This window comes from Lepisma saccharinum, chromosome 16 (assembly GCF_977018435.1).
Source record: "Lepisma saccharinum chromosome 16, izLepSacc3.1, whole genome shotgun sequence".
NCBI lineage: Eukaryota > Metazoa > Arthropoda > Insecta > Zygentoma > Lepismatidae > Lepisma > Lepisma saccharinum.
The window spans coordinates 51,236,494-51,496,332 of record NC_139244.1 but is presented as its reverse complement, the minus strand read 5'-3'; the positions used below and the strand labels follow the sequence as shown (position 1 = coordinate 51,496,332).

The 259,839-nt window shown below is 37.3% G+C and overlaps 2 protein-coding genes across 2 annotated transcripts; one reads left to right on the top strand and one right to left on the bottom strand.

Moving 5' to 3' along the window:
• Positions 1 to 84,891: 84,891 nt before the first annotated feature.
• apolpp (retinoid- and fatty-acid binding glycoprotein apolipophorin) lies at positions 84,892 to 202,617 on the top strand. Its single transcript, XM_083138159.1, has 52 exons — positions 84,892 to 84,970; positions 96,136 to 96,189; positions 104,146 to 104,348; positions 105,085 to 105,261; positions 105,590 to 105,739; positions 106,918 to 107,113; positions 111,568 to 111,814; positions 112,732 to 112,897; positions 113,509 to 113,685; positions 115,357 to 115,509; positions 118,713 to 118,860; positions 120,840 to 121,123; positions 122,517 to 122,726; positions 123,476 to 123,652; positions 126,337 to 126,524; positions 127,140 to 127,397; positions 128,315 to 128,517; positions 130,210 to 130,356; positions 131,651 to 131,899; positions 133,529 to 133,836; positions 136,250 to 136,379; positions 137,795 to 137,958; positions 138,411 to 138,616; positions 143,244 to 143,630; positions 147,156 to 147,534; positions 148,496 to 148,747; positions 153,247 to 153,582; positions 155,518 to 155,915; positions 158,292 to 158,433; positions 159,379 to 159,532; positions 160,622 to 160,810; positions 163,071 to 163,285; positions 167,346 to 167,522; positions 168,678 to 168,821; positions 174,062 to 174,227; positions 177,034 to 177,218; positions 178,458 to 178,687; positions 180,306 to 180,616; positions 183,258 to 183,385; positions 184,004 to 184,129; positions 184,599 to 184,730; positions 186,629 to 186,791; positions 187,523 to 187,722; positions 189,223 to 189,456; positions 189,921 to 190,051; positions 191,096 to 191,259; positions 193,056 to 193,239; positions 194,693 to 195,008; positions 197,444 to 197,573; positions 197,766 to 197,887; positions 200,658 to 200,885; positions 202,296 to 202,617. Exons 1-52 carry the CDS (start codon positions 84,913 to 84,915, stop codon positions 202,329 to 202,331), a joined length of 10,212 nt encoding a protein of 3,403 aa, XP_082994285.1. The 5' UTR covers positions 84,892 to 84,912; the 3' UTR covers positions 202,332 to 202,617.
• Positions 202,618 to 203,823: 1,206 nt separating this feature from the next.
• On the bottom strand, positions 203,824 to 227,171 carry LOC146000074 (brachyurin-like). The gene is made up of 7 exons (XM_083137404.1): positions 227,038 to 227,171; positions 216,660 to 216,732; positions 214,935 to 215,100; positions 210,329 to 210,498; positions 208,543 to 208,641; positions 206,646 to 206,788; positions 203,824 to 204,087 (listed from the first exon to the last, which is right to left on the bottom strand). Exons 1-7 carry the CDS (start codon positions 227,080 to 227,082, stop codon positions 203,911 to 203,913), a joined length of 873 nt encoding a protein of 290 aa, XP_082993530.1. The 5' UTR covers positions 227,083 to 227,171; the 3' UTR covers positions 203,824 to 203,910.
• Between the last annotated feature and the right edge of the window lie 32,668 nt (positions 227,172 to 259,839).

The window sequence follows — 259,839 nt, the reverse complement described above, 5'->3', positions numbered from 1 at the left end:
GCAGTCCACTCGGCTGACTGTCGATTGGACTCTGGAGTGTAGTTATGGAGCCATGTTTCATCCATTGTAATATATCGACGGAAAAATTCGTGTTTATTACTGTTGAATATCGCTAAACATTGCTCCGAATCATCAAAACGTTGTTGCTTTTGATCGATTGTGAGCACGCGCGGCACCCATTTTGCACACAGCTTTCGCATGTTCAAATATTCATGCACAATATGTCCAACACGTTCCTTTGATATTTTTAAAGTCTCGGCTATCTCGATCAACTTCACTTTACGATCATTTAAAATTATTTTGTGGACTTTTTTGATGTTTTCGTCGGTAACAGCCTCTTTGCGGCATCCACTGCATGCATCGTTTTCGATGCTCATTTCACCTCGTTTAAATTTAGCAAACCACTTCTCAACGGTTGATTTTCCTGGTGCAGAGTCCGAATAATGTTTATCAAGCCAAGCCTTGGCTTCAACAGTATTTTTTTCCGCCAAAAAGCAATGCTTTATTAACACACGAAATTCTTTTTTATCCATTTTTTCACAATAACAAAAGCTGCTTCACCCACAATGCTATATCTCTCGAACTAATTATCCGGCAGCTGTGAAATTTATACACGTATCTTTTGAAGGTTAGTACTAAGTACAAATCACATGGATTTAATTCTAGTAATGCCATCTATGAGTCAGCCTATGAACTTTTCAGCCCAACTGTTACTTTCACCTAAAAGGCTAAACATATTTATTTCCATATAGAATGTGGTTAGACTCTTTATCTCACGCTCTTTTTCCTTCATTCTTCTTCCTTCTTCTCTCCTCTTTCTCTCTTGTCCTTTCCACTCCTTCTAACACCTTCTTCCATTCTTTGTTTACCATCAGTCCCCCATTCCAGTTCATTGTGTCTTCTTCACCTTTCTTCTCTATTTCCTTGGTCTCCTTCCATTTTCTCACTAGTATTCTCTTCTCCCTTTCTATCTGCTTAGCCTCATCCCACTCTGTGTCATGTCTTGTGTGCTTAAATATCGCATTTCTCTCCCTCTTACTTGATAAAACAGAAAAATAATATCAAATTCCCATTTCTAACTTCTTGCCATGGGATAATTTTTACTTAACAAGTGAAATTTGCACTGAAGGTAAAATCCATGTAATTATTGCTATGGATTACTAAAATAATTATTTTACCCCAAGTAGGGGGGAGAGTTCTTTGAAGGAGGAACCGTATTATATTCTCGCCCCGAGCTTAGAAATTTCTAACTAGGGTTCTGTAATGTCACTTGAAACAATTATTAATCGGACACACGGCTGCAGCATGTTATTTGGTTTGCCCAGGTTGAATTTACTATCTTAAGTTGTGTAACAATTCAAATATTCAAATTGGCAGTTTTATAAATCTTATTCTCAACTCACAAACACTGTTTAAATGTATATTTATATAATTTAATTTATTACATTTAACCAATCAATGCACTAGCTTTCCGTTATTTCGAAAATTAAAAAAATATATGGACAGTAAAACGTGATATTGTATTCAAATAAACATAAATTATTATGTATTTCGTCCAAACTATTTTGGGGGGATTATGATGAACTATTTTTTGTGGGGGTGTAATGCATGCACAATCTCAGAATTTATTGGGAGGAGTGGCAGATCAAGTGTAGTGTTTGGTAAAGCAAAGGAAAGAATTACTTTCAGTAGACAAGCTGTCGTAATTAAATACTTCATGGGGATTGTAACATGGTTTGAGGGGCTAATGACATGATTTTGAGAAACACATGATATGATTTAAGGGACACGACATGATTTAAGGGGGCATTGGCCTTGGGGTTGGGGGATGGGCACCCCTGTATAGAACCATAATTTGCTACGTACCTTAAAAATTCCATGTTTTACTCAGCAGGTGCAAACACTTAATCTGAATTAGCATACCATGTGATTGCCCTGTGGCTTCATCATTCAGGAAATTTGGTTGCCACTGTGTCACAAGGACATTTATGTTATTTCTTCATAAAGTTTTACTTAATTAACGTTAGGTAACCTCATTCGCTGGGCGGATGTTGATTTGCTCCAGGCGAGAAACTGTTGGGGTCCTGCAATGACATTTAAACTTTTGGTACAGGTAGATGTTGGTTTAAAGCCCCACAATGCCATCAACATCTCTACCATCTATGAGGGCCTCTTTTCTTCAGTTGGAAGAGGGACCAAGGCCATTTGTACCTTACAGCCTTGCACCAGGAGAACCAACTGCAACCGACTCACGGAAGTTGATTGCATCAGTGTATGGCAAGATCCATTCTTTCTTTTTACAGCGACGAATCTTGTCATGCAGCACAAATTAATTCTTTGTTTTGAGTCTAAATAAATACTAAAAAATACAAATCTAAGTCCATATTAATATACTTTGCAGACCCAAAATGAAGAATGGTACAGTTATACATAATTAATAATAACAAATTCAGATGCAGCACAGTAATGCAACCTTCTTGCAGGAGATATTCTAACTGGGTTTTGCACCTAAAGAGAAAAAATAGGTGAATTTTAGCAACAATGTAGGTTTTAGAGTGTACTTGAAACTAACAACAAAACTTTTACACCATAAACATGGTACTTAGTTCAACTTTAAACTTTCCCTAAAGATCATACGTACGTACAACGTCTTTGGTATGAAGGGAAATATCACGTAGTAAGATATGGAAACAATGTGCACTCATGGATGTTTGCAGGATTTTTTCCAGGGAGGGGCAAGGATGGTATTTTTTCCAGGGGGGGGGAAAACAAGGCACATTTTCCCCAAAAATAGTGTTGTTCCCTAAAAAAACATTGCTTAATTTTGAATTTATGGTCTTCATGCAATAATTAACACATATTATTGTGGCTAAAATGAAATTATATGTGTGAAATACATAATTTTTGGTTGACTTTCGTTTTCCAGAGGGGGCACGGTCCCCCTGCCCCCTCCCTTCCGGACGCCCATGTGTGCACTTAATGCTAGCTTTTGTGGTGTAGCAGTTAATGTAACACACTGTGAAGCTAAAGGTAAAGCGTGTATATTTCTTCGTGGTTGTCTTCGTAATTTTCAACTTCAAAATGCAACAGAAGTAGGTAAACTATTAACGATTTAGTTTTAGGTTCATTCACAAGCATGAAAATTGTGAAATATAAATGGTGAGTGAACAAATATTAGAGTAAAGAGTTTCGTCATGTTTTCAGCTATGCACGGACATGGACGTCCGCAGGATTTTTTCCAGGGAGGGGCAAGGAAGGTATTTTTCCAGGTGGGGGGCAAACGAAGGCAAATTTTCCCCAAAAATAGTGTTGTTCCCTAAAAAACATTGCTTAAATTTGAATTTATGGTGTTCATGCAATAATTAATACATATTATTGTGGCTAAAATGAAATTATATGTGTGAAATACATATTTTTTGTTTGACTTTCATTTTCCAGGGGGGCCACGGCCCCCCTTCCGGACGCCCATCTGCACGGAAAACCTTAATCACAGAGAACAAATTGGCTAGTGTAATAGACGAATGTCAGTAAAAATATAGGACTGTTCCCCAAAATCTTCTAGATGAACTGGTGGATCATGCGGTATTTTAGAGTCTATGGATGAAATTAAGTTCTTCATGCCATTGCATGTTGATTCTATCATCATCGGAGAACCTTTGATCCATCCTGTTTGGATCTGAACGCAGAATGGTTTCTCCTGGTTGAACGGAATAGGGAGAATGCTCGAGAGAAACCTTGAGTTCCTCGTCTCGCCTAAGCAAGAGAGTCAGTTTCTCCCTACCCAATCATTCTTCCTAGTATTCCAGCGTTGATTGATGACTTCGTGAAGTCTGTTGATTTCTGGATGCTGGGACGAGTCCTGTAGTTTCAAGTGCCATTCGAATCATGAAAAACTTCCCTCCATACTCTTCCTGAAGTTAAAGGTTGATCAAAATGTGATCTGTTTCTCCTCTCCTGGAACCACTGTCCATGTCGTTTTAACGAAATTTAGTTTTTACAGTGCATATCTGTAACCACAACGACTGGGAAACAGGCATGGGCATCGGGAGGGGGATCGAACCGGTGGGTGGACCCCCTGGAAATTGACATTCTTCATTTAAAGATACAAGAAAGTGGAAAGTTTGTTACTCTTATTGTTAAGAACAGAAATAAAGTTCATTTAGTTAGTATTTGAAGAGAATAATGAAAGTGAAAATGCATTGGATGGAAAACATTGAGTGAAAAATACACGAACAAGGTTATATTCTACCCTTTCATCCAAGAACAAATGGTTTTACAGTTTTCAAAACTCTAAGAATTACAGTTGTAGGTGAGAGGTCACACAACAAAGTTTATGAAAAAAAAATCCCCTTAACATTTAAAGCCTTTTCTTGAACGAGAAATAATAATTATTATTATCTCGAATATAATTTATTTGTGTTAGTTTATAATATTTATTATTGTATATTAACATTTATAACCGTGGTAATAATACTTATTATTTTTCTACTATTCAACTGATATCATTTTCCCGACCCCCCCCCCCCCTGCAAAAATTTCTGGCGACGCCCATGGAAGCAGGATATGATGTTCAAGAACTCTCAATTGAAAGTATGTGTACTAATGCAATGGAATTGTATACTGTTCCAGCCATACTGGCGACAATCGTCATAAAATTTCTAGCCCAAACAGACCCTTCTTTCATTTGCGACCCTGTTCTCAAAATCCACATCAGCCTCGAGTGCTGGTTGCAAACTCCAATGATTTCGCACTAAAAACCTAGGTAAATGTAAAGTTCCAAGTGCATATACTACAGTGCCATGAAGGCATATTTACGGGATGTGGAAAAGGTTATTTTGGAGGCGAAGTGATCACGATTGCCCCCATGCACCCATTGATATGAGATTGTTGAGCCCCGGAGCTGCTTTATGCGGGGACAATGCGGAATAATTCCGACCTTTATTCAACCACTCCGGGAATCGAACCCGGGTCTACCGCCCGCTTGGCAGTCAGACGCCCTAACGACTACACCACAGCGGCTCTAAAAACGTAGTAAAAAGCTAGTGCAATTAGATACTCTGCTTTGACGTAACGAACATAAAAGTGCCTGAAGTCATAGGAGTAATAAGCGACAGCAACAAGTGTCGCTTGGAAATGAACGGCAGCGACTAGACCGGCAAGCGGCACGTGTTGCTTTATCGCTTGCGTGTCGTTCGGCCTGGGTAGTTTTTTAATAGCGTGCATTGTGTCGCCTCTGTCTGTTGGTAGTGAATTCGCAGCGAAAGCTTGCTTATAGACTAAGGGAGATTCCCCACCGAAGCGACACGCGACCCGTAACACGTGTCGCTTCAGGATTGGCGCGACCCGTAACACGTGTCGCTTCAGGATTTCACCAATCGAACGCAGGTTTGTGCGGCCTGCCATGCTCCTACGCTGTGAAACGTTGCTGTTGATTGGCTTGTTTCAAAGCAACATGGGTCGCTTGTCGCTCCGGTCTGAAATCTCCCTAAAGGAGCGTGTCGCTTGTTGCTTTGTTGCGAAAACCCTGTGTCGCTTGTCGCCTGTCGCTTCAACCTGAAAGCTATCTTGTGGAAATTTCGCACCGAAGCGACAAGCGACACGTATAATTTACCCCCAAGCGACAAGCGACACAATTCCTTTCAGTCTGAAGGAAAGCATTCACCCCGCATCCGTGAACAACGGACCGGAGCGACAAGAGACACGTGTAGATTTTCGTGTGTCTTCTGTTCGAAAGGTTGCAATGACTACTGAAAGTTCGCTTCCAAGCGACTCGTGTCACTTATCGCCTGTAACTTTGGCGTGAAGAAATCTTCCTCACAGCAAACTCTTCGAACCGAAGCTGCACGTCTCGCTTGTCGCTTGCTTGTTGTTCTGCTTAGGCCGTTTTCTGGATACCGTGTATAGTCGCGAGGATTGTTATGCGCGATGCATGCATGCTTGCTTATAAACTGAAGTGTCCCTGTTGTTCGTTGCTTCAGTGTGATACTTCTGTGTCGCTTGTCACATTGAACAAGCCACAGGAGAGAAGCGACAAGCAACATGTTTCGCTTGGATACGAACCCTCAATAAACGTAACCTTCCGAACCGAAGTACCACGTGTCTCTTGTCGCTTGCATGTCGCTCAAATTGGGTCGTTTTCTTAATATCGAGCGTAGAATCGCCTCGATCTGTTGGTACTGCCCGTGCGGTGAATACTTTTATCATAGACGGAACGGAAAGGGACCCTGTCGCTTGTCACTTCTGTGTAAACCCCCGTGTGACTTGTCGCCTGTCGCGTGTTCCTTCTGTCTGAAAGCTCCCTGCGTGTACGATGGATAAAGAGTGAATGGGAGCTAGAAAAGCAAGGCAGATTCTATACATTATCTAGCTATTGATAATCAACAAACTTTATTTGATATATTCATGTTCTTATGATTAAGGAATCATATTTATTCTCACTATAACTACAGTGAGCAAAGTGATTACAGGTTTAACCCATTTTCGAGAATAATATTTTGTGATGTCTCCCAGTTATAACTTTTGTTGGCATAATATCCTGGATTACTTTTACGAGACGAGACGAGACGGGACGAGACAGCATTTCCACGAGACGAGACAGACCAAAGTCTCGTCTCGTTTCGTGGGCAACACTAGTAGCGACGATTATGGGGGTGTGGAGGGGCAGTTGCCCCAGCACTATGTTAAGCCTTATCTACCAAGGCAAAGTAAACTGTCCTTAACCCCCCCCCCCCCGGTTTTGGCACCTTGCATCATCAGTTTTGGAACCCAGTCGCCCCCCACTGAGCATGCATCGCATAAATATTTACAGTAATATCATATAATCTTATATTACGTTATTACAACACTTCGTACTCGGTAAATAAAAAGGAAAAAATAATGAGGAAGGGGTGGGATTTGAACCTACGATGTTTCGTTCTTGACGAAAACAGTAAAAGGAAAGTGCTGTCATCTACCCAACTACTAACGAAAAGCTCAGTAAAGCACGTTGATCTCAGTTGAAGCAACCTTGTGCAGGAGTTTCGAGCCATATTTCGCCAAGGACCAAGGAAAAGATACACTTTGCAGAATCGTCTGGTGTTGTGTAAGGCATCTTTTACTAAAAATTTCGTATAAAATCATCAGAAATTTGCCTCCTTGCATTCAAATGTGACGGCAATTTTCTCCAGGTGGATGAGAACCAGTTCAGTGTTTCAAAATGCACATAAATTTCCCTATTTTCAAATTCAGAGCAAAGAATCGTGAAACATTTTCAAGATTCGTATTTCTACTTAAGGTTTTTTTGTCTACTCATGTATTGTATTACTGGTGTAGGGTATCTTAACTTAATGGAATGTGAAAGAATGAAAAAAATCACACGTTCGTTTCCATTTAGGAAGAAGAAATGTTGCAAAGTTGGCTACTTTTAGTTGGCTCTGAAACGCTATGCTGCCAAATTTACGAATTCCGGACTTCGACATTTTTCAGGGCGGTCAAATAAGATGTTGCGAAGGTACATACTGAGCAATTGAAGGGCATCAGGGAAGGGACACATAAATGAGAGAAGTAGGGAGGCCATATCAAGATTCACACCGGAAAGATAGATTGATTGAGTTGGTGGTTCAAGTCTACTTTATGCACAGTAAGGCTAATCGGGACTGGACCTACAGTTTAAAGTGTAATCGAAAGATAGGAATGATAACCAACAGGTGACGACATCGGTTACTTACGCTGTTTTTTCTAGGCTGGAGGGGATGGAGAGAATTTTAATCAGAAGATTTGGTGAACGGATTACCCGTGCACACAGATGTGTCTTTTAAAACACAGAAAGAGGGGGAGGGGGTAATACAAGCAGATAAAAATGGTGGAAGGGGAAAAAAATAAGTCGTACAATAGCAATGAGAAAACGTGAAAGAAATACAAAGGAATTCGGGCGAGGGCCAACTCAGTATTTGGCTCCTGCCCAGCCGGTCAAAATTTTCTGGCGCCGCGCATGAAAGAAGCTGACTGCGCTTAGTAATATAGTAGATTTCCCTTCTTTTATGAAATGATTGCACTACTTTATGTTTTCATTTTTGATCATAAAATAATTGGTACAGGTTAAGAAAAAGTTGGTACATGAGATCAGTTCCGCAACAATCAGATGCAATCTCAATATTTTTTGTACGTATGATACGAGGGCAGCGACGGCGCCAGTATTAATCATGTAGGTGTGCTGAGGGGGCGTGGATTGAAATTTTGGGGGTGTGATGTTGAAAATAAAGAAAACATGCATTCTTTAGCCATTACATCAAATACCAATGAACATTTAATAGGCTTTTATGAAAATATGCCAATGAAACTGAAGAATACTGGTGACTTGTTTCAGTTTTGTTTGTTTTGGCCACTACAAGCTCATGTTTTGTAATTTGAAACGAACAAAGCTTGTTTATGCAGGCCAATGACCATATACTCTGTGCTAAAAAAAAAAAAAAAAATTCTTAACAAAAAAAAATAGTAATGGTGGAAGAAAGACAACAGCCACTAATAATTGTAGATACTCCCCCCTAATAAAGGAAAGCAAATGTGTGTTCCCTTTCAGATTACTATCATTGTCTGTTGTCTACAATGACAGCGGTGTTACTCCAATGTGATGACAAAGTTTTAATAAGTCATACATAACGTACCATGGCAAATGCGGACGAAAATTAAGGGGTGCTGAAAAACCCCTTCGCACCTTCTTCCCACCCATGCATGAGAGTAAGAAAAGTTCGGTCGAAAGCAGAAAGAAATATATATGACATTTTGTGTTGTATACGATTTCATTGTTTGAGCTCCGAAGCATGTAATCTCAGATAGCAGAAGGAAATTATTATATTTTTTCGGCGTCAGAAAGTGCTGGTGCATTAAACTGAAGCGCGAACTTGTCCAATCTATCAAAATATCGCTCTTGTGCAACTGCTACGACAGGTAAGGAGCCATCGAGCAATGTAGGCGTGTTAGGCCGAAACAAAGAACTGTTGTACGTACGCTACAATACTACTGCAACAACACTGATCACAAATTCCCTCCGATATCCGGATTCAGACCGAAATCCGGATTCCCTCCGATATCCGGATTCTCCGTTTAAACTATCCGGATTCCGGATTTTAAAAAAATCCGAATTTGGCCATCCCTACCCCAGATACTCCAGGCAAATGCTGTACGTTATTTCATGTATATTAACTGGGTTTTGGTTGTCTCTAGGTTAATCTCGACATTGATAATGTGGGATAGAGTGATAACATGGAGTAATATGGAGAAAACTAACTCTCCTATTTTAGATTCATGTCAAGGTCTTCGCAGCGCGTTAACATTAAGAACATAGATGCTATAGGTCATGTGTAAATCTACCTTTTGCTAGATTTAATTATACACAATGACTCTCTTGGAACAGAAACATTAACGGGTGTATATACTGAAACATTGCTGCTGTTGTTCAACGCCATTGAACTGCAAATCACCTGATGTTCCTTGATTCTCTGTGACGAAAACTTACATGCTATAATGTCACCTGAAACATAGAACTCCTTGAAAGCTTTGTGCTGAGTTTGTGTCGCCCCTGTCAACACATGCTTTTTCAAGCATAAAACTGTTCAATCTGTATTATATTTAACTATGTTGCAATCTTTTCTTTAAAAATGTGTTATCGTTAATGTTACAATAAGTAATGAATTGTTTAACTTAAATCAGGAAAAAAAATGTTGAAACTATGGAAAGATAAAACAACTATGTAGTAACCATGGTAAATTGTAAACAAAATTATGATGTAAAAGAGCTAGACTTTTGTAAGCCTACGGGACATTCTCCTGGTTGCCGAAAGGCTGATGGTTCAGGGGACGTTGGGTAATATCTTGCTTCAATCTTCGGATTGGCTGGTGTACTTGTACTCCATTTGGCAGATATTCCACAAACCCAACTCTGAATATGGCGTTCTCCTGCATCATCAAAAAGACCAGGGTTATAAACTTCTGTACAACTAATAGGTTTAGGCCTACAAGTTGTATCGGGTGAATTGTCTGTTTGAAAAAGTGTTTGTATATCATCGGAAGTTTAAATAAATCTTCGAGTAAAAGATCTTAATGATCTTTCATTTCAAACCTACCTAGGTGATAATTAAAAATAAATTCTGCACAACAGATCACGCAAGGGCTTGGTCCTACTAACCCCTAAGAATCCTTTGAGAAGTCCGATAAAAGGGTTGTAACCGGACTAACATAAAGCCCTAAAGGCAGAAGGTGCGTGTCAGTGATTTTTGGCGACCAGGACCATCGAAGCAACCACCTGTGGATCTTCGTTGCACAGCAGAAGAAGAAGAAGCCTGTTCCAGAAACAGAAGAAGAAGCCTGTTCCCGAAACTGAAGCAGAAGCCTGTTCCAGAAACTGAAGAAGAAGCCTATTCCAGAAACAGAAGAAGCAAAGATGATAGGTTCCCAGAGACCTTTGACCAGGCAGCAAAAGGAGAGACTCGTTTGCTGTACGAATGAAGAAAAGAAGGAGGAAACCTTATTAGTACCATGCTCCGGTTGTAGCAGATACGTTCATGAAAGTTCCGCACATAAAACCCCAGGATCTGACGTAGCAGCGGAGATAGACGTTAAATGTAGAAAGTGCGTGGAAAAACAAGTTACGCCAACCCCAACAGGTGATAGTTGGAGGGAAATGATGATCTCCTTTATGAATGATTTTAAGAAAGAGAAAGAAGCAGAAAGAGAGCAAAGATTAAAAGAAAAGGAAGAAGAAAAAGAGCAAAGATTAAAAGAAAAGGAAGAAGAAAAAGAGCAAAGATTAAAAGAAAAGGAAGATGAAAAAGAGCAAAGATTAAAGGACAAGGAAGAAAATGACCAAAAGTTTGCACGTTTGATCGAAAAGTTGGGTGAACGAGATGTGGAACAGAAAGCAGAGAGAGAAAGAGAACGAGAAATGAGTGACCAAAAGTTCGCACGTTTGATTGAAACCTTGGGTGAAAGAGATGCTGAACAGAAAGCAGAAAGAGAAAGGGAACGAGAAATGAGTAAGAAAATGTTTGAAGATTTTAAAATAAATCTAGGAAAAGAAATATCCGAAGCGATAGCTGAAATCAGAAAAGAGAGAGACGAAAAATATGAAGAACTAGTGGAAAGAAGGAGAGAAGATCGGCAGATAGATGATGACCGTTTTAAACAGCTACAAGAAAGCTTGAACCAAGAAATGACTGAGCTGAAGGAAAGTCAAAAGGAAATGTCCGTAAATTTGGAGGGTGAAATAAGAGTGACAAAAGAGACCCAAACACAACAAGTTGAAATTATAAAAACGTTAACCTCAAAGTTGGAGACCTTACAGCTAGGCAAGGAGAATAGGAATGAAGAGATGGAAACTCTGCCAAAGAAGATATGTGTAAGAACCTCTTGCTCCTCTCATTCTTTCAGTTCCGAATCTCCCGAACATTCTGAACCATGCCAGAGGAAGAAACGAAGAAGGAGTGGCAGAATAAGACGCACTAGAGACTGCTCTACGGAAAAAATGGTGGAAGATAATTCCTACTTAAACTATTCATCCAATCAAATTCTCCGAATGTCTGACGTCAATTCCCTTACCAAGTTTAATGGAGAAAAAAAAATCAGTATCTGCTGAGAGGTACCTGGAAGAGATAAATACTTATATGGATTTAATGAAAATGCCCATGATGTATCTACTAAAAGTCCTCCCTTCGCTGATGGTGGGTAAAGCCAAGGCTTGGTTTATGGCAAACGAAAAGAGATGGAAAACTTTTGAACATTTCCGCTCTGCATTTAGAAAGCAATACGCATCACCTGAAGCAAAACAGAGGGAAATCAATACCCTGAGGAATAAACATTATAGCAAAGGTGCAGGGTTATCATTGGAGGAATATTGCTGGGAGGTCTATGCGGCATACTGCAATCTGACGGAAACCATCAACCAATCAGAAGTGCTGAACTTAATCATTGTCCAATTACCTTCACGAGTGCGACAACTGGTACTAACTCGGGATCCCGCCAACATAAACCAACTCACGAGCTTCCTGGGAAAGTTAGAAGCGTCTGAACAAATGGAAGGATGGAAAGCCGATCACCAACGAACTGATGAACGACAAAATCCTCAACCTCGGGTAAGGAATCTAGAGCTATACCGGAGGAATGGAGGGGAAGAAGATAAAAGGCCCACACCGATCAACCAAAGGTTTAATGGAAATCGAAGGTTCCAAAGGAAGGATGCCGATAGGAGGAAATTCTGGAATAAGAACCAGAATCAAAGAGACTGGAACCTGTCTCGCAAGAAAGAATGTGGAACACAGACTGACGAAATTCCAGAAGACTGTGCTTTGAACCCTAGAGCACCTGTATGGGAAATTCCTTCCACTATTAAAGCACCTTCTTGGGAAATTCCCTCTACCAGTCGAGCAAATTTAAACCAAAGGTCGTTGTAGATGATGCTCTCCCTTCTACAACGCGACACAATCTTGATATTTGTGAGTGCGAAGAAGACAAACTAATTACTAATGAAAATTTAGATGTTTTATATCTAGATCTAAATTCTTGTCCAAATTCGGAAGAAGAGAAATTGTTTAATGTTTTCGAAGTAACTGGGAATTGCAGCAAGAAGCCAGAAATTCTAATAGAAGTTTTAGGATTAAAAATAAGATGTACTTTGGATACAGGAAGTGAATGCACCATCATGAATTACAATGTTTGGGTAAAGCTCCGAGAGAGATTACCAGGCTTGAAACTGCAAAGATGTCCAGGAATAAGGTTAAAGGATTTTGTTGGACATGAGAGGTCCCGTATTGTAGGATGCCGAACCATTCTTTTTGAAATTGCAGAACACACTTTTGAAGATCAAGTCTACGTAGTGAAGAATTTAGAGGCAGATTTGTTATTTGGATATCCATTTTTCAAGAGATATAGAGTCAATTTGGATGCAGGTGCCAACAAATTATATTTAACGGTGAAGGGACAAGTCGTTGAAGAAAGTTTGATTCCAGATGACCAAGAAGATAGTTTTGAAGCAATTAATGGTAAGACTTCGTGTGTTAAACTATCGATGGCTGAAAGGGAATCGCATTTAGACAATAGGTCCGCCGCCGAGGAAGATATAAGAAAGAAGGTTTTCGCTCCAGGGTTGTCGAATCAAGAAGATGAGGAGAAACTACACTGCCCTTTATTTTCTGACAAACAGGGACTTGTAAATACTTCAATCTGCAAGATAAGTGCAGAACAACCTGTATTTCCTTTACAAAATCCATCTCCCATTCCAAAAGAGGAGAATCTAGAAGAACACCTAAATGGATGGAAGACCTGGCTAATGGACGTCAAGACGTTTTACGAAGGAGTGTGTTGAACAAGATGTAAAACCATTTTCTGTTTTCTCCAGAAGCTACATGCAAATGAAGAATGAAGTCCAAGAAGACGATCCCAAATAAAACATCACCTCACATCATGAAGAAGAAGTGAAACAAAAATGAAAATATACAAAAAAAGGTGAAAAAGTTATAAAACAAAATTAAATAGCCTTAACTTATATTTAATTTTATTTTCTTCTGGGGGAACGCTATGTGTCGCCCCTGTCAACACATGCTTTTTCAAGCACAAAACTGTTCAATCTGTATTATATTAACCTATGTTGCAATCTTTTCTTTAAAAATGTGTTATTGTTAATGTTACAATAGGTAATGAATTGTTTAACTTAAATCAGGAAATAAATGTTGAAACTATGGAAATATAAAACAACTATGTAGTAACCATGGTAAATTGTAAACAAAATTATGATATAAAAGAGCTAGACTTTTGTAAGCCTACGGGACATTCTCCTGGTTGCCGAAAGGCTGATGGTTCAGGGGACGTTGGATAATATCTTGCTTCAATCTTCGGATTGGCTGGTGTACTTGTACTCCATTTGGCAGATATTCCACAAACCCAACTCTGAATATGGCGTTCTCCTGCATCATCAAAAAGACCAGGGTTATAAACTTCTGTACAACTAATAGGTTTAGGCCTACAAGTTGTATCGGGTGAATTGTCTGTTTGAAAAAGTGTTTGTATATCATCGGAAGTTTAAATAAATCTTCGAGTAAAAGATCTTAATGATCTTTCATTTCAAACCTACCTAGGTGATAATTAAAAATAAATCCTGCACAACAGACCACGCAAGGGCTTGGTCCTACTAACCCTAAGAAGCCTTTGAGAAGTCCGATAAAAGGGTTGTAACCAGACTAACATAAAGCCCTAAAGGCAGAAGGTGCGTGTCAAGTTGAATTTGGATGTATTTGCATATAAACTATAATTGTTTTCAACAATGTACATCATAATTATTGTTAAATGATTCGGCATTGTTGTGCAGCAAAATCGGTTCGCCTTCTCGAAAAGTTTAATAGACATGCTCGATTATAAAGTTCATAATTGGGAAAGTAATTTATTTGAGTGACAGCCTTAGGAGTATGTAACTCGGGCACTGGAGAACCGTCGTAAGAGACAGCTCCGCGCCTAAATGTGTTTTTATTGCGAATTTGTAGATCTGTGCTTCAAATTGAATTCGTGTGAGCAATTAGTTAATTATAGGTCCTGTACATCCCAGGTCACTCATCTACCTAGGTACATTCGCAACTTAGCACGGTTTTAGACATGAGTATTTTAACTTGTGAAAGTACGTATAAAAAAACTGTATGCTAAAAAGGGGTGACCACGGGGGGGATTATGGCGCAGACTGGGCCATCGAAATTTTTTGTGGGAATTTTATTCTTAAAATAAAATATAAAATTCGACATTTACATGTATTTATTTTCTAAAATAGCTACATGTTTAGAAAGTTTACACTTTAGCTGCACTTAAATAGCAATTTGTAGACTACCAAGGGAATTGTAATGGATGATTTGAATTATCAAGGGGGGTGGGGGGGATATTCCGATATCCAATCTTACATGGGCTACTATACCTTAAATTGACACGCGAAATCTGGTGGGAGATTGAGGATTCAACGTGGGTGGCGGGGGACAATATCGGGCTGTTGGATATCAGTGCTAAGTCTTTGATTATGACTCGAATTTTAGTTATGGGAGACTGAACATTAAATTTTGGGGGGATTATCCATATCTTCTGTATTGCTATTACGTTTTACACTGTTTCGGAAATTTAGGCGTGGGGGACTGAGAATTATTTGGGGGGGACAATATCTGCTCTTCGATAACAACAGTAAGTCTAAAATTGGCATGAAAGTTTTGATGGGAAGATTGAGTATTAAATTGGGGGGGGAGGAGTTATGAAGCTCTTGATAAAAGTGTTAAATCTTAATTGTCGAGGGATTTATGTAGTTTAGGAGAGTTCAAACTTTATATTTTGGAGACTAAATTTAGCGATATAGTATGCACACGTTTTCGGTGCCGCTAGTTTTGTAACGAGCCAAAACTTATCGAGCATTTTCGTTTCATTCATAACTAAGCTCCCCATTAAATTAATTTTCTCGCAAGCCTGCAAAAGAAATGGATGTAAAAATGTTCTTGCTCGCTTCGCTCGCACTATTCCTTTACGAGGACGCGTGTTTGGCTTTTCAATGAGCTGATTGTGAAGAATTATACCATAGTTACGTTATAGATATGAACAATATTCTCGATATCAGTTCTTAGAATATGATATGTAGTGTTGATATACTGCTTAGTTTAAAATCATTTTTTTATGCTTCATAATGACAACCTGCACGTTATCCAATAAAACAGATAAATATAATATAGAATTCGCGTTTGTAACTTTGTCTCAGGACAATTTTACCTTTTTTTTTAACCCGTGACGTTACAGCCCTGGAAGGGTCTTGGCGTATCTCCCGACTGCCAGTCTCCCTTCCACAATCTTACCTAGAGGTGTAGAGACCTTCAACCAGTAATGGGGTGATGTGGAAACAGCACCTCGAACCCTCAGTCGTTGTAGGAGATTTCCGAGACCGGGTTACGCTACTCACTCGTAGCTCTCCAATTTCCTCACGATGGTGGGTTGCCACCGATCTTATACACAGCCCGAGAACCCAGAGACTGAACCCAGGCGGACTCGAACCCACACCGTCCAGCAATCGAAGTCCAAAGCACAGCGCTTTAGACTGCACGGCCACGGAGGACTCAATTTTACTTTAGCAAGTAAAATTTGCACTTAAGATAAAATCCACGTAATTATTGCCACGGGTTGTTATTATTATTATTATAAAAAATAATTATTACGTATTCATCCAAACTATTTTAGGAAGGCACGTAGGGGAGGGGTCAGGGGACTGAAGTCCCCCGAAATCCTATATATATCTAATTTAAATAGCGTACAGTGGTAATTAATTTTAATTTCTTAGCAGGATTAAATATCGTGCATAAGATGCAATATATCGAGAAATTCATCTTCTGGGTTTTACCCCTCACTTTCTTGCCTTTAAATGGTGGCTACTGATAAGGGATGACCCCCTTCCGAAATCAAATTCTGGCTACGGGCCTGATTTTAGGGGACTATGATTATCGATTTTAGGTGATAATGCATCCACGCTATTGGGGGCATGGTTCAGAACATATATAGTGTTCATTGTGGTTTTAAAAAATAATTTCAGTAGACACGTTATAATTTATGTCGTACTTTATGGGTATTATGATATGATTTTGGGTGGATGCGCTATTGGCCTTGGGGGGCGGAGGCCACCCCTGATGGAAGCTTGCACCATGCTAAAGATATTTTCTACTGTTACGGCGGCCGATCCTATGCTGGCAAGGGAAGTGGGGAGCGGGAGAGCGGGAGAGCGACCAATCCAGCACGATAAGAAACGCAGCAGCCTGTAGAACGAGGTTCATGTAGTACTTCTTTCCGTCGCGTCTCGGCGCCACCGCTGTTGTCTGGTTTGTCTGCGGCGTAATCGCCACTCCCCACTTCCCTTGCCAGAACTAGGACCGGCCACCGTAAGATGAGTAAAAAAGACCTACAATAGCTTCCCACTGCACGCTTCCAGCAAGCTTTCTGTGCTATCTGAGATTGGAAAACATTCTAACATTATAGTGCTTGTTCCCCATAACCTGCCGTTTCTAGCGTGTCTCTTGCACTTTTTCTAACTTGATTAATCCTCCCTGGCATTTTACACTTAAGAAAACAGGTGTTGGCGTGACCACCAGACGAGGTGGAACTTCGGTCACGAAAAATAATCCTCCTGGGCAGTAGAATCACGTCACACACATTCTATCATATCGACCCCTGCCCTAAACACATCACGTGTCCAGGGACTGAACAAATGATTTATCAGAGAAAAGCACTACCCTGAGTACAGAGACAGAATCAGTCTCCAAAACGTAGATATACGAAATTTTAAAACGGTGGCTAAAAGTAAAAAAGAAAGAAAAAAGAAAGAAATGAAAAGATAAAAAGAAACTCGGTATGAATGAATCACCACTACAAAGAAATATCATTTTCATATTGTTGCAAAAAGACGAAGAGAGCAGTAGCGTACGCAGGATTTCATCAAGGGGGGTGTTATTTCGAAAACTTTCTACAAATTCACATTACCATTGTTTTATTATACTTTAATTAATAATAATAATAATAATAATAAAAAATTAATTAATAATTCTTATAATTAATTAGTTTAATTACTACTAATAATTACTACTAATGTAGCTGCTATTTATGAAAGAAATAGAACAAAATTATATTTCTTTTGTTTCAAAATAATTGTCTAGTCAACGGTTATTTGTATATGATAAGTGAGACATTTTAAGTGTGAAGAAAATCCATAAAAACAAGCAAATATATTAAATTTATTGAAATAATCGAAAGATGAAACTCATTCAAGGAGCCGCGCTGGTCTAGTCTGACAACTTCGTGGGATATCCGGGTTCGATTCCCGGAATTGGTTGGAATTTATCCACATTTGTCTCCGCACCCAGCCTCATAGCAATGGGTACCTGAGAGCAACCTTGGGGGATGAAGGCTGCCGGAGCATGGTGCTGATCACATCACCTGCAAAATAGTTCGAGATCGAGAATCTTTGGGACCCACCACACCACTACGCGTGCCTTCATGGCACGGTGCTATATGCACGGGGGAATTTACATTACCTTTACCTATGGCACTCGCTCAGGATGATGATGAAGCGCGAGAATACATGTTGCTAAATTCCACTGAGTCTATGTTTTCGTTGAAAAGTAAGTTTATAGACATTCCAACACATTTATCACTTCTAGGTGATTCACAAAGCACTTCTTTAACATTATTTAATGATGTGGACGTAGACTCAGCATCACTTGAGAGTTCACAAGTGAAATCAGTACCGGGAAGAACGTTTGCAATAAGGTCGGCACACTGCGACGAAGCAAGGAACTTTCACAATTCTCGCGAGAGTCACTGCGTGACTTTTTGCAAAAAAAATTGCAAAATTGAACTTTGCGGCCGCTTAGATTGTGTTTGGAATGTTGTGTTTTTCTTCATTCTGCATGGGAATAATAATTCAAATTATTATTATTATTATTATTATTATTATTATTACTGTCGCAGATCTTTGACTGTGATAAATTAGCGATTTTTAATTTTTTCTACAGCATTTTCCATAATATTTCAAAAGCTCAAGGGGGGGTTTAAACCCGGTAACCCCCCCCTTGCGTACGCCACTGGAAGAGAGTATGTTATTGTCGGTGTTATTGTGTCTACAAAAACCTGTGTTGCGGTGGACCTGCTCGATTGTGTAGTGGGAACGCTCTCGGCCTTTAATCATGAGGCCCTGGATTAGATTCCAGGAGGAAGCACGTTGCGTAGTACTGGTTCAGGTCCAATTTTAAATTGTGGGCCCAGTCCCAATTTGTCTTTCTAAACATAAAGTGGATAGGTTTGGCCTTTGATTTAACAGCCCATCGGATCTTATTTTCTGAATATCCCTCATAGTTACAGATATAAAAACAGAGGTGTGGAATTTGTTTAAGGGAAGATACGAATTCGTTTGCTTTCTTCCGAAAGTACAAGCTAGCGTTAATTTGCCAAAAATGAAACACGGTAAGTTACTATGTCATATGGATAAGTAATATCAAGAAAAGAAACTAAAGACAACCACTTCTCATATTCACTCTGCGAAATATCAGATATTGCTCAACGAATAAATTAACCATATGTAAACTTAAGAATATAACGCAAGTAAAGCACCACGTTCTGTTACAATGGTAAAAGTGGTAATGCAATCCTAGTGTTATTGTCTTAACGCTAATGCGTGAATTACTTTACTCCATAACTTTGCATTTTGAGAGCACTGAGTAGACCAGCGTTTTCGATCGACAGAGAAATGACAGTAGTTGCAAGGAGAGACACCGCAGTAAAATCGCGAACTAAAGTGGATAGTCATTTGTTTACTCCTCTCACCTCAGACGAAAATGTTTCCCAACATTTGTGCCCCGTGTTGCCATATTTCTAACTCCCTACCTTGCTTCGCTGTCAAAAATTCAATAACGTTTACTATTAAGGCCCTGCTCTTGCTTCTTATGATTTTCTCCTTCATGATGATACTAAAACTTGGCACTGTATAAAGTGGCGACGATGTGTTCAAAAACGCAGCACGTTTTGGCAACGCAGGGGCAGGATTGCAGGGCAAGCTGCTGATTGCATCACTCACGTTCCCTTTGCTAGCTTACGGTTTAAATTCGACGACAGGGCCAGGGAGTTTTCTCTTGGTAAACCAGTCCCATGTATCACAAAACTGTTGGGCCAACGTTGACAAATTATTGTCAATGTGCCAACAGTTGGGAAACTGTTGGACATGTCTGGCTTGCCATCCATTTCCCAACCAACCATTTCCCATCGGTGGGCCAACAATAATAGTATCATTGTGGAATCTATCGCCCAACAAATCATTCTCTATCGGTGGGCCAGCAATAATGGAATAATTTTGCCAACTATTCCCGATCGGTGTTCCAACGAGAATGGAATCATTTTACCAACTTATCTACCAACGAACCAACCATTCCCCATGGATGGGCCAACAACAATGGAGGAATTTTGCCAACCATCTCCCAACCAACCATTTCCCAACGGTGCCGACAATCTCCCAATCTTGGGCCAACAACTACATGGGTAGCAGGTACGCCACTGTCCATCATTGCACAATTTCAATTCTGGTGTCCGCCATATCACCAAGGAAACTTCCAAGACGAGAAGTTAGCCACATTACACACTATCTCCTCCTGTGTTGCAAAAGCGATAAGGAGAGCCCTTTTTGACCACCTCGTGACCTTTCGATAACCCATACTCTGGAATATTTTCAGTGGATCTACTCTTGAAAGGCGTAAAAAAAATATTTCCTCAGACTCCCCTCTGGAAAAACTGTCCTCGTTCAAAAAAATAAGTATTTTATGAAGGGGTCACACTCGTCTCCAAAATTTAAACACGAAAAACACTTCCATTAGTTACAAATTCATTTACGCGTACGTGCTGCTGTTTAATCAATAATCACGGTTGATTACATAAAATTAGTTACTCCCATCTCATTGGCATAGTCGTTAGCACAACGCCCTACGATGCCAGGGGTCCCGGGTTTGAATCCTTCATCAATTTCATCATATCATCACTAATCGCGAAGATGAAGATGAGTGATGAAATTGATGAAGGGATTCGAACCCGGGACCTCCGGCGTCGTAGCGCGCTGTGCTAACCACTTCGCCACGGAGTCCGACAAAAAGAAAATCGAAGTAAAAAATAAAATAAAATCAATAATGAAATTAGTTATATTCTTAGTTACAGAGCATTCATCCTGATAACGAACGCCTTGCATCTGCGACATGGGATATGCCACTTCATTTAACACATACAGGGCGTTCCAAGAAAATATTTACACACTTGTACAGCCCATGACTCACTACATGTTCTTTATTTCGAGACGTAACTGATTGGAAATAATGGCTGACATATTGGGTGCTCGGAATGCACAACACAACACAACACACCACAACAGGAAACCCGCAAAGGAATATTCTCAAGCCGCCTCAGTGACCGATTACGGTGAGTGATCGACACACGAGCTCAACATCGAAGGTTCCGGAATCGAGTTTCTTCCTGGACAAGGTTGTTACTGGAACATTCGTCGTCGTCGTTGCGATTTCCCTGAAACGGCAGAAAGTTTAAGTAAAATGAGAAAAAATTTAGTACGCAAAGATTATCCACCTAACTGATCCACGTGTCAGATGCTCGCTCTTCTTCTGCAACAAAGTGAATTAAAGGTTGAAATTCGAAAATGTCACCCTTACACTACAATGTATCATGAAAAATATGGACAATTTATGACGTCTTCTCAATGGATTTCATTTGCTTAACAATCTTTCTCGTTTGATGATAAAAACCAGCTACAAAAACACAAAATAAGACAACTAATTCCCACATGTAAATACACTATGAATTGCGATTACCTATGATTACGATCCAAAGTCATTCGATATAGTGAAGTGTTGAATACACTCGCAGACTGCACCAAACTCGTTTCGATGAAAATTAAACTCTTGATATAAGTTCATTAATATAGCATTTGATATGACCAAGTTTGTCTAGATAAATAGATAGAGAGAGCGAGCGAAGAGGCAGGTTGTTGTAACACAGTTTGTAATTCGCATCTTGGTAGTATTGCAAATAATCTGTGCAAATTTCTTGAAACCCACTTTTGTACCAAATAATTTTCCTGACATGCATATCAGTTGACATTGAACTTGTCAATGAAGTTTTTTAGGCAGTACGTGTTTATTGAATCCTGGTTGCCACTGTTTTCTAGAATACCTATTGCATGCAGGTTATTTTCTAACCTTCGCCTCATAACGAGTTTCCCTGTGTTTGTTACGCGGGTGCTGTAGACACAAATCCCTAGGTTTCTTCGTCAGGGGTATCCATGAGTATTACCGTGCAAATTGTCAATCACCATGTTCATGCACTTAATTTGACCCAATAAGAGCTTCAAGAATTAAAAGAAAACTCAAAACAAGATGTTGACAACTTCTACACAAGCATACATAAAAATTAATCGCTTAAAACACACACAATTTATGAGAAATATTAATGATAATAGTCATGGTCAATTTGCACGGTAATACTCATGGATCCCACTGTACCATACGATTTACTCGCGTTTCGCCGAATGTCCACAGAATAGTTTACTTGCATGTGAATAAGACATTTCGTTCAACAGAATGATTCTAATTTAGTTTTCTTCAAGTACTATTATCTTATTCAGCTCAGAACTTGACATAAGTATGGATTATTTGGTTATTGTTCTAAAAAAGAAGGTGATCCCTTTATTAATTTTATTTTGAATTAATTTATATTAAACGGCATTTTTCTTTTATTGATAGAGGAACCTTTTACATTATTTTCATTTCAGTCAGGGAATTGCCATTGTGTTATGTGACGACTAGATAAGAAATTGTGCTAAAATATCTAACTAACTAACTAACTCTTTAGTCTTCTTAAACCCGAAGGTTCATGGCTGCAGCAACACAGGCCTTCCATCTTTCCCTATCTTGAGCAAGTTCTATATACTCTTTTCCATCCCTACCGATTTCACTTAGGTCCATCTCAACGTTGTCCCTCCATCTTCGTCTTGGCCTTCCTACAGGTCTCTTACCATCAAGTTTCCCAACAAGAATCCTGTAAACTCCTCTTTCCTCTCCCATTCGTGCCACATGGCCTGCCCACCTAAGTCTTCTTGATTTAATTATTCTAATAATATCTGGACATGAATACAAATTATGTAGTTCTAAATTATGTAACCTTCTCCACTCACCTGTCTCCTCATCCCTTTTAGGTCCAAAGATTTTCCTAAGGATCTTATTTTCAAATACTCTCAATTTATGTTCCTCTTTCAATGTAAGGGACCAAGTTTCACATCCATATAATACTACAGGCAAAATTACTGTTTTGTATATTTTAACTTTTAGTTTCTTAGATATTAAACGAGAAGACAAAAGTTTATGAAGAGAGAAGTAACATGCATTTCCTGAATTAAGCCTACTTTTTATTTCCTCTTTAATATAATTTTCATTTGTTAATATTACTCCTAAGTATTTGAATTTAGAAACTGGTTCAAACGAGTTGTTATCAATAATTAGATTTTGATTATTACCTAACACTTGTTTTCGGCCTGTAAGCATATATTTAGTTTTCTCTTTGTTAACTTCCAAACCTATCTCTTTAGCAGTTTTGAAAAATATTTTAGCATTATTCTTAATTGTATTCACATCATCGCCCAGTAAGTCTACATCATCTGCATATGCTAACAACTGAGTCACACCATTTAATTTTAGTCCTTCTTTAGTTTCTTTTACCTTCCTAACAGCATATTCTAAGGCAAAATTAAAGAGCAATGGAGATAATGCATCTCCTTATTTTAACCCATCATGAATTGTAAATTTGTCAGACATATTAATACCCACACGAATTTTACTTTCTGTTTCACTGGTGCATATTTTTATCATACTAACAAGCTTCTTAGTTATTCCAAACTCTACTAATATATTATATAATTTATCTCTTTTGACCGAATCATATGCTTTTTTGAAATCAATGAATAGCTGATGGACATTTTGATTATATTCCCACTTTTTTCAAGTGTCTGTCTGATGTGAAAAATTTGATTTGTAATTGATCTGTTACATTTAAATCTAAATTGATAATAACCTATAATTTCATTAGCATATGGGGTTAGTCTTGTTAAAATAATGTTGGACAATATTTTGTATGTTGTTGAGAGTAGAGAAATTCCACGGTAATTATTGCAGTTCATTTTATCACCTTTTTTAAACACAGGAACAATTATGGATTCTTTCCACTGTTGAGGGATTTCTTCTTTATTCCATATTAAACAAATTAATTTATGAATTTGACATATTAATGAATTTCCACCATATTTAATTAACTCAGCTGGTATTAAATCAATGCCAGGTGATTTGTTATTCTTTAGCCTTTTAATAGCATCTTTAACTTCAGTCAAGTTAGGTTCTGGAACTAAAGGTTCTGCTGTGTGTACTTCATTTACTTCTGATTTATCTCCTACATGGACATTTAAAAGGTCATTAAAGTAGTTCTTCCATCTATTTAGAATATCGCTTGGGTTAGCTAGAAAATCACCGTCTTTATCTTTTATCAAGTTTACTTTAGGTTGCCACCCCTTTCTAAACTCATTTACACCTTTATATAAATCTCTGATATTTTTAATTTTGCTGTTTGTTTCAATTCCGTTAATTTTGCTTTTCAAGTAATCTCTTTTTTTACTTCTAAAAGTGCGGTTAACTTCTCGCTTTATTCTATTATAATTGTTTAGATTTGTATCATCAGATTATTTAACCACCTAAGTCTAGCCTGATTTCTTATTTCTATTAGATTATGACATTCATTATCAAACCATGGCTTACTTTTTCTCGGTTTATGGTATCCTATACTTTCTTTAGCTGCTGATTCTATTGCATTACGTATGTGCTCCCAATTCTTATTTACGTCTGTTTCATTTATATTTTCATCATCATTTAAATCCTGCAAAACATCAAATCTATTTGACAGTTTAATTTGGTAATCTTTCTTAATTCTTTCATCAGTAAACTTTCCTGTATCAAATTTTATAACTTTTAGATTTTGTTGCTTATGATTTATCACAGAGATTCTTTCTATTAATTTAGCAATTACTAAGTAATGGTCACTGGCACAGTCAGCACCTCTATGTTTACGAACCTCAATTATACTAGTATGCCTTCTCTTATCAATGAGAATATGATCTATCTGATTATGAGTTTTACCATCTGGAGAAGACCAGGTATATTTATGGATATCTTTATGTTTAAAAGTGGTACTTTTCACAATTAAATTCTTTGAGGTTGCAAAAGTAATCAGTCTTATACCATTATCATTACATAATTCATGAAGACTTTCTTTACCAATCGTGGGTTTAAATGTCTCTTCTTTGCCAATCTGTGCATTACAGTCACCTAACAGAATGTTCATATCATACTGAGAAAATTTATCAAAGACCTGTTCTAACTCTGTATAAAAATAATTTTTAGTATTATCATCTTTATCTTCCGTTGGTGTATGTATGTTTATTAAAATAATTTTACACCACCAACCCTGTAAAACTACATATGATATCCTATCATTAATAAATTCTGCTGTTTTAAGAGCCGAGATAATTCTATTATTTATGAAAAAGCCTGTTCCAAAATTATGATTTTCAGCACCACCATAGAAAAAAGTATATATATAAATATATAAATATATTATATATAAATTATATTTATATATAAATATATATTATATATAAATATAATGCTAAAATATCTAGGTGTAATTTCCAATAAATAAATTGTTATAACATTACAGTCTGCGTGCACAGGCGTGCGCACGGGGGGGCAAGGTGGGGCAATTGCTCTCCCTAATCATGGACGTCCGCAGATTTTTTCCAAGGAGGGACAAGCAGTTTTTTTTTTCCATGGGGCATATTACCCCGATAATAGTGTTGCCAACTCAAAAACGCCACTAGAATTTGAAATTATCGCATTAATATAAAACAAATTATCCGTGTGAAATATATTCTTTTAGGTTGACATTCGATTTCTAAGAAGGAGGCGTGGCCATCCTTGCACCCCCTTTCCACACGTCCATGTCCCTCCTACATTATTGTACTTTCACCTATAAATTTAGTGGAGAGGAATCTTATCGCCGTTATTAAACGATTAAGTATTTTCAAGCCGATTAAAGTTCAAAGCAACTACGGGGGAAGGAGGATACAGTGGTGCAACCACAAGGGACAATGCATATTGCCCCTCCCCAACCTTGGACGAAAATAAATTCTAAAGGGGCAAGGGGGGAAAACATTGAGGAAAAAGAAGCAAGACTAGTAGGAAAAGAGGATACTTAAGATGGAATTAGTTTTCACGTTTTTCTTGCATTATTTCTTCCAGGCGGCCAAGAGCACCTACAGGGGGAAACAGAGGGCAATTGTCTCTCTCGATATTATATTTTATAGAAACAAAAATACATTGCGTAAAATTTTCTTCCTCGCTTCGCTCGCATTGTCTGCTTTTCTTACAGTCTTGTCAAGTTCAGAGCCGTAGCTAGGGGCGGCGGGAGTTGGTCCTGGGCGCAGAACGATCTAAGTGAAAAACAAATTAGAACAGAATGCCATGGCGTCCCATGAAATTTCTTGCGCCATATTGATTTTATTGTTGTATTATAGTTTACATTTCATATTATTCTTTTGAGTTTGCAAAAATCTAAAAATTCTCTTTGTCGCTTCGCTCGCAATTTTATTGTTTTCTGTAATGCATTTTAAATTACTAGAGAGAGAAGTTAGTATAACTACTAAGCACTTCAGACTCTTGCTGCTAAACAGTTTTTTCTTAAATGAATGAACACAATTGTTTGGAGGAAAAGGAGCGCGGTATATTTCAGAAACAATTTAATTATTCGTTATGCTGCCTCTATGTTGCTGCATTATGTATGTATGTATATGTATATGTATATGTATATGTATATGTATATGTATATGTATATGTATATGTATATGTATATGTATATGTATATGTATATATATATATATATATACACACACACACCAGTGAAACTATGTAGTATGTAGAACAGTGATGAAATTAGGTTTTTCTTTCCCGATTGAAATTTGCCCCCTAACCAGAGGGTCTGCGCACCCCTACGTCTGCGTGTTCGAAACGAGGAGGTCAACACATTGTTTGCTTTGTTTGTTCGTCGATTTCATCATGGAAGCATTTCGGAATGAACACACTGGAAATTTAGTTCACATTTATTGGAAAATCTTTGCCTTGGTCTGTATATAAACACTGTAAATAATTCTTACAACATAGAAAGTACCATTATTCTTTTGTATTTTGCTTTGGCAAGACCCCCCAAGTTTTTGTTTCCAAGTAGTTTCTTGTAACGAGGAACGCTAGTGTAAACCATGTCACTCGTCCCTGGAAGTTAAGAGCGACTGTTTGCTGTGTTGGGTTGCATGCATACAGGATAGATTTTAAGCGCTCGTAGCACAGAAACTAAGCCCTTTCGAGGTAAAATTTGTAAGGAAAAGTTACTTGTTTTTATGATATCTACCAACACCTAAGCGTTGTTGAAGTTGTTTTGCAACACCCTATGAACATATTTTCGGGTCTAGCCCCTTCCTCAAAAAAAAATCCGAGATGGCAAGTGAAATGCAAAGATAATTTAGAAGGAAATTTCAAGCATATAAAGCAAAGTGACTCACTATTGCTTTAATTCGAAATAAGTTAAGGTAGACTGAATTCTCTAAGATGAAGCAGTGTTCAAGGATTCAGATTGATTGATTGAATGATTTGGTTTATTTTACTTCGCTTTTCTGCCACTTTTGGCTAATTACGAAGATGAGGATGAGTGATGATATGATGAAATTGACATTCACAAAGAACACCCAGGCCGGGAATCGAACACGGGACTCCTGGCTGGCATCGTAGCGTGTTGTCCTAACCACTACGCCACGGAGGTCGGCTCAAGGGTTCTGAGGACGTCCACCATCTCCATAATACAAATGTTTTAGAAAAGCCGCTTATGATATGGGATTGGATCGTTCATCGAATCCTGAAGCACCCCGTGTGAATCACTCATGCCAGCCAGTTTTTATTTCCAGCAAGATGGAGCACCTCCCCAAATCTCCTGAGTTGGTGAACGTATAGGCCCTATATTCACCAAATTTAAACATCTGAACTCTTTCTTTGTAGCAACACATGCAAGATGACGTTTACATCACAAAACCGACAAAAAACCACCAAATAAAAAGCAGGTATAAAAAGATAACGCACCCAAATAACAAGATACTTGAATTTCATTCATCGATATTATCAGCTTTGCATTGGCAAGAATGGCCGTCACTTCGAACACCTGCTATAACTATAACAATTAACATTTGTCTTCTTCAATTTAGTACATATAAGTTAGATGCATATTAATAAGCATTGTCTTTATAATTATTCAGAATATGTATATATTTCTTCAGACATTCTGTATGTAGTATTGACCAGACCCGAAATTAGTAAGGGTTTCAGCTTTGAAATTTGCTTGAAAAGGCACAAAGTAAAATAATTTTGAGCTCCATCTAATAAGTTACTGCGATGTGCTCCATACGTAGTTGCCGTTGACTGTACATTCACCTCAATAACGCTGCATTTTTCCTTTGCATACAACACATTTGCAAATGATTCAATTCGCTCGATATTATTCAACTACTCTTAAGCAAAATTCCCTTTCATCTTGGTGAAAGTAAAAAATGTTCTAAGGAGTCTACTATAAGAGTGAAAATGAGTGCAACAATATTATGTTGTATAAATGACAACGTATTAGTAGATTCGTTCATCCTGGCGTATATCTTGTATCTCTAAGGAAAAAATGCTTACGATATCAATATGCACGATGGATGTCCGTTAAGTGGTGTATGACTTTACAGAGACCTGCATCTCTTCAACCCAAAGTAACAGCCGCGATGAATCACCAAAGGCCGATTGTAGAAGTGGATCAGGAACAAAAGACAATCTCGCTTCATCCTGCATGACGCATCGCTGTTAGGTTGCACTGCTTGACAACGCTGGCCAAAGGTCATGTCATGTTTAGATTAGGCAGGGGCCATCCGATAGACATTTTGCATAACAAGGTTTAACTACATATAACACAAAAAAATGTACTCTAGGGCACACCCGGAAGTCCGAGAATGAAACTGAGATGCATTTGGTTCTCTTTTTAACTTTAATAATTCATATCACAGGATAACAACTAATAATAATTATAATAATAATAATAAATTATTTATTTCCGTTGACCCATATCAAAGTGCATGGAAAACGTCATACAATACAGCATTACAATGTTCAATATGTAAAAAGAAAGATACAAAAATCCAGTTTACTGCTTCAATTCCTTAACATTATATAGCGGTATGTCAGTTAAGTACTGTTCTATTATTAACACGATATATAGATACAATGCTAAATTTGTAAATACAATACAAAATATAACAATATCCAGTTTACTATTTGAATTCATTAAGTTTGGTATATCTGTTGAGTACAGTTTTATTGCTTTCAGTCTCTTGTCTCAGTAATAAACATTGAATGAATATTGAAACAAGCACAGCATAGTCTGAAATAAAGGATTATCAAAAATGTTTAACGTCGGAGGTGTAAACATATTGTTAGGCTGATTTACGGGCAAACCTGGCACCAAAATGGCCATAAAAATAATTTTCTGGATATTTTTTCCAAAAAATTGGAGTGGTGTAAGGGGTATATCTACATACATCAGAAGAAAAATTTTAAGTCCAGGTCCCTGCTTAAGCCTGCTCTGGGGTTTGCCCAGCCTCCAAACAAAATGGGATACTTGGAGGCAACCGTGAATGTAAACACAGCTGGAGCGTGGTACTGATCTTATCACGTCCACAATGGCCGAGAACGTGAATGTGTGGACCTTATCTCCCCTATCCCCCCCTCCCCCGAGCATTGATTGCTTGTTTCTATATGTGCATGCTAAGGTTTTACCTGTAGTAGGAGGGCGTGCTGAAAAGTAATGCCTTCTATTTCATTGTGGCGGTGTAAAGACATCTTGGATTTTGAGCAACCATGCATTGTACTCTTCAGACTTTACGTTTCTCCATTCCAAGTTTCAAACTTCTATCACCAGGGGGTTGCTGAACTAGAGCAAGGAAAATGGCATTCTCTTTTAAATTTATTTTATTTAGATCGTTCGGCGCCCAGAGCGACCTTCCCCTCTCCCCCCCACCAAGCTACGGCTCTGAACTTGACAAGACTGTAAGAAAAGCAGATATTGCGAGCAAAGCAAGCAAGAAAATTTTAGTAATATATTTTCTTTGTATAAAATTTGATATCGAGGATGGCAATTGCCTCTTTGTGGCCCCCTGCAAGTGCTCTTGGCCCTGCAAGAAAGATGTGAAAACTAATTCCATCTTGAGTTTCCTTTTGTCCTACTACTCTTAGATTCTACTAGTCTTGCTTTCTTTTACCTCAATGTTTGCCCCCTTGAATTGATTTCCGTCCAAGGTTGGGGAGGCGCAATGCCATTGTCTCCCCCACCCGTGTTTGAGCTACTGCACCCCCTTCCCCCGAAGTTACTTTGAACTTTAATCGGCTTGAAATTATACTTGATATTCTTTAATAGTATAACATCGTTTAATAACGGCGATAAGATTCCTCTACACTAAATTTCTAGTTGAAAGTATAATACTGTAGAGACATGGACGTCTGGAGGGGGGCAAGGATGGCCACACACCTACTTTAGAAATAGAATGTCAACCTAAACGTATATATTTCACACGTATACTTTGATTTCAGTCGTAGTAACTTACATTAATGCGATAATTTCAAATTCAAGTGGTGTTTTTGAGAGGGCAACACTATTACCGGGGTAATATACCGACTTCAGCGGTAATTTCGACAGGGTAGTGTGATATCCCATTCGCAGCTGTGTTTGAAACAAAGGCACGCTTCTAATGGTCATAAGATCTTGTCTTGCAGGTGAAGCAGAAGGTACAATAAGGTTGTGGGAGGTCGTACCTACCAGCGGAAGCGAGGAAAGAAGGTGGCGATTCCTGAGTGTAACATTGCAGAAGCCAGCAGTGACCAACAGCTGGGAACATCGGAACAGCAGAGCCACGCATTGATCCCTGAGGAACCATTAACAACAGGAGAGGATGACAACATATGCTTCATTTGCAAATGCGACTATGAGCACTACCGCAGCCCAGACTGGATCCAGTGCATCACCTGCAACAAGTGGATTTGTGGTGTCTGCAATAAGATAACCGTGAACCCGTACTTCGAGTGCGAGGTATGCTCGGAGGATTAGAACTGTTCTATTGCAGAGAAAAGGAACTTTGCGACAGTGTTTCTTTTAATTTGGTGCTGTTTTGTTTTTTGTTTATTACTCCTGTATATGTATGACTTACGTTTGTAGTAAAGGAAGTTTTTTTGGCAACCCTGGTACTCCACTTTTGTCAAAGATTCACAATAACGCTTGCCCCTACGATTTTTCTGTTGTTGAAGTTCACCCCATGAGGCGTCAACTTCAAGAACAGCTTGTTTTTCAGAGGGTGTCGAAGTTACCTCGACAACAGGGGTAACATCGACATGTACATAATGGCATTTTTGGCAACAATATTGCTGACCAATGAGAATGGCCTATAGACGGTGTTAAAGGCGGAGCTACTGCGGAGCATGCGCACTCGTCTGGTCCCCCTCGAACATCCGGTTACGCTTAAGGTGCTATGGAATTTAATATATGAAAGAGCAAGGTGGAGATTCTTTTACAAGGAAATAGGGTGTCAACTGTGTAGTATATGGTTTCACAGTTCGATCGGGAACAAATTTATTGAGTCAAGTATCACTTCGTAGGTTTCCGAAGGACGTAGAGAGACGAAACCTGTTGATACAAGCAGAACGAAGAAAGGATTGGTACTCGGAAAGTATTTGTACGACTTGCATTTTGTTAAGCATGTTGATCGTTTATCTGCGTATTGTGTTGTGGTGAAAAGCACGCCCCTTAGTGAGGTTTCAAACCGAAGCGACACGCGACAGCAGTGGTTCGTACCGAAGTGACAAGCGACACAGGCCCATTTAGTCTAAAATGAAGCATTTACCGCTCATGGGAAATCAAGTCTCAGGCGGCACAATACTCGTCATTGGGAATCTGAGCGACACGGGCAACTTGTCGTGTCGCTTCGGTTCGAAAAATTTCATTGATCACTGAGGATTCACTTTTAAGTGGCACGGAGATTACACCCCGAAGCGACAAGCAACAGCCCCTTTACTGTAAAGGAAACAATTCACCTTGCATACGAGTACAACAGACCGAGGCGACACGATGCATGGTGCTGACAAAACAACAGTCCAGTCCGAGCGACACGTGCATTTTCTCGTGATGAATTGGTTCGAAAGGAAGCTTTCAGACTGCAGCGATAAATGTTTTTTGGAAACCAATATTCAAAAATAAAAAACACCTTCCGAATTAAAGCGACACGACAAATTGGAGGTGTCGCTTGTCGCTCGGACTGGGCCGTTTTATCAATACCGTACATTGTGTTGCCCCAGCCTGTTATTTGCGCAAGCGTGGCTGGTGAATGGTTTGCTTTAGATCCAATGCTTCTGTGCGAAATCCCGATACCGCTTGTCGCTTAAGTCTGAAAACTCCCTTGTTGTTTGAAGTATATTCGTGCAAGTGAAAGTGGCATGCCATATCATAGGTTTTCCCTAAATCCCTTAGGCGGAGAGGCGACATTGAAAGCACATACAGGGTGATTCTAAAGGTATAGTACAAACGAAAACCACAGATACCTCCCATGAAATAGAGACGAAAGTTCCCCTTCCACTTTGCCGAGAGATGCCTCCGTGAGGAGCTAGACAACGCCGATAACGTGTGAAAATGAACTTCACACCTCTGTACAGCCAGTACCAGTGAAGATAGAAAGGCGGAACAAACGAAGTCAAAAGGAACACCAAAGTCGCCCATCCGAAAAACACTAGGCGGCAGCTGCGCAACGCATGCGCATGGGGTTCCACAAAGGAAATAGGAGTGTCCCGCAAGACAAGTGAAGGGAAAGGGTAGCGATCGACAACGGTAGGGAGAAAAGAAGCTATGAAGCATGAAGTAACAATTGCACAGCGGGAAACAAACACCATGACTGAAGCAGTGAAGTCGAGAAAAGTAGTGTGGGGTTGCAGAACCACGGAAGGACGACGTAGGATGTAAAAACACACCGAGAATGCAAGCAAAGTGGTCCGTGACACTCGACAGGCAACAGACGCGTACATGGTTCGGGGCGGAAATGGCGGCGCTGGCGGTGCAGCGCAAGGGGAGTCCCCAAAACACAGTGGGGAGACACCGCATCAAGAACAAAGCACGGTGCAACAAAAGAGAAAGAGGACCGGACGGGGAATGGTACCTGCCAAGGAGACAACAAATGCGGGACGAGGGATTCCCCGTAACAGCACCGAGGGGATGTCACACAGAGGTCGTGCGCCAGCAGGACAAACACAGCAACTACGGGCACAGGAGGTTATTGCTAATGAAAGGTGCACGTACAGATAGGACCACGTACCCCGTACTGACGTTGTAACAAACGTCGTGATGGGGCCCAATCAGCCTCTTAGAAATGAAGCCGGAGGCACATCGCTGGGTGGGAGCGGGCGAAAGGCTGCTGGAGTGTCGTACGGACCCCACCACTCCGTACGGTGGACGACACTAATGGACGAGGTCGGAATGTTTCCATCCCGATCACCAGGTCCACCGTTCCCAGACCTGACGCGGCTGCTTGCTTCCGAGCGCAACCCCAGCCGAACAACTCGAGTCCCTCCTCGGCCGCAGCCTTCCGCTCCGAAACCAAGCGTGGCCTCACACCACCGCAGCCGCACACTGCCGCGTGGGTGTGAGACCGGGCCGAGCAAGGCTGGACAGATAAACTGCGTGGGACAATCGTGTAATGAAGCTACGTGGGGGTATGCACGTCTGTTCAACTGCTGGGTTACCCCACATTGGTGTACACAAACACCACACGATCGTACGTAGTGCTCCCTGTCGGCTCGAGCAAGACGGACGAAGTACGTGTTGTGGGTGAATGGGGCAAGAATGAAGGACGCTACATGTGTTCCACGATTACAAGGCCCCAGAGTACATGGCCCCACCTGACGGCAGTGGTCAGGTAGTGAAGAGCACAGGCACGGGTGGCTCAGGAACGTCAGCTGATTGTACCACAGCGCCGTGCGGACGTGTGGGCTGATTGGAAGTGCAGCGTCAGAGAGCGTGTCAGTGAAAGAGCCGGTGCGGTGGTGGTGTGCTTGACGTACGACAATTGAGTACGTTGTTTCGAAGCCGTTGTGACCAGTGTGTGTGTGTGTGTGCCACCTGTGCACTGCAGTACAGTATTCCATAATTGGCACTATCCTCACCGTACCATGGAACGCTACACATTTGTAGAACTGAGGGACATGCATTTTGTCTACGGCCGAGCAGCTGCACGCCTTTATCGCGGACGGTATCCGGAGAGGCGACAACCCGACAGCAGGTTGTTTTCGAACGTGCACCGTACCCTTGGTGAATCGGGTGTGTTACGTGCAGGCCATCATGTCGGTCACCCAAGACATGTGCGCACCGCGGCGGTCGAGGAGGACGTACTTGCTCGCGTGGACGACACACCGTCCACTAGCACCCGTAGCATTGCACGTGCAGTGGGAGTATCACAGTCGACAGTGTGGCGTGTCCTTCATGATGATCTGCTGTATCCCTATCATCCACAGCGAGTCCACGCGTTGCAGGCTGGGGATTACCCACGACGTGTGGAATTCTGTCAACGACTGTTGCAGTTTTGTACCGACGATCCCCTTTTTTTGCGCCATGTGCTTTTCACGGACGAGGCAACATTCACCCGTGAGGGCATCTTCAATTGCCGAAACAGCCATGTGTGGGATTATGAAAATCCACATGCAGCAGTCGAGGTGCACCATCAGACCCAGTTTGCAGTGAATATCTGGGCAGGTATCATCGATGACCAGATTATCGGTCCATACCTGCTGCCACCACGTTTAAATGGCCGCCTCTATCGCACCTTTCTTGCATCAGTCCTTCCAGAGCTGCTATAAGATGTACCCCTCAACGTGCGACATCGTATGTGGTTTCAATTGGATGGAGCGCCTGCACATTTTGATGGCACAGTGCGAACCCTTTTGCACCATACCTACCCACAGCGCTGGATCGGCATAGAGGGCCCCGTCCCCTGGCCCGCCCGTTCGCCTGACCTCACACCAATGGATTTCTTCTTGTGGGGCCATGTGAAAACACTCGTCTACGAGACCCCGGTGCCTGACAAGAAACATTGGTAGTGCGGATACTTGCAGCATCGGCCGAGGTGTGTACCATGCCAGGGATTTTTGATAGGATTCGCCAGAATTTCCTGCGACGCTGCAATGCCTGCATTGAATGTGGTGGTCGTCAATTTGAGCAACTTTTGTAACAACGTCAGTCCGGGGTACGACTACGTACTGCGTACTATTCCTATCTGTAAGTTCACCTTTGCGTGGCAATAAACCTCCTGTGCCCGTAGTTGCTGTGTTTGTCCTGCTGGCGCACGACCTCTGTGTGACATCCCCTCGGTGCTGCTACGGGGAATCCCTCGTCCCGCATTTGTTGTCTCCTTGACAGGTACCATTCCCCGTCCGGTCCTCTTTCTCTTTTGTTGAACCGTGCTTTGTTCTTGCTGCGGTATCTCCGCACTGTGTTTGGGGACTCCCCACGCGCTGCATGTGTTTGTTTCCCGCTGTGCAATTGTTACTTCATGCTTCATTGCTTCTTTTGTCCCTACCGTTGTCGATCGCTACCCTTTCCCTTCACTTGTCTTGCGGGACCCTCCTATTTCCTTTGTGGAACCCCATGCGCATGCGTTGCGCAGCTGCCGCCTAGTGTTTTTCGGATGGACGACTTTGGTGTTATTTTTGACTTCGTTTGTTCCGCCTTTCTATCTTCACTGGTACTGGCTGTACAGAGGTGTGAAGTTCATTTTCACACGTTATCGGCGTTGTCTAGCTCCTCACGGAGGCATCTCTCGGCAAAGTGGAAGGGGAACTTTCGTCTCTATTTCATGGGAGGTATCTGTGGTTTTCGTTTGTACTATACCTTTAGAATCACCCTGTATATTTATTTTAGCATTTGTTATGTGTCATTACTTCTGCAGATTTGTTGGCAAAGATTCACTTAAGCTTTACTTTACTCTACTTTACTTTATAATATAATAATATCACTAGTTTTATACAATTATCTTTCCCTCACTTTTCCATTTACAAAATAATTGAATATATCTAAACTTTTGTACGTTTTGAGTTCGTCGTGCGTGTACATGATATACAACTGGCGGCCACAAAGACACGTCATATTTTAATAATCTGCTCTGCAGTTGATCATCCGACGGATTCTAGACGTCCACTCCTTCATAGTAGAACTTTAACAAATACCTTTCTTGACTATCGTCGCACAACTGATGAAAACAAGCGCTCATTTCCTACTTTGTATGCCGGTGAATCTGCACTGGCAACAACGGGGACTGGTCTATACCGGAAGTTCCGGGGGGACCGGGAAGACCTCGCCAATGTTTATGTTTACATTTTTAACACGGTCTATAGTCATATATGTTCACAAGATACTGATTGGTGTAACTACTAAACATCACTTCTGTAACGTCCACTGCATGGGCTTCACAGGACAAAAACCTTTGAAAACCTGTCGAAGATACCCCCTTTTACGGTACCCCATGGAAAAATGCCTTGCCTATCCCTCCGTTGAAAACAAATTGCGGACGTCTTTGAAATTTATCGCACAAAAATATAGGTGGCTTAGATAGGTTAGTCTTATGTACGATAAATTTCAACTCTTTTATTTCATTTGGGCATTGAATATCTTAGCCAGATGTCTGTCACACCACGAGAGTCTTCCCAACAGTGTATTTTCTTATAGGAAATATACTAAAGTTAACGTCATCTGCGTCAAAATACGATGTAGTTTTAGCAAACTACAGCATACCTCTAAAACACGATACATAAAATATAATCACATCTCTAACTAGTGACGGCGATTAGTGGGCCAGTGGCCTACCCACTTTTTGCCAGATTTTTCCACTACACTATAGCATCTTAATGCTAAGCGTTGTCTACCAAGAAAAAAATAAACTGTCATTCACCTCTCCCCCCTTAGTTTTGGCACCCAATTACCGCTACTGCTAACTATTGTGCTAAAAGTGCTGCTAATATTGGTTACTAAATTTCCATAAGCATCCACCCACCCACTGTAATGCATCCCAACCTATTCTTAAACTCTACCAAGGATCCCCCTTACTGCGAATTTCCACTTCGAGCACTGGATCACATGTAGGCGACCAACTTTTGTCTTCATTTTGAAGAGTTCGCCTTCCAAGACGGCAATCAGTTATTGGTGATCATGAATGCCCATAGGGGGTTCTAAGGGGGTCACTTCCTCTCTTGGAATATGAAAAATTCCTTGCTAATTAATTTATTTCTGTTTTCCTTTCTCTAGATTTTCATGTTCCCGATGGCGCAGTGGTAGCGTCGTCGCCTTGTAATCAAGGGGTCCCGCGTTCGAATTTAGGTTCCGAAATGGATGTTTGTGTTCGTTTGTCCTAAAAGAAAATGAGAATTGAAAGAAATTGACATGTATGAAGTAATGTGTGGTGAAGGCTGCTGCGTAGGGGTCTTCCTTTAATAGTAATTAAAAAAACTATCCCGTAGAAAACATTTTATTTTGCTTTCTCTCTCTCTCACTCACACACTCTCTCTCTTTTTCATTTGTTTAACTATGTTATCGTAAATTTTTAAGATGCATTTTTTGGACATGTTATTAGTAACATTTAATAGCATTTTATGACATTTTGAGGTATAGATTTGCATCTACCTATCTACCATTTTGGTTCGTTGGACCTCTATTTGAAACCTGAAAAAAAAAAAGATTTCGTTGCATGGGCCGTATCCAGCAAACAGGTCAGTACCGCCAGTGAATCATGTCGCACAATAGCTGCCAAGGTACCCTATTGGCCAGTGCTGCCTTACCATCCCCTTTTATAGAAACAGGAACTTTTTTTCAAAAATTTGTTAAGCTAAGCAAATTCTCTCCAGGAAACCTTGGCAAGTTTTTTTTTTGTAATTCATGAAACATTCAAGAACGTTGCTTTGGTCAGCACGTGCAACTTAAAACCATGGAGGGCTTATCGCCTCTGACCTGGTTGTTATCAGCAAAAGTGTCCAGTCCAAGTGTAGCCAAGGGTGAAGGTCTTCTACGCCCCAGCCTGGCAGGACCCTGATATTTTTTTACCCTCCATTGATATCCAAGGATAAAGATGGGCGCCTCATGCCAAGTAAGGGAGACAGTGAGTCGGTGTGCACGAGTTATCTTCACCCTCTCAACGGTGGTTCTTGTTTTTCAAAATCGTCTACTTTGTTTGCTCTTTGCTCAAAATAACACTTGCTGCCACAACTTGCAGATAGGAGACCTGTTTTGTGGGTGCCAGGAATCACAACTTCTATGATCTAACACAACAAATGGCGCCGAAAGTACTTGCTGTCTTGCCTTCGCCCAGTTTGTGTTGCTATGTGGTGTTTTTTATGGCCTTGAGATGGTCGATGGTTGCTTCTTCAGAACTGTGTTTTAGTTGCACCCAAGGTAGTTTGATTCAAACTTTTTATTTAAATCTGGTGATTTTTTAAAAAAAAAATCACTGATTTAAATCACTTTAAGGAGATTATTTATAGAACAATGTACATAAGGAATTTGTATACAATCAGAATCACTTTTGGTGAAAGTATACATTAATCTGGTCAACATTTAATGGTGTCTATTAGGCTCTAAGAAAGGAAAGAAATAATTGTACTGATGGAGTGAAGCCCATACATAGGAAATGTGCAAACTGTTAACACACTTAAATTTCTCTTGATTCCAAATTCAATAATTTTATAGTCAAAAATAGCATGGATGAGAGATATCAGAGAGGATCAGTTTTTTTACATTAATTTAATTAGTATAAAATTCTGTAGGGGACAGGGGGAATTTCGCTCGCACCTATAATCTTGGCATCACGAATCCCCCCACCATATATTTCACCAACGAAGAGTTATGTTATAACAACAGAAGATAAGCACTTTTTAAAATTCAAATATACCTTAATAAGTATAATATCGAAAACACACACTCTCTTTTTCAAGAGATTATTAACAGATTTGCATCAATAACAATTTACGTATATTCATAAATGAAAGTAAAACAAGAATGCAAGACAAATAGTTAACTATAAAATGTAATTGATTAATATTAATAGAAAGCAAAAACTCAACAAAAACTTATGCATAATAAAACTATTTCAACTATTTCTTAATATATTGACATCTTTAACCAGTTAGAAAAGAAATTAGTATGCTACTATATAAATATCTGATACATATAAAAATAACAAATGAATTCATTTTTATGTACTCGTATTTAAAAGTAACATATTTAGTAATATATAACAATATAAATATGTATACCATGCAATAATTATATTGGGCGCACGTGTGTGTAGATGAAGATCCCCCCCCCCTCAAGTCTTCAATAATTTTGATTCCTGGCTACAGAATGAAGCAATTTGACATGAATTTTGGTGATATTTTCCACAGAAAGAGTATTGAGTATTTAACGTTTAACTTTATAAACGGAAGTTAAATTAAGCTTATTTTGCACAAGAGTAAAACTTATTTTATTCTAACTTCATGGGGTGACCTTCAACGTAGTCCACTTAATTGTCAACCTAACTTCCACGTAGTATTCACTGGACTGCATTTTGCAGACGAACGATGCTGTGGCGTCTGGACCTATCGCCAGTATAATCTTCGTAGGACTGTGTGTGTGTTGTCCTTATGTGTGCTGAGTGCCCCTTTACAGCCTCAGCTTTTAACCGAAGTAAGAATATTTTTAATTTTTTAGTTGCGACACGACATTACAGTTATGTTATTTTAGTTCTGGTAAGGGGCTGGACCCTGTATAAAGTTACGGGTGCAAAATAACCTAAGTACTGACGCATCCAAAATTTTAAATTCAAATTCAAAAATTCTAACTACACATATTAATTAAATAAGGACTTTGTATTAAGACTTCATATTTAATTATAATACTGTTGGTTATCAGAATAGATACATATTATCGTACTTCTTCAGTATCAATATTTTCAATCCGATACGTCCATAGTAAGGGGGTAAGTTACATAAGCAGTCCTTGACATAATCACCGTTCGTTCAAAAATAATTGTGCTACAGTATGTCGACTTGTGCAATATGTGAAGGCTGACTGGTGTCCAAAGTAATAACATGAAAATAAGTTTTCTAAAATGCACGGGGATTTTTTTTACTTCTAGGGATAATTGTTATCTTCGTGGTTTTCACCCCGACGATGTTTCTGGTGATGACAAAACGAAGACCTTGATCCTGTGACAGAATACATTATCGGTGGAACTTGTGCAGCGCCTGTTTGTCCCCATTTCCTGTTCAATGAGTCAGCACTTTCAGGAGTGTGCTGGTGGAACCAGTGGCGGATTAATGTCCTTCTCCCTTGAGGGCGGATGACATTTCTTTAGCTGCTGTCCATTAGGATTATTGGTGATTTAGTGTTATGTTCAGATCACAGGATCTTATTTTGGAACACAAATAGTCAAAAACTCAATATGCTGACCAAGGCAGAATTTATTTTTCATTAAAACATAAACATAATTTACCTTTCAACCTTCTAGCAAGGTAATCTTTAGACTCTGTACCAAATATAAATGAAAAAAGGTACAAAAAGGAAGATATACACAAAAAATACTCCCCTCCAGACAGAAGATTATTAGAAAGATATCTGGAACATTCCTTACAAGGTGTTCCACCAGGTGGCCTCCTCCTGTCAACTGTCGTTTCACCTGACAGGCGATTTAGATCAACATTTCCTCTCATCTGGAATGTGGTTAGACTCCATATCTCATATTACTTTTCCTTTCTTTCTTCATTCCTCTTCCTTCTCCTCTCCTCTTTCGCTCTTGTCCTTTCCAATCTTTCTAACACCTTCTTCCATTCTTTGTTTATCTTCAGTCCCCCATTCCAGTTCATTGTGTCTTCTTCCCCTTTCTTCTCTATTTCCTTGGCCTCCTTCCATTTTCTCACTAGTATTCTCTTCTCCCTTCCTATCTGCTTAGCCTCATTGTGACGCACAACGGGGAGAGGCGAAAGGGATGGCATGAGACTCTTATGAAAGTTTACGTAGGTGTTAACCCTTTCCCCACCTCGCCGCCGTGAGCACTATAATTTGTTCATAAAAAACAACCAGTACAATAATATTTATACAAATATTGAATTTATTATTTCTGCGTTGTTGAAAGAAAAGATGATTAAATGATAGTGAACATTATAAGTATATACTTTTGCTTTTGTTGTATTTACAGTTCCGTCTTAGTTATTAGAGGCCTCTACTATTTGTTTTACTTATCCCATGCACACACACTAACTAAGTCCCGGCGCCTTTCGTTGGGGCCCTTATTCACTGCACTATCACCTGCATATTCCTTCTAACCTAGTCCAGTCCTCTTCTTTTACACACTTTCCTTCTGCGGCTTCTTTCTTTCACTATGTCCAATCCTTTCCTAAAATCCTTGCTTCGATATTACACATGTCAAAAAATCCTTATCCGCACTATTTGCACAATGCACACTCGCACACTCGCACACTCTACAGGCTGTTTTACTATATCCTTCTACTCCGCCATATTATATCTTTGTTGTCCTTTTGTAGCCTCTCTCCTCGAAGAGAGAGAGAAAAAAAAGAAAAAAACTTCCCCCTTCTCCCCCCTGGGGTGTTTCTTGGACTGACCGGCAGAGGGGGTGTCCAACAAGAATCCTTTTTGGTCAGTCACACGAGTTGCTGCCCTCTTGCGTATTTTGTTACACTACATGTTAAAATTCCACATCTAGCTGCCCGTAATCTGTCATGGACCGTATATGAGGGTTCACTGATAGTACTGGACCTCAATTAATCCCTAACTATAACCCAAATACCCCAGGAGAATAGGAATAGACTAATATTTAATATAAACCCAAGAATATATATATATATATATATATATATATATATATATATATATATATATATGTGTGTGTGTGTGTGTGTGTATGTATAATTAAAATACGAAATTTCTACCCGCACGTTCTCGCCAGAGTCCTCCATGACCGGATCACTTATACTCCAGAGAAGAGTGCAAACTACACACGAAACACATACAAAAAATATAATATGTATATTATTATTGAAAATGAAATACTAAACTGGTGGTTGCCTCACACTCATCCCACTCAATGTCATGTCCTGTTTCTCTCGTGTGCTTATGTTTCTTAAGTCCTATATCATCCCTATATTTTTCAACCTGTCTTTCAGCCTCTTTTTCGTTTCTCCTATGTACACACTCTGACATTCTTTACACTTCACTTCGTAGATAAAATCCCTTCCTCTTCCTCTTCTCTCTTTTCCATTTTCTTGTTTTCATTCTTCGCTATTCTTAAGATGCTTCGTCCTCCCTTCCTGTAAGTTTTAATGCCCGCTTTCCTACGCACTTTGCACGTCTTTATATCTTTTGGGTGGTCTTCCCGGAATTCCTTATGCCAAACCACCTCTCTTTCCCTTTCTCTTCCTCTTCTCCACTGCTTCTTTTTTTCCTTCTTCTGTTTATGACCAGTCTATCTTCCTTCTCGTAACCATTCTTTTCCAGCTGTTTCCATTTTTCCAGCAGTTTCCACAGGCTATTTATTTTGCCTTCTTTTTCACATTCTTTCGTGCATATTTCCTTGATTGTGTCCTCCATATTCTATTATTTGTAAAATTTCTTCTTGTCACCTCACTTACATCACTTCTTTTGTGACAGAATACCGCTGCTACACACTTCTTCTGATGCCAAGTGGTTTCAATTTCTTTTCCTCTCTTCCTTTTCATCAAAATATCTAAGTAGCTTATCTTGTCTTCCTCTTCTATTTCGAGTTCCAGCAATATCCCTCTTTCTTCATCTTGTATTTCTTTAGCAAATATGTCGATCTGCCTTTTGTTCCCTTCCATATGCCAAAACAATCTTCCACATATGTGCTAAACAGAATTATTTTGTCACCTTCTTTTTTGACCACTTTCTTTTCGCATTCATTCATTACCAATTGAGCCAACGCTGTGCTTAGGCTAGAGCCTATATTCAGTCCTTCACTCATTAACATTATTTTATCCCCCATTTTACTGTAACCGTTATTCCAAATGGTTTCCAGCCCCTTCACTACCCTTTCACTCTCCAATTCTCCTATAATTTCTTGTCCCATTTTCTTTCAAACAATGTCCAAAAACGTGTCCCGTCTTGATGCTTGGGGACATACTTTTCACGTCTAAGCTAAACATCGTCGTGTTCTTCCCATTCAACTTAAGTCCTTTTATGAGTTCCACCACTTGTTCACTGTTCTTCACTGCTCTGCTTTCTTACTAACGGTAGCCGGACAATTGCGATGAACACAGTTAGAAGTGAAAAGGCGAGTGGACAATTGCGATAACATTTTGAAGTCTTCTATCAAATTGAAGGGTGACTTAATACCCCGTACAATACCTCTTACAAGTGAATTATGTGAAATATCGATGATATTTTCGAATAGAACACTGATTCCTGTCACACTTTCTCCAGGCTTGAGACTGGCAAAGTTAGGTTAGGTTGTCGTTACTCACTAACCTTCCATTACAATGTTTAGCTTTCTCCTGCAGACTAAGGATGGCCAAACGGATCCGGATCCGGGTCTGAAAGTTTCGGACCTGGATCTGGATCCGGATCCGAGAGTTTCGTATCTCAATCCCATTATAATATTACCACACCTTAAAAGGTATTATGATCTTCGATTACAAAGAAATTTTTCATTAGTTAGTCCTACAAGAATTTTTTTCAAGTGTTGTTCCTAAAATACTTTACTACTCATCGGCTAACACACTCGTGCACAAAAATAATCTTACTTGTTTAACATAAAATGTCAGAGGTGATTTTGAAAATGAAAATGAAACGAATATGTATTCATTCGAATGTATTGGAAATGAAAACACACATAAATGTGAGACATTCCATTCCAGGATGAAACCTTTAACACATATAACGAGATAGAAATGTTATACAAAAATTATACAATTGTTCTACAGTTACAGTTTTACAAATTAAAATAAAACATTATAATATATGCAGTGTTATATAATTACAAAGTGTAAGACTAATAAGAGAGGTTATCTAAGTGTCCCCCTCCGATTTCCATGAAACTTGGCAGGTGTATAGTAGGGCCCAAAGGAAGAAATACGTGTTTTTTTGTTTCAGCTAAAAAACGGTTTTAGGGGGCAAAAGCCCCACAAATGTCAAGATGAGGACAAATTGAAGTGAGGATCTGATCCCTGTGTACCTCCGATTTCCATGAAACTTGGGAGGTGTACAGTGGGGACCAATGGAAGAAATACGTGTTTCTTTTGTTTCAGCTAAAAAACGGTTTTAGGGAGCAAAACCCCCTCAAATGTCAATATGAGGACAAATTTAAGTGGGCATTTGACCTATGTGTCCCTCTCCGATTTCCATGAAACTTGGCAGGTGTGTGTATAAACGGGCCCAAATGAAGAAATACGTGTTTTTTAGTTTCAGCTAAAAAACAGTTTTACAGGGCAAAACCCACTCAATTGTCAAGATGAGGACAAATTGAAGTGGGGATCTGATACTTGGCAGGTGTGTGTATAAACGGGCCCAAATGAAGAAATACGTGTTCTTTTGTTTCGGCTAAAAAACTGTTTTAGAGGCAACCCCCCTCAAATGTCAATATGAGGACAAATTTAAGTGGGCATTTGACCTATGTGTCCCTCTCCGATTTCCATGAAACTTGGCAGGTGTGTGTATAAACGGGCCCAAAGGAAGAAATACGTTTTTTTGTTTCAGCTAAAAAACAGTTTTACAGGGCAAAACCCACTCAATTGTCAAGATGAGGACAAATTGAAGTGGGGATCTGACCTCTGTGTCCCCTCTCCGATTTCCATGATACTTGGCAGGTGTGTGTATAAACGGGCCCAAATGAAGAAATACGTGTTCTTTTGTTTCGGCTAAAAAACTGTTTTAGAGGCAACCCCCCTCAAATGTCAATATGAGGACAAATTTAAGTGGGCATTTGACCTATGTGTCCCTCTCCGATTTCCATGAAACTTGGCAGGTGTGTGTATAAACGGGCCCAAATGAAGAAATACGTGTTTTTTAGTTTCAGCTAAAAAACAGTTTTACAGGGCAAAACCCACTCAATTGTCAAGATGAGGACAAATTGAAGTGGGGATCTGACCCCTGTGTCCCACTCCGATTCCCATGACATTTGACAGGTGTATTGAGAGGCCCTATGCCCCCTGTTTCTTCCTATGCCATATTTACGTGGTTTCGGAGTCAGATCCCCACTTCAATTTCTCCTCATCTTGACATTTGAGGGGAGGGGGCTCTATGCACCTGCCAAGTTTCAAGGAAATCGGAGGGGGAGACTTAGACCTCCCTTGTAAGTGTATTAATTCATTACAAATCGAGCACGCGCGCACGCACACTATATATATATATGTATGTGTGTATGTATCTACATTATATATATATATATATATATATGAGTATATTAGCAGGTAACAATATGTTATAAGCACATTCTTATTTTCCAAAGAAGCGCATGTGGGATGGCAAAACGGATCCGGATCCGGATCCAAAAATACCGAATCCGGATCCGAAAGTACCGGATCCGGATCTGAAAAATTTTCCGGATTTCGGATCCGCCAGGATCCGGATCTGGCCATCCCTACTGCAGACACAGCCACGTAACATTGCCATTCTTCTTATTTGAAGCAACTTGACGATAAGAATGACCATCGTACAGCGCGACAGGTTTTCCTTTCTCCGTTTGAATAACTTCCATAATTAAGTATGCTCTCCGAATTACTACCAAGTGAAGTGCACCAGAGCAAGTGTGGATCAGCAATGGCAGATCTTTAAAGCTTCATCCCTTAGCAAACTTCCGCTAGACGGGGGGTGGGTGGGGTATTCCAGATATTTGTGACACCTGCATAGAAAGGCTGTATTCCGCAGCAGATAAGCAGACGCCAGGATTCGACTTTCTGTGATTTCAGACTTACGGGGGGTAGGAATTAAGGGTTGTCAATTATGTTGCACCTGTGGGTTAGTCATCCTGATCGTGGCAATTTTCGTACCATTAATTTTAAAATGACCTTCAGAGTCAAAATCATTGCAATTCTACGTGATTTTGGTTTCATCACAATTGTCCTAGATTCCTTACTAACTCTTCAATAACTTCCATTTTGTACCTTATTTCATTTGTATTTGGTACAGAGTCCGAAGAAGACCTTGCTAGAAGGTTGAAACGTAACGTTTAGTTTTAAAATAAATAAATTCTGCCTTGGTCAGCATATTGAGTTTTTGGTTAACATGGAAAAAAGGCTTAAAGGTGTTATCGTAACACAAATAGTGTCAAGAAGCTCCCTGATGGCGCAGTGGTAGCGTCGTCACCTTGTAATGAAGGGGTCCCGAGTTCGATACTCGATGGAGGCACATACCTAGATAGTGGTTCGGATCCTACTTTAGGTCCAGTCCCGATTAGCCTTTCTGTGCTTAAACTTAAAAAGCTCAAGTTCAAACTTAGTGTAAACATCTATCCACCTAATAAACTACATTCTTACAGCCAAACGAGGTTCTGATGTCCATTCTAATTGCTAGTATTCTCTGTGGGAATATGTGTTGCTCTGTGTCTTGCACATTGAGAGTACTAAGTAAATACCAGTATGTAGCCTATGCGCGTCCACAGGATTCCAGGAATGAAGAAGCAAGGTGTTTCTTCAGGGGAGGCAAGCAAACTTTTTTTTTCCATTAGAAATACTGCTGTCCTATTACAAAGTACTGCTTCAGTTTGATGCTATCGCATTCGTGCAATGATCTGTACCAGTTTTATTTGAAATTATCATTCTCTTATAATAAATAAGGCTAAACGTCATGATGGAAATTAAATTATGTACGCGAATATACGACTGAGATTTATTTTGCACAGGGGATGTGCCCCTTGACCCCCCACTACCACCGTTCTGGACGCCCATCAAGCAGCCTCAGCTTTTCTCAAACTTGCAGGAAATTCAGGCTATAGATGCTTTCACTTTGTTTCTGATAAGAAGTTCGTGTACACGAAATTTGTGATAGTCGAGATATTTTTATCTCCTTTTGCAAACTCAAGAATTTTCTTGTTGTGTTTGTTCCCTGTAGGAGATAAATGGTGTTCATAGCCTCAGTGTGCTGATGCACCATGTTACTAGTTATAGTAATCGCTAAATCTAGCGATGAGGCTGAGAGAGTGAGGCTTACTTCCAGTCACCACCGAATAGGACGTTAGAGGGAAGAAGCAATTGCCATTACAGCACTCATGGTCCAATTTATGTGAACAAACTGTGTACAATGTGATCATCATTTTCATATTCATACTTCTTGCCTCTTAAGCATTTAAACGCTAACATGTTCTGTTTTACAGTAAAAAGTACCGGTCGCTTCCCTCCATGCCACCAATTAGTATATCGGACACTAATTGAAATATAAAGAAACTTCTTGGTGCAGTAATATATCCTACTAAACATTAGCTCAACCCAAAAACAACAACTAATCCATCTCAAATGACCTGTCGTCATTTCGGAAACGAGGAAATGTAAGAACAATGAAAATACACCAAATGTTAGTGTAAAGCAACAATTTGTATCGATTCGGTAGCCCTTCTGTTTAAAGCAGTAAAATACACTTCAACAATAGACTATTTTTCATGTTGCGATACCATAGAAACTATTCAAACTGCAAATACGAAGGTGAAAAAATTTCCGCCGGCTATCGATTAGGTCAATTGTCAAACTCTTTCCAAGCTTTCGAATGCTAATATCACTCTCATCTTCAAGGTAGAAAGCTACTACCCCGATAATGAATTGAATTGAATTGAATTGTTGTTTTAAGTCCACTTTGTGCACAGAAAGGCTAATCGGGACTGGACCTACAGTTTTTTAAAGTGGGATCCGAACCACTATATGCCTCCACCGGGTATCGAACCCGGGACCTTTTGATTACAAGGCGACGACGCTACAACTGCACTACGGGGAGACCCTACCCCGATAATGAGTCATGTTAGCGCTCGAAAGCTTCTAACCTGACGATGATCGTGATGCTAGCTATCGAAAGCTTCTAACCTGAAGGTGAGACTGACGTTAGCTCTAGAGAGCATCTAACCTGACGATGAGGGTGATGCTAGCTCTAGAAAGCTTCTACCCTGAAGATGAGAGTGGTGTTAGCTATCGAAAGCTTCTCATTTGAAGATGAGAGTGACATTAGCTCTCCGAAACTTCTACTCTAAAGATGAGAGTGATGTTAGCTCTTTTGAGCTTCTTCCCTGACGATGAGAGTGATGGTAGCTATCGGAAGCTTCTAACCTGAAGGTGAGAGTGACATTAGCTCTCCGAAGCTTCTAACCTGAAGGTAAAAGTGACGTTAGCTCTCCGAAGCTTCTACTCTAAAGATGAGAGTGATGTTAGCTCTTTTAAGCTTCTTCCCTGACGATCAGTGTGATGTTAGCTATCGGGCTTCTAACCTGAAGGTGAGAGTGACATTAGCTCTCCAAAGCTTCTATTCTAAAGATGAGAGTGATGTTAGCTCTTTTAAGCTTCTTCCCTGACGATGAGAGTGATGTTAGATATCGGAAGCTTCTAACCTGAAGGTGAGAGTGACATTAGCTCTCCGAAGCTTCTAACCTGAAGTTGAGAGTGACATTAGCTCTCCAAATCTTCTACTCTAAAGATGAGAGTGATGTTAGCTCTTTTAAGCTTCTTCCCTGACGATGAGATTGATGTTAGCTATCGGAAGCTTCTAACCTGAAGGTGAGAGTGACATTAGCTCTCCGAAGCTTCTAACCTGAAGGTGAAAGTGACGTTAGCTCTCCGAAGCTTCTACTCTAAAGATGAGAGTGATGTTAGCTCTTTTAAGCTTCTTCCCTGACGATCAGTGTGATGTTAGCTATCGGGCTTCTAACCTGAAGGTGAGAGTGACATTAGCTCTCCAAAGTTTCTATTCTAAAGATGAGAGTGATGTTAGCTCTTTTAAGCTTCTTCTCTGACAATGAGAGTGATGTTAGCTATCTAAAGCATCTAACCTGAAGATGAGTGTGACGTTAGCTGTCGAAAACTAGGAAGCTGTTTCAGAATTGACCTGGTCGATAGGTCGAGATAATTTATTCATTCGTCGCCAGGAAAGTTTCAAGACTTACAACGAATACAATGTTTGACGATTGCAAAGAATCTACAATTAGTAACATATCTATCCTGCATTGATTATTTCTTTTTTATTTTAACTAATAATCGAACACAATGGATATTTATCGATTAACCAAAAGCTACTAGAGCTACGTAAATGAAATTTAGTTGATTGTTGGATCTATGCAGAACTATCTTGTTGCAAGATAAATAAACTCGATCGGTATATTCCTCTGTCTATTGAGCCAAAAGTAATCAAAAGTAAACAGATCTTGAACTTTCGGTATCTGAGAATGAACTAGTGATGCTAACATGCAATTTGATATACCCAGAGAGACATCAAATCACAACTTTATTCGGAAAAACGGTCTGTTAAATCGACACCTCACAAAATACAAGAGCTAGAGCTACATATATGAAGTGTATATTGTGGAGTGAAATGCCAAAAAAGTAAAATCAAAGCGTGTCAACAAGATTGATAAACGAGTGAAAATACTTAAGGTCTAGAGAGAAGGCAGTAGAATTTTTATCCCGCAACTTGGGACATATCTTTTTGTCACGCTATCTTGGGGTATTTGTACCCCGTTCTAGAGGCCAGTCGCAATTTTCTAGTCTATGTGGAATATGGAAATCAAATTAATTTTGTGAGCACATGTGATAATATTTCATCATTAAAAGCATAAAAGACAATTATTTTTGTAAAAAGTAAAGCTTTACTGGCATCCAATTTGTATACTTTAAGTAATTCCTACGAAATAGAATACGGTTTTACATTATGTTAATAAATACAAAATAGAAACTCATAAGATAATAATGAACAAAAATTAACATCAGAACAATGAAAGATGGACAATAATATATCTTACAACAGAATGAATGAACACCATTGTTACCAGGGCCGTATCAAGGTTTGTGGAGGTCCCTGGGCAAAATGTTTTGTGGGAGATCCCATTTTTTATTATTTTTTACTAGGAGCTTTATTAGCTCAATATGTTAACCACCAATTTTTAGCAGTTGAAATGGTAGACCTGATTTTAGAATCAGTAGTCATTCACAATCGAACATATTGCAGATAGGTTTGCAGGGAGAATAGAGCAGTAAAATAAAGTTACAAAACTAAAATTGTAGCGCTATAGCAGCAGTAAAATTCTGCGTCTAAATGTCTACAGTATATTATAAAGAGTGAACAGTAAATACTAAGGGGGTTCAGACGGAAACAGAGAACTGAGCAGTAGACTGTACCTACGTACATAATTTATTATAAATGATGTTATTTACAATTAAGAGTAAAAAGCACAAAAGCGCTGCTTAAGGTTAGATGTTCCGTAGTTCACTGATGCACTGAGAGAGAGCGCTAGTATCTCCACAATTTTTTTCCCCTAGAAAAACTCACAGTTCTAATACGATGTTATTAACGAAAGAAATTTATTTACTTCGTAGGATTATTTATTATCTTAATCGTATGTGAGAATTGATTGTTTGAATAAGTGTGTCTTATTTCCACACCACAGCCAAATCAATCCATGGTATAAAGTTGATTTTTTGATTTGATTTGTTGTTTTAAGTCCACTTTATGCACAGTAAGGCTAATCGGGACTGGACCTACAGTTTAAAGTGGGATCCGAACCACTTGTGCCTCCACCGGGTATCGAACCCGGGACCCCTTGATTACAAGGCGATGACACTACCACTGCGCCATCGGGGAGGCCCCCATGGTATAAAGTATACTGAGCTTCAGATATCTACAAACAGATCGACTGAGAGCTATGCTGTGTACAATTGGATCCAGAAGAGTGTAGACATACGACAATATTGAAGTTTTTTTTTATTTTTAAAATACAACTTCTTATGTAATTTTTCACAAGCATAGCCAGCTGGTTAAATTTTTTTTTTTTTTGGTGGAGGCCCTTCACAGCTTCCTTTTGGTGGAGGCCCCGGGGCAATTGCCCCAGTTGTCCATAGGTTAATCCGGCTCTGATTGTTACTAAAAATGTACCAAGTGTTTGCATTTAATTTAAGCAGTTGTGGCAAACGTAATTTCTGCAGTTTCTACATACAGGTAGGGCGCAGACAACGCATCTATGTTATTTTAACATTGGTAATATAATTAAGCCTTGTTTCCATATTATAAACACTAAGTTGCTGACCAAGGCAGATTTATTAAGAACTATAAACACTTAACAAGTAACGCTTCAACCCTGTATCAGGGTCTTCCTCAGACGAAGAACTAAACTTTTTTTTTTTTAGCAACTTAGTGTTTTTATTTTAACATACTTCTGGTCATATGTGGTTCTTTAAACTGTTTTGCCACAAATAAATTTTCGTGTCTTTAGCTGACGTTTATGAGTTGCCAAATAAATTACTTATAATTTAACAGCTCAAATGCTCAGTAGTGCATAGAAAAACAAAATACAGAAACAATAACGTAACATTGGGCATGGGGTGTATTCTACCCCCAGTCCAAAATTACAGCAGTTTATGTTATTGTTACTCACTTCCAAGAACACAACCATCACGTGCAACAGACAATAATCAACTGACAAGAAGGTAGTTAGTGCAGCTTCTTTGATGGGTGACGGATAGTGGAATTGATATAGAATACGAAAAAGGCTGGGGCAAAATCTATGCCACAATCAAGATGACGGGTTAAAAATGTACAGAAAATTAATTTTAAAAAAGTCACGAAGAAAATTAAAACTAGCCGGCAACACTAAATATTTTCGAAAGGAGGGGATTATGTACACGTTTTAGTAGTCAACCCTCATTTTGCCATCTTTCACTCCCTTTGACGTTCTTTCTTTAGGAATACTGGCCCAAAGGGAGCGGACATAACCCCCAACAACCGCCGCCTTGGTCACGCCACTGGCAAAATGTGATTGCGACGAAGCAAGAAGAAGAAAGGTATCAGTAAGATGCGATTACAAAATTATAATGCATGTGAACAAAATGAATGAGATTATGAAATAATGTAACTAAAACCGGAAGTGATTCAGCAACACTGATTTACAAGATTGATAGACTATATGGAACAAGAGTTTTTGTTGGAAACAAGAAACGAAATAGATGAAGTAAGTGTGAATCGGCTCTGAGAAAGCGCATAGTGCGGTAGAGGTCATACGCAACCAAGTCTGAAATTGACCCTGTCCCATTAGAGCTTGTTAAGCACATTGCCGCACCCTAGCGTCCCGTGTGACGAGTCACATGTCGCGATTTTTATGTAACAAAATAATTGTCTGTCACGCTTGAAGGTCGTTGCGGCTTCCTCGTGTCCGACTATTAGTCTGCAGGCTGCATTTTGATTCCACGAAGATCCTAGCCCCTACCTACCCATTGCTGGCTAGCACGTGCTCATGAAGTTACATAGGCGGTCACCGACCATTTGTAGACTCAAACCCTGGGTTCTGGACCATAAAGAACCTTCATATCTTTAAAATATTTCAATTCGGTCCGTGAACCTTTTTTTTTCGGATCAATTTACAAACGGTCCAAGCTCGGTATTGAAATGAAACAATACGTAACTTGGACCTAATTTAAATTGTGCAAAACATGAAGGTTTCGGTTCTGTTACAGAATCCAATACAACCCATTAGAATTTATGGGTTTCTATACCTTTGACAACTAACTCAAACATTCTCTTGACAATAGTTTCAAAACTCCTTGATCACTACCAATCAATAATTTTCCACAGGCTCAAACTCTTTGTTTCACTAGAAATCAATAATGTTCCATCTGTGTTGATTATCAATCATTAACCTTCTATTAATAAGATTGTAGGCTCAAATTCGTTGTTGATACCCTATCCATGGTATCAAAATTCCTTTTTCACTACCAATAAATAATGTTCTATTGGAGACATTGTAGACTCAAACTCTTTGATTATTTGGTTATTTTTAATTCGCTTTTCTGCCACTTTAAGCTAATCGCGAAGACGATGATAACTGATGAAAGTGATGAAGTGATACTCATAAAGAAACTCATGCCCAGACGAGATCCAAAGCTCTGGCGTCGTAGTGCAAACTTTTTGTTGACCGCAAATAAAAAAAAAAATGTTTGGAATAATTAAAGAGAAAAAAAGAACAGTTCGCCACAAACCAATCTTTTTTTAAACAGGCAACAAACAATGATTCTTCACCGGAACCAAACCCTTTTAGTAATCGTGAACATTTACTTCCAGTTACCAAATAATAATGAGACCAAACTACCAAATTTTTGTGTTTACGGTTACCGAAAAGCTTAACCACTCGTGTTTCATTAATTCTAAGAAATCCGTTTAGGCTCATTTGTTGAAAACCAATTAATGCTATTAAACCGCCTTGTTCACAATAATGTTCTATTGAAAAGACTGTAAGCTAAAACTCTGTTAACTGCCAATCAGAAATCATCTATTCAAAAGATAGAAGGCTCAAGCTGTTTGTTGACTACAATCTTCTACTTAAAAGAATATAGACCCAAACTATTTATTGACTACCAAATCAGTAATCTTCTATTTGACAGCGTAGGTTCAAAAATCATTGTTTATTACCGATCTATGTTTTCTACTTAAAGACTGGAAGTTCTTATTTTACCATCTCTACAAAATCTAACACTTTCGATTCTTTTGCTTTAAAATATTTTTCTTTATCTGTCTAGAATCTGTACTAAAATTCAGCTTCATTACAAAGAAAATTCTATGCAAATCGAGTGACATTTTTCGAGAACGAATTACATCATTCTCAAGTAACTTTAGCCAGTGGTTTACATAGCCTTCCCTGCGATGTTTAAAGGTTCACCTAAGCCCACCCAACGAAATGTCTGCATCAATACCTTCATGCTCTATAAGGTTATATCCTTGTAGTGGCTATAGTTTTATCATCAGTGGCAGCTAATTTCACCAACTAGATAAATTCTAGTTAAAACTAAGCCAAAATTATTGTTGAAAATGGTGCCTGGTGATGGAATTGGTAGGTTTACATGCTTTATTAATAATTGCTATTGATTTTTAATCATCATCAAACATATACTGTATGTATATATACACAGTAAACATATGCAGTGTTTGAGCCCCCTGTCGGACGGCCAGACGGAAACTCCTGACAAATCGCGTGTAATGTCTCCGCTATAGAAACCGCTAGCTTCGAAATGATTTCAAGAAAACTACAGTTACAATTACGTACTTTGTCACAAGAGATGCTGGAAATGATGTCCTCCTACATCCACACATTTCTAGCATCTTTTCAGGAGATTTTCATTTACACGCAACAGTTCAGCTTCTGAAATTGCTTCAGTTTCTCTCCTGATATTCTCCTTCAGTTCTTCTAATGTGTGGAGGTTTGTTACATAAACTTTATTTTTCAATTTCCCCCCATAGATAAAAATCACAAAAATTCAAAAATTTCCTGAATGAAATCCAACGACTCTTCAGCTGTGTGTGAGGTGGCATAGTCTTGTTGGAAAAACTCTGACTGGCATTAAAGATCAGTTAGTTGTTCGAAGAAAGGTGTAAGTATGTCGTCACTGTATCTCTGTGCATTTATGGTATTTTCATAAAATATGGGTTTCTAACTCGGTATGCAATTACTGCGCACCAAACACCGATTTTCTGATCATGCAAAGGAGTTTCGTATACAAAATCGTTTTTTTTCCCTGAGCTCCAATACCTGTTATTCTGTGACACAACATGGCCTCGTAAATGGAACCATTCTTCGTCAGAGAAGAATATTAAACGTAGATCAATTACCCAACCATTAACATTCCCCAGAATCCAGTTACAGAAATTTACTCGACTCTCGTTATGGCGTTGTAGCTGCTCCTGGACAACAGTAACCTTGTACGGTTTAAGTTTTAAAAATTTGGTAGCTCGCCATGCTGTTGTTACGGACATTTCTGTTTCCTGTGCAAGTCGTCGGAGCGATTTTTGAGGAGTATGTTCTAATGTTTCTCCGACTTCGTCCAATTTCTCCTCGGTAAGTACACGCCGTTTTACCATTCGTTTCTTATCGAGAATAGATCCTGTTTCCCTCAATTTGTAAACAAGGTTTCGCACGGTATTTCTGTGTGGAACAGGCACACCTGGGAATTCTGGTGAAAGTCGTCTACGAACATTCCTGCAAGAATTTGTAATCACATACGAATCGTACATAAAAACTTTTTGTTGTAATGTGTACGTATGTGCCATTATTAAAACTGTAGCAAAACACAAATAACATTTGGAACACTAAACACTTAATATACACTTTATAAAACAATAGAAAATCACAAGAGCACTTGGAGCACTAAACACTTGAAAATACCACTTAAATGAAATCACGTAGTTACTGAAATAGAATGGGGTTAAGAAATTCACAAGTTATGCGCAAAGTCATGTGTTTCAGTTGCTGATCTGGCGCCGCGAGCTGTTAGGAACAAAAGCGCCCTTTTAGCACGTCTAGTTACCAAAGGAAAGTTCCGCAAAATTTCCTAAAAACATGCCAAAAATGTGTGGATGCACGAGGACAACATTTTCAACATCCCCTGTGTCAAGGTACGTGCTTATTTTGATTGTAACTGTAATTCTGAGAACTTGATGTCATTCGAAGCTAGCGGTTTCCATAGCGGGAATATTACACGTGATTTGCCGGGAGTTGCCGTCTGGCCGGCCGCCAAGTGGGCCGCAGACAGGCGGCTAAAGCGAGGTGAAACGCATTGTATTTACTTTCACTATCTTCATAACGTGTTTCTTCTTGCCAATTTACGGCTAGCAAGCCCCTCCATTCCTCTTCAGTCCTAGCTACTCGCATGAGAAGAAGGTTAAAAATTTTTAACATACAAAGTACAAAAATAGAATGTATATATTCATACTCTCATGTAAACTAATCTCTCCTTGAATAAATATAATGAAAAGTATTAACATGTACAAATAATAAAATGTGAATATTCTACAAATGTGTTTAGATCTGCTAAAGAAAGATCACGTGACAAAGTAATAGAAATACTTTGGGATAATTTTCTTTGCATTATTCTTAAATATCAACTACAATTTCCATCATCTCATATTTTGCTGCAGTGAAGCCGGCTCTATGTTAGCCTATTGAGAAATTATCCAACTTACTTCCTTGTAACTACAGTTACTCAAAAGGTAATCATTATTACTTAGGACAATGATGTAACTTTTTTAATCCTCTCTTTTTGAAAACTTTTCTTAGAGACCTTCCAACCTTAGAACTGTTTTATCGTTAATCCTGCATTCTTCTTTTTTACCACATCTCACAAATCGTTACACTCTTGTGATATACGCAAATGATAGTAGACCTTTGAGTTGTTTCCCAGAACATTACTTATACTAACGTTCATGGGTTTTCCACACACGTGTGTGCGACATGTTATCTGAGCTGGAGGTCAAAGGCGTTTGATTCCAGCACAGTGAACTCTGTCGGTGAATGTGCGTGTAAAATTAGTGGTATCTCGCTTCACGTTTTGTTCTTTCTTTGCACCGTGTCGTCTAAGTATGAATGCATTTCGAACGACGTAGAACATTTGTTTCACACGATCAACTAAAGCTAAGACTACAGTATATTCCATGCATTTCAGGTTTGCATGTGACTTCTTGTCACGAGCACAGGACTGAAATTTCTACCAGCATGGTTTATTGACATATGTTACGTTCTCAACCAATACTCATGGGTCAAATTTTGTTTAATTTGCTTATTTAGAAATGAAACTTTAAGTGCTTATGTAGTGTGACTTCTTTTTTTATATCCACAATTATTTTATATTTGTTATTTTCTTTATTATTGTCATGGAATATAAGCTTAACACATCAACGTCAACAAACAGAAATTTAAGATAATATTAGATAGTTTACACATTCATTAAATGTAATATTTGGAACTTCATGTGTTTCTACTATGTAAAAATATAATGTAAGGGTATGAGGTAATCAATGTTAAAAACTTTTGCAATTGTAAATTTTGATATGTTCTATACATTGCACAGTCACGGACAGTTCTGAGTTGTAATGATACCATTAAATGTCAACGATGTTTCTACAAGCCAGAAGTTTCCGTGACTGTACCTATTGTACTATGTATGATTTAGAGAATTTAATAAATCAATCAATTAATCAATAATCGAAGTCCACCACATTCTCAATATCAACCAAAGTTCACGACATTCTCACCAATATCAACCGAAGTTCACCACACTCTCACCAATATCAACCGAGGTCAACCACATCCTTAGGCAATAGCAACCGACATCCACCACATTCTCACCAATAAGAACCAACGTTCACCACATTGTCAGCATTATCAATCCAAGTCCGCCACATTCTCAAGTAACATCAATCATAGGTAGATCTGAGATGTTTTTTTCTGAGAGGGCACAAAAATAATCGGGATTGGACCTACAGTTTAAAGTGCCACTAATGTGCCTGCACCAGGTATCAAACCCGGAATCCATTCACTATAAGGCTACTGCATTACCACTACGCCATCTGGGAAGCCCAGGGACTTTTGAAATATTTCCCATCTGACAATCTCGGTTGCAGAAATGAATTCTCAATCTTATCCCTTTCTGTAATCATTGTTACTCAATTGATTGATCGATTGATTGATTGATTTAGTTTATTTTGCTTCGCGTTTTGTGCCTCTTGGCTAATTTGCGAAGATGGGGATGAGTGATGAAATGATGAAATTGATGAATGGACATTCACAGTGCGATGTGCTAACCACTCGGCCACAGGGTCCGGCTTGTTACTCAATTAATGTAGAATACAAATATCTACTAATGCTATCACATTATAATCAAAGGATACTGGGTTTGTTTCCTGGAGAAGTACGTTGTATGTACAGTCACCGGCCATAAAAATGGGACACCTAGACCCTGGCCCTTCCCTGCATGGCGTTATGTGTGTTGTCTAAATCTACGGCGTTGGTAGAAGTTTCATTGAAAATTTGCTATTAAAATCCACTTAGCGCCGTATAGTTAGGCAACACACATAACGCATTGCAAAGAAGCGAGAATTTCAGGATCCAGTGTCCCATTTTTATGGCCGGTGACTGTACAATTTTTCCGATTTGAGTCTCGATTAATTTATCTGAACTCAAATTGACCCTAATTGCAGGAGTTTGTGAGTTTATCCTTAATCACTTGTTTCGGGGACGGTATGGGCAAGTTTAGATTCAAAATTACCATAAGTGTGGCCTTTGTGAAAAATTTCAGGATGTTGTTGAGGAAATTTTGCGAGAGGGTATTGAACCATTGCAATGTCTTAATATGAATATTACATATGTGTGCTTTTTATGTGCCCTTCCAGAAAAAAAATCTAGATAGGCCTATGCTTACAAGTTTATTAGCTATATTTCCCCATACACTGCAAATACTTAGATTATTGAGAATTAGGTAAGTCGCATTTGATTATTCTAAGTTTTAATGCATCTGCTTAGGTAACGGGTTAGCTATATAAAACAATAGTTTCCAATTACTGGGAAGTACAGATTTCCACTGAAGAACCGAAAAAAATCTTTATCGCGTAGAGGTTTTTCTCGAGCACCATCTTCCTCTTCACAGTTTCTAAATCTGATTTCCTTCCGATGGTGAATGTTTTCCTTCGCTTATCTTCTTGGCGCGATATCCTTACGCTTATCCTTATCCTTACCCTTCGCCTTATCCTCATCCTCATCCTCATCCTCATCCTCATCCTCATCCTCATCCTCATCCTCATCCTCATCCTCATCCTCATCCTCATCCTTATTCTTAGTTTAATCCTTATCCTCATCCTTCTCCTTATCTGTATACATCTCCTTATCCTTACCCTTATGCTTATCCTTACCCTTCGCATTCCATTCATTCCTGAAGATCGTCATCAATGCAGTGCTTGCAATTCCCTCCAGTTATTCCAAAATACGTCAAAAGAAGGACTCAGTCAATGGAAAAACAAGAATGATATACAATCAGTATAGTTTTTATGAGCAACACCGTATGAAATATTCCAAAACATTAAATATTAAATTGTTCTCCTAGACTTACTACTGTACATAATCGATGTTTTTATTTGACACGTTCAGGATTGTATTATTATACTATTAAACATATTATTATTATATGTATATTAAGGTAGGCTTGTTATATATCACTGGAAATCTTGTTCAATTCCCTGTACAATAAGCTCTATTTGAGCTTCGTAGGCGAAATACTGGCGGAGTTACAGCACATTTAGTATAGCTAAGCGGGCTCAAAAAGGGCAATTTATGCGAACTTTGACCTTGAATAATTTAACAATTACAAGACGCACGAGACTAAAAATTTTCATTGTTACTAAGTTTCATGCGTAGTTTAAACTCCCCAAATTTCATGAAAATCGGAGATGGTGAGGTTGAAAATTACACATATCTTTGTTGATTTGGCATGGATCATACGTGGGGCGTTCCATATTGATTTACACTATTATTTTTTGTACTCACACAGGATAGTTACACCTCGGCAGACATTCCCACCTTCTCAATGTAGTCTTTCTTCATCTCTATACACTTGCTCCAGCGGTATGGCAACTTCTCCAGGCTTCCTGGAACCACTTTAGTGGAGTGTGTCATGCCCACGTCCGGACAGCTGCTTGCAGGTTCTCGATGTCTGCGAAATGAAGTCCACGTAGTTTCTTCAAAGCATCGAACAGGTGGTAATCACAAGGGGTCAAGTCGGGAGAATACGGTGGGTGAGGTAGCACCTTGAACCCCATAGCAGCGATGGCGGTAGCCGTCTCAAGACTCGTGTGAGGTCGCGCATTGTCGTGCTGCAGGAGCACACCTTGGCCTCTTCCTTTAAATTGCGCGGCGCAAGTGCCAAAGGGTGCTCACATATGCCATGCTGTTCACGGTGGTACCTGATTCCAACTAGTTATTCAGGAGGATGCCATCCTTATCCCAACACCTGTATTAGAGTAGTTTCCTGAAAAACTGACACGTGTCGCTTGTCACTTCAGTCTGAAAGCTCCAGTAAATACGAACCATAGGCGCACGCCCGATGGCAGAGCGCGTTAAGTCGATCTCGTCACAGAAGTTCCTGGATTCAAATCCCGTCCTGGGCATGAGTGTTCTTTGTAAGTGTTCCTTCGTCAATTTCACCATACCGTCACTCATCTACATGGTCACGATTAACCAGAAGAGCCAGAAAAGCGACGCTATGTAACAAAAAAGCAAATTCGAACGAAGAGGCACTTTCGAACAATTGGACAACGATGTCTAGAGAGATGCTAACTTACAGTAAAAAATACAGAGTTAAAGACCCGAAGAAGTAATAAGTTAAATTCCACTGGCCATAAGTAACATTTAATATATTTATTCTGTCTGCATCCATAACATATATTTAAGGAACTATAAATACTGCAAAAGGTGAAGTGGTCACCTGTAGATATACTCTATACGAATTATTACATGAAAGTTATCTTAATTGTATTTTAGGTTTTAAAAATGCATCCATACATACTTCAATTATTTTAGTTTATCCCCAATATGGCACAATAATAAAAAAAGATTCCATCAAATTTTCTAAACTAATTTAATTCAATTGTACTGAATCGATAGGTGTTAAAATCATTTTCTTATTCTTGATCACATACTGCACATTAGAGTACTGCATTGGACCATTTTGGCTCGCTCAAACTCGATCGAATCACCCACGCTCGAGCGTGATTCGCTCGAATATATAGAATATCAAATATCTTTTTAATGGGACAATATTCGTACAAATATATAAGTAAAATTCGTGAAGGTAATTTCAGCCCATAATCATCTTTTAATTTTCATATATTGCTATGTATTGGTAAGATAGAGAAAATTACATTGCACTTGAAGATGATGACTATTTTCACTAGAGTTTCAATTTCAGTGCATCTTTCACTTCACGAAGCATTTGAAGGCCTACTACCACAGACTGGGCTGGGCTGGGCTGGGCTTCGAGTGTACACCTATCGTTTGCCCGTTCGAGCGTCATTCGCTCGAGCGAAGAAACAGTAAATTCCGTAAGCCATCTAGCGTCATCCGTGCGAACTATTAGACGATCGAGCAAAAATGCATCGATGCAGCACTCTACTGCACATGTTTAAATAGAAATCCAACATACTTAAATTTTTAGCAAGAGATGGCACCTCGGTCGCAAATTCTGAAATTCTAAATGAGCACAAATATTTTAAAATAATTTAGGCATTTCCTTTTTAAGAAATGAAGACGAAATACTTAACTTGATACGGCAAGAACAAATTTACAACTGTTTAACATTTACCTTACATACTTTTAGTAATTTGAAAGATGTCATATTTAATTCAATTATGATTTTATTCAAATTACTCTAGGACATTATTCATTATATTGATACACATTGATACAGAGAATTTTTGCGGCTTCGGCTAGACTGCGTTCTTGGATATGAATAGGAATTTCCACTGTAGTGTTGTTTCTCTGAAAGGACATGCGCTTACTTCACTCGGTTTCGAATGTGTTGTTGTCCAGATTGCAAAATAAACCTTTAATGTGCATTAGTGCAGTCAAAATAGAAAAATAAAGAACTACAGTCCCGCCGCCATTTCAGCCGATGCGGGGACTGCCTTTATGGCAGTGACCATCTGTTGCCGCGTTTAAATACGAAGGAACTTCCGGTCAAACAGCCAATTAGACTTATCGCTGCTCCCTTCTTTGGGCAACAAGCGGCAACCTTTCAAACACTCCTCCCCGAAGCAGCCATCAGGGAAACAGGATTTTGTCAAAATAGCCGTTCTGTGCTACGATTGGGGACCCGGTTCGTACAGCGGCACTATTATAATCCATAACATGCTGAAATTTTGTGCACAACTTCTTTAAATCATTAATAACAACATATGAAAAGTCCCCGGCGATCACCCTGCGGCTAAGTCCGTCATATTGACGAAATAATACTAATTGATAACGGCTTTGATTTTGGTATGTATATCTTTCCTATAACACTAGTAACATCAATTGCAACATACGTATTAGTTGTTCTGCAGATCGTTGACGCAGTAGGTTACCCCGCCATATTGGAAGAACGGCGGATAATTTCAATATTTCGCATGAGAATGGAATTGACGTAGAGCACAATGAAATTTGGCAAATGTGTTTGGTATGTACGTAAGGTATGACAACACTGTATAACATTTTCCGTCTCATCAGGCGGGCTATTGTTTTCACGTGTCTCGTTCTGTTCACAAACTAAATCAGATTGTCACTATCGTAATGCACACCTGTAGGTAACACATCACGCAAGACATATCTGAATCAAAGAGTTCGTTTCTTTCATCGTTGTCATGTTGGTCATCGATGTCTTCAATAGTGTCTTCACTGTCCCATGAAAGCGCACAGGCAGGGCTCCACATATTCACGACCGCATAATTATAAAGTTATTACTTAATATTTAGGAACACCATCATGCCTCTCCTTCGATAAAATAATCAGCTAAAAGACTATAGTCCAAACTTTGCCATGTAAGCAAAATCCAAAATAAATATATTTTGTTGCTTTTTAAAAATATAAAAGTTTACAAAATGTGAGCGAATCTTTTGATTTTACTCGTTTTTTTTTAGAATACACACATAAAAATGTTGTTCTAAAAGCTAAGAAAAATAAATTATACATGTGCTGCTTTGTTGCAGAAGGAAGTATTATGGGATAGGGGCAGAAACTTCCGTTTGTAATTTACTTTACTGAAACAATGACTTCAATAAATTCAACATAATTAAATCCAGCTCCTTATTGTCATTTAGAATTGCATTCAAAATACTTTCCAGCAGACCACCTCCACACTCTTCTAATACTGTAATCTGTTTCATTCACATCATGCATTACCTAACCTAACCTAAATTTAACATAACTTCGGTTTCTATTGGCATTCCATTTTCAAATTTCGTACAGTTATTGAGTAATAGTGTATGTATAGCATAAATATTTTTTTTTTTTTGGAAACAATTAAGAGATTCGTTTTTCAGAAAAATGGCTACCCAAATTTTGATTACACCATCTTCAAAATTCTTCCCCCTAACATAGGCACGTAATATCTCGTGTGAAAAATCTCTGTAGGTGCCTTTTTTTACCGAAATATTGGAATTTAAAATTAACAAAATGTATCGAAATCGCGCATTTTGCACCCCTGTAATTTCGGAAGTACCAAATATTAAATCGATCCTACCTCAGTTGGCTCCTTCAATATGCCAAATTTCAAATGAATTAAAATATGTGAGGTTGAAAATTGCCTATTTGTTAGTTGATTTCACATCGTAGTCCACAATCCTAGAGTATTCAAAACTGAGGAAATCCTATTTTCCATGACTAAAGGATATATCTCACTTCAGGCTACTTGCATTGCTTTACAGAAAACATAGCAACGGAAATGTATAACAATTGGTTACGTAATTATCATTGTTAAAAACTAAAGAAGTAGTAATCCCAAAGCGACATGAGGCTGGCCTCCGTGGCGGAGTGGTTAGGGTTAAGCGCTGCGAAGCCAGGGATCTCAGGTTATAATCCTGACCAAGGCATTGCGTTTGTCCCACTTATCTATTTTATCTGTTCATTCTCATCGTCGCTATCAACCCAAGACGTAGAAAGCAACTTAAAATACCCGAAACAGACTAGATGATTTACTGCATTCTATTTGATCAATCACGACGATTAGGGCGATGCCTTTCCCGGGACTTTAACCCAAGATCTGTTGCTTCCAGCGTGTTAGGTTATCATTCTGTTATAGCCTACAGGTTATAACAACACAAGTTAAACGATTAGGCCTATTACAAAAGTCAACCTTATTTCCACATAGTATACTCCTCGGTAATTGCAATGTTGCAGACCAACGAGGCTCTTGGCTCTCGACCTACAGGCAGTAAAATCCTCGGTAAGGTTGTGCGCAAGGACGTATTTAAATAATGAAATAATAAAATAACTAAAATTAAGTAATAAAAATATACTTGTTTTTTAATCGATGTTTATTTATTTCCGCAAAACTTATTGGAAGGCAAGGATTACATTGTAATCATACTACTTTGAATGATAGTGGCAAAGTAGATTTATGCAAGATGTATTACTACTTATAACGTAACATGCATAAAATACAGGAAGTTTACTTTTCGTCAACGGATCTAACAACCTTTTTCTTATATTTAATAAATATTCAATTCCTTATCTATTTGACATTAATTTCCTTGCCAGAGCAGTTTTTTTTATACACATTTTGCCGACATTAACTACACGTAAGCTAGATAATGAATACGTGCTGCTGTTATATCACCATTCTTATACCTTCCTTTTACCTATTCATGTAATAAAAATATGATTTTAATAAATTTGAATATTTTAATTAATTCTATTTTAATTAATTTAATATAATTATTATTTTTGTTTAAAAATTATTATTATTATTTTGAGACACTTGGTTCGGACTCCCCCCCGAAACATATTTCTAGATACGTGCCTGGGGTTGTGCGATGTCCTTACATGTTCTGAGAGCCCCTTTACAGCCTGAACTTTAACCTAGATATGAAGGTTTCAGTTCTCAGAGACATGTATTGTTTTAAGTTATGGTAAGGGGCTTGGTCCCGTATAATATGGCGGACTGACGCTGCTCCCAAGATATTCTACTTCAATGAATCAATCAAAGATTTCTTGAACTACGTCTGATTTCAAAGTATAATTTCAACTTGGGACGCGTCGAGCATCTGAGAGTTCAAAGAGCATTGCTCAATTCGCTTCGCTCAGCAAATTATCTGAACACTCAAGGAGCATTGCTCACTACTCTGAGTATTAGGTCAATCACAGTACATTGCGTCTCTCGTTATTTTTAAGTATACAACTGATGCAACCTTGGAGAAGATATGTGTTGTTGATGGAGTGAGTTATCAATGGAAGTCCACGAGATTCTCAAAAAATATCAATCGATAATTAAATACTTTCTTACCGAATTTAACAATTGCATACCCATGCTCTTCTGTGCATAGACAGAGGTTAGCGACCGAACCCAAGCGATTTCTACATTTTTAAAATAGAAAATGCGACATTTTAAATATGTTTTAAACGTGTGTGTTTTTTTTTACAATGTTGCTATCCCAGATAATTTTTACTACTTTAAGAGAATTAAAATATGTTCATTCTCGTTAGATTTTTATGTGTGAAAGTAAACTACATGATCCAGCGAGGATTCTCTCATTACCTTCTGCAGCGGGCCCCAAAAACACATCTCCGCCAGTGCTTCTGTTGGTGTGCATTAATGTTATTATCTCAGCACTAACGTCATCTGCCTGTAATCAAGATGTCCCGGCAGTAGCAGCACATTTCCAATATGTATTTAATTACGACAGCATGTCTACCGAAAGTAACTTTTTCTTTGCCTTACTGAACACTATACTTGATCTGCCCCTCCTCCCTCAACAGGGGCCCATCACTCAAGACCACCCCTAAAATCGTTCATGATAATCGAGAATATCGCTTGTCTTGTAATCCAGCTATAGTATAAAAACTTCACACTCACTTCATTAAAGCGGCACACACGCATCCTAGGAAAACATTATTGCGAGCGAAGCGACCAAGAAAATTTTTGCATCCATTTCTTTGCAGGTTTTCAAGAATATTAATTTAATAGGATGCCAATACTTTCTTAGTCTTTTCCAGTTTCTCCTTTGGCACGTTGGGGGTCGAAAACGTGTGAATACCATACCATATCGCTAAATACAGTCTCCAAGATTTATTGTTCGAAAATCTCTCTCCTCCACTACAGAAATCCCTTGACAATCTAAGATTTAACACTTTATCAAGAGCTTCTTCTCTTCCCCTTTAAATTTAATACTCAATAAATTTTAGACTTACCAAAAAATTAATTCTCAGTCTCCAAACCAGAATTTTTGTAACAGTCTAAGACAAGAATTGGATATCCCCTCAATTTAATGCTCAATGCCCCTCTAACTAAAATACCCGCCATAATCAAAGACTTAGAGTTGAATACTGTCCCCTCCAATTTAATTCATAACCCCCCTCCCCAGAACCCACATGTCAATTATGGCCTATTATGTCCCCCCCACCTTTGATACCCCCCTGTGGGCACCACTGTATGCTACCAGAGAGTTTGTGAATTGTTGTGCATTGACTGAATGCTCGCAGGGCGATGGCAACAATGAGAGATTCAAAAGGAACAATTAAACGCTTAACAGATCAAGGCCTCGGTGGCTCGAGCGGTTGATGGTGAACCTGTGGCTGTTCTTACAGGTGTAGCGTGCTTGTCCCACATGATACATAGCTATGTGCTTGATGGCGACTTGCCTACGCCCGGACATCACATTGCGATTCCACTTCCTTAGGACTCGCTGCCTGTGGGTTGCCCTCAAAACGTTTCGTTCTTTCCTTGAGGATAGAATGATTCATTATCTAGAAACAAAACGGTGGGCGACAATTACCTTCCAATGACGTTTTTTTTTGTTTGTTTGTTTCTGATTTTACTGGTTCGCATTTTTCGTGTTCACGAGTGTGTTGGTTATTTTAATTACAACAACATTCACCGTTAATACAGATTGTCTATAAAGTACTCCTTCAGTGTACAGGGTGTACATAAAGTCCGGTTACACTTTCAAACATTTATTGTAAAGAAACTATTAACATTACAGAGTGACACAGTACATTAGTTGAACGTGTAAAATTGTAGTTTTATTAAAAAAATAATAAACCTTATGGCTTTACTTGTTCAACTAATGTACTCTGTCACTTAGGAATGCTAATAGGTTCTTTACAATATTTTTTGAAAGTGTAACCGGGCTTTATGTACACCTTGTACAATGATTGCTTGATTGGTTTAATTTACGTCGCACGTCTGCAACTTTTTTCTAATTGCGAAGATGAGGATGAGTGATTATATCATGTAAAACACCCATGCTTAGGACGGGATTCGAACACGGGACTGCTGCCGTCCTAGTCTTTCTTTAATGTTAAATATCGGATATCTTTGGAAAATAAAAGATGTGTATTTCATAAAGTCGATTCACTGGAAAACACTATAATACCGGTCTCAGAAATATGGTTCCTGAAGTTTTACTGTAAAATGTTGAGGCAAGAATTGACTGGCTATACTTTCAGATATCCTGAAAGGTTGAACAGAGATAAAACCAATTGTTTCCTTTAAAAGGGCAACATCGCAATTTCTTACTTTCTTATAACTTCGGATTACGTGAATTTGTACTAGCTAAATCAACAGCTATTAGTGCATCAATTAACATTAACGGAATAGAATGTATTTCGTACATGTGCTACATTCTGTAATTATTGTTTGCGCTCACTACTTTCATTTTCTAGTGCACCGTGTTGAGAGATATCTGGGACTTGTCCAAGGTGTAAAATCGAAATGTGGATTATACCGGGTGTTTCAACAGAAACGTCGTGATTTCAAATTACCCTAAAAAAATATTTAGTATATTCACAGTAATAATTTGTATATGTTATGATTGACAAAAGTCTAAAATTTAATTTAATTTATTCTTTTATTTATGTTTGTCAGGTGTTTGTAGTACAGTAGTACAGTATTGGAGGACAGGCGACTTTCACTCCAGCAGAAGATTCATTTGGTGTCCTGGTTTATTGAGTCACGCTCTCTTGTTTCTGTCCAACGACGGTTCCGGCTGGGGAATACGTGTCCTGGTCTTCGTCGGAAACGTTGTCCAATTCGTCATAAATGTTTCCAGCAAGACGGAGCTAGGACGCATACAACTGAACCTGTCCTGACCTTCCTTCACTCAAAATTCAACAATCGTGTGATTTCAAATCGCTACACACATTTCTTTCAAAATGGTTTAGAGTGGCCTCCAACTAGCCCTGATTTAAACCCATGTAACTATTTCTTGTGGGGTTTTCTAAAGCAGGAAGTTTTCAAACGAGGACCGCGATCACTAGATGATATGCAAGCAAACATCGAACAGTGTACTGCACAAGTTAGTCGTGCAACCCTTTGTCAGGTATTTGACAACATGTGCAACCGGGTGAGAAAAGTGATAAATCGCCAAAGTGGACATTTCGAACATAATTTTCATTAAACTTTTGGGTTTTTTCTATCAGATTATGTATTTTTTTCTTTTGTGTAGTTCTAATAAATATTTTAAAATGCCATTTGAAATCACGGCGTTTCTATTGATACATCCTGTACTTGCACTGAGAGCAATTCTTCAGCTCTTGCCATTGTGCAGTTGTTAAATATTTTAACACTTCAAGTTATTGTAATAGTATTTCATTGATTCATTGATAGCCATCCACTTAATCATGTAAGTACAAAATTATACCAAGATACGGGATAGTCACTTACATTTACCAATCAACTATCACACAGAATCCAAAACGTTTCAATTGACACAAATATAATAGACTCCAATAATACATTAACGTGCATAAAATGCAAACGATGCACATTTTGGTGTGTCAAAACACACATAGAAATGCATAAAAGGGCACTTTATGAGATTCTGTTCCATGTGATGCATTAAAACCCATCAATTGTGAAGATCAGACAAGATCATTTCAAAGATAACAAATTTCACTTTTAATGCATCAATTGACACAGCTAAATGTGTAATTTTGTTACCTTTGAGATGATCTTATCTGATCTTCGCAATTGATTTGCCTTTCATGTATTTCTGTGTGTATTTTAAAACACCAAAATGTGCATCATTTTCACGTTTATAGGGTAAGGACGGGGCAAACGGAACCCCCTAAGCACAATTTTCAAAATAACTTTGAAACATTTTATTGAAGAATGAAAATAACTATTGGCATAAAAGATGTGAACCTTCAGTTAACACATGATAGCACATAGTATGCAAGCAAATGAACATTTGTCTCAAAATAGTCTGATCAATCCCTGAATGCGGCAGTGTCCATTTACCCCGCACGTTCGGGGCAGACAGACATTTGATCGGGGCAGATAGACACGTGATGATTTATGAACTATCATCACTCTCACAATAACAACACACATAATGTGGGTCATTTCCCTTTGCAACACAATTTACATGGAACCAGAGAGAACACTCTAAGCACTGCACCCAATTTTGACCCTGGTTGCATTTACGGCACTCATCACTTGTGGTGCGTTTAAACTGCTTTGATTTTTTGCTGCAGCTTTCAGTTTTTTGTACTTGAGGCAAGCGATGAAGGAAGGATCCCTCAATACATGTGATTGCCCAGTTTTGCGTTTCCTGCTGCAGTTCCCAGAAGATGATGGCAAAGGGTTTAGCTCCTCAAAACTTCCACGGGATGACACATCCTCTTCTCTTGCTGTAGGCTCTGATGATCGCTCATGTTGAACATGGAGAGTTGCAGGAACAATGGCATGCCCAGGCAGTCGTTGTGGATTAACGGGATATATTCCATGAGCATTGAACCCCTTTACAGCATTGTTCGTTCTCGATGTCTCACCATCCTGTAACAAGGGCACATTGTATTAGAAACACAAACATTTGAAGGGTACGAATGCATTCTATACAATTCACACTTGCCATTTACATTACTGAGTCAAATATACATTAGTATCTCAATCAAAAAGTACCTAACAATAGTTAAATGCAATACAATTCATCTATGTCCGTTTGCCCCAACGGCAACCTGTCCATCTGCCCCACTTATAGCCTTTGACTTTACATTCCGAAAACGTCCACCAGATAGCAGCACAATGTTGTCAACACGTTTGTATATATAAAGGAATCACTGCCTTCACCACACTTCAAATCACAACTTCGGCGGGACCATAGTAACCTATGCAATCCTTGTGCTCGCAATACATTTTTTTAGTATTCAAGGTTTTGCACGTACATTTTCTGCTTACCTGGTCAGGTTTTTATGCTGGATTCTCGTTTCTTCTTTACGATTTCTTCCGATGCTCAACACAACTGCTCGAAAACGTTCAGGTTCGTACACAACTCAAACTGCTGCACTGTTGCTAACTTCAAAACGAAAATATTCGTACTTTTCTTAGGGGATGTCCGTTTGCCCCGTCCTTACCCTATATGTGCAAATGACATGTTTTGAATTCTGTGTCTAGTATAACTGCACATTTTGAAAACTAATAAGACTAAATAGATTGTAGAAAATGAAAACCAGGAGTTCTTTAGTCAGAATCTAACACAAGAAGTTTTAGTGCGTTGAAACAAAAATATATTAACAAGCATTTCGATTCGTTTCCTAACTTGTAATCGTGCAGTTTTGATATTCGTTGGATAACCGATTAGATATCGTAAGTGCAACCAAAAAAATGGACTGGATAAAATTCATGAACATTGACTACCCACAAGCCACAGGATAAACCTGTGTGTGTCAATCAAAAGTACTCTTATTAAACTGTAAACTTCTAGACCATTTTCGTGCATTTCTGGGTTGTAACTATGGTCAGGTATAATAATTCTCTACGTAATTTTACAGCAGGTAAAACGGAAAAGTTACAGAATAACAAAAGAAACAGGAGAAATAATCTAGGAACATTTCAAAATTGAGAACGACTTTCATTATTGACAAGGAGCAGAAATAGATGAGTGGCTTGAAGTGGGGTCCGGATAGTTTGCCACCAAAGCTGAAGTAAAATTGTAACTATAACTTGACAAGTTTAAAAACAAGACGCTGCAAATAGCTGTTGCGCATCTCGCACATTTCCCCACTGCATTCTCCGCAACGACGTTGGTTCGAATTGTTGCAACCTGGAGGGAGCGGAATAGTCTGAGGATTTTCAACGAAATTTATATTCGCTTTTCCTGGGCTGTTTTCATCCTGTCGGAGTACAGAAATTCAGCTCACCTTTCGCCAACGACTATTTTCCTTCTTTTAAAACTTGGCCTGCCCGATGGAGCAGTGGTAGCGTCGTCGCCTTGTAATCAAGGGGTCGCGGGTTCGATTCCCGGTGGAGGCACATATTGGTTCGGATCCCACTATAACTGTAGGTCCAGTCCCGATTAGCCTTACTGTGCATAAAGTGGAATAAAAACAGTAGTTTCTCTTCGTTACAAACCTTAACGCGCGTACGTAATACTACAGTTTACGATCCGCGCACCGCACGAATTTTCAAATACCGGATTCAATCAAATGAACCTCTGATAAACTGATATGAGCCAGCACGGCCAATCCACACAGTAAAAATAGTTTGTCATATTTGTTTTAGCATAATTTTGCTGAGTTGGCACCACTCGTACTCTAAAGGCCAGACTAGTACGTAGAAGAGTGGTGGGGGGGTTTGCGGTAGGAGCATGGTACTGATCACATCACCTCCAAAATGGTCGAGATCGAGAATATGTCGTGCCATACCCCCACATTCTATAAATGTGCCTTCATGGCACGCTATGCACATAAACATGGGTAACTTTACCTTTACCTTACCTTTTACCAAGCAAAGACAAGACCTCGTGACCTTGGCAGCGTGTAACCAGCACCATAACTAAAAGGTATGGAGAAGGGTCCACTTGTGGTTTGAGGGTGCGAGGCAGTGACGTGCGGTGACGTCGACACTTGGGGTAGCAATCAGTGGCGTACTCAAGGGGTGGTTGGTGTGGCTCATACCCCTTCCCCCTTTAGGGCCCAGAATTCCTAAAAATAGAACGTCAATAACAGGAAAAGATTGCAAAATGATGAATGAGTACTAAAAAAATTCCCGTAACCCCACCCCCATTTGAAAATAAAAAAAAAGATTTGATTTGACTACTAAGCGACGTATAATTCCGTCTGGTTTAACGATTAAGCCTTACGCGAGGACAATCAACATACTTCTCTAGATAATGAATATGTATTGGAGCGGAATTATACTACCATTCATATTGGGGGTTAGGCGTAGAGCTGACAACTCTGCACTGTAAAAATACATATGTCAAGAAACTCAATAGAGCAGCCTATGGAACAAGCTAAAATAGTCCGCCATTCGGATCTCCGGGTGGGGACTACTTTGGGAGGTCCCTGGACTAAGGATAAGATCTACATTAGGAATAAGGATATTAAATTAGGCACCTGGAATGTTCTGAGCCTTTACCAGCCTGGGCCATTTCAGGGTACAGTTAATGAGATAGTTAAGTATAAATTAGATGTAGTAGCTGTCCAGGAAGTTAGGTGGCCAGGAGAAGGGAATTGTAAAACTAAAAATTATACTTTTTTCTATGGTGGTACTGAAAATCATAATTTTGGAACAGGCTTTTTCATAAATAATAGAATTATCTCGGCTCTTAAAACAGTAGAATTTATTAATGATAGGATATCATATGCAGTTTTACAGGGTAGGTGGTGTAAAATTATTTTAATAAACATACATGCTCCAACGGAAGATAAAGATGACAATACTAAAGATGATTTTTATGCAGAGTTAGAAAAGGTCTTTGATAAATTTTCTCAGTATGATATGAAAATTCTGTTAGGTGACTGCAATGCACAGATTGGCAAAGAAGAGACATTTAAACCCACGATTGGTAAAGAAACTCTTCATGAATTAAGTAATGATAATGGTATAAGAATTGATTACTTTTGCAACCTCAAAGAATTTAATTGTGAAAAGTACCACTTTTAAACATAAAAATATCCATAAATATACCTGGTCTTCTCCAGATGGTAAAACTCCTAATCAGATACATCATATTCTCATTGATAAGAGAAGGCATACTAGTATAATTGACGTTCGTACACATAGAGGTGCTGACTGTGCCAGTGACCATTATTTAGTAATTGCTAAATTAAGAGAAAGACTCGCAGTGATAAACCATAAGCAACAAAATCTAAAAGTTATAAAATTTAATACAGGAAGATTTGCTGATGAAGGAATTAAGAAAGATTACCAAATTAAACAGTCAAATAGATTTGATGTTTTGAAGGATTTAAATGATGATGAAAATATAAATGAAACAGATGTAAATAAGAATTGTTAGCACATACGTAATGCAATAGAATCAGCAGCTAAAGAAAATATAGGATACCATAAACCAAGAAAAACTAAGCCATAGTTTGATAATGAATGTCATAATCTAATAGAAATAAGGAATCAGGCTAGACTTAGGTGGTTAAATAACTCTGATGATACAAATCTAAACAATTATAATAGAATAAAGCGAGAAGTTAACCGCACGTTTAGAAGTAAAAAAAGAGATTACTTGAAAAGCAAAATTAACGAAATTGAAACAAACATCAAACAAAAAAATATCAGAGATTTATATAAAGGTGTAAATGAATTTAGATGGGGTGGCAACCTAAAGTAAACTTGATAAATGATAAACGGTGATTTTCTAGCAGACCCAAGCGATATTCTAAATAGATGAAAGAACTACTTTAATGACCTTTTAAATGTTCATGTAGGAGATAAATCAAAAGTAAATGAAGTGCACACAACACACAGCAGAACCTTTAGTTCCAGAACCTAACTTGACTGAAGTTAAAGATGCTGTTAAAAGGCTAAAGAATAACAAAGCACCTGGCATTGATTTAATTCCAGCTGAGTTAATTAAATATGGTGGAAATTCCTTAATATGTCAAATTCTTAAATTAATTTCTTTAATATGGAATAAAGAAGAAATACCTATACAGTGGAAAGAATTCATAATTGTTCCTGTGTTTAAAAAAGGTGATAAAATGAACTGCAATAATTACCATGGAATTTCTCTACTGTCAACAACATATAAAATATTATCTAACATTCTTTTAACAAGACTAACCCCATATGCTAATGAAATTATAGGTGATTATCAATGTGGATTTAAACATAACAGATCAACTACAGATCAAATTTTTCACATCAGACAGACACTTGAAAAAAAGTGGGAATATAATCAAAATGTCCATCACCTATTCATTGATTTCAAAAAAGCATATGATTCGGTCAAAAGAGATAAATTATATAATATATTAGTCGAGTTTGGAATACCGAAGAAGCTTGTTAGTATGATAAAAGTATGCACCAGTGAAACAGAAAGTAAAATTCGTGTGGGTATTAATATGTCTGACAAATTTACAATTCATGATGGGTTAAAACAAGGAGATGCATTGTCTCCATTGCTCTTTAATTTTGCCCTAGAATATGCTGTTAGGAAGGTAAAAGAAACTAACGAAGGACTAAAATTAAATGGTATGACTCAGTTGTTAGCATATGCAGATGATGTAGACTTATTAGGGGATGATATAAATACAATTAAGAATAATTCTAAAATATTTTTCAAAACTGCTAAAGAGATAGGTTTGGAAGTTAACAAAGAGAAAACTAAATATATGCTTACAGGCCGAAACCAAGCGTTAGGTAATAATCAAAATCTAATTATTGATAACAACTCGTTTGAACCAGTTTCCAAATTCAAATACTTAGGAGAAATATTAACAAATGAAAATTATATTAAAGATGAAATAAAAAGTAGGCTTAATTCAGGAAATGCATGTTACTTCTCTCTTCATAAACTTTTGTCTTCTCGTTTAATATCTAAGAAACTAAAAGTTAAAATATACAAAAAAAAATAATTTTGCCTGTAGTATTGTATGGGTGTGAAACGTGGTCCTTTACATTGAAAGAGGAACACAAATTGAGAGTATTTGAAAATAAGATCCTTAGGAAAATCTTTGGACCTAAAAGGGATGAGGAGACAGGTGAGTGGAGAAGATTACATAATTTAGAACTACATAATTTGTATTCATGTCCAGATATTATTAGTAGAATAATTAAATCAAGAAGACTTAGGTGGGCAGGCCATGTCGCACGAATGGGAGAGGAAAGAGGAGTTCGCAGGATTCTTGTTGGGAAACCTGATGGTAAGAGACCTATAGGAAGGCCAAGACGAAGATGGAGGGACAACGTTGAGATGGACCTAAAGGAAATCGGTAGAGATGGAAAAGAGGATATAGATCTTGCTCAATATAGGGACATATGGAAGGCCTGTGTTGCTGCAGCCATGAACCTTCGGGTTTAAGAAGGCTAGAGAGTTAGTTAGTTACTAAGCGACAGATCCTGGGTTCGAATCTCGACTTGGCCATTAGTATTCTTTGAGTGTGTCCCTTCATCAATTATATTTTATTATCTTCGCGATTAGCCAAAAGTGGCGGAAAAGTGAAGTAAAATAAATCAAATCAAGCAATCAATCAATGATTTGACTTGATTTTTGTTACTTAGCGTCGCTTTTTTCTCACATTTGGTTAATTGCGAAGATGATACAATAAATTGATGAAGGGACAAACACTAAGAACACCCATGCCCAGGTCGGAGTTCGAACACGGAACTCCTGGTGTCCTAGCACGCTCTGATAACCACTCCCCCACGGTTGGTTGATTTGGTTGTTTTAAGTCCACTTTATGCACAGAAACAAAACAGGTAACAAAACACACTTTTGTAGTTTCTTCAATAATATTCATTTGGCTTCTTGAGTTCTGAGATACATTTTTCATTTCAAATTATTTCATTATTCACTGCAGAGTACAACACAGGAACAAGAATGCACGCTCATCACGGGTTCGAATCCCGGCCTGGATTGTTCGAGGTCCCTTCATTAATTTCATCACATCATCCTCATTTTCGCGATAACCAAATGTGGCAGAAAAGCGAAGTAAAATAAACCAAACCAACAACAATATGAACACGCGTTCTCTTGCCCAAATAAATACATCCGTATTTATGACTGTTAGAGGCCAAGAGATTAGTATATTTAAATAAAACACTACTAAAACGAGAGTGAGAGAGGCCCGAGCACATATTTGTAATTTAATCATTATGTATTCCATATTTGAAAAAAAAAGAAAGCATAACATTATTGTCTGCACATAACACGTTCCCATTTCATAAATAATAAAACTACGACCCATATTATACATAGGGTAACTTCGGTGAATAACGCCACCAATTGGTCATTTTGTTCTATGACTCATACATTTTTATTGTTAGGAACATGAAACTTACATGTTTAGGAGAATGAACTTTCCTCTATTGTGTAATAATAAAATATTGATTGCACTGTTATAATGAAAGCAATAAAATACGAAATTCTGTGTTAATGCAAAATGGCGTTATTTCCAGACCTGTCGGGTAATAACGCCATGTTCTTAATTACAAATAAAACATTCACATTATCTTAATTACAAATAAAATATTCACATTTTCTTTACTAAACTGTACTAGGAAAAATAATTACTGTTGTAAGTTATTAGAAAAAGCATGTCTTTTTTTGTCTTTTCGCGATACCCAGTCCCTCAAAGTTCTGCGAGGAATTTGGAACAAACGTGCAGCACATGCTCTCTTCATCCCTTGTTTGACGGCTGCCATAGCTTGCCTAAAGTCACCTACTGACCATTTGGCCTGTATATTTCTATATTTCCTCGCCATCTAAAAGAGGAAATTAACCGAGAATAAATATCTGTACTCCTCGAAAGTAACTGAGCAAGGATAAACCTATGTTTGAAATCAACATTTCCTTAAATTTGAGTTTAAATTGAGTGGCGTTATTCCCCGACATGATGATGGCGTTATTTCCCAAAACAACAGATTGCAGTTTAACCAACTGTTCTAAACTTACGACACCGACCATGAAAACCGTACACACATCATTCTCTTACGTAATAAACGTATTGTGTACGTACAACATTGTTAACATTTAAAATCTAATCCTACAATAGAAAAACACTCATCTATATCGGCGCGATGAAAATGTGGACCCTTTTTCCTCGAAACGCAACTCAAACGTCTACACTGTTCAAAGTGTTTCTCTTAAATGAAGGCTCGACAATGGCAACCGTTCTTATCAGCAATGCTACCAGGCACCATTGTTTATCGCAAAACGGTGAGTCACCCCTTAACATTACATGCGGCCATGCTTTCAGAGTTGAAACTTTGAAATGGCGTTGTTTCCCGCCTGGCGTTATTCACCGAAGTTACCCTACATATTGTACAACGTGTAAAATGTTGTGTAAATACAGAGAACATAAGTATTGCAGAAAATTCTTTAGAGGATTTACAAAGGAATCGAATGGAAACCAATCCCCTATCTGTCCTATAGGAGATAGACTGAGGGACCTGAAAGCCTGGGCTTTCAACCATTGCAGCGGGGGCGAGGGAGCAACGGAGGTAGAGCCAGAAATCTTACATTTTCCTTCGGAAACCCATTTCTACTTGGAACTGCTAAGGCGGAAAAAGAGCGAGCTAGGCCAGTTTTGCCTGCGGATCACACCGAGGGACGAGAAGCGCGTGAAAAAGAAAGTGTTGCATATGGACTGTGGCTTTAACAAGACAATAAATATTGTGCTTTGAAAATAATTACAGATGTGAGATTAATTAATCTATCTCTGCTAGACTAGCTACTCCTCAGTGCACGTCACTGGTGCGAGGAATAAAGTAAAAGAGAAATTGAGAACAGTCTGAGAGACGGTCCTTAGTAATTAAGGACAAGGACGTATTTAGGGAGGGGCCCAGGGGGTCCGGACCCCCCCGAAGGACTTACTAAAATTAAATAATGAAAATAATAAAATAATAAAATAACTAAAATTAAATAATTAATATATAATCTAGGATTATTTATTTCCGCCGAATTTATTGGAAGGCAAGATTTATATTGGGATCATAAGACTTTGAATAACAATATCAAAGAATATTTATGCAAGATTTATTACTACGGTAGTCATAATAACAGGTATGCATAAAATATTACAGGAACTTTGCTTTTCGTCAATTGGATCTAACATCCTTTTTTGATATTCAATAAATATTCAATTCTTTATTTATTTGACATTATTTTCCTTGCCAGGGTAGTTTTTTTGTTTTTTTTTACAAATTTTGGCGTCCTTAACTCTCCTACGTCAGCTAGATAATGAATACGTGCTGTTATGTGACTATTCTTATACCGTATTTTTACTTATTCATGTAGCTAATAAACATATAATATTAATTAATTTGAATGTTTAATTAATTCTATTTTAATTAATTTAATATAATTTTAATTACTTATTTTAATTCAAAAATTATTATTATTATTATTTTGAGACACTTGAACCGGACCCCCTCCGAAATATATTTCTAGATACGTGCCTGGTTAAGGATTAGAATTAGTATAGGTCAATGGATAATGTTCAAATAACATTGCAGGTTAATAAAGATCCACTGTCACTTGTATGTGTATATATATAGCCTATTTGTGCAGTCACGGACACTGCCAGCTTGTAATGAATACATTGACTTTCAATGGAATAGTTACAAGCTGGCAGTGTCCATGACTGTACAAGGGCAATGGCTGAACCTGTGACTAAGTTAAATCCCTTGAATGGGGGACTTTAGAGGCGACACAATTATTAATAGGAAATTGACCTTGAACTTTTTTAAGGTTACAGTCGTAGATAAGTGTCTCGCATTTCGAGGTTTTGGCTTTCTTCGATAGCGAACAGCATTATATAATTCGATGCAAACTCAATTCGCCTAAATGAATATGGATTTCTTTGCCGTAATCAACCGTTGGAACAAGGTTAAAATGTCACCACGTGATTATTTTTTTCGTTTCACAAATCTAGGTTCATTGGACGATAAGCATATAATTTATCGCAAGGGACGTGTTTCATCATCTCCAAGGTGGAGCCAAATCTCTTGAATTTTCTGCACGGCCATCTCGGTATTTTAGTGTGGTGGTTGTAGTTCTCAGCCAGAATGATTATACCAATGGATGTGTGCAACAATTAATTCTCCGTATGGGTCACATTGGTAGAAGGGCCCATTGGGGCCAATAAAAAATGTAAGGGAGCAGGCCCGTACCCAGGAATTTTTTGAGGGAGGGCCAGATCCGAAAATCCGAAAATGTGTTAATGTATTATATATATACATACGTATATCACAGTCGCTTATTGTACTGTGTTCTGCAGAGCAGCATTGTTTTTAAATTTCCTTTGTTTTCTTAATCATTGATTGATTTTTGTTAATTTTGCTTCGCACGTTTGGCTAATTGCGAAGATGAGGATGAGTGATGATATGATAAAATTGACGCAGGGCACACAAAGAACACCACGCCCAGGACGGTATTCGAACCTGGGATCCCTGACTTCGTGTGCTAACCTCTCTGCCACGGGAGGCCAACTTTCATCTCTTACACCAGAACCACTAAAAAATCATGATAATTATATGTTCAAATAATTTATTATAAATTAAATGATACGTGTTAGCAATGATTATTAAAATAAAGAACATGTCTAAATGTGAGTTTTTAAAAAACAAGACATTTTCGCATCACAATTGCAGGTCCAAAAGAGTCGGAACTGAAATCACCTGTCGTCTCGATTAAATCAGGACGTTACATCAATGGTTATAAAGCTAAAATTACCAATTAAAATTACACTGCTGGCTTCTGGAGCCTGCCTCTCTACACAACAAACACATTCTACCTAAGCAAGGACAAAATTGAAACTTTTACAATTTTGAAAAATCGCCGATGTTATTTTCGTAGCTTTTTATAGGTTCATATTTAAATATTTCATAGTTCGAGTGGGGGGGTATGGCCTCCATGGCCCCTTCCCTGGGCACGAGCTTGTAAGGGAGGTAAAAACAAAAGATGGTTGATTTAAGAGGTTATGTAAGAGTATGTATTGAAAATCGTGTGACATGTTGTAGAGGGAGATTATTTCCGTAACATCTTTGGCAGTTATGCATTTGAAGCTTCGGAACGAGTCACAACTCTCGAAGCAGCCAATTAATTGGGTAAAATTGAAGTCCACTCTACAGGGCTCTTTTTCACTAATACGTCGATTTACCAGGCATGGGCTAACAGGCATTAGATTGAAGAAGGATATATTGAAGTGAATTTTACTTTTCCATGTCGCATTTCTTCCCCTTACGTCAATCAGGACGACGAGGATGAAACGCTGAGTTACTGAAACTTTGTCAAAAATCGAACGAAAGTGATTAAAACTGAAGTCGAACAGGTTAAAATGTTTCTCTATAGATAAGTACAAATAGCTTCAATTCTCTTAGTTGTATGTCCCCTCAGAGAAGGGGAATGTTTGAAGAGATCCAAAGGTCACTTCCAGCAATCTCTTATCTACACCTACCATTGAAACTTACCCATGTACAAATTTCCCGATGCTATGGATCAACACAACTATCTAACTTCCACAACATGATATGGATTTCATGGGTTTGAATCTTTATATTTTGGTTAGGGAGATATAGTAGAGGCCAGTGGCGTGCTTGAGACAGAAATTGGACTTACCCCCCTGAAATGTCCCAGAATCTGCCCCTCCCAAAATGTAGGCTTACTATCAACTGTTGACTTAAGAAAACCTTCTTTTGCAGAGTATTTCCCGCACATTATGAGGTAAAACGTGAATGTCATTGCGAAGTTTACAGATCTACACAACCTAAAAAATTATAGAAAAAATATTTTCTTCAATTCAACCTTGAAGTTTCTTTGAGAGATCGGTTATAGCACTCAAAGGTTCTTGTTCAAATGCACAACTGATGGACATAAAAATAAACAGAACAACAAACTTTGGTGTGCACACTTCATAAAACACTGCCACTGTAAACATAAATACAAATAAATACATGAAACTGATAAATGTCGAAACTTTCATATTAAGTTTCAAGTTCTGCCTTGCGAGGAATATATAACGTGAAAATTTTAAGGAAATATTTGTTTACGGGGCGTCAAAATTACTAATAACCTATACATAATTCTATTAATGCATAATGTATAAAAGATCTAGTCAACTATTTCCTGTAGTGTATAAAATTTAAGGTTTTTGTCAGAAATTCACCAGTAAGTTTGTGCGAAACATTATAACCTGCCCGCGAACAGTTTCCGAAAAATAATCAGGACATCTGCATGTGTCGCTCTTGCCTCTCTGTGTCACGCAATAGAAGCTCCGAAACTTAAAGATCTCTAAATAAAAGTTATTGTCTAAGTTTAGACCCTCTGAAAAAAATCCTGCGGACGTCCCTTCTGCAATCCCTACTATTCATGGCGTACACAGTGTGGGTACTTGATCCCCCTGAATTATTTTAAAATTTTGTTTAACGTCGCTTTTCTTCCACTTTTGGCTAATAGTGACGTTGAGGATGAGTGATGATATGATGAAACAGATAAAGGGACACTCACAAAGAACACCCAAAACAGGTCGGGATTCGAAACTGGAACTCCTGGCGTTGTGTAGCATGTTTTAGAAGAAAATACTTCTTCTTGCTTTCTCCTCTCCCTGGGTGTCTCTCTCTATCATGGATTATTTCTGTTCCTTTTTCTCTTTCTTTTTCTCCTTTATTCACTTCCCCCCTCTCTCTCTCTCTCTCTTTCTCAAGCTTCTTCTATTCCTCTTTTCCCTCACGCTTTCTCCCTCTCTCACACACCCACTTCTCCTCTCCCTCCCTTTTATTCCAGTTTCTTTAATTTTTATATTTCTCTCTCCATTGTTCCTTTATTTACCTTCTCGCCCTATCTCTTCCCTTAAAACATTTCTGTCTTAGAAGTCGGATTACTTTCGGAACATCTCCAGCGGACTGCGCGAATCTGTATAGCGAGCCTAGTGGGCGTGTAGAACCTGAGTAAGGGGCTTAGCGATAGGTTCAGGGTTAAGATGACGTGAGTGGCTCGCTTGGTTAATTGGCTGCTTCGAGAGTTGTGACTCGTTCCGAAACTTCAAATGCATAACTGCCAAAGATGTTACGGGAATAATCTCCCTCTACAACATGTCACACGATTTTCAATACATACTCTTACATAACTTCTTAAATCAACCATCTTTTGTTTTTACCTCCCTTACAAGCTCGTGCCCAGGGAAGGGGCCATGGAGGCCATACCCCCCCCCCCCCCCCACTCGAACTATGAAATATTTAAATATGAACCTATAAAAAGCTACGAAAATAACATCGGCGATTTTTCAACATTGTAAAAGTTTCAATTTTGTCCTTGCTTAGGTAGAATGTGTTTGTTGTGTAGAGAGGCAGGCTCCAGAAGCCAGCAGTGTGCAATATTTGGTAATTTTAGCTTTATAACCATTGATGTTATATCCTGATTTAATCGAGACGACAGGTGATTTCAGTTCCGACTCTTTTGGACCTGCAATTGTGATGCGAAAATGTCTCGTTTTTTTAAAACTCACATTTAGACATGTTCTTTATTTTAATAATCATTGCTAACACGTGTCATTTAATTTATAATAAATTATTTAAACATATAATTATCATGATGGTTTAGTGGTTCTGGTGTAAGAGAAGAAAGTTGGCCTCCCGTGGCAGAGAGGTTAGCACACGAAGTCAGGGATCCCAGGTTCGAATACCGTCCTGGGCGTGGTGTTCTTTGTGTGCCCTGCGTCAATTTTATCATATCATCACTCATCTCATCTGTAGAGTGGACTTCAATTTTACCCAATTAATCAATTATTACGATTTGATTAATACTAGCAACTTTACTAGAAATCTGCCTTCTCGTCAATTAACCACATAGCATGAGTTTTTCTGAGAATAACATCAGAGGATAACACCTGATTAATATATCTATCTATATATGTCTTAATATCCTTTTCCACCATTCTCTTATTTTCAATAAACAAATCATACTACACTCCTCAACTCTTCATACTAGAACCCTCACCAATAAAAAAAATATCATTGAAAAAATATCACTTTCACTTTCATAAAAAATGAGTTATATTACATTAAATTATAATTAGAGCGGTAGTTCAGTCGTTGTCGTCCTCCGTGGCGGAGTGGTTAGAATAGCGCGCTACGAAGCCAGGGGTCCCGGGTTCGAATCTTGGCTAGTACTTGGATGCTTGAGTTGTCCGTAAAATGAGAAAACCGAGAATAAAGAGAAAAACTTATATGTACAAATGTTGAGCAAAAGTGTGAATGACAGGGGATACCACCGAGTAGGGGTATTCCTTTAAAAAAAAATTGTCGTTATGGCGTCTGACTACCATGCGAGAGACCCGGGTTCGATCCCCGGCGGGGGAGAACCGGAATTTTTTTCACCTGTTCAAGCGGCTCCGGCGCCCACCCAGCGTCGTATAAAGTATGTACCTGGAGGAAACTGTGGGGGGGGGGGTAAAGGCGACTAGGGGCGTGGTGCTGATCACATCACCCCCACCTTCGGCCGTGACGTCATCAAGAAAGTGTGGTGCCCTAACCCGACACCCTCTATACTCCTTCATGGTGTGGTGCATTGCACGGCGGAGAACCTTACCTTTTACCTTTACCTTTTTTATAATTAGAAACAATGCCACGAAAATTTCCCACCTATTAATTATCACATTTCCAAATATTATATAGAGCATCACTTTTCCCCCTCGCAAATTGTGTTACGACGATATTCAGGTTATCCAGATGCTTACACAACATGATATATTGCATCAAGATTAGGGTCAATTCTATCTTTCGCCGCAGTTATCATAAGAGTATTTATTACCTGAGAAGCAATAGCAAGAGCTTGGCCTACATTATTTAATACACAACAAACATAATCAAACATGCAGCCCCAGCATCAGAGCGCACCTACTCAGAACAACCTAAATTACTAACCAACTTTTAAGGCTGCAGAAAAGTACATTGAATTTAAGCTTCAAATATAAGGATATCCTTCCTTAAAAATTGCAACCTGAAATCAATTTAGTCTACAAGATAGATCATCTCCATTAAGTGATCAAATAATATTAAGCTATTTCATGACCACACAAGATTAATTTTAATTATAATTACAACATTAGTAGGATATTTAGCCTACTAAGATCCCTGTTTAATAATAAATTCCATACGCTTAAAATTTCGATTTTTTTAGTAATTAGTGTCATATTAATAGTGTTGCTGGGGCTATAATGAAATATATGAAGTGTAACAATCATATTATGATTGTTAATACTTGTCCTGTCATAATGTATGGTCTTCTACTAGACGCATAAGTATTTCCAAGACAAATTGTCCATCACCATGTATATTCCCTTTATTTTATGCAAGGAATGCTTCAAGAATTGAAGTAAAACGTCAAACAAGCTTCTGTACGTGAAAATCTATTCCGAAAAACACTTAGGATGCATATGATCATGGATAATTTACCAAGCAATTCTTGTGCATTCCACTGTACTACGGAGCGAGCTGCAGTACTGTAGCGTTGTAAGAGGGGCGGAAAGGAGGCAGGAGGTTTCGTCGGTCGGGTTCTTGCGGTGAGAAATATCTCGTCACGTAATTCGCGAGCAACAGTGTAGTTTTGTAGCCATGGCTGTAGTCGAGGGTATACAGCGCAGGACTTTTTTTTTCGGAGGGGGTGGATTTTACACAGCTTCGTTCTGAAGTGAGGGGGAGAATACACAAAAAAATATTTCTCAAGTACCATTTTCAACCGTTCTTTAAAAGTTGTTCAAAGACAAAAATATAATCGGTGGCCATGTACTACTTTGGTCTCCCCCCCCCCCCCGAGTTATTTACTACTTCCATTTGAATATTTTGATTTCCTCAAAATTTCGATCGGGCTGTAGCCCCATCAGCCCCCTCCCTCTGTGTACGCCAGTGTGGACATGGGTGTTCTTTGTGAGTCTCCCTTCATCAACTCCATTAAATCATCACTCATCCTCATCGTCGCGATTACCCAAATAAAAGCGACGATTAGTAACAAATACCAATTCGTATGTCACCAAAGGAATTGGGCACCATTTGAATCCTCATGAAAAGGTTTATACTTTTTTGTGAAAATACACATGTTATCATGCATGCCTTAACATGCTTCCAATATTCAGATTTTCCTTAATTTTCGTTCTTCCTTTACTGGGATATATGGAAATATTTAGTTTCAGTGGTCAGTACCCTAAGACTGGGAAGTAACAGAGATTCTTAATGGAAAAAAAAAATGGGCCAATCTGCATGATTCGATGAACTCTGCAGTCGTTTAACTCCTTATCCAACTTACTGGGTAAAAAGAACTTAATAGCAATAGTAATAGCCTTCCGGTACGTAAAATGCCAGGACAAAATATCCGCCTTAGATTCGTAGAAATCTCCTCCCGTCTTCTTGGCAGCTGTTGCCTCGAAGATGACCCTTTGGACCGTGCATCGGGATTGGCCAGCGTCACTCTATATAAACGTCCTGCAGCCCTCGGCTCGCTCTAGCCGGACACCATGGCGACCTGGCTCTGCTTGCTGGTCCCGATTTTGCTATTCTCGACGACATATGCTGGTAAGTCCTATAAGTGCGTGCTATGTGCCTACGGAATATACGCAGTGCGTTCGTATGTGTGCGTGTTCATCGCAAGAAGATGCGAAGGGATTCCCTGTGTCGGGGGAACAAAAAGTGGTTCTTGTGTACCGCAAAGTTTGCCAGTGGCTGTCGGTGTCATGGATTCTGTAAAAGAAAGCTGCAGTAGTTCGTACAGTCAGAAGAAATTGCCGTTGTTATCGAATCATTAGAGCATATGTTGAAAGTCCAAATATTATAATTGTTTTTGGCAGACAAGCAAGGCAATGGTAAAAATCAGGAAAATGATAATTCTTATCAAAGTTTAGCTAATAAGGTAATAGGGACTAGGAATACATTTCAAAGTGATGTACGTCTGTTCTTTAGAATAGGGTATAAGTTGTGCGATAAGTCCTTGTAAATCTTTCTCAAGTGTAAATTGGTCTACTGTAGGTTAACGTAGATGGAACTACTGGGTTGTAGAACAAAGGAAACACGCACTACAATAAATCATTCATCCACAAGATAAGATATGAATGTTTTATTGTAATGCGTATTTCGTCTCTTTTACCTCATCCATTACTATCATCCATTTTAACCTAGAGTAGACCAATTTACACTTGAAATACAACGGCGGTTTCTTTCTGACTGTAGCTCTGAGTCACAAGTTACTGAATTACTTTAAGTTCATTTCTAGAAAAGAAAGTTTACACAGTTACATGCTTGTAGTTGAACCTAGCAGCAGGCCACAATGTTGTGAAAACTTCCCATTATTAGATTGTGTAAAATTTCTAATCTTAAACAGGCCCCACTTATATTTCATGTTATGGTTAGCGGCGGCTCTGAATTAGGTGAAATGCTAGTAGTAAGAAAATGGGGTAATAGAAAAAAATAGATCAATAGTTACGCACACTTATTAGATAATAGTGTTTCTAGTATGTGTAACTATTGATAATTGTAATTGATTGTAACTGATAGTGTACTAGCCCTTCACATAATTCAGAGCCATCAGCCGCAGCTGTGGATAGATATTAATTAAAAAAGTTACTAGATTATAAAAAGTTTCCAATCCGAATTCTGTATACATTCGCAGTTACTGATATATTTGCAATAGTACGTAGCAGCTATGATCACTCTGTTATTTTATTCTAAACACTTTCCATATTTAGGTATTACTCATTAGATTGATTGCTTTGATTTATTTGACTTCGCCTTTCTGCCACATTTGGCTAATCGCGAAGATGAGAATGAGTGATGATGAGATGAAACTGATGAAGGGACAACCACAAGGAATACCCATGCCCAAACCGGGATTCAAACCCGTGACCCCCTGATGTCGTAGCGCGATGTATTAACCACTGCTATTACTCATTAGATTCTGTGAAATTTCTAATATTAGATGGCAACAGAACTCGCGTAGAATTTCCAGTAGCAGTTAGCTCAGTTAATGCAATCCATTAAATTTCCAGTTGTGGGTTATTGGATCCCGAAACCTTTCCATATCTAGGTAGAGGGAGATTGTTTCCATAACATCTTTGGCTGTTATGCATTTGAAGCTTCGGAACGAGTCACAACTGTCGAAGCAGCCAATCAACGAAGCGAGCCACTTACGTCATCTCAACCCAGAACCTATCGCTGGGGCCCCTGCTCAGGGTCTACACGCCCACTAGGCTCGCTAGACAGACTCGCGTAGTCAGCTGGAGATGTTCCGAAAGTAATTCGACTCTAATAAAGTCACATAGGGATTTGGACGTATTAGATTCACTAAAATTTTCAATAACAGATAGTAACAGATCAAACAGTTATTGGACTACGAAAAATGTTAGTCTCACTGATGACGTAGTTGTAATTCTGTCGCCTTGGAATAAAGGAATCCCGGATTCTATCCCCAGTGGGGGCATATTGCACAGTAATTAGAATCCCACATTAACCTATAGTTTCAGTTCGGTTAACCTATCTAAGTATAAGGTGGAAAAGAAGCTTAGACAAAATTTCGACGAAAAATTTCAATTTCTAAGTAGCCTAGTTATTTTACACAAGCCTAGTAAGTTGTTGTATTACTCAAAACTTCTAGTCCTACTAGGTAGCAAGTTTGAGCTATGTATTGAATGTGTTTGTGTGTGTGTGTGATAAATAATATAAGGTTATAACACAATTGAATTCTGGAATTAGTTTGTCTTTGGGAGCAACAGCCAATGCAATTTATGGATTCACTAAATGTTTCCCCAATATTTGCAATTTCGTGCTTTATAATTTCCATTCGTATAACAAAATAGCATAGTTATTGTCTAATTTTGTTCCTGAATGTCAATTGTAAATTGATACCAAATGACTTAATATTTGAAGTTGGTCTAATAAGCAGGTGAAGCTTAGTATTAGAGTTAGGGTAATTGCTAACTTATTAATTGTAATTCGCTACCAGAATCTTTAACACTGAGTTTGAGTTTTGTTTTAAGTCCACTTCGTGCACAGATAGGCTAATCGGGACTGAACCTACAGTTTAAAGTGGGACGTGAACCACTATGTGCCTCCACCGGATACCGAACCCGGAACCCCTTGATTACAAGGCGGCGACATTACCACTACGCCATCGGGGTTTAACATTTTAACATTTTACTCCTGAATATAGGCTACAGGGGAGATACTGACGTCACCAGCGACTTTCGTTGGCGTGTACTAAGGGTGACGAAATATCTTATAGTTGCCTCTGTTTCGGTGGCCGTGGCTTTATTTTTCTCCCTATCTTTCGGCATCTGTTTCTTTAATTATTAGTCTATAGGCCAAATGGCCAAAATCAATATTTCGGTATAATTTGGGGGTACTAATTTTCCTTTATGTCATAGTTATATGAGTGTGTAAGGATACCAAAAAAATATAATTGCCATTTCAAAGTGATAGCTAATAGAAATGGCTGCCAATCCAAGACGGCGGATGTTGACTTTTGAAAAAATTGCTATATCTCTGCAACCGATAGTCCGATTTCAGCTATCATTCTTTCAAATTAAAACTTAAGATGTGTTCTATATTTAAGGTTATCTTAGGTTTTTCGATTTGAGCAACGGTTAAGTACTTATTCACAAATTATACCGAATTCTTGGCTGGCCCATAGTCTATATGTTTTTCTTCCTATTTCCCTACCACTTTTACTTGTCCTCCCTATATTTTTTTCTTTTTCCCCACTTCTCTGTTTATCTACCTCTTTATATATCCTTTCTTTCTCTTTTTCTCTGTATTATTCTCTCGCTATTTATTTCTACCCATTTAATTTTGTATCTTCACCTTTCTACGTCTTCTCTTGTTTTTTCCTATGCGTGCGTGTGGGGGGAGGGGTCTTAATTTTTCATCTGCTGAGACCATTTCACGATAGGCTGGATCCCAATCATTTCCTGTAAGGGCAAGGGTTTGTGAGGGTGAAGGCGAGCCATGAGGGTGAGGGCACCACCTCTGCTCATTTCCGCCCTGTGACTACGCCCCTTAGGCGGCATTAAAATGACTGGTAGTAATCATGGATTCAACAAATTGTATCCCTTGAGGGTATGTACCCTGGCAGACACAAAGTCACAAATGCATTTTCGATTGTCTATCTGCAAGGATGAAGAATCCCCAAGCCCCAGGCCAATTTACATGGAATGACCCACCTGCTCTTTCGCAATTCGAACTCGTGAAAAGAAGTTTCCCACGTTTTGTAGGAATTGTTTGTTTAGAATTTTTTTAGGAATTACGTTTTAATTTTCAGAAGCCTAGAGTATTTTTATTTCATCTTTCTTACAACCAAGGTATTAGGTATTTATTTCATCTTGTAGGAAAAGTTGCCTAAGGTAGAGACATCTGTTGAGTTGCTGCTAAACTACTAGAAACTTGTGTACAGTGCTAGCCGAGTGAATTGCGCTGTCTTAACCTCTCTATTGTCTTTGGTCAACATCGAAATTTTGGAATCGAATCCAGGACAACTCACATTAGAGGGCACAGCGTTAACCAGTTAACTGTAGCCAGTATTTAGCAGTCGTCATCTAAAGGCGGAGTGGGGGGGTGTCAGAAGCCCTGAAGATGAATTTCTCAGTATATTACAACTTATTATGCAAGACATTTAATCCTTCTAAGGAGGTAACATTAATTGCCAGTATACACTATTTAAATTAGATATTTTTCGGTGGAGGCACATAGTGCTTCGGATTCCACTTTAAACTGTAGGTTCATTCACGATTAGCCTTTCTGTGCATAAAGTGGACTTAAAACAAGAATTCAATCAATCAATCAATCAAGATATTTGTAGGATTTGGGGGCCTCATCCCCACCCCTGGCTACGTGTCTGCAGTTAGCAACTGTAAATTCCAGTCTGTATGCGCCAAATTACACCAAATAACAATGAGATATTTGTTCTTCCTTTAAAAAATTACCAGGATAGTGTCCAGCGGAAAAAGTTTTCCTCTAAATTAATTAATAATGCTGGCCCGATAGTATGGAATTTCCCAGGAGCTCAATTTGTTGATGAAACTATAAAAAATCACCAATAGCTACGCATTTGGAGACAAATAGCGCTGAATGTCCAGAGCAACTTTCGAAACTGAGGGTGATACTAGATGGGGATAGTCAGGGGAGTTGTTAAGGGGGCGGGGGCTCTGGCCCTTCCAGATTTTACAGGAAGTTTTACTTTAATATTATAAAAAGCCTCTAAATTATTTCTAAAAAATATTTTTTAAAAAAACCTACGTTGTAGATCACAAACGGTTTCACTATACAGGGTGTTCTAAAAAAATGTACACACACGTTAAAAGTAAGTTCAGAATCAAGTGTCCATTGCATTTTGAAGTAGTGGCATCCCAAGAAAGGTCTATGCTCTGTATGTAGATGATCCCGACCGGAAAGCGCAGTTTTGCGAGTTGTACTTGGTAAAATGTGCAGAAGAAATGGATTGTACGTACGAATGGGTACAGAAGAATACGATCCGCGTTCACCAAGATCTCACACCACTTGACTTTTTCTATAGGTACACATAAAGGATCAGGTTTACGGTACAAAACAGGCAAGAGTCAACGAATTACAGGCGCTAATGAAAGAGAATGCACATAAATACCGAACGAAATAATGAAGGAATTCGCGATTCCATTGCTTCTTGTTTCTAGCAGTGCCTGGACCAAAAAGGGACATTTTATATAAGAAAAGGTAAAGGTAAAGTGTTCCCCTGTGCTTAGCACCACGCCATGAAGGCGTATAAGGGGTGTGGGGGTAACGCCACATTAACGGGACATTTTATACATTATACATTTTATTGGGACACTCTGTATATGTATGTATGTATATCCAATTTGGCTCCATAAACAAATCAGCGTATCTACTACATCTCTGGTACCGAGACTTCGTTCGAGACTTTGACAAACTATAATTGAAACAAAAATTAATTTGCAGTGTGATCTATTCACACATACCAAGAGGATATCTGGATGATTATTTACAGGCAAATCATATATTTTGTTTATAGCACTTACATAGAAGTCAATCCATTCATAGCAATTATGAATTTGGATTTCGTGGTTCCATATGTATTCAGGACATAATCCTGGCTTTCGTAGAGTCAAACGAAAGAACGTCATTAGCAAAAGTTGTTTACGTTAATGATATCTATACGCTGTTCAAGTGTGTGGGACGCCGCTGACCGAAAGTCTGATGGGTGTGAAGGGGGGGGGGGAGGTGAGCCTGGGCCCTACATAGTATTATTTGTGCACCCCATAATTATTATGGACGTACGCTGAAACTGCTTTAGATTCCCAAGATGGTAATACATTCTGAAACTATTTTCAAAATTGAAACACCGCCTTGTAACCTAAATTTAGGAGACACGATTTTACAACGAAAATCACAAAAAATCAAAAATTGCTAAAAAATCATAAAACTATCTTGTGTCTTACATAACAGATCAATGCATAGGAATGTAATTAATAAATAACGAAAATTATACAATGGAAGAAGAGCAGGTTAACTAAAATTCAGCACTACAAACAGGAAGAAATAAGAGTAGCATTATTACTAATTGTTGTCGGTAATTGTATTGAAGTCAAAGATCTCTGCAGCACATCCTTGTAACGTCATAACTCTTGCATTACTGAGAGCGGCTCAATTTACAATTGTTTTGTAAAATTAGCATTTTTTAAAAATACACCCATGCATTTAAATGCATAGAAATGTCTTCATGAAAGTGTAGTTTTATTTATTTCTGCCTTCCGACCCGGGACAAATTATGCTATTCCTGGACGTATAGCAACCCTTTTATGGGGGGGGGGGGTAATACATTGTTATTATGTTGTTTACACAATATATTTCGAGACTCGAGGTAAGTCTGATACGAGAACGAGACGGGTGGTTTTGAACTGAGACAACACAACGAGACAGGGATATGTCAAGCCTTGTCTAATCCCGAGGTCATCCCCGTTCTCTAACATTCCCTATGTTAATTCCCCTCCGCTGATGATTATGACTGAAAAATCTGTTCAACAAAACGGAAGATGGTTCATTCGCTACCTAACCTTTTTTACAACATTCTACCGTCTTAAATTCGTAGTAGACGCTGTTAGCGATATCGTCGACTTGGCACGCTGCTCCAGAAATATCGAGCATTCATTAATCGACATTTCATTATCAAAAGAAAGAGGAAATCCTGTTCATATCGTATACAGATTTTGCGCAAGACGTACGCAAACAACCTTAGATCAGCATTTTTCACTTAACATCTTGCACAAAGTGCTCACCCTCAGTGAACTCTCATGAGTTGGATGACCCGTCTCCTAATCTGCCATTTTTTTTTATGTATTATCCCATAACTGAAGCCTCAGAGGTTACTTATGGAGGGGGGGGAGAACTCGTGAGATCCGCTTGCCCTCTCTTACACCAAGTTACGTAACCGTTGGGCAACAAGTTGCAAATGGAGTGATAAACTTTGCTCCTCGACGTCTGAAACCAGCTTACACTTATTGTACACTATCACAGAAATTCAATTCAGAGTCAAAAAAACAAATCAGACAATCGACAGACAACATGGAGGTCAAGGTCAGGCAAAGACCTCTGCTGTGAAACCCTGCGCTTTTAGATTCTTATGCGTAAGTTGCCTATCTCCGTGTCGGAGTGGTTAGCGTAGCGCGCAACGACGACAGGGGCTCAAACTTTGGCCTGGGCATGGATGTTCTTTATGACTCTTCCTTTGTCATCCTTTAGACAACGGCAAAATAAATAGTAAGCGAATTGTTCATCACCACTTATATTCAGTCTGTTTTCCACAATGTGACACGCGTTCGCAGAGGGGTCTGATGAAAGTCAGAATTTTCATATGAAAACAATAAAGAACTTGGGAAAACCCAAAGTGGTAAATGAGCCCAGATTACCATTTTTGTCTGCACAATTTTTGAAACGAAGATTAAAAACGACATTTCGAAATATTTTGTGCTCTATCCCCACCCCCTAAACGTAGCTATGTACTATCCGTATTTACAATTCCAGCCTCCTCCGGAAAAAAAGCCTGTGTACGTCAGTGCAATGTGATGATCATGAACAATGGAGGCGATTGGGGGGGGGGGGGGTAGAAGGGCAGTTGCATACATACTTTTTGCTTCTTGTCCAGTGGCGTACGAAAGGGGGGAACACAGAGAAAAGCACAACATTCCAAACACACGCGTCGTTATAAGAGTGAATGCCTTGACTTGAAAATAAACTAGAATTGTTGAAAATAAAATATGAGGGCAACTATGATTTAAGAGATGAAAAAAGTTGTTTTGTACCTCAGCTGCAACAATGTTCAATGAACATGTATTTTTTTTCTGTGAACAATCAGAATTAACTGAAGAAAATTCTTGGTTCGTTGTAAGCGGCTAATGCAGACAAGAATACACAGACACCAGTCCACCCATAGACTTTCTGAATTCGAACGACAATAAGCTGAACTATTGTAAAATATTTTGTTGGTAAGAACAGCAAGAAAATCCAGATGTGAATTATCGTGCATGTGCATGGTTGATTTTGAGGGCGGTATTGGCGCGTTTCTCATAAATCTCTGCAGTGTCGTTTGGGATCCGTCGATATGTCAAAACAATCTAAGCGACCGCAAAGTTAAATTTTGCAATTTTTTTTGCAAAAATTCCTGCTGTGACTCTCTCGAGATTTGTGAAAATTCGTTGCTTCGTCTCTGTGTGTCGACGTTATTGTGATATTATATTGATTTCGCATCCCCTTGTGAACTCTCAAGTGATGCTGCATTTACATCCACATCACTAAATAATGTTGAAGAAGTGCATTGTGAATTACCTAGAAGTGAAAAATGTGTTGAAATGATTTGAACTTACTTTTGAACTCAAGAATAGAATCACTCAGTGGAATTTAGCAACATGTATTCTACATCGCACCTCATCATCATCCTGGGTCAAAATTTTCTCCTGCATATAGAACCGTGCCATGAAGGCACATGTATGGGTGGGGCCCCACACATTCTCGATCTCGGCCATTTTGGAGGTAATATGATCAGCACCACACTCCGGCAGCTTTTAACTCCCAGGGTTGCTCACAGGTACCCATTGATATGAGGCTGGGTGAGCCCTGGAGCCCCCAGGAAAAATTCCAACCAATTCCGGGAATCGAAGCCGGATCTCACGCGTGGTTGTCAGACGTCCTATCGACTAGACCACCGCGACTCTTTGGATGAGTTCCATACTTTGATTATTTAATTTTTTAAAAATATATTATAATGTTTTTATGGATTTTCTTCACACGTAAAGTGTCTCACCTCGTTGACTAGACAATTATTTCGTAGCAAAGAAAGAAAAAATGCACCTAGAATTTGTTAAAAATAGAATGACTAGAAAGTCATTTCGTTCTATTACTTTTATATATACGTATATTTAGTGTAGATCTCTACTACTTAATAGTAGTAGTGGTATTATTAGTAGTAATTAAATTAATTAATTAATTATAAATATTATTAATTCATTAATTATGAGTATTATTAATCAATTAAAGGATAATAAAACTATGGTAATGTGAATTTGGAGAAAGTTTTAGAAATAACCCCCAACCCTTGATGAAATCCTGAGTACGCTACTGATATTGTCTACCAAGAGACAGTACTGTCTTTGCCCCTATAGTTTTGGCAACCAATCGCCGCTACTGATCATGAATTGAAATAAAAATGTCAATAAGCAGTGTACGTCTGCTTCGCATCAACATAATTGCATTTCTCAAAACAATACAGGATGCAGAATAAAGAAGAACGAAAACCTAATGAACAATTTGTTTAGGCTGTATACTCACCTCACTTAGTACTCCGGCAGTTTGTTTCTTTATACAGCATATTTGCAGAAGATATACCAAACCTACAAATGTATCAATATACGCTGTATAAAATACACCTTTTTACTAACTTCGTTGTCCGTACATGATTATGATCTTCCTTATAGCACAATGCGTGGACAACCTTGCGTTCTGACGTCAACAGGGAACGTTTTCATTGTTAGTCTAGACTAGTTAGGTTTAGTTCTCGTAGCATAAATAACACATTTAAAGTGTATGTATGCTAAAAGAACCCAACCTAACAGACCTAACCTAACATTTAACAACACACACACACACACACACACACACACACATATATATATATATATATATATATATATATATATATATATATATATATATATATATATATATATATATATATATATATATATTTCTCGTCTGACGTCACAACGCTAGGTTGTCCTCGCGTAGTGCGATAAGAGAGACTTTTGGATCTAGGGTATTATAAAGCAAGTTGTCCATCAGCATGTTTATTTTCTTGTTTTACCAAATGAGTGCTCAATAATTGAAACAATACGCCAAACAAACTGCGGGAAACCTCTGCACCAGCATTTGTAAAAACTCATTCTATAAAACTACGTAGGATGCAAGAGTAAAATTAAATAAAATAGTTATGGGCAATTTCTCGAGCACAATACTTGTGCATCACACTGTACAGGGACGTTTTGCTAATCGTGATTGGCAAAAGTCTGTGTTCTGATGAGGTTATTATGAAATTTTATATTCTTGGAATTGTTTAAAAATATATGTCATAATATAGCATTTCGTCTCAGTGTTCTTATAGGTATATTTAAAGTAAAAGCACCATTTCTGCACAATGTTATTGGATTAGAAATACTATCTTGTATTCTAATTTATAATATACAAAACTCTCTGTACAATAATAAAATAATAATAATATCTTTATTTAGCGGGCAATGTTCAGCGTATGCTGTTCCCTCACATTATGTTTTAATAATTGCACTGGATAAACTGTAAAACCTAATCTGTGCTTCAAAGTATGGCATTGTAAATTACCAAATAGAACAGAAAATAAATAATGCAGAATTTTTAAACTTTGTTATTAATATGCAAAGAAAGTTTTATTGTAGAGGAACGCGTGCATAACATTTATTATTAATTTTCTGCTGTAAAAAGGAGTATAAATTAGGGGAACGTGGGGGGAAAAGGGGGGTTGGGGTGAATTCATAGCGGGTGTCACACTTTTCTATTTCATGAATCATTATTGCTGTTTTAACCTAAAACCTAACGTTAGCTCCTGCCTCTATGTATTACCTGCAGTCAGTGTTGTATTTTAGAGAACCCAGTGGGATAACTTATTTGGAAATTTAGATGTTCCTAATTTATATGGGAATAGTGAAGGGAATAACTGGAAAATGTATTGTATTTAGAAAGGGTTACATATTGTAGGTGAAAAACCGTATTTATACACACCTTACATGGTGTGCATTTGCAAAACAGATTTTTAATGGAACTGCTAGACCATCTACAACAATTACGGCACTTAAAAGCAGTGGTGACGATTCGGGCGTGGATGGCAGCTGCCCCCCACTTTTTGGCACATTTTGCCCGTGCACTATGCTAAACCTTATGTACCAAGGGAAAGTAAACTATCCTTTCCCCTCCAGTTTTGGAACCCAATCGTCTCTACTGCTTAAAAGTATGTAAGATTAGAAGATTGTGTCAAATCTTCTTAACAGGAATGAACACGTTTTGTTATTTTTTAGAGTTTGATATTTATTCAAATTCATTTTGAGTACATTTATTTGAATTGAATTTTATAAGATTACACTGAATGCAAAATGAACTACAAATATTTTTTTCTTATTTTACAGGCCACCACCACCACCACGAAGCAGCAAAACAATGTCGAGTAGGATGTAAACACAGTAAGTATTCCCAGCTTGACTTTGAATGTATAGTTCATTTACACAATCCTTATTTATAATGTTGACCTTCTAATTACGTCTGCATTTAATCTGTCACAAAATAAGGAACGAGTTTACAATACCGGACCACTCTTCAATTGCTATGAAATTTCGCCTACTCACTAATTGAGACCTCCTAATCACGAATACTGCAAATTTTATATTTTCTCCTTGAAGTTTGCAAAGAAGAGAAAGATTTTTTGAAATTTAGTCTTCTGATTTCTGATCATGGTAGTATTACTATAATTACTTATTCGAAATGAAATTGTCTTAAAAGACATGCTAATCAAGCTCTCATGGTGCATTTTCTAAATATTCTTTGGTTCTTGCTGCTTGTATTTCAACACTGTCTCTTCTTTTTTCATCAATACCTTTTCTCAAGAGCATGAAATTTGGCAGAATTTGCCTTTGTTACTGCATGGGTGGCACAACCAGATTTGTTCAGAGGTTCACAGTAATGTATGATCTAACTTGCTGTCCGTACAAAGATGGATAGAAAATGACATCAAAATTTGAGGAAATCAATAGTTTATTACCTTTTGAAGGGTAGGTTGATACTGGGATCAGGCAGCAGGCACCCCATGCGCTTCCTCAGTTTTAGAAAAAAAATGCAATTACTTGTGCCAATGTGCATGATGGAGTGGTTAATATTGCATGCTAGGGGTCCTGTATTCGAATCCTACCTTGGAAACGGGTGTTCTTTGTGAATGTCTCTTCTTGAATTATGCCATATGCCATATTCATCCTCATCATCGTCTTCGCAATAAGGCAAAAGTGGCAGAAAAATGAAGTAAAATATGCCAAATCAATGAATCAATGATTTTGTTTTGCAACTTCTGATAATTTTTAGGTAACCCCTGACTTGACAGTCCACTCCCCCACTCTTCTAAATGTTTGTGTCTTTATGGCTTTCATCAGCTCAAAACTCACTGGTGGAGTTTGGTGGTGTACAAAACGTGAGGTACCAGGTGCATTCTCAAAATGTTATCTGGTTTACTGCAACAATGCTTTTTTGTATATACACATTAAATATATTTATTACATATTAATTAGATATAATAGAAATAAAACATCAATGCGTGCATACAAGTAAAACAAAGCAAAAAAAACAAAAACAAAAAGAAAACAGATATCTGACTGCCTCAAATTTTCTGGCAATATCTACATATTTGAAAAAAATATTGATGGTAAACCAGGTGACATGACTGCTAGGTTCGAATTCAGAGTAATGCATGGATTTTTCAGTGTACTTGTTCTTTCATGAGTTTCATCAATTTATAATTCATCCTAATATGCTTATTAACCTAGGAAGGTAGCTAAAAGACATAAAAAATAAGCATAAAAATATTAAAAATTATAACCATGCCATTAAATGGATTTCAGTCTCTTTTTTACGTTTAGATTTTTTTCATTTTCTGGCACTTACAATTTTGTAGTGGGCGAGCAACTAAAAGAAAAAAAAACTCCGTCACATCCGTGGTCAGATCACTAAACTTTCTCCAAGGACCAGAGATTTAACCTTGCTCTTGGCCCTGTAGATAATCCCAAGACCTTTCCCTTTGACATTGACCAAGAAAACAAAATGGGGCGAGAGGCCTTATCAAGCGACATGGTGCCAAAATGCAAACATCAGCCGGAGATTCTACTTTTATCCCTGATTCCTCCAATACGCTGGGAAAACACTGATAATACGCAAGTTCTTTGCACTTGGTGGTCAAAGGTCAGCTTACTATTTTCGTGTGTGTGGGCATTTTTGTTGGCTCCAAATAGAAAATATGATATGACATATCATTGGATTATCACACCACGCTTTTTTCTGTTGTGGAAATCCATTTGTGAAAGAAAATATACAGTAAGGCTGCGTTCACACGAGGTGACTTGTCGCGGAGACATATTGCCAACAGCTGTTTCCTTTACGGGAAACTGTCTGAAACAACCACCTCTTTCGTAATTCACTGAGCAGAGAAATAGCGAAACTGCAGTCACCGCGTGTGAACTTGCTCATTTACGACAATGCCACAGGTCGAGTTTCAGCGACTGCCAGACTCTGCGACCGGGTGCGCTAGTGGACGACTGAAAAACTGTCTCTCGCGGTCGCGCAACAGCAGTCGCCACGTATGAACACTCCTATTTAAAAAGCTTTGCTGCGAAGAAGTACACAGACCAGTCTGCACGACAAGTCAAGAGAAATAAAGTAGTAAAAAAATGCGCATAGAAAGAAAAAAAATGATCACCAAATGTTAAAAATGGCAGTACTGAAGAAAGTATAGGCATTTTGAGTTTAAAATGTATTGTAAAAAAGGGAAAAGTAACCTACAAAACAGTACCGCCACTTCAAAGCAAAAAGTAGATACTAAATGGGCTTTGTAAATGAAAAATTAATACTACTGAAATGAGCAAAAGAGAAGGGAGAATAGTCAATAGAAAAACAAATTAAGCACTAAAGGAAAAGTAGACAGATAAAAGATAATTGGCACCATACATGAGAAAATAGACACACAAGGCAGGAAGATTGACACAGAAAGGGATAACAAACATTTGAATGGCCGAAATAAGTATTTAAAAGGGGAAATTGTCTACAGAAGAAATGAACTAGATCCAAGAAAGAGAAGTCATCCACTAGGAAGAAGAGAACAAAGGAATCAATGATTATTAAAGTCAACTTTTCATCTGTTCTAAGCTAGATTATAGCCTAACTTTATGATATGTGTTGTTTGTGAATTAATGAACTTTAGGAGCGCAGTTTTCGTACAAGGTATAATTAAACCATGACTGGCGTGGTGCCAGATTCTAACGCATGGTCCCATGGACCACCAACTTGAATTCACTTTCCATAAGTTATGGAAACAGTAGCGAACTTTTCACAAATTATCATATATTTTGGACCTACTTTATGGAATTATGATGAACTTTTGTCCACTATTTCTGTTATTGTTGATTTTATAACTCAGTTTATCTAAAGCTGCAAGAATCTGACTGTTTTCTGTAAACGGATCTGTAAATACATTTTCATGTGACCCTAAGATACAAAAATCATTTAGTTGTTCAATTATCACAGAATATACACGTAGTTACCCAAAGAGAACAAAATCATATTAAAAAATTCACAGAAAAAAATTTCTTTACAATGTCAAAATGAGGGGGATAAGATAATTGATCGTAGCGATAGTCAGTGGAGATAAGTAATTCATTATCACTTTCATCAGAGTCCAGATAGGATAATTCGCTTCCACTTCCAACTTATTCAAATGTGTCACTAAAAAAGGGATCATCGACTATGATTCTCGTACCAGGTTCCTTGCTAAAAGACTTACACAAACGGCGTTGCATGGTCTGTGGGACCCACAGATTTCTTGCTCAAAAATTAAAATGCAGCTAGCGAAGTGGCGCTCGCAGGTTATGTGATATTCCAAAATATGAAGCTACCGAAAAGGAGAGGAAAGTACATGTTATTGCTTCAGAGAACAAGAGCATTGTTCTAGGCCGTGGGTCCCAGGGACTACGGGCTAATGTGTTTTCACTTCAGTCAACACTTTACACTTTATTATTTTTATACCTTGACTTATTTATTTTTATAAGAGTTCAATGTAGAATATTTTAAATGTAAATTTGTAATTCTGTTGCTAGACAAAACAATTAGTTCAGAAAATCAGTTTAAGATCCTTAGATCTACGTATTTGTTCCATGTTCTGCCTGTACTTTACAAATTTAAAATATTGACTTCAGTCCATGAAAATTAAGCCATTTCAAAACCTAATAGATTTAAAAGAATAAAATATAAGGATTCAAATGGTTCAGGGATCATACAGTCGGTGCCTATTTTAGATTGTGCTACTGTGGACTATATTGTTTTTGAGATATATTCAGATAAGGTCAACATCAAAACATGGAGCTTGTGAATACACTCTTCCAGGCTTACAGATAAGGTCACCGGAAAAGTAAATATAAACAGTTCGTTTCCATTTTGATTTCCTATCATGACTCTTTGTTCCAAATAAAACCTGAAGCCAATATTTATAGAGATACAGGTCAAGTTCAAACATGTCCTATGATCATTGGAAAGGATGTTGTCACAGTTCCTTTCATAAACCAAGTTGCTTATCTGGAAAAACAACTGTTTTCTGTGTGACAAGCAATGTTTTTGTTTCTTGTGCACGTTGCATGGCCATAGATTTTCCACTGAGAGATTAACCATGGTCATAGTAGCTGAAAGAATATAAAGATGAATAATTACCACTCTCTTGAATAAAACTCGTAAGATTAATACTAAAAAAAAATATTAAAATTTAGTTATTCCCAGTTTATCGAGGGTCGTACTGAAAGTAATGCAAAAGTGGTCATAACGTCTTTATTAACAGATGTAGATCATTCAAATCGCACATGTAGTTGGAGTGACTCTTCCTCTATACAAACCAGCTACTCAACATAGTCTCCATTTAAAGTGATGCATTTGCGCCATCGTTAAACCTAACTCTCGAATCCTCTTTGAAAAAAGTTGGGTGTGCACTGTCGTATCCACTTCTTCACAGCCGCTTTCACCTCGTCTGTGTCATCAAATCGTTGTCCCCGAAGACTGTCCTTCATTGGACCAAACAAGTAGAAGTCAGAGGGTGCCAGATCTGGGCTGTATGCTGGATGGGGGACTATGGGCCAGCCCAATTTGCCAATCACCTGATTTGTTGCCAAAGAGGTGTGAGGTCGCGCATTGTCATGGTGAATCTGGATCGTTTTCAGATTCTTGTGTGGTTTCTTCCTCCTAATGGCTTCTCTAAGCTTATGGAGTGTCTCAATGTACCGGTTGCTGTTGATTCCAGGAAATCAAGGAGAAAGGACATCTGTCCATGCGAATCAACTCATCCACTCGCTGACAATTCATGTCAGTGGTCGCAGTTGGTGATCTTCAATGCTGGTTTCCCCTTCTGTAAACTTCTTCATCCACCTGTGCACATTGCTCTTGTCAATGGTGTCATCTCCGTACACATTTTGTAGCCTTCTGTGGATGTCGGACAGCCTGCACCCCTCCTAAGTCAAGAACTCTATGACATCACGTTGCTACTGCTTGGAATCCATTATTCACCTGCAAGGTAGACAAAGATTCTGAAACACTCCAACTACATGTGCAATTTAAACGATCTACATCGGTTAATAAAGAGTTTATGACCACTTTTGCATTACTTTCGATATGGCCCTCGTATACATATTTATTCACATGCTCATGTGTATCAAATAATTGTAAATGGAGAATTTCAAAAAGTGAGACATAAGTGGATAATTTGGGCTAAAATGTATAGTAACCAAATTCACCTACATGCTCAATATGACATTTTTTTTAGAGAATCTTACTATTTATTTATTTTATTTCTATTTTCTTCATTTGTGTTGCTTTTCTGATCATGATGATAAGGATAAATGATGAATTGATGAAAGAGAATGATACATCCATGCCTTATACAGGTTTTAACCTCATTTTGTACCACATGCTGCCAATGCTGACCACTCCACCAACCTGGTAAATATTTGTTTAGGAAACTAATGCATAACTTAAACTTCATTTTTGAATGGAAAAAGTTAATCAATTATTATGTAAGAGTTATTTATTTACATGCATGTCAATTGAGAAATTCTGAAACCTGTAAATTGAAAATTTACCCACTAGGAGGCGACCAGTCAGTTAATGGGGGAGGGTCCAGACCATCCGATCACAATGTCATGATATAATTACGTGTAAAATTTGGTTGCTACAACCCAGAAGGGTCCGTGACTGTGCATAATAAATTCCTTAAGTGGAAGAATGACAATTTCCCCGAGATCCTTCTCTCTGAGGCAGCTGGGGAGCACTGTTGCCAACTAAGCTCTTTTGAAACTAGATCTGGCTCTTTTGTGCACTCATTTGGATGTGAACGGTGGCACCTGCCTCCTGTCCCACTATGATGTCATCAGTAGCCCTGGCCCACATAGACCAACTTTTGCCATGAGTACGATATTTTGCACGTGACGTGAAATTATATTGGCTGCATTGCCCCACCCCCTCTTACCTCCCCAGCTACTTTTATATAGCGCCGTGGCTTAGGGGAAGATGACAATATTGTTATCCGGTAATCCCTTATTTTCGATTTCATATGAGCATCTGTGGAATATTGAGATGAATGATTGTCATTTAAAGTTACTGGTAATAGCAGCGACCCCAACCCCCTTGACAACTAAAGTTACCATGGGAGACACTTTATCCAACCTTCCTAAATCTAGCTCCTTGAAATTCAACTTTAGCTCAATTTAAGGTGAAATTTAGCTCTTTTATGTACATCAGGTTTGGCAACACGGCCAGAATGCCTGTAGGAGGCAAGGAGATGCATTACGCTTATTGGGGAATTATTTTATTCGTTTTTTTGAGAATATCAAACTTCTTATGGCGAAAAAGAACATATGATTGGGTAGAAGATCCATTGAAGATGATATTTTCACTAGATAGAGTCGAAACTGACATTTCTTTAGCCTCAACTTGAATTTGAAGTTGTTTCTCCATAAGGAATACATGGGATTCTGTAAATACTTATTCATCGTATTTTTCAAACACGGTATCTACCTTTAAAAACCGCTTCCACTTGTTCCATTCATACTCTCAAATTATGCGTGGATTTTCTTTAGTAGCAGTGCCCATTCCGATGATACTGAAATAAATGCGTGCCTGGTGCAAAATTGTTACACATCACCTTAACACTACTTCAATAATCAGTGCTTCTAGTGCCAGAAAGGAAGTAAACCTGCTTTAACCTTTACTTACATTGTACTTAAATTGTCTTACCTCAGTGTTGAATGAGGCGGTGTCAGATATTTGGTGAGTTCATGTAAATCACAAAATATTTTAGTGCCTCTCCTGAGCTTTGTGGAGTTTTACACATTCTCTTGCCATGTCGGTCATAACGACTGAAACTGGCACACACCAATCATCAGGGTGGGAAATAATTTAAGACTGGTGGAGGGGAGAAAGATCTTAATCAACAAACCTCCTTCCCCCACAAACATACATATAAATTATACGATATACATATTTATAATGTTATTAAAAGTAAAACTAAAATAATAAATTAAAAATATATTGTTATTATTAATTACACAAAAAGAAAGAAATTTGTTACTTTTATATATATATCAGATATTATACAAACTGGTTAAAGATGTTATTAAATTATGAAATAGTTGAAGTGGTTTTATTATGTGTAAGTTTTTATTAAGATTTTGCTTAATGTTAATATAAATCAATCAGATTTCATAGTTATTATTGTTTTGCATTCTTGTTTTACTTTTATTGTGCGTAATGATGTAGATTTCTTAATGATCTCTTGAGAGAGGAAAAGCATTGAATACTCACAACTACACTAATTTGTGTATCTATTCGATATTATTCTTAGTACAGTTTATTAGAAATTAATGTAATTGCTTATCTTTGTGTTTGTTGTAACAAAAACTCTCTCCCTGGAAATTTTTGGTGGGGGGGATTTTTGAGGCCAAGATTGTTGGTGGGGGGAAATCCCCCCGTCCTTCCCAGGATTTCGGACCCTGCCAATCATGCCATGTTGGTCATTATGATCAAAAAATGTGGCTTGCACTTTGTTGTTCCTAGGGTGCCGTTGGCCACGAGTATAACAATGATGCACATAAGCCATGTGCAACAAGGCGTGGGAGTCGAGTGCACATGAAAGTGTTTTGGCTGTTGTTCTATTTTTTAATGGAGAAAAAAGTGAAATTAGTGAATTTGCGAAATAAAGTCCAATAACCACTTTGGTCCAGGAGGAAGGAATTGGTGAAACCGCCGTGGCAGGGAATGTGTTAATTATTAACAATCTTAATTAAATTTATTAATTTTCCATACTCTAATTTACCGTATGTCATTCTATGTTTTCTTTCTCTTCTTTGTAGCGCTATTTGGATCAAGCTTCCACTACGAAAGTGGTCATAACTATGTTTATAGTTTTGACACAGTTGCAGAGACCACGTTATCAGGCTCTACGAGTGAGCCTAGCCGGGTGCGACTCACTGCAGATGCTGACATTTCTGTTCAGCAGGAATGCAGTTACTACCTCACGCTGAAGAACATTCAAGTGGAGGGGCCGGATGGAGAGGTAAAAAAAAGAATACATATTCCAGGTAGATACAACTGTTAGAAGGCTAATGTTTTCAATCCGCAAAGGGCTTTAGTTGTTAAAATGCCCCTGAATCTCAGTTTTTAAAATTGAAGCACTGCTATAACTTTATCGCATATTGTGAGCGAAAAATCTAAAATTGTAATTTGCATAAAAATTGTGCATAATTAAGTTAGAAGGTAGTAATTATTTTACATATTGTTCGTTTATTTTAACTTTTTGATGCCTTCCAATACTGATACTACCTGTATTTGCTGATACTTTGGCACTGGTATGTGCTCAGCCCTATATAAGAGCCAAATAAATTAGGCAATTGTGTATGATACATACCTCTAAACATGTAGTTTTTTTACACACACATACAGATATATATTTATGCACGATCCAAATAACATTAAGAGCATTTCATAATGTTCTTCGGGGTTAGAGTAATTTATTGCATTGCACTTACCACAATGAAACCAGCACCAGTCGAAACAGGAACACAGTTTTTCTCACTCTTGCCGTTACACCGTAGTTCACATGCCCGCTGCTACGTGGAGTTAGTTTAATGTATCAGGCACATGTGCTGATAACATACTGGATAATGTAATAACATGTGCGTGTGTGTGTGTATTCATTCAGTTACATTTGCAGAAATGAGGAATTAAATGGTTTCACAAATTGTAGTTATTTTTTTCGACAGAACGTAACAATCTGTTACTCTTTTTTACAGCAGTATTCTACACTGAAAGGCCTTGAAGGTAACCCTGTGAAATTTTCCTATCAAGATGGTATTGTGGATGATCAGATATGCACACAGGAGGAAGTACAACCTGCAGGCCTTAATGTGAAGAGAGGTATCATATCTCTGCTCCAAGTGGCTACATTGAGTGGAAAGAAGGTTACTGAGGTAGGTTCCTCTTTATATACAATTAGTTATGATGAAGAAAGTAATATTCACCACAAATTTTGCAGGTAGCAATATGCAGTATATACTGAAACTTAAAAGAAAGTATAGAATTTTTATAAATTTAATATGACGTAATACACATTTCATGCAGTTTTTAAAAGTTATAATCATACCATCTTCTTCAGTGTGCTTGAAGATATTTTAATATTGTTCCAGCTTACGAATCCTTCGAATAAATTGTCAAATTTACTACAGGATGTATATTTAATGAATGATGTTGTTACAGCATTAAATATTTGTAGTAATTTTTGTTGTTGTTTTCCCATAGACTGACATTTTTGGAGTCTGTCCAACCCAATACAAGACAACAAGAGATGGAAGTGACCTCATTATTACCAAGTCAAGAGATCTGAATACGTGTGTTCACAGGGAAAGCGTTCATGATACTGCCAAGTCTGTTCCTTATTATGTGTCATCTGTAAGTATATTTAAGTACATTTTGATAATTTATTATTATATAATATCATTTTTTTTAATTTTAAATATCCCATCTACGTGATATTGATATGGTAGTGATATTAGTTATGCCTTTTATGGGCAGATGGAAACCTTTTCTAAGCTGTGAAGCTTCCACTTCGAAGTACAGCATATAAGAAAAAGCAATATGACTGAATATTATGATTGTTTGTGAGACATTTGGTTTTTATTGATCGAAATGTTGTTCATGTCACTGGTTCAATTGTAAAATTTAAGCTTCTTTAATTACTTCCTCTTTTTAAATTCATATTTAATGCTAAAAGGATTAACTTACCTGCTGAAAATTTTATCTGCTGTTTTCAGTAGATCAGTAGGTGTTTGGAAACATCTACTGTGTTCAGATTTTCAAAAAGATATAAATAAAAATTGTTAAATAGGAGGAATAAAATTTTATATGTACAGACATCATATTAAGCTATACACACTACATACATATTAAATATAATACTCAAGAGGTTATTTTAACTTGTAGTTCCTCTACTGTACTGTACTGTAACTGTACGTTAGTCTTACTAAAGGTGTTCAGTACAAAACCACTGGGTTTCAGTAGAATTCCAAGAACAGTAGGGCACAGTTCATTAACAGTAGATTATGTCTACTGTAATGAGTAGAAATTTCCAGCATGGTTATCTTTATTCATGAAGAACAATTTAAGTACAGGGTGTCACATACATCTGTACCCAGAGGATAAAACACACACAGAATTACAGAGTTTGTCAATGTGTTTGTCATTGTGTTGCATACACAATACTTTGTGAATCACAGCTACAGAAATTTGCTCACACACCTTTAAGAAGGAGAATGCTCTAAATTTTGACCCCCACAAAACCAAATTGAACGGAGTGAGATCTGGGTTCTTTGGAGGCCACTTCATTTATCCTCAGCGTACAGTCCAACTGTGTTTAGGTAATGTCATGCAGTAAGCACGTAATGTGGAGGGGTGACATCCTGTTGAAAACTCCTATGGGTCCAATCTTACGGGGCACCCTGTGGATTCGAAGACACTTACTCCTAATGTTTGCAGACGTTAATACAAATTTTGCAAATTGACCCACATTGCCTTTAATGTTAAATTAGCTTAGCACAACAGAAAATAATTTTCCATAATTTTCATTGCAGGACTTCCAGTCCCTCCCACTTACCAGTGGTGAACAGCATGTGGAACAGAGAATTAACCATGGAATCATCCAAAATGTACTGAGCAAGGAACAATACCAATACAGACCCTTCTCAAATCAAGACAAAGGTGCACGAACTGTTGTAACAACACGATTGGAACTTAAATCTCACCAAGAATCTGCTTTTGCACCACCAGGTATGTTTTATGCCATCCTGTTTCAAATTGTAGCTTTAAATACCCTATAATAGAATTTTGCAGAGGACTCAAATAGATGCTACTTGTATACTGATGCAAGATTGGGTGCCATCCTCTTGGTCATTGGAGCAATAGGGCAGGAAAATATGGATTGGGTGCCACCCTCTAGGTCATTGGAGCAATAGGGCAGGAAAATATGCATTGGGTGCCATCCTCTAGGTCATTGGAGCAATAGGGCAGGAAAATATGGATTGGGTGCAATCCTCTAGGTCATTGGAGCAATAGTGCAGGAAAATATGGATTGGGTGCCATCCTCTAGGTCATTGGAGCAATAGGGCAGGAAAATATGGTGTGGCCCCTTGTTCATATGCCAATGACGGAATTATATATTTTACTAAAGATATATCTGCGAAACTTACATTTGTAAATGTTCTATTAATTTCAGTGGCCTCTGCCACCATCCACTTGGGAACTCGATGCTTTACTGTTAGGTTGACTTCCAGTTTCTGTTGTTGTTTCCTCTACTACCGCTAGGGGTGCTGGTGTAGCCATTTCGTCTGCTGCGTGCGATGGGTTTGAGCTGTTGTAATAGCGGGAGCCAAACATGATGAGCCTGACCACTGTCGATATTCAGCTCGTGCGGAAAGTGCATAATTGCATGCGTCTCTTTGATTTTTGGTGTCAATTAGGGTGTGTGATGTGTGCCTAACTGAAACTTTTTGGATCCTGTTTTTGTTTAACTTGAGGTGCCTTGCAAGTCTGGTAGTGGGTTGGGATTTTTTTGTGTCCGCTAAGTGCTGTTGTATACGTACGCTCGTTGACAGATCTGATGGATCTGCCAATGTAGTGTGAGTTGCACTCACACTGGGTGCCATATACGCCTGGGTTGTCTAATGGGGAAAGGAACGATCTCTTGTGTTTGCTTATTGCACTGGCTACTTTGTTCATTGGTTTGTGTGCGAGTTTTATGTCATATTGTTTCAAGGTCTTGGCTAGGCAGTTGGATGTAGTCTGGTGATAAGGGAAGGCAATCCATTTAGCTTTATCACTGCTGGCTGGGTAGAGTAGGTTAGGTTGTAAGTACGGCCTTTCTGCTTTGCTGCACCATGTAGAGAGTTGATGTACTGTGTATCCATTTTAAAGTCCTATGTCCGTCACTGTGGTAACTTCTTCCTTCAAATCTTCTTCACTTGAACAGTGCGAGTAGGCTCTTCTGTAGAAGTTAAGCCATACATTGGCTTTATGTTGGGGTGGGTGGTTGGAAAGGGAGTTTCTATAGACCGTGGTGGTGAATTTGGTGCCCCTCTCTTTGATGATTAGATCTAGGAAGTTAATGATGCCTTGGTTTTCCCATTCTATTGTTTATTTTAACCTGGGGTGAATGTTGCTAAGTTTTTCCATGAGTAGATCTATTTTACAAAAGGGAAGAGGAAATAGATCTACTAATGGAAAAACTTGGCAGTGTTACATAAGTAGATATTCTAAAGTAAATTATGTTCAATACATAATGAGATATAATAAATCACGAATAAACACAGTGTAATTTAGGGCTAAGTTGATTAGAGTTGGTTTCTACCAGTGGTATCAGTATCAGAAAGTGTTGGTTGAATTTATTATAATTATATATACAGGGTGATTCTTATAAAACTGACACATTTCATTATCAATGTATGTGAAAAAGAATAAAGCTAGCTATGTATGCAGCATAGATTGGAGTTTATTGACTTTTACATTACATGCTGAATTTTCTAACGTTGGAAGTGGTCCCGGCACCCACCCAGCGTCGAATAACATGGGTACCTGGGGGCAACCCTTGGGGGTAAAGGCGGTCAGGGGCGTGATGCTGATCACATCACCCTAACCACGACCGGATCAAGAAAGTATGGGGCGTTACCCCCACACCCCCTATACGCCTTCATGATGTGGTGCTATGCACAGGGGAGCACTTTACCTTTTTATTACATGCTGAAAATGCCCCTCTCCCCTGATGGCGCATCTGGACATCAGTGGCGTATGCTGAGACCAAGATCAGGGCTATCTCCAGATATAGTAGTGTTTGCATTTTAAATGAAAATGTGTCCGGCAAAAAAGAGGGGGGGGGGGGGGGGGCTCTTCCTCATTCATTTTGGATTTTTTTTTGTTTACATCGATATCTTGCCATTAAAAACAACAATAGTAGGCAATGGACATAAACTATTTCATGCTTATTTATAAAGAGGAGCGGTCTATAACATGCAATATGTAGGACCTTCATGCGAGTATGAATTATAATTAACTTCTTACCTTACTTGAAGGTAAACTCCATTCTTCTCTCTTTTTCCGTGAATTTTTTTGTCACTTTATCGAAGAATGTGTCCTCACATGAATTTCTGATGTTGATTAGAACCCCTTTCTCAATAGACATTATAGCTAAATTGCTAAGCCGCGCTTGTCCCTGTGTTGCTCATTGTGGCCCCTAAATGCACATTCTTGCTTCCCCAGAAATGCTATTGCATCAATTTATCTTCTTATAATAATTCTGTTTTCCTTCACTTTTTCATTATGCAAATTGTCAGCAATCTTCTCTTGCAAATTCAAGGAATGATCAATTCTTTGAGAACCGAATGTCTGTAAGTTACTGAACGCACGTTTATGACTAAGTGATTTTTGGTGTTTATCGCAAGCAGTTACCAAATAGTTTCAATTACTAAATCCTGTTGTATTCTAAGGACTTTTGTCGGTAGAAAAAAGCAAACATGCCCAGCAATACGACTTATTAAGTGCACTCGACCCAGTCAACCAAAGATATTTTTGGTAGCTGGTCTCGTGAAAACGCCTAATATATATCTTATTTTTGTCTTTCTGCACGACTGTAAGGTCCGGAAGAGGTGGAAGAGGCCTACCTATCTCTATTATTTGCATCCTGTCTCGTAAGGAAGCCGTGAGAATGGCGTCTTGGAGACAAGTTCGGTGATTAAATCCATTTTCACACGCTCACGGAACAAAAACACAGCACAACAAAAGGATTCCCATCCATGAACACGATACGCGGGCGACACAAAGAACTCGGATCTCGGACACAACAAGTTTGACCATATATCCCTTCCTTTTGCGGAAACCACCACCGACCCGCGTGGTTGAAAACACGTGCGTGAATGGTTGCTATGACAACATGGATTGTTTATGTTGCCAAACGTATTTCATTGGGATGACTCGGGCCAAAACCCCCACCTCGAGGGCGAAGGTTTTGCCATTTTGACAGCGGGGAAAGGTGGGAGGGGGTTTGCTTGAAACAGAAGTAAACAGGATGGCAACATGGCTGACGTCATCAGAATGTCCCATATAGCTGCGACCACAGTCGAATTTCATGGAGAAGCAGAGTGCCACCTTCAGGGGAAAATCACTAAATTTGGCGGATTTATAATGCTTGTATGTGACGAAATTCATGGAACTGGAAGAGAGACGGGCAATGCTCGAAGGGATGGAGGGGGGGGGGGAAGGTGATGTAATTTTCATGAGCCATTCCTCTAGCTTGAATAATTTGCATTGGCACCTCCGTCTATATATTTTTTTCCAGCGATTTAGCGAATTTCGTATTTCCATTGTTGGCAACACTACAAACATCGCCAGGATGCAGAGAAGTCTTCACTCTCCAGCGCTTGGGGTTGGAAGCCAACACCAGGGACCACCAAGGTCGTCCCTGCCAGCACAAATACGTCATGGGTTGAAAGGACCGCCTGCTGGTTCAAAGACTTTATCCTCAGACGAAGAAGCCTGGCGATAAATAAAGACGACCTTACACTAGCGCTTTCCCCCGTGGTCGTTACGTGAGATTGAAGCATCGGTTAAATTTGCTAGTCGATTATTTCCTGTATTTTAATATGGGCTTCGGCGATAGCCTAGGTAGCCTAGAATATACGCGCCTGCTGGACATTCCATACCATGTTCCTAGGCAGTCATTTGAGTATGATGATGTCATTGCTGGTGATTTCATTTGCAATGTTCTCCTTCAATTCATCCAATGTCCGAGGACATGTAGCATTCAGTTTTTCCATAAGATACTCCACAGGAAGAAGTCGGCAAGGTGGTTTCTTGGTTGCCATAAATTTCAGGAAATTTTCCGGTCCTCAAAGAAACTTTAGATTAGCACCAAGGACTCATTTGAACATGTTTGCTCAACAAACATCATAAGAAATACATAGCATGTATTGCATCTTGACATCAACTGACCCAATATGTCGATGACAGATACCAAATCTTGCACTGCTATGCAGTCTCTTGAATATTTCCCATACATCCCTCATCATCTTAAATTAACAAACAACATTACAATGTATCCCTGTTTAAATTAAACCATGTAGAAAAAAAATGTCTTAGTTTTACATGAATCACCCTGTATAATGAGTTTTACATGAATCACCCTGTATAATGTAATACTAATACCTTCCAATTACTATGAACTTCTCTTATTGCAGCTATTTCTACCCCACGAAGCATCCTCTTCGATCACCATGCCACATCATCTTCATCTGATAACCCAAATGCCCTTCTGCAAGCTCTGAAGAGAGCATACGAAAATGTTGCCGAGACGGTGAGACCAGGAGCAGCCAGATCTTTTGCCCGCCTTGTTCATGTTCTTCATGGAAGCACTAAGGAAAACATTCTCTCGGTTTACAACCAGGCCAGATCTGGTGCAGGATTCCCCAACAGTGAAGCAGCAAAGTAAGTTGAGTCGAAACTGAAGCAGCTGTTATGGCTATATTAACATGTAGGTGCTTTGTGTGTAGAAGCTCAGCTCAGATTGCTAAATTTTTTGTTTTCTGGTAGTTGAAAGTCATCTGCCTTTCGTAACTTTGCATTATTAATATTTGGAAATTCAATATCTTATTTGCAAAGCAGAAAGTGCTTTCTATTCTGTTTGCTAATTCTCCTCCTACCATATATTAATCACTTCACCTACTTTTCCATTAGTGTGTGTTTTATTTCTATTATATAATTAATATACATAAATATACTGCTGGACAAAAAAAACCGGACACTTGCATTTTTTGTGATAACGCAATGGGTCGATAAAAGCTCTGGTACAAGGGCTAACTAAATGTTGCAGAAACTGAATTAAGTACGAATGCATAAACAAAGTCCGAGCCTATGAATGGTGCATATGGTACTACATGATCTGCCGAACATTCTGTAATATACCTGCGAGCTGTTATTGCAATTCAGATGTCAAATATTAAAGTGTCCTGTTTTCATTGTCCAGCAGTATATATAAAATAAATAACTGTTGTGGTAAGCTAGGTCAAATTTTCAGACTATGCCAGTGTTTTCTATTTTTCTGACCTTGCATTTCCAATGAAAAGTTAAAAATAGTAGTACGTATTTGTGCTATTTGTAATTCTGTGGAAGAGATACTACTAATAAGCAAGTAACACATTCTCTTTACTCAATGGTACACATACATTATTTTCCTTTCATTTTGCATAATAAAAATCAATAAATCACTAAATTGTGGAAACAAGTTACATATTATTTATAGATATATTGCAATTTAACTGATTAACCCATGCATGAAAATAAAATTTTATCTTTAATAGTTTTGTGTGTGTCATGTTCTTATTGCATGTTGTTCTGTCTTACAGGAAACTGTTTTCAGATGCACTTCTTAGTGCAGGTACTGGAGAAACAGTGCGAGCAATTGCCGAGCTCTTGAAGAATGGAGAAATCACAGGATTACGAGCCAAGGTGTTTTACGTTAGCTTTGGACTTGCCAAACATCCAAACAAGGCTTCTCTTCATGATGTAGCGGTGAGTTATTCATTATTGTTATTATTATTATTATTATTATTCTGTTCACATAGAATATGTTGCTTAATTGTATTTTAATTAATTACTGTAGTTACTTCAAGAAAATAAAAAAGGAAGGAAGATAAATCGGAACTGAGATGTAAGTGCGAAAATTTAAATAAGAACTTCCTCTGTGGCCAAATGTGTTGAGTGCTTGACTCCTAAACTCTTTACTGAAGGCTCCAGATTTGAAACCTGGCCTTGGTTTGGGTAATTCTTCTTCAGTTTAGTTTCATCTGTTTCTTTCATTAATCATCCTCTTCATGGCAACTAGGAAAGTAACAGTAAAGCAATATACGATAAGATAAATGCAATCGCAATCACAGCAAATGTTGATTTTAAACATTATAGTTACCTATTATAGTAACCAAATGTGACTGAAATATATAATAAATTATACAATTCATACAAACAAATTATCTATCAAAAGAGAAGAAGGTGAATAATGACAGGCACATCTTCATTACAAGTTCATTATTATGTATTTTATTTATGTAATTAGTTCTTATTACTTTACTTTTACATATAGGCTGAATTCTGTTCTAACAAATCATATTTGAATTTTACTGCAGGAACTTTTAGATGGTGATGCACCAAAAACAGCATACCTGGGAATCGGAGCATTGGCTGATAGATACTGTAGCCAGCATGGTTGTGAAAATCTGCCTGAGTATGAAGAGCTGTTGAACAAATTGGCTGCTCGCCTAGGAACCAACTGCCAGGCTGGAACTCACCAGAATGAAGATCAGGTAACTAGAAACTTGCTGATAGAGAATGTAGGACGAGGCATGCCATATGATGGGACCATAATAAAATGTGTAATTAACATTTTCCTTTAGATCCACCAATATGAACATTTTTCTGATACCCTCTGTAACCCCTCGAGAAAGTGAAATATTTTGCATAGTTTATGAAGATTATGTTGTTATAGTCGACATGCTAGCTACTTTAACGACCGGCTGGCTTTGAAGTCCACTGAGTGCGCCCACCAGCTGCAACAATCACATTCAACACAAAGTGTTGCCACACATCTACTCTATGCCACCTTGTCCCTCCGTGCACAAACACCTTCCCATGGTCGTCACATTGAAGTTGCAAAGTACGGCAACATCGTATCCACAGTCATGTGACTGAGACTCCACGTGGAGTAGATGAGCAGAATGACAGCTGCACCCATTGATTGAAGGTTGAGTGTGATTGGACGAAAACAACTCGCCTGCTATTTATTCTCACCCACGTTTGTGGCGGCAGCTTTCTTTAGTTCTTCGATGTTAACGAAGTAAACACGTGGACTTTATGAGTGTTTGTTTTTGACTCATGGAAATGTGTTATCGTGAAGTAAAGTATGTCTGTTACCTTAGTATGAAGCACAAGGGAATGTAGCACCCAACATGATTCCACAAAAGCAGCCGACAGGACCGTGCCTACCATTTCATAAATGTATTAGAAAATAAAAGACTGAAAACTTATGAAGCCAAATTTTTGTGAAATTCTGGTTATTGAGTATTGGTGTTTATAATTTTACGTCATTAAGTTAGGACTGTTAGGTTTGGGGCTAATATTAATTTTCTTCATTTTTGTTATGTTAGGAGTGCTAAGTATCATGGTGTGATCATTTGCATATGTTCTTTCACTATTTTAGTGTGCATACAACCGGTTATTACAAATAAAAAGTGGTGAAAGTACTCTGAGATGGCAGGATTTTACTTAATAGGGCCATACCTTGGGATTAAACTTCTCCATTATTTATGTTTTTGCATGCTGGAACCAATTTTATATTATGTTAAACATCAAAATGGGTTGATTAAAAATATACACTGGCTCACTATCAGATGGCACCAACTAATGATTGGGATGGTATTATTTCTTTTTAAAATTTTTAAATAAATAAAATTAAATGTATTTGAAATTTCATACGTATTTCGGAATGTATGAATTTTGCTTTTGTAATCATAAGTACAATAACAGAAGGAAAGAATCCTTCCTATACATATAAACCCAGAACATTTATACATGTGTTTTACTCATATCTATGGTGCACATTATCTTTTGGTTTTTATCCAATATGTTAATCTTATCGAAGAGTCAACATCAGGTAATACTACATCTTACACTTGCATGAGTCAGTTGTAATATTGTGTAAAATAAGATAAATATAAATTAAACACACACACCTTTTCATCACATTTATTTCTTTTAATATGTCAATTAAGTTTTCATAATTTGAGTAAAATGCTTGAAATATGAGCAGAAAGGAGAAGTAAGCATTAGTGTATGCTGCTGCTTATTCAGATATACACATTCATATTTTTGTTAGCAAAACTGTGCAACATAGCCAGGTGTTCACCATCTGACAACCTAAACAATAATATATGTAGTAACTAATGTTTTAAAAGTAACTTTTATCCTTTACTTTTTAGGTCATTGTGGCTTTGAAAGCAATAGGAAATGCTGGACATCTCACCAACTCAGTTGCCCAGACTCTACAACATTGCATTGCAGATCACTCACTGAGCGCTCGTGTGAGAGTAGCAGCTCTGGAAGCTACTCGTAAAGACACCTGCAACCAGCAGGTAAGTTATTCATTATGTTGCAGTCCATGTAATTATCTCTTTTCCTTACATCTTGCCTGCTGATGTTAATTGTTTACTGATTTTCTAGTGACATTAATACATTGCCCACCTTCATGCCGTCACAGCACATTACTATGCCGTGGTTTGAATTCTGGCATTCTTTTTGAGTGTTCTGTCTTCATCAATTTCATATAATCATCATCGTGATTAAACAAAAGAGGCAGAAAAGCGATGGTAAATAACAAAACTCAAATTCAAATCAGATTAGGACATTGTTCAAAATAATACATGTACACGGTATATATTATATCTGTATTACTGTAATATACAGGGTGTCTCAAAAGTAATAGCGCAAACTGACACATGTGAAAGTACACAATAATAGAAGCAAAAAAGTCACAGTAAACATGGGTCTGCAAATAAGCCGTTTTCAAGATAATCGCAAATGTGTGATTATAAGCTGCCACTGACTTCATTGTTTGTAAACGTCGTCTTAGTTGGTAAAATGCTATAATGTGTGCGAATGTTTGGGTACAAGCTGTACCACCTCTTGGAAATGTTCTGTTTGATTGCAATGCCACCTCTCGGAAATGTTCTGTTTTGTAAATAAAGAACAAACCTTGGACCGCACAAGGAGTAAAGCACTTGGTGTTTACAAAATGCAATCAGTGATGGCTTGTAACCACACATTCGCACACATTATTAGCATTTTACCAACTAGGATGACGTTTACAAACAATGAAGTCAGTGGTGGCTTGTAATCACACATTTGGGATGATCTCGAAAACGGCTTGTTTGCAGACCCATGTTTACTGAGACTTTTTTGCTTCTATTATCGTGTACTTTCACCTGTGTCAGTTTCCTCTATTACTTATGAGACACCCTGTATAATAATCTACATCTTGCATTTTTGTGGAGGTATGCTATAGTTATCTAATTGCGTTCAGCATACAGAAATTCAGGAATCATCTTTATTCTGCATTTCTTGTTAGTTACTAATACAGAGGATAAGCATATAGGTAACCCAGATCTGATTTGAAGTTTTTTTTTCTAACTGTTTCCTTGTCCAAATGATTTTGGGATCACTCAGCCTCCACCAATTCCAGGTGACAAAATTGTTGTCAATTACACTAATTTCATGATGTCAATATATTAAAAATATATGTGGTCTTTTCCATAGCACAATAACAAACTTATACTAAACTCTGTGATGCAACAGCCTTTTTAAGGCCAAGTACTACCAAACTGCTTCTCGTTGGGTAATGTGTAGTCAGTACATAAGTCCCACCTTCACTGTTTGTTTTCTGGCTTTCAAGAATGGAGCCGTCTCTGTTTCTTTTAAGTAGCTCCTCAGTTGCCCGCAAAGTTCTTGTTTAACACTGAAATTTTGAAGGTCTCGCGAGGAATCAAACTTAGGACTGATTACACCAAAGATAAAAGCCCTAACAATTTGGCTATGTTGTAGTTGTATTGTAACAAGCCTTTAAATCAAATTCCTCCCTCCCCAGATAATTATAATTAGTCCTCAGGAAACTTAACTATGTACAACTAAATAAAAATTAGACTATAAATACAGGGACCGGCAGAAAAAGCTGACGGTTTTGAAATGCCAATTACAGGGCTTACATTAAATTTTCTTTGTTTTGAAAATTGTGTCCGATAAATGATAAACCACCTTTCCTTACACATTCATGTAGCCTTGCCTTTAAGTTGGAAGTCGCCCCCACGAGCATTTCATTCGGAATTGCCACTATTTCCTTGTGAATAGCTAACTTGAGATCACCAATTGTGTGAGGTCTTTCACCATACACTTTTGATTTGAGGTAGCCCCAGAGGAAATAATCACACATCGGCAGATCCGGGGAGCGAGGAGGCCAGGGAACGTCACAATTTCTTGACACTACACATCCAGGAACCATTTCCTGGACCATGCCCATTGAGATTCTTTTTCTGACTTGACCCTGTCTCTCGAAAAGTTGTGACCCATAGCAGTATCATGTTCTGACTGGGTACACGTCCGTGATGATCGACATGGAACTCCCTTCGAAACCATCGTTGGGTTTGGACAACGGACTCAACCATTTTTAAAATATGCTTCTAACACAGTCCACTGCTCCATTTTAACTGAAATGCCGTTGAGCTACAAAGCCAATGAGCACTCCCCCCACTCCCCTGTTGAAAGACTTCAGACAACAATCCAATTGTGTCAAAGGTAAACACCATTTTTGAACATTTGAACAATTTGAACAACAATTTGTGATCTCAAGTTAGATATTCGCAATGAATGAGAGCAAGGCTACATGAATGTGTAGGGAATGGTCGTCATTTATAGAACACAATTTTCAAAACAAAGAAAAACTATTGTAAGCACTGTAAATGGCAATTATTTTTGTAGCAATTTTGATTATTAAACCTTGAATTACATTAATTGTTTTATTTATATACACATTTCAAAATCGTCAGCTTTTTCTGTCGGTCCCTGTATTAATAAGCAAAATGGAAGTAACAAATAAAATGTCAAATTGCATTTTTATGTAACATTATTGACCTTTTTTATTTTTGAAATTCTCTCTCCCACTCCCTTTAGTGCCCAAATGTGGATGAACACTAAATGAGAAATTCTCCTCTGATCTCAGTTCACTTATATCCAGGGCCGGATTAAGACTAAATTGGGCCTGATGCTTGAAATCTTCGGTGAACAATAAACACAGCAACGTTATAGTTACGTCACAGCGCAAAGAATAATAGTAACTGTATAATAAGTAATGCTGTGTCTAGGCATCCGAAATTGGGACTCCAAATTTCATTCTAAGATTTATTTTCAGGTTAATATAGCAAAAACAAATTATTCAGCTTTTGGAAAATTCTCGTCTGTTTTCATCTGGGCCTATTTCAGGAATGAGCCTAATGCTGCAGCATCAATAGCATCCACCTTAATCCGGCCCTGCTTATATCTCTCCAACACGTGTAAAATGTTAACAACTTTTAAAGTTTTCCATGGAAGAAACATGATGATTTAATCAAAATAAATTGGCCTGGAGTTGCATTTTTAGTTGACACAATACAAGTATTATCAAGATGCATATAATATTTTGAAGTGCAGGGTGTCTTTGTAGAATTGCACTTCTCTTATTTATTTCACATTTATTTCCGTTTTACATAGTTAGAATTTTTGTCTGAAATTCACTCCTTTTTTATTGCAGGTAAGAGAGGCTGCTGTTAATGTACTGAAGGACCGCGAAGAAGATTCAGAAATACGTATTAAGGCTTATCTCCTATTAGCTGACTGCCCCTGTGGACGAACAGCCAATGCACTGAAAGATCTGCTCGATACTGAACCAATCAATCAAGGTGAGTTTGTGGACAAAGTTTTTTTTTAGCTTGGCTTAGCTTAGGTTTTTTTTATCTAAGCACCATTTCTACAAAAACAGTACATGATAATATGTGATATATCATGAAGAGAGCGTATATATACTGAGCAGATTTCAGTAAGTATAGTCATAAATTGACTAATTGTATCACACCACTTCCATGATGCTTGTCATAGTTAGGTGGGGTTATATATTCGCTAAGAGTGAACATATTTTACTTTTATTGTCTGACTGAGTATGTGAAAATAAAGGACAATAAAAGTAAATATAAAGACTGAATTATTTAAGTAAATTTGTAATGGAATAGCAAGAATATGTGTTCTTACTAGTAATAGAGCAGCATAATCCTTATTCATCAGTATCGTTTGATAAAGGTTTGTCTCCGTATCAGTTCATTGGTAAAATGCAGATACTACTGTTCTGATATTTAAACACAGTTCTTGCTTTCATGAAGCAAATTTATATTATGTACCTTTTTTTAAACAAAATTACAACACACCAGAGAAGTACTTGCATTAACTAAAATTGTGCATCAGTCATTGATGCACTCCATGAAATATTTGCTATTTATATCAGATAAATACATCATATTCTGTGTAGAGGGATAAAGAAATAATTTATAATTTGAAGTATAAATAATGGTTTATTAACACATTTTTTTTTACATACCTTGACATAGAAACTCTCCAAGTTTAGGAGGGGGCCTCCCCGATGGTGCAGTGGTAGCGTCGTCGCCTTGTAATCAAGGGGTCCCGGGTTCGATACCCGGTGGAGGCACAAGTGGTTCGGATCCCACTTTAAACTGTAGGTCCAGTCCCGATTAGCCTTACTGTGCATAAAGTGGACTTTAAACAACAAATCAATCAATCCAAGTTTAGGAAAATGGTCAATTCAACTCGATGTGTGCACCTTGAGTTGCCCTGCAGACATCTAAATTGTCCACATTCTTACTGTCGTGTTGCGTATCTGTTCCTCTACTGAATAGTGCAATACTTCTTCCTGCATTACACATTAGCGTGCATGCTCAAGCACATGTATTCACTATTGGTGTATAAATTTGGAGAGTTTCTGTATCTTGTAAAGTGAAAATCATAACAATATCTTCCTCTGTTTTTAAACAGTGAGCATTTATTTCTTGATCCTTCTAAGCGGAACATGCTGTATGATATTCTGGGTTGGCTACTCACTGAGAATTAATATTTCTCCGTAGATGTGAAAAATTGCAACTTTTATTAATCCAAATCCCATTGAATTTATACATTTTTCTAAATGCCCTGAGACAAGTTATTCACAGTTAAGCTTTCATTTTTATTGAGGAAGGTAAAGAAAGCTGCATGGAAAATAAAGCAGAATTCTCTCAATCCATTTACTTCGTTAGTGTCCTTTGCAGGACAATTTATCTGACAGCCTAGAAGATTATTGCAAGATATCTTTGAAGCTGATTAGTTTAATTTTAGTCTGAAATTCTTTCAAAATTAATAATTTTTCCCAGATTAGTATATCCCGTATCATTTGTGACTTGTGTTTGTAAATGTAATTCGAGTCTGAGTATGTGAAACAGCAAATGTTAACCTCGTACCTTAAATTAAATATTTTAAATATATATACCGTTTAATTGAATTGAATTAGAATTTTTGGATACATTGGAACCATATTGTTAATATATTTGTGTGAGTGGTAAGAGGCAGTAATACATAAGGTTGAAATAGAAGAAAACATCTGCTTGTACCCTTGAATTTTTGGAAAGTTTGCCTTGAAAAACCGGGAATTATACATGAATTTTATCATGGTCCTAAAGTGACCACCCTAATATTGGTTATTTGTACTGACACATAATGATACTTGATCAAAGTTGGTTAACATATTTACACATCAGGAAAAAAAAATAGCTGCTCTATGTTGTTTAAAAATATTGCTGTTTCTGAAATAATTTACATATTTTTCTTCTACCACTTCCAGTGGGAGCATTCATTGTCTCTCATCTGAACAACTTGAGAAAAAGTTCCAACCCAGATAAGGCCCACAGCCAGAAGGTTCTCCGTGAAGTGAAGGCAAGGAAACGCTTCCCCCATGACCACAGAAAATTCTCCCACCAGCATGAACTCTCCTACGTCCTTGAAATTCTGAACGTGGGATTCTCTTCGGAAACAGATGTCATCTACTCACAGAAGTCTTACATCCCTCGATCTGTCAACTTTAACTTGACAACATACATGTTTGGCCATGCAGTTAATTTATTTGATGTAAGTATGATTTATTTGTATTGTAGAGCATGGAATGTATGGTTCAAAGTATTTTTCTGTTGCTTCATGAAATCTTGTTTAGCAATATTAGTGATGCTACAAGCGACGGCATCGTACTGAAATCAGATCAGGTTTTTTTTTTTAAAAAAAAAAGTCAACGTGGACACTTGTGTGTAAGGAAGCTTTCAGACCAACATGACAAGCGATATGCAACAGGCTTCAAGTAACATGCAACACGTGGTTTCACACCGAGTAACAAGAGGCATACAGTAAGCATATGTGATCAAGAGACCAAAGCAACATGATGAGAGAACAGCTCAGTATGAGTGTCAAGTGACGCATGTAGCTTGTCGTGCCACTTCCATACAAAAGGTTGCATTTATCTTTGCATTTTCATGTGACACATGTTGCTTCACACCTGCCTCATGTCATTAATTGCTGTCACTTCAGTCTGGAAATTGTGTTAATTTTCGTGACATCCTACTGTGAATGCTGTTTTGCTCAAACACCACCTTGTTTAAAACAGACTAACCTATATATGATATGTTGCTGTCCCATGTTTGATATAATTAGGCAAGAAACAGATATTGTCTTTTGCAGATCTATTCCTATTTTCTTCCTAACAATATCCTCAAGAAAACTGAAAAATGATTAGCACATATGTGTAGCTACGAATACCAGAGTAAAGGCCTCCCTGATGGCGCAGTGGTAGTGTCGTCGCCTTGTAATCAAGGGGTCCGGGATTCGATACCCGGTGGAAGCACATAGTGGTTTGGATCCCACTTTAAACTGTAGGTTCAGTCCCGATTAGCCTTACTGTGCAGAAAGTGGACTCAAAACACCAAGTCAATCAATCAATCAATCATAATACCACAGTAAAGTCTAATTATTGTGGCTACTACTTTTATTACACAGTCACTATTTTAACAAATTTCACATACAAGAATTTCAAGACTTATTTCGACAGTGATATATGCAGTACAAAATGCAGTCAGTGAAAAGTTTGTTGCAAATCCATATCACCCTTAAGGAGGCTTATTGAGATTGGACATACAGTTTAAAATAGAACCCAATGCACTTTGCAGTCTGCCTCCACCATAGATCGAACCCCTGACTCCTTGATTACAAGGTGACACTGTACCACCAGAGTACCACTATTTGTGTCCTCGCTTATTTCATCAGCTCATTATTCATCCCATCATTGCAATTAACTCAAAGGAGAAAGAAACAAATGAACTGAGTGTGCCAATTTACTTGAACTTGTAAATTATTTAAAACATTTGAACGACAATTATAATGCTTGAGAAACAATTTGATTTAAGAATACCGAAAATGTAACCAAAGGGAATAATTCACTTCATGATTCTTAATGTGCTTTCTGTTCGTATTCCAGGTGAACGCAAGAGTGGAAAATGTGGAATACATTCTGGAGGCTTTCTTTGGACCAAAGGGCTACTTGAAGGGACACGACCTGAATGAAGTCCTTAGCACTGGAAAGGAAAACCTTTTGAGCATTGCAGAAAAGATCAGGAGCCGTGCTGAACAGTCCTACAGGAGCAAGAGATCCATCACTAAGGCACAATTGGATGAAAATTACCAGAAAGTAAGTACTGCATATATATGGTCATAGATTTGCATCAAAAGAAACAGTAAAATAAATCGTAGATGCATAAATGACAGTGAAAATATCTCTTTGTAAGAGAAGGAAAACATCCCCTTCATTCACTAATTAAAAATAAAAAATGTGACTTACTTTCACAGACAAATTGTTTTATTTTTAGCTTTTTTCTTATGTATTTGTATTTCACATATACATGCAATTGCCCTAATAGTAGAAATTTTGTTCAAATTCATATACAAAAAGAGTACAGTGGAACCTCGATTTTATGTTTTTCAGAAGACCAAGAAGAAAATGTAAATCCGAAGAAAATTTGGTAACATTTTGCTATGTTGGGATAATCAAGGTTGCAGGAAAATGTAAAATCCGGGAACGCAAAAATTGGTGTTCCATTGTATATAGAAAGTTTTCACAGAAATATTGTTTAGAAACATATTGCAAGGTTTTTCACTGCATATTTTTTTTGCGTTCAATTAATTTTTTTTGCCTTGAACACTAAATGTCTACTTTACACCATACTTAATAAAATGCCAGACTTTATCTTCTCTTCGATACATTAAAATAAAACCAAATAATAATTGCCTTTAAAATTTGGTTAATATTGATGTAACGTACACCAGTTAACATGTATGTTGTAATTTTTTTCATTTTAATGTTTCTTTATAACTTACAATTTTGTCTTTCAGGATTGTAATGATATTTCTTATCAAATCCAATCACTTCTTTTTTTGCAGTCTCATATACCTGATCCAGACCATGATGTCACAATTGACCTGAGTGCAAAATTCTTCAACCAGGAATTGATTTACTATGACATTCATGGAAACACACACGACTTGAACCCTGACCACATTATCGACAAAGTATTTGAGGTTGTTGATAAACTTATTGATGGTGCTAAGAATTACAAGGTAAGTATTCTGAATAATTATAGTTTGTGGTACAAATAGATGTGACCAGGGACGTATCCAGAAATAATATTTTGGTGGGGAGTCCAGCCAGGGGTGCCCATCCTCCAAGATCAATGGCATGTCCCCCTCTATAATAATACGATTATAGTTATCTTGTTTATTATTATTATTATTATTATTGTGATTTGTTATTCTTTGAATCGAAATTTCAGAATTGAATGTCTGTTGACACTTAGAAGCAGTATGAAATATTTCACTGAACTCTTTATTTGAAATTTCACGAAGTCTCTGAAGCAGTTCTGTGACGTGTCTTGGGAAAGAAAGAGCAGAGGCTAAATTGTGATGAGGACTCTAAATACTGTACTTTGACAACTGTTTAGTAAAAGTGAAAAAACTTTTCTCAGATAAAGAGTACAATTAAGAAACTCCTCTTTTTCAACTGCGGCTAGATGATCAGTGATGGTTCACTCGGACAGCTCCGCTTAACTGACAAGTTTTAAGGAAGTTAACAAAAACATGAAGTGAATCATGTTTCTCTAGAAATCGAGTTTCACACATTGACAATAGTTTTATTTTTATGTCTGGTACATAATGCAATATATTTGTATTTAGTATTTCACCTCTGCATATATCATTTTTAAAAAGACACACATCAACTTCACTTTCTGTACCAAAACAATTTCTCACTGAAAAAAAACAACCTTTAGTGGATGTTATTTCCAGAATCCGTAAAAAAATAAAGGACTTTGGGGGGGGGGGGGGTCCAAATCCCCTGGATACACCCTTGGACATGACCATGATTGGTACTTATTTTCTGTAGTTCAAAATGAAATTTTGCTGAGAAAGATTGGTACCACTGCCATTTTGCAATCCCCGTGTTGGCAACGTTAATTCTGAAGACCTTTTTCCTCATGCATAAAATACTGTTTCTGATCTCTTAGATCAATTTGTTGGCAACATAGTTTTATCTGGTAATGTTCTGTGGATATTGAAAATGATGCATAGAAATGTTCCTAGCAAATCTATGTTATTAATCCCAAAATAAATTTTGAAATCATTACATTAAATAAATGTTATTGGAAGAGGGCATGTGATTTAAATTTTTACAAAATATATAACTCTTGTGATCACATCAGAACTGATTATTTATAGACTTTAATTAGGAATGGACCGATATGACATTTTGGCTGATATCGATAAAGTTCAGATATAAAATTTACCGATACCAACAATCGATGTTCTACCAATCCAATATAAAATTCCAAATAGTTCTTGAACCTGAATAGTTCATTGACCTTAATAAATGTGTTTTGAGGTGACTGCAGTACAAAGAAAGTTGCATATTTAGACATTTACTTTTTTAAAAAGTAGGGCATGAATATTGTCCATAAAAAATATAACAAAATGGCAGAATTTTTCAATAAATTATAAGATATTTATAGATATATTGGATGGGTAAAATAATCGGTAATTTTACCGATAAACTGATACACCAGTATGCCTATATCAGCCGATACCAATAGACTACCGATTAATCTATCCCATCCATAATTTTATTTTCTCTTGTGAATTATTGATTTTCCATTACATCGATTTCTAGATATTACTTCATGAACTCATTAGAGTTTTGAATCATAGTGCTGTACCTACCTACGAATCATTAAGCAATGGTGTTTTTTCACATTGTCGTCTTTTAAAGGTTAATCGAAAATGCATATATAGGTCAGAGTGGACAACAAACCTGAAGTTTGAAAGTTACTACTGTAGGATGAAATTATAAGAAGATGCAGTAGCAAGAGAAACATATGTGCATTGTGTTTCTTTGCCACCAAAACTTGATTAGATTTACAGTTGAGATTGCTTTATACGTAACTCAGGTCTATGTGATTCTGTTTTATACGTAAGTTACTATAGGTCTCGGCAAAATATAATTTAAAAACATGTTTATTAAACCATATTTCTACATAATGCGTTTATACGTAATTTGGGGTTATATGTACTAATTTTCATAAAATACAGTTGATCTGTATGGAACTAAGGTACAAAAATATACATTTCTTGTGGTTCCAAAAACAGAAGGCGATTTTCAAATATGAAACAAGATGGTGGTTGGTCTCAATTTGCTAGAAACACAATTGCGGCGCATGGCATGAAATCAGAGGAGAAAGATTTGTCGCAGTGTTTCAGCATATGCGACACATTTTCTTTTGTACGTAATCACGATACGAAACTACACATGTTAGAAAGATGCCGATAGCTGACGTTTGCAGTGTTTCATAATAAAAACAGAACAGTGGTTTGTCCAGTGAATGTTTTCAGTTGCTATTGGTCGGCTATGGAAAACAGAAAGAGGAAATGTTACATGCTTGACCCCAAAGTAAAATTTATATGGGAAGTGGACTCTAATCCACATAAAACTTAAGAATGTAACTTTCAGATTTGTTAATTTACCACTTCATTATAGAAATAGCCTGTATTATGTACATCTTGTTCTTTAAAATAGACACAATTACAGTACCTTAATAATGATATGGCATGGTATCTAAATCTGACCTGTAAGTGATTCTCAGTTATATGTATTGTTCTCTATTCACCTTGACATATGTATAACTCAGGTTCAACTGTATGTAATATTCGGCATTTATTTTTACTTCTAAAAAATGATTGCTTTCTGCCTTTTCTAGAGGGATCGTAGGCATTACTTCTCCTTCCTTGACACTGTGACATCTTATCCAACTGCTGGAGGTCTTCCTCTCCAACTGGAAGCATCTGGAAAAGCAGCAATAAATGTTGATATTGACGGAAGTGTTGATGTACGTTCCATCTTGAAGAACCCAAGAAACATCGAGGCCCACCTCAAATTGATTCCAAGGTAAGAATTGTTTCTACAAATTCCTAGTGTTTAAGGACGTCACATGTGAGCAGATAAAAATCCAAGACTGTAAAGATATGAGTGCTGATATATTGGTAATTTATCGATTCTGGCCGATACTTTTCTGGCATTTTAATCTTTCATGGGGTCTGCAAGAATGTTTATTTTATTATTATACTACATCATAGAACAACGTCAGTTGTAGTAGTTTTTTGTGTTATAGATAACACAAAGGAAAGCCTGATTGTTGGTTCAGATGGTAGTGTATTTAATTCTAATGTGGGCAAGAGCGAGAGATTTGATTTTATGCATTGGTGATCTTAGGTAACATCTTTTTTGTCAACTCTCACCAGTGGTTGTCTGGAGAAATGGGTACTGGAGCATAGTGCTGATCACTACATCTCCACTGTGGCATAGATCGAGATGTCGTGGAGACTTACTCCCACATCTCTTGTGTACCTTCATGGTATGGTGCACAGGGTAGAACTTTATCTTTCAACTTAGTACAACGGAAGCTAAAAATATGAGAAGTTACACGTAATTGATTATTTGAGTGTTATGTTAAGATACCTCACTTTTGATAGACAAATAAGTGAAAACTTTCATTTCTTCCAGCTCATCTGTGGAAATCTCGGGACTCATGTCTGTCGACGCTTATGCTGTTGAGGCAGGTTTAAGGCTTGTGACCAGCCTCCACTCCTCCACTGGTGTTGACCTCACCGTGAAGACTCTTGGAGGAAAGGGCATTGATGTCAACGTTGGACTCCCACTTCCCAAGCAGGAAATCATTGACTTGAAAACTGAGCTCTTCAAGGTGAAGCATGTACATTCCGAAGAAGAAGTGGAAACGCCTCTTGCACTTTCAGGAAAAAGGTTAGTCGAGCCACCTGCAGCAAAAAGACATCTGGTGTTCAACAAGAATAAGGTTTAGAGTTTTGCCAAAATTAAGCATACCATTGTGTTTCTCATGAAATTATAACCCATTTTGATGTAATTTGGTTAACTTTCTATTTAAAAAAAAACAGAATTTACTCCAAGATAGCGCATTTGAAGATTACCACCAATGTATTCTAACAAGAATAAGTTCCACAATTTATTAGTTTACACTTTTAGTATTGGTTCATGGACATAATTGTTTTAAAATGCAATATTTCCGCTGTTTCAGTTTTTCTCAGGTAAGGTAACAAGGATTGTGGATCTGAGCTCGTCAGACCTGAGGAAGACAGCTGGAAATAGTGGATATATATTGCATTTAAAAAACAAACATATGTCATGTCCCATATTAAAAGTAAGTGTTTTATTTGTTCTAATAATGTTGGCACAAGATTGCATTAATATCCTAACAAGTTTCCCCCCTCCCTATTCATGTATAGTGTTCTGTGATTCATATTTCCTTATCCGTGTTTGTTTTAAACAGTTTTTTCCACACTCATGGATCACCCTGTATAGACATTGCAATGTTTTTTTTTCTGAAACAGCCAAAAAGAAAGTAAACTTTTTGTATTGTCAAAATTATCGTTCTGATACAAAGAGGAAGTTATGCAATGTAAATAAATGTGCATGCAAGAAGAAATGAACACTTTGGTTCATCATTACATATTTCTATCAGACTTTAAAGTGCTTTTTTTCCTTTTAAATAGTAATCATTCAAACCAGAAGCACCCTTCATTGCTTCAGATGTTCTAATACAAAAATTTGATATGTTGGAAAACAATGGACTGTATGTAACAAATAATAAAAGTTATTGTTATTAGGATTTATTCTAGAAACCTTGAATGATTCTATTTTAGGAAGGACTATTCTGGCTGCTTTGATCAACTGGCCCCCATAACTGGACTTACCGTTTGCGGTGAAGTAGGCTTCCCATACGAAGGTCTGACAAGGAACTCTCCCTATTTCCCTCTCGATGGTCCAAGCAGACTTCTGGTTCGTTTGGAGAAGGAAGATGCAAGTTTGAACAGCTATCATTTCAGAGCTCTGTATAATGCTAAAGGTAAGCACTGAATTGTACAAATTGCTGTGTTCTCATGCTCAGCGCATACATTCCTAATTAAACTTGTTAATATAAAAATTATTAAAATTTTATCACTGTAATCACTACAAGTATACGGTAAACCCTCGTTAACACAAACTTGCTTTAGACGAACACTCGGTTAACATGAACAAAATATTGGTCACGGCAGGGATGTATTATATCTTACAGAAAGTTTTATCGGTTAACGTGAATTTCGGTTACCACAAATTACGAACTGTTTTTTAGTCCGTTGCATCATTAGATCTCATTTAACACAAACTTTCAAAGTTTTCATAATTATTTTCTCTTGCTCTCCTTCTAGGTATGTAAGAAATTGCTCAACAATCTCCATCATCTTGTCAACAATCAACTTATACAGTATTGTAACCAACAGGTTCAGATCAACAATGTGTTCAAATTTGTTTGTATATCCTTTAAAACATAGCCAGTACGAGTAACATCAAGATTAAAACTTGTGTGCAATTGCTCGATAATCCAGACCATTGCGTCAGCAATGAGCTTATACGTATTTAACCAACAAATTCAGTTGTGTGTTCAGATGTGTTTTTCTATTCTTTAAAACGTAGCCAGTACGAGTTTGTTCCGAATTGACCGCTAGTTTTACGGAAGCTATGAGTACAGTTGTCCGTGAAGTTACCAGGCATTTGTGTTCCCATCTACGACAGCGCAATATACAGGAATTTTTCACCAGAAAATGATCTGTCAGTATTTTTTTTTTAAAAAAAGTTAATTACTGTAGTAGTGTAGTAGTGTTTTCTATGATGACATATAAAATACGTATTGTAAATGGTTAATGTTTAGAAAGAACTGTATTACAACAATAAAATTTGAGTCTCCGGTTAGCATGATTTTTTTTAACACGAACTCTTGATTTTTCGGTCCCTTGGGATTTGTGTTAATAAATTTGTTCTAAGTCCACTTTACTCCTCTTTATTTCAGTTGCAAATAAACTTACAAGTAATCTGTTTTTTTACAAGGACTTCTGTTTCTTTGAAGACTTATATTTACCATGTGTGTTTGTGCTCTCTCTAACTTTCACATTCAACTAACATTATAAAATGAAATATTGATTAGCTCAGGATTTTTATAATTACATCTAGTTAATTATTTTTGCACTAAATAACTCTACTAAGCAATTTTTGTAATTCCTTGATGTTTGAATAAATGCCTGAAAAGGAAGAATGATTATTGTCAAATATTTAGATTTATTGTTTTATTTCTTGTTGAATAAAATTATCTTTAATGCTTATTAAAAAAAAAAATCTTCAATTTCATCTAACCTGATTTTTTCTTTAACATGGGTGAGTGGAAATAAGGATTTATTTTCCAGGGAAGGGATGGTGTCCAATCAAGAAGTTTCTTCCCCCCAAAAAATCTCCTTTTGCTTCAAATTTTCACGTTCCTGCAATGATCTGTAATAGCCTTACTGATAATATCAGTCCTTTGTAACAATTAGTGCAAATTAGTCTTGACTGAAATCAAATTATGTATGTGAATATACAAAGTTTTGGCAGACTTTATTTCTCAGAGTGAGTCAAAGCCCCCCTGCTCCCTCCAGACACCCTAGAGTATCACTTTTAGTGCTAGATTATGATTGATTTGATCTGTAATTCATCTTGTAAATTTGTATCTTTATTTTTAATTAATTAGGTCGCAGTCGCAGCCTTGAGCTTTTGTTTGACACACCTGGATCGCAAATTGACAGAACTTTGGCTGTAACCCTAGAGGGATCATCGGCACCAAACAAGGAAGTGAAACTCAGTATAAGATCTCCTTTTGGGTCAGCTTCTGCACAAGGTAACAAAAATAATACCATTAGTTTTTATTGATATTTTTAATATTTTTTGGTGGTGAGATAATGATATGAATGAACTGAATATTGCAGGAACTAAAACTTAATTACCATACAACTAAAATTCAATCCTAAATGTATGACCTAAATATTATGAACTTATTGTTGTTTTTATTATTTGTGTCAAATTATTCATTTACCCAATATGCAAAAAAGTATTTTCAGTTTTTTTGGCAACAGTAACTTTTCCATAACAAAAACTTTGTCATAATGAAGAAAAATATTTTAACATAATGCTACTTACAAAACAAGTGTTACAACAAGAAGCCTTTAGTATTATTTTACTAGAAAGTAGAAAGGTAACATTGATATATATGCATATTGAGAGAAACATTATTAAATATTAGGGATGGGCCGATATGAAATTTGGCCGATACCGATACAGTACCGATATAAAATTTACCGATACCGATAACCGATATTCTACCGATCTGATATAAAATTAGAAATGGTCCTTGAAGACCCTGAAATTTTCATTGATCTCCGTAATAAATGTGTGTTTTGAGCTGATTGGAATGCAAAAGAAGTTGAATATTTAGACATTTACTTTTTCAGAAAGTAGGACATGGAGATTATCCATAAAAATTACAACAAAATGGCAGAATTTTGCACTAAATTATAAGATATTTATCGATATATCGGATCGGTAAAATTATCGGTAATTTTACCGATAAACTGATACACCGATATGCCTATATCTTACGGTCCCATCCCTATTAAATATTAAAATGTATGTGACTATTAAGTGTTGCTTGACATAGTAAGCTGAAAGCTGTCCACTGTGCATTATACTGTCCCATGAAGGTACACGAGAATGTGGAGCATGTGCATTCCGAAGAAGAAGTGGAAACACCCTTTTGCACTATCAGGAAAACAGGTTTAGTGATGCCATCTACAGCAAAAGACATCTGGGGTTCAACCAGATTTTTGATCTCGACAATACTGGATGTGATGCAATCAGTACCATGCTCTGGTCCCTTTACTGCCCTGCCCGAAGCTTGACCCTAGGTATCCATTGATTAGAGGCTGGTTGAGTTCCAGAGCTGCTTTGTGCAGGAACATTGCTGTGTAAAGTTCCACCTGATATCATCACCTTGGGAATGAAGCCCAGATCTACATGGCAGTCAGAAACTGTACCAGCTAGACCACTGCAGTTTCCTTGTACTTATTTGTACCTATATTAATTGATAAGATATCAAATCACATACGTCAGAATTTTACATTTGTGTTGTTTTGCAGGAGCGTTCATCAACAATGACGCAGAACACAGTTTGAGCGGAACACTTGACTTAGATGGAGCAGAGTATTACGGCAGGATTGGACTGCAAGTTAGCAGTGGCGACAGCAGGAAGGTCTTTGTTCCGTTGTTTGAATACAAAACACCTGATCACAGTGCATCCTTGGTGCAAGGCGATGTCACTTATGAAAAAGGCAAAGAAGTTGTTTTCAATCTGAAACCAGCAGGCAGTGATGACTACGCACTTGACGGTAAGTATTACACCATTTAATGTATATTGCTGTCAGCAAATTGAACATTTAAGTATTCTTGCAAGTATGAATCCATGTGAAAATAGTGTGGAACCTAGAATTTGATTATGAGTGGACAAAGCAGAGAAAACTTAAAATGTAGGAAAATGTAAAATCGAGGGGAATTTTACGACATTTTGCTATGTTGGAACCATCAATATTGAATGTATTATGTGGGAAAATATAATTTCGATGTGTTCAAAATTAAAGTAATACAAAAGGGGAGGGGTTCTTTATTACAGAGAGTGAATGTTATAGAAGTCCAACATCGTCTAAGGTACAAGCTTTGGGCTCTGGCTACAGGATGCATGGAGGTTCGAGTCTCCTGGGGGAAGCATAACAATGTTTCTCCTGAGATTTCGGCCTGTGTATGGGACCGGTGGCTACCCACCATCATGAGGAAATTGGGGAGCTACGAATGAGTAGCGTAACCCGATCATGGAAACCTACAAGAACAAATGAGGGTTAGTCGTGCTGACCACACTTCACCCTGTCAAAGGTTGGAGTGAGCTCGGCAGTTGGTATGTGGGCACGGGCTGTTACGCCATGGGGTATTATTATTTTATCAATAGAAATATACAGCATTAGTGAGAAAAAGTTATATACGTATTCTAACTTTATCTGTAAGACCACTGTTATCCAAAAAATTGAGTTTTTCGTGTGTTTGGTGGAGTGGTTAGCATATTGTGCAACAAAAGTGTCTTTACTTCATATTCTCAGTTGGCATAGAATTTTCATTGCCTTCGTTGCTGTGTTGTGTCATGTATTTCATCAGTGCATCATTCATCTAAATTGTTTGGCATTAACCAAAATATGTGACCCACTCTGAACTTCGATAGCAGAGCTTGTCAATGACAAATGTTAAACTATGTTTGTGAGTAGTACTAAAATACTGTACTTCTACTCACTACTAGAATTTACAGCTGTTTAGAATAATTAACAAATGACTAGTGAATTCGGAAGATTTAAAAGGACTAAAATTTTAAGAAGAAAATGTTTTTTTGAGTTAACAAAATTAAAAAAATACAACTTTTTATGTGACAGGCTACACAACACAAACTTCATTAATGCATAATTCATCTTCATCTCAATTGTTCCAATTTGCCTAGAAGTGTATATAAACAATGCAATTAGCAAAGAAGAGTTAATATTTCTTCTAATTAAAAAGTTAATAAACTTTTGAAGCTGTAATAGTTTTTTTTAGGGGTGTGTGGAATCCTGAAAAGTCTATGCTGGAATCGGGAAAACAATTTCCTGTCCCGATCCCAACTTTGGGAAAAGATTTCTAAACTTTTCTGGACCCCTAACAGTTGGGAAATTCCAAATGTTCATGTTTAAAAGTGGTTAATTATCAATGCTTTTTGCATCGCAAGTGTCTGAAATTTCTCAGAAATTGTTGGGTGTTTTTTCCCCCACTTAAGATAAAATGACATGTAGAATTTGAGGTTTCCAGTGTGTCAGGAAACAATGAACATTTCCTGTCCCGATACCATCCTGACCAAAATATTTCTGTTCCACACACCCCTAATAGTGACTATTTATGTCATTGCTGACAGCACAATTAATTACAACATACACATCTTCCTCCAGGAAAAATTACTTTGGAAGCGGATCAAGATACTAAAAAATACAAGTACGGCTTTGATGCTGTCAGATTAACCACACCAATCGATAAGTATGGAGTAGACGGTTACATTTCACGAGACGGCTCTCTCTATGGTCTTGATCTAACTTTGTTATTCAGTAACTTGCAATCCAACGTCAATTACAAGTCCACCTTCCAAGATTTTGGTGATGCCAACGACGTCCATATCAAGACGAGCTCACAGTTTCTGCTGTCAGCCTACAGAGACCTTGGCATCGCAACTAGTTTGGAACTCCAGGTTGCAAATGGAAAGGTAAGAATTAGCAAAACTTTTGTGTGATGTGCAACTGCTTAACTGTCTTGAAACTTAAAATACATTCACATAAGAATTCAGTACAGCCAGCATATTGTTGTAATGTTTATTGTTTTATTGAATTTTATTATAAATATTGGCCAAAGTTTAATGTCATGTGTTTTTTACTTTGAGTTTTCCTCAAACTTTTTTATTTGTAATTTTGACTGAATTGTACTGATATTTCTATTTCTATTTTATTTCTATCTAATGGAATAGAACACTTTTTCCCCTGCGTAACAAACACTATTAGTATATTTTTTTGTATATTTTTTTTCTAGTTTAGTTTCTTTATTATTCAGCATAAAGTATCCTCTGTTGTGTTGTAATTGGCCGTGGTGGCTCAGTCGGTAACGCGTCTGACTACCATGTTCAAGGTCCCGGGTTCGATTCCCGGCCGGTTCAAATCCGGGAACTTTTCTAACGGTGGAAGCGGCCCCGGCGCCCACCCAGCGTCGAATAACATGGGTACCTGGGGGAAACCCTGGGGGGTAAAGGTGGTCAGGGGCGTGATGCTGATCACATCACCCCCACTCACGACCGGATCAAGAAAGTGTGGGGCGTTACCCCCACACCCCCTGTACGCCTTCATGGCGTGGTGCTATGCACAGGGGAACACTTTACCTTTTTTTTTACCTTTTTTTTGTTGTGTAGTAATTAGCATATTATGCTGTTAAGCAGTTGTCTTTAGTTTGAATCCTGGATAAAACATGTATGTTTCTTGTACTTGTTTCATCCATTTCATCAATTACTTATTGATGCCTGTCATGATTAGCTAATAGAGGCATATTAAAGCTTAACAGAATTAGTAAAATTCTTTTAGTATCCGAGTTAACATTTGTACGAGGGTCATCCAGAAAAAAGGGAACGTTTTGGTGTAAAACACAAACCACAAATGATGTGTGCATAAAATTTATGGTACAGAAACTACATACCTTACTCTACTTTTCCACATTTTCCCCATACTTATTATAAAATGATAGCAGTTTGTTTATACCTTTATTGTACTCGGTTGCCGACAATGTATTCAACCACCCCATTTGGTTTGTTTGGCACGACAGATCCTTTGAAGCGTTTGACAGTAGACCTCAGCATTTATTGTTGCTCCTCGTGGCAGAAAATCAATGAGTAAGATGCCTTTCCTGTCCCAAAACACAGTTGCCAGAACCTTTTGCATGCTGAGTGTATGTTGGCCTTTTTTGGCTTGGAAGGTGATCCATTTGGTGCCACTCCATTGACTGGCGCTTGGTTTCGGGTGTTGAGGCAACCCATGTCTCATCGCCTGTCGCAATCAAGAAATTTTCGGAACGTGGAAGAGTCGAGTAAGGTATGAAGTTTCTGTACCATAATATTTTTCCACATATCATTTGTGTTTTACACCAAAACGTTCCTTTTTATCTGGATGACCCTCGCAATTAAATTTTTATACTTCTATTTTATCTCCTGCAATACTATGCATATTTCATGTATTTTTGATCTTCAATTTTATATATTTAATATAGGGATGGGATGATATGAAATTTTGGCCGATACCGATAAAGTACCGATATAAAATTTGCAGATACCAATAACCAATATTCTACTGATCCGATATAAAATTAAAAATGGTCCTGGAAGAACCTGAAAGGTTCATTGACCTCCTTAAAAAATGTGTGTTTCAAAGTGACTGCAGTGCAAGAGAGATTGTATATTCAGACATTTACTTTTTAAAAAAGTAGGGCATGGAGATTATCCATAAAAATTACAACAAAAATGGCAGAATTTTGTACTAAACTATCAGATATTTATCGATATATCGGATCGGATAATCGGTAATTTTACCGATAAACCAATACACCGATATGCCTATATCGGCCGATACCGATAGAGTACCGATTAATCGGTCCCATCCCTAAATAGAAACAACGAAAGTAATGTTTAATGTAAGGCAAGATGTATATGCATATATTTAATTCATGGATGGATTAAGGCAGAGGATGGATGGGCGATTGCTCACCCAAGATGTGCAAAAATAACAATAAGTCATCAATTAATACAGAGTAAATAGCAAACAACCCACCCTTTTTGACATCTCCTATTTCAATGTCTAAAATGACAACAGGCCCCTATATGATCTAACAAATAAAGGTCAATTACTCACCTTAACATCTAAAATTAAGCAACCATTCCCCCTTGACACCAATGAGGTGTCGAGATATATATATGAAAACTAACTATGGTGTGTAAATAATAAATTAATTACTTACAACATTAACGGTATACTTTTATGAACGTCATCCATGCTCCTGCCAGAGATTTGTTAAGCCACCACTAGTTCAATCTACAGTACTTTTAAAGCATGAATATGCATTGATTTGTGCTTTCTTCTTTACAGTTTATCAACGATTTTGCCTTTGTGCATGGTGCTGATCCCCAGAGTGAAGTGTCCAGGTTATCTCTGCATCAAAGCTTGATATACAACATCGATTCTTTGGATTCGCTTGATGTCAAAGTAAAGACTAGTGGTAAGTAATTTATTTCTGTGCTTCGTAATTTTCTTCTTTTGAATTGCATGGGAAATAGGGCCATTCCAGGTTGACTGCACCAAACCAGACCAGTTTTTCAAAGTGTTTCCCCTGAACATCCAGGCCCTGTTTCTATCGATGTGTCGGTTCCCTGAATCCTTTGTTGTAGAAGGAAGTTGACTTCTGTCGTAGCCACTGCAGGACATCTTTTTTGTCAGTGTTTTATCCTTCTTCAATTTCTTCCCTCTCACATGCTGTTTAAGGAGCTCAAACAAATCTGATAATCACTGAGGGCTAAGTCAGGAGCGTAAGGATATGAAACAAAACATCCCAGTGTATTTCGGCGAGAGTTGTTGCTCTCAAATTAACCGTGTGGGGCCGGGCATTGTCATGGTGACATTTTCAGACAACATTCCTGGTCTTTTCTTGTGAATAGCATTACTTACGACACCCTATATCAGTGATCAGTGTGCAGTAATACTGGCATTAATTCTGACCCTTTCTCCAAAAAAATCCACATGAATAAAACCTTACAGAATTCGATTATACACTGCTGTCCCACAGATACAGACATACTACTTGCTGCCATTTTTGATAACGCTACTCGCATGCTCCAACTACATCAGGGCACACACAATACTGACGAAGGATGAAAGTACACTCTCTGGAAGTTTTGTCATTCTCCAGTTATTGTTATTCACCAGTTTTTGTGCACAAATCTCCTGGTCAACATTGAACAACCTTTGTATCAAAGTAACTCTCTTGCAATTTAAATATTTCCTGATATTTGAGTTGATTATTTATAAAATACTATACATTATAGTATAATTATTAGAGGCACATATTTTTAGTAAATAAGAAAGCAAAATTTCGGTACAAAACCAGAGTCAACTTTGGGTTCAAAAGTGGTAAATAAAATAAAATTTCGGTGTTATAGTGGTGAAAAATCAGATCAAAAGCGGTACATATATAAAATGACATTTTGGTTTTGAAATTGTGAATATAATCCTAAATTTGATTTAAAAACTGCACTTATTACACAAAATAAACATATCCCTTCACATAATACATATTTAATAGAGTATAAATGGTCCATTTTTGCTTCTCAAATATTTACAGCAAAATTAATCAGTTTTCCGTGAATTGCATAACTTGCAGGATAATTCAAATTTCAGAACGTGTTGCATCGGTAAATAAACACTAAATTTCGTTTTTAGGAGTCTATTTCGCATTTTGCAGTTCATTTCATATCATTTCGTGACAAAGCAGGATAGTAAAATGCACCTCACACCTTTCTGAAACATGAAAAATTAACATTAGAATGTGTTATTTCATATTTCGTGTTTTGTCAAAAACGAAATATGCATGCCTCTAATAATTATATAAACATTTAATGTGAGTGTCATTCATTCTAGCATCCTATCCTCTACTTGGATTTGAACTATCTCTACAAGGAGGAGCAACGAGAAAGAGTGTTAACTATGATGCTCTGTTAAACTATGAACAGCTAAGGCTAGCCAGCCACCTTGATGCCAAGGTTGGTGAACATCATGCCGGAGATGCTGAGCTCCACTTCAAGGTAAGAATACGACAAAATCTATTCATTCATTCATTGGTTGCAACTCGTAAAAATGTTGAAAATGTCAATCATGATGATGCCTACTATGTATTTGTTTTAAAACTACTCAAAGTTTCCTTATGGTTTTGGAGTTTTTATTATTATAAAGGCTTTGTCATAGGCTAAAGATTCTATTTTCCATGAATTTCATGATACTCATGCAAACTATATCCAGGTAAATGCTTCAACTAATAAAATAAAAAATACATGTTCATCATGTTAACAACATGAAATATATATTTTACTAATACAAGAACAAATATTAATGAAACTAGGCTTTTATGTACTATTTATGAACACTACAGGGAATTGTAGCATTCCTGGCAATGTGATTCAAACAAGTGCACATCTTTTGCAAATGGCTCTTTGTCACATCTTTATCAATATTGTATATTCTTCTCTTTATCTTTTAGCTTGAAGCAGTTGGAAACGTGGTCACAGTAGAAGCTAAAAGAGAGGTTAAGGCAGATGACCAATCACAAATTACTTTCATGGCTGAAATATCACCTGGTGGCAAGATCGAATTGACATCTGACATTATTTACAAATGCGATCCAGGAGATGTCAATATTCAAGGAGACACTTTACTCAAGATCAGTGGTGATTCAAAGGAATATAGGTGAGTAATTGCATTCTGTGAATAGTGTTGTTTTTAATATTAAATTTCAAATATTGTACGAAGACTCTCAATGTTTCATTCACCTACTTAATTTATGTAACAATTTGGCTGCAATTAGTTTTACCATCAAAGAACAAACTACATATCTAGAAATTTTGTTTATGTAACCAAGATACATGAATTGAACCTTTATATTAATAAAATAATAAAATGGAAGAATTTTGCACTAAGTTAAAAGCTATTTATAGAAATATTGGATCTTTAAAATTACCAGCAATATTGATAAGCCTAACAGTATACCAACAGAGTAGGGATTAGTCTGTCCCATTCTTATTTTTAAATTGTCTCGAATATATATACAGAGTGTTTCAAAAGTTGCACAACCCAAACTTTGAAAATTTATATCATGAAAATCGTAAGAGAAATTTACACCAGGTTTGCTGCATTATAAAAACTCATCCATTGAGATATTTTTCAAAGCTGTACATTATCAATTTATTCCATACATAAAATTAAATAAATTAATAACTGGCGGAAGACAGCTTTAAAATTTTTCCAGAAATTAACTTTTGAGTGAGAAAACTATGTAAGAAATTATCGAAGAATCATAATTAGACGTCTGATGAGTGATGGATGCCATGCCAATCTGTTGTTTGCAACCAATAATGATCATGTACAGCATTTGATGGATTATGACTGGCAATTTTATGGGTTGAGTGAAAAGTGTCATTTTTGGGACATATCTCCGTAGCTGGCAACACTAGCAGATTGAAATTTTGTCACCAGATGCATGCAACCTGCACGTAAATATTGTCCATACATTTACGTTAAAAATCAAAATCATAATTTTGGGTCGAAATTTCACTTTTTCGTGAAAATTTCTCCGCACCTGTCAACCCTGCCATTCCAACACAGCTGCCTGGAGCTTGTTAAGAATTGGTAAGGACAAGTCATAAATCCGGCTACTACATGTCTACTTTTTTATTATTATTACAATTCGGACATTAAGTGTTCCGATTAAATCAGAAAACCAATCATGTAGGCTATCATTGGGTTAATAAATTTATGTTATCATTTATCCACGCAAATTAGCCAAAAGTGGCACAAAAAGTGAAGTAAAATTAAGCAAATCAATCCATCAATCAAATGTTGTCAAGTCTGAAACCAGAAACAGTCTGACAACAATAGTAAATGCAATACTCATGTGTCACAGTACAACAAACTCCAAGTTTTTTCGCATGAGGATTTTCAGCGGACCACGTTCTCCTGTTTTGGCTGTTAGACAGTGGTGGCAATTGGATCCCAAAACTGATGGGGGGAGGGGTAAGGTGACAAAACTGGGGGGCAAAGACAATACATTTGCCTTCGTAGATAAGATTTAGCATTGTGCAGGGGCAAAAGTGGCGAAAACTGGGGAGGCAACTGCCCCCTCGCTGCCACTGCTTTTAGCATAACCATTCAAACGGACCCAAACTTCATCAGTGAAACAAAATAAAATAAAGAATTGTGATGAGAGATCGAAACCACCTGCAATATACAAGGTTTGGCTAGAAAAAACCCGGACTGATGCTATGAAATCTTTTATTCGGCATTTTGTACAACAGGAACTTTATCTCCTTCAAAGTACTCCCCTGCACGATCTGTACACCGCTCCATACGAATTTTCCATTGCTGGTTGCCAGTCATTTTCGGAGATCATGTTCATTACATCCGTCGCTTTTCTTTGCACAGCTTCTACTGTCTCAAATCTGGTTCCTTTTAGGGCGGACTTCACTCTGGGGAATAAAAAGAAGTCACAGGGAGCAAGGTCCGGTGAATACGGTGGATGTTCTAACACTGGGATGCCATATTTAGCCAAAAATGTCTTCACTGACAGGGCCGTATGGACAGGAGCATTGTCTTGGTGCAGAATCCATGACTTCCGTTGCCACAAATCAGGTCGTCGTCTTCTTACTCGCTCACGAAGGGTTTTCAGCACATTAATGTAATGATGTTGGTTTACAGTTTGACCCTCGGGTACCCAATGAACGTACACAATGCCTCGAATGTCGACAAAGACAATCATCATGGCTTTGAATTTGGACTTGCTCATGCGAGCTTTCTTGTGACGTGGCGAACTCGGGGTCTTCCAATGCATTGATTGGGGCTTTGTGGCAGGGTCGTACGTGAAAAACCACGATTCATCACAGGTTATCACTCTCTCTAAGCATGTAGGGTCTGTTTCAATGTTCTTCAAAGTGTCCGTACAAATGTTCACTCGAGCTTCCTTCTGTTCCAATGTCAGGTTCCTTGGCACGAGTTTTGAACACACTTTACTCATGTTCAAATTCTCGTGTAAAATTTGTCGAACACTTTCTTTGTCTATTCCTGTGATTTCAGCAACTGCTCTAATGGTCATTTGACGATCTTTTCGAATCACATCACTCACTTTTTGAATGTTTGTTTCCGTTTTCGACGTGCATGGTCGTCCTGAATGTGGGTTGTCTTGGATTATTTCCTGTCCTTCTTTAAACCGTTTAAACCACTCAAACACTTGTGTGTGTGATAAACACTTATCCCCGTACACAGATTTTAACATGTCGTATGCTTCTGTTGCGGATTTCCCCAGTTTGTAAAGGAACTTCATATTGACACGCTGTTCCATTTTAATACTCAGCATTTTTCCGACGGAGCACAGACGCACGTTCCTCTTTGTCCAAGTGCCACAGCGAAACTGAGAGGCCTGCACCCAGGGCAATTAGTCATTCTGTAGGCAGGGTGTGGTAGTATAGAATCGTGCATTGCTCAACCTTCGCACATTTGTTGTTTGCCAATAGCAACATCAATCCGGTTTTTTTCTAGCCAAACCTCGTATCAAGGTTCCGCAGTTCTTGGACAGCGACAACACTATGGTTTTAGGGTACTTTTCTTCACAGTCCTATAAGCACTGGAAAGGGAAAAATGTGCTTGTGACGCAAGTTTCCTTAAGCTTTTGTTTGCAGATTGATCCAGACATGTACGCACATCCCCCACTGCCGCAGGAGTTAAAACCGATGGGTGACCACTTCGTATTTTGTCACATACACTTCCACTTTCCCGAAATTGACGTACTAGTCGTTAAACAGTTGCTTTGTGAGGTACAGCAGAAGCAGGGTATTTTTCGAGGAAAACTTCTTGCACATGAGTGCAACAATGAGTAGTAAAATACTCTTTAACAATGAACGCACGCTGCTCCAATGAATACGCCATGCTGAATCAACCAGGCAGTGCTGGCGAAGTGTGAGCGAAGAAAATTCAGGGTAGCCAGGGGCAGCCTAGGATTCTCTCAAGAGTCCAATTTTGGTACAAAATCATGATTTAAGATTTTTCACGTAAATGAATGGACAATACTTAGGCACATGTTACGTGCGTCTGATGACAAAATTTCGACCTGCTAGTGTTGCCAGCTACGGAGATTGTCCCAAAAATGACACTTTTTCACTCAACTCATAAAATTGCCAGACATAAATCCATCAAATGCTGTACATGATCATTATTGGTTGCAAACAACAGATTGGCATGGCATCACTCATCAGACGTCTAATTATGACTCTCTGATTATTTCTTACATAGTTTTCTCACTCAAAAGTTCATTTCTGGAAAAATCTTAATGCTGCCTTCCGCCAGTTATTAGTTTATTTAATTTTCTGTATGGAATAAATTGATAATGTTAAGCTTTGAAAAATATCTCAATGGATGAGTTTTTATAATGCAGCAAACCTGGTGTAAATATCTCTTACCATTTTCATGATATAAATTTTCAAAGTTTGGGTTGTGCGACTTTTGAAACACTCTGTATATAATGCGAGAATTGAAAATTAAGTTAACTTTAAAGCCAATGTAGCAGTTGGATTTTATGGCGGCCACTCGTTAATTTTTAATTTTTTTTGTTTGTTTTGATTTACTAAGATTAAAAAAGAGCAGATTAATTTATTTTGACACATACATGCACAAGAGGAATGAATATGTGAATGTGTGGGATGTTTACATTTTTGCATTGGATGGATGAACTGTAGTTATTAATATCATTAAATTTTATGTCCGAAATTTATCATTACAGGTAAAACACCGTCAAATTATAATTGAAACTTCAGTTTAAAAGAATTATGTTAGGTTTCAGCTATTGCACTGCAAAAATATCTTACATCTGTATTTGTAGTGTTCTTCAATAGACACAATTTAATCTTGAAAAATTACTTCATTTTAAAGTTTAATACTTGAATTGAACTAATTATATGGTTTGAATTGTTAAGTCTCCTTTATGCACATATAGACTAATCGGGGCTGGACCTACAGTTTAAAGTGGGATCTGTGCAATGTGCCTCCACCGGGTATTGAACCCGAGACCCCTTGATAGGTGACAACATTATCAATATGATATCAGAGAGGCCTTAATTATATTATTGATTAACAATCTTTTATATATACAGTGGAACCTCGATTTTATGTTGTTCAGGGGACCATGCTGAAAAAACTTTAAAATGCGGGAAAATTTTGTGAAATTTTGCTGTATTGGGACCATCAAGATTGAATGTACAATGTGGGAAAATGTAAAACCGAGGAATGTAACTATGTAATTATTAACTATTTCATTATTTAATATTTACAGACTTAAAGGAGGAGTGACAGCTAATTCCCAATTGTCTGAAGCTCATGGTCTGCTTACTGCAGGAGACGTAAACTACATTGAATTCCTTGCAAGTGTTGCCAAAACTCCTGGAGCACCAACCGGCACATTGAGACTCAATGCCAAGCATTATCTCGATATCCAAGGAAACTTCCAGATCACAAACGTCAAGGGCAATGCACTTTTGGAAATTAACTTGCTGAAGAGCAACAAGAGAATTCACGGAGCAGCTGAATACACGAAGAGAGGAACCAAGTACCGTGGCAATGCAGAGATCCTATTCAATGCTGACCAAAATCCCAAGCAGAAGGTCCGTTTGGAAACAGTCACTGACTTCTCCGACGCTGGACACATTGTCATTGATTCTAAGTAAGTAGTGTCTCCTTTACTTAGTGTTTACAATGCATTTCGTATTCGGTAGGGGAGTGTCTTCCAAAATGTGGACACTAACATATTTTGGCCTACCAAAGCAAAGTTATCAATGAAAGAAATGTTGCAAAACTTTTCTTTTCTGAAGAGGTCCTAAACTGTAAGGAAACAAGGTTGTTTGTGTGCGAGGCAGGGAAAACATTTTCCTGGAAAACGTGCAGTCCCCATTTTGGACAACCAGTCCTAGGAAGCAATTAAATTCAAGGTCTAATGCAAAATTTTGTTACAAAAACTTTTTTGAAAGAAAAAAGAAAGTTAACCATGAAACATACAATAAAATTATAAAACACAATATATTTTTCTCATTTTTTTAAAAATATCTTCACTAGCAAATAATCTCTCATACTCAATTTAAACACTTAATAAACAACATAATATCACATCTCTTTACATAAATGTAAGATAACCTGTCAAGCAGTATGTCAAAATCTAACTTAAAACTGTAAAAACCAATGCTGTACTTAACAAAATTGAATGTTCAAATTTATTGCCCAATAGAGGCAAAATCAAAAACTTTTTTCACGAAAACTTGAAAACTTAGTAGAAAAAAGAAGGTCTGGCTGCTGCGCCCATGACTCAATTAAAACTGGCATATAGACAGTCTGTAATGGTAGTAACGCTTTGGGTCCTGGGTAGCAGCATTAATCAGTGAGAAACCAAACATCCCCTATTCATGTTTTTGTTCGCAAGATTAAGCACATAAACAGCATGATAGAACACCATTTTAAAAATATGCCCTAAGCTTTCGACTCCATGTCGGAGTCATCTTCAGGGCTGGTCGAGAGAGAGAGAGATTGAGAAGAAGCAGCAATTTATTGCACAGTAAATTGTCACAGTGACAAACTTGGACATATTGTAAAGTATGTTGTATCATGCTGTTTATTTGTGTGTTGGGGATGTAAATGTCTTTGCTGGCATGCGGCGTAAGGACTTTTTTATTGTTAGTATTCACAAGATGGTATGTAATTAATAGGGCTGAACTGATGTATCGGTATCGGTTGATATTTTTGCACCGTTACTAGCCGATACCATTGTTTTTGAGTCACTAGAGGCGCGGCCAAAACCAATTGTCTTTTTTCCTATCAAAGTTTCCTTCAACTTTTCCAACGCACCTTTAATTTTGAAAAGAAATGAGAAATAGTTGTGCATTTGTTAAATGAACCCCTTCTCAAGTTTCCGGGAACAGCAAGTGCGTGACACAAAGATCTGTAAGCAGATAAGACTCACGGTCAAGTATCTTGCAAATCAAGCGTAACGTGAAATTATCCCTATAGGAGTTCGCTGCTTCTGTTTAGTTCTCTTCGAAGTCTACCAGGCTTTGTTCGTGCAGATGCAGTCTCGTGTAACAGTGACCCTAATGAGGTCCCGAAAGCCAACGATGCACCTGTTGGTAATCCTCCCACTTTCTTTGGTGTTTGCGGACATCCCTCTCTTTAGTGACCTCCCGCAGTTAAAAAAGTCATTGCGCATGAAAGTGGTGGACGTGTCTCAGACATAGTACATAGCATTTTCCTTGAAATTCAAATACGTGGGTTAATCCCCCTTTTCCTTTTCAACTTTAGACTTTTGTTTGTCCCGACTGGGTTTCAGCAGGCATGTTTCGGAACAAGGAACGTGGCAGGGAAATAATTTTCTTTGAACGACAGATGACGGCAGTTAGTTTCTGGAAAGTGTAGTGATGGGTTTGGATTTCCTCCCACGCCAAGCGATAGAACTATGCATTTAATGTTTCTTAGAAATAATTTGCCGAAAGTATATCGAAAGCAAAGTTACTTCGGAATATCACTATACTGAAGTCAATCGCCTGATATAGAAGCAAGAGACTGGTAAGTTTTCATTCTCCCCTTTCATTTTGTTTACTAATTATTTTTCTCTCGCTTAAAGGACAAAAAAGACATTACACCTTTACTCTTAGTTTTAGACATCTTGTCCATGGCTGGTAAATCGCCAATTATTCTTGTGTCCACGGATGATTTAATGTTAGTTTGGGAAGAGTTTGTATTTGAATTTTCAAATTTGATTTTAAAACTTTGGGTCCGTCAGTACTTAGGCTATTTTGCACCCATCACATTATATGGGCTCCAGCCCCTTACCATTACAAATAACAACTCTAACATTGCATAACTAAAATCTTAAAATATTCTGACTTTCGTTAAAAGCTGAGGCTGTAAAGAGGCACTCAGCACACATAAGGACAGAAAAACAGGACAACACAGAATTATACTCGCCATAGAGCCAGTCGCCAGAGCCTCGTTTGTCTACAAAATTCAGTCCAGGGTGTACTACGTGGAAGTTTGGTTCACAGTTGGGTGTACTACGTGGAAGATCACCCCTTACACCCCAGTGTGGGAAGAGTGATCCTTTAGTTTTAGAGGAGATTGAAGAGGCATGTTCTCATTTTTCAACATTGGGGGAGAGGGGGATGAGGACGACACGATTGCCCTGCTTTTAGCTTCGCTTAATATTTCTCTAATATTTGAAGCATCTGATCGATTGTCAGTGATCTAAAAAATAGACTGTAAGGTTGAGGTGCACCGTTGCAACAGAGCATCATATGGTAGATTAATTTATTCATCGCCCTTCTTCAGAAATGCATACATATAAAATGTAATAATAATAATTACACAGACACACACATAATTTATGTATGTATATATATATATATATATATAATTACACAGAATATGAAATGCATACATATAAAATGTAATAATAATAATTACACAGACACACACATAATTGTATGTATGTATATATATATATATATATATATATATATATATATATATATATATATATATATATATATATATATATATATATATAATAATTACACAGAATATATACATACATACATAAATTATGTGTGTGTCTGTGTAATTATTATTATTACATTTTATATGTATGCATTTCTATGCATATATATATATAACCATTGTTATTTTAAATTTGGAATTTTTCAAGTATCGGTATCGGTTCAAAGTGGTATCGGTTCAGCCCTAGTAATTAATGTTTTTATTCAGTATTCACATTTTTTAAACATTTTGCATCACTAATTTTTATTTGTTTGTGGAGATTATTTATCTCCTTAAAGAAATATTTCTCCCAACTGCTTTGTGCAGTGCTTATATTCTGAGAGACATATCTAAATATTATGAACTTTAATACAGAAAAGTTACATTAAAAATAAAAATTTACCTGTGAAAGATATATATGCAAATGAGGGGGGAGAAAGGGTATGACAGTAGATAACTTCTTAAGTCACGTGCCGGCAACATATTTGTTAAAACACTAAAGTAACACACAAACAGCATGATGAAAAACAATATTTAAGGATATAGATATTCTCATTAATTCACATTCAACTGGTCTTGTAAATTTTGTGCTCTATGTGCCAAAATATTGTAGTTATTACATTTTGTTTTGCTCATGACGTGATTCTACATTTTCTCTTTTATTGTGCAGGAACACCATCATAATTATCGACAGGAAATTCAACGTAAATGGAAAAGCAAACATTGCCGAGAACTATCTGGACGGAGAGAGCACAGGAGAGATCGATCTCCAGCACGGCAGGCACCAATTTGCAGCCAAGGGAAAAGCAATCCTACACGCAAGGAAGGGCGACAGTGAGGGAGAAGTGAACCTCGAAATCTCACACACTGGTGCTACCACAACTCAGTCCATAACCATCCACCAAACCGTCAAGCACTACGATGCCCAGTTCCTGACGCTCGTGACAAATGGCGATGTAACTGTATCCCTCGCAGAGAACAGCAACATCAGAACTGTCTATGGACTCACCCACAAGGTTGAGGGTAGGGATAGAACCATTGGAGCTGAGGTTAGTGATACCGTATTTACGCGTGTATAGTGCACGTGTGTGTATAATGTGCACTCTGGTTTTGGATGGGTAAAAGTTACAAAAAATTATATCTCGTATATAATGCTCAGTACAATCCAGTTTCAAGAAATGGGTTTCTTAGTTGTAGGTTGTAAGTCTGTTGCTATGCTGATCAAGAATGAATGACGTCATACCTATTCAATTGCTCATTCCTACTTTTTCAAAATATATACTTTTTTCTTTCCGTGACTAATGTCACATTTATACGAGGCACATTCAGGACCTTCCAAATAGCAGTTGGCAGCACAAGATTTCTTCCATTAAAAAATTTACACACTCCTTGTATGTCATATTATTTGGCCAGTAATACATTTTAATTTTTATTGTCTTTTTCCTTATGTTTTCTTTCATCCAAAGAACCATAAAAATCAGAATGTTTCTTCATTTTTTGATGAACTTATTTCAACCGCATTTCACATTAGTGTCGTTATCTTGTATGGAATACTGTTTCCATATTCAGAAACTGCAGGATTCAAGCTTTACAATGATATATAACATGATAGGGTTCCGTAAACATGAAAAATCAATGCAGGTGTCCCAAAATCATGGAATGACCCTGTACGGTTTCATGTTGGCTGTCTGAATTGTTCCGTGCATAATACGCACCACAGTTTTTGGGGGCAAAAATTTTGGAAAAAGTGTGCATTATACATGAGTAATACGGACATTTTGAAGCAGTCGAAGTATTGTGATAAAAATGAGTAATTGCCAGAAAAAAAGTTAATGTAAAGATTATTTAGCATATTGCTTATTCATAAACATGTTGGCACAAAGCCTAAGCTGTTCTTTAGTAATAGTTTGGTTACAATTTGTTTATTTAGAGAGTAATAATTTTCATATTTCAATGTTAGTACTGTATTTAAAAATACAAATATTTCAATGTTTCTACTGTCTATTGCAGCTTCAAATTGATGGATCTCTTGTGCCAAGTGCCATTGCGGCTGAACTGTCTGCTCAATCAAACGAGCACTTATTATCTGTAAAGTCAAGCGGCCGATACCAGGATTCAAACTTCGAACACAACCTGAAGCTGAAGTGTGAAGAATCTCACAAAGAGGGTGAATCTCATCTTGTTGTTCATCTGCCACTCGAATACTTGAAGGAGCTGAGGTTGGAAAATTCTTTCAGCCTTGAAGGAACATCTTCACAACAGGTAAGGAAAGTAATTATTATGTATTATTGGTCTAATGCTCTCATTGGTTCACTGAGATAGAATCCTGATTCCATGACTTCTGAGAATAACTTCAACCCTTCCAACGACTTGAATGGTTAAAGCTTTGTTCTGTCCACACTGCTGAATGATGTGTGTGATCACGTGATTTCCCATATGGCGTTGATGCAGGAAAACAGGACCCACACCTTGGCCCGCAAGGTCACCAGACCTTACATCTTGCGATTACTGGCTGTGGGGACATGTCAAGACCCAGGTGTATGCACAGAAATGTATAGTGACTTTATAATCACCCTTTATTTCTCTTACCCTTGATTTAATCATAAGGCATGTTGCTTCATAGCACATTATGTTAACTACTCAACCATAGAGCCTGGCTACAGCATAGTCCTGAAGATACATGCTGTATTTATTTTGCTACTTTCACATATAGTACATCTCTGTACTCATATTTTATAGAGAAGTACCAACATTGAATTTTTTGCTCATCATGATCAAATACAGTAAATCCCTAATTTTACGTTCCTGGATTTAAAATTTTTCCACATTATACATTCAATCTTGATCATCCCAACATAGCAAACGCTTACGAAATTTTTCTCGATTTTACATTTTCCCGCATTTTCAGTTTTATTAGCTTGAGGTTCCACTGTCTTGATATAAAATTTATATATACTGATAATAATATACCAATCTATTGTTAAATGCATTTAACACAATATGGTGCTGTTGTCTCCTGTTTTTTTATTCAATTTATTCAAATGCAGTGTGTGTAACTAGTGCACCATGTTCAGGATTCAAACCCATTTCCTTATCACACTTTAATCCGCAAGCATGCAGAATTGTGTTTTGCTAATCCGTTCCTCTTGTGGAACAGTTTCTTCAACTTGCCACTAAGCAGTGACACCGGACATGCATTCTTGTCCCGTGGCAGTTTCACAGTTGCATTTCCAGAGGCGCACACCCAGTTGTTTGTACCAAGCCTACACACCTGTTGCCTCAGGTTGATTCTTACTCTCCGTTGATTCATAGCATATGTTTGTATCCCAGGTGGAGGCACATACTGGTTGACCCCCATTTAAACTGTAGGTTGATCCCCAATTAGCCTCTCTGTGCATAAAGTGGACTTGAAACAAAAACTGAAATACATGTATGTATCTTTTACTATGTGTCCACAATAAGGATTTGTAATTTGCTCCTTTTTGAATAACCGTGTATATTCAGAAGTGTGATACAGTCCCTACCAAAAGTTTAAGACCACCAACTTTTTTCATATAAATGAATCCTGACTGAAATTTTTTGGTACAAATATTGAGTGAAATTGTATGGAAGTACGAGGCATATTTTTAAAGTAAGTACCATTTTGATATGTACAAAAAACAAATAAACTTTTTGTAACAATTTTATTGTTACATGAAAGACCACACTTTTATCTACTTTTCCACATAATTGCCACCAATATTAAGGTACTTATCATATCGAACAACAAGCTTTTGTATTCCGTCGTCATAGAAGTTTGCCGCCTGAGTTGACATCCACTGCAACACGGCTGTTTTGAGGCTATTGTCGTCATCGTGGCGGTGACCTCCGAGATGCTTCTTCAGTTGCAGAAACACGTGGTAGTCACTGGGCACTAGATCGGGGCTGTATGGAGGATGATCGAATTGTTCCCAGCCAAATGATGCGATGAGATCTTGAGTTCGATTGGCCGCATGTGGACGGGCATTGTCATGCAGCAAAACAATCCCTTTACTCAGCATGCCGTGCCTTTTGTTTTGAATGCGGCGCAGTTTTTTTAAAGTCTCACAATATGTTTCGGAATTTATTGTTTCACCACGAGGCAAAAAATCAACAAGCAACACCCCCTTCCTGTCCCAAAACACGATACACATGATTTTCCGGACTGAAATTGTCTGCTTAAACTTCACTTTCTTGGGCGATGTTGAATGCCGCCATTCCATGGATTGTTGTTTTGTTTCGGGTGGCCTACGTTGTTTCATGGCCTGTGACAATTTGGCTTAAGTACGCATCACCTTCAGCTTCATAACGCACAAGAAAAGTCAAGGTGCTACCTAAACGTTTGCTTTTGTGCGCCTCAGTTAACATTTTTGGTACCCATCGTGAGCACAATTTTTGATAGTTCAAGCGTTCGGTAACAATTTCTTTCGTAGATAACACTTCTTGAAACTTCAGGGAACTCCTCTGATAACGAAAAAACCGTGAAGCATCTGTTCTCTTTCACATTTTCACACAGTGATCACTGAGGTTCGCCCACTCCGTTCCTCGTCATTAACATTCTTTCGGCCATCTTTGAAAGCTCTTACCCATTTGCGTACCATTCCATCACTCATCATGTTTGGTCCGTACACTTCACAAATCTGACGGTGAATTTCAACTGCTTTCACGCCTTTAGCACTAAGAAAACGAATAACAGCACGTATTTCACAGTCGGCGGGATTCTCAATCGGCGGAGGCATTTTAAATACGCAAAAGCAAATGTATACACGATCGATTGTTGCCGCAATGGCCTCTGTGGCTTGCCAGCAGTTGTAGGTACACAGTGCGCATGCACGGGACACCGACCGCAGTGCTGCAGCGGCACAATTTCAAAACGGTACTTACTTTAAAAATACACCCCGTAATATAGTGTGTGAGGCATATATTGCCGAAAAAATATTGGTATACATCTTGTAGTTCTTGAGATATGAAAGTGGAAAAATCAAATTTCTTAACTGAAAAATCCAGCATTTTGAAGTGCAGATGAATGTGTATACACTTAACCGACGTCATTATGACAGTACTGAATTTTTTCCAGTATTGTGGAACATGAACGAAGGTTTTGACGCAAAAAAAAAGTTTCTCGTGTTTATATTATTTTCTAAAATTCGCAAAATAAAAAAAATACAGCATAATCTGAGAGATCTTCAGATAACAATATCTTCCTCAGCTGCTGCGCTGGGGTAAACAAATTTTATCAGTCATTAGTTGAAATGTGTGTCAATAGATTGCGCAGAAAGACATATCTCAAATAGTAGCATTGTTCAAGTCCAAATCTGTTTTCGTTATGCTTGATAATAAACAGGCTGTTTGAATCGAAGCTACGTGATAATGGGGAAAAAAAATCTGTGCCCGTGGCCATGAAATGGCAAATAATTGGTATGTGCAGATGCAATAGGTCTCATAAAGAAATTGCAGTCGCATTGAATGTGAGTAAAACCTGTGTGGCGAACACAATAAACAAATTCAAGCAGCATGGTACAGTGGTTGATAAACCATGCTTTGGCCACCCCAGGGTCCACTGTACACGAGAACCGGATTATCGCGAGAGTGGCAAAGAATAACCGTAAAGCCCCTCTTCCAGGGATAATGAGGGAATTTGAAGATTCCACTAATAAAAGGGTCTCAAAGATGACCATTTTGCGTCGTCTGGGGGAATGTGGACTTGCTTCTTACGTTCCTTTCAAAAAGCCATTGCTTAACAATGTACATAAGAGAAATTGTGTGATGTGGTGCAGAAATGAAAGAAACTGGCCCATGGAACATTGGGGTAAGGTCATTTTCAATGATGAATCGAGATTTGTGCTGTACAGCTTCCGAAAAGTGAGAGTTCGGAGGACAGCAACCGAGAAACTTCTCCCCGAATGTCTCATGCAAGCTGTTCAGGTTGGGGGTCAATCAGTCATGATCTGGGGATGCATGTCTGCTGCAGGGACCGGGATTTTGAGATTCATTCCTGGCTTCATGGATTCACCAGATTACATCAAAACAATGAAAGATAACATGCTCCCGTCCATCCAGAAGCTCCACAGTGGTACTTCATCTTCCAGCAGGACAACACGACTTTCCACACGTCAGCAGCAATAATGGCTTGGATTCAAGCAAGGGAAATCCCATTGTTGCCTTGGCCAGCATGAAGTCCGGACCTGAATCCTACAGAAAACCTATGGAATACCATTGGCCTTCGTGTAGCCAGATGCCAGCCAAGGAAAGTCCAGGATCTTCGTAAACAGATCTCCGAAGTATGGAATGAGATTATGCCCCAAGAATGCCAGAAATTGATCCGCAGCATGAGAAAACTTGTGCAAATGTGCTTGAAACCTAATGTGGACCTATTGACTATTAAAATTTCACACTTCATTCATCTAATTTCAGGAGAAATGTTTGTTTCCAAGTATATTTTCAAAGTTCAGATTTAATGATTTTACAAATTGTACCTTTAGTTGCATCTATTAGTTATAAGTTCATTAATAAGCCCTTACACTTTCTTGATCTTGATGTACCTTTTAATAACATTGCATAATAATTCCAATTTTGTATTAAAGTGTTTATTTCATGAAAAGCACTCGCATATGTACTTTTTCTGTTTGTCTGAAAAACACATGACAAGGTGGTCTTAAACGTTTGGTAGGGACTGTATAAATTTACCTTGGCTGTGGTTCATAACCGAATGCAAATTACATGTATTCTTTCATTTATTTCAGCTGGACTTCAAGACCGAGAATGAGATCCAATATGATGGCAAAACCATCAAGGCAGGAGGAGAACTGGAACTGAAAGACCACCATACCACCAAGGGACATGTGACACTTGTGTTGCCAGACAATGTCCCTAGGACAGTAACCTTCAGCGGTACCATCAATGCCGACACACCAGGCGTTACAGGACTGAGAGGTGCTGTTGGAGTAAATTTGGGTGACAATCATGAAGTTAAACTTGATGCGGCAACGGAACTTAGAGCCAATGCTATCAACCTTCATTTGACTCTTGAGACACCAGATGGCACTTACAACAGAATGGAAATTCTTCTAGATCACAAGGTAAGATGTTTTGGATTTTTTTTTTATTTATTCAAGATTTGTTTTGCTTTCGGATGTGCTTAAAAAGTGTGGTAACAAACTAATTGTAATAGTTACCATGGAATTTCCCTTCTTCCAGCATCATATGAAATATATCTACACCCAAGGTGGTCTAGTGGGTAGGGCATATGACTGTCACGTGGGAGAGATGGGTTCAATTCCCAGGGTGGCTGATCTAATGTCGGAATTTTTCCAGTCTTGTCCCCACATAAAGTGGCTCTGGGGCTCATCCAGCCTCAAATCAGTGGGTTCCTGGGGACATTCCAGGGGGGTCAAGGCAGCAGGAGCACGATGCTAATCACACCACCTCAAAAAATTGCCAAGATCGAGAATGTGTGGGACCCTACTCCCATCCCCATTGGTGCAATGCTAAATGCACGGGGAACTTTACCTTTACCTTATCAAGAATAATCACATATGCTAATGAAAAATCTTGGTTATTATTAAGTGGCTTTGAATGTAAAGTTCAATACTGATTAAATATTTCGTATTATAATACCAACAACATTAAGATGGACCTGATTGAAAATAATAAGGATGGTCAAGGTTTTATTGATCTTGTCCAGGATAGAAAAAGGTAGAAAACATGCATGTATGTTGCTGTGGTAATATACCTTCAGGTTTGAGAATGCCAGAGAGCTAGGGTTAATTAATGTAGTATGGCACCGATTCATTGCATAAGGTAGGGTTTTTTTTCTTTTAGAAAAATAATTTATTTGTTTTGAGATCAGTGCATACTTGTGTAGGTTACATGAGTATTTTTACTTGATACACAAACTATTCATTGGGACTTCATCTGAGGAATTTTTGCTATTCTTCTGTCAGTGAGGCACTGTATAAGAACATACCGGGGTATTTACGTGATTATTTTCAAGGGAAATGTTCACTGCTTCTGTAACTTTCATATTTATACAGGACTACAGAATGGCAATAGGGGAATAATTCAGTTCAATTGTAGAGATTTCAGTTAGAAAGGTGTCAAAGGCAAAATTACATTCATCAATGCAGTACATATTAGCACAATAAAATATACAAGAAAAGTACATTAATAAGGCATTGTACATGTGTAACATTGCAGTATGGGTAACTAATTTTCACGGTGAAACATTATAAAAATCTATTAAATGTATCTTCATGTTGAATGTGTGAAATTTAGTCAATTGTAGGGTCCAAAATATTATGCAATCCAGACTTTGAACATACGTAACATTTTTTACAAAAGCGATAGACACGTCAACTGTGTATTTACAGTGTCTGTGTGGATATTTTTTAAACCTTAAACAAGAAAATGATTCCCTACATCATGAACATTCGTTATGGGGAAAAATATTACTTATGGCATAAAAAAAAATTGTGTGAAGTAAAAAGAAACATGAATAAAACACAGCATTGTAGTCACTAGCAGTAATATTTTATGTGTATCAATGGTGTCTGTGGGTGTTTTTCATATTGAGAAAGGAATATTGAATTTTCATTCATTATATACATTACAGGAAATTGATGGGTTAAACGTATTTCCTTTTTTTCCGAGGTGTACTGGCAACGTTGTGTGGCTATGTTATTCAATTAATGCTCAGATGAAAGAAAAGAGTTGAAATTTATTGTACAAAGAACTAACCTCCAATTTTTTTTTTTACTTCTTAGTAACTTTTCCCCACATTGAACATTCATGTAGAGAATCATTTTCTTGTTGAATGTTTAGAAAAATATCCACATATACAATTTTATTACCCAGTGCAAGTGCAAGTGTCTATCGCTTTTTGTACAAAAGTTACATATGTTCAAAATCTTGGTTGTGTTACTTTTTGAACACCCTGTATATGTATTTTAATTTCTTCATTATTTACTCATTGAGAATGTAAAGTAATCTCACGTACTTATTCATTCTGCTTGCAGCGAGATGGAAACCTTCTGGAGTCCGACGTAACAGTTGTTCTAGGCTCTGATAGAACCAACGTGAAGAGCAAGGTTGAAGTTGGCCCACCAAAGTACAGCATTGACTTAATAGTCACAAATGCAGACAAGCAGATCACTGCTTTCGGAAGCGTTGAGTTGAAATCCTTGAGGCACGTTGTTGTTGAAGTACGATCCAACTTTGTCGATGGCTACTTGACAGGCGACGGCGAAGCACGTTTGGAAAGCCTTGAAGATTTTGAGATTCGTGGAAACCTTGACAGTCCATATTTTGAGATTAATAAGTACCACCTGGAAATTAACACCAAAGCAGGAGCCAAGGCAGGTCGGGGCATCGCCATCAAGATAAAGGAACAGAATCAGAATATTCTAACTGGAAGGTAAGTTCATTTACTTTTCCTGTGCTATGTAGTTGCATGTACAGGGTATGGAATGTTCTTTCTTAGGGGACTTGGAGAATTAGAATGAAACCTTAAAAAATTAAATATTCTTAACAAAGGTTGTCTAGCTTCATGGCCTCTACATGCAGTAAATAATGCCTCCACGATGGTGCAGTGGTAGCATCATCTCCTTGTAATCAAGGTGACCCAGGTTTGATACCCGGTGGAGGCACATAGTGGTTCAGATTCCACTTTAAACTGTAGGTCCAGTCCCGATTAGCCTTACTGTGCATATAAAGTGGACTTAAAACCACAAATCAATCAATCAAACATGCAGTAAATACAGGGTGATCTGAACGAGGTTTTCGACTTGAGCTAACTCCACAGAGATAAGTCGCAGACATACAAATCTGGGGAGCGTGGGTAATTACATTAATAGCATGTTATTTTTAACTGTAAAGATACAGTGGAACCCCAATTTTATGTTCCCTGATTTTACATTTTCCCGCATTATACATTCAATCTTCATGGTCCCAACAGAGGAAAATGTTAATAAATTTTCCTCCATTTTTCCATTTTTCCGTATTATGTATTTTTCCAGCTGAGTCCCCTGAAAAATGTAAAATCAAGGTTGCACGGTAATTGTAACTGCTGTGTCACTGCTGTGCAGTCCATTCTTACTTTGTCAATTTACCTTGACATATTGAAAACTGGCTAATTTATTTGCCACAAGAAAACGTGATTTCTTAGATATCCAATTTGCTGATTTTATTTTTGTCAAAAATTCAGAAGAATTCCAACTTAGAATGATGTAAACATATAAATGCATACATACACACACCCACAGATATATACACACACCCACACACAGCCTGTACTCCTCTTTTGTCATGAACTCGGTGCTTCTCATTGGAATCCATTATTAACCAGCTATGAAGCAGAAGAGTTACTCTACCTAATCTCATCTATTTCTTCTAATCAACATACATCCTCTTTCTAGAGATATGGATAATATATGGAGCATAGTAACTAAAATAATGATTAGGGAACGGATTTTAAGGTGCAGCATCTTTCCAAAAATATAGCTATTTTCATACCGATCCTTTGAAATATGTATAGGGCTACTACAAAAGAAATAGACACTCAATGCTCTATAAATCCAAAATTATTTATGTTACCAGGAAACACTTTTCACTGTTTTATAAAGTAATTCTTTAAGTTTTGTTTCGGGAACTCACAGATGTTCATCACTGAAAATTATCCGCTCAATGAAGCGAACGTTTTCTTCATTACATTCCTGCATTTCAATGCAGAAATCTCGATGTTTAACCTTGTCATCTTCCTTTAGATGCTGTGATAACTTCAATCTGTAAGGTGTCATTTTCAGTCTCTTCCATAAAATTTTCCACACAGTTTCATGTGGCATTTGTAATTCCAAACTCGCCCTTGCTGTGGACTTTTGTGGACTTCACTGGAAAGCAGCACGGACACGATCCACTTTTTCTTCTGACACGGTGGGTCTTCCCAGACTTTTGCCTTTACATAAATATCCTGTTGTTTCAAATTTTCTGTACCAATTGTAGATCGACTGTCTGGTAGGTGCTGGGTTTCTGAAATGTGATCAAAAATGTTGTACGACAGTAACGGAGTTTGTTTTGGCTAGTTCAAGAACACAATATGATTTTTCAACAGCGTTTGCAGCCATCTTAGCAATTGTTGCACCGGAAGAACAATCAGTGACAATCATGAGATTAGCACCCCCCCCTTTTTTTACCCCTCTTTGATGCTTGAGCACCGTTTTCCTTCCTTTTCTTTCATGTTTTGTTAGAAAATTGGGCAGAGAAATAAATGATTTTCATTGTTCTTGAGAAGCTACAATAACTCTTATAGTCTCAATTTGTAGAGCAGTCCGAGAGCTATAAACTAATGTAATATAATCATCACAGCCCCAAAAGTTCCTAAGATATGTAATGTAGCAAGATCATGCAAGGTGCTGAGCTCAAAGCTTCAGCGAATTACATTCGAAAACATCAAATTGTTGAATGTAATCTATTATAACAAGTTGGTTAAAACCCTGTAAATGCCACATTTACATACTTCCCAAATATTGGTTTAAATAACCAACTCATTATCTTATTTGCTGCAGTGTTGAATAGCTAATGTTAATTAACTTATTTTGACCTGAATGAAGGCATTTTATCAACACCTTTTTGAAAGCTTTCTCAGAACCTTTTTTTTCCCTTTTCCAACCATATTTTTGAACCTTAAAATCCTTTCCCTAATAATGATAATGTGTTATTTTGCAAATCTTCCCATATCTCTGTATATCCTATTCTATTGTCAGTAATGAAACACTTATACTCTTTTTTGTTTCAGTGGTTCTATACAGAGGAAGGAGGATGCCAATTCCATTGTATATGAAGGTCAAGCAAACATCAAATACATGGAAGAGACCTACAAGCCTAGCTTTACAGTGACTTACAACATATTGACTGAGGCTCAGGAACAAGGACGTGAGGTAAGACTGTTTTGTGTCCAACTCCCTCCTTTTGGAATTGATATGGGAATTAGGATGGGCCAGTTTTTTCCACTATAATAAAATGTCGATGAAAGTATTCACTGATACTGGTATTCTGCAAATCAGATATACATTTGAAAATGTTCCATGTTTGTTCAGTTGTTACATTAATGTATAACATGGTGACGGCAGTAAATAGTGAAACCGGATATCATTTAGACAATTTACTTTACATGAATTACTTCATATTTATAAAAAGTAACAGCATTTAAGCACAATAACAAAATTGGGAATGTTTGCTCTAGCTACAAATTATTTGAAAAAAAAAAAATCAAATTACTAAAATATCTGTAATATTCCTCTCAAATACATCAGTATGCTTATGGGACAGAGGCTGCTAATAATAGAATTTGTTGAGATTGAATTGGGTCCTAATCAGCATCTGGAAGCCCATGCATAATTTGAAGTTTTTAATTTTAATTTTTTTTTTGTCTGAAACTGTAAGTTTTGGTTCTTAGGATATAATTTAGCCTTGGAGTCATTTTTCTAATGATGGCTTTCAGCCACCACTTTTTTTTTTAAAAAAATGACTACTACATTTGATTATTTAAGTTCTAAATGAGTTATCTGTGAAATATGCTTAGTCCATATTAATTTGAGAGGCACAAAGTGGTTCGGATCCCACTTTAAACTGTAGGTCCAGCCTCATTTAGACTATCCGTGCAGAAAAGTAGACTTTAAACAAACACTCAAAAAAATAATAAATTTGAATTGATGTTTACCTGAAATTCTGGGTGAGAGAGAGAGCTGAGTTTTGATACCAAGAGAATCAACGATTCGTCATGATCATTGAAAATAATTCATGTCAATTTGTAGCGAGTTGAAATGAAAATATCCAAGGACAATAATAACAAACATTATGCTAACTTATATTTATCTTTTCAGTTGAAATTGGAAGCTTCCGCTCCTACCAGCCACGGCAAAGCAACACTCAGAACAGAGTTTAAGGTCTCCAACAGGGAATTCAGATACTTCGACTCATTCTGTGACAACAGAGGCTGTTCTGAAGTACAGCTTGTAAGCCGAGACAGAAGCGAAGGTATGTGTTATACGCAACTGATTAAATAACAAGGAACTAATATTATTAACTTTAAGAAAGGTGTTTGAATCCTGCTTTAAACTGTAGGTCCAGTCCTGATTTGTAAGAATTTATGCACATAATCTTATGAATCATTCTATAAAGTGTTAACAGTATTGTAGAAAAGAATCATAAATGTTTCAAAATGTACCAGTAAATGCAATTGCTATCTACCTTCATTAGTATTTTCAATGTATGATCATAGTAATATGTGGGTTTGGAATCTTACTAAAGTTCCACCAGGCCAGGAACCTGTGGGGAGACCACCTTTATGGCAGTGACCCTGTGTTGCCGCATTTACCTGTGAATGAATATGTGGTCAAACAGCCAATTAGGCCACCGCTTTTGCAAGGGCGGACAACATTAAAATTCCCCTCCACAAAGCAGCCAGTACGGAAACAGGATTTTGTCAAAATAACCGTTCTGAGATGTGATTGCACACTGGTTTGTGCGCCGTCCCAACTTTAAGTCTTGCTTTATGTTGTTTCTCCAGTGGCATAGTGGTAACGTAATCACCTTGCAATCTAGGAGTCCCAGGTTCGATACCTTGCGGAGGCATGTAGTGGTTGGGATCCCACTTTAAACTGTAGGTCCAATCTCGATTAGCTTATCTGTGCATAAATGGACTTAAAAACAAAAATTCAAATTCATAACGTACATATACATATGGAACTTAAAGATATTAAATATTTATATTTAATGTAGTTTCTTGGAATTATTATATTTCTTTTATGCAGTACCGTAGTTGTGTACATTATATATTATAACTGTATATTCCAGATGTAGTGACATTTAATGTATATATTCAATATAATTCAGTGAGCAATAGATTCTACTATTATGTGTAATTGCTATGAATTAATGTATCTGTGATTAAATGTCTTAATTTTTCCCCTTCTGTTTACTTTATGAACTCTAGTTCTCTTATATAGTATATTTAGCCAATAGTAACAGAAATGTGACATTAAAGAAACTAAATCAAAATAAAATATTATGTATTTAACAGATACATGTGAGTGCGTTCTCTAAATTATTTCTTTTCATCTTCAGGTTTGATGGCAGTCGACTACGAACTCTCTTTCATTGCTAATATTGAGCCTCACTATGACATCTCCATCCCAAGCTTCATCGTGACAACCAAAAGCCAGAGACTCACATTTGAGCACAAGTTGGAAGTAAGGCTGAAAGATGCACAAAACAACCCTGGATACAGGGTTTATGTACAACCACAGGAAGCAGGCAAGTTTTGGCTTTTTAAAAATGCATGCTTGTACTCAGCATAATAGTGTGGTGTTTTGAAACACTCCAAGGAAAAAGGAAGAAGGAATTTCAGTAATTACTGTCGGATTAAAAATTATAGATACTCGAGTTTGGATTCCAATTAAAAATTAACCAATAGACCTACATAAAGACGAGTTACATCAAAATTTAGATTATTCAATTCTGCATTAATCTATGGTAACCAGTCTTTTTTCTGAGCAAGAATTCTGTATTTAATCGCCGTGAGAACAAAAAAATGTGCATTTTTTTTTTGTTTTGCAAACAGCACACAGTGATATCCATTGAAACATGGAAACTGCAGGCTGTCACTGCGAGTCAATGCAAGCAGTCTTGCCACGTTCCACATACATCATACTCCGTTGATTAACAATCTGTATAGAATCGGTTTTTGCATTGTGAATTGACAATGATGCAAATAGCTTGAAAACAAGACCAATATTGTATTTGTAGGACTATCCAATACTAAGAAAAAATTACGTAGAAATTTTTCAGCAAAAAATGCAGGCTCGACCAGGACTCGAACCTGGGTCTCTAGCATACCGTGACATTGCTCTAACCACTGAGCTACGCCTGATTTTTTGCTATCGCTGTTTTACCTGCATGAGATTCAAATAATTTTTCAAATAATTAAGAAAAAGTTGTTTCGCAAAATTGATAAGAACGTTTTTTTGACAAATTTTGAAAATCTAAAAATTAAGAATTGTGTTCAAAACCTTTCTGCTTACACAGTACTAATATTTCATCACCACCTGGTTTTATTTATAGAATTTCAAAGAAAGTGATTGTTTACAAAACAAAAATAAAAACTGCACATTTTTGTTTTCTGATGACAAAAAATAGAAGACATACTCGAAAAAAATTGGTTAGCATAGATTAACGCAGAATTGAATAATCTAAATGTTGATGTAACTCAGTTTTATGTAGGCTTACTGGTTAATTTTTAATAGGGATGGGACGATATGAAATTTTGGCTGATACCGATAAAGTACCGATATAAAATTAACCGATATTCTACCGATCCGATATAAAATTAGAAATGGTCCTGGAAGAACCTGAAAGGTTCATTGACCTCCTTAAAAATGTGTGTTTCAGAGTGACTGCAGTGCAAGAGAAAATGCATATTTAGACATTTACTTTTTAAAAAATTAGTGCATGGAGAATATCCATAAAAATTACAACAAAAATTGCAGAATTTTGCACAACTATCAGATATTTATCGATATATCGGATCGGTAAAATAATCGGTAATTTTACCGATACACCGATATGCCTATATCGGCCGATACCGATAGAGTACCGATTAATCGGTCCCATCCCTAATTTTTAATTAGAGTCCAAACTTGATTTTCTTTAATTTTTAATCTAAGTAAGTCTTGAAGCATTGGGAAATGATATAAAAAATATATAAAGATATACAGATACCTCTCCCAAGTGTCTTAACATTAGCAACCAGATGGATAGGCATTGCAAAAACTAAAGACAGAATTCCCTAGGCCTAGGTGTGAAACTATTCCTGGAATTTACATTCCTTTATATTTATAGATCCCAGTCAAAATATAACAATATGTTACCGTATTTTCCTGTACCTTAAAATTTTCTTCATTATTCCTTCCTTAACCAAAGGCATGTTTGTTTACACATGTATTTGAAGGGGAAATTATGACACAATCAAGTTTATGCATGAAACTTAAGTTTATAACATCTGCATTTAATTTGCATGTATTTTTATTTATCTAGTGAAGATTATTATGGTTTTAGATGCACTCGATAGGCCTACATAAACAGTAAATTATGTAATGAAATAGAGGAGAGGGCTGACCTCAGTGGCGAAGTGGTTAGTTAGCACAGCATGCTATGATGCCAGGGGTCCTGGTTTGAATCCATGCCTAGGCATGGATGTTCTTTGTGAATGTGCCTTCATGAATTTCATCATATCATTACTCATCTTTGCGACTAGCCAAAAATGGCAGAAAAGCAAAGTAAAATAAACCAAGTCATTCAATAAATGAAGGAGGGCTGGTGGTTAAATCTCGTAACCACTTTCCTTTCTATATATAGATAGATAGGTGTTTATTTACCTTTAGAATGTGTATATGCATGCACTATGCTACAATGCAGCCTTGGGTATAACACATCAGCACAATTTTTAATCCTCTGTATTTGATTGCTCATGTAAAGTCATAAAATTTTTCACTTCATGATTTTATTTTCATTGTAGGTATTGTCTTGACTCTCCTCCAACATGAATCTGCAGCTGTTGCAACCTACTCTGAAAATGCCGGAAACATCAGAGGAGACGTAAATATCTACTTGGACAGAACTCAGCAGCCAGACCTTAAGACTACCCTCACCCTCATAGCAGACAGGATTTCGCAAGGTGAAGGCATTGGATACAATTTGGAAGGAAGGATCCATCACCCAGAACTTAGCAGAGTAAGTTTTATGGACTAAAATGAGGAATATATAGTCTCAGAAATGGATATATACAGTATATGCCAAAAAATTCACACTTGATGCTGATAAAAATGACTTCACAAGCAATATTAACCCCTTAGGTGGGTAATTTTCAATGCCAAATCTCGTTCTTAGCGGGTAATTTTAAAAATTACAATTGCTCATCACTTTTCAAAGTGCATCTTCTATACTCAAACAAGATAGAAGACTCATTGTGCTGCTTTCAGCCATCGTTGTAAAATGCAAGACATCAGGGGTCTCGGGATCAAATCCCAGCCTGTGCATGGGTGTTCTTTGTGAGTGTATCTTCATCAATTTCATGATATCATCACTCATCCTCATTGTCACAATTAGCCAAAAGTGACAGAAAAGCAACCTAAACAACCTAATTCAATTTCCCAATCAAGAAAAATGCTTAGGTGGCTTCTGAATTCGCACACACCTTGGCTCTAAGCACAGATTATATACTGTATTATATACAAGTGAAAGATAACACAGCCAGCAGAGAAGCAGTGTCTCCATCTCGATGTGATTATGGCAAGTTAAATACTCTGGGGCTTCTGAGAGTGACATCACATTGCGGAAATGTTAACTAACTCAATATTAAAAGAAACAGGTTCGTAGCTCGTCATACGCAAAAGGAATGAACCAGAGAATGTCGAGGACGGATATATCCGTCAAACCCACTGTAGATAACAAGTGGTCATGATGGATATATCCATCATAGGAGTATGAATAAGGAAATACTTATTATATATTACCTTGTATAAATATTCTGTATAACTAAGTTGGTAGTAATTCTCTGATTGTTAGTGACAATGGTTCTGTATTAGCAATCAATGTTAATTTGGCATTATCCATTGTCCAGTGCTTTAATCTGTACTCATTCTAACACTATGACCTGAAGATGAGAGAAGAGGTGCTCTCTCGAAACGTAGTATTAGAATAAGTATAGTTTAAAAACACTAGACAATGGATAATGTCTAGTTAACATTGCATGCTAATATGAATTGTAGCTTTTCTGGCGACGTGATTCGAACAGGTGTTCTCGGGTTACTAGCCAGGTTAAATTGGACTTTGCTTCTCCAATTTAACCCAAAAACACCTGTTCGAATAATGAAGCACCACGTATTGTAGAAAAATTAATAAAAATATATTTAAAAAAAATTGATTGAGGTTTAACCATGTATGATCTTTTGTTTATAAAAATTCAACACTTTTCTAAATCACTTGTGAAATCATAAAATAAATAATCTTATTGCAAATCAAACATGTAATCAAATATATATAAAGTTCGATACCTGGTGGAGGCACGTAGTGGTTCAGATTAACTTTAAACTGTAGGTCGACTCCCAATTAGCCTTACTATGCACAAAGTGGACTTAAGACACCAAATCAATCAATCAAATATATAAACATTATTTTTATTTCTTATTGTCACAGCATTCTGAATATACCCTATCACATGATTAGCAGTGAATCACTATGGCTATAACAAACTTCCTAACATTTATACGCACAAACACATAAAGATTGCCTCAAAACACATATAAGATTTTTTAATTATGGTACTTCCATCACTAACACCTTTTAGTTTCTTGCATGTACATATTGCTTGCATTGTAGAACATTTTTTTTATTAATAAAGTTGAAGCAATCCTGAACAAACTTTCATTTTGCCCAAGTAATAATGATTCAAGTTTTTATTTAAATGGATTATTAAAACCTACCACTACTTTTAATTTCCATGTTGCTGAAGTAAAAGACATTGAAAGAGCAATCATTAAAATGAGTAGTAGTAGATGTGAGGATAGTTATAACTTAAGCTCCATCATATTGAAATATGGAGTAAATTTTATAAAGGAACCTTTAACTCATAAATTCATGTATTATTGGGTGTGTTTTCCATGAAGATTTCAAGCTTGTAAAAGTGATACCCATATTCAAAAAGGGTATTAAGTCTTTTCCTGATAGTTACAGACCTATTTCGTTGGTTCTTGTTGTATCAAAAGATTTTGAGATTGTCCTAAATAATCAGATTGTTGATTATTTTGAACAAAATAAGTTATTTAGTAAGTCTCAATTTGGCTATAGAACTGGGCTAGGTACTGTTATGGCTGCTGTCTCATTCTTGAAAAATTGTATATTAGGGTTAGACAGTAAGAAAGTTGTTAATGTGAAACTCTATGATTTGTCCAAAGCATTCAATACTGTATCTCACTCTCTTCTGCTAAAAAAGTTAAGATTTTATGATTTTGAGGATGGAGCACTGTCACTTTTGCAATCATATTTAAGTGGGATATCTCAGAGAGTAGTTTTTGAAGAAAAGGAGTCAAATGTGTTACCTGTTAAACATGGAGTGCTTCAAGGATCTATTCTGGCCCCTATTCTTTTTATTATTTACATAAATGATTTGCCATATAACATTTCAACACCCTCGGTCAGTAGTTACCTATTTGCTGATGATATTAATATCTGTTTGAACTCAGATTCTAATAATCTTTTGAGTCCTCATTAAAATCTACTTCCGATATTGTTCAGGACTGGTGTACTGCTAACTTGCTTTGTATAAACACTGATAAGATCCAAAACTTGGAACTTACATATAATAGTAATAATCATAATACAGAGCATGAAAGGTATTCTGTCACCTTTTTGTGATTTTTAATAGATAATTATTTGGAATTGGAGGATCATATCAGTAGAGTTGAATCCAGAGTTAGCAAAGGGGTTTATTTAATGCGTAGGTTAAGATTGTGTGTAAGCTTGAAGGTTCTAAAATGGTTTATTATGCACAGATACACAGTCAATTAAGCTGTGGTACCTTACTTTGGGGTCATCAGCCTTCAATAAAAAGGTTATTAAAATTGCAAAAGATATGTGTAAGATTAATGTGTGGTCTTCCACTGTAAGTTAAATTTTGTTAGACTAGGTATTATGACAGCTCCTGCTATCTTTGTATTCCAATGCCTGCTCTATATAAAAGAAAACATTCACATTTTTGAGGAGTTAGGGTTTTCACATACCTATCAAACCAGAAATAGAGATTGTTTAGGATTGTTTAGATGTAATTACAACAAGACACAAAAAACCTTTTACTCCATGTCAGTTAAGTTTCACAATACTCTCCCTCTGTCTTTAAGGCAACCGCCATTTTTAAAATTCAAAAGAAAAGTACAAAAAATATTGACTGATAATTGTATATATAGGGTAGAAGAATTCTTTGAAATTGATTTTGTTAGGTAAAATAGTTATGCTTGTAAGATAATAATGTTAACTACTAAATTTATGTAAGTGGTGTTACTTTTCTAAGATGCTGTTGGGATGTTTGTTTGTAAGATTTATATATACTTTATTAGTATAAGGCTAGGTTATATTTCTGACGATTGTAATACATGTGATGTTCTCATATGTTTCTACAATAAAAATTATTATTATTATTATTATTATTTCTTGTGGAAGGTTTATGGTTCTTACAAGCACATTAACACAATTTTTAATATAACTTTTCAAGAGAACACATGCTTCCTTCGTCAGATATTTATTCTTGTTTGATTAATTGTGTTTATGTGCTTGTATGAACCATTAACTACAAGACAAATAATACATCGTTAATACAATGTCTGCACTTATTGGGCCAGGATGAAATTATGTAAAAATAGTACATGTGTATGAATTTTGTTTGAAGGAAGTGTGGGGAAGAGAAAACTAGTTCCATAATTAAATGTGTTTAGTAAATAACAACAAAATTGATTTCCTTTATAAATACAAACCTATTATCGCCGACTTTCATAACGAAGTAGTTAGCATAGTAAACTACAATGCCAGAGGTCCCGGGTTCGAATCCAAGCCTTACATGGGTGTTCTTTGTGAGTTTACCTTCATCTATTTCATTATATCATCACTCATCTTCCCGATATAAACCAAATAATAAAAAGAAATTCAAAGACAAACCTATCATCAAGTGAACTTTCTCAAGGGATTGTTAGAAAGATCAACGTGGTAAAGAAATATATAATTTTGTTCTTTCTTTCCCCAGGACATTCTTGGCAAGGGCGCAATACATCTTGGAGGCCAAGAAACCATCCTTGACGCCAACTTTGACTTGGATCTCTTTAGCAGGAAGAACCAGAAGATCTCCGTCATTGCCAAAATAATCCACGCAGATACTCCTAGAGCTCACAACTTAACTTCAACATTTGAGATCAAGAGCAGAGTGAGTACATATCTTCAGTTTTTAAAAAAAATGCACATATTTTATGTGATGCTTGAAAATCATAATGTGTCATTTGCAGTAGTGGCAATTGGGTGCCAAAACTGGTTGTGGAGTAGGACAGTTTATTTTTTCTTGGTAGACAAGGCTAAGTATTAGAGGCCATACTGTGGGGGCAACTGTCCCATGCCCCCTCCCCCACACCTAATTGCTTTAACTGGTCATTTGCACATTTAATTTCTTTCAAGTTGGCTTCAGTGGCAGAGCGATCTGCGTAACATGCTACTAAGTTTGAACCCTGGTTAAGGCATGGATATATCATTATCTCATCTCCTTTTTATATATTCATAATTTATCCTCATCATCGTGACTAACAGTAGCCATAGAAGAACAACATAAATAACTGACATAGAAAAAAGTTTATTTTAAATTTTCACTAATGTATCAAAATTAATCAGATTGTAATGTTAGTTGAGAATATATTGTGCAATTTAGAAAACATCTTTTGCAATTCAAAAAATTATACATGTAATGCATTTACAGAATTATTGTAATTATGGTTCTGACTAAAAGTTCTATTAAATTTCAGAACATTTACACAACATGCATATCATAATGTATAATGATACATAATAGACCAACTTATAATATATTATATCATTACAGTATTGTTCAATAATTACTTTGAAATCAGTATGCAGCTTGAGAAATTGAAAGTAAAAGTGAGTTTTGACAAATGAATAGACACTTTAAAGTCACTAAAAACATTTACGAACTTTTTAAAAATTTAACACTATAATTTAGAACTACATCAAATTTGAATAAGAATTTCTATATCTTGTATATTTTTATTCACATTTTTTGTATAAAGTCCAAAATGTATTTAAATATATGAATAATAATAAAATCATCAAAAAAATTCACACTCAATAAATTAATGCAAATGAAGCATGATTATATTTGCAGATTTTAAATTTTCTCACATTATTTTCTTTTATCTTCATGATATTTTATTTTCCGAAATTGTATATTCTTTAGCCACGTGTCCCTGAAAAATATAATTAAAGTCTCACTGTAGTTAGAAGGTATTAGTTTGTTTATAAATTCACTGGTTATTAAAGTTATTAATAGAAAATACATATTCTATTCCTCTCTCAGGGTCTTAACTTAGACATTGAACTTCGTAACCATTTGGCTGCTGGAAGGACTGTGCTTGGAGCCGGAAGCTTGATCCGCTATGGTGATGGAACGAAGGAGGCAGGCATTCTGTACGAATCCAGCTTGGACAAATTTATCCTTTACGTAAGTTTTTATCATCATTTTTGCAAAATTCAACATCAGTTCCATACAGATGATGATAGAGTATATTGAGAGAAATAGCAAGAATAGCTTTTTGATCAGGAATAGGACTGGCATTAATTACTGACTTATCTAGAGTTCTAGTACCCTGTGATGGATGCAAAAAAAAAAGAAGAAAAGTCATACTCACTGTCGAGCCTAGATATGATGTAAGTTAATAAAAAATGAGGATTTTAATTATTTCTACATCAGAATTGTGGGACAATATTCGTTTGTGTTAATAAATGGCAGGTATTTTAATTGCAGAGAGCATGTAGCAGTCAAGTACTTAAACCCAGGTCTCTGGTATACAATGCCCTTTCTAGAACCACTGAGTAACCATCCTCAAGCATTTTCTTCTTTTCTACATGCGCAAAATTGCCTTTCCTGGAATATTATAATGAAATTCTAGTCAATCCATAAAATAAATTTGATTTGAAATTTTGTAGTTGACTTCTGCTATGTCTTTTCTATCATACAACTGAACATAGAACAACTCCTCTGTTTGTGCATAAAGTAATTTAATGCTTTCATAAGTGTACTTAAGGTAAAGTTTCCCATGCATGTAGCACAATTTCAAGAAGGCACATTTAGGTGATTCTCGATCTTGGTCATTTTGGAGGTAATGTGATCAGCACCACACTCTAACTGCCTCAAGGTTGCCTCCAGTACCCATCTGAGGCTGGGTGAGCCCCAGAGCCACTTTGTGCAGGGACAAGGCTGGAAAAATTCCTACCTTAGATCACCCATCCCAGGAATTGAACCCAGGTCTCCCACATGGTAGACTAGACCACCATTGCTTCTCATAAGAGTACTTAAGAATAATGTAATGCCAAATTCAGTTAGGTCTTCGTAGTAAAGTTACAATGCAATACTTACAGTATAGTGTTTATTCTTATTGTGAGTAATCCTTGCAGTAGTAGGAATTAAGAGGGAGATCATGCACTCATGCATCATTCTACAGGGTGTCCCACTAGCTTTCGAACCTGAAAAAAAGTTATAATTTCCGAACAAACATACATAGGAAAATGAAATTCACAATACACGTACCTTGTTTCATGCTGAATACATGATCGTCACAGCAGGTGCTGCAGTGTCTTCCCTGGCCATCCAGACATGTTTATACACCGCGTTCCATATTGTGAAAAGTCCGATGTAGAGTCTTCGGTGTGATCTCGTGAATCACATTCTCGATGTTGTTTCGCAACTCTTGCAGTGATCGTGGTTTGTTTCTGTAGACACAACCTTTAAGGAAACCCCATAAAAATAAATCCTGAGGTGACAAATCTGGGGATCTTGGCATCCAGAATCCTTTGGAGATGATTCTGTCACCAAAAAAGGACTCAATTTCTGCCATGGACACGCTGGAAGTATGGCATGTCGCTCCGTCTTGTTGGAAATAACCGCGACACAGTTATTCATCGTCCAGCTGATTCACAAATGCACTGAAGATGTGTAAGTAAACTTGTGTGTTTACTGTATCTTCAAAGAAGATGGGTCCAATGATACGCTGTCGGGAAATTGCACACCAAATTCCTACCTTCAATGGTCCTTTACGACGTCCAAATTCACGTTGAACGATCTGATACGATCCCGATATCCAATATTTCTTTACAATGAACATGTATGACAATAAAAATAATACATTGTCATAACAACATATGAAAATAGTTAGGCTAAGTCCAAAGTTCCACATTTGTGCAATATTTATAATAATTTAGTCATATGATTGCTCAAAATTTTATTCAAATAATACAATTAAATGTCTGAAATTACTACTTAAACCTATTCCATTAAATATGATGTTTAAAAAAGCCAATTTGTATATCATGACAAAATTATCAAATTGTGAAATATTCTGAATTCATATTCATAACAGTTATTTTTGACTGACAAAATGAAAAACAAATATTTTAAATCATATGTGTTCTTTCTGACAAGAAAGATATGATACTTTCAAATTTATAATTAAATTTATTGAAATTATGTACATTTGCATTGGCATCAAGGTTTATATACAAAGGTCAACTCTTTAAAATTGTTCAATGTATAATATGATGTCATACTTGGTATTTTGTATCAACATTCAAAAAATGGTAATTGTAATCATTAGATAAGTATATAGTGATATACATAGTAAAATAGCTGTAACAGAGCAAATATGTACATTTACTACACAAACATTCAAGCTGTTAAGCACTTATGGACAAAAATATAAAACAAAAACAATTGAAGATAACTCATACTAAAAAATCTGGCTTGAACTAGTTGCTCTAATACTAGTTGTCTGTGACTTTAAAATGATCTCTGGATGAAAAAAAGATAAGTACAGATTGAGCAATATGGAATGGTGATATATTTGTACAATAATTGTTGCTTTTAAAGCATTAAACTGGGCAATGTTATAATAACTTGGATGTTTAAGTTATATAGAAGCCTTTTATGACTCGAATGAACTTTGAATATGATATAATCTTATAAAGATTCGAAAGTTGTGGAATGACACTGATATGTATAATAGATGCCATGTTGAATTGGAAGCAGTGAATAGGTATCTGTTTTCATCTTCCTTAACGGGCAGGCTTGTAAAAGTTACAGTTCCTCCAATGACTGCTTTGAGGAAGGTCGCATAGAGTGACACTTATATGTTCTACGTTTGGAGGTGATTTGATCAGATGATGAATTTCGAAAACTGAAGCTCAGAATTGTAGATACAAAGACTTGCTTTATCCTGGAAGGAGATAACAAAGATACATTTTTTTTCATGTATAGCATTGATATCTTTTAAATGTTCTTGTAAATATATGCATAATTTGATGCTATTGTAATTTTTGTTGTTTCTAGTTTTTTTTTATATTTTTATCAATATAATAATTATAAAGTTATCAGTATATGTAAATTTAAATTTCCTTTTCAATATAGCACCATAGCTACCTATTGTGCTGATACTGAGTTTGAATTATACTGACAAAGTCGTTATATATGCGTTCTGGTACGGTGTACCGATCCATCCTCGCGATGCAGGAACTCGCGCATCACACTACCCCACACTCACCACTTCCCATGGTGCCACCTACCGTCTTTCTTTTGACGCGTGCGTTTATTTTCAACCCTGTCTCGTGTTTAGCCTGAAACAAGGTACGTGTATTGTGAATTTCATTTTCCTATGTATGTTTGTTTGGAAGTTATAACGTTTTTTTCGGGTTCGAAAGCTAGTGGGACACCCGTTACAAGGTTTGCCCATAAAGAAACCAAATTTCTTTTTTAAGGAAAGAAAACAAGTAATTACCTTCAAATGACTTGATCACCTTCAAAATAATCACCAGAGGAGGCAATACACTTTGACCAGCGTTTGTACAGGTCTTGGAAACACTGTTGATAGTCATTGACAGTAAGTGTTCACAAAATACGAGTAACATTTAATTTAATGTCCGTGATGTTGTCAAATCTTCGCCCTTTGATAGCCATGTTAAGCTTGGGAAAAAAGAAAAATCAGCGGGCGATAAGTCCGGAGAATATGGAGGGTGATTGATCTGTCACTGAATGCTTAGCAAGGTATTGTTGTACAGACAATGCGGTATGAGGCCAAGCATTATCGTGTAACAGAAACCATTGGCCAGAATCACATAGGTCCTTCCTAACCTACTTCATCCTGTTTCTGAGTCGACCAAGCACTTCCTTGTAATACCACTGATTGATTGTTTGGTTTTCAGGGACAAATTCATGGTGGATCAGTCCTTGGGAATCAAAAAATATGAACAGCAGCACCTTTGTCTTCGATTTCGACATCCGTGCTTTTCTCTTTATGGCCGAGAACTGTCCTTTCCACTGCACACTCTGTCTTTTTGTTTCATTTTTGAAACAATTGTACCAGTCATACACCTGGGTTTCTTGATAATGCTGCATCACCATACACTGCCCATATCATCTGTAACATTTCGGTAAACGATTTACCCAATTTGTAACAAAATTTTATGTTGTAACTTTGTTCCATCTTGGTGTGCATATTTTGTATGCTGCCTGCACATCATGACCTGCATCTGCGCATGCTTGCCCCGATACCGACTTCCTGTAAGAGGTTGAAACATGCACTGACGGGAAGTTTAGATATAGCTCTTTGCAGTGTTGCCAGAATATGGTACCCCTTTTTATTTGGTTTCGTTCTTTTTTTTGACAGTTCGGTTTCTTTATGGGTTGACCTTGTATGTGCTATGTCTTTTCTGGAAACATGTAACTTGATCCTACTTTTGGAATGTGAATTTATAGGCTGCAGAACCATCTGGGCTGTAGCCTGGCCAATGCTGTGAAAATCAGTGTTTAAAATAAATATCCAGCAATACACTGGCACCATTCTCACTCTCACATGATGCTGATGATTGAGTAGCAATGAAAATTATTAGGATTTGTAATTGTTAACATGTGCAATGGTAGCGCCAGAATTAATCATCTTGGAGTGCTGAGGGGGTGGGGGTGTGGAATAAAATTTAAGGGGTGTGATAATGAATGAATGAAAATGTGAATCATGCATGCAGGCATGTATCTAAAACTATAATTCGAAAGGAATCTGAACCAAGTCCCTAACATGTAATAATAATTATAAAAATTGATAATTAGTGCATTGATAAGATGAATATGTCTATTAATAATATTGTTATTAAAATGGGTCAATTAATAATTATATGAATATGGATATAACGTATTCATTATATAGCTTTTAAGTCAAGTTAAAATCACTAAAATTTGTATAAAAACAGCTCTTCTACCAAATAAATTAATGTCAAGAATGTTTAAAATTGATTTATTGACTGAATACCAATAAGGTTGTTATGTTCAGCTGATGAAATGGAAGGTCCCTGATTATTATATTTATGCGTATTCTTTAACGTGCATTAGCTGTAAAACTTAATAACTCCTTCCTGTTGAAAATACATTTTGAAAACGGGGTGCAGAAGAAAATTAAGCGGTAGGAAGCATCCTTTCACACCACCTGGCAATGCCCCTAAAATTGTTACTTCGAAGCCAGGGCTGGTTGTTTGTAAATTTTACAATTTTTTCAAACATTATTGAATAACTACAGAAATTAATGCAAATTTGCTTTTTATCTGTTTGTTTGTAATTATGCTGGTGGAATTTCAGATATCAGATTTTGTTATGGTGAAATGGTACTAATTGCTCATTAGTATTTTATTCCTTGTATCTTTCAGATCTATGGACCTAATGGTGAACTGGCACACATTGATGCTGACATCCACCTGTCCAGTGCCCTTCAGAAACTGAACGCTGATATTGAAATTGCTGGCATCCAACCTGCTGTTGCTCACGGTGAAATCAATGACTTGCAGAGCTTCTCATACAGCATCTACAGGAAAAGTAAGTCAGGCAAATGCTGTTTCCTTGCAACACAATTATACAGGGCAGTGGCGTAGCAGCTGCCCCCGCGATCCTGAAATTTTATATAATCCCAGAAATTCATTAGTTACTGTTGCTTATTAAAAAAATGAATTTACAAAACAGAAATTTGGTTCCCGGTAACATATCATATGACGACGTCTGCGATAATAAGCAGTGGTGTGTTGTCTCAGCCAGAGGGGGTCGGGCAACTTGACATTATGGGTCTCCTCCGAAATTCAGAATTAAGTTACTTGCTCATAGATGGCAATCGATAGAAACTTCTCTCATCTCATACCTTTATAGCTACATATCTTTCATGAACGTAGTATTGTGTTGTGTAGTACAATTCTGAATCGAGTGGAAAGATTCAATTGCTCAACCGGTCGATGCCTTATTGTTGCACAATACCTAAAAAACAAACTTCATAATTTTTGACCTTTTTTATTACCAGTAATATTACGTGATATTTAAAATGTAACTTCCCACCAAGTATGCTCATGGGGACGCCCCAAGCCTCAGTATGAGATAAATTTCCCACATTGTCCACGCCTATTACATTTTACTTCAAAGGGGCCCAAAAACTCAGGATGTTGAGCCCAGGGGCAATTTTGCCCTTAGGTCCAGTAGGCCCAATTTCGCCACGCACGGTATACAACGTATACAGTGGTATACAACGTATGCAGTGGTCAAAGTGCTCCAATCCCTCCAATCAGCATTTCATTGAGTGAATAAAGTCCAGTCGCTGCTTAATTTTCTCTCTCAAGACTTGAGTCCACCTCTTTATCTTAGCAGCAGATTGCAATTTACCCTTTTACATTAGGTCACCATTGACAATGTAGAGGTCCAGTTCAACCCACGTAACTGAAATGATAAGTTTGCTTGAGTATATAACTCACTATTAGTATTAGAAGCGTAATGTGAGCGTCTCGTACGTTGAATCTTGGCCTGGCATAGCCAGAGGATGGCTTTGTTGCCTGAAGGTGCGTCCACCTCTTAGTCCAAAAAAGGAGTGTTTACTATCCGTTAAACAATTTCCCCAAACAGTATTTTTTAAATATATGTGTATTATATGTAACCTACATAAGAAAAACGTTTCGAACAAAAAATACAAACGACCATGAAGAAAATAGTTGGCTATGTGAAGCCTCCACCCTCCTTAAAAAAGAATCCTGGCTGTGCCACCACATTGAGGTAAGAGAAAACATTTCTCATTTCTTCATCCAGTTATTTATCAGAGATTCAGACAACCTTGATTTAGTTTCGTCAAACTACTAAACTGATATATAGCCTAAGTCGATGACAAAAAATGGGAAGGAATGGTTAAAGTTAATTCATTTTACAACTGGGGGTTGCTAACTATTGTGTGTCCATTCCACTCTGGCATCATCTCGATGTTTCTTCTTTCCACTAAGGGGGCCCCCCAATATTTTCCTTCCAGGGGGACCCCCAGAGAACAGCGCTACACCACTGATACAGGTTTAGCCTAAAAGAAATAGACAGTTTAAATGCTTTATAAATTGAAATTTGTTTGTTACATCAGAAAGCATTTAGTACTATTGTATAGAGAAAGTCTTCAAGTTTACGACCTCCACTTTTAGTTTCTTTTCGTGACGTCAGCATCACATGAACACCCTTGATGTCAGTTGAGCAATATGGCCCCTAGCCAGGTTGAAAAGGCTTTCTGTGTGCTTGAATTTGGAAAACAAATTTTGTTATTGTTGTACAGCATCGTTTTAGAACACGGTATGGCAAAGAACTACCCATTTCAGCCCTATTATTAAAACGTTTCTTTCTGTAAAACTTTAAAAGTGTATATTTCTTTTAGGCTAACCCTGTATAATCTTCAATTGGTCTCTCTGTTTCTATTTTTATCAAAGTGGTGGGGGAGGAACAAAGGAAAGGGTTCTATTAGTATAATCTGGTCATGCAAAAGGCTTTCAAACCTCGAACAATGTCAATAAAATGTAGCTTGATTAACAAGATTTAAAAACAAAGTTCCTTCAATATCTTAATACATTCATGCCCAACTCTGGGAGGTTCTTTTAAAAGGCAATCCCAGGCAATTTCTGAATCAAACCTTATTTTAAAAAAATGTGGCCGCCATCTTAAATTTTCAAGTTTTACAAAATGGTGCCCTGGATACTAAAAATGGCACTTTTTCGTAGACTTTTTCAGCTCAGCGGATAGGAACCCTCGATCCTGGAGCCCTCAGTAATTTGGCACCCTGAACATACTCTCGGGTACTGCATCGGACCTCTCCCAAAGTCATGTGGTAAACCCATTTTCGTTTGTCAATCAACATGGGGGAGAAAATGCCAAAAAACCTAGGAAAATGGGCACCGTAGCTTAACGACCTTAGTTGTTTATTGGCAAATACAAGCACATACTTTAAAACAACCAGGGTCGTTTAGGGGTGGGAATGTGTTAATTCAAACAATTCCTACAAACGTTGTTCAAGTACAAATACTAATTTTGATATAAACGCTGTAAATCTTGAATAACTACAAGTTACTGAAGTTATGTGTTGATACCTCACAAATAAATTTCATCCAACTTAAGTGGCAATTTTCTGTCTTTATTATGTTATAACATTTGTTTAGTGTCAGTAGAAATATGTGTTGCCTGTGTTCCTTGTTTTTGTCAAATATGTATAGAGATTTTTTCTTAGTTACTACATGCACTGTCTGTCCTGAAAGTATTTTATATCATTTGATTGGCACATTTGTGAGAGGAATTACATTATAGCAGTCAGTTTTTCTAGAACCATTTTTTTTCCTCTCTTCAGATCAACCTGAGAACTTACTCCAGGCTACTGGTGGAGTTGAGCTGGGCAAGGCAATTGAGCTGAAGGCAGTCCAAAAGCTGGGTTCAGAGACCAACCAACTCCTGAAGATTCTCATCTCTCTGGAACAATCCCACTTCTTGAAGACCGAGTTCGATTTTGCCCAGGATAGAGTGGGAAACATTTTGGTAAGTTGAATTGAATTCTTCATGATTTGTGCTCTGTATTTTACTGTACGATCATGTGTGTGCATACAGACAAGCATCCCACATTCTATATTTTTTTAAAAAAACAACTATATTAGTGAGAAATGTTCATTGTAATTCTTCACAAGTATACTTACTTTTGCTACTGTTATTAGTACATAACATTGAATCTATGAATGAACAATCTTTTAATGTGTATGGAAATTTCTTATTTTATATAATACATATATTATAATAATTTTATTTATAATTACACTAGATTTCAAATAGATACTGAGTTTGGAATTTCTTGAGGGTTGAAAAATCAGGACTAAGATTTATCATTTTATAATTCAGCCTTTTCCAGCAATTAAATTGAGGCATTGCAGATATGAAGGGCGAACTCAACAAACGTACATTTTTAGGAAAATGCGTTTTAAATTGTGAGAAATGGGGCGAATTCAACAAAAACTTTGGAAATCATGCAGGAAATCTTTCCAATATACTGTTACGACGTTTTTGTTGATTTTGCCCTGGACCTCACAACTTGAAATGCATTTTCCTGGAAATGTATGTATGTTGAGTTCGCCCTTCATATCCACAATGCCTCAATTTATGTTTCTTTTTTATTACACATTAGTTCTCTTCCTCCATCATATATTTGCATTTTCCATTATTGTTAATATATATGCACTAAAAGTTTAATTGCCTTAAATACTACTCTAATAAAAGTGAATAAAGAAATATCAGAATACTTCAGTCTGAAAAATCAACCTGCTTTTTTTTGTTTTCAAGAATATTTGAATGTGTAAAAGTATATTAGGAATGGTCATATTGCATAGTAGGCTAACAGAAGTAAGATTCGGAGGGTTCAACGTCCATCAACACTCAGCCAGGATGACAAAAGACAATAAGCATACCAGGTGGGGTGTCAATAGGTCACATGTTTGAGTCACGAAATGGCCACTACCTACAGATACATATGTAGCCCATGCCAACTCAGCGAACAAGTGAAGAAATAGGATTGTATGGGGGATTTGGTACAGTATAGATAAATCAATTGCAGCGAATAATTATTTCACAGATAATTCCTTATATTAATTATAAAAGTAGTCAAAAACATTTCTGCAGCACTATCTTATGTGGATATTATATGATAAAATAGTTATTTATTTGACAAAACAATTATTGTTGAAGTCGAAGCCACTGAACATTTGTTAATACAATTTTATCCCCCTGCAGGAAAGCGCACGCAATGAACTCTTGTCCATCTCTCGTGAAGCTAAGACTGTCACCGAAGCTTTACTAAGGGAATTGACAGAGCAGGTTACAACAATTTTGGAGTCCCTGGCTAAAGCACAAACCAATCTGAAACCAGTATTAACTTCATATCATGAACAACTGCGAAACATTCAACAGGATCAAGCTATACAAGAAATCAAGGAGAAATCTGCATATGTTTATCGTCTCATGTGAGTATTTGATACTTTTCATCTTCAATACTGTAATTCATCCATTAAGGACTATTCTCTGATTTTTTTTGATTTTTGTTTTGGGAGTGTAATCTAGCCATCTAAGTGGTCAAAAAACCCTTAGTTATCGACTCAGGCTCTCTTTCTTCTTTTTTTTTTTTTTTTTTCCTCTTTTCGAATAATTACGACAAGACTCATGATCCAATCACAAAATTTCCTGGCTTGAGTTCTGGTCTTGGCATGAGTATCATCAATTCTTTTAACTCATTCTTTCATTATTCAAAGCAATTTTCCAAGACTGGGAGAGCAACAACGCAAAATTAAGAAAAATACAAAATATGAGATACTGTATGTAACAAAAAATGTGTATATAAAGATGTATTTGAAATCTTGTTTGATTAAAACAAATAAATATTACATATTTCTATAAGTTAACTTCAATGAAATGGAAGATAAAAGTATAAAACTGTCTTTCATTTCTCACCCTGTAATATAGGCACAGGAAACATGCAAAAGCACAATTCCGCTGATTATTATTTCCAACTATAGGTTTATTTGTATTTTATTCTTTAATATTTATTTCCTGCTTGTTTTGATTAATTGTGAAGATGAGAATTAATGTAGATTGTTGGATCAAACAGAATAAAAACTGAAGATAATGAAACGTTATAAATGCTGTAATATGATACATACACACGTACTACGTTTTCTGTCTAGTTTATTCAGAGTTTTATTCCTAGGCAGTCTCAATAAGCAAGAAATTGTGTAACAATAATTCAAAACTATTCATTTAATCTGAGAGCTTTAATGTTGGCACCAATTAATGCAAATTTCGTACTGATTTTAATAAATATGTGGACTATATGAAATTTTGGCCGATACTGATAAAGTACCAATATAAAATTTAACAACACCAATAAACAATATTCTACCAATCCAACATAGAATTCCAAATGGTCCTTGAAGAACCTGAATGGTTCATTGACCTTAATAAATGTGTGTTTACAGATGATTGCAGGCCTCCCCGATGGCGCAGTGGTTGCGTCGTCACCTTGTAATCAAGGTGTCAAGGGTTCGATACCCGGTGGAAGAACATAGTGGTTCGGATTCCACATTAAACTGTAGGTCCAGTCCTGATTAGCCTTACTGTGCATAAAGTTTACTTAAAACACCAAATCAACCAACAGGTGATTGCAATGCAAAAAGTTGCATATTTTGACATTTACTTTTTAAAAAGTAGGGCATGGAGATTATCCATCAAAGTAGTAACAAAATTACAGAATTTCGCACTAAATTATAAGATATTTATAGATATATTGGATTGGTAAAATAACCAATAATTTTATCGATTCACTGATATGCCTATATCAGCTGATACCAGTAGAGTACTGTCCCATGCCTACAGATTATAATACTTAAAATATGACCTGTAGAAAACTTTCTTCCTTGGGATTTAATATCAACATTTGTAGGTTTCTAAAGTAAATTTTAAAAAAATCAGAAATTATAATTATAATGTAATGCATTATTACATAATTATCATTCAAATACAAGCAAAAACCTTCACATTTTAATTGTTATTACTGATATCTAAACTTATATGTTTGTGTATTTTCAGTCGTCAAATTGCAGGAGGAATTGTTGAAACGATCCGTGTGTTCATCAGTGAATCTGTGCATATTATTATTGAAACAGCAGAACAAGCTTACGAAAGATTTGGTGATGTGAGAGAACTGGCCATCAGAGCATACAAGCAATATGCACCAAAAGTTCGTTCCATCATCGTTCGTCTGAGCAGCATTGCAACTGACATCGCTATTAAGTTGGCTGACATCGGGCTACAGATTCTCCAGGTGGCCATTGAAGAACTTAAGGGTGTTGCCGAATACTTTAGAGAGTTCATTGAATATATTGTTGACATTGTCGGAAGTAAGATTATCATTTTTATCTTTATTAATATATATAGGAGCATACTGAGCACTGTTAATTCTGGCAAATGGAAATATAGTTAGCATAATATTACTGTAAAAATTATGTAAAAATTCTATGTAAGGTTAGAATGAGGGCAGATATATACAGTCTGCGCGGAACGTTTTGACACCACACTAGTGAAAGCAAGAACCACAACAGATGTATACACCAAACAAACAACAAAATCAATGTTGTACTACTCACCTTGTAGTCAGTATTTTGTCGACCCTCCTTTATGCTTCCGGCATTCTGTCAGTCGTTTTGGAACACTCAAAGCCAGGTTTTGGAGGAGATTAACTGGCATATTGACCCAAATGTCCCTTATGGCAGCTTCTAGCTTAAGGAGTGTAGATGTGCCCCTGTTCCTTGAACGTCGCTTCATGATAGACCACACGTTTTCAATCGGGTTGAGGTCGGGGCTTTGTCCTGGCCAATCATCAAAATAAGGGACACAAGCATCTTTGAGCCATGAAACCACACTTTTGGCTGTGTGACAAGGAGCCCCATCCTGCATAAAAAAAGATGCTCCACTTTTTTCAAAGGACACTTCCAAAACATCATTTAAGAGCTCAAAATAGGAGTACCAATTCATGGTCTGGTTTTTAGGAAGAATAACTAACTCTCCTACACCACCATAACTAAAGGAACCCCAGACCATAATACTGGGAGGGTGTTTTATAGTTGGATGTGTGTACTGAGGAAGGGTGGTATCATCACCGGGAGAACGGTATACTCGCTTGGAACCACTACCAGTAACAAAGAAAGTGGCTTCATCACTCCACAAAACTTCTTTCCAGTCATGGACAGTCCAGGTACTGTATTTCTTACAGAAATCCCGTCTTTTCTTACGATGCTTCTCTGTAAGGTGAGGTTTCGGGCGAGCTCTGTAACTGCGTAGCCCTAAGTCATCATGGATCTTCTCCTGAATTGTCCGGAGGGACACATTATCAAGCAATAGAGGATTTTTTCGTCAGTTCCCTAGCTGTTAACGAAGGTTGGTTCCTTTCTGCCTTTTCATGAAGTGCAGTGTTTTTTCAGACACTTTCCTAGGCTGACCAGACTTAGGTTTTGGGCAAGGCATTTTGACCCCATCTTCGTCCTTGAAGCGTTTCACCAAACGTTGCACTGTTCTCAGGTTCACGCCTGTTTGTGTCGCGATTTCTGTTCTTTTTATGCCTGCTCTAAACAAGGCAATCACCTGCTCAGTATCACCAGGCTTCAATATGTTGTAAGGCATCGTTTCACACACAAAATCAACTCAGAACACCAACACAACAGCTCAAAATTCACAGGAAATACCACACGCACGTGCACACGTACAACAACGTCTCCCACTCGAAACTGAGCGAGTTGAAACTTGCAGCTACGAACAAAGGAAGATCGCATATGGTAGTTTACTGCCCATGAACGACAACTCTTTTCACGGTGTTGTTTAGTAGATAGGTGGTCCTATGTAAAAATGCGAAAATATTTGACATCAATGCTGTTGGCGTCAATACTTTACGTGCAGACTGTATATATATATATCTTTTTTTATACTTTCAGACACATATATAACACTATTTTGTATATTACAAAAAAGAGTACTATGTATGTAACTGATATGGCCAAGATGTGGCATGCAGCTTTTCATTGGGTAACCTCATTTTCTGAATTGCCCTCATGATGCTGTTTCAGCACTGAAATTGTAATTTTACTCCCAAGTATCAAACCTAGGACTGCACACCCTAAATGGGAGTACCATAACCATTCAGCTATATAGTAGCCACAGTGTGTTATGGAACTACTGTATATCTATGCAGTTGATTCATTAGTGTGTATGTTAGAGCTTGTATACATCAAAAATTGAAACGTTTGGAAACTTGAATTAAATTGTTGTTTTACGTCCACTTTATGTACAGAGAGGCTAATCAGGACTGGACCTACAGTTTAAAGTGGGATCCAAACCACTGTGCAATGTGTCTTCACCAGGTATCGAGCCTGAAACGCCCTGATTACAAGGCACCAACGTTACCACTATGCAATCAAGGAGGCTATTTTGCAAACAATCATGTGATGAATGAACAGTAATTTATAAAATAATAACAATTATTATTATTATAAGGTATTATATTATTATTATATGTACTACATGTACATTTTACAATTTCTAATACTAATACTATCAAGAAGTAACTAATTCCCATTTCATACCAGAAAAATTAAAATTATAGTAAATATGTTGAACTATAGTAGAGTCTCGGTTTTATGTATGTCAGGGATCTACGTGGAATATAAAATTCATGAAAGTTTTACATTGTTACTGGGATAAGGAAGTAAACATAAAGTGGGAAAATAAAATGTAAAAAATACAGAGTATATTGACAAATATTAGTTGCATTTAGGGTGAAAATGGTGAATCCCCAGTATCATTATTTACCTAGTGAAACTAAGAACCTGATTTTGGAGTCACTAAATCTGTAGAAACTACTTTTTGAGAATGGATACACATTGTACTTTGTACACTATAGAATGACGTTCATCTCTGTTTACCTGGACATTTTGCTACTGTATCATATTATGAACTATTTCTTCATTGACTTATTTTACATTTTCTCAGGCGTTGCCCGGGTAGTAATTCGAAGGCTGAATGAAGTGAAGATCCAAATACGTGAAGCATTTGACAATCTTATTGAAATACTTAAGGCTTTGCCTATTGTTGAATACTACAATGAATTTTATGCTGAGGTATGTGAACGTGTCATTGTCTTCTTTAAAATTTTATTTGAAACAGAGTTGCATTCTGTCAATAGATGTTTTAGCAGTTCTTTTAGGAAACTTGGTTTCTATACTGAATTCAAAATATAATTTTATGTTTTGAAATCAAGGTTAATTTTATCGCTGATTGCCGGTGTCAGAAAGGATACATTTCCTTGCAATTTTGTGGAAAAATTAATGGTAAAAGTAAAAAGCTTTTTGATAAAAGAACAAAGAGAAATAGTAATAATGGTATCAATAATAATTTGTGAATGTAAACAATTGAAAATAAATATTTTACTAGTTAATTCTTAAAACGTAACTGGAATGAAAAGTAATGAAAAATATCCACACTGCAGTACAATTTTATTAAATCTATGCTAGAAAATAACTCAATGTGAACATATGTACAGGGTGTTCATAAAGTAATGTAATGTAATGTTCATTGTAATTGTACCGGGACTTTATGAACACCTTGTATATTTGTACACGAGACATGATAATGAGTAGGAACATAATCATGAGTAGTCTACTCAACTACATAAGTTGTGCATGTAATTTATGCATGTAGATTTAGTCTAGATAAACACATGTAAATCTTCCTTACAGTATGCTGGAGACATATCTGAACAACTAGAAGGAATATACCGTGACATCATTGAAGCTGTCAAGGACTTCCTGCCAACATCTGACCTCAGAGAACTGTTTGGAGCAGTTATTGACTATTTGGAGAAGGTAAGTTTGATACATAGTGTATTTGTGAAGTAAGAAAGCACATATTTAAGTTGCAAAATTTACTTATGTAGTGGTAGTTGCCAAACCCAGCTACAAAAGAAACTAGTATACCAACTATGAAATAGGACTTAGACTTCAAATTTAAGAAAATGAATTTGTAAAATTTGTAAGAAAATACATATCCTGGAACTGACTTTAATGTAGTGAATCAAAGTAAGGAAAATAATATAAGACTTATTGAAAAGTTGTGAATCAAAGTGTGATCTTTTTAAATTTTTTCTACAAAATACAATATTCGGATATCGTTAACAAATTGTTAACAGTTTTGGTTATTTTCAGTGAGCAAAGAAGATAAAAATAATGAGACTCATTTGGTTGACATCGCACATCACTTTATTTTTAATGTATTACATGCTTCATTGCAAGAGTTACTTACATAATGTGAAACAATGCCTTTTTGTCATTGCAGAAAGTCAAGAGAGAACCAATTGAGGACCTGCAAGAACTGAAGGCCATTTATTATCTCTTCATGAAGACCGTTCGTTCCATCGTTACTGAACTGAGTGAATATGGTGCAGAAGAAGGCTATTCATTTTCAAAGGTAGGTTTTTGTTTTGTGCTATTTTCAGAAAACTATGTAAATCTAATCTGAGAAGAATAGAAACTCATCAATTTCCTAATAATTTCGTACTGATACAAATCTTGAATATTGCAGAAACTTAAATTTAGGTTCAGAGTAATTAAATATGTTAAAATTCAAATATTAGATTCTTCTAATTTCTTAAATTTATTAAAATACTTTTGAGAAGATTTTTTCTGCAAAAAATGTCAGTTTGCAATAATTGACGATCATTCAAATCAAAGTTGATCATAAGAACTAGTAAAAGTGCCTCCCTGAAGGCGTAGTAGTAACATAGTTGCCTTATAATCAAGGGGTCCTGGGTTCGGTACCTGGTGGAGACACATTGTGCTTCGGATCCCACTTTCCTGATTAGCCTAGCTGTGCATAAAAGTAGACTTAACCTTTACTCCTCCGATGATACCATACGGTATCAGCAGAGTAAGGTCGTACTGCCCTGATGATACCATATGGTATCATGGTGCTGATTACGAAATGAATGTACTTTTTGGACCTTCATACTCTTATGTTTGGGTGGAAACTCTAACACAGGTCTGGAGCAAGCCTGGGAAATTCACATTGATAACCAACCTCCCCCTCTCTCCCCCTCCCCCCCCCCCTCCGCAACATATCCATGCCACATTTCCGAACAGAGTTTCAAATTTTGGCTCATTATTCAACTTGTATGGCACCCAGAAACATGAAACATGTTTCATTCTCTTTGGAACGTCCATTCTTTGAAGAGAATACTAAGATTTGCACCTTCTCCCCAAAATAGCGGGAGAAGAGGGGGCCGTGCCCTCCAACCCCCCCCCCCCTTCCTCGGTTCGGCGTTTGAATTGTACACGGTTGCATGCTCTGATGTTTTACCTGCAATACAAAACTTATCCGAAGTAGAATGCTCCCATAGTGCCTGAGTTATAACAATTTTCCTCCAAAAATGCAAATTACCTATTTTTCGTAAAAAACAAAATTCACATTTTGGCTTATTATTCAACTTGTATGACACCCAAGAACATAAAACATGTTTCATTCTCTTGAGAAATGTCCTTTCTTTCAAGAGAATACTAAAGTTCGTGCCTTCTCTCCAAAATAGCGGGAGAAGAGGGGGCAAACTCCTGATTTTTATGTTTTTTCAATTGAAATTCGGGGGTCGTGCCCCCCCCCCCCCCCCTCCAAGCCCCCTTCTTCGGTCGGGCGTTCTGAATTGTACACGGTTGCAAAACAAAAGTTATCCGAAGTAGATTGCCCCCATAGTGCCTGAGTTATAACAATTTTCCTCCAAAGAGTGTTCGAATTTAAAATTCCCGCCGAGAAGCCGAGGCGAGAACGGGGGTATTTTCGTAAACCTGCTCGGGAGTCTAAAGGTTAAAACAAAACACAAACAAGAGCTACTAAAATACTCTGATATACACGTAAAATGCCATACCTTACATCATAAACGATTACAGTTTTTCTTCTTAGCTATGAAAAGATATGACAGTATGATGTACCACTGCATGCTAAAAAGACATACTTTAGAGATAATATTGAAATTTAAATACGTAGTAACCACTTTTGCTATGTAATTTTGGTGCAGATGAAATAAGATTTTTTCACTTAGTGTAACTCCCAGTTAATTCAGATGCCATGAAAGTGTGTATACTTTATTTTATACTCACATCACACTCTGGAAATGTTTTCCAACATACAACAAGTATGTGGGCTAATTTATCAATTCAGCCATATCCTAAATAAAATAAAATTTTCTTATAATGTACTGACTTAAGGTTGCATTATTTCATTGAAATAATAGTAATGTTAGGAAAAACTTTGAGATATTCAAAATTTTCTGGTTCAGTACTTTTCTCTACATGGTGTTTGTTTCCTTTACGTTTCAGTTGAGCTTGCCCCTTGCTCTGGAGTCCCTGAAGCAAATTCCAAACATCATAAGGCAGAGCTTGAAACCCATTCAGTTTGCTCTTAACTACAATGACATCTTGGACTATTACTACACTTACAGACCAAGCAGAGACATTGCTGACATCTTTCCACCATTCAAAGGTCAGTATCTAATTTAATCTTGTTGGATCCTCTGTATGAATGTTAAAATATGCAAGATGGAGAGTTTGTATTTGTGTGATATAAAAAAAAAAATATTAAAAATTAAAAAGTAGAAAACATAGAATAAGTTTTAAATTTTAAAAATAAAGTACCTTGCACAGGAGAGCATGCAATGTGATAAAATGAATATTTGTCAAGTTCTACATCAAATGTACAGTAATGTTATACCTAATAAATACACTTATCAATTACCTATTTCAGTATGTTGCTGGCTGAATGCTGTTTTGTCGTATGTCCATCTGCACTAACTTTTCAGACTTGATTGACATATTTTGGATTTTGAATACACTACAAGATTTGCGCGAATATGTTATTGTTCTTAATTCACACCACTTGACATCCAGATACTTCACTTCGCAATGTGATGAATTAATATGTACATAACATGATTGCAACATCAACACATATCTGACATAAATTGGAGATACGACAAATCAGCATTCAGCTGGTGATATGTTACATTAATAATGTTCCAGTATTACTGTAAATTTCATATTTATCCATTAATAATGTTATTTATTAAGTCAAGTGCTTGAGTGCGTCCCTTGCAGTATTTCATTCTGTTTATTTATTGAAAGTTACTTAATGTAAGCATAAATTAATTGTACAAGCAAATCTTTTAATTTTTTGTCAATAATATTCTGATATAGTAAGTTATAATTACATTTCAGCCTACGCTGTCATGATTGGTGCACATCACTTCGTGACTTTTGACCGAAAGCATTTCACACTTGATGGTGAATGCCAGTACGTGCTTGCTCAAGACCTTGTGGATGGAAACTTCTCATTGGCTCTCGACCGGTCAGGTGGCAGCAGAAGTATTGTATTCTCAGATGGGCATGACATAGTCGAATTGAAGGCTGATAACACGGTAAGTTATGGACTGCAATGCATGTGTGTTCAACCAAAACCTCCACAAAGGTCCCAGAATTGTATATGTGGGGGAACTACTCCTCCACATTCATCCACATACCTTCATCGCATAATGCAACGTGCAGGATGTTGCTTTGTCTTTTACGTAGATACATTTAACTGTTTAGCAATACAAGTAGAAACCCAATTTTAAGTTTTATTTTCTTGTAGTTTACGGTTATTACAAGCATAAGAAAACAGTTTTTCGTGTGATGTTTCAGGAGAACATACACTCCCTTCATCAGACATTTATATTCATTTTGACTATAGATACAGTTATAACAATGGAAACCACAGGAATATATAATATAAATTGTTTATGTTCCAAGGATTATGTAGGACAAACAGCAAGGAAAATGGCAATAAGATGGCACAAACACGATTTGGACATTACAAATCTAAACCCAAGAACAGGTTTGTCAGCTCACATCATCGAAGAAAAGCATTTGATTAAAAAGAGAAGGGTTTTAAAAAGATTGATGGGAAACATAGAGTTGAATGTCTGGGAAGCTTCGTTCATTGCAGAAGAACACTGGAATAAATTAAATAATGAAAATGGCAACGTAGATCCAGTATGGAGTTTTCTTTTTCACAAATGGAGTAAGCCACCATCTTTAAAATTTAATGTAACAGAAAACATCAAGAGACTTTGTGAAAACAATGATGACTTTGAATTACCTGATGATATTTGGGATTCATAATTTTAAAAAAATCTGAAATAAAAATAAAACAGACTGCTTTTTTTCACTGTTAAGTTGCTATATTACAACAATGTAACATTGACAACATCCATTATATAACGGATTCTTTGTGTTTAAAAAATTGTTAACCATTGTTATAACTGTATCTTTAATCAAAATGATAAACTGTTTTCTTATGCTTGTAATAACCGTAAACTACAAGAAAATAATTCTACAATGCAAGCAATGCGTACATACAAGAAAAACTATCAATTTTAAGTTCCTGGGTTTTAAATTTCTCTGCATTATATATTCAATTTTCATTAGGCTGAGCCAATACCAGTATCGGTTGGATTTTATTTACCAATATACCGACATTTTGATCATTCGCAAAGTCCACAAAAATATCTTGCAACACTTTCACACAGGCTAATTAACCTGGAAGTTATGCAAAATTCGAAGTTTCCAAGGATTATGTGCCAATATTTTGTAAAAAAAACTATTTTGTGATTAAATAGCAGGCATTTTTTAATATTGTGATGTAAGTTTTTAATATTTTCAAATAAAATTGGTAAATTGATCAAAATTGAATGTATAGTGCGGGAAAATGTAAAACTGAGGAAGGTTAAAATCAGGGTTCCACTGTATACTTAAGCTATATTTTTCATTAGTTCTATTCATATCACATGAAGGATATATTACTGAAAAAGATTCTTTGCACAAAATTATTTTCTTCTCCAGTTATGTTGTTATACGTTATTTTCTTTCCCTCCTTGTAGGTGCTGCTGAATGGCGAAACTGCCCAGCTGCCAATCCATCACAATGATTTCAGCGTTCATGGCAAGCCCCACTTCATTGTTGTGAAAAACAAGAATGGCATCCATTATCACTGCGACCGCGTCAATGGTGTATGTGTCTTCCATGCTAGTGGATTTTACTTTGGAAAGACACGTGGATTGTTGGGAACCATCAATAATGAACACTATGATGACTTCACACTGCCTAATGGACATGTAAGTAACTATTAATTGGTTTGTTTTGGTGTTCGATAGTTATTCAAAATAACAAAATTTTCAAAAATTAATGTGCTCATCACTCTTGTACACTGACTTGGAAAACATGCCTTTCTACTCATAATAAATATACATAATGGCAGATTTTTGCACTAAATTACAGTCTATTAATCTATATGTATCGGATTGGTGAAATTATCACCAATTTTACTGATATACTGATATAGGGATATCAGTTTATATAGGCGTATCAGTATCAATAGAGTGCCAATTAATAGGTATATTCCATTTCTAATTGTTATGTAAGCAAGTGTATAAAATTCAAATTAATTTTCAAGAAGCAATTTATACAGTGACTTTCTGAGCACCCTGTTTTTTATTGTAATGCTAACTCAAATTTAACATTTTCATATTGTACCTGCATTGCATGTGAAATTACAATTTTCTTTTTCTGTTTTATACAGGTTTCAAGCAACGCTGGTGAATTTGCCAGTTCCTATGCCCTTGGCCAATGCGGTAGTTCACCTGCTGACGATCATGAACACACCCATAACACCGAGTGCACAAAATTCTTCACTGGATATTCTCCACTTAAGTAAGTTTTGTTTTATGGGTTATTTAAAAAAATTAAACTTCATGTCTTGTGTAGTCAGCATCCTAATTGGTAGAAATGTACATCAATTTTGATCCTGGTAATGGGGCAGGATATGACTGTGTGTGACTTCCTAGAATCTTTAATATTTTAACCTCTCCTTAAGTCTTTTCAACCACTTCTCTATTTTAGCCTGTATGTAGACTTCATTCCCAGCTGGGTTTGAAAATTTTGATCAAAATTGAGGTACGTTACACTCACAGTTACAATTTTGGTGATCACATCATATAACACCATGAAAGTTATCATGATTTTTACCAGTAAGCATCTGTATCATGAGATGATACCAGTAAAATTATATGCTCCATCTATCTAATACATAGGTCCACCCCTTTAAGTGATATACTTACAATTCCACCACTGGAGATTTCTGGTGTAATTCTCAGCCTGGACGTAGATGTTTCTTTGTGAGTGTCCCTTAAGGTGAGGAGTGACTGTTTTGCACCAGGTGTGCATTTATTTCAATATCATCGAAATGGGCACTGCTACTGAAATGAATTTCTCTGCATGTTGCAATTGGAAGCAGTTTTTAAAGTTGATTATTAAGCTAGATACTATCTGTAAAAATGTGATGAATAATTCCTTATGGACAAGCAACTTCTAGTTACGGCTAATCAAATGGAAGTTTTTACTTTTCGTAACACAAACAAAATCTTCAACCTGTTCTGTTCCGATTCATGCATTTTTCTACACCATCGGAAGTTTTATATTCCCAAGTGAACAAGTAAAATAGTAGTCCTATCTATTGAGAATGATAAGTTTTCTCCACCTCCTACAATCATCCAGCGCACAGACATTTCTTTGTTCAACTTGCTGTGGCAAAAAGTCGATGGGGGAGGAGCAGTTTCGGGTCCCTGCATCTGGCTGAACATGAAAACTGTTCCTCGTGCCCTTAATCATTTTCAGTGGCAGAAAAGTGATGCAGAATAATAGAAATATCATCACAAAGTACAAGGTAGTTACATGACATGTTTGACATTGTTTCAGGTATGGCTTCCCCATTGTGAACCCAGCAGGATACCGTGAGGCTTGTGATGCAATCGCCTCAGAGAGCGACCACGATGGAAGGTCCGCTGCTTGCAAGGCAGCTGCTGCATACGTAACAGCTTGCAGGGAACAAGACGTCTACTTGCAAATTCCAGATGGCTGTGGTAAGTATGAGTTCACTCCTGCTGCTTGAAATAATTTGAATCTGACACCTTTCCTCAGATATATAGTTTACTTATCTGTGCATGAAGTACAGGATGGCACATATTGTATCTACCAATATCAATTCAAAACCCTGTTGGGATGCAGATGGGCATGCGCAGAAGTATCCTATCCATAGGAAGTCTGGCAATCAGTCTGCCATGGAATGTTCACTTGCTCAGACACAAATCGTGGCAGTGGAGGCGTTCATCTGAACGAGTTCCATTCGGGAGGTGCAGCAGGCACTCCACTGAGAAGCATCAGGGAGCCAGAGAGTACGCCTGTATCTTTCTGCACGCTGCCATTGGCTCTCTATTGTCTGACTCATCTTTGTTATAGTAAGGCACTAGTGCATGGTTAAAGGTTGGAAACATATATTGCAATAGGTGATCATTTTTTACAACAATCACAAAATTAGGCTTTAACCTTGGAAATAATCAATAAGAAGGAAGTAAAGGATTATTTACAGTTGTTCACACACACACACAAGTTACTGCTCATATCCTCTACAACAATTTACCATTCAGAGATTGATACAAGTATTTATTAATGTCTCCAGAACAAACTTGTCAAGTGAATTCTGGCAACCGTATTACCTAGTTTCCCTTTTAATATACACATGGTTAAACTCTGCTAAGTTTTTTTCAATAATAATAATGTAACTTATTATTGAATCATTTCTTCTTTTATCTGACCATGAAATTATCAAGTGTGGAACATCGATAACTTAATAGTCATCTTTCCAACTTCTAGGTAAGACGAGGTTTATATTTAAGATAACCATCACTTCATGTTCTGTTACAGAGCTAACTGTACATTGAAAAAACAAAAGTTTCATATGTTATGTCCTAACTTGCACCATAATCAAACATTGAAAAATCGGCCCTCAGTAATTTTTTTTTTTGGTACTTTATCACTTTTGGTGAAAGTTTCATTTTAGATCATCCCTATTGAATACACAGTGTTTCAAAATTATGTAAACAATTCAACTCATAAATTGTCAAAGAGATATAATTTCACACATATGTAATGTAACTGTCCAAGTTTAAGTGCCAATGGTTATCACGAAGTTAACTCACAAATGCTCGATGTGAGCACCCTTCGTTACTCTGCACTCTACACATGTCAATACGGTAATCCAACTCCATGCAGACATATTTCAGCATGTTCTCATCAATGGTTTGCACCACAACGTTATTGCGATAGAATTCTTTGGTGGTGAATTTTATGAAGTTGTGTACGAAACTGACGTTGCACACTCACGACTGACTTGCTTTCGCAAATGCAGTCATTTTACAACTGGTCAGCTTGGCACCTGGCGGCAGAATTGAGAACTACTGTAACCATTAAAAAAAACAACTTAAGGATGTGTTCGAATGTATTTCACGGGATATTCGATTGGTGTTGTTAGTGGTTTGGATCCTACTTTAAACTGTATATCCAGTCCTGATTAGCCTTACTGTGCATAAAGTGGACATAAAACACCAAATCAATCGATCGGTGTTGTATTGCTCATAGAACATGTTTTTATAGTTCAAATCATTTTGAAACATGCTGTATTTAAACTAATTTTGTAAAAAAAATATTAATAACTGGATCCCTATCTGTACCAGTGCAATAATATTGGCTCAGCCATAGGGAAATGTCTTTAGGAAGCTTTTGATATTGGGAAAATTAGCTATGATGGATATAAACAGGTTTGCTGATTAATTCTAATGAGAGAAACAGCATTTCTAACACAGTATAAATATTTTTACAGCTCACTGTACCATTGAAGGGGAAGAAGTTCAACCTGGATACTCAAAAAAAATTGAAGGTGAACACCATTCTGCAGATGTCCTCTTCCTAGTTGAACAAGCAGAGGAGAATGAAGAAGTGTACAATGACCTCATAACAAAATTAGTTGGCTCTCTCAGTAATGACCTGAAACAACAAAATATTGAGTAAGTTAAAGATAATTTGTTTATTAACATCATCACCACATGTTGCAGTTCTTAAGAATGAAGTGATACAATTTTTTTTTGATAAAAATATTGCTGGTAGTAACATGTTATGAAATGACCAGCGTGGGAGTAAAACTTGATAACGCACAAAAGTACGAAACTGAAAATAAAAACACGTGAAATTTCAATCATTGCATTGTAGCTTATGGGTTACCTAAACCTATGTGTTTCTAGCTATCAGCAGCTACTGGAGGAATTTCATTCACTATCGTACAGCAACTTTAGACTGTGCAGCACCTGCAACCAATGTTAACTCAATTTGAATCAAGTTCTACTCCCGAGCTGCTCGACATGAAACACAACCTTCAACCACATGCCCTTGATTTGCAAGTGTGGGATATGGACAAAACTGTAGTGAGTGATATATTTTAACATTTTTTCATATCTGATGTTCTTTTATTAGGAATACCTGGCCAAAGGTTTCGTGGGACAGGTGGTCTTTACCAGTTTTGGGAAAACATGCTGTATAATATACAATTATCTTACATATACATATTACTCTCCATCTTATACAGGGGATGCATCGTCCTCTGCCCCACATGCTAATAACAACCGTGGGTCATATTTTCATTGTTCTTATTAGAAGCTAAGGTTTCAAATACTCACATTGTATAAATAGAAGTACATTTCTAAAATTTGAACTGTAAGTGAAATGCTTTATTTTCAAATGTAACTTTAATAAGAAGACGCAAGTGAGTTACTAAATTATTTCCACGAAACTTACTTGTAAACATTCTATTAATTTCGGTGGCCTCTGCCACCATCCACTTGAGAACTCGATACTTCAGTTCCAGTTCCTGTTGTTTCTTCGCTCACTGCAAGGGGCGCTGCTGTAGCCAGTTCGTCTGCTGCGTGTGATAGGTTTGAGTTGTTGCATTAGCGGGAGTCAAACATGATGTTCCTGACCACTGTCGATATTCAGATCGTCGTCGCCTTGTAATCAAGGGGTCCCGGGTTCGATACCCAGTGGAGGCACATAGTGGTTCGGATTCCACTTTAAACTGTAAGTCCAGTCCCGATTAGCCTTACTGTGCATAAAGTGGACTTAAAACACCAAATCAACAATCGATATTCAGATCGTGTGGAAAGTGCATAATTGCATGCATCTCTTTCATTTTGGTGTCGGTTAGGATGTGTGCCTAACTGAAACTTTTAGGATCCTGTGTTTGTTAAACTTGAGGTGCTTTGCTAGTCCGGTGGTGGGTTGGGATTTTTTTGCATCTGTTAAGTGCTGTTGTATATGTTCGTTGATGGATCTGCCAATTAATAGAATGTTTACGAGTAATTTTCGCTGAAATAATTTAGTAACTCACTCACGTCTTCTTATTATCAACCGTGTTTTTATTCCCCCTAACATGAAGTAACTTTAATGTTTTTAAACTTTGTTTTCCAGAGATGTCAAGTACACTTTGATTGGTTTCGGAGGTCCAGGCCAACATGGACCTGAATATTACTCAGCAGGTGGCAGCACTTCATACGATGGAAAGGTTTCAAACATACAATTCACACCTACACCACAAGAACATAGCAACTTATACCTGCGCTACCTAAAAATTATCCAACGCTATCTTTATGCTGAGTTAGGAATTACCGATGTTGCCAAAGCATTCATCAAACTGCAACACTTCTTGTTCAGACCTGGTGCATCAAGAGCTGTTGTTGCTGTGCTTCAGTCATCAAAAGTTAGGAACACTTACAACCCAATCTCGGTAAGTAATACTAAGATGAACTAATTTAGTTCTTATACCAGACATGCTCTTTTTTCAGGACGTATACGTCTGTGAATTTTAGCACCAAATTAAAATCAGAACTGAGCAACACGAAAGCAGTGATTGAGAGTCCATAAAGTATGGAAGCGCAGGGTTGCCAGATATCCTTTGATTTTACAGCGAACATACACCCTTGCGGGCCACAGTGTGTGTACCGTTCTACTTTACGTATCCCTTATTTCTTTATAATACTTCATTATTTTCATTAAAACACAATTTTTACAGTTGAGAAATTTAATTTGTTTCATAAAATTGTGTTGTTGTTTTTTTTTTGCATAGTTGTTCTCGTTATCAAATTTGTAATTATAATTGGTTCTTTGTTTTTTTCTATTTTGGGTGAACAGTCCTACACTGTACATCTTCATAATACGTTTGACTTTCGTGTGTGTCATTGAACTTAGTTATACATACAAACTGTGTTAGAAGATTGTTATCTATTTTTCAAGTTTTTTTTAGCTTACTGGCCTTCCTTTGCCACTTTTGGCAAACCTTAGCTTCCATACTTTACGGGTCCGATCACTGTGTTCGCGTTGCTCAGTTCCGATTATAATTTGGTGCTAACTTCACCAATGTACACGTCTGGGAAAAAGAGGAAATCTGATAAGCCTAGAAATGAGAGATGCGGTACTAAATAATTACAGGGAAACTTAGTACTCACATTTTCCGCAAAACTGTTTTCAGTTTGTTTGTGCCACCGAAATTAATAGAACAAAATAAAAACAGCTTTGCGGAAAACGTGAATACTAAGTTTTTCTGTAGTAACTTCTTATTAATTGACTTAGAATTTGTCTTATATTTATATAACCACCTATATTTTGTGAAATTGATACAACAAAATGATATTGCATGTGAAAACTCTTGAACTGTGATGACAGTACAGACCGATGATTGTGGTTGTTATGCAGAACTCGCAAGAAGGGTCACTTGATCCCTCATTCTCTTTTGGACAAAGAAAAAATGTACTGCCTTTATTTGTACTCTATGTTGTTTTTCTTGCTTTCATTTTTACCATCTGTTCTGAACTACAATGGAACCTCGTTTATACATTTTTCAGGGGACTGTAATGAAAGAAATCAGAAAAAAATATATATCCTGTCCCAGCTAACTGTAGAGCAGGGCCACACTTATAGGCAGAGGAGGAAGAGGATAATCGAGTGGTGAAAGTGCAGCATTGCCAACTGTACGGTCCTGACCTGTACGGATATACGGTCCAGACCTTACTCCGTACACTAAATGCACGGCTTGTGAAAATTTGCTCTTTCAGTTTTATCCCTAATATTTCCTTAAAAAATTCTTAAACCAATCGTTCGGACCTGGAGACAAAAATGTGCTTTCGGTATTATCCTTTTCAAAAGTATGCAATGCTGGAGGAAATTTGGAGGAATTCAGGAAAACTCTGGTCGCCCATTACACAATCCTGTTTCTCTCACTGTTCATTGGTGGAGCCGTCTCGCGTCACTACTTGCGCAGAGACTTGTTCTCGTTCGTCAGGTCTACAGTTAGCTGGTATGGATAATAATACAGAGAAGTTTTATAACATTTTACTTTTTTGAGGATCAAGAAAATAATTTGTATGAAGCAGTAATGCAAAACCAGACTTTCACTATATTTTCTTCATTTGTTCTCTTAATTTCTCACATTCTTCCCTTTATAACTTTTATTTTTTTCATTATTTTTTGTTACTCCTGCTATTCCTTTATCTGTATCTTGTTTATACACGTCAGCTTCAATCTCTCGCTATATTTCTTCTTCTCTATTGATCCATTGTTCTACCATTTTCTGTTTCTTCTGATTTTATCACAAAGTTTCAACCAATTTTTATATCTTTTCTGCCCTTAATATGTTCTTTTCATGCATACATATTGCTTGCATTGTAGAAAGTTTCTTTGAATTTATGGTTGTTACAAGCAAAGAAATATGTTTCTTTATGCAGTGTTTTGGACAAATGCATGGTCCCTTCATCAGACAACAATAATGATAGCTCATGTGTCAAAACATTGTTGACAAGATTCATTGTATGATGGTTTCTTTTTGTTCTTGTAAAATTTCTCCTATTGTTATAACTGTAACATTGATCAAATTACAAATAAATGTCTCATGAAGGAGTGACTTGTCTACGTGGTTGTAATTGGCTGTATTTAAACATTTATTTGTATGTGTTTGCGTCACATGGCTTCTAAATGAACTGGATGTTATTTCTTTGTCATTTTTCATATATTTTAAAGGTTCTTAATTTGTTAGAAGTTAATGAAGGAGAAATTTAACTGGATGTAGTGAAAAATAAAAATAAAAAATAAAATTGTTTCTTTCAGCCATTGATTAAAATGATTTAAAGCTCCATTTGTCTGTAATTGAACATTTATTCTTTTTTGCAGCCTCTGAGCTTCAGGGTAAGGAAAATGAGGAACTTCTTGTTGGATCATGGCATTGCTCTGCATGTGGTTATTCCTGTTAACATTAACTCACCAAGCGTCACAGACAAGAAAGAAGCCAAACTGATTATTGGTAAGTAACAGAAACTTTTGTTGTATTTGAATGTATAGTGTTCCAAATACCTTCGTATAAATTCTTGAATTGAACTAGTAATAATGAATGAAGGAAATTATTATTTAACTGAAAACTTGTTCAAATAGAAATGTGTGTTTTGTGTGTCTGAGAATATATTTCTAATCAATGGTTCTTGTCTGATCATTTCAGGTTATGACGACACCTACGTATACAGGTTAAATGATGCCAAGAAGAGACAGCTGGAGGGTGATGCTAGCTTACGAACAGATTTACAACATGACGATTTAGTTGTTGCTTCACTTGCTGAAGATGTGAGTAATATTCTCCAAAGTTACAATGTTATATTCTTTTATGGCATTGCTGTATTATTAAATGTTCAAAATTTAGCCAATTCTATTCTCTGTTCTCAATGCCTGCTCAGTGTGGAGCATGTGAAGTGTTCAACTTTCAATCTCATCACCAAAGTGCCCAGGTTTGAGTGCCAGACTGAGCATGGTGAGTGTCCCTTCATCAATTTCATCTACTCGTTACTTATGCTCATCACTGTGATTAGTTAGAAGTGGCAGAAAAGTAATGCTTAAAAGGCTTACAAGGCTCAGTTGTAAAAGTGACCCTAGAGGTCGAAAGATGATATCTATCTAATATGGATTTTGTTCCTTGAACAACTGATATAGCACTCATAGAGAAACTGTAGAATATGCTAGAATAATGGAAGGAAAAGCATTGAAGCTAGGGATGGGACCAATTAATCGGTACTCTATCGGTATCGGCCGATATAGGCATATCGGTCTATCGGTAAAATTACAGATAATTTTACCGATCCGATATATATCTATAAATATCTGATAATTTAGTGCAAAATTCTGCCATTTTGTTGTTATTTTTATGGATAATCTCCATGCCCTACTTTCTAAAAAAGTAAATTTCTAAATATGCAATTTCTTTTTCACTGCAGTCACCTTGAAACACACATTTATTAAGGAGGTCAATGAATCTTTCAGGTTCTTTAAGGACCATTTATATCAGATGGGTTATCGGTAAATCTTATATCGGTACTTTATCGGTATTGGCCAAAATTTCATATCGACCTATCCCTAATTGAAGCTAATTGTTGTTTTTTAGATTCTTTATACTTAGGATTGTAGGTGAAGAAAATACATACCAAAGCATATTATCTGATGAATCTGTCTATAACATTTATGTTTTTTTGTTGTGGTTTGGTTAGTTTAATTTTAACATCACTTGCTACCTCTTACATTAATATCACAATGAGGATGAATGATGATTAAATGAAATAGATGAAAGTACAAACACAACAATGGAAAGAAGATCATGAGGTTTGAGGTCTGTGGTTTAAACCCAGAACTTTTGTATGTAGCTTTAAGTATATGATTTAAATTTAAAATTATAGGCAATGTACAGGGTGGCGCATGAAATGATCCACCATTTTGTTGTTGAATAAAAACTATATTATAAAGAATCTCTCAATGAGACACAAATGACACAAAGGTTACACTTTGGAAAAACGTACTACTGCAATACATGCTCAATATGGCCATCGTTTTGACTTTTAACCTCAGTCAAGCGAGCACTAATATTTCCAATTAAACTACGGCATATGGGTTCCGTAATTTTACTGCAAGCCTGAACAATAAGTCTTCACAGTTCCATTAAATCTTGAGGGTTTTTTCCGAAAATCTTGTCCAAAAAAAAAAAAAAAAAAAAAAAAAAAAAAAAAAAAAAAAAAAAAATCATAGGGGTTGAGATCTGGCCAGGATTGTCGACCAGCGAAACGATCAGGAAATCTGTTTGAAATTACACGAAGATTGAAAATGTCGTGAAAAAAAACCAGCACAATATTTGCTGTGTGTGGTCTAGCACCGTCTTGCATAAACCAATGCGTATTGAACGGTAAAGCTGTGGCAAGAAGCTGTGGAATAAAACTATTGCGGAGCATGGTCAAGTAACGTTCACTGTTTACTGTCTCCTCAAAGAAAAAGATTCCGATCAGACCGTGACTGAAGATAGCTGCCCAGACCGTAATCTTCGGTGCATGGCTAACTTTTTCATGAAGCACTCGTAGATTCTCAGCTGCCCAAAAGGGCACATTTTGTTTGTTAACAACACCATCCAAATGGAAGTCAGAAAACCACACGTTGTACAGTGTTGCATTGTTACCCTCAGCCCAATTAGCTAAGGTCAATCTCTTCTGTTTCTGTTCACTTGTGAGTTTTTGCACCAAGGTAATCTTGTACGGATACATGTGGAGATCACTTTTAACAATCCTTTGAACAGAACGTCTTGATATCCCAAGTTGTGTTGCTGCTTTTCTGGTCGATTTGCCAGGACTTCTCTGCACAGCGACGTGGACGGCTTCAATATTCTCAGGCGAACGCATGGGTTTACGACGATCACGCTTTGATTCCAGTACTGTTCCTTCCACTAGAAACTTTTCATGCAGTTTGTGTATCGTTTTACTCTAGGGGATCCACCGAGTTTGGAAATGTGCACGAAAGCGCTTCTGAGTCCCCACAATGCTCTTTGTTTCGGCGAGAAATAGCACAGTTGCTGATCGCTGTTCCGTCGTAAGTCTTCCTTTGTCTGCCATGTTGTATACTCTAGCCCCCTGGGGACAGGTGGATGCACTACGCTTCAGTTTTCATCACACGATATTTCCAATGACTTCTGCAACTGCTGTTGGCACACATGACGTCATTCCTCATCTCAGATCTGAAAAAAAACAAAAAAAAACAAATGGTGGATCATATCGTGCGCCACCCTGTATTTTGTAGTTTTTTTAAAATGTTATGCTCTGCATTGATAAATGGAAAATTTTCAAATAAAAAATGATGACCATGTTATGTAGATATTTATTACTTTTATAGAAACTAGAAATGAAAATAGAAAATTATAAAGTGGATGGTTCATTTTATACTGCTATATAAAAGCAGCAACAGATCTTTTTACCACAATAGTATTAAATATATACTGAACAATTTTCAGAGTAACATCCCATGTCATGATATTCATATTTCACATGTTATGTGTGTGTGGTGATTATTTGTTTTTGTTTGTTTTCAGACCTATGGATCAGTATTCAGTTCTCGAAGCTTCCATGAGCTGAATAAACCTGCACAGAGGAAGCAATTCCTGCAAGTTGTGTCGCTCCGTGTGGCACAGTCGTTGCAGCCTGAGTCGTGTCAAGAATGTGAATGTGTGATACAGCATGGTTTGCATGCTGAAACAGAATGCAGGCTCTGCCATAGGAGAGAGAGACAGAGGCCAGCAGGGGAAGCTGCAGCTCTATTGGTAAGATGCTTTCCTTGCTGTATGAAATGTGACACCCTTTAGTGACTACATTTAGTTTTCAACAGTCCTTGAATTAGAAAATGTTAGCTTGGGGATGCTCCTGTGGTTTAACATGGTGGCAGTGAGACAGCTGAGGGGATGCTTTGCAAAAATTTTGCTAGCTAGTCGATATCATCTCCCTGCAGTCTTCCTCAATTTGAGCACTGCATTTACAGTACACATTTTACAGGATTACTTTGATGCACGAGAACTTCCTTCTAAAGTAACTGTAAATTACATTTACACTTATTCCATGATGAAGATTTACTATTACTTAATAATAAATTCTTGAATTCTGGGAATAAGCAGGAATTACTGAAAATTAAACATACAGTCTGCATAACTTTCGTTTGTGGATGCAAAAAATTAATTGTATCAAGTGTCTATTCAAAACAACTGGAACAAAACATTTGTAAACTTACATTTAACATCTATTATAATTCTTTCATTTTTATCTACAAAATAATTTAGGCTATGTGAATATTTGTGTATCACATACACTTTATTTTTTTGGTTAAATCCTATAAGGAAAATAGCCAAATGAGAATGTGATAGAAGCATGTAGGGAAATGATGCCCTGCACTGTGGCGTCAGGCTTTGGGTTCGGGCTACAGGATGCACGCTGGTTCAAATCTCCTGGAGGAACCGTAACAACTTTTCTCCTGAGATTTTGGACTGTGTATGGGACCGGTGGTCACCCACCACGTGAGGAAATTGGTCAGCTACAAAGGAGTAGCGTAACCCAGTCACAGAAACCTACAACAATGACGGGGTTTGTCGTGCTGACCACTCATTGCTGCATAACTGTTTCAATGATCGCCCACCTCTGCTCAAGCATGCGGAAGTGAGTCTGGCAGTCAGTAGGTAGCCCAAAGCCTTCAAGGTCTGTTGCACCATGGGTTATTTATTGTTTTATGGAATGATGAGCTACTTTACTCATAAAATTACAGTAGAACCTCAATTTTACATTCCCGGATTTAACAATTCCCTCAGTTTTACATTTTAACGCATTTTAAGTTTTTCCACCTTGGTCCCCTGAAAAGCGTAAAATTGAGGTTTTGCTCTATATGTTGATCTCCATGGCAGAGTGGTTAGCACAGCATACTACAATGCCAGGGCTCCCGGATTCGAATTCTGGCCTGGGCATGGGTGTTTATTTGTGCATCGCATCATCAATTTCATCATATCATCACTCATCCTCATTATCGTGATTAGCCACAAGTGGCAGAAAAGTGACACTAAATAACAAGAATCAAATCAAAATAAATACTAAAATTATGTGCTGCATTAGCTGATAATCAATCTTCATTAATTAAATGGTTCCATTTATACAAAGCACATGGACATTATTGTATTTTTTTTCTTTTGTAGAGCGGAGCTGGCAGGAAGGTTGGAGTCAAACTTTGAGAGGAGTGAAAGAAGATCATCACATATTCTGTGAAGCATGTGAGGGGAGTGTATGTGCCGTAATGTTTGTGTGTTTATAAAGATGCATTTTCAAGCACTGCATCAATATTATGTTTCATCACATCTAAATATATTATTGAGAAGAGATGATGTAGACATGATGTACATAATGATTAACAAAAAAAAAAATCTCTTGAAGTTAAGAAGAAAAGAATAAAAGCTTGGAGAATAATTTTCTTGTAATTTGGTATAAATTATCGAAATAAACAGAAAAATACCAGAAAAAGGTTTTTTATTGATTTTTTCTTCTTCTAATGGAGTTATAGCATTTGCTTGTGTACATCTCCTGTAACTCTTCCCTTTTCCTGTGGTTCCTGCACCACTTAGCAAATATAAAAATGGATTAATGAGCTTACGAAAGTGATGAAGGGATGATAATCATAAACATAAGTGCTATTATCTTTGAGTTATTGGATGAATATTATGTATATTATGCAAATATCTTACATGTTTGCATAAGGATAAAAATAATTTAGGAGTTTTACCAAAATTATCACTTCCAATAATATCACAAAGACATTTTTTCTGTAAGTTAACAATGCTGCAATCTATGTTAATTTTTTTTTTACTTTGCTTTTCTGCCATTTTTGGCTAATCATGAGGATGAGTGATGAAATTGATGAAGTGACCTCTGCCATGGAGGTCAGCTGCTAGCACTAATTATGAAGGTTACATACATATTGTTCCCAACAAGGATTCTTGCCTCACTCTCCACCTATGTCTCATAAACAACACTTTTGATATGACCTCACAAGAAAAAACCGAGTGTGGACAGATCAGGTGAACAAGCTGGCCAAGGAACAAGACCAGTTCGTCGTATCCACCATCAAGGAAAGGTCTGATTCAAGTGGTTACGAGCATCATGTGAGTAGAACCTGCTGGCAAGAATCTTGCTACCTGTGATATCATCAGAACGACTCCAGGGATGTTAGAGAGGATAGGACAGAGCTTCTTGCAATGCTGTCATGCCTGCATCGATACTGGGGGCTGCCATTTTGAACACCTACTGTAACAATTTGATCATAGAGTGCTACAATACGCTGTAGTAATGTCCGTATAGAATCTAGAAGCCTCATCGTATTACATCTACAAGTCACATCTTTCAGTTATCTTATTCCACTGTCACAGGCAGCCCCAACTAGTTTTGCTGTTTAACTTTTTAAGGACATGTTTCCGGACCGGGTTTTCTCATCTCATATTGGTACTTGGGTCAGTCTCATCCACCCTGCCACTTTGATTCAAGGTCACAGAACACCCTGTATGGACATTCTGAAACAATCCTCCACGCAACATGAATTGCTACCCCAACTGCCAACATTACTGCATGTCCCTGGAATATAAAATGATATCCATCCATCCATGGCACATTTCAACCTTTAGCATAAATATAATTTTCTTTAACAAATGAAAAGGAGAAAATAAAGAAGCAAAATTAAATACATATTATTAGTTTATTGTCAATTCATCCTTGTCATCATTGGAAGAAAGATGACATTTATGACAAAAAGCAAATCTGTGCCTATTCTGCAATAGTAACATCAGTGTGTTGTTCTATCCAGTCCAAGTATGATGTGACCCTGGTGAAGGCAGGTGGGTAGCCCTGCTCACATCCAAGGGAGACTCCAAATGAGACAATGCCAATCTGCACTGGGCTACCATCTGCTCCGGGAACGGTCAATGGGCCGCCACTGTCACCCTGCAGAAGAAAAAGCATATATTTAGAGCCAGGTAGATACACTAAAGGCATGTTTCCATAAAAAGATTAATTTTTGCTATGTGCATTGCATGAAGGTGCATTACGGATGTGTAGGTACATATATATATTTCTAATCTCAATGGACCATATTAGTGGTGACATCACAGCAGGCGACATAGCATGATTTGAGTCTAAACAAATCGGTCGCATGCTTTTCTCCTGTTTAAAAGCATTGAATTTTCCATCCAAAGGGGTAGCTTTAATGATTGTGACAGCAGTTATGAAACAAAATTATGATGCGTACATCAATGTAAAGATAAGATTTCGGAGAATACGTTTATATATATCACACCTTACAGAGAATAAGGTAAATTATAACAGGAGTAAAAACTATCATGCATTTTGAAAAATAATCTAGATATTGTCGTTCCGAAGCTCAGCCAATCTCAAATGCAGTCACGCTGCCACTATGGATGATGGGAAACAGCAGCCTCATGTGACTGCAGCAGCGCCACCTATTGGCTGCCATTCCGAATCGGATGCTGTTAGAAGCATTCGCGTTACTCGATTTCCTACTTCATTTATTCTTCACATTTTCATCTGTAAGGCTTGTGTTATATATAGACGTATTCTCCGAAATCTCATCTCTACATTGATGTACGATATGCATCACAATTTTGTTTCATAACTGCTGTCACAATTCTTAAAGCTACCCCTTCCGATGGAAAATTCAATGGTTTTGAATAGGAGAAAAACCACGTGACTTTGCTTCAACTCAACATTCCAACGTGACGTCACACAAACATGGTTCACAGTGGAGACGTTAAGATCACTTCCACTCTCTGGTCACCTTCACCTCAACAGGATCACTTATGAATGGGTTTTGATGAAAAATTCCTATCCAATTTTGCAGCTTGGGATACAAAAGTAGGTCACCCTTTGATAGTCTGATAGGTAGTTCTTAGGGAGAATTCAAACCGAAGCGACAGGCAACATATGTTGCTTTTGGATTTCACCAATCGAACATAGTCTTGTGCAGCCTGTCATGCCACTATGGTATGAAACATTGCTGCTGATTGACTCGTTCCTATGCTTTGGTGTTAAATTTCCCTTAGAGGCATGCATATTTCGTTTTTGATTTAAATGTGAAATAACGCACTGTAATGTTCATTTTTCATGTATTTGAAAGGTGTGAGGTGCATATTCCTACCATATTTTGTCACAAAATGAACTGCAAAATGTGAAATAAACTCTTAAACATGAAATTTAGAGTTCATTTATCAATACGACCCTTTATCAAGGCTGAATTATTCTGTAAGTTCCCGGGGAAATTGATTAACTCTGCTGTAACTTTTTGAGAAGTAAATACGTATAGGAATAAACTTAATACACTGATAACTACATAACTATTAGAATGGAAATCTATATTTTATGTAATAATTGTAGTTTTCAAATTAAATTTATGGTTTTGTTCACCAGTTTAACACCGAAATGTCATTTTATATTCTGCTTTTGATCCTGATATGTGCCCAGTTTTTGTATCGATGAAATCAAAATGTTGCACAGGTAAAAACTCTATATTACATTCCAGTTACATTATGTCAGAATTTCACATTTACACTTGTGTATTGGAGTGTCAAACGATATTTCTACTAGAATTTCAAAATAAAAATTGCATAAAGTTTATGATTTAAATTTTATTGAATTTTATTGCCCAGCAACATGGTGATTTTGAAATTCCTATTTTAACTTAAATAATTCATTGAAAATCCCTGATTATGTCATTTATGCATAAATTTGATAAGAACTAAATGAAATGTTTTGAAGTTAATTACATTCTGATACATTATCAAAATATATGTCAGAGATACCTGAAGGATATATTCTTGTGAATATCATGCTTTCATAAAATGTAATATTGATATTCTTGAAGACCTTGGTCTAGAGATTTTCATAAAGTTTTCTACAAAATAAAGAATCCTGTATTCACATCTCATATATGATATAGATCCTCTTCCTTGTTTATTTCTTTCTACCTGGGTTATTTTACATTGCTTTTCTACCTCTTTGTGTGATGATGAAGATGAATGTTGAACTGGCGAAATGAATGAATGGACAGAAACATTGATACATCTATGCCTTACCCAGGGTTTGAACCTGGGATTCCTGGCTTCATAGTACTTTACATTGACTCCACCATAGAGGTTAGTGCTTTCTTGCTTTTCACCTACAACTATAATAATTCCAAACCTAGAAGAAGTCTTGACGCAAACAAAATTATGTAAGACTTAAAGCTTTCCTGGCAACGAATGATGAATAAATTCTCTCAGGCTATCGACCAGTTCAATTCTGGAACAGTTTTCAAGCTTTCGAGAACTAACGTTAGCTCTCAAAAGCTCGGAAACTGCTCTAAAATTGATCTGGTCAATAGCCCAAAATAATTTATTCATCGAAATTATGTAATTTGATTATAGGATGTTTCAGTAACTGAGCAATACACTACTAGTTTTTATACTTTCTTTCTTGTAAAAATAGTATTTAATGGAAATTACACTTACACTGCATGTGCTCTTTCCATCAGCACCTGAGGTGCATATCTTGCTGGCTGTTAAGATAAGAGCGGAGTAGGTCTCAGCGCATTCAGTGTTTGTTATGATTGGGTTCTCAACATATCTCAAGACGTCACTGATAGTTGTAGCACCTGCAATTACATGTGCAAATGATACATAATATACTAAGAAAAACAAACTTCTGTATTTTTGAATTTCAGAATTTCCAAAGTTCTTCCTGTTGTTTGTGTTGCTAAAGCCATTATAAACATAAAATCGGAATATATCTTCTCCTTCACTGATGTATCAGCAATTGTGTATAAGGTTTAAACACTAGAAAATATATTAAGAATGCAACACAAGATCCATTCTGCATTTATTTTCATATACCGAATTTCCGTATGTATGTTTTGGGAATGACCTATTTAACTTATTCATATTTGAATTAATTTATTTCCTTGTATTTTATATTGCACTAATTATTGCAGATATATTTTCAGAGACAATGTTTAACATTTTGTTATAATTTGTGGAAAAGTCACATCAAGTCAAAACACGAAGTTACATGATTAATTCCATTAAGTAAAGGATCGTATAAACATCTATATACTTCAACGTGGGATTCTGTTTAAAGTAAGGTATGTATATGTACAGAAACAAGATAGAAATTAAATTCTTAAAGTGTATAGTACAGTGGACCAAAACAGATTTAATAAAGAGTGGAGAGATTTGATAGAATGTGAAGCTAGCAAAGATAGGCAAGGTACAGTTGAAATAGTTTGGGCACATGAAGAGAATGGGGTTAAAAATACTTCCAGGGAACATGGGGATTCCAAGGTGTTTGGAAAGAATAGTTAGTACAAATGGGAAAAGGAGAGTGCAATGGAACAGTGTATAAAGGCAGAAGTATGAAAGAAGAGGCTTGACTTCTATGTCAGCCTAGTTGATACTGGAGACAAGGCAATCAATTGTGGTAGCAGACACCATGTTTTATCAAAAGCATAGGTGCCGACTCCATGGGGCTTGGGGGGGCTCGAGCCCCCCCCCCCCAATGTTAACGATGTTGGGGCAGAACCCCCAAATAATTTTGCTTTAGAGGATCTAATGTATTATTTTGCTTCTCTTGTAAAGTTTACTCTGAATTGTGCCACATGAACTTAACTTTAAATACACATTTGAAATGTTCTAGACCATCAACTTTGGGGGACTGAGACCACTAAACCATCAACTTTGGGGGGCTATGACCAGAGACAGCAAAACACATGACTTATTACTATATACCAAGTATGTAATTATGAGTATTGTTAAAATTTTTACTAAAAAGGGTTTCGAGAGACGATGTGCATGAACTAGGGTAGTGGGCTACAAATGGCTCTCAAATGACATTCAGAACGAGATCATTGATATATTAGGGAGATCTGTTTTGCGCTCCGTGGTAGCAGATATTAAAAGTCGGGAATATTTTGCTATTATGGTTGACGAAACTTGTGACATATCCATCCGTGGACAATTAATATTCTGCATTAGAGCTGTGAATAAAAATTTTGATATTTTTGAGGAATTCGTGGGCTTTGATGAGATTCCGAACTCTGAGGCCAAAACTTAAGAAAGGTAGAGAATGAGTCATTCATTAATTTATTTCAGTGATCAGAGCCCCCCAATAATTTTGACAAGTCGGCACCCAAAAGTATGCTGTAACTTAACATAACAAATTAGTGAGTTAGAATTTTTAAGTTGCAGGAAAATATTAAAAGTGAACAATTGTCAACCATAATATTTATCATTTGTTATGAGAACATTTTAGATGAAGGTGCATTGTTCATAGCCCCTCTCTTAAATAGTAATGAGGGCACAACAAAAGTAGATATACATATTAAATCATGTGACAATTGTTGAAAAAACTTACTGTCTGATGAAAGCCCCCAACCACTGACAGTTGATGTCTCTCCCACGAAGGTTTCCCCTACTTGGCTTCTTGATGGCAAAGCTATTGGCTGAATGGCATCTAGAAGGAAGAGAAAGAAAACTAGAAGTTAGATACAGAAACCATAGGATTTAATTATTACAATCATGAAGTGATCAAATTCTTGAGAGAAAAGTGCACATAAAAATCCACATTTACTTAGTATACAGTTTGATCTAAATATTAAAACAGTTAAGAAAATGAATGAATTTCTGTCATTGCACTGTTATAAGCATAGTCGTTATTTTGGATATGTTCCATTATTCTAGCATGAACTGAAATACTTAGGAATACAAAACAATAGTTATTACATAATATCCATAGAATATAGTGAACAGTTCATTCATGCTTAGATGAACTCATACAATGAATCTTTAAATCACAATGTTCTCTCTCCGAGTTTCAAAACTCATTGTTTATGGTTATGTAATAAAAATAAGTTACAGGCAATTATAAATTTTAACACCATTAAGCCTTGTTTCCATGATTATGAAAAACTAAATATGCTGACCAAGGCAGTAATTTATTTTATTAAAAACATAAACTAAACGTAACGTTTCAACCTTCTAGCAAGGTCTAAATGTAACGTTTCAACCTTCTAGCAAGGTCTTCATCAGACTCTGTATCAAGTATATAAGTAACAAGATACACAAAAAGGGCATTATATATACACAAACATTACTCCCTCCAGACTATTAGAAAGTTGTTAGGAACTTTCTAGCAGGTGGCTTTCACTTTCCAACTGTACTTTCACCTAAAATGCTAAACATAATTACTTTCATATAGAATGTGAAGAGATATTCATATAGAAAATCTCACGCTCTTTTTCCTTCATTTTTCTCCCTTCTCCTCTCCTCTTTCTCTCTTGTCCTTTTGACTCTTTCTAACACCTTCCTCCATTCTTCCATGTTTAGCCTTTTAGGTGAAAGTACAGTTGGAAAGTGAAAGCCACCTGCTAGAAAGTTCCTAACAACTTTCTAATAGTCTGGAGGGAGTAATGTTTGTGTATATATAATGCCCTTTTTGTGTATCTTGTTACTTTTGTACTTGATACAGAGTCTGATGAAGACCTTGCTAGAAGGTTGAAACGTTACGTTTAGTTTATGTTTTTAATAAAATAAATTTTGTTCGAATACACCTTAATTGTTGCATTTATAAAAATGATTAGAATAGATATGGACAGTTTAACCAGATTTTTAAAAAATCCATTCACATTACCAGAAGATTTGTTTTTATTTGCAATTGCAATGGCTTGTTCACCTTTCACTTTTACATTGGCTCTATAATAATCCCCCTGGTGCAACAGCCCTTGGCGGCTGAGGCCTACTCCTACATGCCTCAACAGAGGTAGGCAATCATCCAATCAGTTACGAGCTTGGTCAGCACAACAAACTCCCAATTGTTGGTTTTCCATGACCCGGTTATGCTACTCATTCGTAGCTCCCCACAATGGGTGTGGCCACCGGTCGCATACACTGTCTGAAATCTAAGGAGAAACGTTATTACACTTTCCCCCATACAGAAGATTTGAACCTGCATGCATACCGTAGACCAAGTCCAAAGCCTCATGCCTTAGGCTGCAGAGTCACAGTGCAGGACTTACATTAGCACTACCTTCACAAAAGCATCTACCTTTTGCTTTTCAATATTCAGATATTTCCTACAGTCCCGTGCTTAATTATAATGTTGAAAGTTATGTTGATATTGAGTTTAATTGAATTTCACAAACCTGTAAATTCAACTGGCTGTGGAAGCTTGAGAACAGCAATGTCGTTCCTGATGAGAACAGAGCCATAATCAGCATGTACTGTCAAATCTGTAGATACGAGATCCACCTGAGTTTCTTCTGAGGCGTCGGACACATTTTGGGCACCCAGAATAACTTCAGCTTGGCTTGCTCTGTAAGTAAGACAGAAAACTTTCTTCAGTAGATGGGCACGTGGGCATCACCAGAATTTTTTGTATGGCAGGGGCCAGGTCATTAATATAAAATTGATCACATCGGTGTATCTCTTTGATCTGATATATCTGCCAGTAGCTTGTAATTTAGTGCAAAATTCAACCAGATTTGTTATTATGGACATGATTATGTAATTCATGTGTTTTAACTTTGTAAAGTAAATGTGTAAATACGCAATTTATTTTTCAAAGTAAAACCGATTACCGATTGGAATCACCTGCTTTTGCATGGTAATCAAGGAGGTTGGTTCATCCTCAAAGTTGTCTAAAGCTAACAATAAATCTTCAATGATCCTAGTGGGTGAAAAACAAAAAAAAGTATAAGTTGTCCACCTAGGGTTACCAGACGTCCGGTTTTTCCCAGACATGTCCTACATCTTAACCTAATGTCCGGTGTCCGGGAGGAACTTGAAAATTATCATAAATGCCCTACATTTTGAACGTCACATAATATTAATTTAAAAAATACGTATTTCAGTTGTTCAAAGAGAAATCATGCAAGTTACAAGTCTATGGACTGCACTCCCGAATCCAATAGTGAAATCTATTTTGATCCAATCATTGCCCAAAAAGAAGGGAAACGTTTGCCCCACTAGAGCAAGAACGGAAGCAATTATTGAACAAAGTTTTGGGGTCACATTCTGATCAGTGTCTGAACGGAATTTCTTGCCTTGAGGTTTATACTTATGGATATATTTCCCATTCTTATTCAATTAATTGTAAAGCAGGGGGTATAGAGAACAAAGTAATTGAACTAAAAACTATCTCAGATCAAACTTCTGCAACCATTTCAAGTTACGGTAATTGCTGAATATTTGTTTGCCATTCCAGGCCATAATGAAAAAGTTGAGATAGTACTTTCATTAGCATCAGCATCATGGACTCATGAGAGAAATAAGTATTTAATAAAAGTCTGTACAGTACTGGTTCAGTATAATTTCAAAGAGTTTTACTGTTCAGTCTCTCATAAATATAATTTGACTAAATCTGAAAATTTGAAGAAACTTGGCTCCTCTGAAAAGTACCAGTTAAAACATGGGTTAGGAAGATTGATTACAAGTTTGGAAATTTTGCATTTTAAGAATCCATTAAGAATTCATATTTTCTTTTAAGCTCAAAAGTGTAAATTTTAATTTACTTCCTAACATGTTCTACATTGTGTATTGTTTATTGCGAATGTTTTGTGTCCTACATTTTGACTTAAAGTCCTACATTTTGGGACAGCATGTCCTACTTTTCCCGTATAGCGATCTGGTAACCCTATGTCCACCTCCTGACGAGAGGAAGTTGTTAATATGCTACTGATTTTACTAACACCACATATTATACAATTGCATATTTTGTACCTGTTAATAGTTATTGCTCTAAATGCTGATATGTTATCTTCAAGTTTGATATAGTATTTCATGTTCCCCAAAATTTATAATAGTAACAATAATTTATACTATGGATGGCATACCTTAACTGATACCACACAAAAGTTGACAAATAAAGTTTTATATGAATAGTCTGTAATTGAGTGCACTACTCACAATGAATATAAATTAGGGATCAGCCGACATTAAAACACTTACTGATATCAATAATCAGTATTCTACTGACATGATAAAAAGTCACAAATGTTCCTTAAATGAACAAATGGTTCACAAACATCTGTAATGAATATATGTAACTAACAGACAACTATAACAGATTTTGTCTTTAAATAAGAAACTGCATATTTAGACATTACTTTACAAAAGCTCAGTATATGAATTAGATGTTTGTATTCATAAAGCTAATAACTTAATGATCAAATTTTGCACTAAATTACAGGTTATTACAGATATATTGGATTGGAAAATTATTGGGAATTTTACTGATAAATATACACTGTATGCCGATATCAGCCCATACTGTTACACTACTGATTAATTTTTCATATGCCTAATACATATAAGGTAATAATTTACATATTCTAGTTTTGTAGAATACATTTTTAATATTCAGCTTCTTGTCTAAGCAAGGTCTACCAGTCAAGAAAAAGTACAGAAATCAACAAGTAGGTCAAGAAGTCAAGAAAAGTCTAGAAATTATACTTGTGGTCAAGAATTTTTGCTATCACAATTGATTGATTTAGTTTGTTTTACTTTACTTTTCTGCCCCTTTTCGCTAATTGTGGAGATGAGGATGAATGGTAGTAAGATGAGATGAATGAAAGGACAATCACAAACATGTAGGGATGACAACGTGAGCCTTGCAGAAGATTATACTGAGTGTTAGTTCAGACACCAGAGCGTCACTAAACCCTGTACCAGCTAACTGTAGACCAGGTGAACGAGAACAAGTCTCTGCACAAGTAGTGATGTGAGACGGCTCCACCAATGAACAGTGAAAGAAACGGGATTGTGCAATGGACGACTGGAGTTATCCGCTTTCCCTGCTGCACTCTTTCAGTGTTGCAAACTTTCGAAAATGATAATACCGTATGCACATGGCAAACAGATCGTATTTTTGTCTCCAAGTTCGTTCGCTTGGTTTAAGAATATCTTAGGAAAATATTAGGGATAAAACAGCAAGTGTAAATCTTGACAAGTCATACATTTAGCGTATGGACTAAGGTCTGGGCTGTATGTCTGTACATGCCATGAAATTTCTGTACATGTACAGTCAGGACCGAAATGTTGGCAATGCTGTGCTTTCAGCACTCAATTTTCCTCATCTTCCTCTGCCGCTATGCATGGCTCTGTTCTAGTTAGCTGGGACAGGCTATAGTCTACCAAGTGTAGTCCAAGGTGTACTATGTGGAAGGAATGTTGACTTTTAGGTGTCTTCGGTAAGGGTCATTCCTTACACCACTGTCACAATGATGACAATTGATTTTATTCTTAATTTATTATGATAATTTGAGCAGCTGACTGAGTGATAGGTGGTTTGTTTTATTATTTTTCATGTCTAAAACCTATCCTATAATAAGCAAACTTTCCCTGACAGTTGTTTATGAATATTTGGAAACATAAAATTGTTTTGAGTTGTAGTTACAATTTGTTCAGGTTTGTTTCTTAAGAATTTCATCCTTGTATGTGCGAAGTTTGTAAAATATTGAGCAAAGTAATGTGGCAAATCCCCATCCAGAATTAAGTCTGAAGCATTTTTTTTTATGTGCATTAACAGAAAAAGCAAGTCTAATTCTCTTGTTAAAGTACAGCTTCAGTTTTCATCTTACCAGCCATTTAGTAGTTTTTTTTTAATTAAATATTGCTAATTTCCAGCTTTAACTAAGTAGGGTTTGATTAAATAAAACTGAAAAAGGGTAAAGAAAAAAGTCATGAAAAGGTCAAGGAGTTTGGATTTGTTATTTTGGTAGACACCCTGCTAAAGCAAATCCCATTTAATAAGGTGAGTATGCCATTCACTTTGTTCGTGCAAAATTTTAAAAAAGTAAAGTGCTCCCCTATGCATAGCACCACGCTATGAAGGCGTATAGGGGGTGTGGGGGTAACACCCCACACTTTCTTGATCCGGTCGTGAGTGGGGGTGATGTGATCAGCATCATGCCCCTGACCACCTTCACCCCCCAGGGTTTCCGCCAGGTACCCATGTTATTCGACTCTGGGTGGGTGCTGGGGTCGCTTCCAACGTTAGAAAAGTTCCCGGATTTAAACCGGCCGGGGATCGAACCCGGGACCTTTAGCATGGTAGTCAGACGGGTTACCGACTGAGCCACCACGTGCAATATTTACCATTTTATATTGATACTATAGCTATCATGAAATTTATCTTGGCAGAGGCATCTCGTGAACGCATTCGGTGCATGCTGCGCATGCGTCAATTGTGGCGAAAAGAACAGCTCGCTCTGCGACGACATTCATGAGCATTTCTACATTCTAATTTCTTCATATAGGAGAAGTATTTATTTTACACGAGAGCGCTGAACTAAGCTTATATTACATTTCTTGGATCTGAAGTGGAAGAAAGTAATAATTCTTTTCCCACAATTGATGCATGCATCACTTCAGATCCAAGAAATGTAATATAAGCTTAGTTCAGCGCTCTCGTGTAAAATAAATACTTCTCCTATATGAAGAAATTAGAATGTAGAAATGCTCATGAATGTCGTCGCAGAGCAAGCTGTCCTTTTTCCCACAATTGACAAATGAACAGCATGCATTCACGAGATGCCTCTGGATCTTGGTATATTTTGTATTTTAATTTCTCTTTCACTTTGAATATTATATTCACTGTAACTAAATATGTGAAGATTGGAGAAAAGCAGTATTAATAATTTAAAAATTATGAATTATGAAAAACTATATTAATTTTAATGCTTTCTAGAATTTTTATAGAACTCAATAACTCAGTCATTCCTATTGTAATATCTGCAAATATAATCTTACCCATCAAGGCAATGAGCAGCAGTGAGAACGTAGTTCTGAGAAATGAGGGAACCTCCACAGAATGCTAAGCCCTGAGACAAGGTGACGTACAGAGCAACTTGGTGTGGGAACTGTTGGGGTGCTGCCTCTTGCCCTCCTGTAATTTTCAGACCACCCTTGCGTGACACTGAAAAGGAAAGATTAAAAAAATCAGATTTTCATCCACAACTCTGAACATCTATTTTTCAAATTTCTTCTTCTTCCTCTTACAGGTCTGGGTAACCAAAGAATGTTCTGTGACTACAAACATTTATCATTCCATCAATGACATGGTCTTGTCTTCCTAAGCTTCTTTTTCCTTTTAGCCTGTAATTTAATCATGTTCTAGGCTAACGGCTATCTGGCATCCTCAGATCATGTTGATTCCACTTTAACAGATATTTTAGAGTTTCTTCCACCATTGCTTTGATCTTCCATTTATTTCAGGTTTCTTCACTTCTAATTTTGTCTTGTAAGTTACTCCACTTAAAGACTGCAAGAATCTCATTTGTGAACAATTTGATCTAGTTTCATCACATTGATGAAAAGTCCAACATTTTGTACTATACAGAAGAGCCAGTTTCGAAATTATGTTATGATTTGTAATTTGAATTTCTTATCTAATTTGTTTTCAAAAATTTCTTTGCAAAATTCCATTTAATCTATTATATTTTAATAATTTTTTCCCATATTTTTGGTGTTTGAACTGTCAAATGTGGCTTCCCAAATATAATGTATGTTACCTGTTCAATTATCACTATTTTTACGCTTACCATTTGTTTTGGTATTTCATTATATTTAACAATTAATGCATGCTTCATACAAACAAAATGCTATAGGTGACTACAAAGGCACTTCATTTTTTTATTTTTTTTATTAATTTTTCGTATTTACTATAGGATGATTCTAAAAGTTAAAATATATAGATATTTTTGAGATACAGACTTTTTGATATCAAATCAACAGTACACATTCTTCAAAACTGTATAAGGGCCTCCTCGATGCATCAGGGTAATGTAATTACCTTTTAATGAAAGGGGCCTGGGTTCAAACACCAGCAGAGGTATTTTAACAGTGGTTTGGATCCCACATTAAACCGTAGGTTCAGTCTCAATTAGGCTAACTAGCCGGCCCCTGTGGAGGAGTGGTTAGCACATTGCAATACGATGAAGGGGTTCCGAGTTTGAATCCCGGCTTGGGCATGCACGTTTGCGAGTGTCCATTCATCAATTTCAGCATATCATCACCCATCCCCATCTTTGCAATTAGCCAAAAATTAGAACAAAAGCGAAGTACAATAAAGCAAATCAACCAACCAAATCAATTTGCCTAACTGAGTTTGATGTTAAATGGATATATAAACTCAATGTCTCATGAATGCTGCTTGCTTTCATTAATATGGCAATCAACAAATCCATAGTTTCTGGTGAGAGCATAATTATTTTTTGTAAATGTTAGTCTTTGTTAATATTAGTTAGCTGTGGGGATTGTTTTCTCAGCATTAGCACATCTCTCATCAGGCTTGTGGTCAGCATAATGAGCTACAAAGATAGAGGTCCCAGGTTGGCAATGCATGGATTTATCATTGTGGCTATCCCATCTTCTATTTCACTATTCATATTTCACACTTATTGTCGTGATTAAGCCACATAACCATGATAGAAATATATATTTTTCATGCAAAAGAAAAATCAGTTGATTCTGTACCTGGGAATGATCTCATTGGTGGATTAACATGCAGGGGTATGGCCTTTCGTCTCTCCTGGGATGTCAGCTTGGCCTACAAATAGACAAAAGTATGAAGTTAAGAGCAAATACAGTCCATCACCACTGATCAGTCGCAGAGAAGAAGGATAACCGTGTCTGTATGGATATACACACACTCTCCCTTTTAGGCAGTCACATTTATTATATGAGTGGTAATTTTTCACGAAATTAACATTATTAGTTTCCTATTTATCATAGCTATCCCTCAGCATTTTTTCCAAAAATCTAATATGCTGACCAAGGCAGAATTTATTTTATTTTAAAACATAAACTAAACATTACGTTTCAACCTTCTAGCAAGGTCTCTTCAGACTCTGTACCAAATACAAATGAAATAAGGTACAAAACAGGAAGATATATATATATATACAAAAATCACTCCCCTCCAGACACAAGAATATTAGAAAGTTGTTTATCTGGAACATGGAGTATGGGGAAGACCACAGAAAAGCTATGCAAAGTGCTTAGGAAAGCAGGCATTAAAACATACAGGAAGGGAGGATGAAGCATCTTAAGAATAACGAAGAATGCGAACAAGAAAAAGGAAAACAGAGAAGAGGAAGAGGAAGGGATTATCTATGAAGTGAAGTATAAAGAATGTCAGTGTGTGTACATAGGAGGAACAAAGAAGAGGCTTAAAGACAGGTTGAAACAACATAGGGATGATGCATGACTTAAGAGAGAGAGAAATGTGATATTTATTTTAGGAGGGGGCTGTAGCGCCTTCAGCCCCCTCTGCGTACACCAGTGGCAGTGGGCATAGTTCCAGCCAGTTCAACATTTCATCCAGCGCTTCAAGTGGAAATTTTTAGCTGGAGGGATGATTGCAGGGGCGGCGCCACGGGAGCGCGAAGGGGTGCTTGAACACTTCCTAATTTTCTTCCGCACCCCCTATTCAAAACCTATGTTGAAAACATCAACTCTTAGAGTGTCATATGTCGTAGTCACATTGAGCGGCCGAATGTTAGGTATTGTAGTGAGACCGCTGTTATTGTATACAAAAGCCAAGCAAGCATTGAAAGAGAAGCCACATATATTTTCCTGTACTGTCGACAGTCTCTATAATGATCATAGACCGTTGTATTTTTTTTTGTCAGTATTGTTGTTAAGAATGGTTTCTTCTTTTGTTATAAGTGAACTGTTTGTATTTATCGATATTTACCTACAGCTCAGTGAGTTCCTTTTTTGGCATTGTTGCTTCTGTAATGCATTGTAAATTATCAGAGAGAGAAGTAAGACCAACTACATACGTACTTCAGCCTGCTAAGCAGTTTGGTCTTAAATGCATGAACAATTGTTTAAATGAAAAGGAGCACACACATTTGAGATATACCTATTTATATAATTTTTGCTGTTGGTTTGTTATGAGGCGGATGAATTGATTATGTAATGCATTTAAATAATGTTATATAGGGGAAAGTGGGGGAATCGTGCGCACCACGTTTCCGAAGGTACGAGCCAGAGAATGAGCTTTCGATTCATGCTATAACCTAGCGAGCGTCTCAGGAAATACTACTACATTGGGCTTTTCGCGCCAGTTGTATTGTGTTGTGTGTAGCGAGTGGATGTTTGTTTTTGTGTTCATTGTTGTTATTTTGCTGTTGACGAAAATAAGGAGGTATGTCTTAAATTTTTACTCTAGTGTTTTGAACTATGCTTGTTTCGATAGTGCATGATCATGTCTATACACGTGTCTACTTGTTACGAGATTAACTTTTTTATATTTTTTTATAGAAAGTAAATTTTTTGTAAGGTTGGTGTGGGGCAATGGTGCGCTTCGGAGAAAGGGTGCGCACGATTCCCCCGTATATGTAATTGAATGCGCACAATTACCCCAAACGACATTAAAGGTGAAACAAGTAGTAATACCCAGGTTTTTATTTTGTTCCAGATGCCACGAAATTACAACAGAAAAACTGAGAAGAACTCCTACTCTCAGGGTAATCTGAAAAACGCTCTGGACGCTATCAAAAAGGAAGGAAGAAAAATAAGGGAAGTTGGCAGATGGTACAACATACCTGAGTCTACTTTATGGAAAAGCTTGTAGAAAATCGTGATCTGCCTACTCCAACCCGGCTTGGAAGAAAATCAACGTTTTCTGTTGAAGTGGAAAGTGAATTGAAGGACTATGTTCTGACACTGGCAAAGTTATTCTACGGGTTAACTCCGAAAGAATTAAGACGCATAGCATTTAGATATGCAGAATATCACGAAATTGTACATTCTTTCAATATGGAACTGGCTCTAGCAGGTAAAGACTGGCTGTACGGATTTTTAAAACGAAATCCCGATGTAACTCTACGACAACCCGAAGGAACAAGCTTAAATAGAATTACTGCATTCAGTGAAGAAGAAACGAAGCTATTTTTCTCAAATCTTCAGAAAGTTATGGATGAATATAAATTTGAGCCAAGGCAAATCTACAACATGGATGAGACAGGCATCACTGTCGTCCCAAAGAAGTGCCCGAAGATTTACGCTGCGAAAGGTATGAAGAGGATTGGTGCTGCTACTTCAGCAGGAAAAGGGCGCACAATAACTGGTGTTTTTGCTGTCAACGCTGCTGGATCTTATATTCCTCCAATGCTGATTTATCTGCGGAAACGTATGGCACCTCAGTTACAAAGAAATGGTCCTATCGGGTGTTCTTACAAGTGTTCGAAAAATGGTTGGACAAACGCAGAATTGTTCACTGAGTGGCTAGTTCACTTTCAGAAATCTGCAAAACCCACAGCAAGTGACCCAGTGCTGCTTATTTTAGATAACCATGCAAGCCATATTTCAATTGAGAGTTATGAATTCTGCAGGAATAACCACATTCATATGGTATCTCTGCCACCGCACACATCACACCGGTTGCAGCAGCTCGACGTAACATTTTTCAGTCCATTGAAAAATGCATTGTACAGGGAATATGATCTTTATTGAACTACAACTGGCCATGAGAGGGTGACAGAATATGATTTGGCTGAACTCCTAAATCAAGCTTTCATAAAAGTTGCAACAATGGAGAAAGCTGTTTCAGGTTTCCGCTCTACAGGAATATTTCCCTTTAATCCCGACAAGTTTCAGGATCATGATTTTGCTCCTGTTCAGGACGTTACACTTGTTATCGCTGAAGATTCTTCCTCTCCTAAAGGTTCGAACAAATCATGTGGCATTCCGAACAGCGCAGATAAAGACTTAGTGGAAGAAAACAAAGATTCTTCCTCTCCTAAAAGTTCGAACAAATCATGTGGCATTCCGAACAGTGCAGATGAAGACTTAGTGGAAGAAATCATCCATCCAAATCCTGATAATAATGTGCCTTCAACATCTGCTGCAGGGACAAACTCTTTCCTTTCCTTTGTCCCAATGGGATTACGTCAAGGAAAAGGGAATAATACCAAAACTGTAAAGAATTCTAGGCGAGCAAAACAACATTCAGAAATTTTGACCAGTACGCCCATTAAACGCAAGTTAGAAGAGGCCCAAAAGAAGAAACAAGAAGGAAGTAAGAAGAAGTTGGACAAAATAACGCGACACCATAAACGTCCGTGTGGAATGAAAAGCATCAAGAAGAAGCTGATAAGGGAAAGGCAACTTTCAGAGTCGTCTGAGTCAGACACCGAGGATCAAGAAATTGTTTTTGATGACGATGAATTGGATGACGTAGACTTAGAACGGGGACAAGGCAGTGCTTTGATTGTACAAGACACTAATGAACGTTGCGGAATTTGTGGTGATTTTGGGAAAGACGATGAATTATGGTATCGATGTGTTTCTTGCTGTGAATGGAGCCATGCAGAGTGTACTGGTGTCGATACAGCCAAAAATTACGTGTGTGATTTTTGTAAACGAAAATAACATCGTCTTCCCCATTAATTTTCTTTCAATTTTAAATATTGAAACAGCAATTCAATTGCCTTCTACAATTGTAAGGCAACCACTTTTAACACATTCAATTTATATGTTGTTAATCTGATATATAACTACATACATTTTTATTTGCTGAACTATTTATTAATGCGCACCATTGCCCTACCCTTGCGTATCATTACCCCATAGGTTGGGGAATTGTGCGCAAGTGCAGGTTTGCATTACATGATGCATTACTCACGTACACACTGTTTTCTTTCAATTATAATTATTTCATTCAAAAGGAGAAAGAATGAAAAAGTATTAAGCTAAATTTCATATTTTCTCAAGCAAAATCTTTCCAAATATAATGAAAATTGCTTAGGTGCGCACAATTCCCCCACTTTCCTATATATATATATATATATATATATATATATATATATATATATATATATATATATTATGTATTATGTATTAAAGAAACTTCGAATACGTACACAATTTAGTGTTAACATGTCTCATATGTATTTTCTTATTGTTTACGTCACTCCAAATTGCATATGTGTAAAACATATGTTGTACATGAAAATTGTACATGTCATATGTAAAAAAAGAATTATAATCGTCATGCATTTTCTGTCTTTCAAAAATACAGTTTGTGTACTTGTTTTCAATTATTTGCTAATGTAAAACTGAACGTGTTGAAAAAATATTTCAAACCGTTCGTTCCAACAAAAATGCTTTAGCACCGACTTCTCCCCTTTTTGCGTGTTTACGAGAATAATAACGTATTTTATACTACTATTATTACTATTATAATGCCATTATTATTATTATTATTATTTTCACGTTTATCCTAGTACTTACCCCCACCCAGACAAAAAATCTTGCTTGTGCCTCTGCTAAAACATGCATGCATATTTCATGCTTTCTTTATTTTCAGCATCGCACCCCATAGATTTTATTCCGCACCCCCAGATGATTAATCCTGGTGCCGCCACTAAATGATTGGTCAAGCTTTGGGGCTAGCAGGGGGGATGCTCTTATTGTTTAACATGGGGGCAATGAGCCAACTGGGGGAATGGTTTCGAAAATTTACTAGCTGCAGGATACCCCCTCCCCCATCACTTCGAGCACTGATTTCATTGCTATCTTTATTTAAGTTCGGAGGAATTATGGTTGCTTCATATTATACATCAAACGACATACAAGCATTCTGCTCACTTAACATTAGTGTTAAATCAACCATATAAATTTAATAATACAAAACACCTTATTTACTTTTAGTGCTTTAAGTGGGGTCCGGACCCCTAGTCTCCCTCTCTGAACACGTCGTCCTTTCCACTGGCCCTTTTCTAATTACAGATCATACTCAGTGGCCTGCCCAGGATTTTCGAGAGGGTGCTATGCGTACTTCGTTTAGTAATCTGTCCTCATTTTCCCACATTTCCTGCTTATTTTGGCGTTCTTTTTTAGGCCAAAATGGGGGGGATGTTGTCACTCCCACCAACCCCCTCTTGGGCACACCACTGGTTACTACTGTCATTGTATTCAGCCTTAATTGATTCTCGGACCTTACAAAATTCTTCTACTTTTGTTGTTCGTTGTAAGTTGTAGAGGCATATTTTCATTTTCCCTGAATTTTTATCGATGCTTTGCAGCATTTGCCAGGATGGTATAACTGATTACACGGAACGCAATCATTTTTTTGGTCAAGCACCGGCAGAACGCTGCACATCGGCTATATTCGCTTACTACGCCCGCCTGTCTGGCGAGCGAGCGAGTAAGAGAACTGTACCCCTGGGTTTTCAACCGTCAAGTATCGACAGCCCAAGGGTATCTAACTGGAAGGCATTGCAAGACTCAGCTCGCTCATTCCGGTTTTTCACAGTCTCCAGATACATGAGTCATGCAGTCACTCTTGCCAACTTTTAGATTCTAAACTGTTCAAGGAGCACTTGAAATGTTCATCACGTTTATCAATTTGAAATTGCAGAGATTTATTCCGTGGTAGAGAACATTTGTATCACTCATACCCAGTGGCGGCGATTAGGTTCCAAAACACTAGGGGGGGGAAGGACAGTTTAGTTTCCCTCTGTACATAAGGTTAGCATGGTGCGGGGCCAATAGTGGCAAAAGTGTGTGTGGGTGGGGGGCAATTATTGTAGGCGAGACTCCTTGTGGACGGGCTTGTTCCGGGTCTCGTGCAGGCCTCTGAGCACCAGCCTACTCTCTTACGACACGGTCAAATGCCTTCGTTGTTTGGTTAGGCCTGTTTAGGGTTACCAGGACATGTCCCAAAATGTAGGACTTTATGTCAAAATGTAGGACACAAAACATTCCCAATAAATAATAAATATTTCTACAGAACAAGTTAAAAGTAATTTAAAAATGACACTTTTTCAGTTTAAGAAAGTTAATTCTTAATGAATTCTTATATGTACTGCAATATACTAAACAATACACTTCTACTACATGTTTTAACCGATACTTCTCAGAAGAGAAAATTTTCTCAGGTTTAGTCAAAATATATTGATGAGAGACTGGACAGTCAATCTTCGAAATTATAGGGACCAGGCGACCAGCACCAAACTTTTTACAAACTTTATGAAAAAAAGAAAACAGTCGTCTCTCAACATTTGCATTATGACAACAATTACCGTAGTTTGAAATGGTTACAGAAGTTTAATCTTGGGTATTTTTAGTATAATTACAGGATTTGTACCAAAATATCAAATCCAAAATTTTTTGCTTTTTCGGGACTTTTCTTGACCTTTTTTTCGTTTTTGTTAACCTTTATTTATTTGATCCCTACTTAGGTAAAGTTGGAAATTAGCAAATAAGATAATACATATCTATGATATTTAATGAAAAAACCCTACCAAATGGGCAGTTAAGCTGTATTTTACAAGATAATTAGACTTGCTTCATCTATTAATGCATCCCGGACTGCATTTCGCATTTCGCAAACTAGCGATGTTCTGGCGTCTGGATACAAAGCCAGTATAATTTTATGTGGGGCTTGTGTTGTCGACCCTATGTGTATGTGATTGTTTCTTCATCCATTTTATCTTACCACCATTCATCCTCATCTTCGCGATTAGTCAAAGGGGCAGAAAACTGACGTAAAATAAACTAAATCAACCAATCAGTAATCCTGGTAGCAAAAATTCTTGACCACAAGTAGAATTTCTTGATTTTTATTGACTTCTTGACCTACTTGTTGATTTCTTTACTTCTTATTGACTTTCTTTACCGGTGGACACCCTGAATAATTCTGTTCTCTATACCCCCTGATTTACAATCAAAAATACTGAATAGCAATGGGAAACATCTTGTTCCATCAGTATAAACCCAAAGACAAGAAATTTCGCTCAGTGACATCAGAATATGGACTCAAAACTTTGTTCATTAGTTGCTTCCGTTTTCCTGTTCGTTCTCTAGCAGGACAAACTTTTATTTTTATTTTGAACAATGGACTTGTAACTTGCATGATTTTCGTTTGATCAACGAAAAACGTACGTAGTTTCCTAATTAATATTATGTGACCTTGAAAATATAGGACATTTATGATATTTTTCAAATTCCTCCCGGACACGGGACATAAGGCTAAAACGTAGGACAAGTCAGGGAAAAACCGGACGTCTGGTAACCCTAGGCCTGTTAGGCGTAGATAAATACACTGATTTTTTTCCTGACATAACAAGGGCGGAATTTGACCAAATAGATCTTTGAGTTTATTCTGATTAGTGAGACCCTTGCATACAGTACGCTTCTTCAGCAACAGTCTGGTTAGTCAAGTGTGCAGGAGCTTTACGGAGTGGGGCGAATGTGATAGCTGTTTACAGAAGGCCACTCGTTCTTCCGAGAGTGTCAATCAAAATGGACGTTGCTCCTTTCATCGTTTCGTGGAAATTGTAGCAAAGAAAGGTAAGTAATATCTAGTGTCGTAGCTGTGTGAAAGATTTCACACCGAAGCGACATGTGCCGCGTGCAGCCGCCTTCGTGACGGAGTGGTTAGCACAGTGTATTACGACACCAGGGGTCCCGGGATTGAATTCCGGCCATGAGTGTTCTTTGTGATTATTCCTTCATCAATATCATCTTCTTCAAGATTAGCCATAGTGGCAGAAAAGCGAAGTAAAATAAACCAAATCAAATTAAAATGAAATCGCGTGAAGTAGTGCAGGAACGTTTTTGATTTGACATTTGAGAGAAAAGTTCAACCTCCATATACAGGGTGATTGGTAATTCGACCTATTCCTGGAAAGGGGTAATACTAGAGCACATTTGCAACAAATTTGATCCTATGCACCGATGGTCGGAAATCAATGGGTTTCGAGTTATTGCAGTTTGTAGATTTTCGTGACATATTCCGACTTGCGACCAAAAAACTACTAATTGTGAAAAAACTACTACACCCTGGGCACTTAATCGATATGTTGCTAACAGTTGACGAATGAGTGACTACTGGAAAAAAAAATCATGCCCAAAATTCACATACCCACATAAAGAAACAGTCATTGGAGCACACGTCATGAAGAAATTTGGAAATTATCGTTTAAATCGAAGAGGATTACTCAAAAAAATGGTAATACACTTAGCGTAAAAATTACGGAAAAAACTTCCTCGTTTCATAAGCTCTCCAAAAAGATACAAATGTTGTCAACTGGCACACGGGTTGGGAGAAAAATCTAAATAAAAAGCGGAGAAGGCGCGTTGTACATCCCCCCATCATCTGACAAGAATTATGTGGAGGGACAAATCCAAATTCGACCACGATGGTATTACGAATTTTCACAATGAGCATTTTTGGTCCCCTAAGGGTCATAACCCCAGAAAATCTAAAGAAAAAGCTCACCAGAGAAAATTCTCGCTAAATGGGAATCATCCACAGTCATGTGATCGGGCCATTCTATCTGCTACAAAACTTAAACGGCATTACCTACGAAAACTAAGGGAAGAATTGATGACGCTGCTGGAGGATGTGGCGCTTGCCACAAAAAGGGGCATGTTTTACCAACATGATGTCTGCCCAGCCCACTATTTCCGGGGTGTGCGACAGTGGCTGGACGACAATTATCCCATGCAATGAGTTGGTCGAGGCGGCCCGACTGCCTGGCCAGTGAGGAGTCCGGATTTGACGCCATGCGACTTTCAGTGGATTCCCAAGAAGAGTTGAGAGAGATAATTGTGACAGCCGCCCAATACATAAGAGACTGAGTGTGAACGAGAGTGACTGTGTCTGAAGTACGCCGCAGGCTGCGTACTTGCATACGTAACTGGGGAGGCAATTTGAACAGGATTTGTAGTTTTCGTAACAGTTAATTCTGACAACCTGGAATAATGAATGGTAAATAACATTATTATTTCACTCATTTTCGTTCCATTATTTCTGACAACCGACAACTTCTTTTCACTTTACACAGAGGTCTACAACGCGCCTTCTCCGCTTTTTATTTAGATTTTTTCCCCCAACCCGTGTGTCAGTTGACATTTGTATCTTTTTGGAGAGCTTATGAAACGGGGAAGTTTTTTCCGTAATTTTTACGCTAAGTGTGTTACCATTTTTTTGAGCAATCCTCTTCGATTTAAAAGATAATTTCCAAATTTCTTCATGACTTGTGCTCCAATGACTGTTTCTTTCTGTGGGTATGTGAATTTTGGGCATGAATTTTTTTCCCAGTAGTCACTCATTCGTCAACTGTTAGCAACATATCGATTAAGTGCCCAGGGTGTAGTAGTTTTTTCACAATTAGTAGTTTTTTGGTCGCAAGTCGGAATATGTCACGAAAATCTACAAACTGCAATAACTCGAAACCCATTGATTTCCGACCACCGGTGCATAGGGTCAAATTTGTTGCAAATGTGCTCTAGTATTACCCCTTTCCAGGAATAGATCGAATTACCAATCACCCTGTATAATGAATGTATGCGTGTTCGAGTAAGGTATGTAGCCCACACAGCTTTCAATTTCATGCAAATACGTCATTAAAATAGCAAATTCGCAAAATAATTTTTATTTATTTTTAAAAATTGTAAGGACATTTTCGACACAGTTTGTTTAACAGGTTTAAAAATTTGTAGCTACAATTCTGGAACACATAGAACTATAAGCTTCATTCTAACATTTTGCACATATTTTAAACCGTTTTTACTCCCTTATAAAGTTTGACGGCGCTCCCGCGTAGCCAAATGGTTTGCGCTCACGCCCTTGATGCGAGAGGTCCCACTTTCGATTCTAGATGGGAGCCCCAAAAATGTAGGTGTTGAACAGTGTGTTAATTTAATGTTAAACATTATAATTGTTATTATTCCTGAGACACTTTGTTCGGACCCCTCCCCGAAACAAATATTTGGAGATACGAGCCTGTCTATGCGAATAAAAAATCTTAAATGAGACAGTTACTTTTTCAAGTAAGGTTACTTTCTAAATAGTAACTTTTCAAAACATTGTTAATATCGAATTGTTACTAACCTGTGCGGCCACGGCCAGAAGAAGCAAGCACAGAATCGTCTTCATGGTTATTTACTGCAGAACAGTGACAGCTACTACTTCTCGTGCTGTATATATACAGAAATCTTATCGCAACCCACCAAGACAGATTACTGAACAAATCTGAATTACATGAATTGACAGTTCCTTCCTGTCATAGAAAGTTGCATAATATAGGAACGTGTGAAGAATGATTGTCACCAAGTGTAGCACTTTACAATCAGGGTCCAATGTTTGCACACTTCAATTTTGGCGTAAATCGTTGAGTTATCAAAGTGGGAAATCCTAAAGGATGAAGAAGAATGGTTCATTGTTTTATCTTTATCGTATTTTATTATTAACGTAATCGGCTTGTAAGTAAAATTGATTTGAGAAGCAGAGTACCTGATATTTTTAGCTTGCGAACGTCAGAAAGTATTACTTTTAACATGATGTGAAATGTTTTACGATAAGATTGTGCTGCATTAGATTTGTTTAGATTTTACAGTTACTTTGATTGATATTGTCTTGTGTTTATGAGCACTTTGATTGTTTCAGAGCATAAACACGGTTTAATCAACCTTTTTAGCACTGTTCGATGATAATACAGTAAATAAACAACATCAGCAAGAAAGGAAGTTAGTGGTGAGAATATCCTCAAAACTAGAAATCCGTAAACCTGCCGCGAACAATTTCGCTGCACTGAACACGTTTCAAGATGGAGAACGTTAAAACGTTTTTTTCTATCATGAAAGGACCTGACGTTCTGATCTCTTGCTTGGGTTTGGATTTAAGGTCAATTTATGCACAGAAAGGCTAATCGAGACTGGACCCAGGTCTACAGTTTAAAATGGGATTCGAACCACTACGTGCCTCCATACATATCACGTGCGTATTCACTCCTTTATAACAAGACGACGATGTTATCACTGGTCCATCGGAGAACACCCGAAGTAGCTACTGCTCACATTTGCCGAAAGCCAGCGGTGCCCAATATTTTATACCAATTCTATACATCTTCACATAAAAATGAGGGGAATCGTTTCGTTTGATTGGCTTGTTCTAATTTCTAGTTATGGCTATTATGTACATTTTTACCTACCTGTGGGTGATCGCGGGGATGGGGTTGAAATGAAACTCTACCTCTTATGCCTTTAGAATCGGTTTGGAAAAGGGGGGGGGGGGCAGGCTTACAAGGTTAGTCAAGCAGACAAATTGTTAAGAATAAGGTTCAGTGCACTAACAATGGCAGTGAGCATGAGCAGTTGTGTACGTTTTATGTTAGCAAACATGAAAGTGAGCCTACAGTACCTAAAGTAAACATATATTGGTTAAATATATCTGTATTATGTTGTTCAGCAAATCTTGTCTGACCAAAATAATTTGAGTAAAAAATTCAGCATAAAAGGGGGATGGGGGGATGTTCCACGTTTTGGGGAAGTACGTCATAGGTCTTGGGGGGATGGGCATCCCTGCCTAAAGCACATATTCATAGAATAAATAACGTACATCCTAGAAGTTTTAGAGAATCTTTGCTTGATTTTAGAGGGGCAAAGTCACTAATTTTTGTCCACAATAACCGTAGCAACATTAGAAGTTTTAAGCTGAAATTCATGTAATACAAGTGTAACCAATTCTTTTCTTGCTTCTGGCATTCCAAATGGTATTTTCCAATCTGTGCTTAGTGTATGTTTTCTGAGGTTAAGTAACGTGTATTTTGCAATTTTAGTGTGTCACTTAAGCGCTAGTTGGGTAATTGAAGCTTTCAAGTCTTGATGGAGAGGATCCGAGCCATAAATCATCAATGTTTTGACCACACCAACTGCCATAAAATTAGATATATCATTTAGATCACACACACCAAATACTTTGAGCAGCTCAGGAAATTTTCAGGGCGCTTACATAAGTCGACCGAAACAAAACTTTGGAAAATGAACATGACGTGGTTAAGGTTTTCTATTTTTTATGAATTACTTTATTCGTAACGTTTCCTTCCAACGCGTTCACTTTTCACTCAAGATTCGAATCCAGTAACCCTAGGCCTCGTAGCGCATACTCTAACCACTCGAACACCAAAGCGGTTCAATAAATGATCAAAGAACACATGTTAATCAGCTGATTTACAGCTAGACCATTGTGCATCATGTGTGAACCAAGGAACAAAACAAACAAGTAGAACATTCAAGATTGTTTCACAGTACACGTGAATTTCTTTTAAAAATCTCATATCACTTAATGTAAACTCATTACTTTCATAAATGATGTATCCTTGTTAATCACAGTTCTTAGGTTGAGATTTTTGCACTTGTCCTTGGTGTCCCAGACGTAACAAAACAAGTGGTTAATCTTTTGTGTCAAAACACAAGGCTTAGTACGCCGATAAGGAAATTTACTATCGTCGTTATCCACATGACAAGATAACGGCACCTTTGTGATTTATAAGCGCGTCACTCAACGTGACGTTTCCTATACCGTGAATCAGCATTTCCTGCCAATTTTTGCATTGATTTTTCAAATCACGACCAGTGCTCTAAAACTGATGAAAAATTATTTTCCATCTATTATGGTATTATTTAGAACAGAAAAGGAGAATTTGGGATTATTGGACATGTGTAATATATACATATGTGTGTGTGTTCTAGCATAGGCGTAACTTGGCGGGAATAAGGAGGGAACTTGTTCCCTAAAATGTCCAGGTTTCTTAAAATTTACCTGTTAGAACTTGAGGTTCATGTTCTTCCTCCCCCGCCCCCAGCAAAGTTAGACACTAATGTACGTCGTTATTTGTTAGTTTTTGTTGCATTTGCTATAATTTTCTTTTAGGTTTTGAAATACTGATTCGAAAAGCTGAAAAATGTGTGTGTCTGTCCGTCCAGCCGTATCAACCATAAGAATCTTAGAAACAATGAGAGGTGTAAGAACAACTGATTGAATTGATTGACCTACGAAATCATTGGTTAGTAATAGTTGGTTAATTGGATTTGTAGTAAAATAAATTTCACCTGAAGAAGAGAGAAGAGGTTCTCTCTCAAACCGTAGTGTTGAACCTATAGTTTGAAGCACTAGACATTGGATAATGCCCAAATAACATTGCATGCTAATGTAGAACTATTGTCACTAATATTCAGAGAATTATTAGAACTTAGTAAACCTACAAAACATGTAATTTGGGTGCCGATAGCTACATAAAACAACAACCTATTTCTAGAAAATATTCCTCATTGTCATGATTTTCATGTCAACACTCAAATTATTCGATATTTTGTTGATTACTCGGAAATCATTAGCTGCAAAGATGACATTTTGTGGACTAAAACGAATACCAGGAAGTACTATAGTAGGATATTTAATGGTCGTCTGTCTCTCTGTCAATACCAGCCAACGTTTTGAAAACAATCTACATTATAGCAAACTATCCGTAAAGAAACAAAATAACAATATATGTTGGTAACATGCCGATAAATGAATGAATTAATTAAAATTTTTGGATGCGTCAGCACGCATGACCATTTTCCACCCTTCAATTATACGAGGGAAACTCCTTTTACCTAAAAGTTAAAAAAGAAGTATAAAAACCCCTTGAGAAGGGTTAAAAGTTCAGATTATCAAGGGACATGCACAAGACATACACAGCACACTAAGAAGTAGAAGGCGAGCACACACTAAAAAAAGTTCCTCAAATACCTTGAAAGTGCAATAAAAATTGTAGGACAGACTGTACACAGCTCAAATTTACATGAGGTATGAACTGTTATTTACAGAACGACCTCAAGGCTGCAACACTAATCAAGAAATTTCTCGGCAAATGAAAATTCAATATCTTTCTGCATGCTTACCACATCAGCAAGTTTAGTAATAGAGTTGAAAGTTCCACAATGGCCTCAGTTCGCAGGCAGGTGGATGGAAAGGCATTCGCAATGATTCATAAGTGACTGCACGTGGACCTCGAAGTTGACTATGAATGTAGATCAGCAATAGGTCTGTGCTAAAATGCATGAAACTTGTTCAACCCTACATACAGAAATCAACTAGGTAAGAAACAAAAACAATTAGGGATATTATTTGAATCACGCTCGTATAGGCTAAACGTTAATTAAAACACTCTCATCATCTTCCAACATAGATGATAAATCGCTGAAAAGGCTAAAACTTTCTCTGAGGAAATGAAAATCGGCATATTCGAGAAGGATGTGACGAAGATTTAAAACAGCATTACAGACACTGAACAGCAGAGGATCCATACCTTGAAGCAATAGTTATCTTCTGTTTATGAAGCTACGAATGCTACAGATGTAAAATTTGATATAATGAAATCGAATTCAAACGTTAATTAATAATGATATTAGAAACTCTTGTTAATAAGTTCGTTTCTAAAATCTATGACTTTTGAAACGAGGAATTTGCCAATGGACTGATAAGTAGTAGCCTAACCATTGAATATATTGCGGTTAAATAGTATGTAGCTCCAGTTTGTTCCAACTTGTTCTCACTGTATTTTATTTCTTCACGGACGGTTTGTTCAATTTATAGCTCTCGTCACGAAAATAGTCCAGTCAAGGTCGGAGCTTCCCCTTGCCTCCTTCGCACCCTTGGCCCTCCAGGGTTGCCACACTTCTTCTAAGCTGCTCAGTCGACACCTCACGCGTTGTACAACGGCAAAGATAATGGTAAGCAAATTGTCCACCGCTATTTTCATTGCTTTCTTATTCTACATCCTGTGTTGTTTTAAGGAATGAAACTATGTTGGTTCGAAGCAGGCATTGTTCTATGCTAATTGACGCCTTTATTTCAATTCATTGTCAACACATTGTGTAATTCAGATCGAATAAAAATGGTGGTGGACAATTCGCCTACTGTTTCTTTTGCCGTTGGGTGTACGTATGAGGTTGATTTCGTCGGTTGAAATTGTTACTTATTGGCAACATTGTAGGTGGGTGGCGTGACCTTGACTGGACTGTTTTCATTGCGAGAGCTTTCCTTTTGCAAAAAATCTACAACGGAATTCACTTCGGCTCAAGTGCAAGGAAAGAGAGAGGAGCAGTGGCGTACGCAAGGGGGGTTACGGGGTTTAAACCCCCACTTGAGCTTGTGAAATATTATGAAAAATGCTGTGGAAAAAATTAAATGGCCAATTTTTCACAGTCAAAGATCTGGGACAATAATATTACTTTACTACTTCTTCTACTACTACTACTAATAATAATAATATAATTTGAATTATTATTTCCATGCATCATGGAGAAAAGCACAGCATTTTAAACACACGCGTCTTTCAGAGTGATGCCTTGAAAATAACCACGAGTTTATGAGGTTAGGTTAGAGTAACTATGATTTAAAAGAGAAAAAAGTTGTTTTGTATCTCAGTTGCAACAATGTTCAACACACTGGAGTACAAAGGATTTTTTTTCGGAAGGGGCTGGAATAGTAAATGTGGATAGCAAATGGCTTCGATTTGGAGGGCAGGATGCATAATAAAATATTTCGTATTTTTGGAGCTTTTCAGCAGTCTATTAAAATTGTATTCAAAGACAAAAATGGTAATCTGGATTCACTTTAAAAGAGGTTTCGCATTTACACATTTTGATTTTTTAAAGTTTTTAACGGATTTTTATTTGAAAATTCTGATTTTTTCAAAATCCCTCTACGTACGCTAGTGTTCAACGAACATGTATTTTTTTGTGTGTGTGAACAATGAGAATTAACTAAATAAAGTTATTGGTACGTTGTAAGAGGCTAATGTATAGACAAAGGCTAGGCGGACAATAATACAGTCACCAGTTCGCCTTCCCATTGTACCACATCTCGTTTGAATGTCTCTCTTTAAAATGTCGCACCTTGTTGACTAGACAATTATTAAAACGACAATAAGCTTAACTGTTGTAAAATGTTTTGTTGGTAAGAACAGCGAGATAATCCAGGATAATCGGGGACATTTATGCGGGGAAAAAGCCGGAAAAATTCCAACCAATTTCGGGAATCGAATCCGGATCTCCCGCGTGATTGTCACTTGTCAGACGCTCTACCGACCAGATGAGTTCCATACTTTGATTATTTCAATTTATTTTAATATATTTTCTTGTATTTAAGGATCTTCTTCACCCTTGAAATGTCTCACCTCTTTGACCAGACAATTATTTCGTAACAAAGAAACAAATAATGCTAACAGGATTTGATAAAAATCGAATGACTAGATAGTAATTTCGTTCTATTGTTTTCATAAATACTATATTTATGTAGATCTCTATTACTTAATAGTAGTAGTAGTGTGGTATTTAGTGGTATTTGTAGTATTATTGTATTAATTCAGCTAATTTATTAATTATAATTATTATTAATTAATTGTAATTATTATTATTTAATTAAAGTATAATAAAACAATGGTAATGTGAATTTGGAAAAAAGTTCTAGAAATAACAACCCCCTTGATAAAATCCTGCGTACGCTACTGGAGAGGAGAGATGCTTCTTGTTACTTAATGCCAGATAACAACGGAGACACACACACACGCAGCTGCACATAAGAGAAAATTCAATAAAACTTAATTGTTTTCCTCCTCATAGCTTAAGTACTTTAAACCACTTACCACACAACTGTGTTGATTTATTCAAGCACATTCACATGCACGTCACTCATTTGTCATTCACCAGGACTTTAAGATTACAGCTTCAATATCTAAAGTAAATATATATAACTCTGTATCTATTTATTTTAGAATTTGAGTAATCGGTACCTCACGTTTCTTACTGGCGTCCCCTGTTACCTCATAAAACGGTGTATCTTAAAGCACAATAATAAGATATTAATAATTAAAGTATTGGTGTATCTCTGTTTTGTATAGTTTTCGGTAAGGCATAACGACGTAACTAGAGTTGCGTTAATTTGCAGGAATAAAGGATCGGACTATCTTGGGAATCAGTAGTAGGACTTGACACGTTCTTTCCCATTGCACTAATATTTATTGTTATTAATTACCTTTCTCGTACAAATGCTTAATGTTCCTTCCTAATTACCTATATCGTTGTACAAATGTTTATTGTTATTAATCTTAATCTCTGTTATTCTGTTATTCTTGTGATTCTTGGGGTATTTAATATTTAGACCTATCACTGATAATGTCAGGATAGGGTCTCACCTGTATATACATATCTTGTATACGATTGTGTTTTGTCTTTACTTTTAGTTCGGGCTTTGAGTTTTAAAGAGGAATTCGATTCAAGATTCATTATGGATATTGATGGATATGGCAGCTCATGTTGTTATGATTCGAGTGTTAATCAGTGATATCTTGTAAATTCAACAACAGAATAAGATTTTTAATAATTGTCGACTTGAAAGTTAGTTATTATTAGAAGTAAAAAGTTCAGGAGCCGATAAATACATAGGTGACAGGTTTTGAACACGAAAAGCGTAAGAAAGTGTGACTATCGAGTGCTCCGATTGTTTTGTGACAGACATAATTCTAGTTGTTTCAAAACGATACCTGGAAACAATTAGATCGTCCCAACATGGAAGAAAGTAGTAATGAACTTAATGCAGCAAATGCTATTTTGGCTTTGGCTGAAATAGCAGAAAACCAGAATGACTGGGCAGATAAAAATGCTCGAGAAGAAGTTGACATGACGGATCACAAAAGCAAACGTGTTCCCAAAAGGCAAAGAGAGGAAAATTATGAAGTAGGCCAGGAAAAAGTAGTTAAATCACCCACATCTGCTATACCTGACTTTACTTATTCTAGGGATCATTCGGGTCCATATATTGTTTTATTGGAAGGAGTGCATAAGAATATTGGCAAACTAAATGGGGGAAGTTTGGGCAATTTCTAACGTAAAAAGGAAATCCCAGTTGATCTAGTACAGCAATGTGGACGAAACCGTGTGAGAGTCACATTGCTAGTGCACAAGCAGCCAACACGTTTGTTAAAGACCGAACAATACACACACAACTGACGGTACTGGCCCGCGTACCCCAATCGCTAGTTCAAAGAGAGGGTTTAATATTTGGCGTGGCTCTAGACTTAACAGAAACAGATATTTTGGATGGAATTGATGCTGGCCCCATATAGGTAATTAGTGCCAAACGACAACAGAAGAAAATTTGGAATTCTGATCCTTATTTCACACTCAGAGATTCCACTGTAGTGTGTATCACTTTTCGCGGGACCTGTCTTGCAGTGCAAATGCTGTTACAGACTTTTTAATGGTGCAAATCAGTGTAAATCCAAAGAAAAATGCCCACAATTTGGATCCCCAAAGCATGGGGAATCTTGCAACAAACCACCCCAATGCATAAATTGTAAAGAATACCACAATGCTCTAGATAAGAATAGTCTAGGTATGAGGGAAGCTTATGCCATACATACTCGTATGGCAGTAGAAAATATTTCTCACTTTTAGGCTAGACACAAAATACGGGATACGTATGTAGCCCCTCTCACAAAGGCCGAGGTATTACGATCACTACAATATCCACATACATACCCAACCTTACCTACCCTGGCAGCAGGTACCTCTTTTGGGGGACCACCGGCCTCTACAAGAAGAAACACTTATTGCAACATCATGAGACAAGAACCTCCTACAAACAATACAGCTAATTCTACCAAGGACTGTACGCCTCTGGTGCGCCTTTCACATGGAAGAAGACGTAGAAGAAAAACAATAAGAAAACTTATGACACCTCGGATTCTTCTACCACTGCCTCAGATGATGGTATTTTCCATCCTTCACCCCCAATAGGATCCCGAGCTTTTCCTCCGACTCGTAGCACAGGGGCTGGTGCCCTTTGGAGAATCCCACCCAAGAGTACACCAGAAAGTATCACGATTCGTACGTACGAGAAGGTTCAAGGTCAGCAAGGCCTAACAGACTCTCGTTCCGATAACACTTTACCCCCTATGCGGGCATATGGTGCCAGAGACACATTATCTCACGAACAGCGATTAATATATCGTTCTCAACTGATCTTATCCCGGATCTATGGGCCCCTGTAGTTAATATATCAGAAATCCACGAACAGGAGAAAATAATTAGAAGAATACAAGAACTTACGTCCCACCTCTTGTCTATTATATTGGGTCGTTAATACGCCCCGATATCTTTTCATATTTATCCCTATAACATCCCCTCCCATCCTATAAACATGTCCTTGCCTTTACTCTACAATGGAACGTGCGCAGTCTATCGGCACGTAAAGGCAAAATTCAAGATCTGCTGGCGGATTGTCGTCCACAACTTATCTGCCTACAGGAGGTGAAAGGTACTCATCATGAGAACTATCGGTTACCCCACAACATAATGTACGACCCTCCCTTTGATCAAAATCAACGGGGAGTTGCTGTATATGTCCATAAAAATATACCCCATTCCGTAATTAACATTCCACAATCCCTCCCAATAATAAAAAATTACCAAGGTGAAATAGCTGCCGCCCGAATTAAATATGCTCATTATTTATTTACGCTTATATCTATATACCTTCCACCACACCCTCTTTCCCAGAATATCCCACTGTCAGCTTTGAACGAACTTCTTACAATCATCTCGGGCCCATATTTGATATCTCGGACGGATAGGCTGGGAACCACAATAGAAAATTGGGTCACTGGAAATAACCTTATTTTTCTGAATGATGGTTCTCCCACACATTATTCTCGTAACGGATCCAGCCCGACGATTATAGACCTCATTTTAGTATCACCACATATATTCAATAAAATCAATTGTTTTAACGACATGGATTTAAGAGGGAGTGATCATACCCCAATTTTCCTTTCTTTACCGGATAATTTATCGACTACAAGCACAACTGTACCTCCGGTTCGTCGCTGGAAACGCGATTCCATAAACTGGGAAAATTTCCGCACTTCTTTCCTCCGCTTATATTATAGTGATGATTCGGCTTCAGTAAGGACCATTACATATAACCAATTCTTGCAAATGCTACCAATCGCACTCGATGACAGCGGAACGAGACAAAAATTTTACTCCTTTGACCGTTTTCCAAAACTCTATTGGTGGAACCCAACCTGTGCCGCAATAAAAAAAAAGAGAAAGAAAATATTAGCAAAATTATACGCCAGATATGCTATGCCGGATACCTGGCGAGAACTAAAGAATGCCTAGGCGATAGCGAAAAAAACATATATCAAAGCTAAACGTCAGGCATGGAATTCATCTTGTCAGCCCCTTGACCTTAACGTGCCAATTAGTATAATTTGACGGAAATTCAATTCTCTCCGACATCCCCACGTCTCCCATCCACGACCGATTGATACTTCCTGGCAATCAGATTTTATGGACCTTCTCACCCCCCCATCCGTTCCTATGCCTTCCTCCTTTTATGACCGTGAACATACCGAATTTACTGATGACTTCCCAGCTATTTCAGTCAAAGAACTCAAAAATATCCTTGATAAAATCAAATCCACTGCACCTGGCTACGATGGTATTACCTATGAAATTCTAAAGCACTTACCAGTTCAAGGGTTCGAAATTCTTTCTGCGATTTATAATTATGTATATCGCAGAGGAAAAATACCACGTGGCTGGACCCAACATATTGTGATACCTATTTTAAAACCAAACAAACCAACCATGCAAGCCTCTTCATATCGACCTATAGTTATGATACCAGTTATTCTAAACTATACGAACACACCCTCCAACATAGAATCGTTTGGACACTAGAAAAACGCCAATTTTTTCCCATCCACACAATTGGGATTTCGCATCGGTCTTGGTAGTCAGGATGCTATTGCTACACTCTAACTAACTAACTAACTAACTCTCTAGCCTTCTTAAACCCGAAGGTTCATGGCTGCAGCAACACACGCCTTCCATCTGTCCCTATCTTGAGCAAGATCTATATACTCTTTTCCATCCCTACCGATTTCCTTTAGGTCCATCTCAACGTTGTCCCTCCATCTTCGTCTTGGCCTTCCTACAGGTCTCTTACCATTAGGTTTCCCAACAAGAATCCTGTAAACTCCTCTTTCCTCTCCCATTCGTGCCACATGGCCTGCCCACCTAAGTCTTCTTGATTTAATTATTCTAATAATATCTGGACATGAGTACAAATTATGTAGTTCTAAATTATGTAACCTTCTCCACTCACCTGTCTCCTCATCCCTTTTAGGTCCAAAGATTTTCCTAAGGATCTTATTTTCAAATACTCTCGATTTATGTTCCTCTTTCAATGTAAGGGACCAAGTTTCACACCCATATAATACTACAGGCAAAATTACTGTTTTGTATATTTTAACTTTTAGTTTCTTAGATATTAAACGAGAAGACAAAAGTTTATGAAGAGAGAAGTAACATGCATTTCCTGAATTGAGCCTACTTTTTATTTCCTCTTTAATATAATTTTCATTTGTTAATATTACTCCTAAGTATTTGAATTTGGAAACTGGTTCAAACTAGTTGTTATCAATAATTAGATTTTGATTATTACCTAACATTTGGTTTCGGCCTGCAAGCATATATTTAGTTTTCTCTTTGTTAACTTCCAAACCTATCTCTTTATCATTTTTGAAAAATATTTTAGCATTATTCTTAATTGTATTCACATCATCCCCCAGTAAGTCTACATCATCTGCATATGCTAACAACTGAGTCACACCATTTAATTTAATCCTTCTTTAGTTTCTTTTACCTTCCTTACAGCATATTCTAAGGCAAAATTAAAGAACAATGGAGAAAATGCATCTCCTTGTTTTAACCCATCATGAATTGTAAATTTGTCAGACATATTAATACCCACACGAATTTTACTTTCTGTTTCACTGGTGCATATTTTTATCATACTAACAAGCTTCTTAGGTATTCCAAGCTCTACTAATATATTATATAATTTATCTCTTTTGACCGAATCATATGCTTTTTTGAAATCAATGAATAGCTGATGGACATTTTGATTATATTCCCACTTTTTTTCAAGTGTCTGTCTGATGTGAAAAATTTGATCTGTTACGTTTAAATCCACATTGATAATCACCTATAATTTCATTAGCATATGGGGTTAGTCTTGTTAAAAGAACGTTAGACAATATTTCGTATGTTGTTGAGAGTAGAGAAATTCCACGGTAATTACTGCAGTTTATTTTATCACCTTTTTTAAACACAGGAACAATTATGGATTCTTTCCACTGTTGAGGGATTTCTTCTTTATTCCATATTAAACAAATTAATTTATGAATTTGACATATTAATGAATTTCCACCATATTTAATTAACTCAGCTGGTATTAAATCAATGCCAGGTGCTTTGTTATTCTTTAGCCTTTTAATAGCATCTTTAACTTCAGTCAAGTTAGGTTCTGGAACTAAAGGTTCTGCTGTGTGTACTTCATTTACTTCTGATTTATCTCCTACATGGACATTTAAAAGGTCATTAAAGTAGTTCTTCCATCTATTTAGAATATCGCTTGGGTCAGCAAGAAAATCACCGTCTTTATCTTTTATCAAGTTTACTTTAGGTTGCCACCCCTTTCTAAATTCATCTACACCTTTATATAAATCTCTGATATTTTTATTTTTGCTGTTTGTTTCAATTTCGTTAATTTTGCTTTTCAAGTAATCTTTTTTTTTTTACTTCTAAACGTGCGGTTAACTTCTCGCTTTATTATATTATAATTGCTTAGATTTGTATCATCCGAGTTATTTAACCACCTAAGTCTAGCCTGATTTCTTATTTCTATTAGATTATGACATTCATTATCAAACCATGGCTTACTTTTTCTTGGTTTATGGTATCCTATACTTTCTTTAGCTGCTGATTCTATTGCATTACGTATGTGCTCCCAATTCTTATTTACGTCTGTTTCATTTATATTTCCATCATCATTTAAATCCTGCAAACATCAAATCTATTTGACAGTTTAAATTGGTAATCTTTCTTAATTCTTTCATCAGTAAACTTTCCTGTATCAAATTTTATAACTTTTAGATTTTGTTGCTTATGATTTAACACTGAGAGTCTTTCTCTTAATTTAGCAATTACTAAATAATGGTCACTGGCACAGTCAGCACCTCTATGTGTACGAACGTCAATTATACTAGTATGCCTTCTCTTATCAATGAGAATATGATCTATCTGATTATGAGTTTTACCATCTGGAGAAGACCAGGTATATTTATGGATATCTTTATGTTTAAAAGTGGTACTTTTCACAATTAAATTCTTTGAGGTTGCAAAAGTAATCAGTCTTATACCATTATCATTACTTAATTCATGAAGACTTTCTTTACCAATCGTGGGTTTAAATGTCTCTTCTTTGCCAATCTGTGCATTACAGTCACCTAACAGAATTTTCATATCATACTGAGAAAATTTATCAAAGACCTGTTCTAACTCTGCATAAAAATCATCTTTAGTATTATCATCTTTATCTTCCGTTGGTGCATGTATGTTTATTAAAATAATTTTACACCACCTACCCTGTAAAACTGCATATGATATCCTATCATTAATAAATTCAACTGTTTTAAGAGCCGAGATAATTCTATTATTTATGAAAAAGCCTGTTCCAAAATTATGATTTTCAGTACCACCATAGAAAAAAGTATAATTTTTAGTTTTACAATTCCCTTCTCCTGGCCACCTAACTTCCTGGACAGCTACTACATCTAATTTATGCTTCACTATCTCATTAACTGTACACTGAAATGCCCCAGGCCGGTAAAGGCTCAGAACATTCCAGGTGCCTAATTTAATATCCTTATTCCTAACGTAGATCTTATCCTTAGTCCAGGGACCTCCCAAAGTAGTCCCCACCCGGAGATCCGAACGTGGGACTATTTTACCTCCGGAATATTTTACCTTGTAAGCATCCATGGCCTTATATTTCTGTTTCTTGACATGTCTTTTTACAGTGCAGAGTTGTCAGCTCTACGCCTAACCCCCAATATGAATGGAGGAACTACTACACAAGACAAACACAAACACGTTAGACAGCACAATTACTACACAAGAGGAACACAAACACATTAGACTGCACAACTACTACACAAGACACACACAAACACATCACAATTATAACACAAACACACCACAACTACTACACAATACAAACACCACACACACACACACACATACACACACACACACACACACACACACACACACATAAATCATTATTAACACATAACACATAACATAATTAACACAAATTATTAACAACAAAAATTAATTTCAAGCATAAACAGAGAGAACACATATATTCGTCACAAATGTATGGTCAATAGTGGCTCATTATTGGAGACGTGGAAAATAGGAAATAGGAACTTTCTTTTTCCGGCCGCTGGAACTTCTTCTGGCCTGACCGCATCATAATGGGACTACGGATGTCCGAGGACACGCGACCGCGAGGTAAGCGATCACTCTCTGTTACTTTCACCTCTTGTTATTCGACCCCTAGAACTTGAAATTTTCATTGAAGTAAATATTTTGGCATGTACGCATTCATTTGGTAACTTTTTTCATTCAAATAAGTGTAAGCCTCAATTACAATAAATCTTTATATAATATCTTTCATTATATAATATAATGATGAAATATGCATGAGTTTTATTCACGAAGTAATGCGAAATGTGTGCTCTTCCACGAAATGAACGCTTTTTCGCGATAAAACCGTGAAATATCATCAAATTAAGTAGAAAACACGCAAAAACCGGCAATCGAGGTTGTGCGTGCAAACTGTCGATTTGTAATGAAACGTTTGCCTAAAGTTTCCTACCACTTGCAGATGAAGAACATTTTATCTTCGATCACATCAGGAAATGTGTCTCATTCGTCTCAACAAATGTGCCCCTTTTCCTAATGTTAAATTTTAACTAACTTGACAAGGATATAAAAAGTTGAAGTTGCTTAGAAAATTTTAAACAATAATAATAATCCCTGGAAGGGCCTTGGCCTATCTCCCGACTGCCAGTCTCCTTCCCACAATCCTACCTAGAGGTGTGGAGTTCTTCAACCGGGAATGGGGTGACGTGGGTCAGCACATCAAACCCTCAGCCGTTGTAGGAGATTTCCGAGATCGGAATATGCTACTCACTCATAGCTTCCCAATTTTCTCACGATGGCGGGTTGCCACTGGTCCTATACACAGGCCGAGAACCCAGGTGGACTCGAATCCATGCCATCCCGCAGTTAGAGCCCAAATCACAGCGCCACACAGAATAATCACTACATTAGGATTCGTTGGTTCACTTCTTCTTTGGATAATCATGGTGTTCACCACTCAAGCTCTATATGAGGACCAATGGTTCTAAAGCATGCCTGGACTATGCTCCCCAGACCATGATACTGCCACCACTATCCTGTTGAATCCCAAAAATACAAACTAACTAACTCTCTAGCCTTCTTGAACCCGAAGGTTCATGGCTGCTGCAACACAGGCCTTCCATCTGTCCCTATTCTGAGCAAGATCTATATACTCTTCGTAAAAATTTCCTTCAGGTTCGTCTCAACATTATCCCTCCATCTTCGTCTTGGTCTTCCTACTGGTCTCTTACCATCAGGTTTCCCAACAACAATCCTGTAAACTCATCTTTCCTCTCCCATTCGTGCCACATGGCCTGCCCACCTAAGTCTTCTTGATTTAATTATTCTACACTCACTGTTGCTATCCAAAATAACCAACTCCTGAGACAATTTTGCTTCAGCTTATTTGTTGACATCGCCAAAGCATATGACTCCGTTGGCATTTCAGTATTATGCAATCCTCTTGATTCAATATATATTCACCCGATTGTGGCTAAAATAGCTTGGAATCTATATCAGGAACGTATTCTGGTCTTCTGGTTTCATAGTGATGTGAAGGGCTCGAGACTGGTTCGGAGCGGAATACCACAGGGCTCACCTCTGAGTCCCCTCCTCTTTAACATTTACACCAAATATATGCATCAAAGGGCCACTCACAACATCATACAATATGCTGACGATTTATGTTTCTATCAAAGTACATCAGACACCACCCAAGGAATTGTAGAAATGCGCAACCTGATTCATAATCTACGTGTTCAATTATTATCTCGCGGTTCATATTTTTTTTCTCGAGAAATCAAAAATTATAATCTTTAACCCTTATACACCAAACCGACACCCTAACAATCTGACTCATATACTACAGATTCAGGTGGTACCTTCCTGTACTTACCTGGGGGTTTCCTTTGATAGAAAATTAAATTGGAATATCCATATTAACAAACTGCTAGCAAAAGGAAAATAAATAATCAATCTTCTAAAGGACTTGGCGAACAAGAAATGGGGTGGATACCCCTACATTATGACTTTGTTCTACAAAAATTGCTTTCGCTCTTTATTCGAGTATTCGGCACCCTTTATGGTGGGACGATTGATACTTGCGCCGATAAAATAGACATTTTACAGAGACAGGCACTCCGCGTTTGTCTAGGATTAATGAAAGCTAGTCCAAATATTAGTGTCTACAGCGAGAGCGCTGAACAGGCCCTTTCATTTAGACGCCAATATTCTACTACGGAATTTCTATTTAAAATATGGGAAAGACACACCCATCCTTGGATAGATCATGTTCTAGATATTACTTTTTTTATTGTTACAACATAGATAGAGAAGCATATCACTTAAGTTACACTATACAAAATCCCTTGATTTACACTTTGAGGATTCCTACCGAGTCACCTGTCAATGTCAATTATGTTGATTTCGGTCGACATGAATATTATAAAGAGATTTGGCGAGACTATGACTTCATATACACTGACGGATCAAAAGATGACGAACTTGACGGCTGCGCATTCTACGCACCCTGCCAAAACATAGTCAGACAATTCTCCTTACCGCAAGACATCTCCATATTTTCGGCAGAATGTTATGCCATACACCAGGCGTTGCTCTATGCCTTTGGAGCGGGATTTTTTTTATTTTTAAAAAACTCTAATTCTAACTGACGCAATGAGTGTTTTATTTACACTCCATCGTTGTGGGAAAGATGCATACCGCATGCCCATCCTCCCGTCCCTGATCTTACAAACTACAGGGTGGGCCAAAAGTCCCTTACCACCCCTTGTAAAAATCGTTTTAGTGGAAATTGATTAATAACAACCATGTGTGACCACATTAGGCCTAGGGGGGAGTCATAAGGTGGGGGTGTCCTTGACGGCGGCCATCTTGAAAGCCGCCATCTTGGATACAAGTCCAGTTTTGTAAATGGGAAGGTAGGCATGCGATACATGATTTTAGGCTAGAATTTGATAAGGAAAACAATGGTGAAGTCGTAATGTTGAAATCTTCATTTGTTAAAAAGTTACAGGCATTCAAATGTTGGAATCACACCTTCATTTTTTATTTTTTGCGGGTGCCTAAATCATGCCACTAACCACAGAGGAGAGGGAAGAGTTAATAATGGCATGGGGTGGAAGGAGTGCAAGGGTTGTAGCAGCTGAATTTAATGAACGGCACCCAGATCGACATCCTGTGTCTCATGTGAGTGTTGCCAACCTCTTCCAGAAATTCATGGATACTGGTTCAGTAGCGGACAAACCCAGGTCTGGAAGACCCACTACTGCAACAGACGAAGGCACAACCATAGCAGTGTTGGCATCTGCTGCAACATCACCACACCGCAGTACTCATCACCTATCAGCGGCATGTGGTGTCAGCCGTACATCCATCACACGCATCCTAAAGAAAAACAATTGGCATCCGTACAAATTGCAACTTCAACATTATTTATCAGAAGACGACCCAGATCGACGCCTGGAATTCTGTGACTGGGCAGTTGCCCAACTTGAAGCAGATCCCACATTCGCCTCAAAAATCCTGTTTTCCGACGAAGCGAATTTTTATGTGCAAGAAGAGGTCAACAAACAAAACTGTCGCTATTGGTCCGCTACCAATCCTCACTGGGTTGACCCCTGTAAATTGGTAGGAGCTGGTAAAGTTATGGTGTGGTGCGGCCTATGGGGTACCAAACTAATTGGTCCATTCTTCATTCCTGGTAACCTTAATGCTGATCATTATTTGGTAATGTTGTGTGATCTCATCCTGCCGTCCGTGTTGTCCGAGGATGGCACATTTCCCTTATTTTTCCAACAGGATGGTGAACCTCCCCATTATGGGACTCGATCATTTTTCTCATGTGCTCTTCACCGATGAATGTAGGCTCTGGCTAAGGCCAGATTCACGAAGAGGACGGGTGTGGCGAGGCCCTGGATTGCAAGAGGAGCTTCGTGGTGTCCAGGGGGTCCATCTATACCAAGGAGGAGGAATCATGGTGTGGGCAGGGATAATGCTCGGACGTCGAACGCCCCTAATTCCAATTAAACGGACACAAACAGCTGTTCGTTATGTCAGGGACATTCTCCAGACGACTGTGGAACCATTTCATCAGGAAATTGGTGACGAATTTGTCTTGGTGGATGACAATGCCCATTCACACCACACACAGATGGTGCACGATTATCTGCAGGCGGCGAATATCCGTCGCATGCTGTGGCCAGCTCAAACTCCCGACATGAATTGCATCGAACATGCATGGGCAATGCTAAAAAAATGCCATTGCAAACCGTCCTGTGGCTCTCACCAATCTTCGTGAAGTTCTTCTTGCGGCACAGGACGAATGGGATTGCTTACCGCAAGAGCAGCTTGATCGTCTCATCCTCAGTATGCCACAGCCTGTTCAAGACCTTCTTGCAGTCAGGTGAGGACACACCAGGTGGTAGGCAATGTTTCTGATGGATCCGCTATGACAAACAGTCTTCTTGTGACAGTTCTTTGTTTTTTCGCCTCCATCATGAATTCTGCCATTTTAATTTTCAAAACATTTCTGAGAAAATTGTACGTTTTTTGTTCCCTTTTCATTCAACATGTCTTGTTCTTCATCTTTTCTTTTGTATTCCCACTGTCATTGTCAATAAACTTTGTGCTTCATATATATTTTGTCATTTTCCGTCCTGATGCAAAACTTTTTTGACTGTGTTTATAAATGGTACGCAGAGAAAGTAGTCAGTCGACCCTGGTTTCATAAACTGAAACTTCCTCGTGAAGTGATAACTTTCACACTTCACCTACGAACGGGACACGTTTGCACAAACGAACACCTAGCAAGACTGCATCAAAATCCCTCCCCTGCTTGTGCTTGCCGAGAAGACAAACAAACACCAAATCATCTCTTTTTCCATTGCCCGTTAAGGAGCAAACACAGACACGCTCTTTTTAACAGATTACACAGAGCCAAGATATCATTTCGTGTATCCATACCCTCCCTATTATCGTCTCCTTCCCCTCGTACGATGTGGATATTATATAGTTTTGCCCGACAGTGTGGTATTCAATTTTGAAGTTTGTGTATGTGCAAGCTTCTGATTAGTGTTAAAGTACAGTGAAGTGTAATATTACAATATCTTTACGACCACAACTATTACTATGACTTCGATTGAATGGTACTTCTACTCACCAGTGTTCTACATCCCAGATCTTTGACCAATACTGCCATATCCCCGGCGGCAAGGGTCACGAAGAAGAAGAAGAAGAAGAGTTTTAAAGAGTGGTCAAGTTGAATTGTAAGAAGCTGTTATTTCTTTGAGTGAAATGGATTTTATGCACATAAGTATTTCTTTTGCTAAGAAGTAAGATATATTTCTTTTCTCTTAGTGAAAACTTGACTTTGATTTTTATTTGACCAACGAACGGAGATATTATTACGCAATACCCTCAGAGGCATCACGTGAATGCTACGAGTCTTTTTATGGTAATGTGATTAAGCCTTGTTTCCATATTAAAAACACTAAGTTGCTGACCAAGGCAGTTTATTAAGATATGAGAAAACACTTAACAGGTAACGTTTCAACCCTGTATCAGGCTCTTCCTCAGACGAAGAACTAAACTAAAAACTAGTTCTTCGTCTGAGGAAGAACCTGATACAGGGTTGAAACGTTACCTGTTAAGTGTTTTTTTATCTTAATAAACTGCCTTGGTCAGCAACTTAGTCTTTTTATGGTGTTTTAGTTAAATAATCATGTTCTTTTGACCGAAAAAACGTGTCAGCCTTTCCGATGGCGCAGTTAGCGTCGTCGCCTTTTAATCAAGGTGTTCCGGGTTCGATACCCGGTGGAAACACTGGTTCAGATCCCACTTTGAACTGTAGGTACAGCCCCAATTAGCCTATCTGTGCATAAAAGTAGACTTAAAACGCAACTCGGGAATCAATAGAGCAAGGACGCGCATAATGGTAGAGAAGAGGAGAAAGCGAGTGAGCGGAGCAAAGCTGTGAGCTCTGCTTCAAACGTCTGGTAGCTGCAACTAGGTTTTCCCCTCTCACGCGTTCAATGGTGGAGCCCTCTCGAATCCAACTTGCACATAGGACTGGATTTCGTTCGCTTGCTTCTGAGTTTCCCGACAGAGAGTATCGAGAAGCGTTGTAAGTTTGTGTCTGGATCACTGTAATTTAACAATAGCCGCATTAACGTACAAGAAAGAAAGTAAAAAAATAATAATAACGAAATATTGTTTGAAAGTGCTTCTTCAGTTTAAGAAGTTGAGGTTACTCTAGCAGATTAGAGGTAAGAATTTGCAGTCAGTTTTGGAAGAGAAGATGGACTCCTTGGTGCTGTGGGAGGATGGTTCAAAAACGTTGTAAGAGCAGCTGTGGAAATTCGTGGGAAGAATGAAAACAGAGAATTCGGAGTGCTTGTTAGGTTCTACTGGTCTCCCGAGAGAAGATACAAAGGGATTTTTATATAAATAGAAGTTCATCATAGGAAGAAGACATGCCTCTTTCGCAGTTGAAGTCTAAAATGTAGTCAATCCAGGTTTCACGTGAAGGAGAGTTGAGCATCAGCAATGAGAAAGATGAATACGAAGAGGATATAAGTGATCCAGACGATAATCTCTGGGGAAAGCAACATTGTGAGGTGAGAAAATGTACACAAGTATTCTTATTCTCTTCTTGTGCTCCAGATGTGACATTCTACGATGCATAAAACGCTATCGGAGACTAGGACTCTATAATTGTGTTGTTTTAAGTCCACTTTATGCACAGTAAGGCTAATCATGACGGTACCTACAGTTTAAAGTGGGATCCGAACCACTGTGTGCTTCCACCGGGTATCGAACCCGGGACCCCTTGATTACAAGGCGACTACGCAACAACCGACTCTACAATATTTTCTACATGGAAAATACAATAAGAATAACATTACTGATGATATAAATCTTTCCTGATGGGAGAAAACTGAATTTTTTCCAGTTCGGAATGCATTTAGAAATGTATAGAACCTGAAGAAGGAAATTCGCTTGCTTCTCTATTTAATTCGGATTCTAAGTATAGTAACATCTCTGAGACGTATTCAAAATACATTGTTTGCAGGACACCTAGTATACATTGCTTTCAATTATTGAGAAGGGGTGGAGTTTGTGGTGAGCCAATATATTTGTAGAGAGTATGCAAAGAAATGGGATATCGGTAAGTGAACATCCAATTTTCAAATTTTAGAATTTGGTCACTACCAATGACTTTTCAAATGTACACGAAAATACATACTCTTTCGACGAATTCCTTGTTGGTGTAGTGGTAACGTTGTCACGTTGTTATCAAGGGATCCAGGATTCGATCCCCGGCGGAGACACAGTGGTTCGGAACGCACATTAAGCTGTAAGGCTAATCCCGATTAGCCCATCTTAAAAACAAACTGGACATATTCTTTACAAATGTAGTACCCATTAGATTAGCATAACCACACTATGTTATTTGCATAGCTATCTGCTTTCCAAGTCTGGTGCATAGTAGTGGTTGATTGATTTGGTGTTTTAAGTCCACTTCATGCACAGTAAGGCTAATCGGGACTGGACCTACAGTTTAAAGTGGGATCCCAACCACTATGTGCCTCCACCGGGTATCAAACCCGGACCTCTTGATTACGAGGCGACGACGCAACCACTGCGCTATCGGGGAGGCGCATAGTAGTGAGTTCTGAAGAAAAATCACAATGTTATACTTTGCTATTTAGTTACTCTTATAGGTATAATAATTCTGAAGTATTCAAGTTTCATAGAAAATAGTCCTTGTTAGACATTGTTATGGCGTGAATAAGAAGACCAGTTTTCGAATGATTCTACGGGTCGATGATTGCGTGGGGTGGATTTCATCATCGCTTCATCAAGCATTCTGGAAGATTATATTCGTGTCTGCAACACCTTGAATAAATTATGATATTATTTAATTTACTGCCGCTTGCTAGTTTATCTCTAGAAGTACTTCGTGAGTAGTTTGTGCTTTCTCGTGTTCACCCATTGCACACAGTTCGTCGAAGAGGTGAGTTGAAAATTTAGACGTTTTCTAAACGCCATTTTCAATTGTTGAGCAATAATTAAGATTAAGGTGGGCCACCGCATGGCCGTAGATTGGGTGGGTAACGTTTCCAAAAAAAATGCGTTTATATGAACATCCTTATTACGTGACATGAAGAATTTGCCTGCAGCTGCGGCGGAGTGGTTACAACATCGCGCTACGACGCCAGAGGTACCGGGTTCGAATTCCGGCCTGGGCATGGACATTTGTGAATGTCTATTCATCAATTTCATCATATCATCACTCATTACTATCTTCGCAAATTAGCCAAAAAGTTGCACAAAAAGTGTAATAAAATAAAGCGAATCTACCAAGTTATTAGATGTTTGAATAGTGAAGTGAAAACAAATTAAAATGTTTCATGTAAATGTGTTAAATTTAAGTTCAAGCTACATGGTTCAGGGATAATGGAAGTCAGGATTCGAGTCTTGTGAAGGACTGTACCGAGCCATCCAAATGTCAACCTCTTTTCCACGTGGTACATGCACCATGGCTGCATGTTTCAGGCAGCCGAGGCTCTGGTGTCTGGACTCACAGCCTCTGTGGGGCTTATGATGTGTTCCGTCCATGTGCGTTTGTAAATGTCTCTTCATCCATTTCATCCTATCACCATTTAACGGCATCTGTATCTTCGCGATTAGACAAAAGGGTCAGAAAAGCGAAGTAAAATAAAACAAATCAATTGATCTTCTAAGATTTGACATGATATTATATTACAATATATATATATATATATATATATATATATATATATATATATATATATATATATATATATATATATATATATATATATTGATGCGTTCACTGGTTTCAATTACTAAATCTACGGGGATCGTTACTGTGAACGCTTTAGGGGTCAGATGGTAGAGCTAGGTTACGTTTATGGTCCCCATACAATCTCACTGACAGGCTTCTGGCAGGGAGTGGAATGATGTCAAGGGATGTAGACGACGTACATCTTACCTCTTGGCCAAGCGGTTGCGGGTGGACGTCAGGCGACAGAGCACGGAGTCCCGAGTTCGACGGCCCACGGTCTTCTTGCCCGTGGCTGGCGACGAAGCACACGTTGGTCTTGGAGTATCGGCCTTAGAAAAGGCGCCGGGACGATGGTCTGACCGACGGCTACAAGTTGCAGGCCATGGTGCCGAAGATAGTCAACTCGCGAATGTACTGCGGTTGCCTTAGGCGAAAGCTTCGTCTCGGTTTCCCGAGCCGGGCTGAGACCTGGAAGGTGTCGAGGTCTTCGCCTGGGGTTCTTCTGGAGGTCCTTGAATTCTGAGACTTGACTGAGCCGACTGAGCCCACTGAGCCCTCTGAGCCTCGAATTCTGGTGCTTAGGTCTTTTAAGCTGCTGGCAAATACTTCCTAGCTGCTTGGACAGCACTTCCGTATTTGCCAGCCGATGGCGGGCTTGAACCCGGTAGTATCGAAGAATGCCGTGTCTCCTGACGTCATGTGTTTCCGCTATTTGTGGAATGCTATGTTGTGTTGTAAATTGTCGCTTGACCGAGCACTGATGTCTGGCGAGAGATTTTACCTTTTTTACAGAGTCTCCCTTGAATCGTTCCACAATATATATACTAGCTGATTACATGGCGTTGCCCGGGTATTTATTTATCCCAATCTTGTATTAGACAGGAAAATAATGAATTCTAACTATAGTGTAAAATGTAACTAATTTTAAATGTGATCGTGAATGTCACTAATTAGCTTAGCGACTCCTAAAACTATGGATTCGACACTAATCTAGGTAATTTGTGGCATTTTATTCCCCCCTCCCCCACATGCCGATAGGTGGTGAACTTGAAGTTGAACCGCATTGGGAGGGTCACGAAAACTATGGATTCCATTCGCAACACAGCCTGAATGTTAGACAACCCGAGAAACACTATCGTTGTGCTGGATTGCATAGAGTCACGGATGTCTGTTTGTGCGGAATTTAATATCGATCGTTCTTGATTATTTTTACATGTCACCCCTTCCCACCCCACCCCTAGGGGTGCCAGGGGGGCCTTAACCCAAAACTATTGTTTCCAGATTGCAAGTGACACGTGTACCAAGTTTGGTTGAAATTGGACTAGGCGTTCGAGAGTTATGCCGGAACAAACAAATATACACTCCCACACACACATACATTCCTTTATATATATATATATATATATATATATATATATATAAATTATATGTTTATTCCTTTTTATTTTTTAAATAAATTTGCTTATTCAATTTTGTCAACCTCATTGTGGGTGAGTGAAGGTACAGTAACCGGCATAAAAAATGAGACACATACATTGTCAAATGCTGCGGCGATGAGTGCAATTTAACAGCAAATTTTCAATGGAAAATTCAGCCTCGGAGTTAGGCAACACGCATAACGCGACGCAAGGAAGTGAGTATTTCAGAATCTACGTGTAGTATTTTTATTGCTGGGGACTGTACGTGTAGACAGTGTAGACTACGTAATATACGCAGACGATATAGGGCCTCCCCGATATGTTGTAGTGGGAACGTTGTCGCCTTGTAATCAAGGGGTCCTGGTGGAGGCACATGGTACAGTGGTTCGGATCCCACCAGTTCTGATTAGCCTTTCTGTGCATAAAGTGGACTTAAAACAATAATTCAAATTTAATAAACCCTATAGAATATACTCCATGTAGGCAACACGAAAGCGAACGTAAGCATCAATAGGCGTTGTAGAAATGAAACACAATTATCACGCATATTAATTGTTGAAGCGTGGGAAGTATGTTGCAATTTTCACTTCCCTAAGTAGCAAACACAATAGGTGCAATGTTCTCGTGTTACTGGTCGAATAAATACTAATTTTGTATCACGATTGTATACACTTTATCTTTTCCCAATAGTTGATACTTGAAAGAGACTGGAAGGGTTTATTTGTTGTTGCAAACAGAATTATTTTCAGGTGGATACGAACCAACGTGATTAGCATTTTTCTGCAAACAGCACTGATTGAAAATTACTTTGTCGTGTAGTTCAGGCAGTCAGTCTACGTATACTATGTAAACTAGTCAGCACGTAGATTACGTGTAGACAACGCATGTAAACATAGTCCTCTCTACGGCACTACTGGGTGGGCTCAAATAGTTCTGCTTCCGTGATTTGCTCTTTTTCTTCCTTATATTTTTCTCTCTCTCTTTCCCACCTTTCTCTTGGTATTTTTTCAATGCTCTTCCTAATTTCTATATCCCATTCTTTCTTCATATTTGTGTCTCTTGTTCTTTTTATCTATGTTCTTCCTCTTTTCTATACACCCATTCTAACTTCCTGTTTCTTTCTCTTCCTCTTTTCAATATCCCTTTTTTCTTCTTACTTCTTTCCCTTGCTCTTTTCAATATCCCATTTCTTCTTATCATTATTTCTTTATTGCTCTTTTTAACAATGTTCTTCCTCATTTCTATATCCCATTCTGTCTTCTTATTTCTTTCTCTTGCTCTTTCCCAAATCCCATTCTTTCTTCTTATTTCTCTCTTGTTCTTTTTATCAAATTTCATCCTATTTTCTCTATCTCATTCTATCTTCTTATTTCTTTACCTTGCTCTTCCCTATATCCCATTCTATCTTCTTATTCCTTAATCTTCCTCTTTTCTATATCCCATTCTTTCTTCTTATTTCTTTCCCTTGCTCTTTTCTATATCCCATTCTTTCTTCTTATTTCTCTGTTGTTCTTTTTACCAATGTTCTTCCTCTTTTCTATATCCCATTCTTTCTTCTTATTTCTGTCTTGCTCTTTTTATCAATGTTCTTCCTCTTTCTATATAGCATTCTTCCTTCTTATTTTTTTCTCTTCCTCTTTCTATATAGCATTCTTCCTTCTTATTTTTTTCTCTTCCTCTTTTCTATATCCCATTCAGGGGCGGTGCCAGAAAATTTTGACCGGGTGGGCAGGATCCATATATTGATAAATTAGGGTGGGCAGATATACAAAGCATAGATGATTTTCACTAACATGTATTCTCTCTCCCTCTACAACCCTTTCTCCCCTAACTTCGTTTGTATTTCTTTTCCCATTTCGTTTTGCTGGTGTACATTTTCTTATTTATCCTCTCTTTCTCACATATACATATTTTCATAAATCCTTCTAATCAAATTTCTCATCTGAATTCTCTGTAATCACTCCGCACTAGGAAAAAGTGGCGAAGGGACTCGATGCAGTCACCTAATGAAAAAAAAAACACTTGGTAGGTTTTGGTCCAGGGCCGTAGTCAGGATTTTATTTCCAAGGGGAGGGGGCTCATCCTTAATCAGAAGTCGCCATTTAAAAATGAAGAAGTTGGCAGGTTAGAAGCCCTGAAGATGAATTACTCACTATATTACAACTTATGAGAGAAAATGTTTAATCCTACTAAGGAAGTAAAATTAATTTCCACTATACACTATTTAAATTAGATATTTCTAGGATTTCAGGAGGGGCCTTCATCCCCCTTAGCCCTCCCTCTGGCACTGAGCTTGTCTTGACCCCTCAAAGAAGTGTTGCTGCTCAGGCTTTTCTCCTCTATATTATTTTTTCTGTCTATCCTCTTATTACGCTTGACATAATCTCCCTACTTCTCTCTCATTTAGGTCCCCTTTTCTTTCATTGTATCTGACTGACCATGTTTTCAACTGTTCACTGTGTGCTTCGCTTTGTGTAGTGGATATATTGTCTTATCCCTTCAAGTTAAGAAGAAATTTTCCACATAGCCTACTACTTCATTTGGTGAACGTACAAATAGCAGCAGGGTTGTACCACAGATAAGTTAATTTATTAATTTATCTGTGGTTGTACTGCTTAATTCATTCGAAAATTATGAAACATGTGGATGATTTTTTTTACAAAACAAAAGGCAGCGAAAGTTATTAGGTTACAAGAAGTTTATAAATGTGCAACCAGCGCGTCCCTAGGAGATGGTCAAGACTTCGCGCTACACGGAGGGAAGCCTCCTAGTAGCAAAAATATTTGAAAAGTAATCTTAGCATAACCGGTGGAGGCACATAGTGTTCGGATTCCACTTTAAACTGCGGGCCCAGTGCCCATTACTTAAAATAAAAACCCAAGAAACTCAAATGTAATTTTAACGTTTTAGATTCGGAAAGCAAGTTATACTAAATTCGACTTTTACAGTTCCGCAAGTTTCAACTACCCTCTTTCTATTTGCCACCACTATTAACGTCATTTACAAAGTGAAATATCTTGTTTCTTCTTTCGATACAATACATATTATGTGTACATTATATATGCATTTAAGGATGCACACAGGAGACTAAATGCATCATATCGATTGATTCACCAGAATGCATCGATTGATGCACTAAAGTGTGTTTTATGGCTTCTTCAAAGAATCAGACTCACATTTGATGCATTTGGGTGCATTTTTGTATGTCGTGAAAGAAACACCAAATCCATCATTTGATTCAAGTGAGCATTCCTTTCAGTCGAGATGCACTTCAATGCATCAGTTGATGTTCCTTGATGCACCTTCCTGCATCTTTCTGGATGGTGCACTTAAACGTTTGGTCTGAGCTACAGAGTTTATGTTGCTCAGAGGAAACGTTTAAGTGCATCATCCAAAAAGATGAATTCTGATGCATCAAAACCCATCGCCCACCCGTCGCGCCGTCCCTGATCCCATTCTTTCTTCTTATTTTTTTCCCTTTCTATATCCAGAGCACGCAAAAGCGTTTGCAGAACTGAAGATATTATTAACTAATGCTCCAGTACTTCAACCATTTGATGGTAACAAAAACATTACAATCCAGTGTGGCAGTAGTAAAGATGGACTAGGTGCTTGTTTAATACAAGAAGGACATCCATTATCATTTATTTCTAGATCATTAACTGACTGTGAGAAATCCTATGCACAAATGGAGAAGGAATTGTTATCAGTTACTTTCGCGCTACACACATTTCATTTTTTGTGTATAGAAGAAATATATTAATACAAAGTGATCATAAACCATTGGAAGCAATAGTATGCAAGCCAATAAATAAAGTATCAGCTAGATTGCAACGAATGATTTTTAAGTTGCTTAAGTATAACATAAAACATAAATATTTACCAAAGAAATTGGATGAAGATATGCTGAATGTACATTCAGTAATCACATCATTGCCCATGCGTGAGAGAAGAATTATGCAATTTCAAGAGGAAACTGAAAATGATGTAACCCTGAAGAAAATGTGCAATTTTGTGACATGTAAAGAAAAACTGGCCTAATTAGTGACCCTGAAATTAAACTATAATACAAATTACGGCATGAATTACATGTAGAAGAGGAAGTACTTTTCCTGAATAACAAAATTATTGCTAATGTTAATCCATGAAGTTCACCTCGGAATTAAAAAGTGTAAGGCAAGAGCAAGAGAAGTATTGTACTGGCCAGTAATGTGCAAGGACATTGAAGAAGTTGTACTACAATGTGAAGTGTGTAAAATGTTTCAACGGGCTAACACGAAAGAGCTTCTACAGCCACATGCAATACCTAATAGACCTTTTGAAAGAATAGGTGTGGCATTCTTTATTTCGAAAACAAACCAAATCTTGTTGTGATAGACTATTATTCTAAATGGATAGAAGTATTACCTTTACAAAGTAAATCAGTACAAGAAGTAATAGCAAAATTGAAATTTCTGTTTGTCATGTTTGGTGTGCCTGAATTAGTAATATCTGACAACAATCCGTTCAACAGTGTAGAATATAAACAATTAGCAGCAGAACGGAATTTTCAGTCCACATCACTACAGAAGTAACGGTATGGGAGAAAGAGCCGTTGGTATTGCAAGACAAATAATGAGGAAAGCAAAACATGACAACAAGGACTATTATTTGGGACTTGTGGAATATCGAAACACACCACTAGCAACAATTAGATTATCACCAGCTCAAATAATGTTTAGTAGAAGGTTAAGAACAAAATTACCTATGTCTAATATATTGTTGAATCCTGAATTATTTAAAGGAATTACAGATGTATTACACAAAAAAACATGTAAAGCAGAAAAGTTTGTATGATAAAAACTCAAAATCATTAAAACCTCTCAACCAAGGTATTAATGTAATGATCAGAAATCTTGATAGAAATATTTGAAAATCAGGAAAGATATTATCTGTAGATAACAATCCAATATCATATATTGTACAGAAACAGAATGGTAAGGTAGTTCGTAGAAATCGTGTTCACCTTCAGGAATACAAAACAAACGAACAATTGTTAGAACAGAAACAAATAATGAGAAAAATTAAAATTATGTCAATGGTAAAATTGATCAAAAGTAGTACAGCAAAGAGAATTCCACGCCCGAAAATGAGGTATAGTGAGGTACACAGTGTTGCCAACCTCTTACTCGAAAAAATAACCAAGGTTTTTATCTTGGTCTAACCTAATTTGAAGCAAGGAGCTGGCAATACTGCGAATCTCACCGAGCCTCATTTTCTCGCAGTGTTGCCAACTCGGACGAGGCGTAGCCTTTTACGGTGTATGTTAATGGTTTGCTCTCGTAAGGCATGAGCCTTATTTTCTCGCAGTGTTGCCAACTCAGGGCGAGGCGTAGCTTTTTACGGTGTATGTTAACGGTTTGCTCTCGTAAGGCATGAGCCCTATTTTTTTGCAGTGTTGCCAACACCTCACTCGAAAAAATCACCAAGGTTTTTGTTTTTGGGTATAAACTAACCTACAATGAGAGAAAAATGGACAGAAAAAGCTCTGATATTACTTTTTAAGCTATTTTTTACCCTATTTCAAAATGTTGCTCTTATGCTAACTCGCTTTTTGACCTACATTTGAAATGACTTATGATATTTTCCTATAAGGAGGTTGTTTTTTTTTACTGTAAGCTCTCTTAGTGTAATCTACTACGACCTGCTAATAGGCTTCTGCTCTCAGCGTAATCTGTTTTACGTACTAAACTAATCTACAATGAGAGAAAAAATGAACAGAAAAAGCTCTGACATCACTTTTTAAGCTATTTTTTATCTTCTGCAAATGTTGCTCTTATGCTAACTTATTTTTTGATCTATTTTTTATTTTATGATGTTTTACGCACTAAACTAGCCTACAATGAGAGAAAAATGGACAGAAAAAGCTCTGGCATTATTTTTTAAACTATTTTTTATCCTATTTCAAATGTTGCTCTTATGCTAACTTATTTTTTTATTTTTTTTTATTTTACGATGTTTTATGCACTAAACTAACCTACAATGAGAGAAAAAATGAACAGAAAAAACTCTGACATTATTTTTTAAGCTATTTTTTATTTTCTGCAAATTTTGCTCTTATGCTAACTTGTTTTTTGACCTACTTTTGAAATGACTTATGATATTTTCCTATAAGGAGGCTGTTTTTTTTTTACTGTAAGCCCCCTCAGTGTAATCTACCACGATCTTGTGCTCTCAGCGTAATCTGCCACGATGTGTTTTGTTTTTTAAAACTCTCATGTGTGATCTTCTACAATGTGTGTGTGTGTGTGATAATCAAAATTTATTTTTGTTAAGGAAATCCCTGGCCCCTGCTACGACCTAACGGGACCTCTTCTATGATGTTTTGGGCCTTCTGCTATAATGTTTTTCTCCTCATGTTGCAAAAATTGTATTGTAGCGGTATTTGAAATCGACTGTACTGTGTAGTAGACCAATCAACTCGGTTCTAAGCTCGAAAAGTGGGGCTCAGTGGGGCTCAACCCACCCCAAGAAAATTTCACCATGTGATTTTTCACAGGCGAAACTAACCTACCAATAGGAGTTGGCAACACTGACTAGTTGCTTCACAAACCTCTTGTTTTTTAAACATATGATATTTTCACAGGCGAGGCTAACCTACAAGTTACAAGTTGACGGCGTAATCTTCTATAAGATGATAAGTATGCAATAAGATGAAGAAGATACTAACTGGCAATAGCGGTGTTAATGTTTCCAGCTTTCTACCCCCACCCTCTTCTTACCGGACCTTCTCCCTTATGGTGCAGTGGTATTCAAGGATTCGATACTTGCACAAGTGGTTTTTGAAACTGTAGGTTTAGCCCCGATTAGTCTTACTTACAGGGGGCTCTTGTAAATGGCACGGGTGAAAAAACATGCATATTTTTGTTTTTTCCACATGTATGTATGTATGTAATGCGATTTGTGTGGAGGCCAAAATTTTGAATTTACGGCTTAATTAATCTGCATGAATGCTTAATGTTTTGATTTTTTTTATTTCTAGTTTGACATGAGATACACACAATTTTATTTTTTTGAAGTACAGTTAATATTACCTAGTTCGGGTTAAGCTGTAACATACAACTAGCGATCGACACGACACACAGACAGAGAGAGTGTGAGCAAATTTAAAGTGCGATCTATTGTGAACTAAACTAACCTCACACACCCACCCACATATAGTTTTACAGGTAACTCAAAAAGCAGAAAATAGTACATAGCATGACAGGTTGATCTATCGTAAACTAAACTAACCTTACTTGCCCACCTACATATAGCCTTACAGGTGACTCAAAGGCAGAAAGGCAGCTATATTACTTGTAAGGGCCAACACACAAGATTTATTGCAAACTAAATTAACCTACGACATAAGCCATGGACACATCTTCCAGATAGGGTATAAGCAACTCACCTCTTGTAATTGTATAACGGGGGAAAATTAACCTACAGCTGGCAACACTGTTTGAGTTGCTTTCGACGAGCCAAACTTACACTTTGCAAATAGGCTAAAGCTAATTTTTTACAGCTAGAAGCTTGAAACATATACTCTTGCAGAGTATGCCAACTTACCTCATGTAAAAATATTACCTAGTACGGTTAAGCTGTGACATACAACTAACGATCGACACGACCACCTGACACACATACGGAGAGAGTGAGACAGCTTATATGCAATATATTCCTACACATGTACTGGGTTTTAAAAGGTAACTTGCAACAACTATTTTACTCACTCTCTATCAAAATCTCCTAACCACATGTTTTTGATACTTGCTGCCAGAACATGGTGGTTTTAGACTGTAAATTCAACCTGATTATTCTATTTGTGCATGATGCCTGCATTTGGAATATTTAATTCTTGGCATACGGTATTTTGCGTGCTCCAGTAACCTTGTGCTTGATTCACGGAAGCTATGACGCGTATTTCCTGTTTTGCGAACATGCGAGAATTTTTCACAATAGATAATATATTGCAAGAGCGAGTTGTTTGTGTATATAAATCTAGTTTTGGAAATGGACATGAATATAATGTCAAAAATTATTGCATAACTTAAAAATATTGATATTTATTGCACTAGCAAAGGTAAATGTGGAATGCCCCGGCCCCCTCAGCTGTTAGGTTAAACAGCATAAATATTTTATTACTGATAGCAAGCATTCTCATATTCACAAAACAGATCTAGTAATGAGCTGTCTTGCAAGTCTCCCGAGTGAAGGAATATGATGCCACTATAAACTGCAAACAAGATATGCAGTCCCTCGCATGAGATGTATGAGGCTT

What these genes read in the sequence shown, in the direction of transcription:
- apolpp (XM_083138159.1), top strand. Translation starts at nt 84,913, where the DNA reads ATGGCGACCTGGCTCTGCTTGCTGGTCCCGATTTTGCTATTCTCGACG. An exon ending in ATGGTGCTAAGAATTACAAG is followed by an intron (nt 123,653 to 126,336) that starts GTAAGTATTCTG and finishes TGCCTTTTCTAG; the next exon opens with AGGGATCGTAGGCATTACTT. An exon ending in CATTTGAGATCAAGAGCAGA is followed by an intron (nt 167,523 to 168,677) that starts GTGAGTACATAT and finishes TTCCTCTCTCAG; the next exon opens with GGTCTTAACTTAGACATTGA.
- LOC146000074 (XM_083137404.1), bottom strand. Translation starts at nt 227,082, where the DNA reads ATGAAGACGATTCTGTGCTTGCTTCTTCTGGCCGTGGCCGCACAG. An exon ending in GCTGCTCATTGCCTTGATGG is followed by an intron (nt 210,499 to 214,934) that starts GTAAGATTATAT and finishes TCTTACTTACAG; the next exon opens with AGCAAGCCAAGCTGAAGTTA. An exon ending in ACAGCCAGTTGAATTTACAG is followed by an intron (nt 208,642 to 210,328) that starts GTTTGTGAAATT and finishes TCTTCCTTCTAG; the next exon opens with ATGCCATTCAGCCAATAGCT.